This window comes from Sylvia atricapilla, chromosome 3, assembly GCF_009819655.1.
Source record: "Sylvia atricapilla isolate bSylAtr1 chromosome 3, bSylAtr1.pri, whole genome shotgun sequence".
In the NCBI taxonomy this organism is placed as follows: Eukaryota; Metazoa; Chordata; class Aves; order Passeriformes; family Sylviidae; genus Sylvia; species Sylvia atricapilla.
Window position 1 is genome coordinate 32,760,028 of NC_089142.1, and position 288,358 is coordinate 33,048,385.

Genomic DNA, 288,358 nt, shown 5'->3' on the forward strand with positions numbered 1-288,358 from the left:
TGCTGTCCTTGGACTGCTTTCAATAACCAGGTTAGCTCATTTAAGATGAGCTAAAATTAAGAGCTCTAACGAGGATGTCCTGAGGTGGATCTTTTGGCAATCGTGCTGGTATTTACAGCTGTGATAAAAATCAGTTACATATTTATTTCTAGTAATAAGATCTTAAAACGTACTTTATGTTTGTCAGGCTTAGATCCAATTTTTTTTTTTCTTTTAAATATCTCCTGAGGCTCCATTCTGGGCAATCTGCCTACTAAAAACTTTCATTCACTTTGCTTTCCTGGGTAATCTTCAATCATATTTTCAGCTAAAAAAAACAATTATTTTTGAGAGAAAGCATCACCCCATATCACAGTTTTAGTCCTTTCAATAACTCAGTATTGGGGACTAGACTGTCAATACTGGTATGCTCTTTGGACAATTCTTTCGGAAAGACATCTGGAGATTTGTATTCAGCAGTACATCCTGAGAAGGGGACATCTGATCAGAGTCACATTTTTTCTGAAAGAGATAATATAAACGATCAGGGACTGACTAATATGCTGTAGTAAAACTGCTCATCGCAGCAAGCTGTTTTGAAAACAGCATAAATTGTTGCTTGAATAATAACCATTATTAGGAAATCCAATCTGGTTCATCACTTCAAAGAAGGAAGAGATTGAAGAAAGGGACTGACAAGGGCATCTCCTGGAGCATCACAGAGGAGACCACCCATATTCCCCACAGGAGAGGAGAATATCCTCTGGTTCCTTCCCTTAGCATTCTATCTCTTCTGCCAATTAACAAGCAAAATACAATAAGGAACAAAATCAAGTTGAGTGAAAGAAGGTTTAGATTGGATATTAGGGAAAATTTCTTCCCTCAAAGGGTGCTCAGGCATTGGAACAGACTGCAGGAGAAGTGGTTGAGTCACCATCCCTGGAGGTATTTGAAAGACACATAGATGTGGCACTTAAAGACATGACTTAATGGTGGACTTGACAATAATGGGTTAATGATTAGATTCTGTGATGCTAAAGGTCATTTCTAACCTAAACAATCTATTATTCTATGTCTTTTTCCTTCAGTGTCAATTTTTTCCTTTATGCTTCACAGAAACAGCATTTAAATCCATTTTGAATCTATTCTAAAAGTTCAGTTTGCTTCTCTTTTGCTGAAGTTTAATAATTATTTTTAATTCCAGCAATGAAAACAATCCCTGATATTTCAAATCTTACCATTCTTCACTGTTCACATATTATGAAATAAAAAAAATTCTATTTCTATTTACTGGAACATATCCCAAAAATAGCTGAAGAATCATTCAGTTGTCCTAAATTATTATCTTCAGTTGACCAAAGTTTTATGTTTTCATTAAGTAGAAAATAAGCCTTAATTTAAAACTTATTATTTTCTTGAAATATTAAAAAATGAAATCACAAAATTCAACTCAAGGGAACTAATGACTATTTTGAAGGAAATAAATTGAGGAAAATAATCTTCCAGCAGAGCCAATGAAAGAGAACAGTTTGATGACATTATTTGGCTGTACTGGTGATTAAAAAACCACCTATGGAACTTCAGCTTTAGCAGTATCCATCAGCAGGTCTTTTTCTGAGACACTTTTCCATCTCACGTCCTATCTTCCCCACTGGCAAAATCTGATTAATGCCTATTTCCTATAAGATTTGAAATAACAGGCTCCTTTTTCTCAACAATACCAATGTACAACAGTACATCCAAAGAGTGTTCAAGACAATCTGATGCAACACAAAGCTGACCTATCAGTATGGTACTAGAATCTGCTGTGATTTGAAATATTGGTCCAACTGAATGTTATGGCATGATACTTTCCAACTTCATGTCTGGGCTCACACAGAAATTAATTAAATTTCGTTCCTATGTAGGTTTTTTACTAAAGGCTTGCATTTTTTCTAAACTCTTTCCAAATTGAAAGTATCTTCCTAATAACAATAATTTTGTGACAAGGTGGTAATCAGGAGCCACCATGATGCTTTTGATGCAGTCTGTCCAGGGCTGCTAAAAAAAAAGATCAGAAAATCTGAATCTGATCTCCTAATTCTGGCAGCAAAAGTTTTGACAAGCTTCTTTGTTAGCAGATCATTAACTTGCTGTATAGCTGTGGTTTGCACACTCATGGTTCATCTAACACAGGGGAATCTCCTGTTGAAATTAGCAGATGAGCGCTTTGTGTCACTCGAGTGCTCCACTAAAGCTAAATGTGAGACAAATGTCAAATACTGCATGTTGTTAACATCAGAGTTGTTTTCTCATTCTTATCAGAGAAACAGTGAGAACTTTCAAGGCAGAAAATAAATTATCCGCTTCCAGGGTTAGGAGATGATTTTGACAGTAATTGGCCTTGAATGTTTTGATCATGCTGCTGAGAAAAGAGGTGAGCCAGTCTGAGATACTCCATTCATCCCACGGCCTCAGGTTACTTTCCCTGTAACAGAGTGCATCAAAAGGAATGTGTATTTGAGCTGCACAGCTTCAGTGGAGCATCTCACTTTCACTGGACTTAAAGAAGTACTCTGGATTCTTTATCGGCATTATGAAAGTAGAGACCTACAAAAGGAAAGAGAGAAATCAGGTAAGGGGTGAAAAACAAAGTTCATGAGAACTTTTTCAGAGTTCAATTGCATAAAATGCCATTGCTTTGGGGGGGCAGTTTTGACATACTTAAATCCTTGTGTAACATCACCTTCACTTCCCTTGCAGCATTACTGATTGCTCACATAGTTGTTCTTTTGGAATGCTTATAGGGGTCTTTTTTATAATTTTGTTTTCTGATGTAGTTTGATTTTTTATTCTTCTAAGGTTGTTATATGTTACTTCTATTCCAATTCCTCCTATTCACTTATCAATTTCACTAATATTTTATTTCCTTCCGTCTTAAGGCCATTAGTAAAGGTTTAATTGATAGGTCAGGAGTGCAGTCTCTGTGGCTTAATGATACATTGCTTGGATGCATTGATAATTCAGAGGGTGGAGTATTAATGATTGAGTATTTAAATAAATTTTGAACCCTACTTCTTCTAGCTATGAGGGGACGCTTTGTTCCAGTACAAATATAGTTTTATATATGCAATAATAGGAGTAATTCAATTTACATAGTTGTAATAGTATTTTCCACATGAGACACTGAGATGATTACAAATCCTTTACTACATCATCATTTTTCACAGATAAGGAAGAAGAAAAAAACCATACTCTAAGCCTTAGCTGCATGTTAGTAAGACAGTGGAAGATTTGTAAAGAAAACACTTTCTCTTATTAACTTTTTGTCAGCTCAGTTTTTATAAAATTGTTGAAAAGAGATGCTGGGAAAAGAAGTAGCTGACAAGTAAGAAGTAGCATAGAAATAGGGTCATAATTATGCCTGAGGGAAAGGGCTAATGTTACTATTTGTTGGATTTATTCTCTGAAGACCCTGTCTAAGCTTCTTGGACTTTGTTTCTGCCTTCTTGGAGGTAGTTATCCTCAAACACATTCCATCTCTCTAATTCTCTAAATTCTACTTTTTTTTTTTTTTTTTCTCCAGCAGATGATTTCTGGAAAATTAACCCTTCTGTTGTTGTCCTTGTTCTTGTTGGTTTTTAATTTTTTTTTCTGCTACTAAATATCACAGGTACACTGGCTAACAGAAGCTGCATATAAAACCTGGTAAGTCTGATAAGAAATGGCTTCCTAATTAAATATTTAGAAGTAACTTCATGTCCTTCTGGTTAAGAGCACAATTTAGATTACTGAAATCTAGATATTAACTTCACAATGTTATATAATAACCAAATTCACAATTATATGCAGTATTTTTTCTTGCTTTCACTGTTTGTGGTAAAGGAGTCTTTTAACACTTGCAATGGTATCAGCACTTAACAGTCTGTGGAGCACCATGGCCAGCACTATAGCTCTTCTAACCTCCTAAAGACCCCACATGGTCACATGGACTCATGATTTAGCAGGAACAAATCTGTATCCTATTTTCTCTGCAGGATCCTACAATCTGGCAATAAACAACGTGGTTTGCTATTAATCCTTTTTTTCAGACAGTGAAACAAGAAATATCTGATAACATACCTGTATGTCCCATTATAGCTACAATGGTGATTGCTGTTCAAATGTCTATTACAGCTCTTTGGAAAGATACACGTTAAAATGACTGATACACATTATTGCGTTATGGCCACCTCCTCTCTGAAATACTCTAATAATGCAGTGAACAATGGTGACATGTTGTAATAACTTTAAGCCCTGATCTGGTATTGCACACAAAGGCATCTTTCACCAACGCATATCCTTACATTTACTACTTTGAGCTGCCCAAGTAAAACTACTTTCACTTGGTTCTTTTTTGATAGTCTAAGTATTTGCTCCAAAACCTAACAATAGCTAAGTGTCAAGTGAGGAATTTATGAGGGAAGATGTCGAGAATAGATGTTGAACCAACCCAGGTCTCAGGTTTCTTAAACTGGGTGGCATTCACCGATTATATCCTTCTGCCCACACCCCTTGTTTTCATTAAAAAGTAAATAGGAGTCTCTCAGGTCTTTCTTACTCTTTAGGGAGTGGCAAAAACAGATTCAAGTTTCTCTGGCCATGCTTAAGTGGTCACATAGGAACCACACGCAGTCTAAGAAGAACTTAGACTAGAAGAACTTAGACTAGAAGAACTCTGCACAAAATAGCATATACTGCTTTCCAGGCAGGTGTCAGAGGACTGTCCCAGCACAACTGTGTCTTCTCTGAAGTGAACTTCTTTCATGTCCAACTGGACCAGAATGTAAGCAAGAAAGATTATAACTTGTGACTATCTGGCTAATTGGCCTAAACTGACTACTTTTGCCAAAGCTTTAATCTCAAAAGTAGTATTCAGCATTATTTACAGTTTTAAAGATCAAACCTCAGATTTAAAACTTCACTAAGGAATTGAATAGCACACAGTGTCACAAGTTTGATAGGTTTTATTGCAGTTAATATAGACTATCTGACATTTTTAGAAATATTCAAGAACGCACTAATATAAAGTGTGCTGCAGTAAACATGGGAACTGTACCATGCTTAGCTTCTATAAAATGGACACTTGAAAGGAAATTTCTGACAGATAAATACATATATATCGATATACACATATGTTTTCTCCTGTTCTTTTTTATGTGGATTTTCAACAGAACCTCTGGATCCAGCATGACCTAAAGCTGTGAACCTGTACAAGCAACATTTTACAATTTCTCAACTCTGTTCTTTTCTAGTTATTTCCAGCCCACATAAATCTGTAACTCAGTTTGGTCATAAACGAAATAAGCTGCTGAACAGCACCAGCTGGATCTGATGAAATCAGTGTGTACAGCTAAGTATTATCCTCCTACTGAAGGTACCACAACTCTCATATCATCACGGATTTCCTGTGTGGCTTCATACATGCATTATACTGGGCAGATAACAGAACAAAACACAGAACAACTCCAGTTGAAAAGTCGTCCATGGCAGATTACTAATTATCTAGTGGGCAGGTGAGCAATCATCTTGTTTGTTGTACTCAGTGTCAACCTGGTTTACAGAATCCCCTCAGAGAAGTCCTGAGGGCAAAGGAGTCCAGGATGGTTGGGCATTCTTCAAGGAGGAACTCTTATAGGCGTAGGAGCAGGCCATTCCCATGTGCCAAAAGATGAGCCAGCAGGGAAATCTGACCTGGCAGTACAGAGAGCTTTGGCTGGAGCTCAGGGTAAAAAAAGAGTGGATAACCTTTGAAAGAAGGAGCAGGCAGCTTGGAAAGACTATAGGGATGTCACAGGGTTATTCAGGGAGAAAGTTAGAAAGCCAAAGCCCAATTAGAACTTAATCTAGCTACTGACATAAAAGACAATAAAAAATGTTTCTATAAATATACCAACAAAAGTAGGGCTGAGGAGAATCTCAAAGAATCTCACAGAATGGACAAAGTGGAAGGAACCACAGTGGATCATCTCGTCCAACCCCTCTGCTCAAGAAGGGTCATCCTAGAGCACTTTACACAGGATTGCATCCAGATGGATCCTGAGTATCTCTGGTGAAGGAGGCTCCACAACCTCTCTGGGCAATGTGTTCCAGTGGTAGTCATCCACACAGTGAAGTTCTTCCTCATGTTTTTCATTCTTTACTGGATATGGGGGGAACATAGTGACAAGGGCTAAGGAAAAGCCTGAGGTACTAAATGACTCCTTTGCCTCAGTCTGCAACAGTAAAACCAGTTTTCTCTTGGTACCCAGCCCCCTGAGCTGGAACACAGGGACCAGGAGCAGAACAATGCCCCCTGTAACCCAAGGAGAAACAGCAACCTGCTACACCAAACAGACACACACAAGTCTACAGCACCAGGTGGGATCCACACAAGGATACTGAGGGAGCTGGCAGAGGTGCTCACCCAGCCACTTGCAATAATTTTAATTATTTATCATCCATGTACTACAGGTGTTCTGGAGTTCCAGCACAGTCTGAATCACTCTGTGGCAGATGGTAGGGCTGCATTTCCACTCCTAGGACAGTTGATCCCAGGTGCACTGGATGCTCCCCAAGCAGTGTCTTGCACTCTGCTGCCAGAAGACTGAGAAAAACACATTAGCAATGTCGATTGTGATATGTTTGTTGGCTGCCTTTGACTCCCGGTTGTGTTGAAGTTCCAGCACGTCCAGTATGGCAGCACTGAGTAGTGGCATGACTTCATTCAGGCCATGATAGTCTATTGTTTGTCTCCTTTCTCTGCTAGACTTTCACACTGTCCATACGGGACTATTAAAGGATGAGTCCCACTGATCACTCCTTGGCTCTCCAGTTTATGAATCAGCTCAAGAATGGGAATCAGGGAGTCTCAGTTGGTGTGATAATACACTGCCAATACACTGCAGTGGTAGGAATCAGCACCTGCTGCTCTTCAGCCTTCAGCAATGCCACAACACAAGGGCCATTTGAGAGACCTGGCAAGACAGACAGCTGCTTAATTTTTGCCTTCTCCAAGGCAGCTATAATGAAAGCCCACCAATACTCTTTTAGATTTTTGAAACATCTTCTCCAGAGATGTCTACAGGGTAGATACACAGAGCCACAGAGCCAATCACGGGGAGGAGGGGGGGGGCAGGGTTTGCCACTCATTCTCAGTTAGACTTAATTCACTCTTCAACACAGACAGATCCTGTGGTGTCCTATTACTCCGGAAATGCAGATGGATTCTGCCTCTTTGTGATCTGATGGTATTAGTGTACACTGGTATTTACTAAATCTGATGTATCAGGCCACTGGGATCCACATAGTCCAGTAAACCAGGCTGTCCCCTTCTTTCACCTGTTTGCTGGCAGGGCCCCTCTAGTACTTGTCATAGACATAGCCATCAATTTGTAAAATCAGAATTAATTTCCATAGGATCAGAAGTAAGACCAACCCTTCCACTCTGGGTGACTGCCCACTGAAGACTGAAGCAGCAATTTTCCTGGAAGAACCCACACTTGTGATTGCTTTTCTTTGCAACCCATGTACCAATGCCTCTAGAATCAAGGTAGATTTTCCATTCCATTTCCTCATGTCTTCTTTGTGGTGCCACAGATAAAACCACAGCATATCTTGTGGTGTACACCCTCTATATCCTCCCTCTTGAGCAAAGGAATGCTCAAAGCTAATAACTGAGATACTGGTCTCTACGGGTGAGGAGTAGGACCTATCTCTTTTTGTTGCTGGAACTCCTGGAACAGCTTTTCCCACTTTTGGACAGGTTTTCCACAGCCAAGACACAAGTTCATAGGGAGGAAGAAAGATTCCCTTCATATTGCCAGAGTTGGTGAGCCACTTAATCCATCATCGGTGCCTCTTTGTCATTCCAGATAATTACTGCCAATGAGGTGGCATATGCAGATAATGCATTCTGTACAAATTTCTGTAACATGGGTCATGTACATTAGATTTCATCTTGATCTGTGGGTGACTGCATATTGTTTGGGTCAGAATAAATCATCTCTAGCATGGCTAGTTCCTGAAGGTACTGTGTGGGTTTGTCCCACACTCTGAGGGCCAGCCTGGCAGAAATATGGCTATAATAACTAGCGAGACTGATCCTTGAAGATGTTTTGTAAATCTAAAGGTTTAATAATGAAAAAAAAACCAACACCAAAATGTTACAGGAAACATAATAAGCCGTGCACAGGTGCCTGAGAAAGACTCAGACACCTTGCTACAATGTCTTGAAAAGCCTTTTCTTCCTTTTGTGCTGTTCCTCAAATACTGAATGTTTTAGGAGGGATGACTTGGCTTGCAGCCAATAAGATCACCAAGGGGTTTTGAGTTACACTTTCAGAGTCTGAGCCAACCCTTGTCAGGAGGCTATGGAAAAATCTAGGTTCTTTACCTTCAAGGGTGAGCCTTAAACTTTCCCTATACGGAAAACATTTGCTGGATGTGTGGGGTGCATTACTACAGTACTGGATAATTGTCCTCATGGTGGTCTACTTGTCTTTCTTGAAGGGATTCCTTTCCTTCAAGCCTGACAGGAATCACCTCCACGACAGGCTGAGGATATGTGCTCCTCTTTTGATCTGTGTAGTGGTTTGAAAGCAAACGAGGCTTCAAGTCAGAAATACAATTTAATGAGAAGAAAAGGGAAAAAAAGGTAAAATAAAATAAATGCAATAATACAAAAGACCACTGACAGAGTCAGAATACAGCCTGAGCAGGGTGATGGAAGCAGTGATCCCATAGAAAGATCTGGTAGCTCTGACCCTCTGGGAATCCAGTGGATAAGGGCTGCCTGTACTGTCCCAAATCCCAGATTCTATCCAGGTGAGAATGCTTGACTCCTCTCCCTGGGCAGAGCATCTCACAATGGGATGATGAGTCATACAGGAGGTCCTTGATGGCCCATTAAAGAGAGATAACACCCGGAGGGAGTTATCTATGAGTCATGGGCAAGGCATCGACGGGCCATTAACAGAAGGCACCCCAGAGGGAGGGGGGCCTGGGAAGAGCACTGCTCCAACAATTGGATTCAACAGTTCATGAAGATGGTGATAGAATACATCCTATACTACAACCCAGGACAATCTGCCTTATCAATAATCCCTTTACCAAGAAGGTGATCCCAGCTGCTTGACTTCCTCACCCTCTAACTCCAGGCTACTAGGTCCATTATCCCAGCATGGGAGCAGCCAAATGACAATGTGCTCACTTGGATGATGGCTGAAATCTTTTCACACATCCTGCAGATCATTATGGATAGGGATCAAGGGGTTACCTCATGTTCTGCTTCTTCCTCTTGTTCTTTTGGTAACCCTGTTTTGTCCTTTACTAAGTGAGCTTTCATGTCCATTTCTTCTTATGTACAGGAACAACTGACACTAGCAGGGGTTTGTTCTCAAGTTCAGCTGCAGTGCCTGTCAAGGGAGTTGGATTACCCATGGTGTTTTTCCCCAGGGCTGGGTTAACCACAGTGCCTGTTGTTTTGTTCTCTGATCCAGAGACCTTTTCTTCCCTGCAGAGTACTGAATAGTGATGAACAGTGCTTGGTTGGTAAAAAAGTTATCATTATTAATAGTTCCCAATAGATGGCTCCCAAAGTACAGTGGTGACAGCGATGCTGAGTACAACTCCTAGATTTGTTTCACGACCATCAATTCTGTCATACCATAACCCAGTCTTACAGCAAAGTAATACAAGTATAGCAATGTGATAACTTTAACCCAATTCCGACGGGTGAGATACTGCAAGTAAGGTATGACATAGCACAACTGAAAGAACAAACACGCCAACTTTGAGAGCAAATAAATCAACATTGTGCCCAGTGACTGTTAAACCAATATAACAAATGCTTATAGTAAAATTGTTCTAACACATTCTAGTCAGATTTGTCATTATCTCAAGACATCATGTCCCATGTTGGGAGCCAAAAAGAACTGTTAAGGACTGTTATGGTTTAACCACAGCATCTCTCACCACTCCCTATCCCACCACTGGTGGTATGAGGAGGACAATCACGAAAAAAAAGGTAAGACCCATGAGTTTAACTGAGATATATACAGTTTAATAATTTAAGTAAAATAAAATAAAAATAACAACATAATTGTAATGCAAAAAAGGAGGCAAAAATAAACCAGAGAGAAATAAAACCTAATAGGACAAAGTGATGCACAATACAATTGCTCACCACCTGCTGACCAATGCCTGTCCTGTGCCCAAGAAGAGATGAAGCCCTTCCAGCCAACTCCTCCCAGTTTATATATATGGCAGGATGTTCTCAGATATGGGATATCCCTTTGGCCAGTACAACTCAGCTGCCCTGCTCATGGTCTCTCACAGCTTTTTGTGCCACTCCTTACTGGCAGAGTATGAGAAACTGAAAGGACTTTTACTCAGGGTAAGCACTTCTGAGCAACAAACAAAACATCAGGGTGCTATCCACGCGATTTTCCTGCTAAATCAAAAACACAGCACTTTACCACCTATAAGGAAAAGAATTAATTCTATCCCAGCCAAAATGAGGACAATGTGGCACTTAGGAACATGACTGAGTATTGCACCTGCTTTTCTCTGTCTCTGTCTCCTCCATACAGAACCCACCTCTTTCCTTTTTCTTCATTGGTCCCACTTTTGATAAATCTGCATTCACATCTGGTATGGCTGGCACCATTACCCAAGTGATCTCATACTTCTGTGGTGGTGGTATTCTTGATATGCTTATGTAGGTGTTCTTTGTGGCGTATGATCCTGCTACACGAAAGATGACCTTTTTAAAATATTCCACTTCAAATACCTGTGAAGTGTAGCTGTCTCTCACACAACTCCTCTATAGCAACAAGTGAGATCCAGCCAACTTTCACAGTTTGATCTGTAGCTTCCATCAGCTGCTTACAACGTTATGCTGAGCAATTTCTCATTATATTTTCTCTATTTCCACCTCCCCTCAGTGAGCCTAACCTCCATCCAGGCCCTAGTCAAGAGCCTGATCATTTGCTTACAGCCCTAACGCCATCCTTGTATCAAGTTAATCAGCAAAAATTTAAAATCACCAATATAATACACACATCATTGTTACAGCCAATCCCTGAGGCATCCTTCCTGACATGAAGAGCTTGAACACTTCTTATCGACACTTCTTTTTTGAAATCTGTTGATTAGCCAGTTTCTACATCAGCATTTTGTGTGCATGAAAGACTGTGCATTTTATAGATCTCCAGCAGAAACTGGAATCAGACAACACAAAGAAGCCCAAAAGAGTAATGGTTCTCATTCTTTTATTGATTGAATATAGCCATCAATATAGAAAAAAAAGTTTACTTGCCAAGTCCAGACACAAAGAATGCATCCAATCTGTAACTGAAGAAATGCCATAGGATAAGACCCACTGATACACAAAAACGAAAAAAAAAAAAAAATTACATATAAATCTCAAAGTAGTCTATAGAGACAAATAGGTTGTATGTCATGGAAACATAACAGGCAGGTGGACTGGGAATACTAGACAACTGGTGATTATTTCCGCTGCTCAAAATTTTAGTAGTTGTCACTTACTCATTGCTTTCAGAACAACTCAATTGTCGAGGTGACTCTGCCATCTAGACTATTTGTTGGCTTCTTTTCATGGACATCCATAGGTTGCAATGCACTGGGAGTCAGGAATAGTCCAGATACTCTCAGTAGATGGTGTCCGTGAAATACTCAGCAAAGCTTTCTCCAAATGCACATTCCACCAAATCAGCTACACTGAACAATAGTTACGACCAAAGACCTACCATTTTTTTTTCTTTTAGATATGCCTGTCATAAGCTTCAGACATTAAACCTCAAGTATCAAATTGAGAAGAATGAGCTGCCAAAATTTGAGCTGCCAAATTTTCAAGAGGAAGCCCTCTCTCTTACATCTATTGCAGAAAACTCCATAGTGTGGTATAAAGATTTTACCAACATTTGAAAAATCCTTCATGACACACCCGTACCTTTGATACGTTTAGATTTGCAATACCATTATCCAAACTGATACAAAATCCTACCATATGATGAGGTATTTAAAATAGCCAACAAGATTCCCCTTGACTCTTCAGTGACTCTTCAGAAAAGACTGACCTCTCTCTCCTTTTGGTTGTTATCCAGTCTAGTACTTGTTTTTGCAATTCACAATTCACTTCTGTCATTCAAAGTGGAATTACCTTTAAATTGAGACTTCAGTTCGTAAGCCTCTTAAATTCTCTATGTATCTATGACTTTATATTAAGTAAAATGAGAAGCATAACCACTTATAAGCAAATAAAGAATGGTTCTAACAACCATCCAAACCCCATGCATATTTTATGTTTTGTTGAAGAATAGTAAATGGAGGTTCCCTAATTTTTTTTTCTATGAGTATTACAGCCTCTCTTTTCTGACTCGTTTTTCTCTTTGTTTGGTTTTTTTTTTCCCCAAGATCTATCCCATCTTCTTTCTCCTATTTATTTTGGTTTTGCCAGGAATCTTTATGGTATCAAGATTTCTTGTCACAGCTACAGAAATTAAATGACAGCTCCTTTTGACAATATTCACTTACTTGAAGAATACAGCTTTCCTCTCCTTTAACACTCATCAAAATTCCTGCTAATAAAATAGTCTACCTCTGTGAATAGTTTACCCTCAAGTGAAGCCAGATTCAGAGCAGATTCATGCAACTTGTGCTGTTCCTTTACATCTCCACTAGATTTGGATTCTGGTGGAATGCAAACCACCAACCCAACAAAGCCACCAAACCCACCAAAAATGTGCATATGCAAGGAGTAAGGCAATGCCAAAAAATATCATCTCACTTAGCCTTAGCTGAGAATTAGAATTGCTCTTTATTTAGTAGAAAAACACAGGAACCTCCATGGGATTCCATTACATTCTAAAAAAGGTGTTTGGGCTAAATTTCCTTGTTGAAATCTTTTTCACTAGATTAGATGAGATACTTAAAAGGTAGATGAATGAAGAAGAATGAGATAAATTCCAATGAAAAGCCAGTGTAGGTATCTTATTAGTAGACATCATGTGCGATGCCTATGGCAAGCAAATGATTAGCAACCTATCAAATTAGTAAGGCATAAATACGCATCTGATTTTTATAATGTGCTATCAGTCTTGAAAATATAACAAGCATAATATTGAATACATCGTAAGCATCAGAAGAAACATACAGCTGCAAAGAACACAAATGATTGCGTACACCCAGAACGCAAACCGAGAAGCTGAACTGTTCCGCTTAGTGTGTTTGCATTACTGTAATCCAAGAACGGGACAGCTCAGAAAAGGAGCTGCTTTTAGCAGCCTTAGGCACACCGCAGACATGGGATCGGCTTAGGAAGGATCCCTCGGAGGAAAAGGTAGCGGGAGATGTAATCTTAAGAAGCTGAACACAGCCCGGCTATTCCGTTACAGCTAAATGAAGCTTCAAGCTGTACCCGGCTATGGCCAAACGAGGAAAGCATTTGCAGATATAAAGGAATGAAGTGCCATCCCATTGCCGTGCCCCCCACCCGTAACCAGCACCGGGCCGCGGCCCCCAGCGCGCCTGCGCACCGCCGCTCCGCTCGGGCCCCGCGGGGCGCTGGGACCCGCGGCCGCCGCGCACGGCCCAGACACCGGCCAATGGGCGGGCGGCCTGCCCGTGTTTCCCTCCTGCGGCCAATCAGCGCTCGCTTCCGCCCGCGTTCCGGCCAATGGGAAGGGCGCTCTTGGGGCGTCGGTCACATTCAAACCGGGGGCAGCGCGCGAACGTTTTCGGTGGGAGCCGTGTCTCGGCCCCGCAGCGGCGGCGGAGGCCTCGGTGAGGGCAGCGGTGGCGGTGGCGGCCGGGCCGGGCCGGGAAGGGAAGGGAAGACAAGACAAGACACAGCGAGGGTGAAGGGAGCGGGCCGGGGTGCAGTAGAGTGAGGGAAGGTGGGTGAGGGGGCAGCGGGGGTGCTGGCCTGCGGCGAGGCCGCGGCGCGGCTGGCCCGGGTTCCTCGGTAGCTCCGGGGCTGCGGCTTCGCTGGGCTTCCGCCCTGAGGGCGAGGAAACCTGGTTGCATTTTCTCACCTGCCTCGCCGCCTCATGGTCTTTGTTTATGCCACATTGCCTCAGCTGCTCCGCTGCTGTTCAGTCTCTCTCTTACTTGGCCGTATTGTACATCTTGGAGTCTTATCCTTTCTGTGTCTTATGTTAAAATTTAATATTCTTCTATTTTATTTTCTCGCTAGTGTTGCTATGTTTTCTAAATCGACAGCACTTTTTTTAGCGTTGGGAGTTTTCGTTTTCCTTTAAAAAAAAATCCTGATTTAGGACTTGTAAACAAAACAGAAGAAAGATTATGGGCTTTTGTAGATTGTTCTTTTTAAAGCCTGGGTAGGTGCTTCAGAAACAGGTATCATTTTACCTCTCCTTCATAGAGGACATGAACAGAACAAGTACTGTAATACAGCAAATATAGTATTTCAAGACTGGATACTGTTACTTCTTTTTATTATCACTGAGTATTTTTGAGTGTGTTAGGCGTGGAATCTTACCACCAACCTGTGCTGCTACTTTATCCATTTGCTGCTCTCAAGTCTCTGTACTTTGGCTCCTTGTTTAGTGGGTCTGTGTGAGGGATCGAAGTTACTTCAACTACTACAGTTTATATAGAGGTAGTTCTTCCTGATATTTGCATTACATGTTCTCCCTGTTCCCTGGTTTCTTGTTCCAAACTTTCTCTCCTGTAGGCATTTCTAGATCTCAGGTATGCTGCAGCATAGCTGTTGCAGTTAAAACTTCAGTTCCTATTCGGTGCCTTTGTAGCATGTTCGCTGTTGTCAGATTAAAAAAAAAATGTGTGTGTGTCTGTATATATATATATAGACACACACACAGGAGAAATTCGTGGCAAATTATTTCTCTAAGAGTAATTATGCAGCAGATTAAGAAAAAAAATGAACTTCTGAATGCTTGCTTGTGGTTGAACATTGGCATGAGTAGAAAGATTGCTGGCAAATCATGACAATATGTAGATGACTATGCCCTTAGTGTACTTTTTAGTCTCTGAATATCAGAGCAAGCTGGCACATTTGGAAGTGCTTTTCCTCATTCAAAATGTTGTCTTTAAGCTTTTATTTGTTCTGTTTTTATTGCTAACTAGGAATTGTTTTATTAATTGTGATGACAGCTGTATTTCTGGGATATGCAGATTAGGAAAGCTTACAGGATAAGCTTTCAATGCTTAACCCATCAATTTTTGATACACAGGAACTTCTTCAGGATGGAGAACATAATTTCTTGCCTTTGGGTTCTTGGAATCATCTGAGGTAGTCTGGCCCTCATCCACGTTACCTTTTTGACAAGGCATATCTGTTCTTCAGCAGAGTTTTTCTCCATAACACATTGAACCTTGAGCAGTCAAACAGCACACCAGAAATGTAAGTTTGATGTGTATTGTTGAGACTTAAGATCAAATTTATACAGGAATTTATTTTCCCATTCATCTATGCATTTGGGAAGCTATCACTGCAGGAAGAATAATGAACCTTTGACATTGGTGAGGAAAATATAAAGACTATGTTTAAGTAATTCAAAATCCCCCTGGGAATTGTTAGCAGTTACAGTTGTAATGAGATATTGTGATGTTGCTTAACGTGAGGTAGATTTCAATTGGTTGTCTTGGTGCTTCAGGTTCTGGAGAAGCTGACCTCATCATACTTTGAGGGAGTGGGTACAGTTGAACACCGAATCTCTGTGAGTGTTCTTACCCATAAAGAGGTGATTTGCAGTTTGGATTTCCTGTAGCCCCTTCTACAGTATTTTTAAAAGGCAAAACGGCCATGTGTACTAAAATTTTCTTTATGAAGTAAATATCATCTGTAGAATGGCACATGAACAGTGATTGCTATAGTAATCGCCTATGGAATTTTTAGCAGCTTGAGCCCCAGAAGATGGGACAGTTTACAGATCCACTCTCAGAATAGCCTGAATTTGCTCTGAGGGAGAAATAGATATTAAAGCAAGTTCCAAACAAGCATTGAAGTTAAAAATTTATTCAGTGTACATTTTTTAATGTAAATGAGAGGGGGGTTCCTTTATTTGTCTCTCTTGGGTGAAAAAATAGTATTTCAGGTACTATTGATTTAGTGTACAGTCTTTAGCTTTCACAGGATTTGGGGCTTTTTTCATTGTAAGTCTTGCTTGAGGCTATTAGAGTGTATCTCCAGACCCTTGAGGTGCTAAGGCATCTTCATAGTGGTAATGTAAATGGTGCTTTTGCTGGACTGTCTTGGAATTTACACAGTGAAACTGTGTTTTGAACCTCCAAAACAACACTTCTATATAGCCAGGAGCAGGCTTGGTATTCTTGGTGGGCCGTATCTAGTCTAGGATGAACATAAAATATGCCTACTTTTGACGTATAAGCAAACTATTGTAGGCATGATAATCTTTCTGATTCCTGGTCTTTGCTTGAGGAAAGCTAGGAGCCTGGTGCTTCTAAAGCATGCCAGCTTCTGGTGAGTATGCTCTAAAAATTATTTGTGAGATTTCCTGAGTGGTGCCTGGTGTGTTTTTTAGATAGAAGGGTTAAAGGCAGATGAACCTCATTCAGTTCCTTCTCTAGCAATAATTCACTTAAAAGTAGATCCAAAGTTTCTAGCCCTCTAGCAACTTGTTGATTTGTTATACACAAGTATAAGAGGAACAAAGACCAACATTTCACTGTAAAACTAAATTTAATCTTTTTTTGAACCTATTTAATCTTTCTGAAGTGCATTACTTTCCCTGTTTCTGGGCCCAACCTCACAGTAATTCGGACATCAAATCCTCTGAAAATTCACCGCGGTTTTATTAGAATTCTCTTGTTCATTAAACGCAAAGAGCATTGATGGATGAAAAGCTGTTTATTGTAGGCAGAAAAGGGAAGAAATTATTAGGGGTTTTTTTTAGTTTATTTTAGCAGTCTTTCTCTGTTCACATTGTCTAGATTCTTATCTCCCAGCTATATTTCTGTATTATCTCAGCTGATGATAAGCTGTCAGAACATTGAGGATTTGGCATAAGTTTCTTATAAAAGTCTTTGAATCTCTAAACCTCCTTTCAGAAACTTGAAAATAGGTGTCACTTGTCTTTGTTCTTTGAACAGAGGAGAGTGTGAATTCTTTTCTGCTTAGCCCACTGTGAGAACTAATTGCTGTAACCTGTGGCAAGGAGCTTGGATTAACACTGTGTGCTAAACTAAAGCCAGCCTAATTATGAGTACAGAATGTGATTTAATGCAGCAGACTGGGAGCTATTTCAGGCAACACATCCTACTCCACCTTTTATTCAAATGCTGAATTCCCTTATTGGAAAGGGCTACTGTGAAGCATGGGTTAGGATTTGGGTGGATCAGTTAAGTACCAATTCATTTTATTTGTCCAAGTTGTCTTCTGCAAATAAGTTTACTTGTGTAACTACATTGATGAAGGTTTAATAGAGTATTTGTTATATAATGTGGTTGAGTCAAGCTCCAAATTATACATGAGAGGCTTCCCCATGGTAATTCCAAAGTGAGCTGCAACAGGGTTCTTCAGTAACTTCATTGTTTTTTAACCTTGTGCCTTGCAGATGGAGGAGGCAGATCTAAGTGAAAGAGGGTTGCCGCAGATTACATCAATCATGAATAGAGTCAGAAATTTGAAAAACAAATACAGAAATGAAGAGAACATCACAGATGAATTTAATTATACTAAAATCTCAGCTGATACAACAGGTAACTGGTTTTGTTACTCTATTGCCACTTATGCAAAAGATCTTAGCCTAGACTGAGTGAAAGAACCATTCATTAACTGAAGGGATTTCAAGTTTAGTGTTTCTTCAGTATTAATGACCACAAAGTTAATTTTATCTCTCCTTATTTCTTAGCTCTTTGCTTTAATCTTGTTTAAAAAAATAGTCAGTAACTGTCTTGCACAAAAACTTATAAAATGTGTTTTCTTCTGTACATGTTGCTGCTGTTTTAATCACTCTCCTTGTTTTTGTCAGATAACTCTGGAACTGTCAATCAAATAATGATGACAACAAATAATCCAGAAGATTGGCTATGTTTTTTGCTTAAGCTAGAGAAAAAGGGTGTTCCTCAGATGGATGTTAGCCTACTCAATAGACTCATTGGTCGTTACAGTCAAGCAGTGGCTGCCTTACCTGCAGAAAAGTATAGTCAAGATGAGAGCTATGCTCGCATCCTTGTGAGATTTGCTGAGTTGAAAGCGTAAGTAGAAATCTTCAATATGAGAACTCATCCTTCTGCTTTTGAATTAAGATAAAAATACCTTGTTTCATTAGTGTTTTCTGCAACAAATTATCATTTTGAGTGTGATGTTTTCATTCTGGTTCCTTGAAGGTGAGTGGCTTTGGTTAGTCAGCTTATCTGTTGTTTCCATAGTACTTGTGTTTTTTGTATATGCTAATAAACATCATTGTTTAGAGCTATTTGATTTAGAGATGTCAACGTGCTACTTTTTTTCTTGGTTCTAAATGTAAGGTACAAGGGAGAATAGCATGAGAGCTTTATTTTAGTATGCTTTTTCTCTTATTAGAAAAGACACATCACAATTTGTTTAAATTAGCTGCCTTAGGAAGAATGTCTCAGAACATTATTATTTGAAAATTAGTTTTGGTTGTGGTCATTTATTGCTTTATTCAGTACAAATTCGAGCAGTGTGGTTGTTCAGATGTGTTTAGACATAATTTGAGACAGGGTTATAATTAGATTTTTTTAATAAGGGGTTCTTTTGTCACTTGAAATATCATTACAGCAAATATTTTTGCTGAAGAGCTGTGTTTTAAACTGCCACAATCTAACAGCTAGAGCTGAGCAGGTGATCTTCCAGTGAACGTAGCTAATATTTTTCTTGTATGTTCTTCCCTTATTTGACTTGGCATATGATTTCATCTTGCAGTTTGATAAATGTCTGTTTCTCTGCACGGCCATTTGCACGGATCTTGCTGCATCGCTATTACTAAAAGCATACAGTGGAAGTAATCTGTTGAATCTCCTGTTGAGAAACAGGAATGAATAATAACCTTGTGAGTCTTTAGTATTTTGAAGAGGGAAGGTGTTTTTGTGTAAGTGGAGTAAGGAATCTCTTCCAGAAAACTTTAGAGATACATTGCAAGATGGTATTCTTATTCAAGGGCTAATTGCTTTTCCTCAGAGCAGAAACTGTAATATAGGTTTCTGGATCCTAGTTTGTGGAAGTTGTTTTCCTGAATAGTGATCAAGTCGCCTGTGTTCTTGTTGTAGGAGAGTTTTAAGTTCAGAAATATTATTTCCTACCTCCCTAATCACTTGCACCTATTTTCACTTGATCTGTAGAACATGGTTTTAGAGTTGGATACTTTAAAGATGTGTGCAAGAGCTGTGTTCAGTATTCTGTGTGATGTATTGCAGAAAGCAAAACCAAAGGTGCTGTCAGTTGCTTGCTAATGCATTAATTGTATGAACAGTTCTAGTTATGGTGTCTCACTGAAATGTCTTCAGTTATCTGTCTACTGCTACAACCGCTAGGGACCTTCCTGGGAGAGTAGTGTGTCTTGTTTTGCTATTAAATGCATTCTACATCTGTACTAAAATAACTTCTACTTTAGTAGGCAACATTACAGAATCTACCCATCTCACCAGGTAGCCCAGATCTGCTCTTTTTGTTTTCTGCTACATATTTTTAATTGGCGAATGTCATCAGTCATGTTTCCTGACATGCCTAATAAAAATTTATTTTAAAAAGATGAACTACCCACTCCAAACCTCTTTTAAAAAATGTGCCCACCAAAATCTGATATAGTATCCATCCCACTGGAATTTCACTATAAGCATCTCCCTAAATGATGATTGCTCATTTGGAAATTACTTTCAGATACCAGCTTATTAAAAATTTTTATAAGCTAATACTTCCTTGTCCAGAGTAGCATATAATATCAATTATTTATATGAAACTACATTTATGAACTACATGTGTAATCTCACCAGCAATGAAATTGCTTTTGGCTGGTTGGACCTAAAAATCAAATAATGTTGCTTATCTGTGATTGTTGGAGATTAAGTAAATCTGCAAATAAGTGGCTACTTATTTGGATCTTTTGTGTTTGGCATGTTTATTTACTGCTCACAACTTATTCTCATTGCTCGTAATTTCTTTCTTTAAAATTTCCCTGGTGTTCTACACTTACCTTCTCTATTCCTGGCAGTTGGTTTGTACTATATATTTTGTCTTTTCTTGGTTTTAGCTTCTGTTAAAGAAAATCCTCTCATCTCATGACTTTGTAGAGTGCTTCTCGTTTATTTTTTAGCTATTGCAAGTAAAGCAATACTGGTACAGCAAGTTAAGTGACACTGATAGGTGCTCTGATGATGCTACTTTTGGTGGGAGAAGAAATTTGCTTTTTCAGTGGAATTGTTTGCTGTTCTCCCAAATATTCCACCTAAACAAGGTGGAAAAGCAAATCAGCATCACAAACTTCAGAAGCAGTAGCTACTCCCATCAGCAATGTTTTGTTCTGATTGTAAATTGTAGAATGTTAAGTGGTTGGAATGGATCTAAAAGAACATCTAAGCCCAACCCCTCCTGCTGTAGGCAGGGACATCTCTCACTAGACTAGAGCAACCGCTCAAGGTCTTTTCAGCCTGGTTTTGAATGCTTCCAGGGCTGGGGCATCTGCAACCTCCCTGGACCAGTGTCTCACCATCCTCACAGTAAAGAATTTTTACCTAACACCTGGCCTAAAATTTTCTTTCATTTTCTACCCACTTTTCCTAGTTCTACCACTACAGTTCCTGACCAATAAGTCCCTTTCCAGCTTCCCTGCAGGCACCCTTCAGACACTGGAAGTTTGCAATGAGGTCTTCATGTGACCCTCTCCAGCTGAACAGCCCCAACTTTCCCAGCCCATCCTCACAGGAGAGGTGCTCCAGCTCCTAATCATCTTTGTGGCCCTTGTCTGGGCTTGTGCCAACAGCTCCTTATCCTGTTTATGTTGGGAGCTCAGTGCAGTGCCTCAGGTGGGATCTCCCAAGAGCAGAGGGGCACAATCACCTCCTCCGACCTGCTGACCAAGCTCCTTTTGATGCAGTCCAAGACTGCCTTTGGCTCCTGGGCTCCAAGCACACACAGCTGGCTCATGTTGACTTTTTCATCAGCCCTCATCCCCAAGTCGTTCTCCCCAGCCTGCTCTCAGTCACATCTCTGCCCAACCTTTAGGTGAAAAACTGGATTATTCCATTCTTGGCACTGGACCTTTTTTGTCCCGGTATCTTTAGCTGCAATCTGGCTGTGCCAATACCTTTTGACCTTATATGATACCAAGGTTGTCTGAAGAACCCTTGAGTGTGCTCTGACACACAGACAGTGCTTCTATGATTATCTGTATTGTACATCAGCAGTGCCAGGCTTGCTCCTGTGGAATGCTTCTAGCTGTAGCACAGTGCCACCAAGCGTGTGGCACTCAGTGCCTATTGCTAGCATTAAGTATTTTTCTGCATATTGCTACCTAAGCTGTTGCTGCTTTCTACAGGAGCTTAAAATTTAACTCTTTGAGAGTGAGTGTAATACATTATGGCTTTATTTTTCTGGCTCAGACTTTGCCTGCAGATGGGTTATTCTGTGCCTGTGCTATTGCTTTGGATGATCAAAGCTGAGTTCAGTAAACCTACATGAGTCAAGTAACATGCCTAAACTATCAGAAACTTCTTTGATTCAAAATTCCACGGAGTTCTACTGAAAATATGGTCCTTTTCATGTTGTATTTTTCTGCACTTTTATTTTGAACCATGGTCATAAATCTTTCGCTCTTCCCACTTCTAAGTGGTACCTTTTCATACCTATTGAGCCAATGGGGAACTTAGGAAAGAATTCTGTTATCTTTTGATTATGGATGTTACTGATAAAAGTGTTAAGCTCCTTTTTTTTAATGTCAGTTGAAATGTAACATTAATGTATTTCATAGTGATGTAGATTTAGGCCTTTTGTATCTTGACTGTTATTTGCATCAGCTGTAGTTGGTCTTGAATATTTAAATGTTGGTGTGCTGTGAGTAAGCATTAACCTGCTCAGCAATCTATGGCTGAATGTAACACTAAGATTAAAATTTGCCTAAAGTAAATGAACTATGAAATGTGAAAGTGATTAAGGATTGAGTCCTTTGAGTTTTGGAAAGGTTCAGCTTGACGTCTTTCAATTATTAGAACTTAAAATTCTTTGCTTATTTGTAGTTCACTGATTGCTCTAAGAAAGAGGAAAATTTTAACCTATAGGTTAACGTATTTTTCGAAGTTATTTAAAGGCTTTATCCAGCACACAGAACTTCATCCTCTTCAGGCTCATCACCTTGTATAACTATGAATGTGCTGTCTTTACAGTCTTCAAGACCCAGAGGAGGCACGAGATCAATTTCATCTGGCCAGACTAAACTGCAAGAAATTTGCTTTTGTGCACGTGGCTTTTGCACAGTTTGAGCTTTCACAAGGTGTGTAAATTTGGTGTTGCTGTTCTGTGTAGTTCTCAGTTTTGTTGTTTAAACTTGTGCTCCTGTATATAATTTGTAAGGAAACTGATAGGTATTGAATCAGAAAGGAAAAAAAAGTGGTGTTTTTTTTTTTTTTTTTTTTTTTTTTGTTTGTTTGGAATTGAAATTGACTGAGAACATGTGTTCATTATGCACAGTTCATTTTTTTTCTGTTTTAGAAAAACTTTCAAACCAGGTGAAAATTGTTATTGGTTTCTACTTTTCTAATTTAGATCTTGCAGTGAAGGCTTTTGAGTAAGGCTCTTCCTGCAATGAAAAGTGAGGCTCAAACACTTTGCTTGCTTGTGGAAGACATTCTGTCTTCTTCCAAATGGCATCTGTAGATTGTGTATGGTTTTTATTAAACCAAAATACACTGTCAATGTGCAGTTTGGTTGCCCTGGTTGTTGCTAGCAATGCTGTGTTGGTTGCCCACAGGCTTGTAGTTTTGGTGTCTTTCATTTCTATGGGTGATTTGAACAGTGACCTGTGTCACCCTGTTTCTTTCTTCCTTTGGCAGTTTGCTCTGTAAAGACAAGCACATTCCATGAAAGCTGTTTTCTTATTTGAATGGAAAAGACTTGATGGATATGGTTTAAGATTTATGTGATTTGTTTTCCTTCATTTTTTTCAGTATCATGCAAGTTGTTGTATACTGCCTTGTATGAGAAAGTTAGCTATACTAAATAAATTAATCTGTCTAGTCTACACTTTAAACAAATTCTAAATACATTTTCCTAGTTCCTTCTTTTTTTATTTCTCTTTATTTTCCACTGATAGTGGTTTTGTCTATACATTTTCCCTTCAGTACTACTTTTTAACTGTATTTTAGGATTCAGTTTAGATGTTCAAAGTGTAGTGCATGAGGCAAAGCCATTTTGTTAAAATCCATAAGTAGATGCTCATTTGTCATCTCAGATTTTCCAGTTTTTCTTAACTGATAAATTGATTGTCATTGGAACAGGAAAGGCTGTGAACCAGCTGCCCCCCCGTGAAGTACATGTTATATTTATGAATGATTCCTGTACAGGATGGGAAAAAAAAAGACAAAAACCTGTATGTTTGTGTCTTGAAATTACACAGTTTCTGTGTTATGCATAAGTCAGTTATTTGACCAGTCTTATTCTAATATAAACTTGTGGTATTGAACTTCTAAACAGTAGTAAAAAGAAACTAATAATTTATTTAGTGAGGACTGGATATTTATTTAAACAGATAATTAAACACTAATACTGCAATAACAAAGATATTGTTAAATAAGTGTAATAAAACCTATTGTGTAATTTAATAAAGTGTAGAAATGTTGCTGCAGGTTACCAGTGACTACATTCATCTGTAGCTATGGGATGTGTTCATGCAATAGTTTATCTTACTTTGACAGCAAGTAATCAACCTAAAATGAAGTTCTAATCCCAAAGGAAATAAGCCATTTATGATTGGCTTTGTTCTATCTGCCCTGTGCTCTCTGATTTGTATCTGTTACCCTTGAGCTGATCTAGGTGTCCTTTGGTAATGTGTAAGAAGCTACAGTGTCCCTGCTGGGTGCTTCAAAGAGGATTAGTTGAACATGTGAGTTGTAAATTGTTACTTAGGAGTTCTGTTCTTCAGTGTGTCCACTTAGGCCAGAGGGAAAGGAGGAGGGTAGTGCTTTATTGCTTCTTCATCCCAGTGATTTCAGCAGTGCTTGGCACACTTGTCAGTATTTTCTTTTGCATTAAGAAAAACTTAATTGCACGTTCTCTTCCTTAGCTCACAGTTTTGCTCAAGATAAAAGCTCAGGTTGAAATTGGGAAATTAGACTTGGCAAATTGATGTTGATTTCTTAATAATTGAATATTAGTGATCTGGAAATGGCGTGACACAATAAAGGTGCCATTCTGTTCTTTGTGGCTTTTTTTTTTTTTTTTTTTAACTTAAATACTGACTATAAGTTCATTTAAATATCTCACATGGGGAGCTGTTTTGTCTTTACTTGGGTGTTGAACTTGAAGATGATTTCTGTGAGTTGGTCAGAACTCATGACCATAGATAAAACTCTACTCTTGACTATTTCAAATCTTATGACAAGGAGATTGATTCAGGCTTTTGGTGTGATGGACGGATTGAAACTCAGAAATAGTTTTGGCTTTATTTTGTACCTTGGATCCTCATCTCTTAAGGGGGATGAAGCACCTAATTTTTCACATACGTGTTTTGGTGTCATGTTCTTTCTTACTCAATGCGGCACGTAATACTAGGAGGAATTACTTTTGAGTAGCAGGTCTTGTTGAAGCAATGTGTGGTTACTAAAAATAGGCAAAGGTAGAATCAGAATGCTGGTTAAAGATGCTGAGAGTCTATCGACTTTGATAATGATTTATGAGAAAAAACAATATTTGACTGTATGGTTAAACCCCAAATTCTAACAAATACAGCAAAAAATTGACTTAAATGAAATTGTAGCTCATCTAGTTATGGTGCTTCTTTGCTTTGGTGTTTGACATCATCCATTAAATACTTAAACTAGGTTACTTAGAGTGTAAGTTCCTGATGCCTACACTGCACTTCCAGCAGCCTGAACTACAGGTAGCAGTGATGTCCAGCTTCATTTGCAAGTGGAGTTTTGAGTGCAGGGGACACGGTGCTCTTGAATGTACTGTAATACATTATAAGGAATACTGAAGTATATCATACATGGCATGAACATAAAAACAAGGTGGTTTGTTTTGCTGCTTTGGAATGAAGGAAGAAGGGCATTTGGGGTTTCAGGGGTATTGACAGCTGTAACAAAACTTTTGCATCATTTTGCCCAGTTTTTCTTTAAACCAAATAAAGTGTTGTGGTTACAGTACACTTTATTTTCCTTATTTGACTCTTTCTTATAGATGCCTGTGTATGTCTTTACATATGTAAATTGACAGCTTCAGTGTGTTTTGGTAACAGACTCTGTTTCCCATCCCATCTCTCTTCAAAGTTCTGTTTATAGCATTTGGTAATGTCTAAAACTATAATGAAAAATATCCTTGCTTTTCTCTCCTCTTTTCTTAACTGTAATGCTGTCCAGAGTAGTGGTGTTTTATTTAACAGCTCTTTTTAAATTTCATTTTTATGAAGTTCATTAAGGATGTTTTATAATATATGCATAATAAAATTTTTACCGGGTCAGATGTAAATGGAAGTCAATACAGGTTGTATTTTCTTGCTGCTACTACATGAAAAAAATGGATTTTAGAATTTTCTTACAGTTCCTATAACACTAAAAATTACTTAGAATGCATATTTTGTGACTTGGTGTTCAATTTATTGTGAGAAATTGACTTGTGTAATTCGCTTGTAACTTTCCAAGCAGGTTCCTTAAAATGGCAATGTAAGGGGAGGTGTCCCTAATGAACAGTGGCTTCATAGCACTCGCAAAGTGAATATAAGACAACAGGAATGTAACCATCTCACTAAAAAAACCTTGCCCCAGTGTAATTGTTTTTTTACTTCTGTGATTTCTAATTCTGCTTCTTACTACTTAGAAAATGAGAAGAAGTGTAAGCAGATCCTTCAGAAAGCTGTGGAGTGCTCTGCTGTTCCCCAGGAATTGTTGGAAACTGCTCTGCAAAACTTACATTTGAAAAAGATGCAGCTACTTTCAGATGAGGAGAAGGAGAACTTTTTAGGTAAATGCAGTTTCTTAAAATACTGGTCGTTTATGCATGTTGTGATTGTAGACTGGAAAAAAATCACTAGTTTTTGTTCCTTCTAGATACAAACTCAGAATCTGTGTTGCCCAATAAGCAGAAATATTTGACTATATTATGAGTCTCATTCCTTCAATGCTGGTTTTCATTTTCAGTGCAGTGACTGTAGTTTGCACGAGCTGTGGGATGGTAGATTCTGTAATTCTACAGAGGTTGTTCCTCTGACTGTCACAGGCATTTGCAGCGTGTAATAGAGACTGACAGCTCTGAGTGTGAAGTAAGAGCTACTGTTGGTAGAGAAGAAATAGGACTCAAATACACCTCCAAACAACCTATATATGTGTAGTTTAGTCTCTGTATCGTGTGACAGACTGGGGAAGCTTTGACAGTCATTTCAGTGAAGTCAAATCTAGGAAAAAGAATCCATTTCAACTTTATTTTGGACAAACCCCATATATTTATCAGTCCAAATGAATGCTGTATATGTAAATGCATTTATTCACAGCTTCAAAAGATTATCAAAAACTTTCTGTACAGTTATGCACAGTTAGTGTTGTGATGCAAATACAAACCGTGCATCAAGTCCAGAAACCTTTGGTTTAATTCCTTTTTCTTTTCTTTTATTCATGCCTAGGTATTCATTCCAAGGTATCTGACATACCAGGTACAATCAAACACATTAGGCTGGGAAAAAGTAGTTAAGTGTTTAAGAAATGTTGGTTGCAGGACCATTTTAGAATCGTTTTGGGTGGAGGAAAGCCTTAGGTCATGGGGTCCAGCTGTGGTCAGGAGTTTTGTGAGAAGCAGATAGGTTGTCTTAGACTGTGTAGGAATGAAAGTATTGTGGATCACCAGCCAGATGTGAGAGTCCAGTGGCCAGCTTGGTGGTTAAAAAACAAAACAAAACAAAGAAACAAAACAAACAAACAAAAAAAAAACCACCAAAAAACCCCCCCCAACTTTGTTGGGGAAAAAAAAAGCATGGGATGCATTTGTGAGATGGTGATGGTCTTGGGTTGGTAATAAAACTACACTGTGCATTGAGGCATTTGTGTTATTTACATGAGTGATTCAGTCCATTGGCATAAGTAGTTTGTAAAACAGTAAGTACTAGAAATAACCAATACTGCACTGTTCATCTACCAGAAGTCTGACTTCTGGCTGAAAGTAGAAGAGGGATGTGGGAGAATTCAAAAGAAAAGTAAAGTTCATTTTTTTTTAACTGATACAAATTTAAAAATGTTAAGTGCTATATTAAAAAAGTCCTTAAATTGTAGCTTCTTGGAAGGCTGTGGGTAGCCATCAATCTTGTGGGTCAAGCAGATAATTTCCTACACTGATGGGACACAAAGCCTATGTAATCTAGAAGATCATATTATATATTATCTTAAAATCTTTGAATGGATTGGATTGGAAGGGGCATGAAAGTTTGTCTAGTTCTACCCCCCTGCTATGGGCAAGAACACCTTCCACTAGACCAGGTTGCTCAAAGCACCATTCAACCTGGCATTGAATACTTCCTGTTGCCTTTGATTTTTTTTTTTAGCTATGTTCTTTGGTGTCTCTTTAAAAAAAAAAAATCATGTAGCATTGAAGAGATCTTAATAAAAATAACCAGATATTAATTTAAATTTTTAAAAAAGGATTTGTCAGGAAAATAGCTGAGTTGAAGAGATTGTTCATTTGAAGGTGCTTAAAATAGCTTGTACTCCACATTGTTCCCTAAAAGAAAAAAAATTAACCTATTGTTACATGGATGTGTGTTCGTTAAGGTGTTGATACATTTTCATTAGTATATTCTGAGTTCTTGTGGTTTCTTTGTCTCTGAGAAATGACCTTTCCTTTTTCTGTAGGAAAAAGTAATACAGAAGACAGTGTTGTTCTGAACTGTTTATTTGTGGGTTTGAGGTTCTAGAATGACTTTTCAAATAACTTGATTTCTGGTTGTATTTGCCATAAAGTATATCTGAAATATGTTCTTTCACAAAATTTATTAAGTTGACTGGGCATTTCATTTTAAGATTCATGTACAACTTCATAAAACTTCAGCTAAATCTTCAATAATCAAGCAAGATTCTCTTCTGGATTAAGATGGGGCTGGTGAATGGGCTGTTTGCTATTGCCTGTCTTGATACTCCCTGACCTTGCACAGCTTATTTGCCACTCTGATTTTGCTATCAGTGAAGTCAGATGGTTTAATTTAACTCAGGTAATTGCTTAGAATAATTTAGTTGAATTTTTCTGATATGATCTGAATAATTCTAGCTATTTTCCCCTACAGTATCAAGCACACAGGAGTCTGGACTTCAGAATATAGGTGGAAATCACAGAAGCTTAAAAAAGAATGATTCTAGTGAAAATTCTTCTACTGTTGCCAGATCTTTATTTAGGTAATGTCTTAATTTCTTATTTAATGTCTTAAAACATAATTTAAACCAAAACCAAACACGCACACTACAGTGTTGTGTTTTGTTTTGTGGGTTTTGAGTTTGTTTTTTCTTTTAGGGAAGAGAAGTCACAGGAACTGGGTGCCCTAGTTAATTACCACAATCCAGTGAGACCACTAAACAAATCTAACCAGGTAAAATATGTAACATTTTCTTTAAAATCTTCTAAACTTTTTATTCTGCTTTACTCACCTGATAACTTTTGAATTTGCTCTAAGATTTGCCCATTTGGGAGGATTCCTCTTACCCTCGTGTCTGATGATGGTGATGACATGGAGGATTCAGATGTCCCACTCACTCCTGGTGTTATAAAGAGGTATGGTTATTTGGTTTACCTACAGCACAACAGATTTTAATACTCCTTTTCAGTAGCACTTTTATTGGAAATGTCCGATGTTAATGTTAAATTTGACTTGAAGGATAGAGACAAACAGCCATTATAGTTGCAGCAGGTACTGCAGTATCTTACTTTGAATCTTACTACATAGATTCTCTGTATGAAAGCATGTAAAGGCGAAGACTAAGCATGTTCTAATTAATCAGTAAGCTCAAAAGAAATGGAAATTAAAGTGGAAATAAATTTAGTTCAAAGTATCTTTATGTTCATGTAGTCCAGTTTTTAAAATAACAGCTTAGATGGGCTTTTAACTTTCAAAATATTTTTAAAGTCTCATTTTGTAGGATTTCTTTGTATTATTTCTCACTTTGCTGTCTGAGTGGACCTGCTTTTCTGTATATTTAAAGCTTGTAGCCAAAAGTCTTCACACAACTACTTTTTTCAGCTGATTAACAAAAAAGGTCATTGTCACACTGTGTTGGCATGTGATATAATTAGGAATGTTACTTCAACAGGCAAACGTCTAGCTCCAAACAAACAGCCTTTGTTGCACCTTTTCCACCATCAGAACCGAAACCTTGTGGCCGTAATTCATACAGCTTGGGAGATTTGCAGGTGACTTAAATGTTTTTTTAAATACATAAAAAGTACTCTACCTGTTCTATGATATTAGTAAAAGTAACACCTTTGCAATGCAAGCAAGAAATAATAGTTTCCCTTTAAGTGATCATTTGTGGATAGAAGTATTCATTGTGGCTTTTAAACTTGAAAACTGTTATGCATAATAGGGCATTAAAAAAGTTTTCTCTGCACAGTACACCTGATGGGAGCAATGAGAGTGGTGTTAGGAATATCATTTATGAAGAGGAGATAAACAGACTTCAACTTTACTACAGGACCTCTTTCAGCTGTAGTCATGAATTTTACCGTAGGAAGTACCCTATTTAATGAAGTCCATTCAACTAAGTTATAGTGCTCTGTGGAGCTATAAATTACAGCTTTTAATAGAGATATGTTTCCATCAAAAATATATATCTTGCATTATTATGTGTTACATTTTCATGTCTTCATCTCCCTAAAAGAAAATTCCAGAATAGAAGGCATTTAGGCCTTTATTATAGAAACTGGATTATTGAAATTCGACATGTTGATCTAGTTTAAAATAGCATCAGTAATACTTGTCTGTGGAACCTGCACAGTTCCCTGATGCATGTTTGCTTTGTGGTGCACCTGCCATTTAATTACGTTAAGGAAATGTCCTTTGGATACTACTCATGAGTTTTCCTTTGATTATTTTTTAAGATGCTTTTTATGTTCTTTAGTCCTTACAAGAAAAAGCAGCTTTACAGTTGCAGATGTTGGATGAGGGCAGCTCAGAAACAGCTACCAATTCAACTATAACTCTCAAAACCAAAGTGGATGCAAGTCTTGTGACAAAAAGAGGAGGTAATTATTAATGTCAAGTCTGAGTAATTTGAAATAGAATAAGCATTGAAAATGTTCTGTTCTGTATTATTTTTTTAAAAATGCACTGCTAAATAAAATGTTTTTCAAAAGGTGGAAGTTACTGCATTATTAACTTCTGGAGAATTGTTCTTAAAGTTCTTTTAAAAAAGTCAGTTTTGGTGTATTTCAGAAGTAACCCAATATCTAGGGAAGTATTTATCAATACATGGATTTTGACTGTTGTGTGAAGTAAGCTAGAAATAGAGATTGGCATGAGGTTATGTTGTCTTTCTGGAAAATTGGTTGGAAAATTGGTACCAACCAACTTGGATTTACAGCAAGGATTTCAGGGCTAGGAAAATCTAGAAGCCTTTTACTAATTATTTACCAGCTTGATGGAGTACGGAACACATGTACTAACCTGTGGTTACTTGCTACATCAGTGTTTCATCAGAAAGCTGGTGAAATCACTAAGTGGCTTTCTCATCCTGCTGAAAAATTTAGGTGAAAATGTTTAATATTGTAAGTTTGATTTAGGATTGTATAAGTACATGTGTATTGTAGGAAAGAAACATTTCAGTTGAAAAATGGTGGTTTTTCAACTTCAGTGTCCCCTCAGCCCCCCAGCGAACTTTTCCCACTGATATGCATTCGGAACAGTTTGGGTTTCATGTCATACTTGCCTTGTTTGTGCTTCATTCGTGTTTCCAGGTGAGATGCAGGTTGAGGTAGTTCAGTCCTTCAGCAGCTGAATTGGACTAAGCTGCTAAGCATGGGATGCTGCTCTCTAGTAACTTGAAAACTTTTCAAGCTTGTGAAGGAACACTCTTAAGCTGTGCTGTTTGCAGCCTGCACTGTCACATCCCACCATCTCACTCTTGTACTACCTGTGCAAAAGTAACCAGGAGACAGGGTGGCAAGTCCCTTTAGCCCTCTGCGTTCATTACACTGAATTATAAGTTTGCCTATTGTCACAGAAAACAGACTTCTAATTTAGAGTATGGTAATACTTATCTTCAGTGCTTTATAAACCTGCTCAATATCCTGGAATGTTGTAGTGCAGTTTATGAAGGTACTCCTATTGCATGTGTTGGTGAAGGAAACAGTTGCATCTGTGTTACTGTTACAGTATTATCCTAAGATTTTGAAGAAAGATCCCATTTTATTACACTGAATTGAATAGGGAGCCTGAGGACTTCATTAGTGTTTAAGGCCTAATTCCAGTAAATCATATGTGTTTTAGTCTGATCTAGAAAATGAGGTAAAATTATTCTAGGAACTTTTCAAATATTGAATCATTTTTATGACTTGTGGGTTTCCTTCCCCCCCCCCCCCCCCCCCCCCCCCCCCAGAAAATAAAGTTCAGCATGTGGAGCTGAAGGTACCAGAGCTCAGGAGTCTGGAAAGTCAACAGCAACGATGTAGTTTTGGTGAAAGCTATAGAAAGCAGTTGGAGCAGATTAAACAAAACTGTGTGAACGCCAGGAAAAAAATGCCAACTCCAGAAGTGTCACAGAAAAGCTGCTATGGTGAGGTAAAGTAACAAAAATATGTACTACATGTGTGCTAGCGGCAGCCTTCTCACGTTGGAGAAATTATTTCTGTGTTCTTAATTGCAGCTCCTTGTGTGATATATCTTGCTTTGCCCTTTATAGGGAAAACAAATGAACCTTGAGCAGTGTGGTCATCCTGTTTCAAGACGATTATCGCCACCAGATGCTGGTTCTAAGAAAAGTGACCCATCACACATTTATGGACCACCAAGCACCACACCTAATGACTATATGGCCTGGTAAGCCTGTTGTAACATCTCTAGTCTCTCTGGAAAAACTTAAGCAGATTTTTACAGGGTTCCTTAGATTTTTCTGTTTAGATAGCAAATATTCCAAGTGCTTCTGTAAAGTGCATGATTTTGAGATTCTGATTGCATTTAAGGAGCGTTGCCTTTTTGGGCAGCTTTTCAGCATTTGAATGTTTGCCATCAAATCAGTAAGTCCTTAGAGAGCATTTACCTTTTTTACTGATCCCTGCTGCATGACACTTCCTTTTGGATAACTTTTTTTATGTGGCTGACAGGCTTTTTAGGTTGATAATTATGTATCAGTTTAATTTTCCGTGATGAAAGTGTCTGAGGTTTTTTAAAAGCACTTTAAGAAATCCAGAGGCTTGCAGAATTAAGCACTTATGTTAATAAATTATAGCATTTGTTTATCCATGTTACCTTAAATAAGGCATAAACCCCTATGCTTGTGTTGGCAAATCTTTCTAATTATATGATTACTTACTGTTTTTATAGGTCCTAGGATGAATCATATAGGTCAAGGTTATATGCTCAGTAAGCACAGTTCTGTTGGTAGGACCTCTGTCTCTATGGCTGCTGAATTCAGAATATATGTAGGCCGTGAACCACATAATTCCGTGAAGGGACTTGATAATACTCTTTGATTAGATTCCCTTTACTTAGTTTGTATGTACATGGTAAATATGCAGAATTGCTGAGTGTTTCTGTATTCAAAAAAACCCCATGCTTTGGACTGGTTTTGTCCTTTTTTTTTAACTTCTGTGATTTTTACTCTGCCAAATAAATCTTAGTTATATACAGTCTTTTCCCGTTTGAATCTTGGCATTAGTTTCTTTAAATACAGCAGGGAAAAACAAAGTATGTTCAGAAATATAACTAAATAGATGGTAGACACATCAGGAGAACAAATTTAAAAAAATGGATTTTTTGTAATCTTTAGTTTTCTTAAATCCATTATCTATCTTCTCATAGACAGTGTAGCTAAAGCTCTCAAGGCAATAATGAGGGTTTTTGAAGTTGTCGGTCTCAATATGCTTATTTGAAAATAGGTAATCTGAAAAGTTTTTGAATAAATAACAAACTGGAGGAGAGTAACTGGCTCACTCTATTATAGTCAGCTCTTCTAGCTTTATAGTTCTTTCACTTTTCAGTTGCTGGGAAGTTCCAGCTATTGTCTGAAGATAGTGAGTTTGTGTTTTTAAAAAGTATTTGGTAAGTATGTTGTAGTTTCAGTGTATTTCTAAAAGGACTTCTAAATGAAGTGGTCTTAATAATGATAATTTTTGAATGAAGTGAAGGCTTGGGCTCTTGCTAGTCAAGAGGGGTTAACTTTCAAGGAACACTGAAGATTTCAACTTTGTTAAAATTATCCTAAAAAAATACAACCAATGCAGATATTGTTCATATCTCTTTTGTTAGTTTCAGCACACCAGTTGTAAAGGACAAGTTTCTGCCAGGATGTCAAATTTCTACTCCCTACAGCCAGTTGCCTTTTTATTTACCACATACCCCAGCAACTCCGTTTCAAAATCAAGTTGGCTTGCAGGTAACAATTTTGTCATTTTTTAGTACATATTTTGAGATCTACCTCAGGCAAGATAAATGTGTATATATTTTTTTAATCTGAAGTTACTGTTCATCTTCCTGGGTGAAGAATGAAAAATAGTATATTATTCCCAAAATAACTTTCTTCATGTGTATGTCTGAATTTAGGTGATGTAAGTCAGGTGTTGAAAAATCAGTTTAATTTTGTCAAAATGCTGAGGCCTTTATGTCTGCATCCTAAGCCTTTTCAGATCCTCCTTAATGGCAGAGGAATGAATTAGAGCCTTTTTGTCCTGCAGTGCTTTTACAATGGTGCTACCCACTACAGTACCAATAAAGAGAAGCAATGTGTGTTGAAACCCATGAGTTTGTGGGAGGTAAAAGATTGCATTTCTCCTCCATTTTTGCTAGATTTCACAAATTTTCATACATTTGTTGTGGCCTGACATAATGTACAAATGGGTTACCTTAGATGTGTTGCACATTCAGGTAGGAACCTTCCAAATTCTAGATAAAACTGAGGGATAGGTTTAAACTTTCTATCATAGGATGACTATTAATAAATTATTAAATCAAACTTGAGGCCTTTCTATGGCTTTGTGTGGCAGATATGGGTAATGCAGGCTGTTTCAACTTCATAGTACTGCAGGCTTCTAGCTAGTAATTAGCTTCAAATAAAATAGATGATTTCAGCAAAGCTCTTAAGTTTCATGCTGGGACTGAAAGTCTCTTGGATAATGTAGTTTCTGATGTTATATGTAAAGAGGGTGGTGTCCTAATGATCTGGGAAGCCTTATTAAAGAACATCCTTTCCTTAACTTCCAGTATGAAAAGCATTGGCACCTTTTGCAAGAGTTCAATGATGTCACATGCCAAATGATGATCAGTATATGGGGATCTGGCTTTAATATGAAGTTTCTTTATTGCTTCTAAACTACTTTATCTTCCTCAAAAAGAGCAAGACAACTTAAAGCATTTAAACTTAATAAAAAATAGAGCTCTCAAGTTCTGTTGCAAGTACCAATATTTATTTCTTAACCTTTTCTGTGTGTCTACAGGTTCCAGCTTCTATACCTTCACATGAATGCCTTGTCATCAATGGAAGAGTTTATACAGTGTTAAAGCAAATAGGTAGTGGAGGCTCAAGTAAGGTAAGGTGCTCCTTTAGGTAGTCATTTACACAGTAGTAGTTCTATTGTAAGTACATTTTGAAATCATCTAATAATGGCAGTGTTAACATGTACACTGTGTTTCACCCAGGGAATCCAGAACTTTGCTGGTTTAGTGCTATGCTTAGACTTTTTGCTCTTGAAGATAATTTCTATGGTAGAGTAAGCATTAAAATTCCTGGTAGAATCAGCTCTTCTGTTAAAAGATGCGCTGCATTGTGTACATCCTAATGTTGTTTAGAGCAGTGTAATTACACTGTTGGGAAATGGATGACTTGTAAAGTTGACTGAGAGCCTGTAGGAGACAGACCATCTCTTAACCTTTTCTGTAACTTGTGTGAGACAAAGTTGTAGCTATGTCTTAAGCAGTGAGTGAGCTGCTTTCTACATGGAGATTTGGGGTCATAGGAGCTTGGGAAACAGTACTGCCAAAATCTCTTGAGATTATTATAGTTCCTTACTTTCTTAACAGCATAAGCAGTTTAGCTGGATGCTGTGGGGGCTATGTTAAAGGCCTTAAAGAAGTCCAGATAGCTGACATCACTGTCTCTTCCCTTGTCCACTGATGTAGTCTCTCTCTCTCACTGAAGGCCACTGGGTTGCTTGACAGACTTGCATGTGTTGAAGCAGTGATGGCTCCCTCAAATCACCTCCCTGTTCTCCTTGTGCTTTAGCACAACTTCTAGGAGAGTGTGTCCTAAGGATAGATCATTTAACTAATTACTTGGAGATCTTTCTTTTTGTGACTGATCACTGCATTTCAGTAGTACCCAGTTAGGATATTCTGTAATTTTTCCAGCAACTGAGGTTAGGCCCACAGGTTTGTAGTTTCCTGGGTCTTCCCTCACATCCTTCTTGTCAATTGGACTAGTAGCCAGCTTCCAGTCAGCAAGGAGCTCCATAAAGAAGAGGTCCCTGTGTTGCCAGGGTATGGTTGTAGAATGAGGTGGGATGCCAGGGACCTCTGTGTGTCACTTTCTCGTAGTCTGATTAAAATAAGACCAAAATAGACCATGTTACACATGGGTTTTTGTGTTTAAGTATTGCGAAGGATGGAGATTTCATAGCCTATACGGACAAGCAGTTTTCCTGTTGGACTATGACAGTGAAAAAAGCCCCAAAATATCCAATTGTAATTTTCTTTGTTGTTAGCTATGTCTGTTGCATCTCATGCTTTGATGGTTCAAGAGGAGTCTGTCATACCTTCCCTTTAAATAGCTGAAGACAGCAATAGGATTTTGTGCAGCCTTCTTATCTCGAGACTGACTGAATGAGACTCGATGCTCTCAGCCTCTTCTAATGTGCCATGTGATCTAGCCTCCAAATGATTTTGGTGTCAAAATGAATGTGTGAGGGCAGATCAAACCTGCATCTCTGGGAGTGTAATTTTGTAATCTTTGTCTTAGGAATACTGCAGACTCATAATCAACCTTGTGAAATGTAATATGGCACCAAAATAGCTCCTGATAGAGGGTTGTTTCTGTTTTAACTGGTGTCTTCTTTCTTGGGTTTTTTTTTTTCCATGCTGACTTGTATGAATTTCTTTGTATTGTTTCTTCCTTTTGAAAAGGTAGACTTCTTTGGTATTCTGGCTGAGTTGCAGCGAAGGACCATAATAAATCAGATTTAAGGATGAGTGAAGTTAACAGATACTGTTTTGCAGGTCTTTCAAGTACTCAATGACAAGAAGCAGCTATATGCTGTCAAATATGTCAATCTAGAGGAAGCTGATCAACAGACTGTTGAGAGCTATAAGAATGAAATTGCTCATTTGAGTAAACTGCAACAACATAGTGATAAGATCATCCGCCTTTATGGCTAGTGAGTAAATACTAACTTTATTTAATCAGTATTTCTCAATACAAAGGTATTTTCTTCACTTCTAACTTACGTATTTTATTTTTAGTGAAATCACTGATCAACATATCTACATGGTAATGGAGTGTGGAAATATTGATCTCAACAGCTGGCTTAAAAAGAAAAAAAGGATGGACCCACTGGAACGAAAGAGCTATTGGAAAAATATGCTGGAAGCTGTTCACACAATCCATGAATATGGTATTCTTAAATAATTCTAGGTATTTGTATAGGATAGATGGCAGATAATATGGATCTGGTTTAATTTTGGAGGTGGTATTGTGTTTAGTGTTGGTGTAATCCCAGTGATCTTCAAAGATGGGTATTTACTGTATTAAAAAGGAAAAAAAAAAGTGAAGCAAAAAACCAAGGTAAATCTTGATCCAGAGGTAGACTTAGCTAACTTAAGAAGGGTCTCACAAATATTACTGTTTATGTAATGCTATTTTCCTTCAACAGACAGAAAATATTTTCTGTTTTGGACTACATGGTATACTCCCAATTCCACTTGTTCTGTTAGACTCAAATTTTAGCCACTCACTCTACAGAAGTAGCTTTGACATTAATGAGGGCTCTGCCATCTTGACTTTGACAAAATGTTTCAGCTTTTTCCTAGAGTTCTTCAGGCCTTCCTCTCATCTTATATAGTTAAAGTGTATGCATCATTATTCTGTCTGTATATCATAAAGGAGAAGAGGGCAGACTTGGATCTTTTCCTAATAATGAAGTTGAAAACTAGTACATATAGCAAAAAGCATCACTTATTTTCAGGACCAGACCATTCAATAATATAGCAAAGAGCAAAACCTACTGAAATTCAGGGTACATACATACATGTGATGTTTTGAAAAAAGACACTTTTTTAAAATATCAAGATAGATTGGTATAGTAACCAAAATTCATGTTAAATTGTGCAAGTAGAATTTGTGAGAAGTCAGTTGTGTATACTCCTCAGTGAATGGTACCTTTAATCAGACTAAGCAATATAATTCTTTTATTTTAAATACCTGCTTAGCTAATTAAAGAGAACCACAGGCATGGACAGGCCACTGAATTGCTCCAGAGCAGCAGTTCAGTGTGGCCATGTGCACACAGAGCTGGAGGGTCTGTCCCAAAGTGAGACAAGCTGTGCAACTCAAATTGCTTGGAGCTGTTCTGGAGTACCTGCAGGTTTTAGTCAGTAGTAACTATAACTCTAAGCTCTTGCAAGTCTTAACTGTTTAGGAAGAAATGAAAGCACTTTTATGAAATCTGCTGAGACTCAGAAAAAGCCAATCTGCACCTTCTCTATGTGCAAGGGTTATTGGAGTTGAGTAATGCTAAACCTTATGGTAGTAATTTGGATTTACTTTAAACTCTTTTTTACAGGTATTATTCATAGTGATCTGAAACCAGCAAACTTTCTGATAGTTGATGGAATGTTAAAACTAATTGACTTCGGCATTGCAAACCAAATGCAGCCAGATGTGACAAGCATCATTAAAGATTCTCAGGTGAAATACTTCTGGAAAATTCATGTCCATTTTTCTGTGAAGTGCTATAGTACCTGCTGATAAATTTGAATAACCTCAATTACTATTGAAATTTTATGCTGAATGGTTTTACATGTGTATATGAATATTCATCTATATTGATTTTTACATGTTTTTAATGAACACAATAATAATGGCCTTCAGCCTTAATGCAAACAAATTTTCAAGATGCTTTTCAATGTTTTGGGACAGAGATTGAAGTTTTTATTAAGTGAATTAAATTTAATACATGCTTTACTTAAAAGAATATTTTTTTTCATTTTTATGGCTAGGCTGGCACAATGAATTATATGCCACCTGAAGCAATAGAAGATAGGTCTTCCTATGGGGAAAATGGCAAGTCTCGTTCTAAGGTAGTATGATCTTTTCCCTCCCATTTCCTTCATGTTAAGAAGTAATTCAAACATGTCTTCAGATTTGGTTGTTTTTCAAAATCTTCCACTGAAACTTAAACGTAAGAAAATTTACTATGCCATGATAATAGTGTGCAGAGTTGGAAGGTTAAGCCTTACCTCCCTAACTACATATAAGCATTTGGCAGATGGTGTTTAGAAAAATGTAAGTGCTTAATTAATGAGTAAAATTGAAAGTAAAACAGAGGCACAGGCTTGGGCATTTTAGGGCCACATGTATGAGTTCAGTGTATCCTATTAATTTTTCTATGCTACAGAGTATCTTGTGTTGTAGAAAATTTTATAACATCACCAGGGCAGTGGAATGTGATTGATGAGAAAAGTACTAAAGGAGAGCATTTTCACACTGGCAGTCAAATTTCAACTGAGGGGTACATGGTTTGGTGAAAAAAGTATTTGAAATCCAGATATACTTGCATGTACATGAAGAGTAACTTTTTAACAGTTCAATGGAAGTATTATTATGTAATGAAATAACATCTTTCTAAATAAAGAATAAAATATTTTAATATGTGGATATCTTTTTTAAGGATGGCAAGTTTTACCTTGTTTTGTACTTCTAAATTAAAACAGAGTGCAGACTTGTTCATCTAAGCAAAAATCTAACCACTCTGCTGGGAGTCAGGTTCTCTGTATGCATCTTTCTCCACTTCCTTCTCCTTCCCCACTCTGTGCTTCTCTTAAAGTGCTTCAGCTTCAACAGGAGAAATGGAAAATTGTCCTGCAATGAACAGCCTGGGTGTCATGGTTGAAATATGGATCTGAATCCTTCAAACCCAGAGGAACTGAATTGAGACTTTGCACTTTGGAGACATAGCTGTGATCTGTCACCATTTCCCTGGATTTAAATATTTTTTTACATGTGTTTGTTTTTAAATCTGAAATTAGAATCCTGCAGTTTGACTTGTTAAGGACTAACTTTAGTTTTAAGTTAGTTCTTCAAGTAAGTTGATTTTCAATAATACCATTATTAAAAAATAGTTTTCTTATGGAATATCAGTGAAGGAAGCCACATCACTGTCTTATAGATAATGGCATGTTGGCTTGGTCATTTTGTGTAATAGTTACAAAGATGTCTTATACAGTGAAAACTGTACAATTACATAATAAATTGACTGAAGGGTAAATTTCTTAAGGAGAGAGTAATCTTCTTTTTTTTTTTTTTTTTTTTTGTAATAATAATATTAGATAAGTCCCAAAAGTGATGTGTGGTCACTGGGCTGCATTTTGTACTGTATGACATATGGAAGGACTCCATTTCAACATATAACAAGTCACATCAATAAAATGCATGCTATCGTTGATCCAAATTATGAAATAGGCTTCCCAGATATTGCTGAGAAGGATCTTCAAGATGTGCTGAAGGTAATTGTTCCTTTTGATTTAAATAATAATTATTTTCTATACTTAAAATTATATTTTCTAAACATTGACTTGTGTTTGAGAGACTTTTTCCACAAATAGATTTATTCCAAAAGCAGAATGAAGCTAGAGCTGCTTCATGTAGTTTCCAATTAAAGTCTCTTCAGCTTAATACTAGCTAAGTAAATACTGAAAGCTGTCTAAGTCCTTGGTTCAACATCCGAAGTATAAATACTGTTAATTCCTAGGACAATTCACAATTTATAGGCAAAACATTCTTTCTCTTTTTTCATTTGTAGCGCTGTTTAATAAGAAATCCTAAAGAGAGAATTTCTGTTTCGGAGTTGCTGGTACATCCCTATGTTCAAATTCAAAGTCATTGTCAAACAGGTACATTTATTTTAAATTACATTTTTATTCAATAGTATTTGTAACTATGCTTTAAAAAATGCTTTACTCTTAGATCTACTCTGAGCTTGTTGGCATGACTCAGTTTTGTTTGGTGCTTAAGTCTGCTTCAGAAAAGACTTAAATATTTTAATTCTTAAACCTCTTAAGAACTGTTTTTGGGATTTTTACACTGATAACATATAAAATTTCAGCATAACTATAAATTAACTGCAGGTGTCCCAAATACAAAAGGAACAACAGAGGAAATGAAACGTATCCTTGGCCAGCTTGTTGGCTTGAATTCTCCCAATTCTATTTCTAGAGCTGCAAGGGTAAGTAAATTGTCTTTTCTATTTTGTATAGTAGCAAATGCTCATGCAGACCAAGGTTAGAACGTGTGGTAGTGAAAGCTGAAACATTATATATAAAGTCTTCAGCTGTAGATGGAAAAACATTGTATATCTTAGTGCTTGCTTTTATTTGCAAGGAAGCAGAATCTCTATACATTCTTCTGAATTGGAAGGGTTGAAAATTATGCCAGTAATCTTTACAGTTTTTTTTTCCCCCTTTCCACCTCCCAGTAGATCTGCTTTGCTTTTAAGCTGCCCCTGTGTGGGGGTCTTGTAATTTAAGAACCCTCACTATGGAAAAATTACCTAAATTGATCTGTTAAGTGTGCACATTTTTGGGCTGCAACTGTTTCTGCTTCCTGGAAGTTGCTGAACTGTTAATGCAGTACTATGTGTAAATGTGTTCCTGTGTGTTGAAGTATTGCAGCCTCTCTGTTTATTGCTTGAAAGAGAAGCTTGATAAATCTTCAACTCTGTTCTTTCTACCTGTGTCTCAGAAGAAAGGATAGTGGTAAAGTATACATAAGACCTTGCAAAGCTGCTTTCATGAGGAGGAAAGCAAAATCAGTGTTTATTTACATCAGAAGGGGTTTGTGCTTACACTTCTAGTTGCACTTGATCTGTTTTAAATGTGAGGGTGAGCAAGTAGCTATTTTTCTAACAAAACAGTGATGTGGCTGTTTGTGGGCATTTGAGATCTCATGTCAAGCTTGCATACCCTGAGTACACAAATAACTCTCTCCTTCCATGCTGGTGTCTCCATAGCGGAGACATTTAATAAATTTGGTTTTAGATCTCTGCAACTTATTTATTCTGTCCTGACTTGTGAAGGTCTATAACTTTGCCCACACTGCTAAGTCAGCACATGTATTTTCTTCTAGGCATTGCACTGCATTATAGCTGGTACAACTAAGCTGTCTTAAGTGTTTACATTTTTTTGACAGAGCAATTTTGGAATATTTCTGTATATGATGAATTATTTCAAGTGGTAATGTTTGTTATATAGTTTGAATCCATGTGCAGTACAGCTGTGTTCACCTGAATACCCTGTGTGTTTGTTAACTTTCAGACTTTATATGAGCAGTGCAGCAGTGGTAAAACTCTTGATGTATCAGCATTTGCAAAAACTGAGAGTCAAAAAACATGGACAACAAAATGATGTACTACCATTCAGGAGGTAACAGATGTCCGGTCTGTTCAAAAAGTATTTTGTGCTGCTAGCTTTTAGAAGGATACAGCCTAAAGTTTGCATTTTTATATGTTCATTGTATTCTTCTGATAATGTTTGCAGGTCATTAAAAAGAATTTTGTTGAATGCTTTTCACTGTGGGCTCTTTCACTTCTTGCATGCTACTTGGGTTGAGCAATGACAATGGCTACTTGGAGATTATGGTCTGTGTTACAAAGCACTACAGTGTCTGGAGTACAAAAATTTGTATGAGAATCTTTTAAGATGAGATCTTATGAGAAGCTAATATAAAAAAGTTCCCAAAAAATGCCAATTGATGTATGTGAAAAACATGAAATACCTTTTGAAACATCTTCTAAGGCATGAACAGAGTTACTCTGTTCTGTCCTTTACTAACAAATACCTCATGTCCAGTTTGGATGGACACAAGGAAATGAACACTGTATAAACCACCAGTTACAATATAGATGCATGTAAATGTCACCCAGTTTTTGAGCTGTTCCTGTGGTTAAGTGTTATGATGGAATCATCAGTACTGTATTAACTTACATGAATAAAATGGCTCTTATTGTTATAAAAATGCTATTATAAGTGTAGTCTGCTTTTCAAATTTCAAAATAATAGAAAATCTTTCAGGATTCACAATGGTAATAAATAGATTTTTAATAATTTGGATTTTTAAAAGCATTAATACTAAGCATTCTCTAAAATGCACTGAATGTAAGAGAAGTGGATTTTACATGGTTATTATTTGATTGGTCAGGTTTTAACTGAATTACATTTCTGGTGCAAGTGTATGCTCATACCTGCTCTCCCTTGTTTTGGGTTAGCTGTGATTTTCCACATTACAGAGGGAGAGTGATCAGGAGTGAGATGGGAACTATTCCTGATAAAGAGAAGGGCTGAAGCAAGGGCAGAGAATGTGTGCTCACGCCAGTGTTGGAGCACACATAAGAACAGCACATCTCCTTTCTAAGAGCAAACCTGGAATGATAAACTTCTGGTGTTGATCTCATTGTCATTATATGAATCAGGGTGTGGCATCTCAATTAGTCATCTCTCAGGATGGGGGTAGTTGTCCCATATTTCTAGTGAAAAAGGTTTGTTCCCCATAATGGTCTTGTTCTTGCTCGTTTTTTTAAAGATTTGCTGCTGCTGCAGAAGTTCAGTGGTATTTCAGGCATAAGGAGTACATATGCTAATTATACTCCACCTTTTGTTTATAGTTAGTTACATAGATATTAAAATTTTCAAAGTTGAAGCCAATGAAGAAATTTTATTGTTCTGCACATTTCATATTCTAAACAGTTTGAGAGACTGGTATGGGACCTGAAACACTTTGGTTTTCTCTGGAGTGGAGGGAAAGTATCTGCTTCTTCAGAGAAAAACCTGTGAAGAAAATCTTTACTCTGCAGAAACGTCTTTTCATAAATTGAAAAGTTTCCCCACTACTTGTCTAGATTACAGAGCTTGAAAAATTGGTTGCAATTATTCTAATGTTACGATTGTTAACTTTTGCTCTTTTGCTTCTCTAGTTTGTGTTGAAAATTGAGTAGCAGCGCTACATTACCACACAGCAATACTACAATAGCTACACTTATTTTTCTTCTGTAGTGTATGGTTTATCAAAACCTTTCTCTTATTCCGTGACTACTCAAGAAACCCACAGGAAATATAACTGGCATGAAAAAGAGCTTATGAAAGAGCCCTGGGGCTGATGAGAGGCAGTGGGTTGTTATCAGTCATCCCTTTAAAATATTTTTTTCCATTGCAGATGGGTAGTTGATTTATATGCTTTCGCCACCTCAATGACATGCTGCAGGATGTCTGTCTACCTCGGCAGCTGCCAATTACCAGTCTTCAATCTACTTTTTTTTTTTCTGCCTTACAGACAACTGTGTCCCTTCTCAGGTTCTGCTGGTGTCTTAAAAGTATAAGTGAATTATGGAAACATGGTTTGATTAGCTTTAAAGGACAGAAAAAAAATCTTAAATGTTGGGTAACAAGTGACTACTAGAAGCTTTTTCAAGGTTGCAAAGCGTCCAAACTGCATTACTGTCACCCTCAAGGCTGCATTTCATGACATTGTATATAATGGAGAGAGAAGTTGGCTGGTAAAACAGTATGTCTCTGTATAAGCTGTTGCTGGAAACATGTAGAGTATAATACTATATTAGCTCATAGTGAGATACCACAGCTATGTGAAGTATACAAAGGTAAATGAGAACATTTCAGTAAGTTCCCTGTTGTAATTCTTGAAAAAATGGGTTTGGGAGTTTACAGCCTTTAAGTCTAAAACTGTGGTCCAAAAGCTCTGTTCAGCAACTGACACTATAAAAGAAACCTGACAGCGGAAGAGTGACTTCCCTTTTCATTTATGAATGGGTATAGCATGACTCAGTTTCCAGCTCCACCCTCATGAGGGTAATTAGAGGAGCAGGCACTGCTCTCTCCTCTCTGGTGGTGGGAGCTGAGGGAATGGCAGGAGGCTGTGTTGGGGAGGTTTAGGTTGGATATCAGAAAAAGGCTCTTCATCCAGAGGGTGGCTGGGCACTGGAACACGCTCCCCAGGGCAGTGGTCACAGCACTAAGCCTGACAGAGTTCAAGAAGCGTTTGGAGAATATTCTCAGGCACATGGTGCGTCTCTTGGGGTGTAGGTCCAGGAGCTGGACTTAATGACCTTGTGGGTTCCTTCCACTTCAGGACTTTTTTTTGATTCCATGATTCTATGACTCTGCCTGAAATCTGCTCTGTTAGGTTAGCTGGAATTCAAACAGTAGATAGAGTTTAAGTTATGAAGGCACTGTTCATGTAGTCACTCTTGTGGCAACACCTAAAACTGAGTCCTTGACAAGTACGAGAAAAGGAGGCTGTTTGCTGCATATATCTCTGATCTAAGGACACTTGATCAAGGAACAAGAAAAATCTATTCACAATTCCATCACCATGATGCTGGAGGAGTCAAACTCCTACTTCTCATCTAGTCTTATGGAAGGCACTCTTGAGGTGCTACTGCTGTACATGTAGCTGTGCAGGAGGGAAATAGTAAAGTCCCTAATAGCAGAGAGCGCAGAGGAGAGGGTGTGAGTTAGTCTGAAGGTAAGTTGTCAAATTGTCACTATTGTGGTCCCTCCTGTGGATTTCTGTTCTTTTTTACAAGTACCTGGTAATGGTCTTATGCTAAACAGTTTTAACTAATTCTGGGAGTGGTGATAAGTATCAAATTAAAAATTCAGCAGTTGAAGAAAACTTGAGTTCTAGCCCAGGTGTGAAGTCTAGCTTGCTCCCTGAACTCCTCGGCAAGGCTCTCTGGCTAATCCTTGCAGGTGCCAGCTATGACAACTCCTTGCTTCTGTCTTCCAGTTGTTTACACTCTTATTGCCTTGCTGCTCACACAGAATAGTGTTCTCAGCAGAGGTGACAAAAGAAATACCACTTTTTAGCATATTTCTCTCTTTAACACTCTTATTGCTAAGGTATGTCCTGTTTCAGCTAAGGATAAACTGCTAATGTGGGATTATTCCTTTTCTGTTTGATGTATATATCTCCTCCCAACTAGGTTATCTGTACCCACCTGTCTGGAGCACAAGGCTTGTCAGTGGTATAGTGTGCCCTTGTTTGCTTACTGCTTCACATAAAGTAATCAAGATAAATCTTGTGAGATAAAGGCCATAAAGAATGGAACAGGCAATGCAGTCTGATTTGCTTGTAGGATATAGAGGTGTGCACCTGTATGGACCCAGAAGATATCTTTATAGAGCCTGTCCATACACTTTCATGGGAGTTGCTGAAATGAAACCTGAGATAAAAATCTGACTCCTCACCTCAATTCCTTCTCTTGGCAGGTAGAATATTCACAGCTAAACAATGATGCAATTTCAAATTTTGGCTCTAATCAGATGAATTGCTAAAATCCAGGCAGGTTTTGCAATGAAAGCTGTGACTAATTTGATGTGGAATAGTGGTACCACTGTTCTGAACCCTGAATAAAGGAGTAGGTCAGTTTTAAACAGCATCTTTTTGTCCATTTTTCTCATCCCTTATATATTGTAAGGATTTCTGGCTTTTCTCTGTACCCACTTAATGTGTATGTTATGTAAGTGCAGGCATGCTTTGAATTCCTTTGTTATGTGCTCTGTGTCTCTGGCTTTTCCCATATTTTGTCACTTAATTTTATTTTTAATTGGCTTTTGAGTTAACTATATTTAAGGAAATATGAATTGGATTTGTACTTGCTTCCTTTGTAATCTTGAATAGACTAAATCTTAGAAGTCCTAAATTATTCTGTTAACCTAGCACTGCCAAGGCACAGAAAATATTTCTGTGACTCAGCTCTTTACCTTCCTTCTTGTTTGCTTAGAGTTGGGCAGAAAGCTGTTCATTACCATGAATCAGTACAGTGCTGCTTGTGTTCAGTGACTTATTGGGGCATAAAGCTCTTCCCCTGCTATTCCAGAGTGGCACTGTACACTGACATGTCAGGCATAAAACTTGTCACCCACATGTGTTTGGATGTTCATGCAGTGGGACACAGTTCTGTGCAGCAGAAGGCAGTGAAGTCCCCTCCACAGTGGTGGGGAAGTGCTGGGAACTGCAGCAGCTGCTGTGTGGTGGAAGGACTCTTGAGCCATCCAGCAGGAAGCACTCACCAACATTTCAGGAAGATACCTCAGTAATGAGAAGTTCTGAATCTTCAGCAGGTCTTGGGTATCTGAGTGAAAGGTAAGCGTCTGCCTAAATCTTTCAGTCTGATCTTTGGACTTAGGAGATGTCCATGACTACATAGGTAAAGACACTTCCTAACTGCAGGGATGGATGCTGAGCAATGCAAATATGAACAAAGCACTGGTTTAAGGGACAGCTGATGAGACATCAAAGAAACCATGGCTTTTGGCTTGTTGTTAGCCATGGGTTGGAGAATGCTTCTGTTGCTGCTCTAGCTTCTCATCTGGAAAGAAAAGCCAAGTCATATGCATCGATGTAGCTGAGCAACCTGGGAATTTTCATGTCAAGCCATGCTCTGTTAGATACTAGTCCAAGGAATACTTGAAACTGATGTTCCAGTGGCAGCTTTTTAGGGCAGTTGATAAAGCTCTCCAGACCCAGGCAACTTTGACTGCTAGAGTCTAAAGGAGTTTTTAAGAACTGTGTGAAATGTTGTCCTGTGTGATTTTTAGATTAGCCTTAGGAACACAGAAAGGGAAGTTAGTAAATATGATATTGGTCTTCTTGCATGCTGAAGCTTGTCAATTAGACTACCAGATATGCCTTCCATGGTAAATAACAGAACACAAAGGAATTCACATGGGAAGAAAGTATCCTAACATATATACAACACAAGGGTGCTGTGGAGTAGTATTTGGGGATGGTCCTGCATTATGCATAGTTCTCTGAAAATGTCAGCCCAAACCTTGTATTAGAATATTAAACCTTGTAATTAGAATATTAATTATTGGGAAAGGAAGAGAATGCATGAAAATATTGGTGTGTGGCTATGTAAACATATTTGGTTTGAAGGCTGTTTGCAGTTCTTAGAAAGGTTTAATGATGCTAAAGAACATGGAGAGAATTAATGCAAGTCTCCAAGGGGATGGAAATGACTCCCATACAAGACTAAAAGCTGTGTGACTTCCTTAGGAAACTTTCACTCTGGCTGGCTGCTGGATAGGAAGAATCAGCATTGCGTAGGGCTAGGAGCTGATGAAATGATCAAACTTAGAAATGGATGAAAGGAAGTTCCTAGGGTTTAATATGCAACATGGAAGTTCATCTGAAGGATTGTGGAACCCAAAGATACCAGGGTGTTCAAAAAGAGATATATTCAAGGAGGTCAGGATAATCCTTGGTTTACACTTACTGTATGTAAGTGGTGAGATGTAAGCTCTGGCTTGGGAATTCCCCTTATATCTCTGATCCCAAGTGCCTGGGATGTTTTGCCAGAAATGGAATCGCTTACCTTGCTGAAAGAGTTCATGATGAAAAATTTTAGCAGACCACACTGCTTTGTGCTCTGACCTGTGACAATAGATTCCTTAATTGGTTGGGTTTCTTTGGGTCCTAGATACTTGATTTCTGTCTGTGTTCCTGTCACTGTGGGATCTTTTGCAAGCAGCATTCAAATGTATGTGCTCCATCAGTGTCAATGGAAGGCGATCGTGTTTTAGCAGGCATTGTGTACCAGCAGCAGCTTGGCCAGAGCTGTGCTACCTTATCTCGCTTCCCACCTGAGCCACTGTCTCAAGGAGTCAGGCAGGTTTTGTAGCTTTGCTGTAACTTCCCTGCTGAGATCATACACTGTACCTCAGAAGAGCACCTGGAAGCTGGGACAATGGCAGGCTGTTGCCTGGGTATCAGCTTTGGAGCAAGGCTACAAGGAAGCAAGTAATGCAAGGGTAATCAACTACCAGCACTTTGTGGTAGAAGCAGGGTTCAGATCTGCTTGTCAGAGGTTTGGTCCCACAGGTTCAATTTTAGGTGCTGTATACAAGTGGCTTTCTTAACTCTACTTGTAACCACATCCTGACCTAGTTGGCACCAGATGCCACTTCACACGCTGCCTGCTGATAACACCAGCAGCAATTCCTGCTGGCAGCTTAGGTCGGTGCAGGTCGTGATGTTTCAATAACCACTTTGGCACACTGGTGGGTTTTTGTACATGGGTGGGTCCTGCAAAACTTGTTTAGCTAGCCCTTCTTTTTCAGAGTTCCCTGTGTGCTCAGTCTTCCCACAGTACCTTGCCTCACACTTTGCTATATGCATGTCTTTACACCCTGTTTCAAGGCAATAGCTGGAACCTTTCCAGTGGTGGTTTCGTGGGGAAATGCTGGTTCAAGGAGTTCACACTTTCCTTTCAAATTCTGGGTTTCACTTTAGACAGAGGCCTGGTATCATCTGGGTAGATTACTGCCATAATTCTGAACATAAAGGCCTCCATGTCCTGGAGTTTAGGTCCTTCCAGGATCTGGAATAAGTGCTGAATAATAAGGAGCCCAGGGCATTTGCTGTTCACTTTGTGGTCTGTCACTATATTGGCGTATTAAATCTTGTCCTTTCAAACTCTGGCCAGTGATCTTTTTGAATTCAGGGAGATTCTGCTCCATGGAATACAAGTGAAAAATAAACTTTCCTACACATAGGGCAGCCTAGTCCGCTCATGTTTGAAAACCTGTATGTTCTCAGAAGGGAAATGCAGAAAGACTGGCTGTGTAATGAGTCAATCCATAAACATTGCTAATGCATGAGTTGTGCGTCCAAAGCTACATCCAAGCACATTTTCCATAAAAGCTTATTCATTGTCTCTGATTACAGTAAACAGGAGTCACTACAAGTGGAGGCTTACTCATTCTATTTACTGAAATATTACATCTTTCTCTCAATTTTGCAATTATAATAATAACTTGAAGTCTATATTGAGATATGTTATCACAGAGGTTAGCTGATTTTCATCTTAAGCATCATAGCCTGATAATGAAGAATTTCCTTAAGACAGGCCAAGCATAAAGGAAAGATGAAGCTATGAATGCAGGACTAGGTGAAGCATCCACTTCTGTCTAAAGGAATATCTTCTATCTACTGCAGTTCCTGGTGTGAAAAAATCCATTTAAAAATCCAAAACACACAACAAAGCAAAAAAGCCCAACCAGAGAGAGGGAGTTGCTACATCCCCATTGTTCTGCCTTGTGAGTTATTATGAGCCTCTCTGGGATGGTGTCTGCTCTCCTGCATTCTCCCAGCCTTCCTTCTTCTTGGCCGAGTCAGACTTTTCTGTAGAGCGTTTGCCTGACCCACCTACTAAACTGTCTGCCCTTCTGCTCATCCTGGTTGGCCACATTCATACAAGATGCATTGAAAATGAAAAAATTTCAGAAGTCTCACCAGGTGCCTTTTTACAGGGAAAAATTTATCTTTTCAAGGAATACTTTTCCAAGTACAATCCCTAGGCAGCATTTTTTTTTTCCCCATGGCTTAAGCAATTATGCTTCATAACTAATAAAAAAACTAACGCAGAACTCTTCTTCTGACCTTTTTCACTTCTAACAGTTAGCTTACAGCACACAATGAAAGGTTTGGCTTTAGGTACTTAACCTGCTCTTTGTATGACTGAGGTTACCATGACACTTTTCCTTAGCACCTAGACCCCTATGACTGATCCTGAATTGAGGATGACAAAGGTAGAGGTAATAATAAATTTTATTAGAATATTGGTGGTGTCATTAATTATCTGTGATCCTTAAACTTTGAAGGTGCTCCAAAAGCCTCTTTTCAGCATACTGGGACTGGTCTCACTTTGCATTAAGCAACTCAGGCTTCTGCTTTCTTTCTGACCCACAGGGTAATATCCAAAGTCACATGATGAACATGAATGTTAGTACTGTATGTTATCTGTCTTAATGTTTCACTTTCCCCCCATTTCAACCAGTAAAATGTTGTGCCAGAAGATGCATGGGAAGATAGATACAATGCATCTTAATCACCTGACTGTCATAAGGAAATAAGCTATTTAGTAGGGCCTCATCATTAATACCCAAGCTGTATTTTGTGTCAATTTCCACATTATTATTATGTTTTGAAATCGAGACATACTTTGAGATCAAGCTAGTTAGTCTTGCATGGATCAGCACATTTATTGCCTTTTGCTAGTCTTGGTGATCTTCAACCATGTTACATTCACTTCAAAATGAGTCTACCTAAGCTGCCATTTCATATGCCAATTCTTTTAAAGTTACTGAAAAGCAGCTTGTTGGGGTTAGAATTAAGGTCCATGCTGCCTCAGAGCTCGTCTCTGGCTGGTGCTGAATGCTAAGGAAAGAGTGGCCTGGGGCAGGTGTGCAGTGATGCTTCTGATATGGTGATCAGCATGTTCCCTTGGCTGCAAATACAGCTGCTCTTCTAGTTGCAGGACAACGGAGTTGTGCAACACTATGCTCAGGTTCAATGGCTATCATGCCTTTACTCCAAGGAGACATTATGGTTCTCACTGAAAACTGAGGCAGAGAATAGATTTCTTTTGGGGTCATATGTAAATTTAGTTATGTGTATATTATCCTTTATTTTCCCTGTTTCTTTTTATGCAGGAGGACATCCTATTCATTTTGATTACATTTTAGATGAAAAAAAAAAATTTTTACAAGTTCTAAAACTCCCCCCCCCCTTTTTTTTGAAATAAAATTCTGAAATGTTATATCTGGAATTCATGTTTTTTGAGTATTTTAGAAATCAAAAGCTGTATTCCTCAATTCCTTGCACTGACAAGCATTTGTTTGTCCTGCCACTTTGACTGTGTGATCACTTGTTTTTTCTAAAAGAGTATCTTGAAATCCTTCTATCCTCTTTGCTTAACAAAATGAAACCTCCTGGCTTTTGGACTTTCAGATTTAGGAGCTATTTGGTAAGGAGAAATGTCTCTCTCTAGTTTGTGTCTTGAGCTTCTTATTTTTGAGGTTGCCATTCTCTTAAAGGGTACAGCATATGGTGATAATTAATCTCTGTTTTAGCCTCTATGTCTCTGGAGAGCAGCTCTTTCCTGTAGGCGGTGCTGCTGCCCAGAGGTGGATGTCACCTGCTGGCCAGAATGGTCAGAAAGGAATCAGCAGCCTGAGGATCTTGGTCTGAGGCAAGCCTATAAATGAGCGTTCTCTTCATGCTTCTGGTTTGGTGTGGCCACAGGCCTGCCCTGGGAAGTGCAATTCAGGCTGGGCCAGGACTGGGGCTTGGTGAGCTCTAAGGACCAGAAGAAATTTCTTCAGCAGAAGGATATTCTGCTGCATCTTCTGCATTCTGAACTCAACTATTTGCCTTGAATTTAAACATTGCTTTTAATTACTTAATGTTTCATTTGGGCAAGTAACCTAATATTGTATTTCTGTTGCAAGTAACTGCTGCTTACTGGTTGCCCTTGCAAGCTTTTAATGTGAGTTGTGCCTATATCCAAACCAGGTGTGTACCAGTGGCAGCCAGAGTGCAGGTTTGCTTCCTTCAGCTGTCCCAATGTCATGGTCAGAACTAAGTGCCAGGAGTGGGCAGGGTTTCTTTTCAGGCTCTCCTGGGGTTTGTTATCAGGGATGATGCTACAGAGCAATATGTCATTGTCTGGTCAATGTCAAATTGATAGTGGCACTGGTCAAAGATCTGCTATGGCAATGACAGCAGTCCCTCCTGTTCTCTGCATGGGCCTGTATCTTTGGCATAGAACTGGCAGGTGTTGACAGTGTCCTCAGTCTACCTTCAAGATAAAATTAAATGTCTTTTAGCTTTCTTAAATCTCTCTCTATAAAAATCATTTTATTAGTCAGTCTAGGTGCCTTTAAACACGTTTCTACCTGTACTGACAGCTGCCTCATCTGTCCCTAAGAGATTATGAACAATCTTTTGTATTCATTGCTCTACCTTCTTTTGGAAGAGTTTTGTGTTGAGTTACTCTTGTAATGGTTGGCTGAGCTGTACAGTACTGACATGCCACTGGCTCTGCACTGTCATTTAACTCACTTCTGATGGATCCTCAGGGAAAAACTCCTGCGCTCACCAAATATCTCCCAGGTTGGCATTTGATTTGTGGGTTACCTACGTTGATTTAAAGCACACAGTCAAAAAGCTCTATGTCTGAAAGGCATGTTTCCTGAGGACAGAGACAGCAATTTTTTTTTGTCCAGAGTCAAACCCTGGTCTTCCCAGTAGTAAGTATAAAATTTGCTGTGACTATAGGCTATGGTCAAACATGCTGCTTGCTGGGGTCTGTTTGTGCCTGGCTCACATGCTAACAGCCCCATGTTCTGCTGGTGTTTTAGAGTGCATTGCCAATGCACTCCTTCAGTGACTCACAGGCATTGTAATCAGGTTCTTTAATTAACTCCTTTGAGAGTTAAATCTTTAACAGGTTTTTAACAGTGGCTTGGATACTTTTGCATAGGAATACTCTAAAGCAGCTGATTGAGAGAACTAGATTAGGTAAGCCATTTCTGAACTTAGTTCGCTGCTTTAAGAGGTTTTGTATTCATTCCTGCTCTGCTGGACAGCTGCTTCTGTTTGACTCTGGGTGGCCATGTTTCCTCTATGCACCTAGGAATGTTCTTTCTAATCAGTATGGATTTAGGTAGCTTTAGCTTTGTATTCCCAGTTCTTTCCACAGCTGCTCACAAGATTAAGTCATGCTTAACTAATCTGATGGCCTTCTATGGTGAAATGACTGGATCTGGGAATGAGGGGTGAGCAAGAGATGATGTTTCCCTTGACTTTAGCAAGACTTTTGGCATTGCCTCCCATAAAACTCTGTCAAGTTTTCTGCACGTCCTCAAGACAAAAAGCTGGGTACAAGTAAAATCCTTTATTGCATGACTAAATCAATCCCATGAAGGCAAAGTTATTACAGTCTGAGCCACAATGCAGAAATCAGGATGCATATTCTAACACAGAATCCTTACGTCCCAAGCAGAAACAGCACCCACAGCACCCGTATTCGGTGTTCCCTCAGTATCTTATCAGTAGCAGCAACATTGTCATTTGATCAGTGTTTTTTGTGAGACTTGTAGCATTTTCAAAGTAGAGCTTTTTTTATTCTATTTTTGGCCAATCAGGTTAAAGCAGGAATTTTCTACATCCTTGCTGGGCCTATCCTAAGCTAAGATTGATGTGCAACAATATTCATAATTTCTTACACAAGTTCTATGCATATAGCTCTATCTGTTCCATCTAGGAATGCTTAGCAAGGTTACATTGTTTTCATTATGTCTTGGACTTAACTGTCTTTGTAAAAAGCAATGCCACTTGAACTTTAAACTAAACTTTAGGACTTCTCTTACTAACTAATAAAGGCTCTTATTTGTCGAAGGCACTCTGCTTATTTAAAACAAAGCTTGCATTTCTACCTCATGTCTGTGTGGATTTATGCATCTTAGATTCTCTGAAGCTTCTAATTCAATCTTCACATTTCTGGACACTCCTCGGCCTGTGTGGATGATTTCCAGAGGGATTTTGCATCCCAACTACTCTTGTTATCAAGGCAGGATATTAGGGATTGAGAAGGGTGGATGTACAGCTAGAAGATGGGTGAAACACTGGCTGGATGACAGAGGGCAGTGGTTATTGTGTTGCACTTTACAGACCCCTGCAGTTCTCTACTTGTTGCTGGGATGTGTCCTATTCTGCATCATCCATGGCCTGGAGGAGGCAATGCAATGCACCCTCATCAGGTTTGCGGATGATTAATGCTTGAGGTCAGGGATGCTTTCCCCGGGCAGGCTGGAGGAATGGATAAACAGGAACCCCATAAAATTAAGCAGGGGCAATGCCAAGCCCAGCCCTGGGCACCAGGACAGGCTGGGACTGCTGGGGAATAACTCTATGAAAGGGCCACGATTAGGCAAGGAGCTGGGCATGTGTGTGCCTCAGATCAGCACCTGCAGTGCTCTTCCAACAGAACCACTGCCCACCGAGTGTTTAGCTGAGGTAAATTAGCTAAACACTGCTGTTATGTTGTGTCATTCCCCACGACTCAAGTTCTCCCTAGGAGTAGCATGATTTGCTCTGTGACCTCTGAGCAGTAAGCACAGCCATGCTCACTGTATAGTCTTAAAAGATAAGGATTTTTAAAAATTATGTGACCTGGGTGTCAGGATGTTTTTATTACCTTTCCAACCTCTCAAGGTCTACCCCAGTCTTCTTTAAGGATGGCTGTCGGAGTCTGTGCTGCGTCAATGTCTTTGTGTTGTGACAAAGAGCACGGAAAACGGGAAGAACAATCCTGAGGAGGAAGAAGCCATACATGGGTAGCTTGCCACCAGTGAAGCAGTAGGTGGGAAATACCCTATTTTACATCTGCTGGCACTGAGAAGTGGTTGGATGGCACATTGGTAGGGGCTGATGTCAGGCAATTTGGTATCTACTGCCAATTTCCAGAAGGCCACCAATACTGCATCTAGTGAGGGGAATCAAGTACAAGGGCATTTGGTCTGTGGTTGGACCCAAACCCATCTCTATTTCCAGCTAATTCCTTGGAAATATCATGAGGGTAGTGCTATAAGCTATTGTCTTTTTATTTTTTTTTTCATAAGTAAAATAGTTTCTTGAAAAATAAATTTCTCTTAAGTGAGAAACTTTTGGTCTGGCAACGTTAAGACAATGTTGAAGCATATTCACTCCTCTGGTATTGCAAAGTGCACTTGTGGTGGGCAGGAGCTTTGTTTGCAGGCTGCGTTTGTGAGGCAGGGAGCAGGGACTGCAATGTAGCACATTTCTCAGTGCTCTGCGTCCACTTGAGGGCACCACAGTATTGCCGGTAGCAGCGATTTTGTTAACTGCGTGAGGCACTGTACCCTTTTAAAGAAATTTAAAAGATGCATTTTAAGGGAATCCTTTAGGGAAAAAAACAAAACAGCACAATTTATTTAAAACCACCACCACATTGTAAGAATGTATATTTCTGCTCTGTTTGATCTTCCCCCGGAATGTGGGCACTTTGCCCCAGCACACCAGACCCCCTTGGCGTGCACACGTTATATACCAAGCCTTTCCCTGCCAAGAGGGGCATGTGCTTTGTGAATGAACAGACTCAAATGGAGAAAAATCAAAGATTTAGTTTAAGTTTAAAACTTTAGCTTAGTTTAGTTTAGTTTAAAACAAGGGTTTAATTTAGTTCCTAGCCCTGGTGAGATACCAGCTTTTTTGAGAGAACCAGGGCGCTGACAACTCATTTATTTGAGAAGGGCCTGTGAGCCAATGGCAGATACTGTGCTGAGCATGGGGACTGGCTGGGTATGCAGCCCTCTGCACCCTCCCTCCAGCAGGCAAAGCCACTACTACTACTGAGATGCTGAACCTCTTCTTCCCTCCTTATCACATTCCATGCCCCTATCCCATGCTTTCTCTCCCTTCAAGCACAGCTTTACTCTCAGGCTTTGACCTTTCCGTAGCAACCAGCCTGATGCAGTCATGTTAGTGCCCTCTGCAGCATCCCCTGCAGGCAGGGCAGTCCAGGCTTGGGTGCAGCTGCATTCCCTCAGCCAAGTGAGTTCTTTCAACAGTGAGGCCACCTTCTTGTGGCTGAGCGGGTCCCCTCAGTATGACACAGTTCCTGGGAGAAGCAGAGGCTGAACAAGCCCCAGAACAAAAACGGCCTTGGCTCACCTTAGAGGTGCCACCCTTTGGCTTGGTTGCTTGAAGGAGAGCAATGCTGGCAGTGGTTGAGGGATGGTTACTTGCTGGTTTTAGAGGGAGGTTTCTGAATTTTCATAGTATTATTAAAGTTGGAAAAGACCTTTAAGACCATCAAATCCAACTGGTAACCCAGTACTGAGAAGTCCACCACTAAGCCATGTCCCTAAATACCACCTCTGCAGACCTGTTGAACACTTCCAGGGATGGTGATTCCACCACTTCCTTAGGCAGCTGGTTCTAATTTCTAATCACCACCCTTTTACTGAAGCAATTTTCCCCTACTCTATCTCCTCAGCACAATTTCAATGCATTTCCTTTTATCAAGAGACAAGAGACTGATCCCTGCCTGGCTACACCCTCCTTTCAGGAACCTGTAGAGTTGTAGGTTGATAAAAGGTGGCCTCTGAGCCTCCTTCTCTCCAGGCTAAATGTCCCCAGCCCCCTCAGCTGCCCATTATGAGACTTATGCTTCAGACCCTTCAGTTTGTTGCTTCTCCCTGGACACGCCCCAGCACCTCAGTGTCTTTCTTGTTCTGAGGGGCCCAGACCTGGCCACAGCACTCGAGGTGTGGCCTCACCAGTGCTGAGTACAGGGGCACAATCACTGCCCTGGTCCTGCTGGCCACACTGTTTCTGACACAGTCCAGGACGTCATTTGCCTTCTTGGCCACCTGGGCACACGCTGGCTGGTGTTTACTCGGCTGTCACCAGCACCCCGAGGTCCTTTTCCTCTGGGCAGCTTTCCAGGCACTCTTCCCCCAGCCTGTAGTGCTGCAGAGGGTTGTTGTCACTGAAGTGCAGGACCTGGCACTTGGCTTTGTTGAATCTTACACTTGGCCTTGACCCATTGATCCAGCCTGTCCAGATCCCTCTGAAGAGCCCTTTTGGCAGAGGGTTGACTGAGAATCTGACTAAACCAGAAAGAACCAATGGGTGGTTTGTTCCTGCTGGGGCCAATTGCTAACAGGTCCTTCAAAGCACTGTAAAGAACTGCCTGGTGGAACCTTTGAGGGGTACTTTGAATTTAAGCTTATTACCTCAGAGGAATAAAAAGGAGGAGGTGTGTGCTGCTTTGGCAAGTGTTGCAGGCTTTGGAGCTGTGCCCCAAAAGTGCTTCAGAGGCTGGGCCACTGCAGGCTTGTCAGGACATGAATGGGCTCCCAAATGCATAAAACTTCAGTAGGAGAGGTCTGTCCCACAATGCAAGAAAGAATATGAATTGATTTAATTTGGGTCTCAGTCCAGGACTCCAAAGGGCCCTGGTTGGAAGGGTGCCAGGCAAATAAACAGGAAAAACAGGTTTGAGTCTCAAATCTACCATCAGGTTGTGTGAAAACTGTGTCTTCTCCGAGCTCCAGCTTCAGTAGCTGCACACTGAACTTCATTATGTTTACATTCAGTGGCCTAAAATGTAAGGGTGGTATTGCTGTCTAGATTTGTTATTTATGGCCTCACTGAGAACCTTATCTTTGTCATTGACTCATCTCTTTCAGAACTCCTCTGCAACAGATGAAATTTCACCTGATAAAAAGACTTTGGGCAGGCTGGTGTTGGTCTAAAAGGGTGGGAAAAATGAATGCCTCTTGTCCCTAGGTCAGCTGCTTCCTTGCCAACTGTTATCTCTCTTTTAGCTTTGTTGAATGAGGTTGGTGATGAGGCTATGAGATTTGGGACTGCTAGTCATTCTGCTGAGCTTGTGCCAGCCAGGAGTGAGATGCAGCCTGCACTCCCCACAGAGGCTGCAAATCAAACAACAGCTGATTTTAATGAACTGTTTGAAGAAAAACATTGATAGAAATAAATCCCTGCATTTCTGCAGTGAGAACCCAGAAGTCTCCCTGTTTGCAGAGCCGCTGCACTGAGTGAGCTGTGTGAGGGTCTCCCACTGTCCCAGCCAGCGCAGCTACTGGGACTGTCTCTTGCTTCTTGAATCAAAGTGTGGTCTGAAAGCCCAGAGATCAACTCCACAAGTTGTTTTGTCTCTTTCCTCCATCAGACCAGGCAACCAAGCAATTTTCTGGAAAGAAAACAGAAATTTGTGCTGTGAGCATTGACTCCAGTAATATTTCCATCATGCTTTTTAAGCAGTTTGGTGTAGGGTGTCAGAAGAGAATGGTTCCTGTTCACTGGCATCTAAGAGATCACTATTTAACAGGCATCTGCACAGTTCAAAGGCAGTAGAAATACACCACAAAAGTACAGTCAATTCTCAGTGCCCTTTTGGAGGCCCTGGGGTCTTCTCTAGTTATCTACTCTCCCTTTGAAGTGCTGGGTAGTTCACTTCTACTTCTAAGTCTTCAGTTCCATTCTGTTCCTGCCCAATTGCTCCATCCATGCCACAGGGAGCATCTGCATGCAAATCCCTCTGTCTCCTGGTTTTCTTTCATATAAATCCATTACCTTGGCAGCTTCTAGTACCTTTACACCTGCCATGGTTCAACCCCAGCCAAGCCCCACGCAGCCACTTGCTCACTCCCCCACTTGCAGGATAAGGCAGAGAATTGGAAGGTTAAAAGGTAGAAAACTTGTGGGTTGAGATAAAGGCAGTTTGATAGGGAAAGTAAAAGCTAATCATGCAAGCAAAGCAAAGCAAGGAATGAATTCAATGCTTCCCATGGCAGGCAGGAGTTCAGCCATCTCCAGGAGAGCAGGGCCCCATCACACCTGGTGGTGACTTTGGAAGACAACAACCAGCATCACAACCATCTCTCCCTTCCTCTTCCCCATCTTATATACTGAGCATAAAGTCATATGATCCTGAGTATCCCTTTGATCCATTGGGGCCACCTGTCCAAGCTTTTCCAAAGCCACCAGGCACCGCCAATCTCCCTCCCGCCATAGCAGTACAAAAAGTAAAAGAGGCCTTGGCTCTGTGCAAGCCCTGCTCAGCAATAACAAAAGCATCTCTATATCATCAACCCTGCATCCAGCACAAGTCCAAAACACAGCCCCTTACAAGCCACTTGAAAAAGCTAACTCTGCCCCAGGTAAACACCTCATCTTCTCCAGTGCATGTTTTTCATTCAAGTTCTTACTTTACCACAGGTGGTCCCCTTGGCCACCGTCTCTGCTGCAGTGAGATATAGATTTCATCTCTGCATCCACAGAATGGTCTTTGCAAACCTGTTTTGTGTTTCTAATTCTGTCTTGTACAGTAGCACTTCTCCAAATAACCATTTCACATGGAAACAGTAATGATTCAAACTGCCTGGAATATCTACACGCAGTGGAACACAGGGATGAAGGTCCAAAGAACTCTGTTAACAAATTTAAGTAAGATTACATAGTTTACCTTTTCTTTTTACCTGCCCTGTATCTCCCATGAAGATAAATGAGGAAGTTAGTATTAGAGTTATGCAACACTGGGGAGAAGTGCCTGCTTGTGTTTAAATACATGTATGTGTAAATGATTTTTTTTTAAAAACAACTTTTATGTCTGCTAAGTAAACATTAAAGTACTGGTTTCACAGCGTAAAGGCAAAGCCAAAGCAGTCCAACTTGAGACTCAGTGTTGAATAATACTCACTGCACTGTGGCTTCACAGGGTAAACATGGTCATGTTAGACCAGAGATTAACATTTCCATTAATTTTACTTGTTCCATAAACAAGACAGGACTGTGTTATTTTTTTTGCTTTTAAAGCAGCATATTAACGAGCACATGCTGCTGCTGGATCCCAATTAAAGGTTAACTGCAGTCAGCTGTCATATTGGTGGCTTATCAGTTGTTTTCTATCTGTGAAGTCAACCTGAATATAATTCTCTGTCCTTGGATTTTGCAATTACATCTGGGTAGTTTGATTTACCTTTAAGATGGCTAAGGTGAAAATAAATATTATACTCATGGAGGTGACTGTCAGCTCAAAAGTTGCTGGGTTCTTGCAGAGAATTATTAGGTGCGTGGTCATCATCCTGTTTGTAGCTAATCTAGGGGAATTTAGGACTCAAAAGTGTACCTGGATTTGTCCAACGATGGAGTCAGAAAAGAAAACAGGAAATAGGGAATTGGAAATAGGGTGGCAGTGCAAAGCTTCATGATACTTACAAACAGGGAAGTATTTTCCTATCAGAGCTGCTCTTGTTAAGTGTACTATTATAAATAGCACCTGCTATATGATAGCATATCCCAGAAACCATCTTGGAAATAATGATATTTGTTTGTCAGGATTAATCTGCCTTCCTTTTTTACTTTCACATTTAGAAATCTTCTGGCCTTTGAGAGCAATAAGCAAGGATACACCTGTAATTTACTGGAGCTTGTTTACTTCTTCTATTAATTTGTTTTGTGATGAATCCAAAGAAGGTCAAGGTACGGTTGTTTTACCTGCTCAAACATCCAGTGACAAACAGACTAAACAGAAGGCAGCAAAGAAAGGGTTACAAGAAAACATTTTTTTAAAAAGTAAATTAATGCCTATTTTTGTGTATCTGCAAATGTCATTGTTTCTTTTAAGCAATTTTGAATCATAGCATCAGCTATGTGCAGCTAAGGCACATCCAAACTCAACAACTTGTGTGGTTTCTTGTGGACATCAGTGGTAGCAATGCTTATTTGCAGGAAAGAAATTATTTCAGTGTTAAAAAAGAAAATTAAAGGAGGAAAAAATTTCCCACCTTCCCCTATTTTATCTTCTTTGAGATTAGCATTTCCATAGTAAGCTCTTGGCTCAGGCAGTGAAGTGCTAATTTCTTCATAAACAATACCAGTGCAAACAAATAACCAGTAGTAATTATTTTTTCCCAATAATTTTATTTTATTTTATTGCCAGTTTTCTTCCTTAGTTGTTCACTTCTAAATGCCTCCATCTGTTGCAATTTCTGTGTCAGGATTTAATATGTAGCAGAATGCACTAAGACCTCACACTTAATCTTGCCCTTATTCTTTTCAAAATGTTCATTTTTTTCAGAAGATTTCCAGAGACCTCTTCCTCTCCTGCTATAATTACTTACTGGGATTTTCTATCATCTACTGATTTTTTTTTTTTTCTGTTCTCTTGCTGCCTGAAATGACATTTTGGGTCAAGATGTATATTTTCTGAGGCTGTATTAACAATCTGCTAATCCTCTGGGCACACTGAAACACAAACTCAAACAAAAAGTGAGGAAGGTCAGCTAATAAAACAACTCTGTTTGCTTTTTTTTTCAAACCATATTGCTTGCTGTGGACACATGAATTGGGGCTGGAGGTGGTTTTTCCAAAAATAAATCTTTTTAGCTGTTCTGCATGCTGTTTTAAAATATATTCTATATTATTTGTTTTAACTTTAGAAGTTTTTCAAGTGATGCCTTGTTTTGACATTACAAATAAAACCAGAATTACTTTTCTCCCTACTTTTTTTGACTCCATTTTTGCCCCAGGTTTTTTGGATTTAAAGGTGACACTTGTAGTCATCCCATGTGGATAGTTATGCCAGAGAAAACGTGTGTGAAATTAAAATTTTCACAGGTTTGTTTTCTACTGGGTGTTCCATTCCTACATTTGTTCTGAAAAACAAATTTGTTCTTTGTCACACTTTATTAGTAAAGTGATATTAGCATGACAGCAGAACAAAGGTGAGTGCTGCCCGTTTCAAACTCTGCTTGCAGAAGTGTGGAGGACTGGGCAGGAGCACAGAGCTCTGAAGGGGTGACCTCCCACCACAGGATGGGACCTGTTGGACCAGCTTAGTACAGCTTGTCCCAAAAGCCTCTCCAAACACTGAGCTGGGAACTGGGTCGAGGTACCCTCCAAAATACTGTCACCTCCACATGAGTGGTTGCTGCCAGCTCTAGTCTCAAATGAGATCAATAATGAGCTGTGTCATTTGTTCACACTTATGAAATTGTGTAATGCATGATGGGCAGGGTACTTGGTGTGGGTTCAGAGTAGGAGTTCTAACATGAAACATTTGTATAATGGGATTTGGGCATTTCCCAGATCAGTTCTACTTCACACTGAGCTGAGAACTTGGTAAATCCTGGCTCACCATGGGAATAGCTGTAAACTGTGCAAGGAGAAATCCTTCTGCCCTGTCCGAATGAGAATTTCATCTGCACCACAGATGGCATCAAGTGATGCCATCTGACTTAATGGAAGGAAATTCTAGGGCCTTTCCTGCTTGATCTAATGAACCAGAAGCATATAAGGCAGGAGGCAGGAGGAAAAAGGGGACAGGTTTGAATGACCTGAGCCAGAATGACCTGCACTGTTGGATCTGAGCTATAAAGGGAAACAAGTCCTGGAGGTATAAATCCTTCAGTCCAATTGAGTTTGGATGTGAACTCCCACAAGATTATCACACAGCTCTCACCATCCTGTCACAGGAACTGGGGAGGGTGAGAGGACTGTTGAGCACTAACTAAACACTGCAGATATGCTTCTCTTGGTCTTTTGCTTCTTTCAATGTGTTCACACAAGCCTTGCAGCTAAACTGATCTGATTTGTGGTTTTCAAACCTTGCCTTTCTGAGCACAAAGCACAATTTCAGTGGCAGCACTCTAAGGTGTCTGTTCCCTCTAAGTGGGAGATTTAGGTATCAGACATACTCCCGAGGACAAAACTTCTACATATGTTTCCCTGGGTAGCTAAGGCAGAAAAAAGTATGTCTCTGCTTAGTTTCAAAGGCTGGTTTAAGAGGTGACAATGGATGCATCTCTGAAGGAAAAAATACTTCCAGTAGCCACTGCAAGCTAGGAGCAGTCGCTGGCATGTAGCATGATAAAATCACAATGGAACTGTGTGAGTCCCAAAGAAGAATGTTACACACTTGATTTCTTGCCCAGTTTTATAATGTGTTTGAAATCAGTACATTGCATACATCTCAGTTTCCATTGCTCTAATGATCTGATGATTTCCTGAAACAGTTTAATGGAGTTTCCACTGACCTTAAAATAATAGTGTTTTTTTAAAAAAGTGGTTGAGTGCAGACTTTTATGAGACAAATGGAGCCAGACTTCTCTTTCAAAAATATGATTTTTGCAAATGTGCATGGTTCTAAAAATCTCAGAGCTGTTTTTCATAGTGACAGAAATAACATAAATGCCAGAGTAAGCAGCAGTTGATCTTGCAACACTGAAGTTTCAATACTAAGTTAGTTACTGTATACAGAAACAGGTCCAGAAAAAGATCTGAAATGCCTTTCAAACTACCACTGAACAGCATGGAAGTGCCTCTGTCTTGTGGCCACCTTTGACCTCACAACTCACATCTTCATACAACTATTTGTATTTATCCTGTCACAATCTGTTCTTATTAAAAGTCCTCAGACTGATCTTTCCCTGGTTTCCCTTCCTTCTATTTTTAACCTGTACTATTTAACATTTTCATGTTTCAGAATCTTCTACTCTCTCAGCATCCTAGTTCTTTCTACAAAGATATGGTGACTATCCTTCTCTGGGTTTGAGCATTTGAAATCCATTTCCTTAGCCTTAATTTTACAGGGCTGTTGGCTCAAAACCATATATGCTCTCTGGCAAGGTTTTCAGTGTTTCTTCTTCATCCCTGCTGGACTCCATGGTTCTTAGAAAGCTGGCTCTTTCCCCAGTGTACCTTGACAGCTAAGCCTATAACATGGAGATAGAAAGAAAATTAATTTACAATTTGCAGTACAACTCAACATCTTTTCTTTCTCCTGAGTTTTGTCAGACCAACCTATTTCTAAAGAAATAATTGCCTAAAGGCAGGCAGACTCATGCCCTTATTGGCCTTCAGTGCTGCCAGTCAGGTAAAGATTTAACAGACTGAGTATCCATTGTATGTAAAACCAGTGAATTTTCTGTTTTTAAGTATTCTAAGCTCTTAGAAAATCCAGATTTTGAGACAGAACTGCTTTCTTCCTTTCCCCCAATCTGAATAGACAGATATTGAAATCAAGAATTATTAGTAGAGAAGTTATCCATACCAAACAGTGAGGGAACTTTGGGCACGTTAATTTTGTCACAGGGAAATTCAATACATTAGTCCTGTGTTTCTCACAGAAGACATCTTCTGATCTTTTTGTCCCCTATTTGTTTCAAAATAAAATGAAAGAGGATTCAATTTCTTGGGCCTTGCTAATCTGATCATAAATGAAATGTATAAAGACAAGTCTGAAGATATACACCACATATCTAATCTGCCATCTAACCTTCACTCACCAATCTGTGGTATTTATAGAGTGCTTATCACTAGATTAGGCATTTATCTTCAGTGATCTAAGACAACAGATTAAACTTTAATATGATAGTGGGGTCCATACTACATTAAAAAGTTTATCATCTAAACACCCTTCTCAGCAGGGGAGGGGGCTGAAGAAGGAGTTGCTTTTCAGTGCCAGTCTGGAGATGGCATTGCTAGCCAGAAACATTTTCTAATTGTGCTTTGCAGCATTTTTCACTTGCTGAGCAATAATAAGCAGTACATCTACCTGTACTTAAAATGACAGATGGTGCCTGTCCCAGCACTGATAGGGGTGACTGTACAAACACCATCTCCTCAGTGGGGGAGCTGGAAAAAAATGGCACAAACTTGTACAAGGTCACTTTAGAATCTCTGTTCCCAAGGTGTGCCCTTATAAAAAATTGTCGATTTACCTTTGTAAAAATTTTAGTATGAAGACAGCAAACAATTGGTGCTGGGCAGCTTAAAAGCCATTCATGTCTCCAGATTCATGTCCATTTCCAAATATGACTTAAACCAATCTCTCACCTGTCACCAAGGGAGAAATGTCCCAGAAGCGGCACATCTGCTGTGGTGTGCAAAGTGGAGAAGAAGGCTCTGACCCCATGTTACTGTGGGGCAGGTTAGAGCTATTAAAAAATCACAGAAAGAGTTTACTTATCCAGCTGGTTTTGTTTGGTTTTGCTTGTTTGTTTCTTTGCTTTCTTAAACAATGTGAAGAGCCCTTTGGTGTTTATTAATGCATAGGTATGCAAAGAAATCCATTGCTTTTTTAGATTTATAAGAAAATGAAGAGTTAAGAAATATGGTCCTCTGTCATCCTGTCTTCTGCCTGAGGAGCACCACTGAGCTGTTATTTACTTTCTGTGCTAATATTTTAGTCTCATATTTGGTTATAGCTCCAGATGGCACATGTTTGCATTCACATTTGCAACAGCTGAGATATAGTCAGATAGCATAGTATCTCTAACAAAATGTCCTTGGTTTAAAATGAAGATGAACACTCCCCCTACTTCAGCTAGTGAGCAGCACCTGCCAAAAAGTCACTTTAAAGGCTATCCCAAGGTTGTTTGAAACAAAGAACAGGAGGACACGAGATAAATATGATGCTTTGGATAGGTTTTTAGGGAGAGGGCTTCTCAGAACTCCTGTTTTGCATCGAGTTGTGGCAGAAGTTCAGACACTTGCCTTCTCAGTCATCAGAAGCAAATTTAAAACAGGCCTAGTTTCAGTGATAGACAATATTTCATGGCAGGGCAGCTGCCTCTATTAATTTGCTGATTTATTCAAATGGCTATCATCAAAAAGATGCTGATTTTATCAGACATAACCAACCAAAGTATTTTAACATAGTTACCCTTAATCACTTGAGCTCCAAGGTAGGCTAAACATGTTTAAATTAACTGGATTCATTATTCATGTAGACTTGCTTCATATGTAATGGTCAAATCCTACTTTATCATGGCATTCTCATAAGCTAAAGACACTGTTTCAGAACTTGTTTAAAAGCTGAGCAAGCTTCAATGTAGGTCTGGTATTTCCCAGTATCTGCCTAGCCAAAGCTGGCAATGGTAGTGTTAGCGTAGGAAACACATAATCACAGAATTATTATATGCGGTACTTTATTGAAGAGCTCTGGGAGTCTGGGTAGAGACCCAAATCCAACTCCAACCAGGGCTCAAAAAGTATACAGTCTTATACCTTTTTGTTATACAACTCTATGTAAATCATTAAGCCCCCCATTGTTCTATTATATACACCCAAGCATGAATTTTGGTAAATATCTTCCCTTGTGATTCTCACGATTCTGGTTTAAGGTAATAATCATGTTCAGCTACCAACAATCGTTAGAATTATATTATCTATCATATGACGATAAGGTACAGTTTCACCCAACCTAGTAGAGAATAGCTTTATTTCTAAGATACATAGGCCTAAGTACAAATCGTCCTAATCCTCCCTCCCCCCTGATTACCCAGGCAAAGTTAGACTTGATTTGGTTAAAACAATAGCATGAAAGCAACATCCTGGTTGCAGTGAAGCTGAGGTGCTATTCCCCAGCTTTGCAGCTGCAGAAATCATTTTAATTTTAACCCTATACACTATCAGTAGGTCTTGGTTTCTCTAGTTGAGAAATAAATGCCTTTATTGTTCAAGAAAGATGGAGGAAATGCAATCCTCCTAGAAAGATAATGGTTTTATTGCTGTTTCCTTTTCTTAAGGCTGTTAGAGAGGTCAGCTGTCCTCAAAAGTGCCAGTGATGTGGAATTCACCCAACTTCTCCCAGGAAATACATTTTATACAACTCCTAGATATTCCTGTTCTGAAGTCATATGGATGTATATAGGCCAATTAAATATTTGCAAGTGAGACTAGAGAGATAAGAGGTCAAGGAATATGTGCATATATTGACCTGGTGTGACGCCAGAAAGGCTGCTGTCAGTTTCCTAGGAAGGCATTTCCTTCTTAAAGCCTATATGAAAGAATAGCAGAAGATTCTTCTCCTCCAAAAATGCATCTGCTTCCAATCTCACCTTTTAGGAAAGTAGGAGAGCTCATATCAATGCCTGATAATAACATAATTACTATATATATGGTATACATATGTATAGTCCAACATGTATGTGCTTGTATATAAGGATGCTGCTATAAGGACAGTGTCAGATTTTCTGCCCCATAGTTAAACTGTTACAGTCTTTTAAACAACTCATAGCATCAAGTGAACTGTTTTGAAGAGCAGTGCCTTCAAAATTTGAGAATATGAGTGTCTGCTAATGGTACAAAATTATTTGGAGGAATTATTTGGCCGGACTGTCAGAAGAATTGTAGAAAGGCTTTATGAAAATCATCAACTGAGTATCAAATTATGATCAAGTATATGTATATATGCATATATGGCAAAAGATGCACATAAATCACTCCTGACTCTGCTCCTGATGAAATTAAGAGCCTCTGAACTGATGACCATCACTCAGGAATAAAACCTGGGGACTGTGACTGTTCCATGGCAACAACAGCTCATTGTTCAGAAGTAAAAGTAACTCCTGAGAAAGGCAAAACAGAGAACTTCATCCTGTCTCTTTTTAAATCCATGTTTTTTTAAGTCCTGAATACTGTGTCTTATCCTGATACTTCCTGCACCTCCCACTAAAGAATATCTTAGAAAAGCTGTAAGGCTGGGAAAGATTCAAATGAGGGTAACAAGATGATCAAAGGCCTGTGTCACTCTAAAGAAAGAAGCTACATCTCTTTAGTTTGGACAAAGGGTGACTGTGGAAGTCTTACTGAGATTTATAAAGTAGGCCAAGCAATAGACAGGATGAATAGGGATTGATTGACTGATTCCCTTTTTTCCTCCACAGATCCCATAAAAGTAATTTTTGATCAAGTTTTGTCTTGCTTATAGGCATCCACAGAGAACTCCTTGACACAGGATGATGTGGATGTTTTTGTGGCTTTAGGAGCAGACTGCATAAGAGCATAGGTTAGAAATTAATTGAAAGTTAATAAATGCATAAAATCATTCTGGTCCAGGATTTTCTTAAGATGCAAATTATTGAAGGCAAGAAAAATAGTCATGAGGAGAGTGGTATATATCATACATTCTTCCTGAAAGATTCATGTTTGGCTATGGCCAAGGTAAGGATGAGATTGCCATGTAAGCTCCTCTATTATCTGGCAAGTCTCTTCAGTCTTCCATAAGGTGATTTGATGCTATGGACTACGAGCCAAAAACAGTACATGTCTTATATGTTTGGACCCAATGAGATATTTATTATTTTAATTCCTAGCAATGGTGTGAATAAGAGCTGTCTGCAGCAATCATAAAGACACAGAAAGGCTTGGGTTGGAGCAGACCTTAAAGATACCTGGCTCCAACCCCTCTGCCATGTGCAGGGAACACCTTCCACTGACCAGGTTGTTCAAAGCCTTTTTAACCTGGCCTTGAACACTTCCAGTGATGGGGAATCCTTAGCATCTCTGAGCAACCTGTGCCAATGCCTCACTGTAAAGAATTCCTTCTGTATATCTAACCTAATTCCCTCTGTATATCTAATCAACTCTCTTTGAGTTCTTCTAATTTTCTGTATGAACTTAGGACACATGGTGTTTTGTCCAAATGGCAACACTTGTGCCCAAGGACCAGTTCTGATGGTTTCAGAGAGAATGTGGTGGCAGTGAGTATTTGTGGGCATGGGTGTCTTCTAGGTTGAAAAAGTATGTATTATATATATGCAAAACAAAAAATAACACTGATGTGACTGTGTCTTATTGTCCTCAAGCCAGCATGTTAGAGATAGCTAAAATAGATAAAAACCCATGGGGATTTGTCATATCACAAAATTGGGTTTTGTATTGAGTGCTTCCTTAACGTTTCAAAGTATGAAGCATTGCTACTGTAGCATCAGAACTTAGATGCTTTATATCTAGGGGCAAGTGGCTGCAACCATTCTATAGGTAAGATTTAGAAAGAAAAAATAACTGTTGCCTAATTTATGAGTATAGAGCTAAATTTGGCTGCTGGTCTTCTACCTTTGATAAAATTGTGTCACACAGAAAGTTCATTTCAGGCAGTTTCAAATCAGGACAACCAGGATTAGTTTTACCTGCAATTCAATGTTGACTCGTAAGTAATCATTTTCTCAGGAAAGCTGATAATGTGTGTCTCAGGCAGTCAAACTGATGCAGTGACCTTTACCCCTACTTTTGGTAAATAGGCATGAAGTTATTATATATACACAAATATATATACACTAGGAATTTCTGATAGAAGAAATATAATTTACTTCTGCCTCTTAGATCTATACACAACCAAGGGAAATAAATGATGAAGAATAGAAATGGTATGCATATGCATACCATATTTCTATATGCATATGCATATAGAAATATCATATGCTGCTGACATCGGGACTCTGCATATGATTGATGTAGACCTCAGAAGGAAGAAGAGTAGAAAAAGAAGCAATTTAACCTGAGGTATAATTTTCATAAGCACAGTTAATCGGAACTGTGAAATAACGACGCAAACAGAGAGAGTGAAATGGTTAGTCACGATATGTTGCTCTTGGAGCACAGTAGCTGGGTTGCTCAGAACTCCACTGCCTAAATTACTGAAACACACCATGCTCACCAGCAGTTAGGAGACAGAAGTTCTTTTCACAAGCAAACACCTTGCAAGAATGATTTTAGCAAGCTCAGTTTCTCTTTCTAGTAGAGCCCTTAGCCAATCAATGTAATTCATGCTGAACCTCAGATGGCAATGGCCCTGTAACTGGAGTTCATTCCACTGAACCTCAGCCCAGCTTGAATTTTACATTATGAATAAGAAGGATAGGACTTTCTGGGGACTTCTCTGTTGCTGTGCCATTTAACTTACAAAGCTCTTTGATACCTCAGCAATAGACAGCCACAGGGAGCTGCTGAATGAATGGAGAGGTGGACAAGCGAATACCACCAGGTATTCAGTGCTGTGTCTGCCTTGAACCTCCACAGCAGTTAGTAGTATCTGCACCTCAGCAGCACTACACTCCTAATTTCTCAACTTTGGAGAAGTCATCTCTTCCTCCACTTTTTGTCTCCTTAGAAGGGGAAAATTTTGCAACATAAATACCATGAAGAGGTAAAGAAATGCAATTTTTTAAAATGTCCCAGCATGGAAAAAAAGCCCCAAACAAAACTGGTGTAGCAAATCACAAATTTGCAGTTACACATCTGATGGTGTGTGTGGGTGGCCTTTACACACCAAAGGCTTGGAGATCTGGCAGATGAAAACCTTCAAGCTGTTGTTTTTAATGCTCAGTTTTTGCTAAGACATGCTAAGAACCCAGATAGTAGGAATGCCTAAACATCATGCTTGGTGAAAAAAAATAAATTAGTACCTTTTCCCCTGTATACGAGCAAGCAAGAGAGTAGAGTGTGAAGTAACAAAAACTTGAAGTATCAATGTCTTCTAATTAAGGCTGAGTTCCTTTCATTCCTGCTACCTAGTGTTTCCTGACGTTGACTGAAGAGTCCTGACAATTCAATTATTCAGCTCTTGAGCTACTACAAAACTTCACATGTACAATAGTATGATTTGCCATTTTTTCTTCATCAGTTTCTATGAGGAAAATTTAATTACACAGCTTGTCTGGGAGAAATATTCTGAAGGAGGAAACTGTACTGGATGTCTCGTGTTGTCTTGTTCTACATCGAGGCCCAGATTCCCAGGCTGCTTGGGGAAGTGGTAGTCACTATTCCCACAGGCACTTAAAAGCATGTAAATGTGGCAGTTGAGGACATGGATTAGTGGTGGACTTAGCAGTGCTGGGTTAATGGCTGGACTTGATCTGAAAGGCTTCTTCCAGCCTAATCAATTCTATGACTCTAAGCCCTCACATTCTGTGTTTGAAATTATGATTTGTGAAATGCAAGAGAGAACACTGTCATGAGCTTCAACAGCTGACCTTCTCTGAAGTTTCTCTCAAATCTCACAGAAACATGAGGTAATTCTGAAACATAGGGTTTCCATTCCCAGGACTGCCCCATGTCACCCACTCCCTTGGGGCTACAGCAGCCCAGGGACACCAGCAGCCTGCAGCCACACCTCGTTCAAAACACACTGGTGCAAGCAAAGTTCAAGGTAACCTTATGGAACAGGGTCATATTACGTTTCAACACCTGCCCATGTGTATATAACCACACAATGCCTCCCTGTGTGGCAGAAATGCCCTCGCCTGCTACTGCTACATAGCTCCAGAAATGCTGCTTCCTGCCACAGGGAACTCTGCCTCCATGGCCACCAAGATTCCAGCTGAGAAGTTTGGGAAATGTCAGTGTGAGACACACCCTTCTAAAAGCATCCTGTACCAGATCCTTCACCAAGAGCATGCAAGTGAGACCAAGTGGCACCAGCAGCATTGCAGTCCCCACTGCTTCTCAAGAAGCAAAGGCTGCCCTTGTCTGGACAGGAGAAGAGTTGTCCTGAGAACACCAGAAGCCACATGCAGAAGAGCTTCTGAAGTGCTGTTGAAGACTTCAACTTTTATTAGAAACTTACCTTCTTTTTATCACATGCCTTGGGAGGATCAGTTTGTCCTCATACAACAGAACTGGGCCCCTCTTTTTGTCCTGGGCATAGCACAAGAAGGGGTGGATTTTGACCTGAGAGAGATTCCAGCCACCAGCTTATTGAAAAAAATCCTCCTCAATCAGTCTTCAAGAGCTATGAACGAACTGGGCAGCTCATCAGCAGGAGCATCTTTAACAGAAGTTCAGAAGATGAAGACTTTATTGTGGAAATTCTGGGACCTGGACATAAGTGCAAAAGAATATGCCTATCTTAAAGGAATTATTCTTTTTAATTCTGGTAAGCCCTCCCAGAAATTACACAAATAATTACATGCCTAGAAAGATATTTGACTTTTTAATTTACATATAGACAAATGTTTAGTTTTATTCTTTTTTACACATATAGTTAAATGTTCTCCAAAACTTGTATTCCATGATTTAACAGTTTTTCCTGCCTCATGTAGTTTATTTTGGATAAATGGATATATGCAGTATGCCACCCACTGTAAGCCAAAACAACCTCTATTAGAAAAATTTTAAGTCATAAAGAATTAAGAGCATAACTTCAAACTGACTTGCAGTTCAAAGGTAGTAGAGCAGCCTCACCCTCATGTCACAGCAAAGGAGGGATGGTACATGGGTACATGATGTGAGCTTTAGAGGTATTTTAAACCAAGGCTTCCTCAGTAACACAAACACTGGAGAAGATAACCATCTGATTTTCATCAGTGAGGCAAAAGGATGCTGAATTGAGGTTACATAGCTTTTATGTGTTTATATCCTTTATTCATGTAATTTAGTATCTCTGCATTCAAAGCCTGGGACAGAAGTCACAGAGCAGAATAAGACTGCTGATTGCATCCTCTCACTTCTGATGCCAAGTTCAGGCTCCTTAGGAAGGAAGGTTGCCTCGGTCAGCACCATGGAGTGCATGAGTCATTCAAAGCTAAGCTCTAAGTACACTAAAGTAAATGGAAAGACTTATTGACTCCAGCCTGCTCTGGCTCAGATCCCCAGCTCCTTCCACAGCAATCACTGCCGTTGGCTGCACTGTCAGCAGTGTGCTGTACTTGGGACTGCACCAAAAGGACACTTGAATGCTTCAGTTATTCCATTATATTTCTCATGGTGGATGGTTTATAGGCTGCTCAAAGGCTGTGTGACTTTATATTTGTTTCCAATGGGATTCAAATCCTGATTCTTGAGGTCTAATGTTATCCAGATGCTTGGTATGGCCTTGAGTGTCTATGCCACAGCATCAAAACAGAAGAGTTTGTTTCAGTGCAAGCTTTTTTCACAATAAAATCAGGCTAAAAGAAACCACTGGTTATATCCAGGGGGATGATAAGAAGAGAAAGGCCTCATCTGCAGCAGCTTGCACAGTTTAACTAGCTGGCATTTTTATTGCCTCTGTGGGTAAAATGCAATTTTCACTTAAAGAGAAAGTAGCAGAAGCAGGGTTATGTTCCGGATTTGTGCCTTCTAAGGCCTGCTGCTTCCCCAAATGCTGTATGAGAGAGCCAGCAGCCCTCAATGCTGTCTACAGACACATTCCAAAGTTTTAGGAATGACACTCAGCTCTTAGGTGAGATGACCCTATTCTTTGGAATATTTTTCCATAGGCAGCAGAAAGCAGCTTAGAGAACATCAGTTACGCCTCCATATGAAACAGTCACCATCTAACTCTGGGCTGAAACAGGTACTCAGGGCTTATTCACAGCCCAAATCACCCTCTGCTGCAAACAAATCTGTACAGCTGCTGTTTCACAGCTACTACTTTTAAACAGTTTTTCAACAAATTCCACCAAACCCAGAAAATGTTTTCTGCATATTTGCAACACATTTTCAGACTTCTCAAGTTTTGGCTTGATGCTTGGCAAAATGCTACTATTTTTGCAGGCCTCAGTTTTAAAAGGATTTCAGGAGGTCACCAGCAGTGACAATGGTAAACTAACTCTCTTTTGGATTATGGAGCACTTCATTACCACTCTTAATGTCTTAATTTTGTTGCAGCAGCCCTCTTACTTGCCAAGGCACAGACTTCTTGTAAATGCAGCATAAAAAGGGTCCTGGTTTATCCCTCTTCATGGCTTAATCATCTTAACTCGAATTATTCGTTGACTCTAACTTCAGCAAGCTCCTCCTATAGGTTTTTCTTGAAGCTTCTGACTGCTTGTTATTTCCTGCTAAACCATGACTGTATGTATTGGTTTGCAGGCTCTGAATGCAGGCTTTTACCTGGCTAGACTGTGACTGCAGGTTCCAACAACAGGCTCTAACTGCAGACCCAGACTAACCTTGCATCAATGATTCTCCCTCCCCAGGATTCTGCTTAACAACTCTCTCCTTCATGTACCTCAAGGTTCCTCCTCCATGATGATCCTCCCCTTACCAGCTCACCCCCTCTCTTATCTCACTCATCCTTATTGGATATAGCTGTTACTTATCAAGTGTGAGGCTGTATTGGTTAATTAACACAGCTGTTACTCATCAGGGGTGAGGTCATCTGTATTACCTTCAGCTACAGGAGCCACAAACCCTGACTGAAGTAATGGGCAGGTGCAGAGCAGTCCAGAGCTGGGTCATGAGCTGCAGCTCAACAGGACATCTAGGCATGCAGCTGAAGAACCCATTGATTGGATAAGAAGCATTATAACTATGCAAAGTTTTGCTTGTACCCTGAGTGATCTCTTGTGGCTCAGACGTGTTTACTATCATTACAAAAATCCCTTTGCAAGAGGGTGGCAGGCAGCACAATGGAGTGTATTTGCTCCTACTAGAATCATAGAATGGTTTGGGTTAGAAGGGACCCTAAAGATCATCTAATCCAACCCCCCTACCATTGGGAGGAACACGTTCCACTAGACCAGGTTCCTCCAAGCCCCATCCAGCCTGGCCTTCTGGCCAACATCTGGCACTGTGGGATTCACAACATCTCTGGGCAAGCTGTTCCAACACCTCACCATTCTCACAGTAAAGGATTTCTGTCTAGACATCTGACCTAAGCCTACCTATCTTCTTTCAGTTCAAGGCCATTCCCCCTTCTCCTATCATTACAAGCCCCTATAAAATGTCCCTGTCCAACTTTTTTGTAAAGCCCCTTTAGGTACTGGAAGGCTGCTCTAAGGTCTTTGCAAAGCTTTTTCTTCTCCAGGCATGAACAACTCAAACTCTGTCAGCCTGTGTTCATAGGAGAGGTGCTCCTGCCCTCTGATCATCTTCAGGGCCATCCTCTGGAGTCATTCCAGCAGGTCCATGTCCTTCTTATGCTGAGGGCCCTAGAGCTGGAAATGACAACAGAATCTGTGCAGCACTTCTGTATGGGAGGCTCTGCCTGGGTTACTGATTGACCACATCTAAGCCAGCAAGAATCAGCGAAGAAGAAATTGTGCACCAGCTCCTTAGGAGAAGCTGGCACCTTGCATCAAGAAATCCGGACTCTCCAGAACATATTGGCATCCCCACTCTCCCCAGGAGAGCTTTGGCTGGAGCTGTCTCAGTATCTGAGGATGAAGCTGTCTCAGTATCTGAGGATGAAGGGTCCAGCTGCAAGGCCTTGTCTACTTGGACCCAGGCAATAAGTCAAAGGAAGGAGCAGGTAGGACTGTTCTGCCACACAGAAACAGCACAGAGTGAGGTGAAAACATTTTTGTGGTTTTTACGGTTGCCTGAAGAGCAATTGGGACTGCACAGTGAAGACATAGGAACAGTGAAAAACAGTGCTGTTTTTACATCAGTGCCATACATATACATATTTATGCGTGCATATATATTCAAAAATTCCATCAAGGCTGTGACAGGGCTCCTGTTTTAAAAAAAATACTCTTAAGAGGTTTACAGTTCAGCTGGAAACATGTGTTTGACTGAATATTATTACAACAGATCTCAGAACAAGAAGTGTCTCATTATATGTAAATTAAAACCAGTGTTTGGTTACATAGAAAAGAAGACCAAATGGGGAAATTAAGCATATTTGAAGATATATAAACTATTGCAACTTCATCCTGAATCCACAAAATCCTGGCAATTTCCTTTCCATGAAAAATCTAACATTTGGAATCATCCTCACAGCTTGCAGCTGCTGGTAATCCTGGGGGAGATGACTTTTCCAAACTCCGAATTTCTGGCCAGTCTGGTTGCAGGTTTGGCTAAGGCTTCTTCTCCTCTGGCAGAGATGTCTAGGAAAAAGAAAGCTGCTGAAGGCTGACACTTGTCAGCCAGTTACAGACTGAAGGAAACCCAGCTAGGTTGGTTTTGCCCTGGTTTTGCCAGGGCACTAGGCAAGAATGCTGAACTTCCCACACTGAAATGAATGATCCTGTGAAACACACCTGGTGTGAGCTATTCAGATTATATTCCAGGGAGATATGGAGTCAGTCACTGTAAAAGATGCCAAATAATGTGTTCTACCCTTTGTCAGACTGCAACAATTCTAGAAGAGAAAAGATATCCTTTGAGAGTGAGGACCAGAGGCAACAGGTTGCTGAGAGCTACATGACAAGGCAATCCTTCCAGAGGCAAAGGATGAACCCAGGGTGTACTTAGCACTGAGTTCTGGCACTCACAAACACCCTCAGTGAGCCAGCAGGTCACATGCTATGGGAGGTATTTGACTGAGACACAAGACCATGACTCCATAGGGCAAAGACCTCTCCTTCTTCAGGCCCTCCTCTTGCTGAGGCACTCCTCTTGCACTTTTTAGACTGTAAATAATAAATACCTAGATAGTATGGTGAACCACAGTGCCCCAGCTTAGTCTAGTAAGCAGAGGCACAAATAAGATGGAGATAGGCCTGGGTATACTGGAAACTACGTCTTCAGGCAGTGAGCCTCCTCACTGATCCAAACCATCATCTCCATCCCCTGATGTTACCTAGGTAGGGTAGATTAGAGCTGGAATAGTTCCACCTGCCCAGAATACTATCTCAGCATCATTTGGTGGGTAGACAACATTACAGAACTTCTCCATCTGTACTGATTTCAAAGTACCGTTTCAAAGCTGGATTTTAATGTAATGGGCTAGATTGCAATGTGCTTACAGTGCTGCCCAATTCAAATTATTGAGCTACACATACCTTCTTTTTCCAAAAAGTATGTTTAGAAACTGTTTATTTTTTTCTATAGAGAAAGTAGTGCTATAAGCCAGAAATACAGACACCCATCATTACAAAGGGCAGATTTGTTTACTCAGGATTTATTTTTTTACTTTTTGTTTTGACAGAATGTTGTGTCCTGAAATGTCTCCCTTATGTACAGTCACTGCAGCAGGAAGCTCAGAAAGCCCTGATGGAGTTTATCTCAACAATGTTCCATGGAAGCCTCGGCAGGTTTGCTCTGATTCTTCAGTTAATCACGTCTCTTCGAGACATTGATGCAAATGCTGTTGAAGAGCTCTTCTTCAGGCCCATCCTAGGAGAGGCCACCCTAAATGTACTACTTATAGAAACCCTGTACATCAAGCCAGACTGGCTTTGAGAACAAATGACATCTGAGTGCTAAAATATTTCATTTTGCAGAGATGAGAGAACAAGATGAGCTAAATAAACACATTTCAAACAAATCATTGATGCGTATTTGTAAGCCATACATGCTTTAATGATGAAGTAATTTTGTAAAATTTTGTAACATTTTTGAATCAAAAGCAGAGAAAACAAAGCATATCATGATACTGTGAGCTTTAAAAAACTCTTAGTCTAAGTATTTAAAGATTGTCTAGGAGCACCAGCATACTTTCCAGTATGTGCTAGGTTTAACTGTATTATTTCTAGTGAGCATTTTTACAGCTGTTTGTACTTTATGCTTTTGGCTTTAAGGAACAGGGGCAATGGTAAATTTTATTCAGTTGAAGATAGATACATAAAAGGCCGGTCAATGGTAAAATCAGTATAAATCCTTCCTTTTCCTTGTCAGTCCCTGATCCCAATCCTTTTTCTGTTCCACTGAGAACTCTAGTCCTTGGCTGTAACCACTGGATGGAGCTCCCCCTTACTAACTGCTTTCTTATAGGGTCTTTTGTAAGTCTTACAGCAAATTGTGTGCATTAAAGCCCTTTCCCATTATTTACAAAGTCCGTCCCTAACTAAGGAACTAAACAACATGAATCAAAAATTTGTTGACTGTACAAAAGCCCTTGTTCAGGATTGTTTCCAGAATGGCAATAACAAAGGCTGAAAGTTACTGTGTCATGCCATATGCTGCAGAACTAATGTAGCCCAGTTTCCTACACATTTAAGACCTTTTCCCTTTAGCCTTGCCTGTACCCTTCTATAATTACCCTCACTTCCTTCCAAATAGATGTCAGATATTCCTTGGACAACAGAAATACTAAAATTTCCTACAGTTTCCTACAGATGTGTACAATCTGTTCTTACATCTCTCACTGCAAGAGTTCCACGTCTCCACCTCCAAATGCACTATGGCATGTCCCAAAAATGTCTCTGTCTCCTACCCATCTGGCTAGAGAAGAGGCAGCACGTGTTGGGGTGGGTGCCAAGCAATGTGTGTGCTGACTGCCTATCTATCAGGATGAAAAAAAACATTGAGCTTATACTTTAGCTGCAACAGGGGAAGTTATTCGTACCCATTTCCTGTCACACTCCTCTCCCAGTGGTTTTCATGAAACTTAAGGGAATTCTGAGTTTTTTTAGTAGTGGATCCAGCCTAGTTTTGCTTGGCAAGGGGGCTCAAATTCACCAAATGGGGGCTGACAGACAGCACAACAAAGAGTATGATAGCTTTGAATTCCTTAGAATGTCAAGCTAAAGTCAAAAGAAAGAGAACATGTAAATATATATATATACATATATATATATAATATATATATATTATATATATATGTAAAAATGCGCATCATCAGAGATGGACGTTGAAAGGACTTCTAGAAGTCAAACAACTAAGGAAAAAGAAGTTTAAATAATAATAAGAGTTTACTACCTATCAGTTTTGACAAAAGAACACACATTTTTCTCCCACTTTGTTAATCAAGGAGTAAATTGCAAAAATAAAGGGAAAGAAGCAAATCCCAAACGAGACAAACCAACTAAGCCCCTGTGTAGTAGTGATCATGGAAGTAATAACCTCTACAGTAAACACAACTCACCTTCCTATGTCCCTAAGTTAACTAAACCTTTCAGAATTGCAGAATTTTGGACTGATATTTTCCATGGAAAGCCCTCAGAGTAGAAATATTCAGCAGCTTTTCTTTTGTTAAAATGGTTCAGTAATATTGCCACAGATCTGCTGGTGCAGGACAACAGGATATTCCATGGTTAGTTGTTTGTGATACTAAATGAAAAAATTACTTTCAGACATTTGTTTTTTGTCTGTTCTTCTTGAGATTTAAGCAAGCAGCATACAGCCAAAACTAGCATTTGTACATTTGGTATCTACAATATCATTTGGTAGCAGACATATGAGTTCAAACACCTCCCAAATCCTAAAGGCTTCTACTAAAACCCTCTACTACAGATGCTCCACTTGCACCCAGACAGTGCAGCAAAGGCCAAGGTGGAAGGAGCAGAGCTCAGCTGCCTTACACATGCAGCAGCTTCTGCAATGGAAAAGGGAAGGACTATGATCTATGCACCCACTGCTGGTTTAAAGAGTGTAGAGACGGGAAGAAATACCCCCAGCTCAGTGGGAGGAGTGAGGAATTTGCAAAAAAGGTTAAATGTACAGAAAATATGTATAATGAAAAACAGTCATAGGGACTTAGAGGGAGAAGCAAAAAGTCTGAGCAAAAAAAGAAAAAAAAAGACAGAGGAGCAGAAGCAGCTTTTTAATAGAGCTCATTTCTACGTAGAATCCAGCTTACCTTCATAAGTCAAAGGCCTGCTTAATGACTCACCAACACCTGAACCCAGGACATGGTTCATGGTTCTGTAACCTGAATTTGAGGCTAATGAGAGCACACCAGACAGTCTCTGCTCACAGCTTTATTATCAAAATCTGTTCAAGGTCTTTGACTTTATCTACATGATATACAACAGCTTCAACTCAGCACTCCTTGAATTGGAGGGCACTATGCCAACAAGTTCCCATGGCTCTGCTCACCTGGAAAACAATGCTGTACTTGCTGCTGATTTTTTTAGCCTGGTGTGATTCTATGCAACCATGTCTGAAAAGAGTGCCTAGTGCACCACAGGGAAGACTGTGATCAATGTCTCGGGTTTTCAAGATGACTTCACCTTCTACCATGAAAGCAAATACTAGGCTTCAAATGGAACTCCCACAAGATCTGATACTCATGGATCTCCCCTCACTGTGCTTTAAATACAAGAATCTTCAGCAGATCAACAGATGTTATCATATTCAAAGGGGCTGAGATACCATTGTCTTGCTGAGACAGAGTAAGAACCTGTATTTACTGTATTTAAGCACCACATGAAGTTGGAGGCTGTGCAGATATATGAAACTGGCAGGAACAGGAGAGGTGAGGGATTGTGAACAGAGGTTAGGAGCAAAAACAGAAGCTCTCCCTGGAAGGCGGAAAGGCACAGCACCAGACGGCCTTTAGAAGTTAATGGAAAAAAATCTATTGAAATGAAGAAGCAGAGACAGAAATGAGCACAAGGCAAGAAGATGGCAACAGAAAATCCCTACTCCAGGGAAAAAAAAGAGACAAAAGAGGGAGAGACATGGAGAGAGAAGCAACAAAGAAAGGTTTGTCACCACTTTCTTTAGCTTCTGGGAGTGAAAAGAGAAGAACTGTTTCTCCAGCTGTGAAATCCATAAATGAAGCCTGTGTATCCATCCCCCTCTAGCGCCCAGGAGATGACAGTATTGCCATCACCCAGACTGTGAGCTTAGCTGCTGGAAGCGTGCCAGATAAAGCACCTACCACTGCTGACGACCCAGGCAGAGCTTTCACTCAGGGGGACCTCTCCTCTCCTGTTGCTGACTTGTTCAAAATAGTGTATGCCAATATTTTTAAATTGTTAGAAGAAACCTATATTTGCAAAATCAGGAATGAAAAAGTAAATTCAAATTGCTTGTGAGAGCTCACTCCAGCCTCCTTCTTAATATCATAATTTATATATCATAATATCATAACTTCTTTTAATGACCTGATTGCAAACTCCTGTGGTTTCCCCTCAGGACTCCCTGCCTTACTTGGGGCAAAAAATTGCCTGTGTGTGCTGTGGGAATTTGTCATGACTGTGCAATGGAGGAAGCTGCTATTGGCTAAGGCTCAGCTGCTTTTGTTGCAGCACCATCATTGCAGAACCTGAACTAAAATGGATCTACAGTGCCAGAAACAATGCTCTTACAGTGAAATTGGTTGAATGACACCTTACAGAGTGTCAACATGCCAGCCATGTAAATTGAAGTGGCGTTATTCCAGAGTGGTATTGTTCCAGAAAGAGGCTACTGCTTACAGTCTTAACTGGCATAAAAGGTTGCAATTTTTCACAGTGGCAAACACAAGACCTGGGAAAGGGTGGTCTGCAGAAGTCAGAAAGCTCTCACAGTTGCAATCCAGGTCACAACAGGCTGTCTCACACTTCGAGAATGATGTACACTGCTGTAAGCACTGAAAAAATCAGTCTATGGACACCTGAAGTACAGGAAGTTTTCATCGACTCTAGTTTAGGTGTTTCAATTCCTCCTTTGTACAAAGAAGTGGTAATACTGCCTTGATTTTTTGACAAATCCTTGAAGATTTTATTCAGTGTTTGTAAAGAGCTAACAAATACTGACTGTACTTGAGAACATTGAACTTGAGGGAATCCCACTGAAAATTAATAAATCCAGTGTTCTATGCTAAACTGAGCAGCACACGATAAAATAATGGAGAAGCCTACACACTACAGGGAAAGAATAAATGGAGAAGACACTGAAGATCAAGCTTTAGTGAGCACCAAGTAAGGCAGTGATCCAGTAGCAAAAATAACATGACATTCCCAGTGATCCATCTTGCAAGAGCGTCACTTGTACTCTCTCTAGAGCATGGAGAGAGACATGCTCTGAGGGAGATATGCCTCCCTTCTCTCAGACACCTGCCTCAGTTTTGGATGAATCACACCATGAAGTGCTTTACTTCTGCCTAGTGGTACAGCTAAGGAGCCCACCTGATCATTTGAGATTCACTGCCTAACTTTCACATGGTAAAAATGAGATTAATCTTACCTCTAGGGCATATACAGAAGTTGTCTGGATCTGGTTTGCACCTGCAATATTAACTTTAATGTCTTCTAATGAATGTCAGAAGCATGATTGGATTTGCAGTCCTGACCTTTAAAACAGTAGGGTTTGGACTCTACTTTCTGCTAAACATGTATTAATAGAGGCACACAAAACAATATATACCCCTTTTCTATCACAGGTCTGCTGATAAAAGCAGCCTGGCTCGGGAGAAAAAATGGGGACAAGTTTCTACAATAAATGCATCGTTTAAAAAAAGCATCAATTCCTTTAATGACAAAAAAAGGGTCTCATTGAAGCCAGTGTTACTATTTGTGCAGAAATCCTCAATCTTTCTTAGCAGGCTGGGAGAGAAGAGGGTGAGTCAGTAGTTTGGTTTTGTTTGGGCTTGTTATCAACTGTTGTCCTTACGAGGCTGTGATTTTGAAAGTACAAGTTGTCATTCTTCCTGTGTTCTCTCTCTCTTTCTCTGCCTGGGGGGCGGGTAGCAGAAATGTTGCAAGATGAAGCACTCCACATCTCACCTAAGATAAGAACATCTTCATCAAAGGAAGACATGGCCACAGCTATCTGCAAATAATCTCATGAGCCAAGAATGCAAAGCTTCAAGTAGTGTGGGAATGGTCCCATTTCAGTCACAGCGGAAACAGTGCAACCCACACACACACGTAACTATAGATTTTTACTAGGAGGGAAAAATGGAAATCCTAGTGTGAAAAATAAAGGTCTTGTTTGTGCAGAAGACCACACAGTGAAGGGTCCAGTGATCTTTCCTTACCAGGATCTTAATAGCAATAAAAAGTAATCTGCCATACACTTGTAACAGACAAATATTTGCTTCCAAATATACAAATATCAGTTGGTGCCTTGGAACACAACTTGATGCAGTAGATGGCTGTGGCCACTGCAGCGTCAGCAGGGGGTTGCACATTTGTTGAGGAGCAGTGCGGCTCCTGGGAGCAAGAGACAAAGTATGATGACAGGTCAGGAAGGGATACTCTAACCAGGAGGACACCATCTGCACTGTGCAGCATTGTCTAGGAGCTCAACACAGCTGGGAGGGCAACCAAAGATGTAAGAGCAAGTTGTCATTCCTGGTGCCATGGTACACACTGGTGGTGTATCAGACTAATCTGCTACAGAATGCCACAATGCATATAGAAGGGACCACAGAGATGTTGCATTTGGCTCCTGACCATGCTGCTGTGGCACCCTGGACTGGCAGATGTTGCCACTATACTTCTTCTGGGATCTTGAGTCCTCACAGCCCTGCTACATCACCCTGTACAGTCCCTGCATCCTTAATCTACGTAGTTTTCACACTCTTCTGAAGCACCAAACATGTGAGCTCTGCACAGCCTTCTGAGGGTGTATGGATAGGTGTGGACTCCCTCGCCCACACTCCAAGTTAGGTGAAAGCAAGCCAGTTCAGATCTGAAAGTCATGTATTTGCACAGATTTAACAACTTGGGTACAGCCTTGGGCCACTCCAGCTTCCAGATTCCAGAAGTGGGTGGCATTCAGTTGGCGTGGAAAGTGAGTGAGGCAAATGTGTGTCTGTCTGCACCTGTCCTGGTCAATACATATGAGTAATCAGCATCACTATTAGGAAAATAAGATTAGGGCAGGGACTAGGAAGGTCCTCCTACATCCAATCTGGTCTCTCATCGTAGATATCAACTGTGTATATGATTGCATCCCCACACTTATCAAGCTCTAGCTGAAGATAATCCAGGATGTGTTTGCATAGCCTGTTCCTAACAGGACAGCACATAATGGGACAGAGCCTCCTGACCTGACAGTTAAGAACTTTCTAAATCCAATTCTAGATTACTAACATGTTATTATATGCACATTCTTTCTACTACCAGTATCAATTCAAATTGCTTTTCCCACTCAAGGTGTTAGATATCCAAGATATTTGTAGACAACAGCAGTGTCCCTTATCCATCTGCCCCTGGCAGCTCCACCTGCCATCCCTACTCCGATAGTTTGCAATTTCTGGTCCACATCTCACCCTCTTTTTTTTGACTGATGAGTTAACATTATGCTCACTTGACCTGCTTGATGAATCTCCTTGATAGAGAGGTGAATCTCAGATTTGCTTCCATCTATTCTCTCCTTCACCTGGAGATCATTTTGTTTCCTGTCCTGTCAGTAACACATAAGGCTTCATCACTTTGAGACTCCACCTCTTAGCTATCTCAACCATATCTCCCTCTCCTCTGTTGCAACTGTCTTCCCTAATTTTCTCTTTTGCCATTCCATCATCTGCCTGATTTTTCATATCCTTTTCCATTACTGCAATTTAATTTCTCAATTTTTTCTCCTCTATCAGTTAGTCTTTTTTTGTTTTAATTTTGCAACTGCATCCTTCTTCCTATCTTACCCTTCAGGTTAGTTTCCTAGATACCAGCCTTAAAGAAAGGATGAAAATTCTTCTATCTCCTCCTACAAATTGCTACACAAGCCACCCTTGCTGTTGTTTGTTTTGGGTAGGTAGAGCACTGCTTGCAAGCGTAATTTTTCCTTTGGTCTTGCCTGTAACAGTCTTTCACAAGAAGCTGAATCTGTGCAGTCGTAGGCAGTAGCTTTGACAATACATATGAAACTACCAGTAGGTCTTGTACCACCTCCTGGCACATTTAAAGGAAAACAACCCTAGGCATTCTTCTACTGCAATGTAAATCATCCCAGTATCTCCAGAGCTGAGCAAAACCACTCCTGTTTTCTATTTCATCCTACTTCTTGCTATCATCTTTTCTCTATGCTAAGGAAAGTGTATTAGGAAAGTGTACTTCTTTCTTTCCACTAATCTCATTTCTGGGTGATGTGTGAAGCCTATCAGGAAGACAGAGAAAGATGTTAGATAGCTTAAGTGTTCACAAAGCCATCATATGCCTAGGAAATACACTTCGTTCTGCTGACCTTCAGAATATTTTGACTTCTCTAGCTATCTTGCTTCTACCATCCTGCCTTAGATCTCTCTTTCAAAGGAAACTCTTTTCATTCATTAATCTGAGTTAGACTGGACCAATGGTTTTGCATTCTACAATATGTTTTAGTTTACTGAGGGATCATCAAAAGAAAGCACTGGAAAGTACAAATCTACAGTTTACTATATGGGCAGTTTAAGAAAAACAAAACCAAACTGGTGCTTTCTTTAAAAAGGAGATGATACAGAACATGAATAGCTTTTTTGGGGGGGCAAGGGGAGAGGGGTTGAGGCAGATGATTTTTCAAATTCTGTTGTTTATTATTTCCACCTCAGAAAGTAGATGGAAGACACAGAGTCCTGCAAAAGGGACTGAACTTTGTCCTCTTGGACACCACTTAGGAGAAATCAAAAACGTGGTTGTGCCCATTCCTGCAAACTGTAAATTCTGAGGAGAATCCAAGAAGACTGCTTGTTTAGGTCCTTACATTCTGAAAATATGACAATATCTCAGAACATATTTATCCTCTTCTTGAGCAGACTTTTGCATCTGATTGCACAACAACGAAAGGACCAAAGGTACAAAAGGAAATATTCAGGATTTTGGCTCAGCTGAGTAAGCAAGTCTTGACATCTCTGATAAAACTATAAAGAACAACATAAGGAAAACAGGCTGATAATATATAAATAATCTTTTCTAGCTTCAGGCATATGGTAACCCACATTTGAATTATGCAGACTGGAAAGACCTTGCCTTTGTAGAGATCCAAATACTTTGTACTACTTATCTGTGGTTTTAAAAACATAAGGCACAATAAGTGATCAGCTTGATGGCTATGATTGTTCCTCCCTTTCCCACAAAGATAAGTAAACCACCAGTGCCCCTGACTGAATCCCAGCATTAACCCATGTCCTGTTAAGCTCTCTGCTAGTGAAAGCCCAGCAGCAGCATCAGGATGTGCAAACACAGATTAATTCATGTGCAATCCACCCCAGGGCTCCCAATGTGCTGCAGACTCCAGTGGCAAATTGCAATGTGCACACAGCTTGCATTGCATATTGCATTGCATGGCACCCACCTGTCCCCAGCAGCCTGTCCTTCAGAGAGCCTGCGCAGCCCCACTGAACACAATTCCCTCTGAGAAACACACATGATGAGTGACTCCTGTTTTTCATCAGTCTCTCAAAGACAAAAATTTTTGATTATTGAACAACTCACAGTGCACTGGAAAAAATATTAGTTGTTAGACTTCACACAGGGTCCAAGCTCAGTCTCCTAACACACTGCAGCTCCTCTCTCATGATCTCCAAGGCTATGTCACATCTTTCCTGGGAGGCCTGTGATCTACACAGTTAGAAAGTAGAAACAGGGTAGGGTGATCTATCCATTGACAGCTAGACTGATCCATTGGAAGTACCAATACTGCTGTTAGATGCTAAGGCTGACAGCACACTGAATTAGATTCAATCCTGCTTGGCAGCTTTCTGAAACCTGCAGCTATTATTTGTGAAGGAAAGAAATTGCTGTTGAAGATGACCCATCTTTTATGCTGACAGCCACGGTGGCTGTGTGACTGTGACACGCACAAACATTGAGTATTTATATTTCAAAGGAATCTGATTTTCTGCAATCCAAATTAATAGAATCTGTTGCTTAAGTCATCTTGTGATACAATCATTATTATTTGCTTTGGCATTTTTAACAATTTAAGATTCCTGTTTCAAATAGAGAGTTTCCCACAAGATTGCCTATATCTGAACTGTGTGGATACAACCCAATTACTAAAACTCAGAGACTAAGATTAAAAATATTGAATTCTAACTCAAGCAGACATGTAGACTTCACAAACAGTGAGGTTATAGCTTGTGTAGTTACCATCAGTGTTTTCAGGCAATGCCGGGTCTGAACAGAAGGAACAAAGGACTCCTTGCCTCTAGAGGCAATTGCCTGACACAAAAGAGACACACTGTTAAGAATTCTCTGAGTCAATACTACACATTTCTCTGTGAATAATGGATTTTCATCTCTTTACTGTCACTTTACTGTCATTGTCACGTTAAAACTGCATGGAGCTGAATTTCTCTGCATATCAAGCTAATCAATAACAAATCAACAAAATATCTCTCTTGTGCTTCTCTTCCTTTCAGGTGTCAGCTTATCAAATGGGAATGGCAAACTGCAGCTGAATAGTATTTTCTTGAATTGTTACCTATTTGGCACTAGATTATTACATAAACATATGGAAAAATCTGCTTTGGGTCTTTCCAGTTAAGCACGTGTGACAATGTCTGTAGCACAATTCCTACCAACAGCACTTGATAAATTTGAGGGAACAAGAATACATCTTTCAGGGGCTACTTATGCAAGAGATTTAATTCCACATCTCTGGGAAATGCTGAGCATAGATTTCCTTATCTCCTACAGAGTCACTAGTAGTGCAATTAACTTCCCATACATCAATCATTGAGTGAGTTATCAAGCAGACAAGTCTTGCCCTGTGATTCCTGCCACCTACCCTCTCACCAGTGACATCCATTGCAATTCTAAAATCAGCAGCCAGCTAGATTTAGAGACATAAAAGTTGCTAGCAGTATAAATTCCCTATCTTTTTTACTTGCAGCCATCTGTCTGTCAGCCTGGGTGTCTAAGCCTTGTCAGTTGAAACCATTTGTACCTATGCTATGTAACAGGTCCCTATTTATAGCCAGACCCAGACAAAAGCATAGACCTTACAACCAAGGCTCTCAAAAAAAATAATAAACTTTCTTGCCTTCCACCAATGCTTACTGAATTAGACTTGTCTAGCAGCTACTTCTACTAGCCAGATTTAGCCTGACCAGAAGCAGAGGTTAGAAGTAGATACACAACAGTGCTGATGTTTGACTTTTAAGGAACTCCCAGTGGGATGAGTATGCCTTGTTTGTTTGCAGTTTTTTTCCCCTTATTTCACAAAAGGATTGCACAAAAATGAAATCTGAAGCAGTTTTGATGAAAGCAGTGAGCCCTGTTGGTAAGTCATTTAATAATTGGCTAAACAAAGCTCTTGACAGTTCACAGTAGGAAATCTGATTCAAAAAGGGTGGAGAGAACAATCTGATAGATCTGTATTTCAACATATATATTTCATCAAGTAAATCTTTATTGTTCCCTGCCACCTAATGGTATATATGAAAAATTACAAACCAGTAAGACAATTCTCAGTTTATGCTATTTCTAACAGACTTTGATATATTTATTTAAATATAGGGAAAGAGAAAAGGGATAAAAATGTGAATTACTATTTCTGGTTTTCAGCGAGATACAAGCTGCCTAAATTAGTCTAAATCCTGTGTTTCAGTGAAGCTGTATTTCTACATTACATGCCTGTGCTGCCTATGGGTGCCACTGAAAACCTGTTAAATGATATCCTGCTCATCTAAATTAAACTTAGACAAAAGCTTGTCATATACGTATTTGAAACAATTTTTATATGAAAGTCAGAAAGCTTTAATGTACAACATTGTCACAAGCTAGTTGTCTTTTTTGAATAGGGCATAGAATTGCTGAACCCATCCTAGATTTCCCAGACCCATACAAATTGCATGAGTGCTAAACACTCCTTCTCTTGGTGGTGATCCACAGAATTTTCAGGTATTCTGTGGTGAAGAAAATCTTCAGTCAAAAGAGAGTATAGAAAGATGCACTCTATATGAAAATTAAACAATACACCTCGATATTTTTTGCTGGAATGAAGAAAATTGATCGTGTAAAGGAAAAGAGAACTAATCATAAATACCACAACCAGCTACTTTATTTAAAGACATCTGCAAGTGGGTGACTGCAGTGGTGCAGACAGCAGAGCCACACTGAAAGCAGCATTAGAATGGGAACCAATACCTCAAACCTAGTCTAGAAAAAACCCCATGAACATTCTGTAACTGCACAGATGGTCAAACTAAAAGGAAGAGGTATGTAGAAAGAAAAAAATCCCTTGGAGTTAGGAATAAATTTAGGCAAACAGCTGAGTATGGGGTTTGGCTCTTATAGCACAGGTATCCCTAAAGTATGATCTGATTTTGGGTAGCTTTGGTTAATTACACTCTGAATACAGTTCTCTTCAATTTTCTCATGCTTGACAGCAATGAAACATTGGTCTGGATACTGCACTGACTTATGCAACACTGCTTCTCTGGCTAGTGATACCAGTTCAACAAATGGCCAGGTGATGCACAGAAATTGATGCCTCCACATGTATAAATATGGCATATTTTACAATTATATGGCTGCAGTAGGACTTGTTCACAGGCTGGTAGAGTACACATTCAGTATGTTTTATTTCAGAAATTACTGTTAGCAATCTGGGAAGAGATTTATTACTTTTGGAACTTATCACAGCTCTCAATCTGATCAGCAGCTAAATGCCAGTCTGTGGCATTACTCCAAACACTTATTTAAACCTCTTAAACATGTTGCTTGGTACATGGCTACCTCTAGAGCAGCACCTGGCAGCAGCAGACAGAACACTGTGGAAACCTGTTGGGAACTCATGGGATCCAAATGTGACTTCTTTAAATCACATGACCATCACTTAAAGCCATCTCTGTGCATTTGTTTTTTGAACACTGTTTATAATGTCATATATATATATATATATATATATATATACAGACACACACACATATATATGTATGCACCCACATATATACATACACACAAATGCATTCAATATACCTGAAGAATCCATCGCTCCACTTCTCCACTTGTTTCTGAATCTGATTAAGATTTTTGGCATGCTTTCTTGACCAGTCAAATAGCAACTCTTACTTATTACTGAACAACAACAGCTATTTTAGAACTGCAAGGTATTAGTAAGATTATTTCAGTATGATGTCACCCAGTAGTTTTGCTATCAAGATAGCAATTTTTGTTTGAGCTACAGTACATCTTCTACAAAGAAATCTAGCTATGATTTGAAGAGTGGAAGTGATGAGAATCCAGCACGTTCTCAGGTAAATTGTTCCTACATTTAACTATCCCCAGGATAAAAATGTGATCCCCATTCCTTGCATAAATTGGATTTCATTATGACTTCTTTTGGCATTAGAATTATGAGCTGTTAACTATTAGAAATCATTTCCCTGTACAGGTATTTCTAGATTAAGTAGAAAATAGAGTTAAATATGCTCTGAGGTTTCAAGGCTACTAAAACTGAATTAAACAGAGGAGTGGGATTCTCATCCTGTAATTATGAAAGACTGTAATGTCATATAAAGAAAGCTGAATAATGTCTCTATGGATAGACACCACAGTTTCTAGACTTGATTCACACAATGGTAAGAGTTACTCATATAATTTAAAATAGGAATGTCTTCAACTTAAATGTGCAGTGTTTAAAAATCTAAAAAGCAATTTGTGATGAAATCCACAGTTACTATTCTAGACTGAGTGGGAAGCACTGTCTTACCACAGAGGTGGTAAGAAGTATGGCAGAAGTAAATGGATGATTTCTGATCTTACATGAAAATGAGTGCAAAACTACGCCATTAAAGCTTCTTTTCCTCTTTTTTTCTGCTCTCTGCCAGACTACAACTTGTCTGGTTCCAGACAGATTGCCCTGACCTGCTTTTTATCAAAGTGCAAAAAAATAATTTCTCTGCTAAACTGCAAAAGGGTGTCTGGCATTCATGCTACCTAAGACGAAACCATTTATTTCTAAGTCCAGTTGATCAAAACCATTACTGCTCTGGTCTTGTTCAGTTTGTCTAACTCATTCTTCGAGGTAAGACAACCCTTTCTGTTCACACATTTAATCTGTACAGGACTGCTAATAAAACCAGTCAGGGTAAATACTACAAACTTCTCATTTTCACATATCCAAGAAAGAAATTACTGTCCCTAATCAGCAAAAATCCCCATTTGTCTGAGGGAGGAGGGATGGGAGAAAACAGCTTCAAAGTATCAGTTCGGAAAAAGAAGGACAAAGCAGACAATAAGGAACTGTTCGGGTAGAAACATGCAACATTCCTTCCAAAAACCACAGAGCAAGGAGGAAAACTTACAGCAACACTGTAACATGTCAGACAGAAGTGACAAGCAAACAACTATGCTCAAAGGAATACAACAGAAATTACCTGGATACTTCATCATCTACAGAAATAATTTAAATAAATAAATAACACCTACTAGGAAGTGTGACAAGTTTAAGGTTCAGGTGCAAGCTATGTAAAAAAACTTTTGAGAGATTTTGAAATAGAATGGTAGACTTGGAGTCATATGTTTATGTCCAAATCCAATACTGCAGTTTGCTCCCAACTAGATCCATGTCAATCAGAGGCAACAAAGGACTTCAAAGGAGTTACATCTGATTGATACTGGCATAAACATGGGCATAATCTGGTCTGTGTCAGTAGGGTCCGCAATCATCATCATTAGTTGCTTTGCCTGATTATTCACAAATAATAGTAATACCTGCCAGAGTTCTTTAATGGTTGTCAACAACATTAAGGATGTGCAAAATGACTAATACACACAGATGAGGAATGCAGCTGATTTCAGTTTTCATGTCTGGTGTACAGATTTAGCAGAAGTGGCCCTAAGTGACTTAACAACTTCCAAAAGAGAAAAATGTCTTCAAAGTGTAATTGAAGTTGCTGGAATATCATAACATAAACCAGAAACAACATGGATATAATTATTACCCCATCAGAGCTGGAAAGACATAAATGCTGGGACTAAACTCCACTAAAATATTGTTCAGCCAATGTACATTTGGATAAACCTCTTTGACTGCCCCCTTTTTTATTTTTATTACCAGGGCAAATATCCAAGGCCATGTGGACAAACCATTTTTTGTACTCAAAAGGCAACAACAATTTAGGTGTTAGTATATCTTCAGATGCTTTTTTCTCTTTTGCCTAGATCTGACTAGCAGGTGAACATATTACTGAAGATATTTCTTCCTTCCACCATAAATGCTGTAACTTCCTCTGTAAGATACTGGGCCACATGACCACCCTCTTCCTTTTCAAGTTCCATAAATCATCAGGTAGAGACAAGAGTCACAGCATGGCATATACTAACTGTACATAAGCAGACTATATCTTATAGTTTATAGTATGAGTTTAGATCCAACTATTCACAGATCCAACAATTGTCATATTAGTAATAGATGACAGACTCACATGTAAAGTAATTAATTCCTTTCTATTGCTCTCAATTTTTAAGTTTCGCAGATCTTGCCACAATAATGTGAAATATAGCTAAATTCCTCCAACTCAGATACGTTGCTTTCTGAAAAAAACCACAATTATTTGAATAGTAAACTTGGATATTTGTAGTACCTTCCACTATTAGTGATACATATCACATGATTATAAATAACTTTATGATTATGATGTTTTCCAGGTACTAAAGTTTTTCAAACATCTACGTGTTGCCTTCAGTTGAAGTTGGAAGCAACCTCAATATTTGACATTTATATTCCTTGTTCATTGCCAAGATGGCTTTTCTATTGTTTGTAAAAATCCTCACCCCCTCAAACAGTCCCTTGTTTGCCTGGGATATACTGGCTGATATATGTTCAAACTTGTTTGATTCCATGATCAATCACCCAAAATTTGAGTGCTTTTTCAGCAGTCTCTAAGGATAAAGGAGATGTTAAAGAGCAAGTGGATGGTCTCCCCAGTTAGCAGGAGGATTAAGCCTTTTATTTTGCACAAACCTTAATGACTAAGAAATTCTAAATCAACCTGAGATTTTTTTTTCTTCCCTCCAAAAATGCATAATGAAACAATAGTCTTCAGTGAAATGGAACTGTGGTCATTACAGGGATATCCAATAATGACTTGGAACTCAGAAAAAATAAAAATCTAACCATAACAGTTATATGTATGTTAGACACGAAATCTAAAATTCCAGTATTTAAACTAGGCCCTGTTCATACAGAGTTACATATGAGCCCTCTAATTTGAAGAAAGTGATGTCATTTATACATAATTCTAATTTCTAGCCCTTTTCTTTGAGCCGTGGTATTGAATTAGAGTTCTTGGAGCAAAGTAAAAGCGCTAACCAGTATGGGTTGTCTTATAGGTAGTATCAAAAGAGAGGGAAGAACAACTCAAAGCTTATCACTTGTTGGAGGCTGCATGAAAGGGGCTGATGGAAGAGGCACGCACAGGGATAAGATGTGAAGCACTGACAAAAGGGAAAGGATTGATCAGGAGACAACTAAAAGGCAGCAAGGATGGGTATACAGAGGAAGAAACGGAGGCTGCAAAAGTAGACCAAGAAGATTAACCTGGATGATGGAAGGAATGTGAGGTGGTCACGTTGGCGAGGAGAACATTAGAAAGAATGCTTTTATAGAACCTGACAAAGAAAATATGTGCCCATGAAATACCATAACTTCAATAAAATAATGTAACCAAGGTATGAGCAAGAGTGTTTGGAAGAAAAGACCTTGGAAAAAATTAATTTGAAATAGACTGGATGGGCAGCTGGGGGTTGGTTTTAGAGACAGAGCGGAACAGGTAACATCTGCAGGTTTATGAATTCTTTTTACCCTTCTGGAGCAGTTGCTGGGGTAGAATTTGAGGATTTCAGATATTTGTGAAGGTAGCCTAGAAGAAAGATGAAGAGTTTTACAACAGCATGTAGTGACAGGACAAGGGGGAATGATTCAAACTGGAAGATAATAGCTTTAGATTAGATATTAGGTAAAGAATTCTTTACTGCAAGAATGGTGAGGCATTGGAAGGGGTGGCCCAGAGAAGCTGTGGATGCCCGATCCCTGGAAGTGTTCAAGGCCAGGTAGGATGCGGCTCTAAGCAACTTTGCGTAGTCCCTGCCACTGGCAAGGCTGTTGGAACTAGATCATCTCTAAGATCCTTTCCAACTGTTATAAACGATTAGAAGCCAATTCAAAATAAAAGAATTTATTTAGCAATTTTTCCAAAATCAAATTGAAAGGCCACAATAAAATCAGACAACATTGATCAAACGCTGGGTGGACAGGGTAACAGCAAAGGTGCCATCCAACCCTGCCACTAATGCTGGGTCCTAGCGTACGGTTTTTATACAGTTTATTTGTCCCGAGGCTAATTAAAAGTCCGAATATTCATGTATTTCTTTATTCCCAAGTAAGGTTTTGAAAGGGGTTCCCATAAGTATGAAAAGACAATTCAGGAGTCTTCTCGGATTCTTTCTTTGGGGTGCTGATTCGATCATCCTCCGGATCCTCCACCAAGACTGATATCAGGTCTTGAGCAGCCGTGAAGTGGAAGCCCATCCTTGATGAATGGGCCATCTCCAGTCCGGCCCTGTTGTTTCAGTTGCAGATTTTGTGGTTTCACAACTGCACAATAGGCCTTGGAATCTCGGAGACGCCCTCGAGTAGCCTTTTCATAGTCCAAACTTTTGATGCAGTATTTTATACACGAATTTATATATTACATTTATCACACAACCAAAACCAGCCTACAATTTCTCGATTCTGGGGTGCTGACACGACGACCCCAGCAGTGGAAAAAACGAGAAGAGTTTACGGGGAGAGGTGAAGCCTTTCGCTTCAGCTGCGACTGTGACAGCACCCAGCGTGTGGCGACGCTCCCTGTGGCCGTGCCTATGACTGTGCGCACAGCTGTGCCTGTGGCCATGGCTTGTGGCCGTGCGGCTGTGATTGCGGCGCTGCCCGTCCCTTCCCTGTCCCTTCCCCGTCCCTGTCCCGTCCCTTCCCTGTCTTCCCCTTCCCTTCCCCGTGAGGGCTCCCGGAAGCAGCGCGCTCCCCTGCGCGCGCCCCCGCCCACGGCTGTCGCGTGCCGCGCACGTACCCGCGCCGCCGCCCCCCGGCCTCGCCCCCCGCACGCGCGCAGCCGAACCCCCTCCCGCTCCTCCACCCACCGCGGAGCCGCCGCTGATTGGTCCGTGCCCCGGCGGCGCTGGCCAATGGCAGGCCGGCCCGGGACCCCGCCTCTTTAGAACCTGCTGGCGGCGGAGGGCCCGGCATCGCGGCGATGGCGGCGGCGGGGCGGGCGCTGCGCGGGGCGCTCCCCGCACGGCTCTGGGGCCGCCTGGCCCCGCTGCCGGGCGCGCCCCGCCGGGCCGCCGCACACTTCGCTTTCCAGCCGGACCCGGCGCCCAGCGAGTACGGTGAGAGCGCGGCTGGGCCGGGGTCCACCCCGCGGGCCGGCCTCAACCTCGCTCTGCCGCCGGCTCCTCCCTGTCGCCCCCGCCCTCTTGGCGGAGGCTGTCGACAGCCCCGTCCGGGATGGGAGGCAGGCAGGCAGAACCCGGTGAGGACCCGGCGGTCCCCGGGCGAGTCGGGCCCCGGGCGGCGGAGGCATCCGCACGGCCGCGTGACCCTGCTGTGTCCTCGGCGCTTCCACCCGCGGGTTTTCCGCGGAGATCCTGGCCCCTGGGTGGGAAGGCCGCTGTGGGCCGCTGTGGGCCGGCCGTGCCGCAGGCCCCGTCGGCGGTGGGGTGGGTGAAGTGTTTGGAGCTGTCAGTGCCGGGGCTGCGGTCGATGGGCCCGTCGTGTGCTCGGACCTGCCAGGCCATCCTCGGCCCCTGTCCTGTACCAAAAGCTTCTAGCAGTAACTTACTGACTTGACGTCTGTCCTGGTTTTTGTATTGCATGCTTAGGTCACGAGTGTGATAATAAAACTGTGATGAATAAAGACTGCTGTCCGCCGAAAAGGCTCGAGGTCATCCTCGTGGTCACATGGTTGAGAGTAAACACAGATAACTTGGAAATGAACAGGCCATGGTGCTTGATTTTTGTTTCTGAGATGTATCCCTGCAAATGGCTAGTGTCGAGTTCTCCTGGAAGAAGTCTGCCAGCTGCAGAACAGCTGTTTCTGTCACGTGAACCTCACTATCCTCTAGGAAGCTTGTCACTTGGTTGCATGCTGCGGTGTTGCCTCTCGGACCAAGAGAAACAGAGTTCTCTACCGTTTCTGTTGGTGATCAAGATGTACAGGCATCCGAGGTGCCACATGGTGCAGCTTGTGTATGGCAGGTCCCTGCCTGAAATCATGTGAAGAAGCTCTGGAGTGGCATGCCTGTTATTATCATTAATTAATAGAAAACTAATTCCCTGAGAGTTTAGATGCACTTTGAAATTCTGCAAAAAATAGTGGAGGTGAAATAAAATTATGGCAATATTGATCTTGAAATTGTTGAGATACTGCTTTTCCAACTTCACAGTTCAAATCTACAAGGCACAATTAGTTCCCCCTTTCCTATGTAGGGCTGATACAAAGGCCTGTGTTATAAGCAGAAGAAGCAGGTTAGAACTATTATGGTGAGGAGTTTCTGACAGTAGCTTAAGTAATAGCCATTTATTTATATCAAATACTGGAAGGCTGGTATGTTGTAGTAAAGATAACCTAAGTACTAATGTGGATGACTAGGGAAAGAGAGAAACAGCTGCTGTTCTCCAGCTTTTCTTCTCTTGAATTTGTAAATTTTGCTCGTTAGGACTTTTGTATAACTTGCACAGTTCACATTTTCCTTTCCAGAAAGGGCCATGTAAAGTATAACAAGTGAAGTTACCAAGCACAGGGATGTGTAGGAATGCAGCTGCTCAGGTGTGGAGTGACATGAGTCTTTTACAAAAAATACTAACATTAATTAACGATTTGGAAGAAAGGGCAGCTGAACATTTATTGAGAGGTACTGTAACTACTGGAAAAAGAATGTAGTTCTCCTTCCTGAATTCTGACACCTGTTATGTTTGTGTGGAATCTTCATCTAATCATCTTAATTAATTAATTTTACACACTGTGTGTGTTGGCAGGTAGCATTCTCCTGGACTGTGGCTTCTAGCCATTACATAAGAGGTTTTGCCAGTTGAAGAGGTACCAAATATCAGTCAAGCAATTTCTTACTTAGTTTCTTTTAAGGATTATTTTATTTGCTTGGAGAACCTGAATTGATCACAGTAGTGAGGACCAGGCCATTGTTTTGGTCCATCTTTGGTTTCAGGCCTCCTTGTTTTTCCCTGCAGTGCTGGAATGAAGAAGAGCACTCTGGTAGTCTTGGTCTGAATTAAACAGCTTGCTTTACTTCAGCAACAAGTTTCTTTCTTTGAAGTATGGATTTGATGCTTCAGATACTTACTAACTGCAGTGTAGAGAGTAGGCCAGTGGTCTAGGAAATTTCTAGATAATAATAGGTGTCTAATATGATAAATATTTCTAGATAATAATAGCTGTCTAATATGATTAAAGAATAATAAAGTAAGCTTCAGTGAATTTTAGTGGGAGGGGGATCCCAGTCCTCAAAACAATACTTTGGTTTCTTCCTTTGAAAAGGAAGGCATTGTTCCCAGTGTTTGACTGAGCATTGCAGAGCTGCATTTGCTCTAGGCAAGAGCATAGTTTTTTGAAAAAAGAACAAATCTGGAAGTAGAATTATAGTCCTTGGGAAGGCCAAGCATGCAATCCCATCTATCCCATCATTTAAGTTTATTCAGCAGATGAATGTTGGATATTCCTAACAGGGATCTTGTTTTTGATGGTTTTTTAGTTTTTATGCATGTTTTCACCAACGTTTTCCAATGTGCCTTGTGTTTTGGACCAAATTAAATTGTGGAATGATCGCTTTCACACAGGGCAAACTCAGAAGATGAATCTCTTCCAATCCATAACAAGTGCCTTGGACAATGCTTTAGCCAAAGATCCAACTGCAGGTACTTTATACTTGTTAGTGCGTTTTGCTTTATATAAATTGTGTTTTGGTTTGCCTGTCTGTGTACGATATTTAGTGTATTTCTCATGGCCTTTAAAATTTTCTAATAACTTATTTCTATACTTTGATTTCAAATCTTAAAAATGTGTTGCATTAACGTTGGGTTATATGGCCTAAGATGCAGTTGTATCTTCTGTATTAGCTCTGTGTGTTTCACTTGAAAGTGAGGACGGGAGATACATTATCTTAGGTGCTTAAAGTGTTACTGATGAGAACTGTCCTTGAGGGCAGCTTGAGTCCCACTAGTACAAGTTTTAAAAATGTAAACATTACTTTTACATTTCTTAAATTTTCTGTTCCCTAAACCGGTGTTTTTTTTAGAGATCATATATTCCTTGCTCTGTACATCCTGCATTCTTCCCTGCCCTCCAGAATTAATTTATAGCTTTACTGATTTCTGTTCACTGTTGTGCATAGGCAGTGTAAGATTTGCTGGCCTTTTGCGGTCTGGATAACCCATAACTTGGAAGATGCGACTTCATTATAGTGGGATTTAAAAGGCTTATCCTAAACTATTGCACAAAACTATTTACTCCACTTTTAATTCTTATGCATAACAGGAGGTCTTTTGCTTCTGTTGTCCTAACAAAGGCATGATGGTGACCAGATATCTGAAAGAGATGCTTCATGCCATGAGCACAGCTGCAAAGGCTGCATCATCTTGTGTACTTTTGGGTTTTCTTTATAATATGTTAGTAGTCCTTTTTGGCAGTGCTTGAATCACTGCTTAACCTAAAGTCTGACTAATTGTCTAATCTGTTGGGACAAATTGCATGTTGTCTGTCCAGTACTATGCCTGTATCCATTCCCTCTCAATCTCAACTGTCTTATTTGCACCTTGATTAGATTAAACTTAGACAACTGAGGGTAAATAAGGGCCAAAACAAGATTTTATTATTATTTCTGTAGAATCAGCCTTATAAAAGCAAGTAGAATGTTAGTCCAGCAGGAACCTAGACTCATATCTAATCTTGAGCCTTTAGAGAACCAATTGCTCTAAGATTCCAGTCTTGCTCCTCAGCTTTGCAGGGCTTAGTCTTTGTAAAGCCCTTTGCAAGACCATGTTGGAGTTCTACAGTCCAGATGTGAGTTCTCAGAATCACTGCACTTACTGAATTAATTAGGACTTTTCGCAATAGAAAACGTCCTTCATATGTTTTTAGTTGTATGGGAATTAAGCAATTGTTTAAGTGTGGAAATCCTCATACTTGTGCTGATGAGAATTAGAATCTCTCCAGGAAAATATATTACAGTGGCTGAACTGAATGAGTAAATCCATTCAAGTTGATGGATACCAGCATTAAATAGGAATATTTTTTGTAGATGCCAGCTGGCTGAAAATAAAGGAGCCATATCGTAACAGAAAGGACTTACAAAGATTTTAAGTACATAAAATCCCTCCTAAATTATTGTTAAAAATTAGAGAAGTGATCTAGGGACACAGTTCAGTCGTACACTGCATGAGTGTGTTCATTCTACATCTTTGGAGAAGTTATTTTTCTTTAAGTGGTGTCATTGATGTGATTAGCATAAGTATGCTAATCCCTTTTAGTGAATCCAATCAGAAATTTATTTTATTTAATTTAGAATAGTATTTGAAAGGCAAGAAGGTTAACTTACTATTTTGTGTCCTTTAGAAAATGGAGAATATGGAAGAATTTGGGAATAATCAGAACTGACCCTGGTTTATGCAAGCAGCTGTTGAGGATATTGCTGCACATCTTACATGCTTAAAAAATTGAAATGGACAGTACTTGTTTCTGTGAAACAGATAAAAAAAACTTGTAAGAAAAATTACATGTAACTGTTCCCTAAATTCAAAGAAAAAAACCTAACAGATTAGTTGATATGAAGCGAAACTTTAAAGGCAAACACTTTCAGTGATAAAACTCTTGACTACAGTAGTAATGTTAAATACTGAGAACTGTCCTGTTTATTAAATAGGCATCTTTTCTGTGGAGGAGTTCCTTTAAAGTCACTCTTCAGGGGTCTGGCAAGTATTTTTGGAGAAGGCTTGACATTTCACATTAGATTCATATTCTGAGAAAAGCTTCAATTTGATGGTTTTCAAAACACTATATTTACTGAAATCTGTGGATGAAGAATACCAATGGTTACCAGTTGAAGCAGAAGGCTTAATTTCAATGACTCTTTGATGACTGAATGTAACTACCTATTGGAATTTTGCTCACTTAGTTTTAGACACTGTGTTATTATAGGGTATTTAAAAAAATAGATACCTAATGAAAGCCTAACAGAATCAGTTTCATGAATTCTGTATTGAGACAGCTGTGTTGGTGTTCTGATTCCTCATTAACCTTAGTTCTTCATTTGTTATAGTCAGGCTGTGCCTGAGAAATGCTTAGATCTAGATAAATCTTGAAATGAAATAAAATGTAAGGAGTTACTTTTGTTAGTGTCAAATATAAAAGCATTTGAAACATTATTGTTTAAAAGCAAGATGCATTGGAGTAATGTTAGCCTCCCCTACTGTTCTCATTTTCAGTTGTATTTGGTGAAGACGTGGCCTTTGGTGGAGTCTTCAGATGTACAGTTGGCTTGCGAGACAAGTATGGTAAGCTAATTTATAAATCTGACATCAGTTTCATATTAGCATCTCTGCTCTTTTTTTTTACCCATTTTGCTGTGAGAAGGACTGTTACTGGAATGCTGAGAAACTGTAAAGTCAGTGTTTCATGTGTGGCAGGCTAGTCAGTGTATAGCATTTTACAGGTTTTGGAAGCTGGTTGTGGAGACAGTAACATGATACAGCTTTTAATGTGGCAATTGCTACTCCCCTCGCTGTAATTGCTGCTGCCCCACTGGACTATTACAGAGGAGAAGAGGTTATAACATATTAAGTTTCAGCAGTTACTTTCTTCAAGGCACGGAGATGACTTGGACCTCTTGCAGCAAGTGATGAAATCTATTTAATGATAATAAAGATGTGTTACAGCCATCTTGGAGAACAAAGATCCACCTTTTTTTGAGTAAACCAAAAAAGGGAGAGGATGAAGACTATACTTCTAAGAAGTTTCAGAAACACAACCGTATTTCATTGTCTTGCTTCTCTGCTACAATTATTATGTGCATGTTCTCATGCTCTCTAGTTTACACATTGTTCAAATAATTTGGGTAGAAGTCCTGTTGGCCATGATCTTTAGTGCTGCTTGTTGAGACTGGGTTACAGCTCTGTAACTGGTGTGATATGTTGACTGTGTGTGCTAGACTCCATGTGAAAACCAGGCCTTGGAGACAGCAATGAGTTGCTGGAAACATATGCAACAGAAGATGTTGTTTGGGAAATAAGTAACAGGAGCAGATGATTGTGTAAGCAATCTTCTTGTGTTTCAGTGAACATCTCCAGTTTAAAAGACAGAAGGGACAAACTTTATGTTGCTAGAGTGCTAGAGTGGTGCTTTGAGGGTCATTTGATTTTTCTTTTTTTTTTTGTAAGACAGTCATATAATATTGGAACGAAGAGAAGAGGTAATTTAATCTTTGTAGTAGCATTTTACTGGTAATGTATTCCAATGTGCCAGGGCTGTTCAAAGACTCTGTGACAGCCCTGACTGCCCTGACAGAGTACAGGGGGTCTGCTGAGGGCGTGCAAAGGACTGTTTACACTGTGCTAATCAGGATGATAACCAGCCATCACAGCACATCAGCAGCCTGCCTAGAATCAGGTTTATTTCATGGGTATAATAAAAAAGATTTTTAATGAGATTTTTGAGGAAGCTATGATGTGAATTTGAGACTATTTGGAAAGAACTTTAAAGTGTGAGAGGGAACGTGAGAATTGGGGAAGCACTTATATGAACATTGAACAAGGACTAATGAAATTTGTATTGCTATTTCCTCAAAAAGGGTACTGACCTCTTCAGGGTGAATAAGAGGATAGATTTTATGAGGAAAAACTAAGAAGTGCTCTTGTTTCAGGGGATCCTAAAGTAAAATGGGTAAGTATATTAAGTGCTGATGAGGTCAGATTAACAAGGTAGGAAGCTGTCTCTTCACATTCATTCAGACTATTGCCAAAGATCTTATTGCTTGAGGAAAAGTGTGTCAGCTAGAAAAGAAGAAAAAGAATTGAAATACTTTTTGCTGTTTTCCTACATTAATAAAAAGTTTGTTTTACAGATTCTGGTCTTTCGGTCTACGTGAAAAGTGAACTCAAGGTGTTGATAGTGACTGAGAGAGAAGGAGGTGGAGAAGGCATGACTTGATGGGGTGTTTTGACCCTGGCTGATGGCTAGTACCATTCAAAGCTGCTCTGTCATTCCCCTCAAGTGGACATGGGAGAGAAAATGTAATGAGAGGTTCATGAGTTGATATAAGGATATGGAGAGATCACAAACTGATTACTGCCATGGGCAAAACAGATTTAACTTACCAAAATTGGTTGAATTTATTACCAGTCAAAATCAGAGTAGGATATTGAGAAGTAGAACATGTCTTAAAAACACGTTTCCTCTACCCCTCCCTCCTTTCTGGGCTTAACTACACTCTTGATTCTCTGCCTCCTCCTCTCCCCGGGTTGCACAGGAAGACAGAGGACTGGAGTTACGGTCAGTTCATCACTTGTTGTCTCTGCCACTGCTTCTTGGAGAGGAGTGTTTTCCCTGCTGCAGCGTGAGTCCCCTCCACAGGAGACAGTTCTTTATAAACTTCTCCAGCATGACTCCTTCCCCTGGGCTGCAGTTCTTCATGAACTGGTCCACTGTGGGCTCTTTCCACAACGTGCAGTCTTTGAGGAACAGGCTGCTCCAGAATGGGTCTGCCAGCAAAGCTACTCCAGTATGACCTCCTCTCTCCACAGGGCCACAGGTCTTGCCACAAGGCTGCTCCAGTGTGACCTTCCATGGATTTGTAACCTTTGGACATTTCTGCTCTGAGGTGGTTCCTTGAGGGGCTGCAGATGGATCTCTGCTGCCCTATGGACCTCCATGGGCGGCAGGGCCACAGCCACCTCACCATGAGCTGCACCAGTCTGTGCCATAACTTTTTTTTGTTTCCTTCTTAAATATATTATCACAGAGGCATTACTGACATTGGTGATGGGCTCATCCTTGGCCAGAGGTGGGTCTGTCCTGAAGCCAACTGACATTGGCTCTGTTGGACTTAGGGGAGGTTTCTGGCACCTTCTCACAGAAGCCACATCAGTAGCTCCTTCCCCTTCTATCGAAACCTGGCCATACAAACCCAATACACAGGAAAAATAAAAAGTTTCTTATGATGCTGCTGAGGCCCCATAAGTAAATGAAAGACAGTATCTGAAATAGAGGTTTGAGCAGAAAGAGAGTCTGAAGATAAGGTCCTGAATTTAGGACTCATTTACAAAATGGAAATCCAGTTTTGTAAGGAGGATAAGAGGACATGGGTAACTCAGCTTCTTTTTTCACTGATAGTGAAGTTCAGTAGAAAACAGGCAGTGGCTGAAGAGGGAATGGCAAAGATGAACTGGAAAATGTACTGAAAATATAATTAAAATGCTGAGGAGAAACAGAAAAGACTGAAGGTGCAAAGATTGAAAGGATACCATGTTTTGAGGGATATGTCTGCCTATCAGCACAGCCTCAGAAATTAAATAAATTCTAGATGGAATGCTTGTTTTATGAAAAGGCTAGACTCCATGTAAAAGTAAGGAGCAATTCCAGATGGAAGTGACAACCAGCCAACCTGATGAATCTTATGGGGAAGGTTACATGCGCTTACTGACTCTTTCCCCATCCCCCTCCTGAATTTACCATCAAATTCTAATAGGTGATGCATGTAATATAATATGAGGTTATTTCTATATGTTGATATAAAATATGAAGGAATGAATGGGGTTTTTTTCTCCTATCCTGGAAGAGAGAGGCTGATTGTTGTTTCATTTGTTTAGTTTCATTTTCCTTGTAGATAATTAACATCACTAGGTGGCAGTCTATGTCTGTAAATAGTTATTTTGATACAAATTGATAGTTCACTTTTAAGCTTTTATAGAGGTCAAGGTCTAAATATAATCTAATATTATAGTAGGAAAAATTAATATATTAATGCTCTGTAGTAGTATTATAGAGATGTTGGTTGCTGTCCAGAATGTTACTGAAGACTCTCTGGAGAGACAGTAAAAGAAATTTGCTTTTAGAATAAATTGGTCATTAAATATAAAAGCTGCCTTTTTTTTTTTTTTTTTTTTTTTTTATCTTTTTTCTTTTTTCCTGTGCAATGTTATGTTGTACAAACACAGCCAGAGGCCTGGACTAATATGTGAAGGAAAGCTCATTGGCTTTTTAAGGAAATAAGTACAACCTTTCGATCAGATTAATTTTTAACATCCTACCAGGAATTTTGTTTAAAAATATTTAATTAAGGAGTTGTACGTAAATAAGTCAGTGTGTGGAAGTTTCTTTTCCATGATAATATGGCTAAAGATAGTATGTTTGTTCCTATACATCTCATGGAAAAGTGTGAAATACATTATTCCAGTTTTCTGGGGTTGAATGGAATGTTTAAAAATCTGTCACTGTGTAATTCTGAAAATGAGTAGACTTTCTGAAATATTTGTGCAGAGTGCTCCTTTCAGATAAGGGAAATAATAGTTCTACACTTTTTTCCTTTGTCCCCTCCCTCTGGTCTGGTACACTGGAAGGCATATTCATGTTTTATTTCTTATCTCCTTCCCCATCACCCTCTGACAGGTTTTTGATTGTCAGTGTTTTGCAGAAGTTACATCCTCTAACCTCTAGGGTATCTTTTTGAAATAAGGAATGCTTGCATTTCCATAGTCCTGCTCTCTGGAGGAGTTTCCTGGCCTTAGAACAGTGTGATGTAAACTGCCTATTGTATTGTTATAGCCTAGGTAATGTGTGCAAGCATTTTTTAATTTTATTTTTTTAAAGGGAAGTGCATTATTATTTCAATCCTTCGCAGAAAATGCTGTCCATTTGTCTTTGAGTCTGGAAATGGATTTAAAACAATGATCTTGGAGTGGGAATACGTGTCCTGTTGCTTTGTCTGAAGTGTGAAATAAAGCTGCAACATGTAAAGATCACTATCATCCAGAAATATAGAGGAGATCAGAGGTAGGAAGTAGTTGACAGGAGGTAAAGAAATGGGAGGAAAAAACAGAGGTAAAAACAAGGTAAAAATGGAGAGAGTGGACAGAAGTGAAGACTGAGAAACAAGAATAGTAGAAATAGTGATTGACAAGGGATGTCACTCAGAAGAATGCTAGGGCAGGTGTTTTTTGTGTAACTCAAAAAAACCCAAAAAACCTCTCTCTCCTACTGTGGCCAATAAATAAAAATTACATAAACAGGGAAGTGAAGTGTGTGTACATATATATATATAAAATACTTTCCTTGAATGTTCTTTCTGCTGTCCTCCAAACACCTACAGCTTGAGGGCTTCCTTATATCTTTAAGTGTCTCTGTGGTGATTTGGCCTTTGTGGTGATTTGTCTTTCCTACCATTCTGGCCTTCACTTGAAAGGGAGAATCTGATGTGCACTTGGTGCCATGTCAAAAGACTGTCCTTAGAGAGGGTAAGGATCAGCAGCTTTCTGACTATGTCAGAGCTCGATATTTTGAGAATGTGGAATAGGATCGGTCCTTGCTCAGAACTCTTGAGTCCAACAGAAGAAAGGTGAGCTTGGCTGGTCTTTCCCCATAACAGTGCTTGGGTAGAGGCTGACTTTTTTGGGTTTATGTGTTCACTTTTACAGATGAAGTTTGCAAACTTTTGGAGGTTCCTCTCAATTCCCTGTTGTACAGCAGCCTGCTGTTCCTTGTCATGGAATGTCCTTCTGTTTGCTATCAAGGGAGTCTAGGTGACTGTGAAAGTTAGATTACCAGTATTTGGAGGCCCAAATAAATTGTCTTCTAAGGTTTTGAGCTATTGAAAATTATTTTTGACTGAAAGAGTAGTAGAAATGAGTCTTTTACTTTTCAGTAGGGAATTCCTGAATAATGCCATTTTAATTTCCTTGCAACTCTTTGCAAATGCAGGTAGAATGTGAATACTTTGAATGGGAGTTGTTATTTCAAAGACTCTCTCAGTTCCAGGAGGATGTCACCATGGTATCTCCTGCCAGAAGCAAATGTTTTCCCAGGGTATAACAGACTTGGCCTAATGCTGTCCCTTGGAGTTTTGAACTTACTCCCCAAAGGGTTGACTGAGATACCAAAACTGATTTTTGTGGAGATACAGTAGAAATGCTTTTTTCAGCAGTTGTTCTTTTGAAATGTTTTTGAATGAATTTGTCTCTTGCTCATGTGGTAATTTGTCACTGTTTGGGATCCTCTGTGTGATCACAGAGTGAACAAAAGGAAAACCGGTTTCTTCCTTTCTGGATTAATGTCCCATCACTGATTGGAGGGTTTTTGACTCATGGCTTTCTATTTTTTATCTGTTCTCTTTGGTCTCTGTTGTTGCTGTTCCCCTCTTTTTGTTTGTCAGTGGACACAGAGATGTACTGCCTACAGCATATGGTATCCTCGAGCACAGTCAATTAGAACAAAGTGCTTTTCCCAAGGTTTCTGTGTAACATTGCTGATATCATCTACAGTGGTGTTTGCTGCCTTTATTAGCAATGCAGTGTTCACTGTCAGTTTGTGGTCTGATTTAGTCCCCAAGTATTTTTCTAATCTGCTGCTGTGCAGCCACTAATTGCTTTTTTGCTGTGTGGACACTTGATAAAATGAAACTCAGAAAGAACAACTCTGTGTCACTCCTATACATACATAGGATGAAACATACCAATCTCAGATCATTACCTTTTAGGTAATTCTGAGTTACACATGTGGCTAAAGACATTAATACATGTAGATAGTAGTAAATGTGTAATAAGCAGCTTCATTTTTTTTCTCCTTACTCATTTTACAGTTTTGTAATGTAGAGTGGAAGGGGTAGGTATGCACAAGTAACTTGAAATTTAATTCTCTTTTTTCCCTAATATTTTCAAGCTTATAGGCTTGTTCTATATATAATCCTTCCTGTGCTTTATTATTACTATTATTATTGCTTTGATGCAGCTGGAAGTGTAAATATAGTTGCCAGGATTATTTTCTTCCAAAAAAAGAAAAAAAAAATTAAAAAAAAATTAAAAAAAAAAGTTTGCAGTAGATGAGGAGCAGACTGTAAACAGGAATTTCTGTCTATTCAGTCAGTTCAGGATGTTTTCTTGCAAATTGATAAATCACAGGGAAAAAAAAGAACATCAAGAGAAGAGGTAACACTTGTATTGAATTGTGTGAGAATAGAGCGAGTTGAATCATAAATTTCCCCTGTGGCAAATTTCAGACGCATCAAAAGGCAAGTGACTGAACTACATATGAAACCACAGTCGTAGCTGTGAAAGAAAATAGTATCCTTATGTTCCTTATGTCAGGATGACCTAGCCACATTAGCAATCAACTGGATGCTTTAAAAATGATTTTATTTATCACTTCCATACTTGTTTTCCTTTCCTTTCTGTCTGCCTTACAAAATTTTCTCTCTGAAGCACAGGGTATGTTTTGGGACAGATCAGCTGGCAAAGGCTGTTTTTAGCCTTCAGTGGTGAAGTTTCTCTGGCTTTCTTACACACATGGTCCCAGTGCAGGATTATTGTTATGGTTTGAAGCTTTTCTTCATTGGTCAGTTTTCTCTGAACTCTAGTTGCTGCAGCTGGAGGATGTAGGGCATCCAAAACTGGATACTTTAGTCTTGTGTTTTACTCAGTAAAACCTGGTTGCTTACAGCTTTCTGTTGTTACATCTCATGATAATGCTAGCTTGTCTTGCAGCAATAATGTGTATTTAGAATACCTGATCCATTGTAATCCCTGGTTGTTATTCTGTAGACTTTGTGTCTAAGGTGTAAACACCTTTGTGAGTTTTCAGGGAACACTTCATTCTCAGTAAACGAATCATTTATTTATAGTCCAGTAAACTAATTCAGTAGTCTTTGTTTATTTGGCCGGGAAATGGCTGTACCTAACCCTGCCCAAGGGATGCCAGCTTTTCCAAAAAAATAGTAGTCATTCTTTGAAGGTAAGTATTTACTTGAGCACAGTATTATTCTATGAGCTTTAGCTGTAGAAAACTCCTGAAAGCGAGTTCTGTGTTTTAATGAAAAGCCTGTGAAGGAAAACATTGGCGAGAAGATACAGTTGTCTCCATGTTGTTATGGTATTTGGTGAAGGTTTTGTTGGCTGAAGTTTGGATGTGCTTGCAAAAACTGGTTAATATCCAGGTGGCTTTTAATAGCATGAAATGATGGGAGAAACTTCTGAAGCCGAGCTAATAGAGGTAGATATAGTATAGGGTTGTTTTTAAAAAAACTCTGACAGTTTGCCTCCAAAATACATCAAATACTTTGAAATGTTTATATTGTAAATATTTCTGTTAGTGATTTCAGGACATTTTTTACTGCATAGACTACACTTAATTTTACTACTAAGGGAGCAGAGATCTGGGTTGTTTTGGTTGTCCTTGTGGTCCCAAATGTTACTGTGCAAGGGTACACAAACACTATTTGGATGGGCTGTAATGCAGTATATTAAGGCAGTGTAAGTGCCTCCCAAAAGCTACTAGTAGTTGAGTCTTAATTCAGCAGGTGGGAAGACAGTGTGAGGTTTTTATGTGGAATTTTTAATCAATAGTCATGGTGTCTTTTGCATTCTTCTAGAACCATATGCTGTCATGAGGAGGAGGAAAAACTCAGCCTAAAGTAGCATAAGTATTAAGGCTTTACTGTATAAGCAGATAAAAAATGTTATTTCAATGTTTCAAAAGCAGACTGCAGGCTTGCTGGAGAAACATGGTGCTTCTTTGGCATAGGTCCTGGTCCTTCCTAAAACATTGCATTTGGTAGAAGGAAGGAGTTCAGAATTTTTGACATCATGGATGTAAGCTAAGGGTGAAACATTTTATTCAGAGTTCAAAATGGCTGCTTGTGTGTAGATTGAGTAAAACCTAAATAGCCTGGGGTTTGGTTATCATCATTTCTTTGTGGATAGATTTAAATGGAGAATTCTGCAGCTTGCTTGCCTGGTTCTTCCAGCACAATTTGGCAAGACCTGGATTTGTTCTGATTTATATAAATGTCTTTGACCAGTAACATCTGGAGAACGTGTTCCAGACTCATTACACAATAGTACATTTTGTTCATTTTCATCTTAAATAGCCAATTCTTTTTTGAAGATTTACAGTAAGAAAAAGAAGAAAAGTTATTTGAAAACTTGGTAAAATGTATTAAACCCTTTTTGCTCCTTTTGTATTGATGGTATTATGATATAAATCAGTCTCTGTCACAGCTAAATAGCTTTTATTTTAGTTTTTTTCTTTTCTTTTTAATTGTTCTGATAGTGTGCCTGGTGTGGAAACTGTATTTTATTTATTTGGGGTTTACTAATATTTATTATGTTTCTTTTCCTATGTTGTAAACCTGTTTGAGGGAAAGATAAGGAGTATATATTTTAATATAGAACTTGATACTCAGTGCATAGCTTAAGAAAGCTGTTCTCACATTTTTAAGATATTTCAAGACATTGCTGGCAAAAAAATGTGCTACTGAACTTCATAAAAATGGAATTTTCCACTTCAGAAAATACTTGCAGTGAAACATGTAAAAAATATTTTGATAATGTCATGTCAAAGAGGATGAAACTTCATGTGTTAAAGACCCAAGGGCTAATTGATGAGCGTAATTAGTCTTTACAGTCTGTATTAAATACCAGGTCTGCAAGCAAATTTTGTGTACCCTCTTTTAGACATCTCTCTTCATGCTTTTGCAATTCCTTAGGTGGAATTAAGTGATTCTCAATTTCTTTGGTTAGTCCTGTGATTCCCTCTGTTTCATTTATATGTTGGTTTATCCCACTCATCAACTGGGGTTAATTCAATATGTCTGCTGTGAGTTTGGTGGCAAAAGGTTGGTAATTTCAATTTAAGAAGGTGCTGCAGGCTTTATTACAGGGAATAAAATTCTCAGAGTTTTCTAGGAAGTAATTTGCTTGAAGCCTAAAAGGGTGAAAAAAATCAAGACTAATATGCAAGTCTGGGAATTGTCTAAGCAGATGTGAAGCAGAAGCACTTTGAGGTGCAGGTTAATCTTATTTTGACTTGATTCAGAGTCTTCTTCCAGTGACCAGGTTGACATAACATGCTAGTAATTTATTATAAAAGATCTCATTTTTCATTTGCAGAAACATTAAATTCTCAAAACCTGGCACAGGGTTTTCATACTTACATGGAAGCACCAAATATAGACTAATTTATTAATTTTTCTCATGCACATGTTTTGCATTATAAAGAGCAGACATGGTTACCAGTGAGATTTGTAAGATGGTTTTCATTACTGCACGTTACTGATCATTGAGCTCTTGGCTCCTGAGTACATCTACAGCAGGATGAGATCCTTGCTCTTGTGTTGAGAATACCTGCTTCACAATCCCAGGCAGAATAAAATATGTCTACACTACTGATGCTGAGGAATGTGAGAGAGAGTAACTTATATTCGACATTTTTGCCTACTCCTTGATTTGTCATCCATATGGTGGGCACAGATTCCTACAGCAGAATTTTCATTAACAGGTTGCAATACTTAACTTTGACAACTGTTTTCTGTGTTTCCTGTTGGATCTCTCTCATGTCATGTCATGTTGCAGACCATGTGAAAATGGGTGGAACTGACGTAAACCTTGTAATTTAAGCTGGTGTGTTGTCCTCTGCTTATACCCGCATATATGTTTGGTTGATGTCAATTTTGGGGCATATTTTTGCAAGTTAGCCCTCTGTCAACTGGCATGATGACAAACTCATGTCAAATTGTGTGTCAGTTATGCTTTTCTTCAGGTGTGCTTCTCACATGGCTGAAGTTTTTTGTGGTTGACAAAGGAATGTTATTAATTGTAGCTGGAGGAATGTTTGAATGCTTTGTCCAGTTAGGCATTGCTCTTTTTTTATTTAGGCTGCAACTGGGTGTATGAGGCAGATAATGAGGAGGATTTTGGTGTGGAGTGGGCAGCCTGCATTAATGTTTGAACTAGCAGTTCTAGCTCAAAGTGTTCTCAACAAGTCATTCCCTTACTCAAGATGAGTAAGAGCTCATTAGATCAAAACTGCTGTTTTACCTCCTCTTCCTCCAAGAGTCCCTCAGAAAAGTGAAGAGAAATTCTGGTGAAGAAATCTGCCACTGAGATGTGAGCTGCTTTTTAAATGTTTTCCTAAGAGTGTGGATCTGAATGAGTACTATTGATGTCATAAATGCTTCCATCAACAGGACAGGTAAAAAGTTTTGGCTGTCAGCATGTAGCCCTGCTTGGGGCTGTTAATAAACCATAGAAGGTTATAAAGAGAAGACCTTGAAATTCATCTGTTTCAAACCAGTACTCAACACAGAGCTGAGGGCTTGTCCAGGTGAGTTTTGGACATGTCCAAGGCAGGAGCTTCTACAATCTTTGGACAGCTTATTCTAGTATGTGACTACTGTCATATTGAGGGCTTTTTTTTTTTCCTTTAATATAATTAGGTTACTTTTTTGCATCATTCTTTCACTTGACACTGTGTACCTGAAAAGAATCTGCTCTTCCCCCTGTTCATACTACTGCTTGGCTGCTCTTCCATTGTGGGAGAGGGATTAAATTACTTAGAAGATTACCAGCATTCAAAGCTAAAGCCAAAGCTCTGCATTAACCTCCCCCAACTCCTCCCACTTCTTCCCTGAGAAAGGGAGAGAATTGCATAATATATTTTGATGTTTTTTGTTTATTCTTTAGCTTTCAGTGACTGCTAGTTTGTCACAAATGATAGGAAATCTGAACTGGGGAAGAGGGCTAAAAATGAAATTTTCACTCTTTACTTTAGGAAGGCAGAGGTGTTAAAGGAGTTTTTCTGAGTCCTGTCTAATCCAAAAGTCTGTAAGCCTGACAAGGCCCTTCTTAATGTTATATTCATGCTGTAAACTTTTAGGATTTACTAAGTTTTACTAGAAAGTTTTCCTTCCAAACCTGAAACTGGTAACTGTGCAGATTGTAAGAATTTCTAGGTAGTGGAGAAGGTTACTCCCTGTTCGTGGTAACCTTTTCTTTGTAATTCAGCGGTTCTCCTGACTCTGGTATTATCTGCAGTCTTTGAGAGTGAGAACTAAATGAAAATGCAATAAACATGCTTTTCCCCTGAGGGAATCTTGAGAGAGAGGAGGTGAAAGAGTAGTTGTGATCTCATGAGCTCTTAGAAGAAAAATGCATTGTCTTGGGTCAAAGAATGACTTGCTGAGAACACTTCGAGCTAGATCTACTAGTTCAAACATTCATATTTCTTCAAATGTATGATTTAGTAACTGGGGGAGACTTTAGGAGGAACATACACCCTTCAGCTGTTCCTAATTTCCTAATTACTTGTATTGCTTTTCTTAAGTATTGTTTATGTCAGTGACATATATGAAAAACCTATGAAGAATTCCTGCTCTTACCAGTTTCCAGGCAGGACAGATAACCTTTACTTGGGCAATACAATGGTGACAAGTGGTTCAGAAGGATGCATTTTTTATGGGATTTTCTTTTTTTTTTCCCAAATGAAGCATAATTAAGACTCCTGTGAACAAGTGAAACCAAGTAAGAGACTTACCTGTTACTTGATCTTTAAAACTTCTGTTTAAAAACTTCTGTCTAAAACTAGAATAAGAATTCCTTTGTTGTGAAATAGAGGATGATAGTGGATTATGCAGCAGCACAATAGGAAGAGGCCAATTTAGTTTAGTGCATGCAAATCTGATTTCTGACCCTGTTGTCAGTTGCTAACAGATTTCAGCAGTAAGATTTTTAAAATTAACTTTTGCATCTTACTGCCATAATTTGACCTTTTGGAATATTTATGGAAAATGTAATGGGAATGCCATATACTTAGTTGCTAAATAATCAAAATTTGAATGACTTTTTATGTCAAGGTAACTAAATGTTGAAATTGTTTATAAGTATAGGCAGTGTATACACAGTGTGTGGATAGATGTATTTCTCCTATTAACACCCAATTCGCTGCACTTGAGACTTTACACTGACTTGACTGAGGGCTGAGAGCTGGTCACTCAGCCCTGGGGTTGGCTGAGTTATGCCATAGGCATGGCTGGGCCCTTGAAGCCTGTTACCAGTGTTCGGGCGCACACAAATGTTCTTGGCTTTTGCAGAATACAGGGTTGGGGAAGAATAGGAGAGGAGTATAGCTAAATCCTGGTAGTTGTTCTATGTGCAGTGGGTAAAAGTCATCTTCAGTAGTTAAAAGTTACTTGAAATCCTTTTCATTTCATGTAATCACTTTTCATCAATTAGGGGAATTGTATTTTAACACGGATAGCTCTGGAAAAAGCAGCTTTTTAAACATGTTAGTGTGCAAGGTTTCAAGACTGTGAGTTAAACCATCTCTCTGTCAGTGTACCTGAGGCCCTGCTTCGGACAAGTAGGTTTGAAATTTCTGTATTCAGCTGTAAAGTTAATGTACTGGTATTCTCTTCAGAGCAACAGGGCCTATTTTTTTTAAAGCTGGGGAACGATGACTGGGTTATCAATAGAAAAAATGGTAGAACAAAATGATTAAAACTAGTAAGTTAGTGGAACTACTTTTTGTTACCCCTGAAGCTCTAAAAGAGCTGAGTATAAATTTACCAAATTTACTTCTGTTTGGCCTGCCCTCTCATATAGGACCAGAGAAATGGAAAAGTACAAATGTTACGGGTTTAAACCCAGGGTTTAAAAGGGATGATGGGACCAAGAAAGCTTAAATGTTGAATAGATTGTGTTAGCTATGTTAAGAAATAAAATTAATGGACTGATTTACAATTACATATCTAAAAAATCGTGGATATTCTAAGAATAAAAAAGGTCTTTAAAGGCAGGGCTGATTGGAAATGAGTAATTCCTATTTGAATTTTCTGTACAAAGTCCCTGGTGAGTAGCAAAAAAGCTCATCTGCTGTGACTTCCTTTTCTTTCCATTCCTTTATGTATGTGCAGCCTGACTGCTTTGGTTGAATTCCTGATAGATTTAGCTTCTTAGACTTTTCTGTTTGAATTCTGATGGATATTTTAAATGGAAATCAGTGAGATCATTGGGAAAAATAAATTTCAGTCTGCGTATATTGTTAATACTGCTCAGTACTGACATCTTTTAAGATGTGTTCTGCATTTTTTTGATACCAGTGATATAGAAGTATTTTGAAAACAAAGCACAGTTTTCCTTTGGCTAAATCACCAGCAGCACTCCTTAAACCACCCAAATGGTCTAGGGTGGACTCCTGCAGTGATATGAAATTACTCAGAGTTGGAGCGTTGGGTGATGTATTAATGTTATAGGAGATTTAATATTGTTTGAATATCTCATTTTTGAAGTTAAATAAAGACAGGAACATGCCTCATTGCAGTTACTGAAATCTGAAATACTTTTTTCCTGATGGCTTGGAACAAATAAAGATGAAGCAGCCAAAACATTAATGCACAATAATTGACTACAAATGTCTGTAAACATGTTCTGTTAGGTTGCTATGAAACTCTTTATTCCTGGCGAATGAGAAGATGACTGTGAGACTGCCTTAAAGCTGTTGTCTCTTACACAAACGGTCAGTGGTAATTTGAACATCCAAAGAGTATCCATGGGGTACTCTTCGTTCTGAAAATCATGAAGATCACTCCTTTTTTATTTAAGTAAAATTGAACCAAGTATTGTTTTCTTCCTTAATGCTTATTCTTCATAATTTCAGATTTTCCTTTTTAGGGAAGACTTCTAGAGTGTTTCCGAAACATGCATCTAGTCTTACTCCCGAGTTATTGGGATGGAGAGATGAGAAGGATCATCCTTTTTTTCACATAACCCTCCCTGTTTGCCATATTGCTTCCCTCAGTAGCTGGCAAAGGGCACTGACCTGTTCAGATGGCTGAAAGCAGGGATGTTTATAAAGCCAGGCAGGTCAATTGAAATGCACACCAGCACAATGTCTTCCTGCAGGGGCTGATGCACCTGGCTTCAGTAAATGCAGAGGTCCTACTTTCACCTGGACTGACAAGTCAGCTCATTGAGTTGGTGCTGGTTTGTTTTGTGCTGCGTGGCTGACGCAAATCATAGAAGAACACACATAGCAAGTGTTTCTTTGTTGGTAAGGAAATGAAATATGGAAGTGCTAAGTAATTTTGGTGCTTCAGTCAGATTTCAGCTGAAATCTGACTTAGCTTGTTTGCAGAGGGTGATACGAATGGCTGTTTATAAAAATGGACTTCCCTTTTACATTTTGAAAAAAAGTGAAAAGTAAGAGAATGTGAAATAAAATATATAAAAAATACATGGACTTAATGGATTTAAATGCTAAATATTTAAATAATTTTTGTTAGTTTTAGTAGTGATTTTCATACAGTATCAATAAAAATAGAAGGTTAAAGCAACACCATACAATCTTTAATGTTTGGGGAAATGAATAAATTTTTTAATCCTAATAATGTGTATGTCTTTTTGTCATAAGGGGTGAGATTTTATAAAGAAAGCCCTACCCTTTGAAACTCTACCCAAAGTTGTTTTCCGATCTAATATATTGTAAAGTGCTTTAGGATTTGCTTTTAAGAGGTCAGTATTATTGTTTTAATGCTACTGTCAAAACCATTGCTGAGTGATAAATTTCATTCATTTAGTTCCCTAGCTCACTCTTTTCTCTTTTAAGTCATGATGCTTCAAAATTGTACTTTTAGTCCTGACACTCCAAATTAGGTGCTTCATACTCCTCACATTACAGCTGTCTGGTTGTATTTCACTTTTGCTTTATTGATTTTCACTTGATTTATGTAATCATCCTCCACTGATAGCAGCATGATGCCTCTCATTTAATATCTTAGTAGTGTTTCAGCAGTTTTATTAGGATGTATTTTATATTTTGAAGTATAGAGTTAGATACTCTACATATTCTAGTGTGGTGCCGCTAACATGCTTTTAAATTAATTCACCACCCTAAATTGATATTAAATAATTACTTTTCAAGTCTGTATAGATTATTAGTTAAAAGCTCATTTTACAGGATTGTTCAAATAGATTTTGATTTTTGTGTGGGGGTTATGCTTATTTATGGCACCTGTGTGTTAGGTTGCTTCAGTGTACTTTGAAAAATCTGTTCATAAAGAATAAGGTTAGGTAAGCTATATAAGTCTTAGATCAAAATATCCTGTAAGCAAGTGAATTGAAAAATAGCGATCTTCCAATGGATATTAGAAGCAGGAAAGTAGAAAATAGGAAAGAAAATTACCAACATTACCATATGTCTTTCTAATGTTAATATATTTCTAATTTACTAAAATAAGATTTGTTTTAAATTAAAATTAATTGTATCAGTGAAAGAGAAGGGAATCAAGATGTCTAATTCATGGTATGCTGAATAAATAAAAGGGAGGGAAGGAAGTGTTTGCCAAGTTTTTATAGTGGATATGGGTACAGGCCTTCTGTCCTGTGAAGCACCTTCACAGTTGTGGTAATAAGGCCTGGGACAGCTACACATTTTCACAGGAAGATTATTTTCCTCTTTTTTTTTTGGCCATGATGTCTGGCAGTAGAGAGAGTGCACAAAAGGGATATAGGAACTGAGATTACAACTCCTTCAGGAATGAGAACAATTTACACAGTAAAGAGTTCCTCTAGGAACTCTTTCCCTTTAGGGGCAAAAAGAGTCTTGGATTCTCTCTGTTTCCACTGTCTTGTATAAGAAATGATGGTGTGTTCTGCAATTGTGGCAGTTCTTTGGACTTAGTATTGGCTTGTGTAGCCTCACTGACACCACCCACACTGTAGTATCCTTTGATGGCATTTCTTTTTTAAATTGCTTTAAATAAATGTTCCTGGTGGAGGGGAAAAAAAAAAGGAAAGTAGAGGGAGAGCCAAAAACTTATTCACTGATGTATATACATACATGCATATGGACAGGATACAAGGGGTGACCATGGTGTGCTGGGTGATGTGTGAAAATGAAAGATGTGTCCTTTAAAGATCTGTTAAACGTACCTCCCTTTAGGTATATTGTAAATACAGCCTTGGACAATGGTTTTGCTCTAATAATCCCTTTCTGAAAACTTCTGTTAGCTTTCCTTTTATGTTTGAACTTACAGATACTGAAATTAGAAGTTATCCTAGTAACAGCTTTCCCATTTACTAGTTCAGTCTTGTTTTTTGGTTAGTTGTTTTGTGGTTATTTTGTTATTGTTTAGTTTATTTCATAGCCACTGGTGTGCACTGTGCACATTTTTTCCATTCAATTTGAAGTCTTTGCATTTTCATGCATGATGGATTCCTGTAGAAACCTACTGTCTACTCAATGTTCAAAAGGGAAGATTTAATAGCAGATTGAGATTTTTCTGCTGTACTCCCTTGGCAGAAAAGTACTGCTGGCAAATATTGTAAATATGTCTTGCAGGGGATATTGTAGTGGTGTTTCATCTCCCTCCCACTTCTTCTTGCTTTTAATTTCATGAACTGAACAATTTTGTGTGCCACTAGCTATTAGATTGATGTGTATTTGGGATCTGAAATTACTGTGGCACAGAAATACGTCAGGACTAAAATAACCTTTTGCGCTTCCATAGGGAGGAGGTGAAATCAAATGTTTTTGGTTTGTAGCAGGAACTGCAGTTCCTTGGAGACCAAGCAAATTATATTAACGTGGCCTTACCTTGGGAGAGAAGAGTGGTAAGAATGGGCACTGCTCATGAGGAGTGTGGACAAAAGGCAGTGTGCTTTTGTACAGGTGCACCTGGACATCTGTATGCCTCTGAGTAGGAACAATTGCTTTTCAGTGCCTGGGAAAAAATGGAAGAAACAACACTTACCTTTATTGCAAACTTTAAAAAATGCTTATAAGTATTGTTTACTCCCATATAAGCATGAGATGTGTGCATATTTAAGTGTGAATATGTCAGAACAAATTTTCATTCGAGTGTTAAGAATGTTGTAAGTTGGAGAAACAGTTCTTAGGTGTTATTTAGTTTCACCTTTTCTTCCTCTGAGTTGTAACAAGTTAAAGTATCTGTACCTGTAATGAATGGTTATTGCTTCTACACCTGAAAAAGCCCATCTAAACAGCTATATGCTTAATTGCATGTGACTTTTTATAAGTAAAAGATTTCTAGAGCAATATTTTCCACTTAGAGCTGATGTATTAAAGGAATTGTGTGTTTGTTTGTTTGTTTTTTTTTTTAAATATAGGTAAAGACAGAGTTTTCAACACCCCTTTATGTGAACAAGGAATTGTTGGCTTTGGTATTGGAATTGCTGTTACAGGTGCTACAGCCATTGCAGAAATTCAGTTTGCAGATTACATTTTTCCAGCATTTGATCAGGTTAGTACTAATAAATTTGAGAGCAGTTAAAAGAAATCTTACAACTGTTTAAATTACTCTTCTGTTAGCATTAGCCTTTGGTTTAAATATGTAATTTTTGCAAATATAACCACAGCTGTATTACTAATATTTATGCATGCCTTAGGTAAACAGGCATAAACTACAAATAGTGCTAGTACTGTACTCTAAACAGTAAACTGTACCATGGCCAATTTGAAGGCTTATTAAATAATGGAAATTAAAGATCTGGTTTGAGGCAAATGTCTGTTTGTTTTAATTTTTGATTTTGTGGCTGTGTTGGCTTCAGCAGCTATAAATTCAACAGCCTGTGTCTTCCGAACACAGTCTCATTTCTGCATACAGCTGCAGCTGGCCATGTGATCACAGGAGAAAGTGCATATCTGAACTGGGCTGATTGACAGAATAGGATGAGGAAACAACTGGGTTATAAGGCTACTCCTGAGGTTTAGGCATCTAACTTGAACACAATAAATTACTGGTTTATTGTCTTTGTGCTGACTTACAGTATTCCTTTGCTTCTAATTTCATCCTCTGAATCCCATGCATGGAACAGATGATGTAGTTGCATTGTTGTTGAAGTGTCTTGGTGCATAACTAGAGGTATTGGACTGAATGTAACTTTTGCATATAAATCTTCGCAGATTGTTAATGAAGCAGCAAAATATCGTTACCGCTCTGGAGATCTGTTCAATTGTGGAAACCTCACCATTAGAGCACCCTGGGGCTGTGTGGGTCATGGTGCACTATATCACTCTCAAAGTCCAGAAGCCTTTTTTGCTCACTGTCCAGGAATAAAGGTATAGTAACTCTTATTTTTTTAAGGATTAATTTTGTTTGTTTGTTTGTTTGTTCTATAATGAACCTGATTAGCATTGAGTCTGGGTGCGCACAGGAGAAGAAGGGTAGGTGTCAATCCACAACAAAATATCTGAATATGTTAATTAAATACTATTAGAAAACTTAAACCGTGTTAAGTGTTTGAGAATTTATAGCCATTACTGAAGTGGTCTTTAGTAGACATAGCATTTTGTATTCATTTGTTTTTTTGCACTACAGACATACATTTTATATAATTTTGTGTCCAGTATAGTACAGAACCTAAAAATGAACAGTTAATAAGTAGTACTTTTTATTTTTTTTAAATTTTTGCATCTCTCTTAAGTGCATCATTGAATTAATTTATATGAAGGACAGCAGTGGGCAGTAGGCACAAACTGAAACACCAGAGGCTCCTTTTCAACATGAGAAAGCACAGGTTGCCCAGAGAGTTTGTGGAGTCTCCATTCCTGGAGGTACTCAGAATTTGTCTGCATGTGGTTCCAGGCAACTGGATCTGGATGGCCCTGCTTGGTCAGGGACATTGGATTAGATGGCCCTCTTGAGGTCCTTGCCAAGCTGAACTGCTTGGTGGTTCTCTAAGTGAGAACTTCAGGTAAGCTTTCTGCCTGAGATGGTGGCATCCCTTGAAGGGAAGATGCCTAGTACTTAGGTGAATAACTTTACTAGAGAAGAGGGAGTGGCAGCATCTAGTCATCTCAGAATAAGTGAGCACTGTTTGTCAGGCTCTCAATCTTTTCCTGACTAAATTTTTGTCTGTGAACTTGTACTTTTGGGTTAGCTGGCATCCAGTCCGTTGAACAATGACTCATGGCAGATTCATGTAGAAGATTTAAGCAGAACCAGTATTTGTATTCTAAAGACACATGTTCATTGTTTATCTGCTGTTTAAACTGTTGTCTCAGTGTGATTTTGGTGTCCTAAAGCTTCAAATATTACTCATCTCCAGAGAAGCCATAGCCATTTCTTCTACTTGTTCTTTTCTTAAATAAGACCCCTTGTATTATTCACGCTTTGTTTCATTTATTTAAGGAATGGGATACATTGTTGTCTTCGGGTATTCTTTGTGGTATTTGAGGTCCTCTTCTGAACTTGAAAGTATTTCCTGATTACAGACAAAAGCAATCTATAAAGTCTTTTGCCAGGTTATTGAATCAAATGTTTTCTAGAACTTGTTTAAATACTAAAATCTACCAGTTTCTTGTGCACAGAGAAGTTTTTTTAGACTCTGTCTTTTAAATATTGTTGTTTTGTGAAAACAGTGTTGTTCCTTTAATAATATTTTTTGCAAAGCTGTTTGTTGATGCAATTCATAATGTTTCAAGGTTGCGGGTATTTTTGAATAACCCTGGTCCTCAAAATAGAGATTAGGAAGTGAAAATGAAGTGGTGGTTTAAATGCATTTTCAAGTGTCTCATATCTAAGCATATTTTCTCCATGTTACAGGAGGAAAGACAATGTCTTGCAAGCTGAGAAGGGTAGGGTTTTATCTTTGGAAAGAGTGGCTTCTTTGAAAAGAGAGACTTTCAAAACAAACCTCTTATTAAACTTTGTGAAAGATTTCTGGCTTTTGATTTTGTGTTTATCTTAAGTGGCAGGCGCAGTTTGGATTGCCCAAGTCCAAGGGAGTTTGTACAACTTTGGTTATTCAGGGGAAGGATTGTGGTCGTTGGTACTTAGGCAATGCTTATTGGGGTTTGAGGACACTATTGGATAGTTGTCTTTTGTCCACTGTTGTGAGGGTGTAAATGGAAGACATTAGTGTTGATACTCTGCATTCCACTGTAAGAATATCTACTCTCATGGTTAGAAGTTTTTATTTCCGGCCTAAATTTGTTTTTTACTAAGTTGTATATTTAACTTGTCCTTCACCATCCTGTTTATATCCTAAAACACTTGTACTCTCTTTAGTCTTTTTTTTTTTGTTAGACTAAACAAATCAAAGTATCAAAGAAATGTTAACAATATCTGGAGCTCTTTTGACATCTGTTTCATTAGTTTCCTTTTCAAAGGGTTGAAAGCATCATTAAGTATTCCAGTTGAGTTTCTAGCAGCAATTTTTGCAATTGCACTAACAGTTCCTTGTTCTTTATGTTGTTACTTTTTGTTAGGACTTTACTGTATAGTATGTTAGTCATCTTTTGAGCAGATAATAAATTCAGATCTGAATTTCTATTCCTGAGTTCTAAATCTGTAACAAAAATGTAGTCCTTAAACACGTGACTTTCAGTATGTATTTTTCAGTTTGTTTTTGTCAGTCGTGCTCAATGTGAACTGGGTCTTTTTAGTATCATCCTCTGTAGTGTAGAGACTTTCAGCTTTGGAATAGTTTTCATCACCATGTTCTGATGTAACATCATAAGTGAATGAGGTAAATAAAGTCTGTCCTAAAAATGATTCATTCCTAAGGAAGTAATGTACTACTGACATCCATGGGTAATTTCCTATGTGTCTGTTACCAAATGTTTTGTTGAAATATTAAAAAACTGCTTCTCTCTTGTTTAGAAAAATAGCTTTTTGAGTTAATTTCACATTATAGGAAATTTATGTTATGTTTTTACTCTTCTTTATCATTTTCATATAAATAATTGATATTACTCTCAATATTTTGAAGCCATGACTGTAGTTAAAATGGATTTTTTTTATACAAGTGCTAGAATGAATGTTTTCAGTGAATTCTAACTTCACAGCTATAAGAGTGTTTGCTGGTATACTTTATGCTGCATGTTACAGCTCTGGGATGGAAATTATTTGGTTCTTCTGATTTGAGGGAATTTGGTTCTTGGGTTCTGTTGTCATTTAAACTGCAATAATTTGGTAATTTTCTTTCCATAATTGAAATTCTCTTACATCATCCAAAATTAACTCTTCTGTTGTTAAATGAATTTGGATTACATCTGAAGGCCTTGCTTAATTTTTTGTGCTTGATAATAGTTTAACTAGTTTAAGGCATTTAAGTTGAAGTAGTTAAAGGCATTTATTGGTTACCCATTTCCAAAATGAACAAATTTCAAGCTTCCACTGTAAGCAAAAAAAGTCTGTAGCTATTTCCTTTTGTATCCTTCAAAACTTACTGGACTAAGTCTGAATACCTTTAAGATCTCTTCTGATTAATCTTTACCCAGGTAACTGAGGATCACTCAGCTGCATTTTTCTGTTATACATCTACGTTAGTTTTACTAAGTTTATGTGTGTGTGTGTATATATGTATATATATATCTGACTGACATTTTTTCTGTTCATTTACCTCAAATGCTACTGTTAGGATGTTAGTTCTGCCTTATCTGACAGTACCTTAGTATTTAAATCACCATATAGAGGGCAACTATTAAAGCCTCATCAATGAACAAAATAAAATTCAAAATTTGGAGTATATTTTAATAATGTAGCACTGCTGTTAATTCACTTTGTAAGAACAGCTCAATCTGTATGTAGATTTATTTAAAGCAAATAATTACTTTGTTTTAAGTATTATTGAGGAAGTTTCTGGCAGAATTGCAATTTTAAATAAACTACTTAAAAATATTTCTACAGGTTGTTATTCCAAGGAGTCCTCTGCAGGCCAAAGGATTGCTACTGTCATGCATAGAGGACAAAAATCCGTGCATATTCTTTGAACCTAAAATACTTTACAGAGCTGCAGGTAAAGATTTGTATGTTGTATTTTCCAATAAAGCAACAGTGTTTGGGTTTTTTTATACAAAGTGTTGGTAGTCACAGCTCAAACAATCCTTCAGTACTCTTTGGTCTCTAGCTATGTTGTGGGCTGGGTTTTTAGAGGAATTCTGAAAACTGAATAAATTCTTGGAGTTTGACTGCAGAGATAAATGAACATTTACCTCTAATTTATGCTCAATTCGCTTTGGAAGTGGAATGCTCTACAGCCTAGGGTGAAAAAAAAAAGAAATAGAACTAAGAGATAGTATTTTTTTATCAAATTCTGATATAAATTTGGCAGAATTTGAACTGCTTTCCTGGAGTAACTCTAAATACTAAAATAAGTGGGTTTTTTTCCAAAAGAACTGAGCCCCATCATTACCGTTTTCCCAAGGTTAAAATTTCTTTGAAATGCTTAATTTCTAAAGCTCTTAAAAACTGCCCATTTGGATTTTAACCTTATTTGAAAGGAAATGTGATTGCCATTACTTTGTTTTTAGTCACAGTGAAGTTTCTGGTTGAGAGTAGTTTTAGCAACTCTCAGTTATGTGTAACATATTGGAACAGTGGAAATAGACAATGATGGTGTTTGAGTTGGTTCTAAAAATTATCTTGTTACTTCTTTGGACTAGAGAAACTTAACAGAAAAGAGATGAAAAATTTTGCAAGTGGAGGTAGGCAGAGCCTACTAATATACTGGATGAGCAACTGATAAAATAGAACTGAAGCCATGACTTACCCGTAGCATTTCCCTGTCCTGTTTAGTTTAAATGCAAACTATGCTCCATCCATCAATCCAGTTTATAAGTTGACTCTGTGTGGACTGAATTTGAATGACAGACAAAATGTTTCTATTTTTGTACTTTTCCATCAGTGCATCCATTTTATCAGTAAATTTATCCTCTTCCTAGAGGATCAGTAATAAGGGAAAAATTTAGAAAGCAGACATCAAAATTACAAAAAAATAGTAGTATAATTCAGGATCAAGTGGGATATTTACTGGTAAAACTGCTTATTTGCTTTCATATTTTCAAAAAAGGCCTAGAAGTCCTGCTAGCAATGTAAATTTAAAAATGTAGTTATTTTTAGTGGTGGAGGATGATGTATCCATAGGGTATTGCAGTGTTCAGTGTGTTTTAAGAGCATACTAAAATTCAACCAAAAGGTCTCTGTCCATTCATTTAGGGGAAGTAGCTTGAAAAAGGAGACTGAGTCTGAGCCCTGTTAAAGAACAACAAAAAAATTCAGTGTTTTTAAAACAGGCCTTTGTTTCCAGTATTTGCAGGTCACAAGTATAGACTGTAGAGTTAATAAAATACTTGGTTTCATACTGGCATGAAAGGCTGCGCATCAATATCACAGTTTTTGAGAATCGGTGGAGGTTTTCATGTTTGAAGAAATGACTTGCAAAGCATCTGCTGGATCATTTAGTGAACATAAATCAGGCTTCTGATGGAAATCTTGAGTAAAGATATGCTGAAATAGTCTTTAATGTGATGTATGTGCTGGTCAGTAACCAGCTACAGCATTGTTGTTGTTGGTAATTTCTGAAAGTGACTTCCTCATGTATTCTCATGGCTAATTTTCAGACTTTACGCATATTTTTTTGTCTTAGAATTTCTGAGAACATCAGTTTAGTGGTGTAAGTTGAAATTTATAATACATTTGCATCAACACGTGACAGGGACGATTTTAAAAGGTAACTTCTATCATCTACATGGATATTTTATAATTTCTACAATGTAAAGCAGGAATATCTTACTATATGGAATGGGTTTTATGTTCTTTTTATTTTCATTGCAAACCTTTCTCTGTGTTGTCATTAGTTTGTCATCTTTACTATTAAGCTGTCCTTTGTGGCTTGTCTCAGCTTGGACTGGAAGATGACTGCTGTCTGGGAGTTTCTCCTATAAAATTGATCTCTCTTAGAGTTTATTCTTATTCTCCTGGCCACAGTCAGGGTTTCTGGTAACTCCACCTGTTACCAGAGTTGAATTCTGGTAATTCAGAAATGGACCAGGCCTGTTGAATTCAGAAATGGACCAGGACCATCATGATTGATAAGTTCGAGATGTAGCAGCAATGAGACACAAGCCTGGTAAACAAGAATAAGATAAGATAAATGGTGGAAAGAAGGGGTTTGAAATTGCCTTGTGTTTTGTTGAGAAAATTTTTACAACACCATCTGAGTGTGTTGATTCTAGCAGGAAAAAGAAAATCTTACAGATTCAGAAATTGACTTAGACAGTAAGCTTGAACTATGTCTGTATTTATTGTTTTTTTCCATTAGTGTCTCAAAGCAGTACAGGGTCTTCTGAAGGCTGGGAACATACAGGCTTTCCAAAACAGGAGCATAAGATGGTATCAGTTTTCCTGTATTACTTATCTTTTTTTTTTTTTTTTTTTTTTTTTTTTTATTTTTCCTTTTAGCATGGTATAAAACTTCACCTAAGCTTTGGGATCTCATTGTTCCAGATGAAAATAATTTTCTTTATTTCCATTATGATGACTGGGTCATTGAATAATGAAATTATGTTGCTCCTACCATAGCTGCCTTTTTTTTATTTTTTCCTTTTTCTTTTTTCTTTTTCTTTAGCTTCATGTGAATAGACATGTTTGTTCAGAGAGCTTTGTGACTGATGTGACAAAGTAGGTGTGTTGAAAAATAGGGACTTAGTTGAAAAATTAGTTGTTAAGGATGTTAATGGGAAGGAAGATTTTCTATCTGTAAAATTAATGTAGGCTTTTGAGCCTCATCATTTTTCTCTAATCGACTTTTCTTTCTTCCTATGCAGCCTCTAAATATTTATCCATGATATTTTGTTCAGAGTTGTTGATGTATTTGAAATTACAGCTGAAAATAAACTGTAGGTTGGATAGTCTTTGAAACATAGGGTATCTATCCTTATTTAGGTAGCTTGAAGCTAATAATGGTTTTGTTTAAAACAACAAGCAAAAAAGTCAAACTAAAATATTGACAGAAAATCCCACTCCCATTCCATTCCAGCCACCAAAAATTTAGTTACACTTGTCTTCAGGTATGTGTCTTCATATTTTGTTTCTAGCTTCTCCTTTTTCTTTATCATCCTATCAGCTAATTTTACTGAAAGAAACACTCCTGTATTCCCCAGACCCTTATCAATAAGTTTGACTGACAGGTTTGGTTCTTGTCACTGCCGCCTTCAATCTTTGTGGTAAGGTTTGTGTCCCTGGATGTTCTTCCTTATGAGTTCTCCCTCTTCCTATTATCCCCTTCTGTGTTGTAAAGATCCTTGTCCTAGAGACCCTCCAAGAAGCAGATGCCGTCTCCTTTCACATAACCATACAAATGTTTATCAGAAGTAGTGTGGCTGTTAATTTTCTTTCAATTATATTAGGAAAGAGCAAAGAAATGTAAGCCTTTCTGAGTAAAAATCTAGAGTTGAATATGCAAGTGCTCATGGTGAGAGAATTCTATTGCTATTTAACTTATGAGATCATAATGTTATTGAAAGTGCCGTCGTGACGTCCCTCTAAATGTCAGAGATACTAACAAAATATCTGAATTAAAATGGAAAAGGAGGCTTTGATTTATAAAAAGTGTTAACAGCCTGTGCAGTGTCAAGAGAACATAATGGTTATGAATCAAAGGAGAAGATGAGTCACCTTGACATTATCAGGTTTGGACATCTTGTGGAGAACCTACTCTGATGTTTTTTGACCTTTTCAGTTTCATTTAATTGTACTATGTATGACATTGGTGGTGTAGAAATAAATATGACTTGCATCAGTGGTTGTTATAGAGACAAGGCAGGTAAGATGAGAAAACATGTATTTTTTTTCTGCTGTTCAGACTGCTCCTTTAGAAAATCCAACAGATGTTGTAACCTCTTAAAATTAACTTGTCATGGCCCTTTTGCACTGATAATGACAACTTTTTGTTAATTGCTGTATTTGAAATCTGTATTTGAAACATTTGATTTAAAATACTTCTTTAGTAATAGGCTGCTTTGTATATAAATATTGTTATCCTGGATTAGATAACTATTATGAAAGAATATTAATAGAATAATTTCATATGCTATTTTTCATCTCTATTAGTTAGGAGAGGAGTTTTTGCTAGGGCAATCAAGAAAAATCCTTTGAAAATTGGACTTTCCTATAAATTTTTGACAAGCCGAATTTTCCATTTGAAATTGTCAGGTATTATAGATGAGCTCATTTAATAGATGTTTTGTTACAGAATAGTTTAGCTATAGTAAGAAATTAGTTAATTTGTGTAATTGCATGTTATATTTCATTTCCCTAAGTGGATAAAACCATTGCACAGAAAAAGCTTTTATTTCTCTATAATTTTATTTCTCTGTCACCTTTCACTTCTTCCTCTGGCTCATCCCACTCCAAAACCTTCTCATTTGCCTCAGTATCCTGGTTTTCCACTTGAAGGTCCCGTGGTATCTTTGGAAGTTCTTGTTCTCCAGGTTTCATGTAGGTGACCATTTCATGACAAAGACAGTCAAGCAATGCCAATTAATATAGTTGTGGGTTTCATTATCTTTCAGGATCTCTTTCTGTTGCCTGAGGGTTGTGCAACGTGCAAAATCTATAGAAAACTGTCTGCCACTAATGTACAGTGAGCAGGGGCTGGATGTGCCTTTCTTCCCTTTCCTTGCCAGTCCTATATTTTTCTGGCGACTTGTTATTCAAAGAAATTATTGCAGAGCAGGGTGCTTGGACTAGGTGATCTCCAGAGGTCACTTCCTGCCTCAGCTATTCTGTGACATATGTAGTATTTATATATCATTATCGACAAGAAAAAAGAAAATTGTCTGCTATGATTGAAAATTATTTGCTACTTCATTTTTTGAAGTTACATTTGGAACTTGTAAGCCAGGAAGAAACCTAGGTCGTTCTACTTCTATTCAATCTACCATAACAGTGAAGGAAAAATATGAACCACTTCACTACTGGTGTCACTCAGGGAGATTCTTTACTGCAACTTCAAGAAGCAGCTTTGTTCAGCTGGAACTCAATAAGTATTTTATGAGCTATGAAATAAGTTTAAAAAAAAAAAAAGGCAGAGTGTTTTCTTTATAAATAGTTTCTGTATTTAGAAGATTTTTTTTTCTCTACTTACCACTAGAATATGTTTCAAGAAATATTATTTGACTTTCTGGTGCATAGAAAAGTTTATCTTTAGATCAAAACCAGTATTTCTTTTAAAATATTATATATGGATGTTGTTTTTCACAGTTTTAGTCATTAAACCAGTCAATGTATCGTGCATTGGAACACTGATGCAAAACTAGCACAGCTGACCTAACATTTTTCCATCTGAAAACTAGTAAATGAATTTTGAGTAGAGCTACCTTAAATATCTTAGGAGGAGACAAGATGACAAGATGCCTAATTCTTGCCTTCTCTCTTGAATTGCAATGGATTTTTGGTGAATAGATAATATTTTTAAAGCAAAAATACTTAGACTTATTTAAAACTGCTATAATCAGAAGTTCTTACTAACACTTACTATGTAGGTTCTCAAAACTTTTTACTTCAGTTTAAACATAAAATTGCAGAGCATTATCTTTGGAGCATCAGGAGGATGTTGGCACAGCTGATCCTTCTTGTCTGAGTATTAAAGTATAATTTCAAGACTCTTCTGATAATTATGAGAATAATCAAGAATTTTGATCAATTAGTGATTGAGATTTTTTTATTAACTGTGGCAATGTCCATTTCCAAATCTGATATTTTGACTTCATGTACACCAGAACTTAATGCTATATTTTGCATGTGTATATATGCATCATCTTGTGGTATAGTACATAAATTAAACTCTACGCTGAGCATACTTGTAACAATTTAATTAAAAACAATTTGAATTGCAGCTGAAATGAATGCTAATACTCATCTATATAGGTCTAATGCTAATAGAATCACACAATTGTTAGGGTTGGAAGGGACCTCTGGAGATCATCCAGCCCAACCCCTCTGCCAGGGCAAGGTCACCTAGAGCAGGTGACACAGGAACACACCCAGGTGGGTTTTGAATATCTCCAGAGAAGGAGACCCCACAACCTCCCTGGGCAGCCTGTTCAGTGCTCTGCCACCCTCAACATGAAGAAATTCTTCTTCATATTGAGGTGAAGCTTTTTCTGTTTTAGTTTATGGTCATGGCTCCTCATCCTGTAACTGGCCGGCAGTAACATGCTCAGTAAAATTTCGACTATTATTTTAGGTGACTTTAACATTGAAGAAAAATTTTAGTATATGTTTTTTATGGGATAATTTTGGCTAATAAAGGAATCTAATGCTTATTTTCCTCTCTTTTCTCTTTTTTCAGTGGAACAAGTTCCTGTAGAGCCCTACAACATTCCACTGTCTCAAGCTGAGGTGCTGCAGACGGGCAGTGATGTGACAATGGTGGCTTGGGGCACTCAGGTCAGTAACTCTGTTACAGGCTGCTTGTCACCCAGCAAAACCTGGCCTAGGGGGTAGGTGATGTTTGCATTCAAGCTCAAGTGCCAGACATGAAAATGTGTGCCGTCTTCCATCACTATATGCTTGCATGAATGTTTGCCAGTTTTATATTTTTATGAAACCTGCTTTTTATTGTGTAAGTTTTTGCTTATTTTTGATTGAAGATGTTTCTGGAAGTGTAGCAGCGATACCTGTGCATCAGGTTAATGATTTTTCTGTGATTATGAAAATGATAGATTTAAGAATGAGGCAGTGTGATGTAACTCTGAGGAAGGCAGTGGGAGAGAAAAGTTCAAAATAGTATGCTGAAAGAAAAGTACAGGTCTTCACTACGTGATTTAAAGAAGTGTAACCTGCAGGTCCCTTTATACAGAAAGTTAAAATTCCATGGAACGTTTAATGCAAGCAGGGATTGGTATAGTTTTGATTCTAACAGTTACATTTCAGGAACATCACTGGCAATCCTCCCCCTCCCCATCCCCCTACCAAATTGAGATCTACAAATATTGAAAAAGCTGTTAAGAAAATACATCTTCATAGTCCAGAATTATAGAAAAGAAATTTGAGTCTACTGTGGACTCACCAGAAGTTACTATTTCTTAGCCTAGCTGTATCTGAGAGGCTTTTAGAGGAGAGGGTCTTTGTCGCTTTCAATACGAAGAGTATTGAACTAATCTCTGGGTTCGTGCCTTTTTGTTGTTGTTGTTACTGGATTTGTTTGTTTTGTTTTTTTTGAAATTTTTAGTCTTCAGTGCTTGTGGTAGTTTCCTTGTCTTCAGACTAGTTTATCTCCTTTATATCTCTGGTTATTCCTACTAGTTTCTGATACTTTGCACTGCTAATAAATTATTAACTTCTTAAATATCTTTCTTGTACTTCTTTTTCTTCAGCAGATATTGATAAAGTAATTGACTTGATAAAGTAATGGCTTAAAAGCTGGCTATGGAGATTTAGTAAGATCCTGAATTTACTCATAAGGCAGTAGTGCAGAGAGGACTTGGACTGATATGCTTCAGAAAATCTATGTGTTCTGTTGCTTGGAAAAAGTTAAGATAGACTTTTCTTTTGGTGTGACAAAAACTAGGACTGATGTGCAGACTAATCCAGGTATAGGAGGTGACCAAACCATGGATGCGGCTGTGTTATACAGCATTGGGGCAGATGTTTCACGCATATGCAGTAAATCCAGTGCATTGGATTGTCACTGGAGGTGACAAGATTCTGCAGATCAAATACGTTCAGTGAGTTTGTGCTGAGGATGTGTTTAAGTGAAGCACATAAACTTGGAGTTTGATTGCTGATTGTGCTACCAGTCCAGAATTCACTGTCAGTAGGTAGCGGGGTTACACAGACTCAGTAGTAAGATCTCTTTTGGTTTTGGACATGAGGTAGTAGCTTGTCAGCTGCTGCTCTGGTGAGGTTCCCTGATGCTGATTGTCCTGGGCAGAGCACATGAAGGGCGGTAAAGACTTTTAGTTCCTCTCCACTTGTGCTCAGTCTTTTATTGTCAATAACTAATCTGGTTATTGTCAATAAATAATCCATATCCCCTGTGAACTAGGTAAGTGTTTTTACTTTTACAGACAAACAGCAAAAACATCCATCCTATGTCCCATGTTGAAAATTTTCAAACATTCTTCCTACAGCCTCAGATGTATTAGAAGTTTAAACAAAAACACTGCAAGCTGTATTTTCTTTCTGTTATTGCAGTGCTTCTATTGATGTCCCTTTTAAAATAGTCCTTTTGCATTTAGCTGTTCATATATGCGTGATATAGTTTGCGTTTAAATCCTTAATCATCTTGTTTCAGTGTAGAATTTATTCCTGTGTAGGATTTATTAATGCCCTCTGACCTTCAGCCAACTAACACTGCCTCACCATGTGTCCATGTTGCTAAATTCTGTTGCCTTCAAGATGAAGATGACCACATGTAAATTGATTATGGTGGATGGTTCTGGCTTCAGTCTCTTAGCTATGCCAAGAAGTTGTTTGATGGAGGTCATCTGCCACAGTCCAAATCTGTGCTGTGAAATGTTCTTACAATAAAGAGAGCACGAGAGTTTATTGGCAACATCATACTGAGATTGTTTTTTACCCACATATCTAATGAGCAAATGCTTCTTGCTGAGATATTTGTGGAGGATAATCTGAGTTGTTATTTTTCCATGTTGGAGCATTAGCTTGCAAATATTTATTTTAGAGAAGCCAGTGCTTGAAATACATTTTGCTGAGAAGGGTTTTATAACCTAATGTCAAGGTACAGTTTTGAATGTATATAGTACTACTTTCTTTTCTTTGCTTAGTGTAATACACCTTATGGAAAGGATGAGAATAGATGTGGATTGTTTTATATCTGCTGTGATGCACTACTACTAAATAGATTCCTTGGCTGGTGGATAGGGAATAATCTGTATTCCAGTTCAGTGATAGCCTCCTGCTAGAGGGGAATACTTTTTCGTTTCAGTAAAATGTTAATTGTAGTAATCAGGTAATGCAGCATTTGCAATGTTGGTGTTAAACTGTGTGTTGGAAGAGCAATAAATGGTTATAATGTCATGCTACTGCTATGTACTTTGATTGTGGGGATCAGGACTGAATATTTACAGGTAGTAGTAATTACTTTCCTTTCTAGGTGTTCATAAGATAATATTTTGGGGATGATCACTCTAACTAATGTTTCAGTAAGTTAGAGTAGTTACTGGGACTACTAAAACTGTTTCTTGGCTTTTTGGCTGAGCTCAGATGTAGTGCAGTGTAGTATTTCTGAATGTACTTATTGCTTCTTGCAGGATTGCGTGGGACTGCTACATTGAAATACATTACTCTGATGTATTTGGGTATTTGCTTAGTTACGGTCCTAACAAAAAACTTATAAAACTCATTCAAACTGATTAAAAAAAAAATAGCGTGGACTGATACTTTTCACTGAAAAACACTTCTCTAGAAAGCGAATTTTGTTCTCAGTGATTCTTCAGTGAATTTAATTTTTGGAGTGGTGCTAAAATACTGGGAATATTTAGGTACTAAATAAGAAGAGTGCTGTGAATGCCAAATGGTTGTTATTATTGAATAGGAAGGTCTCTGCTCAACATGCTGGTGATATGTAAAATCACTGCTTGTATTCCATATATGTATTTTAGAGCAATTTGCATAATTTAGATTATTTGGTGATGATACATTGCTTTTTCAGGTACATGTGATCAAAGAGGTGGCAGCAATGGCTCAGGAAAAGCTTGGTGTGTCCTGTGAAGTTATTGATCTAAGGACCATCTTACCATGGGATACAGAGACTGTTTGCAAGGTAAGAAAATTATGGATATCAATTTAAAAACAACCTAGGTTTTTTTAAAAGAACCTACATTTTTTGCTTTGTTTTGTATATATTGTTCTGTATCATAAATGCAGAGTACATGCACATTACATGGACCAGACATTTATTTTAACATTGAAAGAGAATTATTTTTCACAGCTCAAAATAATGTCAGAATACATGTTCTTTACTTTCAAGAGGACATGACTTTATGAGACTTCTGCCTGAAAATTGCTTTTCCATAATTTCTGAGTCTTTGTCTTTCTGACGTCTTTGCTGTCTTTGGCAAAATCTTTATCTTGTTTTTTCTTGCTGTCTTACATTAAGATCTTCATCTAGTTGTAGGTCTGCATTAATGTGCCTTAGTGTTGTTTATCTGTACTTTTAGAAATAAATGTTTTGATTTAAGGTATATGAATCAATGGGGTAGAAAAAGCAGCATTTACTCTTCTAGGTAGTTTGAAATTCCTGGGTACCGAAAGGTCCTTTTCTTCTTTGTGGAAGTCTTTGATGTCTCTAACAGAACACTTACTGCTTCTGCTAGAGCTGAGAGTTTTTCTAAGTTGGCAAATTCACAGTCCTACAGGGCCATGGCTAACAATACCTTGAGTCCTAGTTTAAGCTGGGTTCACTTGTTCATTTCATGCTGCTGAAAAAATCACTTGGAAGATGGAGAGATATCTGCAGCTTTCTTAACTCAGGCCTAGTAACTGTAGTGTACTGAGTTAACCACAGGGATGAGAGCGGCCATGGGCGTGGAAAAAGGTGTGTGATTCCATCAAATACTTTCTCTGCCTACAGTTTCTAATTTAAGGCAATATGATGGTGTATCTACAACTAACTCAGATTGTACTGATGTTTAAATAGGGCAGATCAGGCACATACCTGACTCTGTATACTTGGAATATCTTACTGTGTAGACAAATGTTTTGTCATTCTGCGTTTGCTCAGTAAGGTCCTTGCTTCTGGTCAGGTAACATATAAACACATTAAGTATGATAAGGGGAAAGATGAGCCATCGGTCTGCTACCCTATTGCAAAACTTGTATTTCTCCTCAGTTTTATTTTTCTGGGGGGCTGCCAATGGGATGGAATGGATTAGGGGAGGAAAGTTCCATGTTGTGCATCTGCTATTGGCAGCCTTCTTCTGTCTGGTTGTGGATGTGTTATAAATTGTGTAGTTAAATATGTAGCTATGAGTTGCCTCATATAAATTTGATCTTCTTGGTTGAAGTGTTTTCATTTTTGTTTGAAGTGTGTTTCTTGTTACTTGGATATACTATCTAGCTGTAAAAAATGAAATGTGTTGAGTTACTGTCATCAATATGAAGTGAATTTTTGGCTGTAATAAATCCTTTACAATCTCTTCTGGACAAGTGAATTTTTTGTTGTTGTTGTTGTTTTTGTGTTTTTTGGGGGGGTTTTGTTTGTTTGTTTTTTGTTTTAGCTGATTTTTTTCTTCTTTGAAGATTTGAGCTGTCAGTTTTTGAAAACAAAGTATCTCTTTGGAAGAGCAGTTTTGTTGGATTGGACCTGCACTGAAACACCATTAGGGAAAAATGTAGCTGTACATAGGAAGTGCAGAGCTTTAGTTGTACAAAATTTTGCAAATACGTTCTTTAAATTTGGATACTCCATGAATATTTTTAGCTCATGTTCTGTCCTGAACATCTTTTAACGTAACTGTGGCATAAATAAAAATATCATAGAATGGTTTTGTCCAAAAGGACTTTAAAGAGCATGTAGTTTCAACTCCCCTGCCATAGACAAGGACATCAACCATTAGATCAGATTGCTCAGTCCCATTCAGGCTGGCCTTGAGCCCTTCCAGGGCTGAGGGATCCACAACTTCTCTTGGCAACTTGTTCAGTGCCTCACTGCCCTTCAGTGAAGATTTTTTTCCCCTAATAGCTCATCTGAACCTACTCTCAGTTTGAAGCTCTTCCCCCTTGTTCTGTCAGTACAGGCTCTTGTAGAAAGTCTCTCTCCATCTTTATGGCAGGCTCCCTTTAGGTACAGGAAGGCCGCAATTAGGTCACCCCCAAACCTTCTCCTTTCCAGGCTGAACAATTCCAATTCATAGTATTTCCTTGTAGGAGAGGTTCTCCATCTCCCTAAAAGATGGAACAGATGGACCTGTAGCTTTCAATCTGTTAATAAGTTTAATTAAGAATTAAGTGAATAATTTCAAAAAAAGTATAGTGCTTGTTGGCTAGGCAGTTCAGTTGTTTGTTATAATAAATACCAAAGAGTAAATGTTTTTAGTTAGCATTGCTGTTATGTTAGTTTGGCTGTATGCTGGCAGGTCTGATGGGAGAAATGTTAAAATTTTCTTCTTCTTTAGATCTTGTCTGTTTTGCTCAGCTGAAAATAATTAGTTGTTTGCATTTGTGCATTAGCTGGTTGCATTATGTAACACTGAAACTTTCTAAATTTAATTTGCATCCTGGACAGCTTTTAAGGTAATTGCTAGTGTAAACAGAAGGCTGGAACTACAGTTCTAGCTGCTTGGTGTAGTCTCATCCCAAGAGGAACTGTTTGTGGCAGCTGTTGCAGTTGACAGTGGCTTACAGCATCAGTTTGCATGATGGAACTTGTTATTCCCTTCCTGAGATGCCAGAATTAAGGTCCAAAAGAGCAGTAGAAAAGTTGGCCATTTCAGAGAAAGTCCTCAGCTTTCCATTGGTCTGCTTATGTTCTCTCTGTGGGCTCTTAAATGATAATGGAATTACTTTTACTCCAGTCCAACCAATAAGCAAATTATCTGCTGTTACAGGCGGCCCTTTGCCTCTGACTATTGCTTGTGTCAGCACTCTTGAACATCAGGCCAGCTTTTTTTTTCCCTTGTCTCACATGTGTGTTTGAAATGCTTCCATTGTTTCTTTGTCCTGTTGGATGCAGATGATGGTGCACATAATAACACTGTAACCTTATTGCTCTTCTGTGGGTGCTGGAATTGCATGGTCCATGGCTGATGGGAGTCCGCGTGGTGTTGGAGACCAGGACTTCAGGTTTTGCTGTCAAAACTCATCCTTCAGTTTTACTGCTGGGAATGGTGTCCTTTGTGATCAGTGAAGCCTGTCATTTTAGTCTTAGCTGGAAATACATGCAACTTTATTTTGACATCTGTGCTGTAGCCAGGAAGAGGGATGGCTGAAATTCTTAATGCTTTGGAGATGAGCAGTAATATGTCAGTTTTCACTGCAAATCTAACTGCTTGGTCTGCTTGCTGTAGCTTTTTCTGTACAGAAAATTATGTCATCAAAATGCATATTTCTTGGAACTATGAGAAGTTGTACTTCACAACTGCCACCAGAGGCCTCTTCTAGTCAAGTTAAGTCTCTGTTTTGACTTTTTTTTTTTACATTGCTCCTGTGAACATGTTTGTGAATATATAGTTCTGAGGGAAACAAACATAAAGAATAAATATAGTGAACATAAATAAAAATTACTGCCTAATTTTACTGATATCTTCTTTTCATTTTTAAGATTCTGAGATTCTGCTCAGTTTTGAAATAGGCTAGCATTTGTCATCTGCATGAGGAGATGAGGTTGCACTGGCCTGGAGCAGACTTCCATGGACTTCATATGGATCCCAGCAGTAACTGAAACTTTTTTTGGTACAATACCTGGTATGGGTCAACATGCAAACAGGGACTAGATTTTTCTTTTGCTGATTTTCAGATGTCTTAAGAAGGAGAAATGAAAGCTGGTCTAGTCACAGGAGCTCATAGAGCTATTCTAGAGAAAGGATATTTCCTGAAGGTCATTCATCACAACTGCTTTAGCAGTCTGTTTTTTCATGAGATAAATTGGCCTCTGGAAATGTCATGGTTTGAAAGTTTGGTCTTTAAAAAAAAAGTTAGGGAAACCCTAGGTTTCCTACAATAAAGTTAGGTGGGGCAAATTGGACTCTAAATTTTGTAGCTGAGAGATCATAACTGCTGCTGACATAAAGGACATAAGTAGTTGGCCTGTTTAAAAAAAAAATCTGACATTTTTACTAGGATAAAAGCAAGGAATCTGTGTGTTTTATTTACATTTCTATACATTAAAAAGCATGCTGATCTGTAATCTATCCAAGGTCTTTTGCAAGACCAAAAAAGTGGAGTAGATTGTACAGGTTGTACATACACAGACTCCCAGTATATTGCTTCTGAATGAGACATGAATCAAAAGCAAATGTGCTTTTTTCTTGCAGGATTGAAAGTAAACCCAACATTAACTCCCAATATGTAGCTGTATAAATCAACTTAAAAAGTTTTGTTGTTGTGTGTCAGAAAAGTGACACAAGCTTGTTTAAAGAGTATGTGCTGCCTTAGCTGCTTCCTTTAGGAAGTGTAACAGCAAAGGCTGTCCTTAGATTACTGAGCATCTTGTCTATGCATACATTTTCAAAGTGCGGTGTCATTGTGGTCAGTGAGAAATTTTTTAGGTCTCTTGTTTACTTTGACAGTCTTCACTGATTTCTGACTAAAACTTTTGTTTTATTCACCAGGACTGGAAGCATAACTGGTATAGCAGTTATAATTCAAAGCAAGATGGGCTAGCTGTCCATAGAATTGAATTATTTTTTTGAGGGAGAGAATGTTTTCCCTCTGCTTATTCTGATATCAGCATCCTACATCTGTGTGTTTTATTCATGTATGAGTGGACTAGGATCAGGAGTGATTTTTTTCCCATTATACCTTCACCTGTATACGAATGCATGAAATTACTGTTTCTCAACATACCCTGCTGATAAAGGAGCCTCTGCCTCGAATGCTCTGCTGACTCCCCAGCTGTTGCACGTGCATGCAGACATCTGCATTTAGTGCAGCCACAGCAAAAATGTTAGTTCCTAATCCACACAGGTAACACTTTTCCACTACTTGATTGATTAACTGTGTTATGATTGAAAGACTAAGCTGCCATGAGGGACGCTGATCAGAAAACTGAAACATGAGTTATATATGAAATATCTATAAAATGGGTTGTTTATAAGCCACAAAACTGCTTAAAAGCACTTTTTCTCCCTTTCCAAAATGAAGTCTTCAAACCAAAGTTTTATTTCCTTCTCTGTACTTAACAGATTTATTTGTACACTTTAAATAGATTAGACTCTGTGGATTTCCCTGTGTATGAACTGCTGGGTGGTGTGGTATTGATTAAAAAGCCAATGGCACACTTCCCAGTGCTTCACTGGTAACATTCAGGGTAAAATTTTGTAGTTGTAGAGGTTTTTATATTGAAAGATACATGTTACTGGAAGCAGGAAATCTAGCTCAGGATTAAGTGCTTTTAAAGGATTGTGCAAGTTACTGTAGTTTTTTCACCCTGAATTGAGCCAAGAATGTTAATTTAAATGTTGAACTGATTAGTATCAATCTGCCATTTTAACTGTGCAAGTGAAAATTTGCAAATGCACATTTTTATACTTCTGAATTATTTAGCAGGCAAGTATTTACCATGCACCATGATACCTATCTAGTCGTCTTAACTGTCTCTGAATGGTTGCTACCTTAGTGGAAGGAAATGCTGAGGGTAGTTATTCAGAAGTTGCTTCTTTAGGACACTATGCTACAGTCAAGTGAAGGGATGAAGTTCTGGGTACTCAGTGTTGCTTTGCTCCTCTTCAGGAAGGATTCTGCAGACCCCCTCATGGAGGTCAGCATAAATGCTTGTCAGGCTGCAAACACATCTGCTGCTCATTGGAAAAAGCAAATCTGAGCAAAAGAAAAACAGTTCCACAGAGAGAACCAGGGCGTAATACAGATTGGGCAAACTCTGTGCCTGTTTTCCTTTGAGGCTCTTGATGGGAGCCTTTGTTTCCAGCATGTATTAAAGCATTATCCTTAATGCACAAGTGGCATTTTTGTCAGATATCATCAGTGAATAATTTTCAGTAGTACATCTTTCATGTCCAATACTTAATAGGCAGCATGTCTTAGCAGACCTATGGGTCTACCAGCTTGTTCCATTCCTTTAAGTTTACTTCATCTATTTGGACTGTGAATAAAAGGAAAATCAAGATCAGCAAAGCTTGATGTGAGGTTTTTTTATGCATTAACTACACTCACCAGGCATTGAACTGTACAATTGTAGCACAGGTATCCTGGGATCAGATTTATGTTTCTTGGCTATCTGTTCTTGATCTTTTGCCATTTTACATGTTGCTCCTTGGATTTCTTATTGAATGGATCTTGTACCTATAAAATGTGATTAAAGTTGTACTGCTTGCATGATGACAGTTAATTTTGTCACTGTTTCCATAAGAAACTTGTGTCTTTTGGTCTTGTAGTTTCAGGTTGCTAGAGCGTGCTGTGGATGGTTGCTTGGCTTCCAGAAGCAGAACGCTGGAGCCATACTTGGAGGCAGACATTTTAAAGTTAAAAGAATATATATATAACCATTCTAGAAACTAATTTTTCATATCTTTGCTCTTCTATGTTTTAAGAAAGCGTTGAATGGAAGCCTTGTTTTTTCTTCCCATGCATCTTGTTTTTTCAGGGAAATACCTCAGTGCCAAGGTGTTTGTGTACATATAGTTGTTTTCTCCTTTCTCCCTCCCAACATAAAAACAGTTCGCAGTCATTTTGTCTATGTATTCACAAGTGATACTTGAGAAAGAATGATTGAACCATGATATAAGATTGAGATTATGCAATTAATTCATTTTTTCCATTCAATTCATATGCGAGGTATTTATTCACTTGCCTAAGCAATGTTCTGTTAAAACTGCAGTTGCATTACTTGGATCAGCAGTGAAGTGTGCTCTGAGTTGGAACTGTGCTTTGGTTTGTGTCTTGTAGTTTAAGACTTGCAAATGTTTACAGAGAATGCTAATCAGACTTTACAGATGAGAAAAAGAAGAGGAGGTAATTTAATACCACTTGGTTACTGAGTAGTGCTTATGCTATAAATGTGCATAATGATTTCTCCGTCCAGCTAAAAACCCCCATATGGCCAGTTTTAATAAGTTCCTTGACCTGCACATGACAAAACTAAAATCACTCTTTTGGCATGTGGTCAAACATTACCAGTAAATACTAATCTATACTATATTATCACATCTGGCGCTTGTGGTGAATTTACTGACATGCTACCTATACTTTGAAATTTACAGCAGTGCTGTGTTTGGAAGATTAGAGATTTCTTAAAGAAGAAAGACTTAAATGGCTTTGCTGTGAAAGGGTAATCAGTTTTAAGTTTAAAGAGCAAGTGGCATCTATTTTTCATTTGCCATTAAACTGGTAGGTTACTTTAGTATAAAAGGGAAAAGTTGATTTATTAAAACTTTTTCGAAGTTTCAAAAAGATTTGTCTTAAAATTTTCAATTCTTAAATTAAATGTAGAAGATGTGTGTTTTCTCTCTGCTTCTTCTTACAGGGAAAATGGTGTTGAAGAGAAAAAAATAAATTCGGGTTAAGTTCGGCAGTGGGAGCTAGTTTTTCATGTGTTAGTATGGAAATATTTGCACAATGATGGGAACAATTGTTGCACTTTAACAAGCCCATGGAAACAATTAATTTCAGATTACCAGCTGTGGTGTTTTGCTGACATTAGAGAACTCTCTTAATACTGTAATTTTTTTTTGCTAAGAGTTCAGTGATGTTTTAAATAACAGATTGACAGGGGAAGATATGATTTTTAGGTCTTAAAACACTGCCAGCAGTTTGTGTTAATATAGTTTTATTTTCCAGTGAAAGAAAAGAAACCTTTCAGAGTAATCTGTCTACATAATTAAACACTTGTAAATTGTCCTTTCCTACTGAGCAATCAAAATATATTTGAAGTAGTTAATGCATATATTACTGGGTATGTATGTGTCTAGATTTAAACTATCATCTTGATTATCTAGATGTTTAAGTATCATTAGGATTGATCTATCTATGTTGAAGTTAAACCTGAAAGTTCTTGGCCGTTTAATTGTGTAGGTGCAATACCGAAACGTTGCAAAACATAGAGATATGTTAAGGCAATTACTTGGAGTAATTGAAAAGCTTATATGTGGACCTTTGTTGTTTCAGAAATAACTTACTAACACACTGGAATTTCCTTAATAGAAAAAATGAATTTAGCTATATATATATTTTTCTCTGTGACTTCAGTAATTCTCAAATATTTAGTAAAATTGTAACTTGTTTTGCTCAAGTCATCAGTATTAGTTTTCTGACTTGTTCCACACTTGAGTAAAATACCTTTTCTTTTCCTCCAGTATTGGGAAAAGGTCAAAATAAAGATGTGTAGAAGGCTCATATCCCCTCTCAGTCCTTTATTAATTTAATACTTATTTCATTATCACCTAAAGTAATACAAGAACAGACATGACTGAGCAGCTGATGATTCAGCAAAGTACAGAGGAGATTGTGATGAAATTTTGAGCCTTCACCATCTGTGTTCTAAAGAAATAAAATATTTCTTGGTCATACAGAAATGCTGATCTTTGAATAAATAAGAAACTCTGAGCAATCTAAAATCACGTAAATTAGAGACTCAGTGGTTTCATAAGTAAAATGTCATTAGAAATGTGGAAGTATAAAGGAAAAAAAATTGTGATTGGCATTAGTCAAGTGCCTTACAGATCCTTTGAAGATATTTGTGAAATTACTCCATTTCTTTATGCTGTGGTCTTGCCTTTTATAAATGTTGTATTAATCTTTCTTTTTTCCAGTGTTGCCTGAGATAAATACATTAATTATTTAGGGCTTCCAGTAACTTTTAAAATTTTAATTTTTTTATATCATTTTCTTCAAGGCACTACAGTACAGACCCTTAGTCCCCTTTTCCAATTTTCTGAATTTTACATGCTAACTGTTAAACTTTTGCTTAACCAATTCCCCTTTGAGGAAAACAAGTGACAACAAAGACTGAGCAACAGTCTTTCTCTAAAATTACTACATTCCACTCAAGAAAAAAATTCCTGAGAAATCTAGGAGCTGTGATTAACGTGCTTCTGAAAAGCTTTTTGCAAACAGAGCTCTAAAGAATATCAGAGAACACAGAATGTGTTGTTGGGCAGTAAGCTGCTGAGCTTCTATGAGAAGTGGTGTGCAGCAAATGCTTTTCTGTAAGCAAATGTTGTTCAGAGTGAAAAAAACCGGAGAAAACTAGTTAACAGCCACGTGCTGTTTGCTACCTATAGTGCTGGGCAACTGGTCTTCCCTCTGGCCCTTCCTCTAGCAAACCAAGGGTTTTAGAGGTCCTCAACAGAACTACAGCTCTGGTAATTACTACTTTCCAAAAATGAATTGACATTCTGGTTGAATATAGTTTTACTCTGTTGACAAGCTTAATTTTGCTTCTTTCATTGTCATGCTCTGAGATGTACAAAGCTTGGTATTTCCATCGGTCTGTGTTTAATGCCTTCCCTCTCTGGTTCCTGCATAGATAGAGGATGTAAATGAGGAGATCTCTACAGGCATTTCAGTGATTACAGTGATGCAGCATTAAGACCTTCCAAAACAGGAAGGTGTCGTTTATGCCTTGTATGGTTCTTTTAGCAACTTCATGGTTTTTCTGTCTGTATCCCATCTGCCATTAAACATAAAAACTGCCTTAACGATTTGGGAGAAAAATATTCATGTGACACATAGTTTAAGACTATGACATTTTGAACTGTTTAGAGGAAAGACTGTCTCAGATATGCAAAGAGTACGGAATAAGCAGATAGGAGACTATTTTTCAGCAATATTCAGAACTCTGCAGTGAATGAATTACGGGCTTTGATTATTTATTCTGTCATGTACAAAGATGACTGCTGTCTTTTAGCTGATAAGCATATAAAGGGTTCAGTGTCCTTTAAGCTGCTGATCTAAGGGAAAAATGCAAATGCCTATGTATCATGTTGAACAGAAGAAGCCAAATAGTTAATTCTTTGAGGAGTATACACCAAATAGATAAGGAATATATGCAAACCCTTATTGCTGATAATTTTCTTGTGCTGCTGACTCATTGTAATGCTATGGTGATCAGTGATCAATGAAAAAAATTATATCAGGCTGTTTTTCCCAGTTTACTTTCACTGCTTTTTCAGCTCGCCAGGAGAGGCTATTTAGAAATAAAATGAATTTCTTGGTCTATAGATAGAATTTCTTTTGTGTACATCTTAAAATTACTATAGTTAGTGATTCTTGGACTAATGTGTTAAAAGGTTCAGTGTAGTGATTAAATGAAGCTCTATTGTGTGTCAACAAGTATCTGTCTCAAATATGGGGCTTGATTTGATGTTTGTCGCTTAAGAGACTTCCATTGAGATCAGTGGCAAATGAATATATTTTGTGACAGCTTCTGTGTATGCTAATGCTTCATTGTCCTGTGCTAACTCATCAAATGTCATTGGCTTACTGTCACTCTCAGTAGCCAGAAGACCATTAAACGTTAGGTAAGTGAATAATTGGGGAATGACTTTGGTTGAGTACAAGTAGCACTAAACAGCATATGGTTCACCTTGGTAATGTTTTTGAGTATTGGAAGCAGTTCTTATTTTAGTGTAATCTAATCTTTTTATTAGTTTTAGCTTGGATATGGAAGAAGTTTGGAACATGCTGGAAGATTGTAATAGTGGCATTTGCCAGAAAATGGAATCATAGTTTCTAAAATTCAAGTCTATCTCTTAAAGGAAAGATTGCTGAATATTAACCTTTGTTTATATGATACAGTGTGAGACGTTTTTTTACAAACAATTGATCCAGAAAACAGGAATAACAAAGCCTGCAAATTTATGTAGACTTGAGTCATCATGTCATCTTATTCAGTTGATACTGACAAGTAATATTTTACCTTTATCCCAAGCACTGCAGCATAGTCTCTCTTCTGAGAAAAAGGAAGTTATATCCAAATTACTGGCTTGAGTGACAGACATCAAAAAGGTCAAATTAATTGTTATAAAAGCAACAGAGTTATTACTTAAATAGAAAACAGCTATTTTAATGGTATTTTATGGTAATTTTAATTAAGAAATTATGGGCAAATTACTGAGTGATAGCTCTGTGTTGACGATTTAGAAATCCTAATGGCATAGTAGGACTGTTCTGTGAAATGGAAGCCTGAAAAAACCGCAGAGAACTCTCAAATATGCGTTCTATGGGTTTTGCATTTGGTCTTACCATCTTTTCCCTTCCCATGCAATGCTCTGAAGGCACAGAAATGAATTTCTTTACTTCGGGTAACAACATTATGATCAAGAATGAAAAATAATTTCTGCATGAGGGGTGAAGCTTTTCTTTGTATGAATTTATATCCCATATTTCCTGCCTTCCACCATTCCATGTCCTCCATTTACCTACATTAAGATGCTCAGCTCCTTTCTAAGATGGATGGCTGGACAAAAAGTGACGGGGCAGTTTATTGGTGCATACTGGCTGCTGCTGAAAGAGCTGTGAGAGAGATAGTGTTAAATGCAGCTAGTCTTCCATGAGGTTACGAAGTTAGTGGAAGTACTGATCTTCCTCATAGAGACTGATTTTTACCAAGTTTTCAGGAACTTAATATTTTTAAGACTTGCCTTTGGCTGCAAAATGTCTTAGGATGAATGAACAGAAAAATGAGATCAGGTTGCAGGACCCTAATTTTCTTGGCTGACAGGCTGAAAAATAATACATATCTTGAAAATGGCTATTTCTTTTTCTGCAAGTTGAAGTAGGTCAGATAGGGAGAGAGTGTAACTGATAGAAAAAGAAATGGAGATTGTAGAAGAAATGACATGAGGATTACTGAGATGGTTTGAATGAAGAGAGCACAAAAGATAAAGAGAATAGGACAAAATATGATGCTGAAAGAATGAAAGGAGAAGGTGAATTGGTTGTTACTTTAAAAAAATAAATGGGAAGTAATACAGAAAAAATACAGAAAAAATAAGAATATAAACAAGGTATACAGTAATTTTTAAAGCATGAGTTTGCAAGATATTTAGTACAAAATTCTGTAACAGTCTGTTATTCAAATGATTACCACATCTATCACTTCACCTGCTAAGGCTTGTTTTCAGAAGGGGCAGAGATGACTCAGCTCTCATTTTCGGAGAGAAAATCTACTTGATCACATCTACTCGATCATCCTGGTCTACTTCATATTTTTATTTAATTATTTAGTGATTATTTTGCTCAGATATTTACATTATATTGCCTCATGCTTTCAGATAGAGTCTTTGTTAGTTAGTCAGATACTAAGTCCAATAAAGACTAAGTGAGCTGTGAAATAAATTCAGCTGTCTGTAATAAACGTTATGAATTTGTGCTATCAGAATTGAAAGTAATTTAGGAAGGGGGAATGAAGTAGAATCTTGATACGTAGATACTGAAGCTTGTGCTTCTTTGGGAGGTTTGGTGAAACAAAGTCCTGCTGCTGTCCTGGTCATGCTACAATTCCCAGTATGAACCAGAGTGAAAAACAAACGAGGGGTATGCCACAAGTGGTATTGCCAGCACTTTTCTCAGTTTCTTTTCCATACCTTTCAGAATCCAGGTATTTTCTTTCCAGAATTTGGCATCTCTCTTTATGTGGCCTTTTCTTTTTTCTTGCTGTTCTTCATTGACATTCCTGCACTTTTCATTTTCCAGAATTAATGTTTTTCTTCTGCTTGTTCTGCCTTCAGGTTCTTCTAGTATCACAGTCTTCCTCTTCATCTACAAATTTAAGAAACATCACATTTATTTTAATCTTTCTCTTTAATCTTTCTCTTTGAGCAGGTTTTTTTCCTGGGACACTAACTATTGTTTGTCCTATGTGGTTATTTGTACTGTGCTAAAAGCTACTGAGCCATTCAGTGGGAGAAAATGAAAGTATTGTCTTCAGCCATAAAATTTCTGTCTGTTTTACTTACTTTATTGGTGACCTGATGCTGTTTTTCTCTTTTTCTTTTAAGAACAGTTGCTGACTTTTTTTAAGTTCTCAGAACCTACAGTTAGCTTCATCAATATTATTCTGAGGAGACCTGGTACGTGGGTCATATCTGGCATGATAGGGTTTTGCTTCTGGTTGGATACTGCCAAGATTTGTTCCAGACAGTGTTTTTGTGTGTGTGTTGGAGTGTGAGTATGGCAGTGAATTAGCTGGCCCATTCTTAGATCCTCCAGAATAGCTGGGGAAGTTCTCTATCTGGTGCTCATCACAGAAAGTATAGTATGTTATTTGGATTTATGGAGCTTACAAATGACTGGATTTGTCCATGGGAGGCCTTTAAGAATTGCCCAGGATCCCATCTGTTTTTCAAGAGTAAAAGAATAGCTGTGGCAATATTCATTCTCTTGTTTTATAACTTGGGTTCACTGTCTGACTTTTTGATGTGACTCTACTTGAGAATCAGAGCAACTGGGAGCGTGAGGGTACTGAACAGAGAGAAAGGTAGTGGTTGTGAGGAAAGGAGATAAATAAAGCTAGCTAGATTTCAGGGATTTATGTACCTTCATAGTCCTGTGGTAGATCCCTCTAAGATTTTGGGACTTTCATCTTCTGGAATGTGGGTGTTCTTGCTGCCTTTTTGGCTGTAGAACACTGCAGCCTTTCCTTAAAGGTTATCTTGGAGAAACCTCAAAAACACTAAGACTTAAAAGCTTGGATTTTATTTTCTAAAAAAAAGTATTATAGTGAAAAGAATATGTACTATTACAGCCTGATTATTCCAGGAATTTGAGGGACAGATGAAATTTTCGAAACCTGAGAATATTAATAAACATATGCACATAATTTCTGAAAGGGTAGAGGAGGGCTAGCTAATCTCAAATTTTAATTTATTAACAGACTTACAACATTTAGGGTCTAAAGTACTGGATTTGAACATGAATTTAGAAAAACTGAAGAAGCAAGTTAATGTATGAAGACACTAATTTGTATGTTTAACAAACAGTTAAAACTCAGAAAAAGGACTTATCTCTATGGAATGTGGTGATGTCACACAGACTTGAAGGGTATCTTATAATGTGTCCATGAAGATTTTTGGGATGAAAAGGGTCTCTTTAGTGTAAAGGATTTCTTTGGTGCAGTATTGTTCATCTCTATTTCCTGACACTTCCTAATTTTGCTCCCATAAACAGGGGATTAAAAGGTATAGAGGCTGAAGGAAGGATAGGTCTATCCATGGTGTTTTATTCACACTGGTGAAGGTTGGAAGCTGCTGCAAAAGTTCCCATTTTCTGAAACTGTTGCTATTAAACTTTATGTTTTATGCTATACACAAAGAAGGATTATTTGAATAGATGTATTTAATTGTGGTCAGGTAGGCAAATATGATTCAAAGTATTGAGGAGTCATGAGTTACTAGTTCAGTGGATTCATGACTGTTTTCCTAAAGTTTAGTTGCCATTATACTTTAAATGTCTATTTAAAGAGTCTGCTCATAGTTATTGCTAGAACACAGTGACTGCGAGATCCAGAGGCATTTGATTAAAATAAGTTTTTTTTAATATTCATGCTACGTATTTCAGCACTATATTTCATATAGCAGATTGTATATGGAGTCTTCAGAAGTAAACATACGCTTGCACCAAATGTATATTAAAATTATTAATTGTCACTATTAAGGAGAGCTTCCAGTACCAGAAAGTAAATGAGATGTGAAGAGGTGGAGGAAAATAATGCAATAAAATCAGTGTAGTGTATATGAAGTGATAGGAATGAGCTAGATGGGTTTTATTTTCAAATGTACTTTTGAATTCTGAATCAGTTTTTTTCCCTAACCAGTTCAGTCTCGTATATATATAGCAGTTTGTCTTAAGGATATCAAAAAGCCATGCTATGGAATTCCAGAAGTACTTTTTCTTTGCCCGTCTCCTAATGAAGTTGATGAATGTGTTCTTAAACACTTTTTAAGTTAAGCAGTAGTATTCATCTGCACGAAACGTAATTTTTCTCCATTGTCCCTACAATCCATGACCAGTATTATCACCTCTTGTTTTCTCAGCAATTATCTGTTTCAGGGTACGTAGAATGATGTCATGAAACTATTACAGGAGGGTTTGAAGCAATGTTGTGTTATAAGAGTAAGTTTACTGAAAGGCGTTGGACAGTTAGTCATTGCTTGATGGAATATTTGTTCGTTTAGCCTGCTTTAACCCTCTTCTATTAAAAATTTAATCAAGCAGCCCTAACTGTATTGAGATGCACCCTGCTGTGTCATACCTCTTTTCTCTTTTCACGGTCTCAGCTATTTAAATTGCAAGTTCTTTGGAGAGGAATTGTCTGCTACACTTTATATGCTACTCTGCACACTGGGGATCTGTCTTTGGTTGTTGGCTTTGCAAGAAGCTTACAAATTTCTATGTTGATTATCTCAGTCATACACTAGCAATGTTGTGTAGCTATAAAGGCCATAACTGTTTTATTATTGTCTCTTCATTGCTTCTTAGGATGTTCTACCTAGCCCTGTAGCAATCCCATTTGATTTTGATTGCAATTCTAAAATTTTTCATGTTACTTTGCATTATTCCTGTGCTAGTTTTAATTTTTCTTTATCTCTGCACCACCGTCTTTACACTACAGCATTGTTCTTGGTGCTATGCAGAGAGAATCCACATTAGTATTTCAGAATTTTTTTTGGCATTTATCATGTAAAATGATACCTACTAGAGTATTAAAATCTTGGTATGTCAAGTCAGTAAATTTTATGGTTGTGTTAACATTTCTCTCCAAGACGTTTCATATGTGCATCCCTGCTGTGGTCACATTAGTTTTTTATGAACTATTTCTGCCATACATACAACTGGGGAAAAGATCTGTCCTCATGTGGATTTCAGTATGCAATGTCATCGTAACAACAGCAACTCTGCCTCTGGGCACCAATGCAAGGAGCCTGGCTCTGTCTTGTTTGCACCCTCCCTTTGGGTATGTAGATACATCCATGAAGTCTCCTCATCCCAGTCCCTTAATTATCTTTGTGGCCCTCTGTCGGACTCTCCAGTATGTCCATGTCTCTCTTACAGGAGCGCAGAACTGGGTGCAACGTTCTCGATGTGGCCTCACCAGTGCTGAGCAGAGGGGCAGCATCACCTCCCTTGTCTGGGCTGCCAGCACTCCTCCCGGTGCAGCCCAGGATACCATTTGCCTTCTTTCCTGCAGGGGCATGTTTCTGGCTCATGGTCAGTGTGATGTCCATCAGGACATCTATCTCCCTTTCTTGCCAGGCTGCTTTCCAGCTGTGCAGCCCCCAGTGTGCATAGGTGCCTGGAGTTGTTCCTCCCCAAGGGCAGGACTTGATACTTCCCTTTTCTGAACTACATGAGATTGCTGTCAGCCTGTCCAGGTCTCTCCATATGGCAGCACAGTTCCTTTGGCCCATCAGCTTCTCCTCCTAGTTTGGTGTCATCTGCAGCTCTACTAAGGGTATACAGTCTACTCCATTATTCACATGCAGCTGCAGATTTGCCCAGGAAGAAAACAGTGATAATATTTTCTAAATAATGATGTAGAATACAGATCTGAAAATTTGTATTGAAATTGCTGGAGTGCTCCCAGCTGAGCACCTGCTCACAGGTACATGTCTTCTGTTTCAGTGAGCACTTGGTTGCCTTTTTGTGGTCAAATTTAAGAAAATGGTATGTATTTCAAGAAAGAATTATCAGTAAATGCTTTTAAACTTTTTTGATAAAACTACTGTTCTTTACCCAAACTGAAAGTTTTGCATGTTTTCTGAGTTGTATTAATGGGATAAGGAAAAGTAAGCATGGCCTTGCTAAGGCTAAATCTTTGATGAGTATCTGGATCTGTGGACAAGGAATGAGCAATGATTGACACCTTGAGTGTTGTAATGCATCATACTTTCAGATCTTTTTTGATTTTCTCTACACGTGATCTTTTACTGTGATTTCAAAACAATTGGAAAGGAGGTTGGACTGAAAAATTCTGGAGTTTTCTGTGATGGGATTTTTTTTTTTGGTTGGGTTTTTTTGGGGAGAGGGTGTTGTAGGTTTTGTTTGTTTTCATCTTTTAGTCCAGAGAAAGCAGATAAAGGCGTAGGGACAGTGTCAGAGGGGGTTTGTGTATCAGGACAGCCTTTCTTACCACTCTTGATATGTGGTCACACATTGTGTTCAACATTAGTGGACTACTATTCTCTGTTCTTTCCATTGTCACCATTTCCTGTTAGTGTTTTCTTCTGTGTTTTGCTTCTCGTTTATAGAAACCGGAATCAAAGTGTCTTCATTTTTGTGCTCTTTGCAGTCTGGGAACTGTAAAGGATCTGCTCGTCATCATTCTTGACATGTAAATTAGTTATCACTGATCCTTTTGCGTTGGGGAAACTCATTCTGTGTTTCCAAAGTTGGCAGTAGGTCTGAGCCTATTCCAGCAACTTTGGCTGTGCCATCTGCAGTCAATGAATTCCAGACTAGTAGGTCAGAAAGCACAGACCTTGGTTGCATCAGCTAAAAAAGCAGACAGGAGTGGATTAGAAGCTCAGTTTTGCTTAAGTAGTAACAGGAAGACTAAGATTTGTGCTCTGCTAATGTGGGTCAGTTCAAACTGGTAACTGTTCAGCTGTTTGTCTCAAGCTAGAAAGGTGATGGACTTGTTTTCTATTCACTGCTGGTAATCAGCATACTCATCTATTACAGAATTGCCTATGTTTTTTTCATTTAATTTTCATTCATATTTGAGAAGTTTTGGTTAAAGATTTTTGCCCAATGGCCTTCCTAAGTGATGTAACAAAAAATCCTTCTGTTTCTTTCTAAGTAGATTTATCTTTGATCTTCACAGATTGTTGCCAGTGTTAGGCTAGAATTCTCTGCTGTACAATTGCAATACTGTGATAATGTTTGTTATATTTAACAGAGGAGGGTAAGGCTGGCTGCCTTGTTACCAGTAGTTGAGAAGTCTCATTCATGCTTTGGGCTGTTGAGCTGATGAAATAATGCTTTTTCATGTCATTTGTTTATCTTGGAATAGTCTTGGTTTTATTGAAAAACAACTCAATGAGTTTTTCAGTCAACTTTTGGAGTGTAGCATAGACACTGTGGTAGAGTACATCTCTCATTTTCTTTCTCTGGAAATCTAATTCTGTTGAAACCCACAGCAAATGATGTTATTTTGTTTTCTTGTTTCATTTTTTCTTCAATGTTAAGACCTATTTTTGTTGGTTGGAGCTTTAAAGAGGGCATACTTTTCCTGGCTTTTCCTGCTTCTAGGAGAAGGCACTCTAGGGCAACTATATGGCCATATTTGCAAACTAGAACATGATTGCTGGGATGCTGCAGGGTTTCATTGTGTCCAGGCTATTAGGACACAAAGTGTTTGCCTTCCCTTCTATTCCTTCTCTTAGCGCCCTAGGGGAAAAAAATAAAAAAAAAAATATGCTTGAGGATCTGCTTGGTTTGCCAGAGATCCCAAAAATCCAGTGGGATTTGTCCTCTGGGATGTCTGGAAGTTGGGGATGGATAACTGCATTTGCTAAGACTGTCAGTGTATCACATGCACAAACAATTCCATGTAGTTGGGATGTGTCTTCCTGTTAATCTGCATGTGCTAAGTGAATGTAATCCTCAGTGATTTATCTGGCAGATTATGTTACATATTTCTCTGTGGGAAGTGCTGAATAGAAATCTGGAATCTTATTTCTATCCCTATGCTTGTGGTGTTTAGTACCAAGAATGCTGCTGTGCGCTTTGTTATTGAAACATTAAAGGGAAGGTAGAACTAATGGGCTGGGGAAAGTTGCCTCCCTCAGGTTTTATATTTTCCAAGCACAAATTTATTGAAGCTGGTCTAGAAATGAAAAAGGAAAAAGTTTTTCAAGACATTTATTGCAACTTTACCAAGTAAATTTTTTAAAGCTTCCATATTCTGATTTGATTTTAGTAAAAGCATGTGTCAATTAATGTTCATTTTTGTACAGTTTTATAATACATGCTCAGTACAAAATGAGATTTAATAAAAAATACAAGTTCAGTACCTTTTCCAGCTTTTTAAAATTTATTGTGGAAAGCTAGTTTTTTGATTATGCAGGAAATTTTTATAGTCTCTAAAGAACACAATCAAAAGTATGCAAAAATTTAAAGGGGAAAGTGAACATTTAAAAAAAATCCTTTTCTGTAAGAGATGGAAAATCTTTTATTTCTGAGAACAGAATTTTCTTCCTAAAGAAAACAGCTTGTTATTGTGACATAATAACAGCTATTTATAAGAAAAGTTTGATAATTTCTCTAAAAGCAGTGTCTGTGTTAGTGGAGCAGCTGGTTACATGGGGAGTTGTGGTGCTGCTATATGTGGAGAGCATTAGTGTTAAATGTGGTTTAGCATCAAACTCATTTTGCTTGGCTTTCTTCTAAGTAAGGGCAGAATATGTTACTGGTAGTGTCAGCACTTGGATTTCAAAGTGCTTGGAATTGCCAGGATTGTGTTGTTTTCTTCTGTCATCGGTGCCTGTAGGAGAGGAGAAAACATCCAACACAATGAATTGAGAGTTGAACAGAAAAGTGATTATAGAAACTCTTGGATAGAGAGTGTGGTCAAGGAGGTTGAAAACAATTTGCTGAACTGCTTCACTGTAAAAATTGGGCTGCATATCAGAAAACTTTCAGAGTGTACCCTGAAAGCATTTGTGTTGCAAAGGCATTAGGGCTTTTATCATTTCTTCATCAGAGTAATTGTGCCATTACGATTTTTGCTCTGATGCACCATTAGTCAACATTCTTGTGAATAACACCAAGGTAAAACAGTCATGACAATGAAATTGAAGTTGAAAAGTATAATCACTATTGATTTCTGGTTTTGTTTTGGGGATAATTTTATAGTTTGAAGCCCTAGAATCTCTCCTCTAATGACTGGATGTAGCAGAGGTGACACTGGTGTGCCATAACCTGGGTCTCTGCTACCTTCCAGGAGAGCGCGCTGCTGAGGCTTTTTTAGTGCAAATCTTGATGTGCCTTCCATCTCTAAATCTGTCTCTGAAGTGGTGTTTGCTGGTCTGTGCTAACTGTACAGTATAAATCATATTATCCCCTTCAGCTGACTTTCCCAGTAGCCCTCTTGGTGTTGAGGAGATGTCAGGGATGGGCTGGTAAAAAGAGGTCCTGGATAGGGTATTTTGGAAGCCCAGGGTTGTATCATTTGAACTTGGCTGTGGCAGCACAGAGTGACCATGATACAAAGAGAACCATGCTCTCAAAGCTCTGGATGTTGCCTCTGACTTTCCTTTATGGTCTGTTACTGAAGATGGGAAAAAAAAATCAGTTTTCATTTAATTTGAGACATGATGTTTGTACAGAATCTCTTGGTGCCCTCTGAAGTATATGTGGACTTTAAAGATCAGCAAGCAACAACTTCTAGTTGTAAAGAAAGAACATTTTTATCAGTGCTAATCTCTTGAACCATACCACTCTTTTTGAAGATATACTTTTAAAAGTACTGTTCATGAGCTGCAGAATGTGCATGCATTTCAAAATTTTAATTTTTTACTTAGGTGAGAAAAAGTGTAAAGACTGCAGTTTTAGACAGAATGGGGATGTTGAGGAAATGGAGGAGAATCAATCCCTTAGGGAAATACAAGTGTTTGGTTGTGAAGGGATAAAATACATTGTTCTTTGAAAGGCCATCCTTTTCTCTGCCTAATCCAGACTAATAAAACCACTCCATCTGTCCACAGTCAGAAAAGGTGGTAAAACGGTAGGATTCTATGCTGGCCAGTTTGCTACACTGTGCAGATTTAGCCACTGTTTTCTCCAGTTGTATGCAGCGGTGTTTCCTATAAAGTTTGAAGGTTGAGAACCCCATTACCTGATGGTACTGAGATTCATTTGTTTGTACTCTAAATGCTCTTCTGAATATTGGGCTTTGGTAGTCCTGGAGTTGAATGATCACCTTGTCAAAATTAACAGGGATTAATGTTTTGCCATAGATTTAAAAAGTGGAATTAATGTCTTATAGAAGAGCAATGATACCTGCAAATAATCATTAACCATGTCTGCTGTGCCTTGTACATAGTAGAGCAGCTGGTTTTGAAATTTGTACTTTTAACTGAATAACTATTTTGCTTCCAGAAAATAAGATTAAATTTTCATTTGAAGATATAGAAATTAAGTGTTAGCTATTCTGTGACATTATGACTGTATTTGCCAGGCTTTGTTCAAAGCCATGTGTACTGAAATATTTTTTCATAATAGATATTTAAAAACTGTATCTATAAGAATCCTGTCTGTTGTTGTCTGCTGTTATTGCTGTATTGTGCTGTCATACATATGATAGAAAAAACAATGTCACAATTGAAATTAAGAGGGCATACAAAGACTGCAATATGTTTGCTAACTGAAAGTATCTCTTGACCAGGAATTTATGAGTCTGATACCTTATGGATCAGTTTTTCCACAAAATACCTGTACTAAATTAATTGGGGAGAATAATCTGTAAGCTCAGAAGACACTACCACAAAAGAAGCAGCTTTTCAAAAATAATTAAATGTATGATCAAATAACAGTTCAGCGTTGTTTGAGAACATTTAATAGGTGCTCAAAAATAATTTATCATAGTTTGAAAAGTAAGACATTACTAGTGAGCTGACTTGTACCTAAATGTGTGGCATAGAAAGGCAGTGTTAGTGAATGGAAATAGTAGTTTCAAGGTCCTGCAAAGTTGGATTTTGAACCTGTTTTTTTTAATATTTCTATCAAATATATGGAAAGCATTTTAATTGTTACTGGTAAAAAGTTAGAGGTAATAAACAGCTAAGAAATGGATAAAACAGTTACTGATAAAGAGAAGATAAGGTCATTAACTGAGCTAAGTTCAGGTACATAAGATGTTTTTCAGCATATTCAAGTATAATTTTGTGTCTTGAAAAGCACACTATATTTTCATCTTTATTCCAGAAAGCTATTATCCTTTAACCACCTTTCCCACAAGTAGGGAGTTGCAGTTATCATTAAAAGCTGGACTCGTTCTGTTATGCTTTGGCCAACAAAGCATACATACAAATTTCTCATGCATCCAAGAGCTGCAGTACTGCAGCTGCATTATCTCTTTTGAGATAATTTGATGGTGTTGTGAAAAAATCTGGAATGCTGGTTCCAGATGGGTGCTTCAAGAAGAACACAGAAAACTGGAGATGATTCAGAGTAGAGTTGTAAGAATGAAGAAGGAATTGGAAATGTGCTGTTTGCTGAAAGCTTTAGAGCTCAGTCTGCTTAATTTAGCAAAGTCGTGGTTAAGACACCATATGATCACAGTCTTAATGTGTTCATTTGGGAGCAGAAATGTGATAATAGATAGTGCCTCCTTCTAGAAAACAGAAATAAGATACGAAACAGCAGCTTTGAAGTTAAGTCAGCCAAATTAGTTTGGAAATAAGGTGCAAAATTGTAACCAGGAAGGGAATTTAAAACTAAAACAACTTAACAGTAGGTATGAAGCATTTACAAACAGTAGAAATACTTAAGATTGCATGTGTTCCTGAAAAACTCACTGTAGGCTTGGTTGATTACTAAAAGCACCAAGCCTCTGCATGATTTTGTACCAGAAGTGATACATCTAGTGTGTAGTAGGGCTGAGATATTTGTATGCAATGCTTGGTGATCACAGCTGCTTGTTCACTCTTAACAAGCTCCCATGGATATGGACTTGGCTTGAAGCCCTTGGAAGTCATATGTAAAAACAAGAATTTCTCACAGAGTAGAAGCAGGTTACCAAAAAAAGATTATTTTTCCTTTCCCCTTTCCTTTATTTACATGGATTCAATTTGAGAACAGATTAAATAAAAGTTATTAATTAATTAGTTCAAAGGACCATATTGGATTCAAGAAGCTGGAGATGTGAAAATAATTGGAGACTGAGACATAGTGAAGGAACACATTAAAGGTCCTTTTCTTATTCTTCCCTAAACATTACATTATCTCTTTGGGGAGATAATTTACTGGACTGGTAGATTATTGGTCTCACCCCATGTGAATTTTTCTATATGCTAACAGTGTTTGATTATAGTCTATTTTCTTCTGAGACAAAAAATGTAATTTTAATGATAGCTTGTAATGTGTCAAAATGTGGACCTCTCAGAACAAGTATATGCAGAAGAATCTTTCCTTAAAATAGAGGATTAAAAAAACACACGAACAACTGAACAGAACTTTAACATTGATTAGTTGTATCATTTTACTATAGCAACTTGTACTACAGGAAATGATTGTATCAGTTTTACTCATATCATCATATCAACATATTAACTTAAAACTGGAGTGTACATTTTGTTCATGGAGCTGTTGTTCTGATACACTGATTTGTAGTATTTATAGTGCAGTTAATACCTGTGTTCTGTTCCTTTAGATACAAGTTTCCAGTGCTGGAAAAATACCTCAGGAAATCAGCCTATGTGACTGGATTACTTTGCAACTGCTGAAATTACTTTTTCTGTCTTGTTTACCTCTGAATGTTTTCAGACCACTTCATAGTACAGTATATGGAACATGTTCATAGGCTGCAAGTTGCCAGTACATCTGTGTATGAACTGCTTAGAGCCACTGATTGAGTCAGTCCTAGAAAAACATAAGAATTTGTAAAATACTTGGATCAGGGAGAAAGCTGTATAATTAGGGCATTGCCTTTATGTATCCTATTATGTGGATAACATGGAGCTGACTGGAGAGTGTACTGGTGTAGACTTTAACTTGAAGATCACAGTATTCAGAAGGTCTGATCTGATAGCAAGCACTATCTTGGGCTCTTCCACATGATGAATAATATTGGTTCAGCAGTACACTGTGTACTTATCTTAAATGTCAGACTGTAACTGTTCTTGAAAGATTAACATACACAATAATCTGATTTTTTTCTGATGTATATACCTAGAAGTTTATGAAACCTTTTACTGAGCCTTTTTATTATAATAATTTTAAAATATTATGATTATTTCATATAATTTAAAATATTATGATATTGCATATAATGGAAGCAGGGACTTTGCTGCCATATATCATGCTAAAGGTATCTGATACTGTTTGAATCAGGCAGTTTAGCATAGTTGCAATAAACATCAATATACTTGTGTGGTGAAGCTTTGTATTTCACATCAGATTAAAACCATTTTGCTTTCATTGTTAAGTTTCTCAGTGAGCATAGTATAGGGTTTTTGATCAACGATGGTTAGGTCATCTGTATATATTAAGCTAAAAGTAGGTTGCATAAAAACTGCACAAACATCAAAATCTAATATTGTAAAATGATACTTCTAATTGCCATGTAAAATTTAAATATGCAGCACTAATCTACATGTTTTCTTGCTATAATTTTTATTTAGCAATTTTACTTTCTGAGTTACATAGGATCTGTTTGTACAGATATATCAGTGAAGGATTTCTTTGTGTATTTTAGTATTTTGAGGACACAGTTTTACTGGCTACTTGTTAAAATCCTTGTTCTATTTCAGAAATGTTACAGTTTGCATTGACAGGGTAAATTCATATGAAGCGGGTTCAAATTTATTCTTGATACTTGCTTAAAATTGAGTGGAAAATGTGAATACTCTTATAGTAAATATAAAATCATCCTATTAATGACTCAGTTTAGTATTTTAGGATAATTTATTTTTCACTGGAACTGCAAGAAGAGAAAAGTAGCTGTGTTCTAACACTGTTAACAAAGTCACATATATCATATGTTCCACAAGTAGTACAAGTAAGAAATCACAAGAGCTGAATTTGATGACAGTTTGGGCGTTTGTTTTTCCTTTTCAGTCGGTGGCAAAGACTGGGCGATTGCTGATTAGCCACGAGGCTCCCTTGACAGGAGGATTTGCATCTGAAATCAGTTCCACGGTTCAGGTACACAGTTTATTTGTTTTCAAGTGTTCTGCATGAATGGATATGTTGCCCTGTAGAAGAAATACTTAATGCTACCTTAAAAGATGAGATTTTATATTTTTTTAAAGTTATTCTCTTTTGCAGTTTTGTGGATGCTTGCCCTACTTAATCTGAACAGCTGAGAAATTATGTACCTACTAGGCACTGTGCATAGTGTCTGTTAAGCTAGAAATTTAACATCCACTGCAAAGCAGGGAAAATGTGCACTGGGAGATGCAGGGGGAAAATCTGCATGTATAGTCTGGTTTTAATGTTCTTTTTTATTTTTCTCATATGCTTATCCCTTGAGCTTCTTAAAAATGCATTCTAGGAATGTTGAAATCAGACACAGAAAAAGCATTCAGGTCCAGTACAGTATAACATAGTGTGACACACAGTGTTCAGAGACCTCATTAGAAAAGTCTGCAGAAGTTGTTCACGTGTGTTTGTGGTGATGCTCATGCATGTGTCAAGCTCATATGCACAGAACAGCTTGGAAGAGCTGAGATGTACATCAGTATCAGTTACATCTGAAGCATTTTGGAAAGCCTTTTTAGCTTTCTGATGTGTTTTATACTTGTACCTCTGGGAAATTTTACCTGTAACTTGATTTCTTTCCTGTGCACATCAGTGGTACTGGTTTGTAGAAACATCTAAATTAAGTGTGTCCATCACTATCTGATGACTCTTTCGATTATTCTAGGATAGTTAAATTACAAGACTAGAGTGAAATGGGATTGTAAAAGTCACAAAATGTAAACCATGTAGGCAGTAATTAAAGCTTGGTAATTAGCTTTTTTATGGGAAGGAATGGAGTTATTGGTTCTGGGAGTGTAATTCTGAATTAAATGTGCAGAAGGAATCAGAATACTATGTTTCTTTATCTTTGTGGTACACTTTCTTTTAAATAATAGTTGTACTGATTTTAATGTAAATGAATTTTTTCTACCAAAATATTTTCTCCATTAAGAACTCAATATTTGGTTTCATGGAGACCTCATATCAGTTCTCCAGTATCTGAAGGGAGCTTACAAGGAAGCTGGAGAAGGGCACTTCATCAGGAACTGTAGTGATAAGAAACAGAGCAGTCAAACTGAACAAAGGGTAATTCGTGTTAAATTTAAGGGAGAAATTCTTTACTGTGAAGGTGGTGAGGCACTGGAACAGATTTCCTAGAGAAGCTGTGGATGCCCCATCTCTGGAAGTGTTCAAGGCCAGGTTGAATGGAGAAGTTCTGAGCAATCTGGCTGAAGATGTCCCTGCCCATTGCAGAGAGTTGGAAATAGATGAAGGTCCCTTCCAACCCAAACCATTCTATGGTTCCATGATTTTTCATCCTTCTAAATAATCAGCATTTGACTTCTTTTCTTTAGTAGATAGTCTCTGATTAAACTATTACTGTATAAAGTCATAAGGTACTGCCAGCTGTGAGTGCAGGAAATTAATTTTCTTTATAAATTCTCACAAAAATGTGAAATAGACTCAACCAAAAGAGCCTGACTTCTAGCATCTTGTATTATTATCAACATTTGAGGAAAAAAAACCTATTCTAAGGTGAGCAGCAAAGTCAAAATCTGCTGTGTAACAAAGGAATGAATATATGTTGGATAAAAAAATGAGCTAAAAAATTGTATCAGTAAATGTCATTGGAAAAACGTGGGATGCCCAATATATTGCTAAAATTTCAACATGAGTTTTTAATTCTCAGACCACCACTGAGAAAGCTACTCACCTCATTGATTCTTCTAGAGGTGTTGTTTTTCATATCAGAGATTTATCTGACAAATACGACTTGTTTAGAAAAAAAAATTGAAAATGCTTTAGTATAGGACTATTTATCTCTGTCAGTATTGCAATTTTTTTTTTATTATAGTTGCTCATAACTTTATATTATCTTTCTTACAAAACTAGGCTTTGAATCTCAAGAAATATTGATCTATTACATAGGCTCTCTCAGAATAAATTATAATATAACTCTTTGGCACTGCATTTATCCATGACAAGTTTCTTTCATATAAATTGCCTGACTTGACTCTGTGGTATAACTATATTGTCATTACTCTGTATATCCATTCTTGAAGATTCTATCATCCATACTAAAATTTTGATCTGAATATTTAAAGATAATACTTTTAAGATATTAAAATAAAAAGTTACAACTTTTTAAAGAACAGTATTGCTTTAGGCGTAATAAAGACCTAGCTTTTCTTATTCAGTTAAAAATACTGATCTCTTAATGGTCAGGTTAAGTCCATATGTCTGATATCACTGAGCTGTAAAAATGAAAACAAAAAGTGAAATTCTCTTTGGCTGGATACAGTGCGTACGAGAATGCCAAAAATTGGGGATTGCAGTTGGCTTTAGTTTCTTCTTACACATGGAAGTAATAAGACTTCAATAAAATATGTTCAGTTGGATTAGGTGGTTAGTTTCCATATTGTTATTCCATCCTTGCTGTGAGGTCTCATCAGAGAAATAAGGTGAATAGAAGTACACAGGCTGTTTTAAAAGATAGTGGTCACATAAACTTCATGGTAATACACCATTCAAGGAAAAGAGTACAGATGGAAATGATGGCTTTCACTCATGAACTATAGGAAAAAATACATTAAATACTTCTATTTTTGCATATGAGAGACTAAAAGCAGTGTTTGGAGAGTGTGTTAAATCAGATTTGTTGTGTGTTGAGTACAGAGTATTTAAAGGGGCACATTATTGCACTAAGTCATCATTTACTCTGCTCAGACATAAAACTAAAAACAAGAAAAGCTGGTGTACTTAAAACTCTACATGGTACGACTTTGCCCTTGGCTCCAATGTTTCATATGTGCTCTCAATGAGTATTCTGAAGTGAGAAACAGATATCAGGACAAATTCAATACAGGTACAGTTAAAAGTCGAAATGTTTCATATTCTGTATAAAAGCATGCAAAACTGTCATGTTCAGCAGCGAAAGTGTTAAACTTACATAAAGCACAATTTGAGAAGCCTTGAGAGAGAAGCCCACTGAGATATCACTTCCAAAATAATGAAGAATTGTGTGTGGAAATCATCAGTACATTAATCATTTGTAATACACAGAAACATAAATCCAGTAATGGTGTCCTGTTTAAAAACTTTTTTTTTTTTTTTAAAGGAGGCAAGAAGGGGAAAAAAAAAAAAAAAAAAAAAAAGAGAGAGAGAGAACCAGGCAGGATGGAGACAGCTAGCAGGAAGTGTAAGGGACTCTTTGGATTACTTCACAGGATTGCTGCCTGCCAAGGATTGCCCCCAGCAAGCCCCCAGCAAGCACTGGGGACTTGTTATAGGATGCAGGAGGAAGCATTTTGGAATCAAGTCACCCTATACAAGTCTTGTGGGGTGTTTAGAGGAGGAACTGGCACTGGAGCAATGTGGGGTCCAAGGTGCTTTGGGGAGACACAGATATGGGAAAACTGAGAGAGAAAGGGATAAAAAGGAAGCTTATATTATGGCTTCATTAATATGGTGATTGCTATTTTCTGATGGGGCTGAAATAAATGTAGGGAAGTAGCATATATCTTCTGGCCTTGATCCTGCAAATACAGGAAATGTTCATCTCAGGAAGATCTCGGTGGTTTTCTACCCATTCTCTGCAAGTAATGGCTAAAATCTTTAAAAATAGAAAATTACTCTATTAGTTTTTAATGTTTTCATTTAAGGAATTTAAATTGTCATTTAGGAATTTAGATTTTTGTGTACATTGATGCCATTATAGCGGGACACACCATGAAAATATATGCTATTATTAAAATAAAAGAAATGCGTGTTAGTAAAGAAATTTGTTAGCTGACCTGGTAAAAGTCATTGCTGTCTATAAAATAACAAGTCAGCACATTGTTTTCTGTAGAGAGTTGCACAGATGCGTCATTCTTGCAGGAACAGAGCAATTCTGATTTAATTGCGGTTCCGGTCTTTGTAGCACAGTTTCTTTTCTTACTGCCTGGTAAGTACTTTGTCCTTGGGCGTCTGTCTGCACAAGGGATGTTGGGTCAGCTACCAAAGAAATGTACAGGTGAACACAGCTCAGTCCTTAGGGCCCCTTCCAGAGGACTCAGCATGTTTCTCAAAATTACACAGAAGTATCAGTCTTCTAGAGGAGTGGTATCAGTCAGAGGATAGGACTCAGTAAACTCAGTGAAATAACCTGTTTCTGAGAGGTGAGTTCTATGATCTTATTTTTTCAAATCTTGCATTCTCTATCTACAAATTGGATGTAATAATATTTGACTGTTTGATCAGTGGTGGTTTAGATTTCTTTCTCCTGCAGCAAAATAAGGCCTAATCTCCAGTAAGTGGTGTAATTTCCTGGTAGAGTGTGGCATTTGGGGAAACTATTATGTGAGCTGGTTTTGTGAGAAGCCTTTCAGGAAAATGAAAAGAGGGTATATCATGAAATACCTTTCAAAGACATAAGAGTTCCACAGCAGTTTTTTATAGTAAGTATAAAGCAGGTCACTATGGGAAAAAATGTGCCCAGAAAACTGAAACAACAAGAAAAAGAAATTTAACTATTTCAGAAGTATGAACATTTAAAATAAAATGACCTGATATTGACTGATATTGAACAGGCACTGTGTGAGTAACTATTATTTTACAGAGTCCTAATGAAAAAATTTCACCTTTCCAACAAAATGCTTTCAGAAGGTTTGTCTCAAATACTTTTTCATACCATTGCATTATCTGTCTTTAGAATTTGAGATGTTGAGATATTCTGAACAGTTCATTTATTTCAGCTTTCCCATGAGTAGGAGTTAAGGTGGGATTTCCCAAGGAAGCTATAACTGTGCTCTGTGGTGCTTTGAGGAAGTGAATGCAGTGCAATACTTTAAAATATCCATGGGACCAGCTTTGAGTTTCAGATTATGCACCTGTGTTTGTACTTAGGGCAAAAGGAACTAATGAATAACTTTGTCTGTGGGATTGATTTTGAAGTTATGGTGTATAGCCCTACATTTTGTGCTGGTGCCATTTAAAATCCTATTTTAATGAACAGGCTGTAAATTGGTATTAAAGTCTGATTTTATTGAAAGCAGTGATTCTGCTGTAATTGATATTCATTTATAGGTAAATGTTTTTGTTCTCATAAGATGTGTTGAAACAAACTGCCTTTTGAACTGACCTTTGAGACATAATGGAATGTGTATGTGTTAAGAAGCTAGAAGAGCTTGAGGTACAAATTGCTAGAACTACATAATTATTGAAATGAATGAAATTTTAATTGTTCTCTATTCAGCTGGAGAAATAATAACCCCCCTCAAATGTAGTTCCTCAAGTTGATTAAAAAACGAACCAAGGCCAGCTGTCTTGGTTTAGATAGACAGATACCTGCCAAGGGAGATTTGAGTCTCCCTTGAAATGGAGAAAGTAAGCTTCCCCCACCCCGTTTTTTTCCCAAATTATTATAAATTTGCAATTAAACAGCTGTCAGGCAAAGATTTTGGGACTAGGTATAGCAGTACTTTACTAGGGATATTAAAAATACAAATGTTGTAGTACAAAAGAATTAGGAAAAAAACAAACAAGAAATCCTAGAAAAACCCTGACAGAGTCAGAAATACAACCTGACACCCTATTGATCAGGGTGTTGGGAACAGTCCAAAAGTAAGTCCTCCTGGAGTGGTCCTGTTGGAAGCAGAGATGGTCCTGTAGAGAAAAGGGTACAGAGATGGGTCCAGTCTTCCTTTGGGAGCCCTGTGGGAACAGTGGATGACTGGTGACACTTGTAGCTCCTTTTTTTCTAGGTGGAAATGGTTTGGCTCCTCCTCCCGGGGTAGAGCATCTCACAGTGGGATGGTGTAATGTGTCATGTCATTGGTGAGCTTTAATGGCCCATTAACAGGAGATACCCCCATGGAGGTAATGGGAGGGTGAGCAGAGATAAGAAACAATGCCCCACCAGTTTTAACAGCTGGCTTGTTATCAGAAAGGCAATTGCACCCTCCCTTCTAGAGTTAAGACAGATAAAGGAAAAACACCTCCCCAAATGGGTTTCAACAGATGGAATAAACTTTTTTTGGTTACAAAACCGAAGACACCAGCCTAGACAGCTTTTTTGTAGGACAGACTTTTTTCACTGAGTACCATTTGATGGAATGGCTAAAGAAAGAGGCTCTGGACTATATGTAGTATAGATATCCAAGGAAAAGGCTCACTAGAACATGCAGTTACAGCAGTATGGTTGTTCAGCTGAACAAGAAAATTATTACATCTGAATTGATGCTTTTTAAGTTTCTTTGAAGCAATTACAGTTGGCAGTAAAATTGGAAGAGGTGAAATATTGACACAATGTGGTCCTTCATTTGTTATCCTGTTTAACTTTCACTATCACTTTTGGCACATCTAGCAGCAATCACAAACTGCAATATAAAAGTATGGTTTTATAGCTCACACCATCAGTTTCTGTCAGTAGGAGTGTGATCTAGAAAACACTGGTATAGAATATAAAGAAAAGCTAGAATAAATAGAGGCAAATAAATTCAAGGTGGTCATAAATTGTTTAACAATACAAATAAGAACAGGGATTTGGAGAAAAAAAATCAGAGTATACAGAAATAAGCCAATGAAAACCAATAAGATTATTTCTTAAGTGAGAGATTGGGAGCAGTAAGGGAAATACCAGCATAAAGTTGCCATTCAGTGACTGGAGACAAAGATACATGAAGATATTGCCTGTTTTTATCACAGGTGACTCCAAACAGTTCAGCAAACTTCCAATTTATGATGCAGGATGAACTAGAAGCAATTTTTGCTGTGCAGGTCTGAAGTCTTTGCACAGCATTCAATGTCAGTATATTTTGTTACACAATGTAGAAAATAAAGGTGAACAGACAAAATGTTACAAACTCAGGGTTTCTCAAAGGAAATGAAGCTTTGTTATTCCTCTATTAAAAAAAAAGTTTATGCACTACAAAAAATGTTTGAAAAATAAGATTCAGCAGTGATTCTGAAAAGTTCACTAAAATCAATATTTAAAAAATCCTCTTTTAGATTAGGAATTTGGCGTATGAATTTAATGTGAATCATTTATATTAATTAGCAAGCTAGGAATTTATTCTTTATCTTAAAAGAGCTTTCCAAAGAGCTTGGATATAGCAGTAAGCATTTAGGATATTTTTTGTTTGTTTTCTTTTGTAAATAAAAAAGAACAAATTCTGTGCCTTGTACTCCGCTGTGTGACTTTCTTTACACTAAATCTTTGAGGCCAAAATTGTTTTGGATGTTACACAAAAGTCTTTTATTATTTTTTGTCTCACTGCATGGAAGCATCTTCATTTTCATTTGTCTCATGTTGTGTTACCTGTGCCCATACAGATGTCTTGATTAATAACTAAGAAATGCAGTACAGGATGTGAGAAGTTCAGCACAGGATTAAATGGATTCCTACGATGTTTCGTTTGATGTTATCGTGTCATAAAGTCCAATTTACCCATGAGACTTTATGCATACTTATTTAATTTTAGTGAACATAAGGAAGAACAAATTCTTCTGCAATGAAAAGAGCAAATGATTGTAATAGTGGCATATGTTATCAGTTCAGCTATGAGGGAGTGTTGTATTCTCTCTAGGCTGGAATAAATTAAATACTGAACAGAGAAAAGTGATTCAATGAATTCAGTATAGCCAAATATTGAACAGGACATGGTATTCTGTACTGTGCAAACCTCCCAAATAGTTTCTTAAAACAAGCAAACACTCCCCAAATCCTAAAACAACATTCAAAATTTGAAAATGAAGTGCTCAGAAATGGTGGTGGATTTTCATAAAATCAGCTCCAGAATATACTCTGTAAAGGTGTAAACACTGAGTGTTTACATGTCCAATTAGTCCAGTTTCTAGACGTAGCATATATCAAAATGTCTTCTTCGTCTGCAGCTCAGCTTGAAGTCTCTTCAGGTTCTGTGAAGCACTTCATGAAGAGGTCCACGTGAGAGTGGGCGTGTGTGGGCTAAGAGAGGTCCCAGCCATGAGGTTGTTCGTGCACACTTGCTTCTCTTGGCCGTGGGCTCAGTGTCATTCCATGTGTGAGAGAGGACATGAACCGTTGCCTTGCCTTCAGCTGGTGTTTCAGTCAGGCACTTGTGAAACATCCTTCTGATAGCAAATGATTAAACCACGTTTGAATCCCGTGGCACTGATTTGGACACAGATTTCTACACTATGTGAGTGTGCCCCATCTACTTGGCTTTGGGTCTGTTCTGTCTAGAAAATACGGATTGTAGTAAGCTTTTCCCATATGCTATGGGGCTAAAGCTGTTTCTTTTTTTTTTCCTTCGAGAGGCAGAACCAAAAATGAAAAAGGAGCTTGGCAGTTTCCATATGTACTGAAGGAGAGAACAGTAAGCACTGCCTCACTAAAAATCTTCTGTAAGTGAGAGAACAAGTCCAGCAGTAAGGTTTTTAGGGACTGCACATGCCAGCTTTGCTTCTGCAGGACCAGAGTTCACAGATTGAAAACATGGGTTGGAGGAGAGGTGTGTGCCAATGAACACCTCACCATGGATGGAAAAGGGAAAGCTCTAGCCAGTCATCAGCTTGCTACTGCCTACTTCTCCAGGCTGACATTTATGATAGGCAAAGCCCTGCAAGATAGGCATGTTTAACAAAAGCGTTCAACTGAGAAAAAACCTATTTTTTTAACTTAGGGTTAACTTGAATGCTTTCTAGGCAGTTACTTATTTTTAAGTAGTGTGTTGAGCAAAGGCTCAAGTAATGGATTCAGCAAAGGCTAAAACAAGATAACCCTTTCCTGTCCCACTTCGAACTGCATTGTGTGTTAGGCAGAGGGCAGCATTTCTTCTAGCTGCATCAAACCCTGTTTGTCTTCTCCTGTCAGAAATGGTTTTGCGTGCATTGGTGGGATACAGAAGTGTGCAGCCAAGTACTTTTTTTTTAAAATGCAAATTCCTTAAGAGGCACAAGTTATCGCTGGGCACTGTGAAGTGGTAAAGTGGCAGAATATGCTGAAAGTCATTGTAGTTCAGTGAAATCAAAAGTTTAACTACTGAATAACTTCAGTGTTTGGTTCACCCTAATCACTTGAGTGTAGAGTATAAAGTGTGCTCTTAGTGTATCCAATGAGGACGTATTTTCCATGTTCTGATATTTAATTTGGCATGTGCCTGAGGCTGAGTTCCAGCATCATTGTCCTGCTGATACACCCGTGTTCATTCATTGTGATTTATAACTTTGAACAATGTATTTAGTCTTCCGTATGCTAATTCTGAAAATAACCAAAAACATGGGCACTGAGGCAGAATTAAAATTTTCTCTTTGCTGTGCACTGCCCCCCATTTGCATTTTCATCTTTCTAGCTACCAGGAATTCTTCTAATGGAAGTAACTTTTTGTATTTTTACAACTCTAAGGTAGAGTTTACATTTACAGTTTTAATGCAAACTTTTTTGATCAGAATCATGTTGTGATTCTAACATTAACATTTCTGATAGCTTATGGAGCTGATAGAAACGAAATGGTTTTAATCCACATTGTGCGAAGGGCAAAAAAACCTTCTCTAAACTGCACATCCTATGTTTTCTTCTCTGTGATCCAGTGATATTTTTCCTTTTTTTTCCCCCTCATATCGTCGTTCAGTAACGTCAGCATTTCTAACTGATACGTAAATACAGCTAATGATGATTTAGGAGAACATCAAAACTATGAACTTCCCTCTAGAAATTTTGGATCCCTTTTAAGTCTATTACTCAGCAGGACTTTATATTACACCCCATCAAATCACTGACTTGTTGATTAATGAAAATTAATATAAATATTTTTGAAATTCTGACTCTAGTCTGATAACAGATGATCTGTGACAGGGCTCTAGAATAAGGCAACTCTGCAAAGTAACTACTGATTCAAGGATATTCAACTTCTCTTCTGCCTGATAATACTGTAACTTGCTTTATTTTGTTTGGCATTATCTTTAATTCCCAGTAAACTATGAATTGCATTAGAACTACTAGTAAGTGCTTTGAACAGCAGTTTATATTAGGGAGCCCAGGAGTCCCCTGTAAAAGTGCAATAATGACCTTTCTTTCAATTTCCAGTGCTTTGGAGGTATAAAAAATTCTTAGGTGGTTAAAGTCACTCACCCTTCGACATTATTTCTCCAAATGCCTCAGTGGGATGCTAGAATCCTTTACTAGCCACAGGTAAAACAACTTAAAACGTACTAAGGCACCATGGCAAGCCAGGCTAAAGAAAAATGTGGAGTTTTTAAATTGCACTGTATGTCAGATTTACTTCTTTTGGACCATACAATCAATACCTTGTCTTACTTACTGAAAAAATTATTTTAGTGGATTGCTTTGGGGTTGTAAACTGCTGATTCATGCAAGTGTATTCTGTTTTTTTCCTAACCTTTCATATTTTGATGTGGGTATTAGAAATGGTCTGGCTAGACTATTAATTTAGAGCAACAGACATAGTTCAGAGTAGCATGATTAGAGAAGAGTGGCCTGTGGCATATAAAAATCTATGCAGAATAGGGGAAAATAATACTAGAGCCAAACCAGAAAAATCTATCCTTCTATGTTAATGGCTCAGTGAAGTTTTAAAAATAAAAATAAATATGTAAGAACTTTGCCTTTTTAATTTTCTTGCAGGTTTAGTAAATACATAAAAGGCCTGTAAACCAGTGTGTATTTATTGATGTTTTATCTATTCTCACAAGATCAAATTATTTCAGTTCTGTGGTGAATGTATTTGTAGGAAAGGATGTAAAAACAGTCTCTTGAGCTCTTCTGAGCTTCTGTGCTCTTCCAGAGTACTGTGAATTTTATACTGTTGCTGTTGGCTACATTAAGATTTTTAATATAGAAGAGGAGATGGAGGGTGCACTTTTACTACCTCAAAAAACTAGTCAGGAGCTGCTGTTGCTTCTTTGAGAAGGGATGTCCCTGGGACAGACACAGCTTCTCAGTGCCCAGATGTCAAACCTGGCTTAAAGCCTCAAATCTGCATCTGCAACAGTAGGATAAGTTATGACAGTGCTGAGTTTCCATGTTATAGGTAGGCACAGAGGAAGAAATCTTCGAAGTAGTTTATTTGTTCAATAGTCATTTTGAATGCAAATGGGCACATGTTCATTGCAATCATGTAGGGATCTAGCAATTATAGTGATGCAATTAAAAAGCTACAGAAGTGGTTAAAGCCAGTTAAAAATGCCTGAATAGCAGATGTAAGCCTGAAACTAGTTTTCAAGGGAAAAAGGAAAAAAAAAAAAAAAAGGTTGCAGTCAGTTACATGAGAAAAATACTAGGAGAGAACCTTGTGTGTCTGTCTCTTCCTATGGTCTTACCTGTGATCTCTGCTAGAGAAAGCTCTATGCTGTAGTATAGCACCAGCAAAAGAATGAGCTAAGTTGTGCTTGTAATTCATATACTGTGTATCAGCAGTGCCTGTGATGCTTTTTGTAATTTTGCTGTTTTCTACCTCAGTGGGATTTTAAAATTGAGCTTTATTGGCAGAGCTATGGTAGTATTGGCATCTGTCTGCTTGTTGGAAGTCTTTGTTACTCTTACCACACTTAACAGTCATCATAGTGAGCAGGAGACAAAGTTCTAGGCACACATCCTTCTAATGATGTTTACTTCACAAGGAGAGAAGGCTGGTGAGGATTTAATGGTGTGACAAAGGAAGAAAGGAAGGAAGGGCTGCTTCCTCTGTACCAAACACCAAAGTGATAATTTTATAAAACAATATTTAAAACTGAAGAAGTTTCTATACAAAAAGCCAAATCCATCTCTTATTAATCGACATACAGAAGTTTCTGAAGTTTCTGGAAATGCTGATCTGGGTAGCTGTAGCTGGAATTGTTCCTCAGATACATTTGCTTGGAAATAATATTTTGTTCCCCATCATCACTGAAAAAGTGCCTCTTGTCAATGTTCCAGCAAGTGGCATGCTTATCAGTCAGCTGTGTTTTGCTGAAACACTAAGCATGCAAAAATGACTAACAGTAACTTAGATGTCTAAGGAGTGCAAATGTCTTCTTGAATAGATGTTTGAAGTGGGCACAGAAGTTTCACTTTTTCTGTACATGTAGTGAAAACATACCATTTCTCTTATACATTTTAAAGAAACTGCTACATTTGGAGTAATGTAGACTAGGAAGCAGTACAGGTAAAATGTGACCTTCCAGTCAAAGCAACATTAAACAAATACCTAAATCTTCACCCACAAGGTGGTAGGCACCACAAGCTGCACAGATTTCAGTCATTATCTGGATGCCATATCCTCTCAATCCCCGTGTGTCTGGCATTATCAACTTGGCTCTGAGTTGCCCACAGTGAAAATGTAGGCCCTGATAATGAAGTCTGTGGAATTAAGATTTCATTCTGAATCCCTCTTTTTTAGTATTCTACTTCCTTTGCATGTCAGGAGACACGGAAGGAGGAAGGTGTGCCCTAAGAGTCACCTCTTTTTTTTCTTTAACTAATTGCACGTGTGTACAATTGGAAAGCTTCTTTAAAGTGAAGACTACAGTGCTTTGCTTTTTTGTACCTTCTTTTGTTCAGCCAACAAGGTTAGTTCTGCTGCACATTGTTGAATAATCTTGCAATAAGTAAATAGCTGAAAAGTGCCAAGAAAGAATATGCCAAGACTGTATTCTAATATTACAGTATTAGGAATAATGTTGATAGATGTATAAAAAAAGTATGTCACTGTGTGTTCTAGAGAGGAAATGTTTCATGCTTTTGCTATAATTTTGTTGATTTCATCAACATTATATCAGAATCTTATATGGTTTTGTACTTCATATTGTATGAATATTCAGTACTTACTGTATATTGGGAGACCTAAATGAAGCTGTGTAGCAGCCAACTGTAAGAGTAAACTTGTAACTTGGACACACTTATTTTAAGCTCTATGAGTCAAAATGAAGTGCATTTTTTTGAGAGAACACAGTGTTCCTCCACACAACGATTCAGTTCAAAAATGTACCCATGTCACATAAAATGGTAAAAGCAGCAGTAAAGAAGGAATCTTCATTATCCAGTGTGTCTTGCCTTGCTGGAAGTTTTAAAAGGCAATGCAATAAATTTATAGGCCTCACACAACCATCTGAAAAATATGCCACAATTATGGTGGATCTATCACGGAGAATGAGAAAAGAAAATTCGAGTATTTTAACCTTTGTTTTAAAAAGCCATTTGTAAGCCTCCATGGTCTTCTGTTTTTCAGTCCTTCTCATATAAGTTTTCTTTTTAAAGGTATCTGGTTTTTTTCTTTATAAGGTACCTGTAGTTAGACTAAGAAGTCTGTATTTGGTTACCTAAATATATGCCCTGACATAAAAAAGACAATAAAAAAAATCCACATCTGTCTTGAAGACTACTGAAACATTTCTGCTTGCTTCTTTTTTTTTAGAACTCATTCAAGAAAAAATGAGTGTTTGCAAAAAAGGTTTATCTAATCTACTCTAAAGTAATATAATCTCCTGTTTTTTTCCTGTTAAAGTTGATAGTCCATAAATCATCTGTGGAAGAAATGAGAGAAAAATGTATTAATCACATTGATACTTTTTAGGAGAAAAGATTGAAAGAAAAAGGAAAGGTCTGTAAGTTTTCTGTTCAAAGGTAATTGAACCACTCAGATCAACAAGTCATTAGTTAAGTTTGGCACGGCTAGCATTTCAGAACTTCTTTATAAAGAAGCTTTTCTACCTTATGAGAGAGATCTGATTTTTACACAGCAATTTTTCACTCATAATTGTGTGATTGAAAAGGCGTGTTTTCTGTCCATATCTGCCCATTTATTTACCAGTTTTAGAACTTTATTTTAGAGTGCTTTAGAAATAAGAAAATGTGAAGTTGTGTGGTTTAAAAGGTTCACTTAAAATGGATTGTAGATTTGGGAGTATCTTATTTCCCAAGGCAGCAGCACTTTCTTGTTAAACAGTGATATGTTTCATGGTTTGCAAATTTTAATGATGAGATTTGTCTCCCCATGGACAGAGATTGACACTTGACTTGCACATGTATTATTCCAATAGATACAGAAATATAATATGCTGATATAATGAGAATTTGTTTTGAAATAAGGATAAAAGTAATACTTGGTATAAAAATTATTTTTCCTGTCCTTTTCTCTGATTTATTTCCTTACCTGTGGGCTGAACTTGCCCCTAAGCAAGCATTATTTATGGGTGGGATGGCTTGAAAAAAGGATGGCTGAGAATTACTGCAAAACTATGTTTCAGAAATCTTTCCATACTGAATTCAGAGTTTCCATGTAAGAGATGTGAACCTTTTAATCACTTAACTTTTAGAAAGTTGTGTGACTTCTGTGATGATATCAGTACATAATTTGAGCCTCCTGTGGTTAAAAACGTGGCTTTCCCAGGAACTGATTCAGTTAAAATTATGTAATTTAATGTAATAATGTAATAATCTCTGCCATGCATATAACATTTGTTGGATGGAGGAATATCCTCTGTGGTAAAATAATAGGATTTTTTTCTGTTACACTGATCATATATTTTGTATTTAAATATAGAGTAATAGAGTAATAGAAAGCAAGCAGAAATAATAGAATAATAATTGATGCCATGGTGAGGCTATTATTCATTATTGCGTCTTCTGAACATCACAGCTAAATACACTCTAGATGACCTAATAAAATTAGCTGCTATGAATTTCAAAGAAAATCCTGCATATCAGTTTTAAATACAGAAGAATTGGGATACGTACTAGAGTTGTACTATGAGAACTGTTGAACTGTTTGCAGCCAAGTGACTTCATATAGCAGAAGTGAATTTCAGGTCTGAGTTGTGGTAGTACACAATACTACTCAAATTAAAGATGTAAGAAAAATCTGCTACTGAAACTTGCATTCCAATGTTAGTAACTTAAACTGTGACCAGAATAAAATGTATTTCTAAGCATACAAACATGCATTGCCAAAGAAAATATCTTTCCTAATCTGTCTGTAGCCGGTAGTCAAATAAAATTGCTGAATATCTGAAATAAAACTGTTTTACAGTGTTAAATAAAATAGAATTTTGGTTTGTTATTGAAGTTCTATAGGCTACACATTTTTATAATTATGTGGGCAGATTTTCTTTAATCAGCCCTTTAAAATATGTATTATGGTAGGTATATATTACATTATTAAAACTAGGTCCTCCTCACTGACATTTTAAAATATTTTCTGGGGGAAAAAAAAGAAGCTGGTTGTTTGCGTATGTTCCAGTGCTTTAGTGGTTTACTGTGTGATGTAATTCTGGATAAGTTAGCCTTGCTCTGAGTCATGAGCTGGGACTGCTGCTAAAAATATGATGAAGATCACTTACACCTGTGGAAGTAAATCAGATTTATTTGACTTGAAAAGCCCTGTGCAATATTTAAAATTCATTGCAAGTATGAGATCTTGGTCCTTTATTTGGTAGCTAATCGTGCCAGCTGCAGTCAGAGCCCAGTGCTCACTGCCTTGTGAGTTACCTGGCACTTAAGAGTATGAGAGGTGTGAGGGCCAATTATCAGCTCTTGTGTAACATGTAATTCAGTCCTGCTTTGCTATAGTTAAGGTTAGTTGCACTGAGAGGCATAAAAATTAGAGCCAGTGATTTCAGTGTTTCAAAACAAGGCTGAAATAAATTATAAGATACATAAGAGCCAATATATAGGTTACTTCTATTCTTGACTGACTGTGACAACGTTAATACCACAGCCAGGATTGCAGTGAAAGTAAAAATTTAAAATGCTGATTGAAACCATCAGGAAGAAAGAGCTATAAAAGTGTGGGATAACATTGGGAAAGGCTGTGCTTCATGATTTACTGCATACAAAAATCTGACAAGCCATTCAGTTGTGACTGAGTTAAACACGTACACATTTCCTTTACTTTCCTCTTTGTCACAAGCAGAGGGAGGAAGGTCTGTTCAATTCAGCCATAGGGAATGATATGAAGCATGTTCTCCCTGGGAGGAAAAATACAGCCTGAGTAGTATCAAACCACCCCAAAGTTATCATAACTTAGTCCCCTCTGATGCTGGCTAGAATGGAGTCTCACTGGATATCTATCACGAGTGTGTACTTGAATAGAGCAAACAGCGTCATTTTCAACAAAACCTGAAAGTGGTATTTTCTCCCTCTCCCCCTTGATATCTGTTGAGAGCTGGAAGGAAACCCCCTGTGTCTCTTAGGGAATTATTATTTACACCCACTTTAGTTGCTGGAGCCATAACAATTTGCTTGGAAATAGCTGCACTGTGCAACAGCTTTATTCCTTGTAACTGGCAGTTTCTGCAAAGGCTTAGAGACAAATTTGTGACTGTATTCCAGGCAGCTTCACTGTTCAGGAGTCCTACATGTTCATCATACCTTTCTCCTGTCAGTTACAAAATGCTCTCATCTGTGTTTGCTTTTAATTTTGTCATAATTTACTAGCAGCAGATAAATTAAAACATGAAGCAGTTGAAGAAGATGGCTGATAAGGGTTTCAATTTACTATTAAATTTGGCTTGGCAGCTGAAGTGATTTAAAGTAATCATCTTGTAACATGCCTTTGTATCTCTCCTGAAGGAAATGGCAGTGCTTGTGCTTCCTGAAACCTTAGGGTACATAAAGCAGAAGGAAAAAGAGTGGAGAAGTATGGGTGCAGATTTTACTGGCAATTTTCAAGTTTGAAAATAGTGAAATAAATATCGTTTTCATGCTTCCAAAATGGAAGAATAACTCTTAGGTTTTTTAAATGGTAAATTTTTTCTCTTTTTTGGAGGGGAAGGTTTTGTTCCTAAGTTTCTGATTGGACTAAGTTATGTGAATGATGCTGAACTGCTGGTATACATCAATCGTGAAAAATCAACCCAATCATCACATTAAACTTCCTGTATAGGTGATTTTGTTTTCCTGTCCATTTTGACAAAGCATTTTTTTTTTTTTTGATAACAAGAAATAATAGGAAAAACTAATTTTTGGGGAGAGATGTGCCAGCTTGCTGCTTTTATACTCTTCTCTTACTATTGTGCTTGCAAAACCCACAGGTTTACAGTAGCCATTCTGCTAAAGAGTCATGTCTGTGTTTTGTCCTAAAGATGAGTATGAATTAAATTATTGCTCTATAGTTTCTTTGGGCTGAAAAGGATGTGTTTGTGCTACTGTTCTTCTGGACTGTTTTCCCTGCTTTCTCATTTGTACTTGGCAGTGTGAGCTGCAGCTCTCTAGAAGATCATTAAGATCATTAACAGATCTTGGGGATATTTTCACAGCCATGGCCACTCTTCCTTCCATTTTTGTGTGCCTTGGCAATGGCATGGGAGAGAAATAATGGCTTTTGATTAACAGAGAAATGCATAATGTTGTGCTCTGTGTTTATGGATTTTAAATAATCAGGTATTAAAAGTCAAGAGTGTTATGTCACAAAAGGCATGATACCTCTGTCATGCAATGCTGGGGACTGTATCCGCCATAGCAAAGAGTGTTAATTAGAGAAACCAGAGCAATGAGGGCTTAGAATTTTCTCAGTTCTCACGGTAAATCCATATCTGTTGTTTTAGAAAGTTTTCAAATCGTAAAAGCTTTTTGCCAAAGGTTGTCCAGTGTCTAATAACCCCACGGTCCTGATGTCAGTGCCTACGCAAGCAGGCTTTCTGGTTTACTTTGCACTTCCCCATATACAATGCAAACAGATAGCTAATGACTGGGTAAATACAATGGGAATGTACTTTGTGCACTGTGTGTTCTGAGCTTGAGTGTTTTGGTCTTTATTTTGTTTGCCTATTTTTATATTCTTTCACAAGCACAGTTTGTAATGATTGAATATTACAGAGTTTCTAGTACAGTACAGAGGAATAACACAAGGCATGTATTGTGCTCGCTCTCTTTGAATCTGAAATCTTTGCCGATGCCAATTATTTTTGGCTTTTATTCTTTTGAACTAATATAGTATGAACAGGGGTTATGTGTTACGATTCATTAGCACAAGAGTGTTCATTTAAAGCAAAAAAAACCCCAAAAAAACCCAACCCCAACAAAAATGTATCTGTCAGACTTTGGCCTATCTGTTTTCCTTTCCTAACTTTTTAAATTATTTTTTAAATGAAAATCCATGAAAAGTCCAAATACGTGAAAGAAAAGACAGTGAGAACTGAGGAGGAAGTCGTTAGCTGAGAATTACTCCCAGTTGTAGTATTAATCCATGAGGATTACATTTGTATCATGTAAGGAATATGATTTTCAAAACCATGAAACAAAGACATAGAAAGCAAAGTCTTGAAAACCAGTCTGATCTTGGACTTGCTAATATGGCCCAGAACACCATTACCTGCCCTTGCTGGAAGTGCACCTGTCGTGCAGCTCATTGCCTGACAGGATTTCCAACATCTTTTCCACAGAGCTGCTTTCTAGCCAGCTGCCCCTAGCTTGCAGTGGTGCTCAGGGTGCTTGGGTACTGGGTGTAGTATTTGTTGTGCTCCACGAGGTGCTTGTCACTCCATTTTTCTGTTTGACGAGGTGCCTCTGAATAGCTGCTCCATGTCCCAGCTTATCAATCCTTTCCTCCCATGTTTGTCCCCCCTGTATTTTTTGCTATGTGTGCTCCATCCCCTCCTGAGGATTGGTAATAAAGCTGTTGGTGGACACTGATCTCTGAGGAACATATCTACTAATCACCTGCTTATTGGATTTTGTTCTGCTGAGGACTGCCCTTTGAACCTCACTGATCCAGACAGTTTTCCACCTATGCTAATTTTTGCAACTTGCTTCACCAGCTTGACTAAAGGAAGGCTGTTGATAGTCTTGATGAAGCCCTGCTAAGAAACAGTATCTACTCTTCTCCCCTTGTCCATTATCTTGGACATATTATGTTAGAGGGCAGTCACGTTGATCAAGCAAGATTTTCTGTTGTTTAATTCATGTTGACCATTCTCAAGGAACTTTTGCTCTTGGACTTGGCATTGAGGCCCCATGGTGGTCTTGGACATGGAATTGAGAATAATATGCTCTTTCTAGAAACTTGGCATTAGGCTGGCTGACTTACAGCTGTAGATTCACATTTCTGTAGATCCTCTTTGTCCAGCCTAAAAATGTGAATTAATTATATTGCTCTGCAGATCATATCCCTACTCTGTCTGATTCCTACAACCATACAGGATTTGAAGAAGAAATCAGCTTTTATAAATATTTCTGTGGTACCAAGGAGTCCCTCTAAGCAAAAACCCCAACCCTGTGTCAACCACCTGATTTAGTTGAAAGGTCATGCTGGGTTTTGTTTATACGGTACCCAGTGGCCTGAACAGAATGGATTGGCAGAAGTGCATGGGCTAGTCAATTCTTACATAACTAATTTTCCTAATTAATTTTGAATATTATAGTGAAAAGAAAACTAATGATAGTGTTTCTGAAAAAAAAACCAACATAGCAACTCAATGCCTGGCAGTTATTATGTCAATATGAAAAGCTGCAGTGACCATATGAGACCGGAATGCTTTTGCTGTGTATTGTGTTAACATCTTTCACTACCTAAATTACCTCTCGTCTGGTCTGTCAAGCCCAGTCATCATCAAACAGGTCAATTTGGGTTTTCTTTGAACATTCTCTTGACATACTTTAAGGTTCAAGATATTTGGAAAAGATAAGCCGAATTAATATTTTATTATTTTTGAGGGAAGGAATGTATTTATTTTGGAAGTCTGTTAGGTTTCATATCCTGCAGAGATGCATAGTTTTCAGCATCAGATTTCCCTGAAGGTTTTTTTTTTGCACTGCATTCTTCTGCAACAGCTGGAATTGGGCTCAAAAAGTAGACAAATGGAACAGTGCTCAGAAGGAAATTTGGAAAATTTTCTCTCCTAGATTCCTGGTTTGTATATTGCTGACTGATTTAGATAAAAGGGGATTTTAGTTTGTAAAGTTTGGGAACCTGTGATTTGTTTGTGTGGGAAAAATTAGCAAGAAAAGCAGCAGAGCATTGGAGCATGGATGTCTGTCTCTTACCTACGATTGCTTGAACATATTTCACCTGATCCTTGATGTTAGATAAGCCTTGACTGCTGTTGAGAGATGGCTTTTACTTTATCTCTTACTTCTTGGTGTCACATAGCTTGTGTAAAGTTTTAGTGTATGAATCCATTTTATCTATGGGATTACTGGAAGCTATCTGTGTGAGACAGAATGGTTTTGTATGGGGCAGCAGACTGGATATTCTGGAGAACACTTCAGATCTTCACACTGTCATGTTATATGACCCTATTGCATAATTAAAGATTAAGGTTTTTTTTTTTTTTTCTTACACTCTGTTTTTAATGCACCTTTCTTATTTTAATTTTTGCTTTTTCTCGTATTCAGTGCTGTTCACTTATTTTAGCAGCTCTTTCAAATATTCCTGAAAGGAAAGCAATCATATTGTCTTATTTACAAGAAAATATTTTAAAATTATCTAAGAAAAACCTGTAATGGTAGACTGATTTGTTTTTCACTCAAGCCATAAAAATAGTTAGAGAAGCATTTGGAAGTTGCGAGTAAACCTGTTACAGTCCTAAGAGGCATTGCAGAATAAGCAAGGGCACTCTGTAAGGGATTTTGGAGAATGCAGCACAAAGTCTTTCCAGAAGTTACAGAGCTGCAGTGGCTTAGAATGCAGGGGACAGCCCCTAAAGCTTGGCAGTATTGACAAGTAGCTAATTGATCTTGCTGAGGCTTCTGCTGTAGGTGGGTGCTCATCAACAATTACTGTGTAGTTGCATTGAATTACTGCTTAACTGAGCTCCACTGCTCATGTAATTTACCTCCACTTGGCATCAGTGCAATCAATAAACATGTCAACAACTGAAAATAAGCTCTTTAAACTTGGAGTTGTTTTATAAAGCTTGCTAGTTTCATTTACAAATGATAGCAACATATGATCTTTGTAACTCAGAGATGCATTGATTGGTATCTGATTATTTTGCAGTACTTAAAAATTGTTTAATAACAGTAAAAGAAAATGATTAATTTATTACATTTGTGACTGCTATATATTCTTATGCTGCATATATCTATGCTTGACTGGGAATGTTCTCCAAAGGCAAATGTGCTGCTTCTGTAACTACTCTTACACAATAGTTTACATTGCATTGTGAATGGATAATTTCTTAATGTGAACTTTGTCAGACATGGTTTCAATTGATTAAGGTCAGATTTTAATCTTTCTTTTTTTAGTAGCAGATGAAACAGGATTTTGCACAGAAGAGCTGACCCTTCTCTAAAACAAATTGACATATGCAGAGGGTGTGTAATCTCTGCTGTATCTTAATCTGCTGTATCTTCAGTGCTAGGTTAGAATGTGTTACTTAAACTGAAGTTAGGGAGAAGTTCCATTCTTAGAGGGAGTAATAACAGACAGCTGAACTAAACAAAACAAACTGCATAATTTACAATAGAAAATTCATGAATTCCATGTCTGGTAATAATTACATGCTGATAATCTCTAATTTTGAGTAAGGAGTGCTAATGTCATCTCTTCAGACAATTCATAAACATTTATAAGACAGTACATTGTTTTCAGGATTACTTGTTCAGTTTTATTATTTAAAGGAGATATGTTAATAAACTATTTGTGATTACCACTTGAAGACACTCAGGTTTGTCTATTCAAAATCAAATAATTTATCTCCAGATAAATGATTCTTTACCAAGTAAAGGAGGACTGTTACGCTTTTTCAAAGAACAGTTGTTTATTTAGGATTATTCAGTATTTCTAATAAGAGAAAGAATACATTTAGAGCTGAGATTAACCTTCTTATCTCTGAGGATGTGGTGTGGAGATTAGATTTAAAATGCAGAGGCAATTAAGAATTTTGAACTGAGGACAATATCTAAGAGCTGCATTCGCAGCCCTCTGAGCTGGAAGGCAGGAAGGGGGACCTGAACAAAGATACCATAATCAAAGAGAAATGGTCAGCAACCTCCTACAGACACATACAAGTTTATGAGTCTGGATAGGTTCCTCCCAATGGTATTGAGTGAGTTGATGATGGAAGTGATCACTGAGCTCTCTGAGACCTTGTTGCTTTCTACAAGAACCTGTTAAGGAGGTTGTAGCCTGAGGGTTGGTCTCTTCTCCCATGTGACAAGAGGTAGGACAAGAGCAAATGGCCTCAAGCTGCACCAGGGAAGGTTTAGGTTGGATATTAGGAAACATTTTTTCATTGAAGGATTGTCAAGCATTGAAACAGGCTGCCCAGGAAAGTGGTGAAATCACCATCCCTAGAGGTATTTAAAAGATGCGTAGATGTGGCAAATTGGGACATAGTTTAGAGGGGGGCCTGGCTGTGCTACGTTAATGCTTGGACTCAATGATCTTCAGGTCTTTTCCAACCTTATATATTCTTTGATGCTGTGAGCCTATTAATAAAATGTAGGTGAGGCAGAAGGACCAGCTACCATTGAAATGCCTTTGAATATATCTACATACCTCTAGACTGCTATAAAATAAGGATTCACACTTTAAAATCTTGTGTGAATAAGTATTTATGGTATCATAACCAAATCAAAATTACTATTTAAGGTACTGCAGCATCTTTAATAAAGATCCTGCATGACCTAGCAGGATATACTGTCCCAAGTATCTAGAAGCCTTAGTTTTATATGCCTAAAGCTTACCAGATTGTAGGAGCGCCTTGTAATGGTGTCTGTGAAAAAGGAGAGTTAAACACTAAAGAAATACCTCTTGTTCTGAAGACAACTGCAAAAACAGCCTCTTACCCTACAATAATAAATATTCAATGGGAAGTTTGTAAGAGATACCAAGCTAAGTTTTCAAATCCCAACCTTAAAATATTCTTGAAAAAGGGGTAGTATATCTTTTGAAACATTACTAGGTACATAAAGTGTAAGCAGTATTGTTACCCACAATGCAGCTCAGAAATGTGAGGATTAACAGGTTTTTAAAATCACTTAAATAATAATTTTGGCTTAAATAATAATTCTAATAGAAGAAAGTGGAACAGGTCTGTCAAAAATCTGATTTGTTTAGTGTAGTGCTATAGACAAAGTGATGCTTTACCAAGTGAAAGGAAGCAGAAATTCCTTAAAAATTTTAAGTATTAGTAAGAAATGTACTAACAACATTAGTTTTATCAGTGTGGTGTGTTTGTTCAATGCCCGAGTTTTCAAATATCCTAAAAGAGTGACAGAAATTTGGATTTCTGTACAAATCAACTGTTCTAATTCTCTCATCAATAGTACTGAAAAGAAATAATATTGGAGTTCAGAATTGAGTCCAAAAGGAGGACTGAGTTCAGGGGATTTCAGAAGCGTTTGCAAAGTTCAGAATTCATAAAAAGAAGGGGATATGCAATCAAGATGATAGTCTTTAAAATGACAGATTACATTAATTCTAGAGGACAAGCATATGAAACACAACAAAATAAGTGTGATTGAAGCTCTTATATAATACTGACATTACCCTTGACTTACTATCTTTAGTAGTGTTACAGTCTGTGGAGGACTGGATACATAAAAATATTCACAAATTGTATTTTAAAATGGAAGAGGACTATATCTGGGAAATACATTCTGTTGTTGAAAGATGTTCTTCCATGTCACTCATGATTTTCCACAAATATTTTGTCACGGAGATTTGCTGCATATGGCTGTAATTATGTTGACACTTTTCTGGACTTTCAATTTTACTTCATTGCAAGCACAATTTCTAGAGAATGAGAATAAGATTAAGAATAAAACATACTTAATTAGAACTTTAAAGGCTGTTCTTAGGTTTTTGCTCAGGTTCATGAGATCCACATTACTATATGGGTGCCAGATTTTACAAGTGAGCACATTTTACTAACCGGAAGACTTCAGAATGATCTCCTGCATTTGAACTTTTGAAAATCCTGATCTTTGCAATAATTTGCTCTGAAATGCCATTGGTGTTTTGATTTTATCATGTGCTGTAACCTCTAACTACTCAGTTGGTTGGAAAAGCTGATTCAGACTTAGCAGAGCAAAGTGTTTGATCGGATTTGAACTGCTGATGGTTTTGTTTCTGTAGCTGGGAATTTGTGAGCGACCCATTACTCATTTTTCTTCTGCAAGTCTTCACCCTGGAGTATTCAGGAGAGAAAATTCTTTCTCAATGCAGAAATGCTTAACATTTGTAGCAAGTGAGTTGAAAATTAGGATTTTCAGCTGCAGAATGTGGGTATCTATGCTTTAAACTGAGGGAGGCCAGAGTTGTTAATCCCAGATAGATGCACTTACTTCATCTAGGCACTGAGCAATGCCATAAAATGCTGAAGTCCTGGAGCCAGAGAAAAGATCTGACCTTTGATATAAGACAAATATATCAGATATGCCAAATGTATCAGGTGAGCAGATAACCATGCTGATGGGCAAGTGTGTTACAGTGTTAAAAGCTGTTGAGCATTTCCCCAGCACAAGGTATTTTTATACTTTCCTTTTAACCATGTAGTGCTTTTTGGCATGTGGGAGATTTTAATGCTGGTTCTTTGCAGTTTTTTGGCTGGATAGTTTTTAGGTATTCTTCAGTGGCTCTCTTGATTTAGGCATGCTCTGTAGTGTCATCTACCAGCATGATTTATTGCACTGTATGAAAAATAAATGTTCACCTCACTATGCAGGCAGCTGTCAGGATGACCAGAGCCCACAGTAATTGTGTACTCTCTGTATGCAGTTTCATATGTTCTTTATGGCTCAGATACATTTAATTTAGTGGTGATAACTCTCTGTATAAAGGGAACTTAATTTTTGATTTAATTGTTGCTTGATGGGACAATTGCCTGGGCAGGGGTACGTGCAGGGACTGGGGAGTTTTGGTACCATAAGTTCCTTCTGCAGTCCCAGTGCAGAAGTCACGGTCACACAGAGTGCCTGTTGTCTGCCTGCCTCCCTTCTCCTGAAACTATGAGGAGGCTTTGGACAACTGGCTTAAACCAGATGCTGGCTCTAAAATAGCTAGTTGAGGTTAGAAACTGCCCACTCTCTTGGACCAATTTCAGACATTTTGTTGACAAAACAGTTTTAAATTAAATATTTTGCTGTCCAAATGCATCTTGAAGTTCTTTCAGGTAATACTCAGCTGTGGTTGCTGCCTTTTTCCTCTGGGTAGTACAGTAATACAGATTTATTCAGTGACTTCTGAGTAACAAAACCTGCTTCTAGGTGTCTTAAACCTGCCAAACCTGGGTGTTCACTGTTTGCTTTGTGACCTGGGGGGCTGAATTTTACTGCCCAAGGTTGGAGAGTGATCACTATGCCATCCTTGCCTGGTCAGTGGTGGGGAGGGCTCTGTGCTCCCTGGAGATGCCCCCTAACTGTGGGGGCTCCACCCTGAGGAGCTTTGCCAATTGCTCCAGTTGGTGCACTTATGTCTTGAAATGTGTCCTGAGGGAAGTGGAAGTTTTGGATCTGGAAGTTGCCTAGAGAATTTGCAGGTGTTTGGCACTTGAGTTCAGAAATAGAAGTGGAAGAGGGCCCACAAAATTGATTTTATTGAGTGGAACAGATTGCTTTTCTCAGGGCCCACTTCCAGAGCAGTGGTTGAAGCAGACTGGTCAACTGTCTTCAAATGAATTGCATTAGTATAAAGCAAAATCAGTTGTTTTAGCTCTTACAGTTTTCACCAGATACTGCAGAAAAGTGAATATTTGATGGCATGGATGCCTATCTTCCTATATAGCCAAAATACCCAGGGACCTGAACTGGAGTCCTTGCCCGAGGGCACAAAAACCAAACTGAGGAGTTGTTTTAAAAATGAAATGTTTCTTGCTTTTAGTCTGCAGTTTAGTGGGCTGTAACATGTTTGAGCAGGAAAACAAGTAAAAGTAAGAGAGTTCAGTGCCGTAGCATGTTTTGTACTGTTTCTTTCACAAAATTTCAGACCTAATCCTTTGTGTTATTTATTGCTGTCATCTCTGACTGAAATCTGAGCTTTAAGTAAACATGTGAAAGCATTTCAGAATTCACAGGGCTGGAATTGTTCAAGTCTTTTAACTTTTTTTTTTTTTTTTTGACAATTCTGAGCCAGTAATTTTGTTTACATTGTAGGAAGAATTCAGAATGGTGATTAGTGGAAGTAATAATGAAACAATTTAGTGTGCTTATCTCTGTAAGTATTAGTAACAATTATGAAATATATTTCAGAGAAAATAATGGGTTTGTTTTTACTTCAGTAATATAGTATATTTCTTTGCATACTTTGATACTAAAAAAAAATAGATAACCTCTAATTCTCTTTATGCATACCCCATCTCTTATGCAAATATCATTTGCAATGATGATTGAAAATTATCACAATTTAAAATAAATATTTTAAAAGCTTAATTTTCTATAAACACAGCATAAGATGATTGCAATCTGAGTTAATTGCTTCCATGTACTCTGGTTTGTAGTAGCACTATAACTTTAAAATATGAAAGCCATTCTCATGCCTGTTTCATAGCATGAAATTTAACAGTAAATTATGGAACATATATTCAGAACTTAAATACAGAATTGTTATTTTAAATAATTTCTTTCTGTACTAAATAGATATGTTTATAATTTACTACTTTTAAAAAAGTTATTAAATTTAATTCTAAAGATCAGAAAAATGTTGACCATATTAGTAATTTTCCTTCAGAAAAAAAACCCTGTAACTTTTGATTTAAAACCCCCACTGATTGATACACTGTAAGCCTTAAAAATTAGGTTTTTATACATTAAAAATATGATAATAAATATTTGATCGTCTGTGGAATTCTGTATATTTAAGTTTTTGCATTTTAACTCTTTTGTGTAACTTACGCCTAAAGGGAAAATTATTCTTTCTACAGTTGTTCCTAGGTTTTATAATCAAAGCCAGGTTTAAGTAATACAATAGAAACTTAAAGGGGATACATTTGTATTTTTGCCAAATAATGTAATTAGTTCATTGCAAAATACATTAGAGTATAATATAATTATAAAAATGCACAAACTTTAAGTGCAGTCAATTTAAAACAATTTACTATGTGTGAATAGTCTTTTAGCTGAAGTTGAAACACAAGTTTAGTTCCATGTGCTTTATAATCTGATCTCAGTGTACAAAATCTTTGGAGCAGTATAAACATATGTGTAAATGAATTGTTTTAACATTCAGTTTTTATGATATAATTGCTCTGAATCATAAAACCTCAGACCTAAGATGTTCATCAGGGTGGCAGAAATACTGGTAATAGTGATATCCAAAAAGCATACAAGAAATGGTTGATGAGGCCAAAGACAACTCACGTGGTGTTCCTGCAAAAACTTGAAGGGGAAAAAGAAAAGGGCAGAAAACCCCACTCCTTAAATCCTACATTATAATGTGAAAGCTTCATGCTTTTGTTGGACAGCTGAGATGGATGAATTGTATTTTAGGATTGGCCGCTGCTCTAAATACAGTCAAACTTATACTATTCAGTATTGCCACAGAAAAAAAGTTATCTACAGGCCCAAGTGTCGGTAATTAAATCCTGGAAGGCCCCTTGGGTGGCTAGCATTGACTGGTGTTATTCCAGAGAAACAGGCGTTGCAATTCATTTATGAAATATTCAAGTAGAAATACAATGTATCTGTCCCTTTGCCTAACATCGTTTCAATATTTTTCTTTAAGATGAACTGTAAAAGATGTTCAGACTCTTGTATTTGAAGATATCTGTAAGTCATGGTTAGATCCAAGACATTAATGGTAGGAAAAGAAGACAGATGAAAGTTACTGAGGACCTGGAGGAGGAATAACCAATTCCACTGGGGCTGCTAATATTTAGTCTCTGCCAATCTATTATTTCAATCAAGCAGGAAGCTAATTGCATGCTTCCGGTAACACTTATTCTTTAGCAAGAAAACAGATAAAGTGCCTCTATTTTAAGACAGACCATGGTCTTTTTGGCAAAATACTGTTTTGTCAGAAAACGCCAGTGTCAATTTTTTTGTCAGTTTTAGCAGGAGGTTTTTCAGGGAATACTAGTTCTATCTTTCCAGGTGGAATTTCTGGCAAACTTGGTGTTCTTGGTTGAAAGTTTGAGCTTCTTCCCTGGACTGTTTTCTGTTGGATAAAATGCTCATATGAGGAGCATAGGGGATCGGGAGCTGCCATCCCTGAGATGAGCACCCTGGCCATGGGCAGAAGTGCCCTACTTGGGCTGCCTTCTTTGCTGCTCAGTGGCACTGTGACTTTTGGGGTGTCGCTAAGAGAATGCCTCTCATTCCAATTTTACCCCTCTCTGTGGTTATTTATTATTCGTGAGAATGTTTAAAAAATTAGCCTTTGTTGCTTGTTTGTTTATTTTTTATTTGCTTGTTGTAAAATAGCTTCAGATACCCTACTTGGGGTTAGGTTCCAAACATCAGATTCTTCTTGGCCTGGCCACCACCTTACATTAAGGATACTCTTTGGCTGAGAATAGGAAATACTGAGTATAAAAACCTAGCACTGAATATTGTGTATTGTAGGTGTCACAATACACATTCTGCATATTGTAGGTGTCAATTTCAAGTCTGCATATGTCTGAGTCAACCAAAATATATATTGATATTGATGGAATTAATGTGATTATATGCTGGTAAATATATTGATGGACTTATTCTCTATTCAGTCCCAAAGGGCTGAAGTGAAAGGAGACAAAGTATCTCCAAAATATGAGTTGTAACACCATATACTGCGATGTGTTTAGTCAAAAAATTGTTCCCATTTATTCAGAATGCCTCAGGTAAGCAGTTTATCTCCAGAATGTATTGAGAATGTTTCAGATGTGCAAGAAATCTGGTCAGTAATACAGAGGAAGCAATCCACTGTTACACAAAAATCAAATTAGATCATCAATGTTGCATTACCAAGACAACCTTTGCAGCTTTTCATTGAGAGGAATAATCCTTCTTGGTTAAACCAAAATTGAGAATTCTACTTCTCTCTGAAGCAAAATCCTCTAATTATTGTCTTGTATTTAATTGTATTGTATTTTATTTAATCACTGTGTATATTCAGAATATTAGAGAAAAGGATTTCTTATATAAGTAAGATTGATGGGATTATGTGAGTAAATGTAGATGTTAACAGCTTTGCACAAGTTATGAAAAAACTTCTACTGTTCTTTAAGGATAGAAATTCTGATTTAACTTTTGTGTAGGAAGATCTGAACTTACCCCATTTTCATATGGAGTTTTGAGCTACTGGAGGGAAACATGTGGTTCTAAATACTGTGTGTAACATTATGTATGGATTTAGAAGTTTTGAGAAGCCAATGGGTCTACCCAAACTGTAGGAGCAAATTCAGGAGTCACCTAAAGAATGGCATTCTTTTTCCTTTTATACCTTTGATTACCTGCATCTTCATTGACCTGTAATGCTGGATGTTATACCAACTTTGAATTCCAGGTATTTGAGAAACTTGAAAAATCTGAAGACCTTTCACCATCTGTGTACTGACAATATATGTTGACCTGTATTTTATGTCCATAAAGATTTTACTGCCTTTGGCAGTGGATCAGGACTAAAAAGAGAGGGAAATACAGATGGATTTTTCAAGTATCATTGTCTCTTTCACTGTTATTGATGGACAGTGCCAGTGTACTACGCATTTTGTAGTGGTCTAGCTTCTGCAGTAATTTCCATTTAATTGTGAACATTTGTCTCATCTCTGCATCTACCTGTGTAAAGATAACCCCTGCAATGCGGTGATGTGGATTTGAATTTTATTCATAATTACTCAGTTGGAATTGATCTAAAAGTTGCATCTCTAATCTGTGCACTACAGGCATCCTTTATAGTCAATAAGGATTAACATCTTCAAAGGATGGTGCATTTCATTTTAGAGTAAACATCCCTATGGAGAGATTAGAAACTTTTTAGCAGTACCTGAGAACTGGAGATCCTGTTGATTGTCTCCTAAAATTATCTCCCTTTCAAGCATATAAGTAGCTTTACTTGATTTTTAACGGTAACAGGCAAATTAATTACACAGAACTGCCTGTTCTTACCCCCAAATGATTCTTTAGCTGAAGGAGAATCAGAAAGAGTCTTGAAAACAGCTGTAATCATTTAGGCTGAAGTTGTTTATTAGCCATTACAAGCCAAGCTTTTCTTGCTCTATGTAATTTGTGGTGATTGCTAAAATAAGTAGAAATGCCTTGAAAAATTACATACTGTTCAGAGAAAGATGCTTAAACCTCTATTTTTGTAGCATTCAAAGTAATATTGATTTTACAATGGATAGGAAACTATGAAGTCAACAAACCCCATAATTTCTGGGGTATCCCTGAATTCATAGCAGAAATAAACCAGGAAAATAATGTTACATGTGAACTTTAATTTCATGACTTCTTTTTAAAAGTCAACCACATAAGAAGACATTTGAGAACATATTTCTTGTCTTGATCAAGAAAAAGTACAATGTCAGACACTTAAACTGGATCTTTAGTGATCTAAACCCATATCTGCAGTATCTGCATCTTTCATTCTTACAGTTGTTAGCAGGATTGGTTGACTGTGTTTCTACCATCTGACAAGTGAAAAATATCACCAAACACAGTGAGAAAAGCCGCATAATAACTTCTGTAAGTGGCTGGACTTTTTTTGAATACTGTTCTTCTGTCTTCATAACTATAAATTCCCTCCTAAAAGCATGAAGTACTAATTTTCTTCTGTTATTGTGCTCTTATAAAAGTGTTGTCAGCCTGGTGTTTTTGAAACTTAGTTTGTTAGTGTATTTTCTGGGCGTTATACAGTGAGTGTACATTGTGCCAGAGTAACCTGACAGATTAGATCCTGACTTTATAAAATCTTGTCCGTGCAAGAACTGCAAGGTATATGATGGGGGGATTGTAGAATGGTGAGTTCTCAAAAATATTAACAAGTTGTAAAGTGTAGTTTTTTTTTACGACTTGGTTAGATTTTAACACTCATTTAGTCCCTTTGTCACAAACCCCAGAATTTTTAAGTCACAAAGTCATTCTAATTATTGATGTAGTAAAAATTAGAATCCTGTAAATGAACCTGGCTGATATTGAGGGTCTCAGAAACAGGGTTTCTAGATGGCTAGGAACTACTAACTTTTTTTTTAGCATAAACTTATAAATAATTAGTTGGGTGAAAGAGGAAGAGCTGGTGTATCGGTTACCTTCAGCTCAGTTGCATATCTTGCAGTTGGATAAAAAGTCAAGTGTGTTTGGAGACACCCTTATGATGGAAATAGTAAGGACTTACTTGGTTGTAGAAGACAGTAATGGGGTGAACTAGATTTTTTTTTTAAATTATTGAAACCAGATGAGGTGAGTGAGGAGCTATTAGGGTCATCAGAAGCTGTGGAGAGCCTGCTCTATGAAAATAGCTAAACAGTTCCTGTCTTCTTACCACTATTAAAAGGAGGACTAATGGAATGTAAGTGCTGTTTATAAATTCACTGAGAAAATAAACAAAGGTAACCAGCAGAAAAGTGTTTGCTAAAGTAATACTGAGGGGAAAGTATATATGAATGAATTCTGAAATGAGTAGCTTGAAATTAGAAAAAGAGTTTCAAGATGACCTGTCATACAGAAAGAGTGTGGATAAAAAAAACCCCCAATAACCACATTACAACATTATGACCACAAGAGAGTGCAATATAGTCAAATATGATGAATTTGTGAAAGAAACTGTGGCCTTCTGTGATGGCAGAGACAGGACTTCAGTTCTGAGACCTTGCTAAATTTTGTATCCTTGCATTTTGTCAGAAGTTCGGGGGGAAAAGCCCCAACTTTGGGGCTGGTGGTCACATTTGTTGAGAGGAAATCAGACATATGGGCTGGTGGGCACAGAAATTTCCATGATTGGATGACTGTTGTTTAAAAATGTGCTTTGATTTTGTGGTTGCCCAGCTGGGAGAGCACATCGGTGTTAAGTGCACCTAATCCCTGACTTCTGACATCAGTAGTGGCTTTAGGTGACAGGAAACCTGACTTAAGCAGTGGTGAGCTTGGTCACTAGCAAAGGAAGTAAAAGCTCAGACTTTCACAAAATTCTACATTTTGGGTTCTCCCTTTGTGCTTCCTGTGGTGTGTCATGTATCACAGTCTGTGTTTGCAGGAGGATAGAGTTTATGCTACTGTACAGTCACAGTAATGGATACTGGATTAAACCAGAAGCCCAATGTACACTAATTCTCAAACAATCCTGCATTAGTATAATACTGGTGGGTTATTTTTCTTTTTTCAGGGCAGATGTAAAGTAGGATTGCTATTTAATAATCAGCTTAATAAAATCAGACTTTGTAAATAGTAAATTAATGTCTATTTGTAGTATAGTTCTGTTTTATATTTATGATATTCTGATTTTGTGTATTATGCTTTTAAATGTTGTTTTTCAGAGATATCTAGTCCAGTAGGATCCTGATAGATTGAGTTGTGAAAAAATTTTAGTTAGTGAATAAACTGAGAATTTCTCTCAAGTATTTACGTGAGGGAAACTTTTTTTACTGTTTAGAAGACATATAGGAGAAAAAGAAAATCTCGGTTTGAATTCTATTGCAATTTTTCTTGTGCAATTTACCAATACCTGATTTTTATATTTCATTCATGGCAATTTTATGTTGAGTGCTGACTGAAACAGAAGAAAATTATGAGAGGTGCTTCGCAGTAACTGAGGCAGCTGTGTAGGTTTTTTACTTTGTTTCTTCATTTAGAAATTCCACTGTACAATTGATGACATTGGAATAGGTTAGTTTATATAAAAGATTTATAGTTTCAACTTAAAAGCAGTAAGTTCATTAGTGGGGTGAAAATAAAATATGTAATTGCGTAAATGAGTTAGTATAAAAGTAAAGTTCACATAACCATTTTAAGTATGAAATTTATTTAAATGATCAGTTCTAAAACATAGACCGAGTTAAATACTTGGGCTTAACCCAGTAAAAACTTTAGTGAGACTCCTAGAATATACATTTGACATCTACTGTTATGCTTCTCTCTTGTTTAAAAATAATTAGTTCTGTTATCCGTGTTTCTATGTGTAATATTTCTGATTATGTCTCAGGTCTCACACATTTGTTTTTAGACATGCATTTCATCGACTCTTCAAAATCAGGGCAATAATTTGGAACTGTTGGTTTTGGCAAAAAAACCGCTCAGAATTTCATAGCCTCTAAAATATGTTATTCTTTGTCTGATTTTTGGATCAGTTTTTAAATTAAGAGATGTAATGCTAACTGTTTATGGTCTTATTAAACATTTTAAAATAAAAATGTTTCATTTGCAGCCCATTTCTTGGTCTTTTATAACAGAGTTGCATTGACTAACTATAACTGCAAAAATTAATGAAGTATTAATTTCTTATTTTCTTAGAGGTCTTGTTTTCATTTGTTTTCTTGGCAATTTTTCATTGCACTGGAATAGCAATGTAGCCTGTTTGAGTAGTAATTTAGGAAATGAAGTGTAGAATGATCAAAACTATAAAAATTGCATATATCTAGGAAAGCAGAAAAGCTAATTACTGTAAGAAATTCGGTTAAATAATTATTTCATGCTTTTAATGTTAGCCTGTACCCAAAAACTCAGTCTCCAATGTAATTAATTTAGTGTTTCTAAGTACTTTTTTGCATAAACCTTTATGTTAAAACCACATTACATTTTTCTCCAACTTGTTAGACTTTTTTCTGTACAATAAAATGATATCTCCTCACCAGTCAAATTTCTTAATTTTGCTTTTATGTGAGAGAATATTTATTATTCACTTGAAGCTAGAATTCACTTATTCACTAGAATTCTACCTGAGGGTTTGAACTATCAAGCAACTTCTGATATATTAAATTTATAAGTAAAACAATGGCTTAGTTTAAATCGTACACCATGAAATTTGTTACATCTTTGTGTCAAGTGATCTAATAGTTCCCTCCACTCTGAGCCTGTTGTGCAAAGGTGATCATGTAAAAAACTGCAAAGATGCTAGGTAAGCCCTCACCTTTTCATGGGAGGACAGGATAGTTCCTTTCCACTTGTTTCTCCTGGGCTGCCTGGCCAAGCTGTGGGTTTGCCCTGGGGAAGGATTTGGTGACAGTCACAGTGACAGCACCATTCTCACTGTGCTGTCCCAAAATGCAAATGCTTTGAATATAAAAAGGAAAATATGCTGGTTTAAATTGTTTAGTAACAGCAGCTGAAATCGCATTTCCTTTGAAGTTCATTGCTGTGTGTTGAGCGAAATACTTCTATGAGAATTTTACTGTGCCAGTTATGTAGACTGACAAGGCTGTCTTTGCAAGAATCTCTCAGCTGCCTCAACAGCTGTAAAAATAAAAATACCACTCACTGAGTATTAAAACTCTTAGCAGCAAATCCTTCCAGTCACTTTTGGCAGCATGCTGAGCTTAACCAGAAGATGTTTTTACAAAATACTTAAATAAGTAATTAGAATGGTAGGTGATAAATGATGATCGAAAAGTATAAAGTCTGATTATATTGGTAGCATATTTCTAGCTTTGTTATTAAAAGGTAGGAAGTAATTAGAAGAAGGTTAATCTTTACTGAAAAGCTTAACAAATGTTTGTTGTGCAGAACAACTGCTCATTCATGCAGAGAAATGACCTGTGATCTGCAAACATTTTCATGTAAGAATAATTTTATGCAGGCACTTTAGCTCTGTTGATTTCCTTTGGATTATTCAGCCATGTGATTGTACGTGTAGCAGTTTGCAGGATCGTTTACTGAACAGATCAGTTAGTAAGGCCAAGTAGCTAAATAAAGCAAGAACGTTCAGATACTCATGGGCCTGGGAAATCATTTAACTCTGGGGCTTTGGGCATGCTTTTAGAAAATATGTGGGACCTGGTGCAAATATTTGTAATTGCCACTTAAGAAAGTGCACAGGAAACTTGGAATATCCTATAGAATAACATAATTTGTAGTGACTTTGCTGTAAGGTGGTTTGCTGCTATAGAGAGGAACAACTTCTATTTGAATAATTTTGTCATATTCTGCATATCTGACATAATTGCCTAGGAAAAATAGTGTTTCTAGTATTTGTAGCAAAAAGGTGGGAAGTGACCATCTAGTGGACTGCAATAAATTATCAAAAACCTGACTTGCCAAAAGACATTCTTATGGTTCACTTAAAGTAGCATATTCCATAAACTGGAATTCATTCCACATCATCTTGAGTGTATCTGTGTTGTGACATTGATTTTGTGGAGAGGAATTGTGCTGGCTGCTGCACCTCATATCCCAAACAATGCAAATTACAGATTTACTAGGAAGAACTTAATTCCTGTCTTTGTGTTCTTCTGAAATTAATATATTTCAATTCTAGTCCTAGATTATACAGGAGTCAATTTAAATGGTGTAATATTTTCATACAAAGTCTTTGACCTTTTTGCATAAAACCTTGGATAGGTTGAGAAGAAATAAAAATTACTTTTTATTAATTTTCCTCCTTGTTGAAAAGATAATTATTTGACATAAGTAAAGTTTTGGGTTTGTTTGGTTTGTGGGGTTTTTTTTGTTTGGTATTGTAAATACCTTGGGAATGCAATGCTGATTTCTTTGTGTAGTTCCCCTACCAAGACTAATCAGCCACTGACCAAGGCTCTAATTCCAACAGCTTCAAGTTAATGCTCTTACTGTGAATGCTTGTTGGAGTGGTTCTGTTGTTAACTTGATAAGGAAAATTTAACAGACTTGTACTGGTTGTGTATTGGGTTATTAAAGATTGTTCTGTTCATTTTTGAAGCTGACAGAAATGAAATTAGAAGGACATCTTCAAGCCTGTGTATGAATTGTTCATTTTATGATATAATACTTTATCTTTTATAGAATAAATTTGATTTATTCTATAAAGACTCTTCTGTTTGATTTATTACTGTAAAGACAATATTTGCAGTTAATTGCTTTTTAATGGTAACAAGGCAATGCATTACACAGAACAGATTTTTCCCCCCTAAATTTTTCTTGATGCAATCAGAAAAGAAATCATTTTAGCAGCTAACTATTTTTCTGTATTTGAGAAGATATTAATTACATAAATACAAAGAATTGGTAACAAATAAAATGGATCATTATTACTCTGTGCTAAGTTGGAAATATATAGTCTTAAATATATAGTCTTAAAGTGATTTGAAAAGGAGAAAAATATTTGATAGAAGTTAAAAGTTTACAACATACATCTGCAGAGTTCTCTGAGGAAAAATTGCATCACTGTTGTAACTGTCAGGAAAAGATTTATAAAAATACTTTAAGATAAAAATGGCTACGATGTTGGAAAAAAAAGTTCCTCTAAAGAAAGAACAAATAGATCTCTCTCTCTACACATATCTCAACTTGAAAATATCTTGTGAGTGCATTCTATAGTACTTATGTAGCTCATAGCAGCGACTGTTCATCAGAATATGACATATAGATGTTGTCAAAGCAAATTATGTTTAAAATGTGTAGCATTTGGTGCTTGCAGCTTTAAAGGATTGTATTGTACTACAACTGAGAAACATACAAAAACTGCAGATGCTTGACTTTTCTGTTATAGAACGTAGATTTTTATTAAGACATTTTAAAGCAGAAACCAAGGAAAAAAGACGTTTAATCTTTATTTAGGGTGAACTTTGTTGCATGAAATCCACATTTTATAAACCAGGGCTTGCCCAACAACGTCCGTGGGAAGCTTCTTCTGAAAATATAATGTATGAGTTAAAAACTAGATTTTATTGTGAATGAGATTGTCATACTCATTATTTTCCTATAGCAGGTTTCATCTTATTTTTACAATAGTAGGTAATTTACAGTTGAAAATCCATATGTGGAATTAATAGATAGTAAAGATGTAACAATCACCAACAAAGCGATCTCAAATAAATTTTCTTAACTGTTTAAGCCCCGCACTTTATTTTATGGCAACAGCATATATAAATCTGAATAAAAAGCCAGAACTGAAAGTGAAACTGATGCAATAAGTTTCCCCTCTGAAAAGTTCTTCAATTAAATGGGTGGGTTTTAAAATTTTATAATCTGTAGATGAGATGGCAGAATTCAGAGTTCTAAATGATGGAACTGACCACAATTTAATTAAAGCTTTTCAACCTGTCACATGATTCTATATTTTGTTGTTATTGTCAGCCAAAAAATGAGCACTCTTGAATGAAGAACATTCCCATACTTTGCCTTGTGTAATGGACTTTATGTTTAGTCTCCTTTTTATTATAATAGCTATATTACCAAAATAAATATCAAGAGTTCTATTCAAGTCTTCATATTCATATTACCCTTTAATATAAACTTTTTGTTTGTCATCCTTCTGAAAGTAAATTCTTGTACTGAAAAAGGAGTTGTAAAATCAGTGGTCTCTTGTAGTAGCCATCTGACATTCTAGTAGCTGTTAATTTTTTGGGGTACTTGTAGTGTTGCAAAATAAGAATAGTATGGGAGAGACCTTGGCGACATAAAATGTTGCAGAAATAATGTATTTTTAAAGGAAAGCTTTCTCATTTAGGAAGTATTCTACACACAAGTAGAAAAGAAAAATAATTTAAAAATCCTGTTTACAGACTTTAATCCATGCCAGCTAGAGGGGAAAAATGAAGTAGATTCCCCCTAAAAAATGGAAATAAAGAAAGTAAGTCTATAGTAGGGGGAAAGAGTAAGTTTAAATTTGTCTGATTTGCTAGCTATGCATTAAATAGTCTTGTTTACCAGTACTTACTTACCGAAGTGTTTGCATTTGAAGATCTGTTTACTATGACTGTGGAATTGTAGAGATTCCCTTCAGAGGAAGGACAGGCTGGAGCAAAAAAAAAAAAAAAACAACCAAAACTCTTTTAAGTATCTTCTTCTTGACCAGATGCCTGAAAGCACTTTCTCCAAACAGCAGATGAGATTGCTTTAGTTTTCCATACATTGCAGAGGGATGAGTAATGTTTTCTTTCAGTAATGCCCAATAATGGACTTGTTTTTTTTTTTATTTTTTTTTTTTATTTTATCCTTTGTGTACAAATGTATATCTCTGTAAATGTCTGTAGTTCTCACTCAAAGATTTTAAGAGTTTTTACCTCAGAATCCTGATTTAGCAATAATAACCTGAATCTCTGGTAAAAGTAAAATGGTTTTAGCATTTGAATAAAGCTAAAATAAACTAGGATAAAAATTTCTGTATTAGCATACTAGGATACTGTAATCTGGGGAAATAGATTGAGTGTACCACATACTGGAGGATCCATTTGACATAGTTATGCAACATCCAGCAAGTTGTTGGTTTTAGCTCCTATTCTAAAAATCAAGGCATATGATTGTTTTTAAGTGTATGTGTGATGCATTTGACTGATTGCTGTGAATTTCAAGAACAGATTTTAACTGGGACCTGTGCTCTTAAGTTGTTTTGAAAAGTCCTAATAAGTATGTATTAAGCATCAAATGTTGAAATAGAATTATGTGACCAATTATATGCCTTTATATCCTAATATAATAATGTATTTTCCAGAAAACTTCGAGTGAAAATCGGGCAAGTGAAGGAAAATTGGCAGAGGTCATATTGAATAACTGAGGCCAGAATTTGGCCTCTGCAGTTAGGAAGCAGAGCAAGACCAGCAATTTAATGTTTTGTTGGATTTTTTTACCTTAAGAAAAATTTAGATATATTGATCTAATAACTGTAGCTGTTGCTTTTGTAAACACTTATTATTCTAACGAAATACTTTTTTACTTCAGTTGAATTTTGGAAGTTACAGATATCCTGTTAATAGAGCATGACTTTTTCATACAGGTTTTCAAAACTAAACATTTTACACTGAATCAGAAATCCCATGCTTACTACTTGACTTCCAAAACCATTTAATTTTAAAGGGTTTTTTTAATGTCTTTCATAGAAAGATACCAATCTGTTTTAACAGTCCTCTATATACTGGTCTGTGTTGGTTGAAAACAGCACTGCAGGACTGGGAGGCTGTAGGTCTAGAATATACTTGCATGTTTTGGTGTAATGCAACTGACAGGTGGATTGGGCAGTCAGTTTTGGGATGGTGCAAAAACTATTGCCATGTCTTATTGGTCAGCTGCAACAGGGGAATCAAGTTCTGTTTAGTATCAAAATTACCCTTCCCAGCAGGTTGGAGCAGAACATCATGATCTACCTCGTGGACAGATAAAGGATTTATTACACTCTTCTTCCCAGCATTTTGTACTAATGTGAATCTTTTCCTTTACGAAGAAAAGAGTAGCTGGAAATGGAGCTCAAAGATATTTATATTGCCTGCATATATATTTTACCTCAGACTTACTCAGATTGTGAAGTTCTCTAGGTGAATTAATGTACTATTAAGTGTAATTGATACTGTGTGTCATTGCACAACTTCTTGGACTTTTGACTTTGGTTCATTGTCCAGAAAAACCCACTTCACAATGCTGGAGTGCAAGGTTGCAATCTCAGTGTGTTACCAGTACCTTCTATACTGCCAAATCTTGTGATGTATAGAAAGCACAGTAAGTAGAGTTAGGCTGCCGTGGGCTGCAAGGCAACGTGCATTCAAAAGAGTTCATCAGTCTGAGAAAAGACTTAGCACTCGTTTGTAGAAAAGCATACATAGCTTTTTAACTGTTTTCCTTGTGGGCCTGGCAGAAAAGGTCTGGTAGATAATACTTCACCTTCCATTTTGCTGAGCCAAGTACAGGGGAAGTTTGCCAGCATTTCTCAGTTGCTGCACTCCATAAGGGAGAGACCGGGAGGAGACATGTTTTATTACTTCATCTGCTCTGGAAAGCAAATACTTATACTGAAGATATGGGAAGAAAGGGAGCTGATAATTAGCATCAACATCAGTTTGGTCTGGCTAAGATATTTGTACATCTACTTCTTGCAGATTTTGGTGGTCCATGCCATCATTCTGGTACTTGAGAGGAAGAAGATGGAAACCCCACTATTTTATTTTGTTATTAAAGCTAATAATGTTGCATATTTACAGTTACTTTCAAATTAATGTGGTATTTGTAATATTTTGTGCCATTCTAGGTCAAGTAATGAAACTCTCCCAGTCATTATCAAATCTGATCTCTAAGGATTACACAAATTGGGGGGGAGGCGGGGGTTGAGTAGAACATGGATCTGACTCCAAGGTGGGAGATATGCAAATCCACTTAATTTTCGTAACTGCCTAATGCTTAGACAGAGCCTTAATAATCTAAGAGTTCAAAGAAGTTTGAATACGGTGTTCCTTTATCCAACAAATAATATGAACTCTTAGGTTATATAATTTTTCTATATGTTTAGAAGTGGCACAGGAAAGAGACTCTTACTCCTTTGTTCCTAAAATATTTGTTTCTTGGCAGCGGTTGTCTAGATGTACAGCAGATGTACTAAATATAACCTGCCTATGATTAAATACAGCACACATGTAGAGAATGAAAATAACATTAATACAAATTGTTTTTATAATAAGGAGCTTTGTGCAAGAGGCAGCACTATTCTGGTTATGACTGCTTGTTCAGTGATATAAATAGAACTTTTGAGTTTCCAGGACTGTCAGTCTGGCAAAGTTCATTTGGCCTCAATTTGTGATGCAAAGACTCCTGAAAATGATGTCCTCACTAACATTCATTCTGTATTTCTGTTAACAGGAGGAATGCTTTTTGAATTTAGAAGCTCCTATTGCAAGAGTATGTGGCTATGACACTCCCTTCCCTCACATCTTTGAGCCTTTCTACATCCCAGACAAATGGAAATGCTATGATGCTCTTAGAAAAATGATTAACTACTGAGCAGCAGTACAGGTGAGAAATAACATCTTGTACTGGCAGCTTACCTGGAAGGGTTCTGACAGTATAGCTGCAAGTTTTGGGGCTACAGTACTACTGTTATTTCATTTATTTAATTTATTTACTATTAGTTTATTTATATTTTTAATTAGAATTGCCTCTTACAGCTTTGGGTCTTCAGTCTTAAAGGTGTCTGAATATTCTGGAGTACTGGTATTGAAGTCAGTGTTTAAAATTACCTTGCTTAATCAATCTGAAAATTAAGTGTATTGAGTCCTGAGAAGTGAAAAGAGTATAAAGTGAAAGGAATACTTATGCAGAGAATATTTTTTCCTCTCTATTAGAACACTCAAAAGTTACTTCATAGCAAACCATAGTGTTAAATTTTATAATTTTTCACTCTTCAGGGTGGCCTGTAATCCTACAAGGTAGAAATAACACCAAATTTACCCTGAATATTGGCTCTGTATTGTAAACATGCACAAACCATTGGAAATGCATGAAGCATCTGTAGTGTCTTACAGTTCTGTTGAAGTACTAATATTCAATATTTATTATAAAAATAATTTTTCTTTATTTCTCCAATGTAATTTGATCATACTTTAAGATTTTTGTTTGCAGAGCACAAAGACTGTGAAGTAATACCCATTTCTGTGCCTGCTACTCACAGGCTATAACATCTTTTCTTTCATTGTAATAGTATACTAAGTTAAATTTGACTGTGGAGTGGCTGACCAGGATTTAGAATTGTGCTGTGGGAGAACTTCTGCTGTTTAATGATCAGTGTTTAAACACTTTAGAAAATGTGTTAACACAATGTATTCTGTGCGTCCTTTAATTGAGTGAAGTGACCTGGTTTTTGAGATACAGTCTTGATGGATCTTGTACATGGGAAATGAAAAGAAGAAAGCAACAGATTCTGTAATGGGCAGGCAGGGGATTTCTAGCTGTTGACCCCAAAGACAGGAGGGCCAAGGTGGGCCCTGTATCAGGGGCACCATCTTCTGTGCATTTTAGCTCTACATTAGACTGTGAGTTAAATTTAGAGCCATGGATAGAAGGTTACCAATACCATAATGTTAATTTCCTTTATATAAATAGTTATTTTCAGGAGACTTTTTGGCATTCCACTCTGATTCCCTCAATAGCTGATAATGGAGTGTCTGTATGAGAAATGGGATTGCTACTAGTGATGCAATGTCTCCAAAAAATATTTCAGTTCTGTGTCCCTCAAAAATCACTTGTTACTGACATACCCCAGAGCATTTCATAGAATCACAGAATATGCTGAATTGGAAGGGAGCCATCAGTATCATTGGATCTGACTCCTGGCCCTGTGGAGGACACCCCAAGAATCCCATCACTTGCCTGAGAGTGTTGTCCAAATGCTTCTTGAGCTGTCAGGCTTGGTGCTGTGATTACTTCTCTAGGGTGCCCGTTCCAATGCCCAACCATCCTCTGGGTGAAGAATCTTTTCCTGATAACCTAAACCTTCCCTGGTTCAGCTTTATGCTGTTTCCTTGAGTCCTGCCTTATCATGAGAGTGAAGAGATCAGTGCCTGCCCCTCCTTTTCCCCTCACAAGGAAGCTGTAACTGCAGTGAGGTCTCCCCTCAGTCTCCTCCAGGCTGAACAGCTGCCCTCAGCTGCTCCTCACACAGCTTCCCCTCAAGGCCCTTCACCATCTTTGTTGTCCTCCTTTGGACACTCTCTGATAGTTCAATGTCTTGTTTACACTGTGGTGCCCAAAACCGTACACAGGACTTGAGGGAGGCCGCCCAGTGCAGAGCAGAGTGGGACAATCCCCTCCCTTGCCTGGCTGGTGATGCTGTTCTTAATGCACCTCATTTTCTTAGAATTAAAACTTAAAGCTCTTTTCTGACCTGTCATCTTTTTTGTAGACTAGGTAATCAGTGCTCTCTTTTTTATAACAGTTGTCCTTGTCTTTGATTCGGGTTACAGCAAACTCATTAAAGACTTATTTTCTTCTTTTCTTTGGCACCTCTGTAACAAAGTCAGGGAATCTTACTTACAGATAATGACTTGGTTATATCTGTTCCTTGAAGTGAGTTACTGGGTCATGCTAGGTAGCCTTTGATTTGTTGCTTTTCAAAGGAAACCAAGGGATCAAATATTGTTACCTCTGCAAGAAAAGGGAGACAAACTGAGGATATTTGGTGGTTCAGAGACTTAGTTAAGCCCCTGCTCCTCTATAGGATGGTAAAGTGAGGGAGGAATGAGCTGAAAAAATGGGTTCTGAGGTTGCATTGAATTTGCATACAGTCCAGTGTCAACACTGGAAGTCCACACTAAACCTGGTCTAAAACACAGAAAAGTCATCTGCATTTATACTTACATTTCTTTCATGGGCTGGACCACACAGAAATACCAGAAGAGGTTATTGGCCAGCTGAAAATGTAGATTTAGCAAGTCAAGGAGCAGGTTTATTGGGAGTTGTCTGAAAAACAGTGTCAAGGCACAGAAAACTCTGCTTTCTGCTTTGTCTAACAAAACATCCAGATGTTGGAGCCCATAGCACCGTATCTTTTGGTTGGTGTGATTAGATATTAGTGTCACAGAATGAGCTGCTCAAAGTTTTTCTGTATTTTTTTCTGTGAGAGAACATTAATTTGCCTTGTAAGGCAGATTTCGGGGGAGTATTCCTTTATTTTTCTGTCTGCTACACATTGATCTTACATACTTGACACAGCAGTTGCAATAGACCTCTATTCTGCTGTCAACTCCACAGAGTTTGCCTGTAAGGTAATGTTTCTTATGTTTCTGAGAAATGGAAGGACTGCTTTACATTTGCTTCCTTTTGTACTCGTGGTATTTGTCATTAGTATGGAGTGATGAGGTTATGTGTTCCAGACCATCTCATCATGTGTAGTTCTAAGAAATGGTTTTACAGTTTGTGTGGATTTGAGCACAGTCAGTCCTTCTGGATGTTAGAGGAATTGGGCCCCTTCATGTTCTACTGTTGGAGAGGCAGGGGAGCTAGGAGTTCCCTGTGGTGAAGAGGGGTATAGGGTTGGCTTTTTTATAGAGTTGCAGAAATAGTCAAGCTGGTGTTGTGGTTTAACCCCATCTGGGCAACTCAGCCCCACACAGCCTCTCTCGTTTCCCCCCAGTGGGACAGGGGAGAGAGAACTGGAAGAGTAAAAAAGCTGGGTGCTGTGGTTAATAATTTCTAAAGTCAGCATTATTATCTTGATGTACATTTAGTTTTGTTCAGCCTATGTTGACAGCATCTCACACACGGGTAGTTGCTTATCTTGAGTTCGTCAGTACAGATGGATTTCCTGCGCAAAGACAGTGTTTGTTAATGTGTTCTGTATACCTCACCAATGAGACAGGCAAGAGCAAAGTCTCTGTCTTTCAGCAGCTTCTCAGTTATTAAAATTTGTAGCTATGTTAGCTACAAGAGAAATAGCTTCCAGGTAGGCAGCTGTGTTCCAGATAACTCTCCGTAGTTGGAAAACAGATAAAGATTTAAAAAGCAGTGAGATTAGGATGGATATATATTTCCTGGGTAAATGGAGCTGTGTCTGGCTGTTTGTTTGAGGAGGGAAAAAAAAAACAACCTAAAAGAAGGAACAGAAGATAGCCATGAAACTGAAGAAAATTGTGACAAATTTTATAAAATATACTCTTGTTCTCAAGTATGTTGAGGGCTGACTGTAGCATAGAAAAAGGCAGGTGCTCAAGTGCTTTTCTGTTTTAATTTGCAGCTTTTACTACCACATTTGCATATTTTCTTTCCTTGTCAGATTCTGAATTTTAAAGCTGTTCCTTGCTATGTTACAGTTTACCTCTGTGAGAGTATGTGTGTACATGGAGAGCCATTGTTACTGCCACACACTTAGTCTCTAAAAATGCAAAGTTATTACACTGAACTTCATTGCAGAACTGTTTTATGAGAAGTTTAATCTTGGTGCTTAAAGGTGATGTTAGGAGATCTTATGGGGTTGATTTAAATTTATTTTTCTTTCCAAGCATGCATTTGAAATTGGTTGTGTTGGGAAACAGGAAGGGACCTGGTAGGTACTTCCATTAGTAATCGTGTCTTCCTTGTGCTCCTGGCTGTTCAGCAAAGCTTCATACAGGTTAGCTTGAGCACAGGACAACTGTACTTCCTCTCCCTGTTTGATAAATAAGATATGAGACGCTGTGCAAGATCTTCTTAACCTGAGACTAACAACCAGATTTTTTCGATACATAAATCACAAATGTGGCAGGCTAGACTGCCTGCTTAATAAGTGCTAACAGTAACTCACTAGAATAAACAACCTCCAGAAGCTTGAGTAGGACACAACATTCCTGGTTTATAATCTTTTCCTGCTGGATGACAAAAATCATGCAAGTGGCCACTGAATCATCTTACAACAAGAGAGTAGTCAGTAAGATACCACTTACAGTGGTGAAAGATACCACTCTACCAGAGCTATGAGTTAGACTGTTAGTATGGCTGCTGCAAGTCTATACTTGCATTCAGACATTGCTGAGAATTCATGCAAGATCAATAATGAAATTATCTTTTAAAAAATCCCTGTAAACAGGAAAGGTGTTAACTATAGTTTTTTTAGGAGACCCTTCTACTCTGTAATAGTAGAATGGTAGTATGTTGAGTAGGAAAAAAATACAAAACATTCGCTTAACATTCTAGAGTAGGAGGGAAAGTAGTTAATCCTAAATTTTTTTGTGTAAATGGCAATAATTAGTGGTGTGTTGACTCTAGGTATCATTTGCAACTTTTCTAATTTCTGTGGGTCTACCCTGGCAGCTTTAAAGATGTAAATTAGTATTTAATACAAAATCAGTAATTAATTGGTAGTCATTTGTTTTCGTTCATACACCTTGAAGTTAAGACATTATGAATTTAAGAAATAAGATTACCCTGGAGTGTGCTGTCTGTTTAATGTTCAGATATTAGTTTCAGTCTTCAGATTTATAATTTATTTTGTCATCTTTTTCTGCAGAGAGGAGAAGAACAACAGGGAAATACAGAAGCTGCCTTCAAAACTCTTGACATTTTAAAAAGATCTTCTGGGTTTGGAATTTACATAGCAGACTTTTCTTTTAACTCAGCTATCCTGATTGTTCATCTTGGCTATTCTTCAGCAAGTTCAAATTTTCCTTAATTATGAAATCAGTGATGGGCAGGTGATTGTTACAGCAAGTAGTTTCAGATGTATTTAAAGAGATTCCAGATGTTGAATGAAAATTGCACACTGCCGTGCTTCACTAAGTTACATCTAGACTTCACTGTGTAAATATTAGAAGCAGAATTTTATTCAATAAAACATATTATGCTCATGTTGTCTCTTAGTTTTGCTGTTGTTTTGGAAAAAACCCAAAGAAGTTACTTGAATGTGACTCTATTTTCAACACAATAAACTGTAGACAGCCAGACCAACTTGTGTGATGGAGACCTGCTTTAACTGGTGGCATCAGTGTGTTTACTTGAGTGGCTTAATGCAAAATAGTCCCTAATACTGATTTCCCTTTCTGCAAGGGGAAGTCCATTTTTCTTGAGAAGGGAGGAGAGCTTTTTTTGCTTTGTTGCTGGGAGTGAGAGGTTTGATTGGTACATCTTTGCTGCAATAGCTTTTCTTCTAGAATTGGAGTGTGTCTGCCACTAAGCAGTTGTGCAAAAAGCAATTCCTCTTCTTTTTGCCTGCTTTGCTCTCCATACAAATCAATCTCATGCTGCATTGCTTCTCACCAAATGGGGGAAGGAGTGGGGAGGAGTTTGAGGGGATGGATGCCAGTAGCCAGATAATCACATTTCTGTGATTATTCAGGAGGGTCTTTCTGAGAGAAAGAAGAAAACTTTTGTACACAAACCTGATCAGGACAATCCTCAAGGTGACGTCTGAAACACACCAGGGAGGAACCTGAGGAGGATAACTTCACAGCCAATATCAGTGAATATATGGAAAGTGCTAAATGGTTATCTTTTCAGGTCCTACTATTTTGTGTAAGATTGTGTTCATAGTTTGTGCATTCCCTAAAGAATCACACAACTGATAATGAAGCTAGTTCTTAATGTATCCAATCAAAATAAGATTATTGTCAAATCTTATACATGTCCTGTAAATGCCATGTATAGAACTTATACTTTATGTTTAATTTTTTTTTGCGCTGGATGGAAGTTATTTTGGTCATATGAAGAAAAAATGGTTTTAAAAATTATTTTTGTCTTTAAAGAATATCAAGAGATATTTTAGTAACTGTCTCCTAAAAATGTACTGTTACTGTATTTCAAAGCACATATAAAATACATGCAATTATAGTATTGCCTTGGTAAAATGTACTTTGGTAATTAATGGCCTTAAAATATATGCTTTGTATTTACAGTTTTCACAGAAAAAAAAGTGATTTCTAACTTAGGGCAAAGCTTAAGTTCAAGTTGCCTGTATTGAAATATGGAATAATATATTTCTTAATAAACATGTGGAAAATATTTGCTCCTAATGTGGACTGCTGCAATCTGCTTGAGGGGCAGGTTTTGTGTGTTTGGTGACTGGTATTGTGTCGGTTTTAATAGTATAAAAAATTGTTCCTTTCTTCTCTCTTTTGGGTAATAGAATATTTTTCCCTGACAAAGATGGATTAATGTTCTAAAACAGGTGCTACTCCCAAAAGCCTGCCTAGATGGCAGTATTCACTCACATAACCTGTGCTTAAGGATGGAGGCTGTTTAAGCACGTGTTACAGAAAAATGACTTACAGTGCTAAACTGGACGGAAAGGTGTGTGCTGGTACATACAAATAACAAAGTTTCTTAATAATAAAATCTAAGTCATATTTTCTGGTTTTTAACCACTTGGGTCTCTTAATTGGATATTCTCAGATTTAACCTGGGCAATGATTGTTTCACTCTAAGTAGCTCCTAAAGGAAAAATCATGTCACTACTCCTTGCTGATAGTCCAGAAAATTAGTAATCTATCTAGTCATGCTCATTTAACACTAATTGCTGGAAATTCTTACGGTACAAAGTTTATTGCTGGGTCCTGAGATCTTCACTGTAAGGGCTGTCAAGTATTGGAACAGCTCCAGGGAAATAGGGGAGTCACCGTCCCCAGAGGTTTTTAAAAGACATATAGCTTTGACATTAGGAATATGGCTTAGTGGTGAACTTGGTTGTGCCAGGTTAATGGTTGAACTGGGATGATCTTAGAGATCTTTTCTAGCCTAAATTATTCTGTGATTCTATGAAAGACCTACACAGCCTTCATGGCATCCCAGATTTATTAACTGCAGATGAAAGACTTGTATCCTCTTCTGTCATCTAGCTCAGTTAAGTCTGTAGTGCTGTAACAACCTCACCATAATAAACAGTGCACTGATTATATAAAAATTGGACTTAAATCATTAGAGGTATTCTTCCTCGTGGAAGTGCATGTGTTTGTAAGAGGATTAGCCAGTAGTACATTCTCACTGCAGTAGCCGGGAGCCTTGACACAATGACCTTCTGCTCCTGCGGTCTGATAATCAATTCTGAGCCCATTAATCTTTCCAGACAGCTTTCTTGCTCCCATAGCTAAAACCTGGTGTTCCCGGTGCACTGGTGTACTGCAGAAGCTCTGTTCTAGCCACATAACTTCAGAGGCAGCAACTGAAAGGAATCCATTCAGCAAGCTGGCAGAGATTGTTATCACAGCAGCTCATGGGGTTCAGTGAGCATTATATGTTCATAACAAAATAAGCTGACACAGTCTGTAAGCTCTGCCAGATTTCAGCAGACCCAAAATAAGGATGTAATTCTTTTGTAGCTCTTTTTCAGCTTAGCTGCTCTGCAAGATACACGTTGATTAGATATGGGAGAGCTACAGCTGACTTCAGTATGAACAAGATTTTTAGAACTTGGTTCAGTTGCTTATGCTTTTGCATCAAATAGTATTTGAGACACTGGGGTATCCTGCATGGTCTCCATGGCTCCAGCTGCTGCTTCCATGGGTCCTATGTGGTATCTGCCAACTCCATGTGTATCTTGGGTGCCTCAGGGCATTTCAAATAGCATAGATGCTGGCATTCAGGCATCTAAATGGAGCCCTTTGTTTTCTGGAACTTTGGATAGCTGATGTCTGACTATTTTTCTGTGAGCTTGCCACTGTGATGGGTGCATTCCTTGATTTTTCCAAATAAATTGCTCAAATTCTCAGTATGTACATAAGGTGTGACACATGGTGTTGTGTATGAAAGTATCATTTCCTAGGTGACGGGCTGATGCTGCACTGGACAGTTGGTTCCTCGAGAATAATTTAGAGCAAAACCCAAGCCTTGGAATTGTTACCTGGCTGGAGTTGGGTGCCATAAGTTACAAAGTTTCTGATGATTATCTAAAGATAACATGTGGGCAGGGCCTGGTTTCATTTCAGCAAAGCCATGAGCAACAGGCGAGTTGCTCATGGGAGATGAGTCCCCTTGCTTTCAGTAGGCTCTGTGTGGAATTCAGCTCAGGATTAAGCCACCTAAATGTGTCCAGATCTAGGTGTGTATGGCTGAGCAGAGCAGTTGAGCTGGTACTAAGTTCCTTTAAGGTAGTCTTGACTTACTCTGCATACTCAGCTGACTCCACTGACTGGTTGTCTCTGCATGGTGCCACTTCAGGTGTTATAAGGGTGTCCTGCTTGGCCCTCAGCTGCTTGTCTGGAAAGGTTCAGGTCTCCCATCAGTTCTTGGTCACACCTGCTACTCAAGGTACGTTTGTCACCATGCTCGAAGTCATCTGGGGCATCACTGCTAAATGTGCAGCAGCAGGGTCTAATTCCTCTGTGGCTGTGGCTGCCATGGGATCACAGATGAACGGGAGAAATTAGATTCTTAACTTGAGATTAAATCTCATTCCATGAGTTTGGCAGAAAGCATAGAGTGGAGAGGAAGCACATGAAGTGTTATGTGGATGTTGGGGCCGTGCATTAAGTGGTGGAAGATGCTGGGAGAGGATGGTCTGTCCCTCAATCCAGCTGCTGTAAACAGCATTGGCCTAATCCGTACTTAGGCTCATTTAGTCATCCCCAGCCCCCTAAAAAAAAGAGAACTAAACCTCCTGATGAGGAGGTACAGTTGGTAATATCGACTGTATACAATAATTTGTAACAATAATTTGATCAGTTGCCTATTTCCATATTTCAAGGGCAACACTGAAACAGCCCCAGCCTTGGTCTGTTACTTGCTTTGAAATTGCTTTATGGTCTTTGGTGATGTTTTTAAACCCTATTTTTGTCTGCCAAAATAATTCTGCTACTCTAAGAGCAGAAAGTAGTGTCTGGTCTTGCTCATGTAGGTCTGTGGCTAGCCGTTCTCCAACTGACAGTAATGTGCCACCAGTGTCTCATAAGGACTCCCCGTTGATTCCTGTGTGTAATTAATTACTTTTATATGGTAATTAAATAATTCCTGTTTACTTGCACTCTGCTTGCAGCTGAGTACTTGCTTAAAAGAGAAATTGTCTGAATTGCCTGTGGTTGCTCTCTTGCAGCGTCGGTGAGCTCTGCCCTGCCGGAGCCACTGCTAGTTCCAGGCTTGAGCAGCCTCTGGCAGTTCTGAGGACAGTGACCCGGGCTGCAGGCAGGGCTCTGCGGGTTGTACAGCTGGTGCAGCCCCTTCCCCTCTGCTGCCCTGCCAGTTTCAGCTGTGCTGAGGGCCCGAGGCAGCCCCTGCCAGGGTCCGGCTGGCAAAGGACGCTGTGGGTGTGCGGGGCTGTGCCGGGGTCCCAGGGACCTTTGGTTCGGCTGCGGGTGGGGCAGGAGAGGGTGCAGAACCCTGCCCCTGCGAGAGCTGTGACAGGGCACCGTCTGTGTCTGTGAGCCGGGCTGGGGCTCTGGCACGTCTGGAGCAGCAGATCTCAGTGGCAGCTGCACAGGGGAGATATTAGAGACTGTCTTTCAGTGATGACCTGGGACCTGACAGGTACTATGTGACTCTAAGCCTGCCTGCATTTGCAGTACATTGTGTTCTGCATGCAGCTCAGCTGTCTCACACTCTTATTTGCTAGTCCAGGGGTTTGCAGGAAGGGACAAACCTAAGCATGTTTAAAATTTTTGGATGGTTTGTGCAGGAGATGCAGGGAAGTTGCCTTCGGCAGGACCCACAGCTGTAAGGTAGTGCTGTATGCTTTTCTCTACCATCCAGCCTGCTGCAGGGTAGTGTCACAAGTCAAAGCAGAAGATGATTGAGATGTGTGTGTCACATAATAAAGTGATTTTGGGTAATTGTTTATTCCATAAAACCTGGAAAGATCTTGTCTACTGTGATGATAATGTTCTTAATGCCGACTGGCTTGGCCTGAGGAATTTTAAAAGATGCCACTCGAGAGAGGTGAGGCAGTGGAGGAACAAAGAGCAGCCTTGTTCAAGTGCAGCTCTTGATAGTTTCATGGCATCTCTTGTAACCTGCTGGTCCTGTGGTTTGTTCACAAAACAGAATTTACCTTGGGAAGGAAAGTGTGAGCAGATTGACATTCAAATGTTAATACGTGGAGAACAAAAAGGACTAAGGACAAGCTTAGTGTAATAGTAACTTAGTCCTCTCAAATTATTTTTTGTCAGTCCCCTCACCCATCTCTTCAGTAAAGTTTTGCCCCTCCCTTTTTGCCAACAACCTAGTTACTCCTTCAACTACACCACTTCCAAATTTTTGAAATCTTTTTTGTCACACTATATTGTAATAAAACCAAACTATTGTTCCTCGTTTGGTGTGTTACAGCGGAGTTAGAGGCCACAGAATCAAGTGTATGTTCAACAGCCTTAACAAGCAGGGCTGGTCTGAAGTCCTGGCCTCTTCCTTGGTTCTTCCCTTCCTGGCTTGGCCCCATGCCACAACCAACCCACAGCTTTCCTGGGTGTGGGAGACTTTGCTGCTCCAGGTGGGGAAGCTGGGAGTGAGTACCACAGCAGTGGTGGCTGCTGCTGCTGGGTGATGAAGGGTGAGAGGGAGAAGAAATGTGGGGCGGGTAATAGCATTTTATTGCAGGGTCATAGCCCTGTCTGTCCTCAATCAGTGACTCCAGCCTCCCCAGGCTTCCCACAACACTGCCAGTCCACTGCCTTAGTCCCTTGGGAGAGGGAGCCAGCCTGGACGTGACAGACTGTGCATCTCTCCCTAACTGTGGTGCGTGCAGCCAACGTGTCCCATCTCTCAGCATTTGTTCTTGTTCCTTCTCGCCCAGGTGGAGGCAGTTTTGGTGACTTAAAGCAATTCATTGCTCAGCTTGTGAAACACCCACTCAGGCAGTGATCTGGGTGTTGTCATATGCACAGCTTGAGCCTTTGGGAGATGACACTTTATCTAATTAGCTTTCAACAAAGAACGTGTGATTCATCTCGTGTTACGAGCAGTGAAATCACGGAGCGTTTTGCTGTCAGCATCGCTAACCGAGCCTTCAGCTTCCACAGCACTGCGGTTTGAGGGAGGCCCCCTGCAAATTTGTCGGGGTTTCTGTCATTGCTGCACCAGCTCACTCCCCTCAGCATCATCTGCTCTTGCAGAGCTCTTTTGTGGCAGCACAGCAACTGCCTGCATTCATCCTGATGGTTTGGGAAGGAGGATGTTCAAGTTATTAGTACAGTTAAAATTATCTCGGTGGAGCATAGCTGCAAGAGCAAACTGCTGTTTGTGGTGTCTGTGGACACACACTGAAATTAGTGAAGCTGCACTTCAATGAACCTGGCTCCATAAAATTGAAATTTAAGGTATCTTTCCCAATGAATTTGATTAGTTTTATTTTTAAGGACAAGAAATCCTTAGGTTACAGCCATTTCCTTCCACTGTCTTAGTAACATGTCTATATCCATAGATGAAATCTTAAGATTCTTCAACTAAGTATTAAATATGGGGCTATCTTCTAAGCAGATTCTTTGGATTTATTTGCTTGTTTTTCAGACAGGGGAAATAGTTATATTCAAGTGAGATTTGTTCTTTTATTATTTACGAAGCTCTTTAATCCTTTCATTAATTCTGATGCTATGCTGAAAAAATCTGCTAGGTAAGTGTTGATGCAGTCCCATGCAATGAGGTGAGTTATGTCTGTGAACACTCCACTGCCAGGGAATATAAAGACCTGGTACTCTATCTGAGTGTCCTGGTTTTGGCTGGGATGGAGTTGATTTTCTTTACATAGTAGCTGGTACAATGCTGTGTTTTGAATTGAGTACAAAAATAATGTTGTTACCCACCAATAATGCTGTGGGTTTTGCTTAGTAGTGCTTCCCTTAATTCAAGGATTTTCCAGTTTATCATCTCTGCCAGTGAGGAGACAAATGAGAAGCTGGTGGGGAGCAGGGCTAGGACAGCTGACCCAAACTAGCCAAAGGGGTATTCCATACCATAGAATGCTATGCCCAGTATATAAACTGGGGGCAGCTGGCCAGGAGGATTGCTGCTTGGGGATGGACTGGTTAGTCAGCAGCTGGTGACCAGGTGTGTTTGCCTCTTGCTTCTCTTTGTTTTATCTCTTTCTCTCCTCTCCAATACTATTTTTTTTCCCAATTATTAAACTCTGCTTACCTCAACCTACAAGCTTTACTTTTTTATTCCATATTCTCCTCCCCCTGGGGAGATGGAGGGGAGTGGCTCTGTGGTTCTTAGTTGCTGGCTGGATTTAAACAGCAGTGCTGAGAAATAAAGCCATGACTACACTGTCCTGTGTCCTGTATACCCGGAGAGCATCACAGGTCTGATGATGCTGCCTCATCACCAGGCTCTGGCTCTACCAGCCAGTGCTGTAGAGGGCTTGTAGAGGACTGACCACCCCTCAGAACAGCCCTGCAGCTCAGGGAGGATGCTGAGGGCTGTGTAGTGGCAGGAACACCAGATCAGAAATATTCCCATGTGTCTTTGCACATGAATAAGTGGTTCAGGTCTGGGTCACTGTCACCAGCTAAATGTTTTGCTCACTAAGGCTGAACAAAATTTCAGTCTCTCTGTTGACATGCTGTGCATCCTTGCTGGCCTGCGGCTGTGAGCTCACTCTCTGCACAATCCTGCATGCCAAGCCCGTCAGGCAAGAATATTCCAGGCTTTTATTTGCACATAAACCCTCTTTTATTTCCAGTGCCGCTGAACTGTGTGGGTGGCAAACCTTCAGCTTCCCCAGCCGGTCGTTTCCTCCACCCACCCTGGGAATGATTTAGGTGTCCCTCTGCCTTGAGATGGATGCTCCTTACCTTGTAATTTGTGAGCCCCACCATGAGGAAAAGTGCAGCATAGAGCTGCCGAGGCAGTGTCCCAAAGCAGAGCTCAACCACAGAGACTAAGAGTGAGAGCTCTGTAGGGCCAGTCTGGGGGTATTTAAATGCTCCTGATTGATTTGATCAAGTTATTTGCAATGAAAATCAGTGGGGTTGGTGCCATCCACCTGGTATACAAGTGCATGAATTTTAGGCTTGGAGCAATGACTGCTGTCTATGCGTGCATGTATTACACATGCACTTTGGTGAAGAGCATACTCAATATGAGTATCTTGCAGGGAAAAAAATCATCAGAACACTGCTCATGAGTTTTTAAGAGGATGTATATAGTGCAGCACTTCAGCTGTGTTCCTTATTTGAAATGAGATGTTCAGAAACATCTCTGTTAAGAAATAAGAAAGTGACAAAATGTGGTGAAGACTATAAATTGTAAACTACAAAGTAAGCTCACATCTTGCAACAAAAGCTGCTTTATTCAGACAAGGAAGTGCACTTAGGCGCAGCTTTAAATAGCATGCATCAGAAAAACTCTCAAATTCTATATAATTTCACATAATTAAATGTAGGTATTTCATCCTACTACAATTTACTGCCTTGCCCTTGTGCCTACAATGTTGATATTCATCATAGAATGGAGCAGTTTATTTCAGTGAGAGCTAACCCACACTTGCAGAGCCCAGATTATAATTATCCTACTGCGAAGTGCCAGTCACGGCTCCTCTGTTGCCCGTCTGAGAGCTGTCGGAGCCAGCACCAGGCAGAGAGGCGTTCACAGCGGCTGCAGGCGGGTCCCTGAGCAAGCTGTGGCTCACCCCATCCCCGTGTCTTCCTTCTGGACTCCTGTCTGCAAGACTCCTCTGTTTTCCTTCTTGTTTTACTCCTCTTAGTCTCAGGGTAAATGCAGCTCTGCCTTTTGGCTGCTGAGATCTGGGGATGTCTGGAGAAAAGCATTATTTCAGGCAATATAAACAGTAGGAGAAAGGCCTGGAACCTTTTTGTCCTGTTATCTTCAAACCACTGAGAGCCCAGTGATGATGGCTGTGAGGTGGATATATGGACCTTGGGACCAGGTCTGGTTTCTCCTGAAAACCGCTGGGGTTTGATGCAGGACCTCACAGGGCTGGGATGTTAAGCGTGAATCATAGAATCAGAGAATAGTTTGGGATGGAAGGGACCTTTAAACATCATTAGTCCAACTCTTCTGCCATGGGCAGGCATGCCTTCAACAAGGTCAGGTTGTTTAGGGCCTCATCCAACCTGGTCTTGAATACTTCCAGGGCTGGGGCATCCCGCATCTCTATGGGAACCTGTTCCATTGCCCCACCACACTCAGAGCAGAGAATTTCTTCCCAATGTCTAATCTAAATTTGCCCTCTTCGAGTTTAAAGCCATTACGCCTTGTCGTATCACTAAATGCCCTTGTAAAAAGTTCCTCTCCAGCTTTCTTGTTGCCTGCTTTAGGTCATAGAAGGCTGCCATGAGGTCTTCCCAGAATCTTATCTTCAGGCTGAACAACTCCAACTCTCTCAGCCTGTGTTCACAGATGTGCTCCAGCCCTCTCATCATCTTTGTGGCCCTTCTCTGGATTCACTCCAAAGGGTCCATGCCCCTCCTGTGCTGGGGGACCGCAGAGCTGGATGCAGTGCTCCAGATGGGGGTCTCACAAGAGCAGAGCAGAGGAGCAGAATCACCTCCCTCAGCTTGCTGGTCACTCTGCTTTGAATGCAGCCCAGGATACAGCTGACTTTTTGGGTTGCAAGCCCACATAGAAAAAAACAGCCCAATGAAAATGACATAAGAGTGCAGGGGCTCCAGCTCTGTCCCATGCCTGGGAAGAGCTTCCAGGCCATGAAAGAATGCAAACCTCCACAAAGGTGGTGGTGGTGTGCTCAGGGATTTCAAAGGCTGCGACCAGAGTGCTGTCAGCTTGCCCAGAGCGTTGCTGTCACACTAGGAATGTCTTCCATGAGCTGTGACACAGATATGTCTGTGCCTGCAGCATCTCTTGTTTGAGTGGCTAAGAGGTAGGGCTTTGCACTGAGCAGGCAGGCAACCCCATGCCACAGTGCCAGCTCTGCTGTGCCGCAGAGCTGGAAACAAAACGCTATTGTCCAGTCCAAACTGCAGTCCCTGGATTTTGTGCTGTCATGGGTGAAGTTCCACTGGAATATTGTGACACATGCAGTGAGCAGGATGAGATCCTCACCTACTCCCTCTGGCAGCAGTCCTCTCAGGGGAAACACAGGAACACCAGAGAACAGCTGAGGAGATTCTCCTTCAGCACTGTCAGCATCATCACCTTAAAAACTACCTTATTACTTGCATTTCTAGTTGAAGTTCACCCCAGTATTGTCAGTAAACATTGTATACTGCTATATACCTATATTATATATACTCAGCCTAGTATATGCTATAAGACTGACTATATTTTTGCTGTGATGGAATCTGTATTACCAAAGTTCAACTTTATTTCTTTTTTTCCCTTATCCTTGCCTAATGTTGTTTTCTTTGCCTTCATTGTTGAAAGGGAAAAAAGGACCAAGAGGCATCTCTGGTGTTTCATGTGGAGAACATCTAAAACTGGCCAGCAATGTATTAAATCAGTTCTCTAAAGTGGATTAGGTTAACAAATCTCTGATTAAAAGAAGGAGAAATGCTTAATTTCTGTTGGATATGCCTGAACACAACACCTCGCCTTCTTTTCCCTTTTTTTATTTTTCTTTTCTAAATCTTATTTTTTCTCTTCCTTTTACTTGTTTGGGAAAAACAAAACAAAAAACCCAAACCCCACAAAATACTCCAAAAAAACCCCCAACCAACCAACCAACCAAAAAAAATACCCCCCCAAAAAAACACCTGAGTGAAAAGTGCTGATTTTCTGCCAGTGTTCTATATACCAGAAATTTACACAGGTAAGTATACTGAAAAAGAGGGATTATGCTTTACTTTGTTTGTTGAGATCTGGTTTTAGCTCCAGAGACTTAAGGCAGGTCTTGTAGCAATGGTAGCTAAAAATATTTCCAGGAAGATGTAAGATTTCTGAAATGACACAATTTCTTTAACAGAAAAACCTGTTTAAACAAAGTCCTTGATTTATTTTTTCTCAACCCCACCTCTCAGACTTGGCCACCTTCAGTCTGCAGCACAGATACAGTTAGAGATGATGAACAAGCATGCAAGAAAGTGTGATGGGGGTTAGCTTGCCTGTTTAGCCATTCCCTAAGCAGCACTGGCCAGGCTTTCAGGGAGGGATTACCACATCCATACATTTCTATTTTTACATCCTGCAGCAAACATGTTATTACCACTGAACTGAGCAGGGCCTGCTGAGAAATGAAACTGTGGGCATCACCTCTCACACACCAGAGGAAGCCAGTGCCACCAGCCCAGCCACGGGGGTTTGCAGCATGTCAGGAAGCAGTGGTGGGGATGGGATGGGATGGGATGAGCATGCTCAGCCCAGGGGATCTTGCTCATTTCTCAGCCCCAAAGGAGTCTCAGGCTACCCCGCCCCGGCTGCCATTCCTGGAACAGGAAGGGTTACAGGGTGAAAATCAGAGCTGGTCCCTTGTTTTCCATGTCCTCAAGGAAAGCTGTAGGCTGGCACTTGGACACAAACGTATTGGTACCTTCGTGGCTATGCAGAGAGAAAGAACCCTTGTCAAGCCTTTTGTAAGTTTTCTGTTTTGCAAATAGTACACAGGTCAGTGGTTTGACTGCACAATTCAGCTACTAGGATTAAATTCTCGAGTGCACTACTGAGCTTCGAAAATAATAATCATAATTAACCCCCCTAATTTTTTTTCTATTGTATGGACATGCCAAAAGATACAGGAAATCCATGGATGGACTGCATTTTCATTTTGGCATATCCTATAAAGTTAATACATTTGCTGAAAAGCTCTTTTTCAAGCAATATTTATGCCAAGAATTCCCTTCTGAAGCTCACAAAATATCTGAAAGTATTAAAAAAAAATCCGTGTTCAGTACCTATGTGGCTTCCAGTTATAATAAAGTCAGTCATGTGGCAGATATGAGTGGCCTGATCTTTTGTAGCATTTTGGGTGTGTTTACATATTTGAAGTTTTCTAATTCAGACCCTTGTGCCAGAAACATGTAGCAACCTTTTCATGCTGAAATCTTTTGAAGTATTATTTTTTCACTGTGTTCTCCCACAATCCCACTTTGCATTTTGATACAAACTGAGAAAACCAATAAATGAAAGGTAGGGCTGGTTTTCCAGGCATGATCTTCACTGCGTTTGCTAGGGTGTGTTGTCCTATACAAAAACCTGTCAGTCTTGCTCTTCAGACCTCCTCTGGGTAAAATCATGAGTGTAAAAGTGTGGTCCTAGTTAACAGCACCACGGCTGATCCCAGAGGGGCATCTTCTGCAGTGGAGAGGCTGTGGCTTGGCCAGGCCAGAGGCACATGTGCTAACTGCAATAATAACTGGGAATGCCTTGGTTACCTGCTTAATTTGTGGAGACTGATGATGAATGGTGTTCCTGAGGAATCAGTGTTGGGATCAGCACTGTTTAACATCTTTGTTGGCAGCATGGACACTGGGATTGCACACAGCCTTAGCAATGTTCCCAACAAGACCAAGCTATGTGGTGATGCCGACTTGCTGGAGGGAAGGGATGTCATCCAGAGGGACCTCGACAGGCCCGAAAGGTGGGCCCATGTCAACCTCATGTAGTTCAACAAGGCTAGGGGCATGATCCTGCACGTGTGTAAGGCCACAAATATAGGCTGGGAAGAGAATGGATTGAGAACAGCTCTTAGAAAAAGGATTTAGGTGTGTGGATTAACAGGAATCATAGAACTGCTAATGTTGGAAAAGACCTCTAAGATCATTGAGTCCAATCATTAACCCAACACCAACATGTTAGCACAAAATCGTTTCTCCAGGTGCCACATCCACACTTTTTTAAACACTTTTCATGATGGTGATTCCACAACTTCCCTGGGAAACTTTTTCCAGTATCTGGCCACCATTTTGGTAAATACATTTTCCTTTATATTCAACTTAAATCTCCCCTGGCACAAGGAAGAGGCCATTTCTTCTTGTCCTATTTTTTGTTGTTTAGTAGAGGAGACTGACCCCTACCTGGCTACAACCTTCTTTCAGGGAGTTGTAGAGAGTGAAGAGGTCTCCCCTGAGCCTCTTTTTTTCCCAGACTAAATACACACAGCTCCCTCTGCCATCCCTTACAGGGCTTCTGTACCAGACCCTTCCCCAACTCCACTGCCCTCCTCTAGACATGCTCCAGCACCTCAATGGCTTTCTTGTAGTGAGGAGCCCAAAACTAAACACAGGATTTGAAGTGTGGCCTCACCCGTTCTGAGTACAATTGGTGCCCTGGTCCTGCTGGCTACTGCTGATACAGGCCAGGATGCCATTGGCCTTCTTGGCCACCTGGGCACACTGAAGCTCACCATGAGCCAACAATGTGCACTTGCAGCTCTAAATGCCAACTATATCCTGGGCTGCATCAAAAGCAGTGTGGCCATCAGGATGGGGGAGGTGACTCTGCCCCTCTGCCCCTCTGCCCCACCTGGACTGCTGCATCCAGTTCTGGGGTCTCAACATGAGGAGGATAGGGTCTTGCTGGAAAGAATGCAAAGGGCCATGAAGACGCTCACAGGACTGGAGCACCTCTCCTATGCAAACAGTCTGAGAGATCTGCAATTATTTAGCCTGGAGAAGAAAGACTCTGGGGAGACCTTATAGCAGCCTTCCCATACCTAAAGGGGGCCTACATGACAACGGGAGAGAACTTGACTTTTTTTCAGGGGCATGTAGTGATTAGACAAGGGGGACCACTTTGAACTTAAAAAGGGTGAGTTTAGATTAGATATTGGGAAGAAATTCTTTACTGTTGGGGTGGCAAAGCACTGAAACAGGTTGCCCAGAGAGGTGGTAGATGCCCCATCCCTGTAAGTGTTCAAGGCCAGGTTGGCTTGGGCTCTTGAGCAACCTGGTCTAGTTGAAGACCATGGCAGGGAAATCAGAACTAAGTGATCTTCAACGTTCCTTCCAAACCAAACCATTCTATATGATTAATTGGGGTTTGGTCTTCAACCAGCAAGAAAAGCTTGCTTCTGTGGGAAGGGACAGTGGCTGCCAGTGTGGGTAGATAGGAAGGCTTCAGAGACAGGAGGTTGTGGATGACCTAAACATGGTGACAGAGACTCAAGAAATTCTACTGGAGAACCTGGGCCAACCACGACCCATAAAGTCTTGGCAATGATCTCCTCACAGCAGCAGTGGTTTGCAGAGAGCCCAGGGAAGATCATAGCACGTCGGAGATGTTAGAAGAAACAGGAAAAAAGAAAACTGCAGCTCTATGTCAACAGCAAACATGGCATAAAACACCATCCCCAAACCAGCCAGTTGTGATACAGTAACATCAGGAATTAGACAAAGGTAATAGTAATCACCTATTCTTTTTTGTTTGTGTGAAAGAGATGCCTCGAACAGCAGCACTGGGGGCATGCCAGCTTTTGGCAGGAGCCCTGGGTGTGTGGGTGAGTAGACACCTTGCAGCACCTACTCCTGGCACGCAGACAGAAGTGCAGCACCTGACATGGCAGGAAGGCCTGGATAATTCTTGTTTGCTATTCATTGGAGAAAAAGAGCGGATGCAGCTCAACAAGAAACAGTAAAGGTCAGTAGTGCTGAGAAACTCAAGAGGAAAGATTAAGGAGGGAAGCTGGCAAAACCCCTTAAACAGGTAAAACAGTAAAGCAGTGACATACTGTTCTTCCTGGTGAAAAACAAATACAGGGGGTAAGAGTTAAAGTCATTCACATATTTTCATGATATTGACAGGGAATAAGAGTAGAGAGAACATACGGGGTTATGGGTCTGGAAATGTCTTACATTTGAAAATGGAGCACAGCCAGTAAGCTATGGTAGGAAAGCTCATTAGATCAGGAAGATGCTGAAGTGGAAAGCTGGCAGGGGCCTGTGGTCAACAGGAGTCCAGAAAATGTTTGGGAAAACAAGTCAGGGACAACCAAGAGCATTGTGTCAACAAAACATTAGCCGAGACCTAAATGAGCTGAAGATCAGCTGGGAAGAAGTAGATGAAAGGACCAATGTCTGCGGTTTTGGCGATACCATCTGCTGAGTTTATGAGTCACAGAGACCAAAACCAGATAGAAACAAGAACTGGGCAGGCAGAGTTATGGCCTGTTGGGTCTGGGAATGAACCACTAATTTATTTTGCATGTACTGTATTGCCGATTCTCTCCATGTTTGAGTTAAAAAATAGTGGGTTTTACACCCAGAAAAATGAGTAACACTTGTGAGTTTAATTCATACCACTCGCATCGCTGCTTCTGTGAATCTGGTGGCCATCAATTTTAGTGTACGTGGGAACCTTGGGCTGTTCCCTTGCTTTCATGTGATCTATTTACTACACTTCTGGTGGGACACTGGAAGTGGTGATGAGCATTGCAAAACCAGGTTGTTTTAGCTGGATCCCACTGCTTTCAGCTCCAGCTACTTTCCTTTCCCATGAAGCCACTGACTACTGCATGCAGAACTTAATGTCCCAGAGCAATAGCTGGAGAGGTGACAGCTGTCACGCACCCATGGCCACATGTGTGCACATGGCTGCATCTGCATCTGTAACCAAATGGGATACAGCAAGTTATGGACTGTGGTTTTTATGATGTGCTCTGTTTGCCTGGAGCCTGGCTGAGGGCAAATTTTTTCTGTCACATTCCTGAGAGTTTGGGGAACAGTTTCTGAGGATCTTTTACAGGGTGTTACGGAAGGCCACCATGACACAGTAATTCAAATATGTGACACCGAGTGTTTCTCTGTTACCAATAGCCTTGTGGTGCATGTGGATTGGGATGCCATGCCAGCATGACTGATGGATCTGGTGTTTTCCATTGCTCTTGATGCTCATTGACTTCCAGGGAAAGGTCCCTGATGTGCTAGTTTTTTCCTCCTGTTTGTGTAGGTAATGGCATATCACATCTTGAAATTTCCAATAACAGCTACCATGGCAAGCCTGCAGTCCAGTTGGGAAGACCAGTGGAAAAAGCAGCACTGGTGATCTATCTGGGTTCAGTTTTTACAGTCCTTGTTGACAAATACAGGCTTTCACCCAATAGACAGAACAGAAAGCCTTGCCAAAACTTCTTTAACCTACAGAAAGTGATTGGATCTGTTTTTTCCCCAAATGAAATTTTGATGCAGTTATGAAATGTCCCCGAAATATGAGGCACATGGTTCCTTCACACAGCATTTCAAACAGTTCATCTGAAGGGTATCTTCACTAGATTAGGTAGTTTCCTTTTCAATTGTCATTCCTGAGCAATGCTAAGAATGTGGGCAAAAAATACCGTGACATAAAACTTGGACTGACTTCAAAATAAGTTCTAAATTTGTTTTCTGCATAATCACCTCTGTTTAGAGGTAGACATCTTTTTTCCAAAATGCTGATGGCAGTTTGGAGACCACAATACATCTCTTCATAAGTGCAGTTAAGCTTCTGGCACTGGCAGAGCATGACACCTTCCCAGAGTCTCTCCTGTCACTTCCTTGTGCGAATCCCATCAAAGATGCCTGTAGCTCACCAAAGAAACTCCATTTTGATTACATTTCTATACTTATACAAGAGGCACAGATATGTACATCTCTAAGCACCCTTATTTTTTTTCCAAAATCAAAGACACTTGTTCCCTTGTTCAGATCAAAGACACTTCTCAGTGTTAGGAGTTTCTTACATGAACTGAGGTGAACAATTACAGCATTCTCACTTGATATCTCCATTAAAGGATACCTTGGTATGCTCATTACTTTTTACTTTATGCTCTGCTGGATTTATGTTTGTTTTCTTTTAACTCCAGAAGAACAGGAAGGCTGCCATTGGACACCCCAGAAGCTTTGGTATTCTGGTTGTAATACATATCTTCTCTTAGTTTTGTTTTCAAAGCTTCATAAAGTGCTTGTGCATATATTCCAGAAGGTTGTGACAGGTATTTAAAATTGGACTATGGGCTGCCATAGAAAATTATATTAATGAAAAAAAAGACTAATTGCCCAGCCAGGTGAATACAGCAGGGATGGGGAGCTTCAGGGAACTGTTCCTTATTGCATTTGTATTCTTTGGAGTAAGAGCCTCTATGCTCTAGAAACTGCTCTGGGCGTCAGGCCATAAGCATTTCAGAAGCACAAGTCTGTCCTTTGCTATTTGCTAATTAGTCAGAAGGCTCTGATAATCCTGGCTAAGGAAAAAACCAAAAGCGAGCAGCGCTGACTCTCTTGCCTGTCTTGTCCTCTCCAGTGAAACCTGCCCAAAATATACAGACACCGGCACCTGCAAGTGAAAGCCTTGGATTTGTGGGAGTCAGGTTTGAGCCTTTTCACTATTTTGGGCTCCTGTTGATAGGCAAAATAGCCAAAAGGAGAGGGGGTGGCTTTCCCTTTCCTTCCCATGGTGACCATGGGCACTTCACAAAAGACCCCAGTGGGTAAAGCCCAGAGTCAGGTTTGAGGTAGGGATGAAGTTAAGTGCGCTGATCCCAGAGCTGCTAAATGTGCAATAAACAGGGAGGTGTGAAGCAGGCTGGACTCTTGTGCCTCTTGAGCAGTCACAGCTGCAGGAGTGCTACAGCTGCAGGCAAAATGTGAGATAAAAAGATCTACTCAAGTTTAAGGATGAGACAGAAAACATCTTCCCCATAGAGATGGGAAGCATTAGCACTGCTGTGCAAGGCTTTGTGCATGATTTTGTTTAGAAAACTGGTTCCAGCTCTGATCAGCTGTGTTGTAATAAAAGATAAACTGAAACAGATGTGGTGAAACGCTCTAAGAGTGATCAAGGCAAGGATGCCTATCTTCCACGTGGAGACTGAGAGTGACTTCTTTGGCTTAATGATATGAAGAAAACAGGACCTTCATAAAAAAAAATCTCGTGTTGAAATCACAGCGAGAAAAATAACTATTTAGGTTAAACGGCAGTGTTGATAGTAGGAGAAAAGAAATGATGATGATGAAAATTAAGTCAGAAATGAGAAATTGTCTGGTTACCTAAGAAATGGCATCTGGCGAGAGGCCAGATCTTTCTAACAAAAGTGTCAAGTAGTGGATGTCAAGTGTCAAGTAGTGGGATCGCTTCAGAAGGACCTTACTATGTCTATGGAAATGTTTGTGGGACACTGGACATGAGCCTTTACATCCCTCAGATGCCCTTGAACCCTCCCGGTGCAGTGACATGCCTCCTGCTGCCCATGTATTGCAGCCATGTGGGGCTCTGGAAGGGAAGTTGTACATCCCTGAGCCTCCCCATTTATTGTAAAAGCACCAGGCTGTACATTCTGCTAGATCATGTTACATTTCACAGAATCAGTTAGGTAGGAAAAGACCCTTGAGGTCATCAAGTTCAACCTGTGACCAAACACCATCATGTCAACTAGACCATGGCACTTTTTTCCTTTCCCAGTCTCTCCTCAAATGCCTCCAGGGATGGTCACTCCACCACCTCCCCAGGCAGCCTATTTCAGTATCTTATCATCCTTTATGTAAAGAAATTGTTCCTAATATCCAACCTAAACCTCACCTGGCACACTTTTCATCTTGCTGGGCAGCAGAATGCCTGAGTCTTTTCATGTCTCTAGCCCTTGATTTCTGTACTGTCATTTATCACTTGCTGTAAAGCACCGCTGGTACAGCCAGACTTCTTGGCAGAATGTTGGGAAGATTAATGTCTGAAAGGTGGTGAGGTGCTCAAATGCTGCAGTCATGAAGGTCATGTGAGTATGTGAGGCAAGCAGGCTGGGACTTCAAAAGCATGAAGGAAGCTCTGCTGAAAGCCAGCGACACCTTTATTCTGTATCCCTGTGGAACTTTTGAAAATACTTTACTCTGATGGCAAAGAAAACACTTTTTTTGCAACCGCTCCTCTGAAATTTTAATGGGAAGAAGGGAGTAGGGGATGTACTAGCTGGCCTGTGACTGGCATGCACCAAGGAGTTCTCCCCCATTTCTCTAGTCTCCTGTTGTATACTGCAGAGCCTCACATCTGCCCTTTAGCAACCAACCACTTCTGCTCAGATCTTCAGTCACTCATGTGCTTGCAGGGTTGCTTGTGGCACACACCACTTAGAAATCTGATGCCTGTTAGAAAAAAACCCCAAACACTAGTTTTTGTCCTCTGCCTTTTGGGACAGTGAGTTAAAGCCTCTTCCCATTCCCAAAAAAAGCAGCTGAAGATAAAATAGTTATCCTCCAGATGTTCTTTCCCTCTGGCTGGTGGTCAGTTCCAGTTGGTCTAAATTTATCTGTACAAATGTATTTTTTTTGTGTAAACAGGAAAGAGAAGTGACAAGGTGTTTGGGTAGCTTGGATATTGTTTGCAGGACTCCTGAGGACTAGTAAAGAATCAGAGACAGGCAGGAGTGGGATGACAATTACTTCAACCTGGTGATAGTTTTCAGGATGTCACATGTTCTGTCAAACATCTATGAGCAGATTGCACTAATCACAACTCATTTTTGGTGGTGGCTAGGATATATCAGGAAAGTAAAGCAAGGGATCAAAGCTAAATAATTTCTGAATTAAAACCACATTAAACATGTTTTCAGTTAGTTGAAATATGTAGCACTACACTGCAGCACCTCTTCTCCTACTCACTGCCTTGGGCCTTCCGCTGAAGCTTCCCTCTGAGAGCTAGTTAATGATTTTCACCTCACTTTTGATAGAAGAAAGATAGCAAGCTTGTGTGGCTTTGATTCCTGTCTCATTTATCTGTGCATGTTGCATCTGTGGCTTTACTGAGGTTATTTCTCAAAGAATAGGTTCTGCAGTGCTCTGAGTGTTACCCAAGCACAGGTCTAAGGAATTAATAGACTTAGAGGACCTGGTCATTATAACAACAACAACAATACCTATTTCCTCCCAGTCAGCGACCTAATCAATTTTATAGCAGCTCATGTGTTATCAGCACTTGCTTTTTGATCAAAACGTTTGGGCTTAGGGTTTGCCACTGCAGTTTGTCTGCTAAATTCAATTACTCCTTTGATCATTTCTGAGAGAAGTACCTGTAGATTAAATTCCCATTTAGTTTTTATTGGACATTAGCAAAAAAGCCCACTTTTTCCCTCATTTCCTGGGATTGGAGCAGCAACATGAAGTGTGTCTTTATTTGCACAGACATCAACCAGATGTCATTAATCCCTCCTAAGGGATTAATGAACTCTTTCTCCACCTCAGTTATCTGCTGGGAAATGCAAGAGCCCCTCTGACTCCCCCTGGAATGACACACACTCCTTCTAAAGCCTTAACTTGGACCCCACAAGTCTGCTGCACTATTTTATTGCCATTGTGTCAGATATAAAACAGACATGCAGTCTGGAGTGACAGAGGCCAGTGGACAGATTTTATTCCTGACAGAGCTTCATAAACAGCGAAGCAGTGGGTTCCCTAAAGGAGCTGCAGACTCATATTTCAATAAAACTCCATAAAATGAGTGGTTTATGAGTACCCAGAGAGCAAGTCACATGGAGCTGCAACAAATGGGATGGAGAAGATACAAGCTGCTCTTAGGCAGCTCGGGCTTCTTTCCCTCCCAGGACATTTGACAGCACAAGCCCTTTTTGCTTCCATTCGAGGACACTTTGGACTTGTATCTGGAGGAGAGAACTAATCAGCTGTACTTTATTCCCTTCATCAGCTTCTAGAACACTCTGAACTGGATAGCATGAATAAAAAAAGATTTTTTTTTCAAGTCAGAATGTCTGTAGTGCCTCACTAATTATTTTTTAATTAGATGTGAGACTCAAGACTAACTGGATTATGTATTTTATTGTCTTGGTTATCTTGTCATTGTCATATTGGTGGGAATGATTTTTTGTAACCAATAAGGACATGACTGTAACAGATTGATCAGTGTGGTAAGACATGCTAAATGAATTTGTAAAAATTCAACAAGATGTAAAACAAGTTTAAAGAGCTAGTTCTTCACAATCTGTCCTCAATCTCATTTCTGAATGCCATCTTGCTTTTCCTAAGATGTGTGAAAACAAACAAGGAAAACTAACAGGAAAGAAAGAGCACTAATTTGAGCTATTAGAAGCATTTATCCCACCTTTTAATGCAGAGTTGAATGAAATTATGGCTTTATAGGGCAGCAGTGTTCTGTTCAACAGCAAGGAACTGTTAATTAAGTCTCATTTAATCTCAGCCTGACATGGTAGTCCAGAGTGCCCTCACCATGCATCCAGCCCAGCTGAAGAGTTCTGAGTGCACCTCCACATTCTCCAGCTCTTGATTGCCCAAAATATTCCTGTACCCATTGACATCTCCTTCTTATCTAAGGTTCCTATCTCTGCTTTCTCATATCTCTCCCCAGAGGTTCTGGTGCTTAGCTAAACCCTTCCCACAGTTCTACTTGTAAGAGGTTATTGCTCTAGACCCTTCCCAGGCCCTGAAATAACACCTGAGAAGCTGGTCCATGTGGGCATGTCAAAAAGCCAATATGGAAGGCTTTTTTTCCTGCAGGGCTTTTTATTTCTTAGTGATTGCTTGTAAGCCTCATTTTAGCTTGACCTCTGGTAAACTCCAGAGCTGTAGGCAGGATTTGGCATGGTTGAACATAATAACTTTCTTCTACTTTCAGCTTGCAGCCCTCAACATTTCTATGGTAAGTTGCTTTTGTCTATTTTAGTACATGTTTAATATAGAATATACTTAAGAAATGTGCAAGAGCATCAAGCTGTAAAATAGTCCTTAAGTGAGTCATAAGGCCCAAACAGCTCTGCGGCAACACCCTCTCCATGGCCACCCACATTTCTTGTGCACTTCCAGTTCCTACCTACTCCACACTGGAAATGGAGCTGCTGAAAAATCTGGTTCTGTGAGGTGTGCTGAGGTCATAAGCATGGCCTCACCATGTTTCATATGACCCTTATGATTTAAGAGATATTTCACATGACTACATTCTTTTGTATGTGGAAGGACTTTTCAACCCACTCCTGTTTCTCTTATAAACTCAGGTCACAAGTGCTCATTGTTGAGTCACACTCAACTGTAACCCACCTGCACCCCAAAGTCCTTCTCAGCAGAGGTGCTCTCAATCCTTTCATTCCCCAGCCTGTGTTGATACTGGGGGTTACTCTGTCTCAGGTGCAACATCTCACACTTGGTCTTGTCTAACCTCATAAGACTCACATGGGCCCACTGCTCAAGCTTGTCTAGGTCCCTCTGGATGGCATCCAATCCTTCAAGTGTTTCCACCAAGCCACTCAGCTTGGTGACATCTACAAATGTGCTGATGCTGCATTTGATACTTTCATCATTATATCATTAATGAAGATATTAAATAACACTGGTCTCAGTACAGACCCCTGAAGGACACTACCTGCCACTGATGTCTATCTGGACATTGAGCCACTTATCACAACCTTCTGGATGTGACTATCCTATCCTATCTCTTCTTTACCAAGCCATCCACCCATCCAATCCATCTTTCTTGAATTTTGCAAGAAGAATGTTTGTGGGAGCTGTGTCAAAGGCCTTACAGAAGTCCAGATAGATGACATACATAGCTCTTCCCTTGTCCACTGACTCAGCCACTCCATCATATGTTGCGGTGTGTTTTTATTGTGTCCTCAATTGCGGCTAATTTTCAGTGGTCTGTTCTATAAGCCAACCTCCCCCCCCCCAAAAAAAAAAAAAAAAACCAAAAAAAAAACCAACTATTTTTTATTGTTATAATATATTTAATCCCTAACGGATTGTTCCTTTCCCCCTCTAATGTTGGTTTTGCCCTGGTTGTCTTTCTTCCCTAGGCCCACCCTTCCCTCCTCCCACAGGATTGTCAATCCTTCCCTAACCCTTCCCCTTCTTCCAGATTGTTCCCCATCAATCCCCTGATCATTGACGCCCTAGTGGTTAGTTAACACTGTTCCCTCCCCTTGTGTTCTTTCATTGGTCTATGTATTGTACTCCCCGCCGTGTGTTCCTCCCCCATGTCACCCTTATTGATTAGAAATTGTATTTTCTCCCAAGACCACCTCTACCTATAAGCTTCTGTGAGTGCACATCTTGTGCCTGACCTTCTTAAGAGTAGAAGAGTCGAAGTAGTTTGGCACCATACAGGAGATCCCTCCCTACTCTCTTGTCCTGGTCCTTGGTGCTGATACATCCAGAGCTGTGGGGAACAAAGGCAGCCCTCTCCGAACCCCCACCCGAGTCTCTCAGTGGTCAGGGCGTGGCTGCCCGTGGTATCGGCCAGGTTGAGGGGCTAGCCGGGGATTTTCCCCTGGCTGCATCCATCATAGAAGGCTACTGAGTTGGCCAGGCAAGGCTTACCTTTGGTGAAGTGTGCTGGTTGTCACAGATAACATCCTTGTCTTTTGTGAGCCTTAGCACAGCTTCTAGGAGGATCTATCTGTTCCATGATTTTTCCAGGCACAAGCATGAGGTTGACAGGTTGGTAGTTCCCAAGGTCCTCCTCTCTGCCCTTTTGAAACATGGGTGCAATATTTCCATTTCTCCAGTCACCAGGGGGTTTGTCTGACTGCCCTGAATTTTTGAATATCATGAAGAGTGACGTGGCAACTACATCAGCTTTATCCCTCTGGGCTCTGGGATGCGTCTCATTATGCCCCATAGAGTTCTGGATGTTGAGGTTCCTCATGTGGTCATGAGCTCACCTGCTTCTCCTACAGTGGGAAAGACTTTGCTCCCTCAGTACCCATCTTACATTCCACCCACTTGAGAGGAGTGGGAAGAGAGGCTGACAGTGAACATTGAGGCAAAAAGTCATTGAGTACCTCATCCTTCTCCTCACCCGTGGCTGCCAGTTTGCCAGCTGTGTTTATTGGGGCAGTACACTTTCTTGGACTTTCCTTTTCTGGTTAAAAGGTACAACTGGTTAACTGTAGAAGACCTTCCTATTATTTGTTGTTTCCCTTGCCAGGTTCAGCTCCAGCTTTGCCTTGATCTTCCTCACCTACTCTATTACCTGCCTCAAGGCGTTATCTGTCATGCATTCCAGATTCTTCTGGCTTCCCTACTGAAGTCCCCCAGCAGGACAAGAGCCTGGTTTCTTGCAGATCTATCTAAAAGAAAGCCATGTATTTTTTCAAATCACTAAAATCTACATTTTATAATTAACTCTGCAGAAATGCAGTATATAAGTGGTATTGTCTAAAAATATAGTTTAAAAATTATTTTTATTTTAAAAGAATGGAAAACATTGTATAGCTAAATGAAGAGTTTCAAAACATTATTTATTTTGGAAACAACTTTTCCTGACACTTATACTTGTTCATATTGGGTTGTGGCAATTTAGAAGGTTGTACTTACATGGTAACAAAAGATACTTTATGTTCCATTTAAAGATATCATCAGAAAATCATGCTGACACATTTATGATTTTTAGCTCCAGGTTCAAGTTTTTAAAGAAATACCAAGTTTTGAACATGATTTGTAACCTGTTTTCCTTTTCATAAGCTGTCCACTATCTCTCCATCAGACTTCTTAATGATGTTACATAAATTATGTTAACAGCTGTAGTGGCATTGTAGCATTGTAAATTCGATAATTTCACAAAAAGAGTTGTGACTCTTTTCTGTGAGTCTAAAAGATAAAGTTACAGTTACTACAGGCAGCAAGAGAAATCTTCTGCATCAACAGGAAGCTCAGCAGCAGTGGAGCCTGTGTGCTTGATGGTTTAGGGAAGTTAACTGGGGTTACAGTATGTGCTGTGTAGAGTTAGAGCAGCTCCTGTGATGTCTTAGTGCTGTCGTTGTCACAGGGAACTCTGACGTCTTAGTAATTTTCTCACTGATTTTTCTAATCCTATCTCTAATGAATGTCAATACGAGGTAGGTATGCTGTGGGAGATTTCTCTGTGGTTATATGCTGCCAGTATGATGGAAATAGAGCATGTTTTTCCCCCTGTCCCTATTCCTTCATCCCCTGTCTCCTGTTCTGGTTCTTAAAGGAGGAATCAGGATTTGGGGCCTGCCTGTCAGTGGAAGGGATGTTGCAAATGTCCCCTCCGGAGCAGCCTTTTGGTGAGGTGTTTATCCCACTCAGACTCATTGCACATTTATAAACCTGGTCTTCGTGAGTTAGGACAAAGACTTACTACCCTACTGAACTTTCTGAAAGTGATGGACTATTTATTGCATTTAATTTTGCTAACATACTGTGTAAGTAATTAACTCATTCATTTTTGTTTCACTTCTGTTTCTAAATAAAAGAAGCTTGTAGGCATCAGTAGATGTTTTGTGAAGTTGCCACTGTTTTGGGCACCAAGGGATAAATCAAAACATCTAGCTGGGCTGGTGTTTTGAGGAGCTGCTGCACGACTGAGTATTTTTCAGGATGAAAAAAAGTGATAGAGGACACGATGAGGTATTGTAGGCATGTATCACTGTGGTTGCCATGGGCAGTGTCAGCCAGGGCTGAAGGGCTGGCCCGAGGGGAGACAGTCAGTGCCTTAGTGATGACCGTGAGGATGTCAGGTCAGGACTGAGATATGTGTTTGTGCAGTGTCACAAATGGAATCAGACTGGTAATCTCTGCGGAGTCTCTCAAAGCCATCTTTCCAAATCAAGGACTCAATGCAGATTTCAAGCCAAATTCAGTCTAATATTTCCCTTTCTCTAAACAGGCCTGAAGAAAGTGTGTTGTAAATTTAGCACTGTCAGCATTGTGTTGAAAGGAGAAATATCCCATTAATTCCTATTTAACAATAATGACTACATTGTTGCAAAATGGAAACGTCATAACCATGTTGGTGTACTTACTAGAACACAGTGTGCAATTTTTCTGTGTCATGAACAAAATAAGAATACCTTATAGACTGATACCGTCAGCCCACACCTTGTTTGCTGCTTTTAGTTAAAGTGGAGCTTTTGGCTATTTAGGAAGGTCTTTATGAGGCTAAATGCCAGGGGTTGTGGCTGTTAACCCAGTTGTCACTCTTTTAGCTGCACACACACTCAGCTGCTGTGGCACTTATTGTATGTTCCTCTTGCTTGTAAATATGTTCCTCTAGGTGGTATTTTCATGTGCCATCTGGGAAACAGCAGGCATCTAAACTTTGATTACATTTATGAGCATATTATTGCTGTCAGAGTGATACTCCAGAAATGCCCTTTCTTTGCCCTGATAATTTCATTGTGCTTATGATTCTTACCGGCACCTTTAATTTCATTTTTTCTTCACTCATAGATGTGTTTTCTTGAAAATATGCTCAAAGATACCACTACTGCTTAGTTAAATGCATAATAACCAAACATTCCTATAAAACTAAGCTTGAAGTCTAGGTTTGATGAACCTTTAAAGTGCATTTTATGATCACAGTCTAGACAGTCAACTGATACTAAAAATCTTCATCTGAGGAAATGTTGGCTGCATCCGTGTCCATAGGGCTGCTGTGGGCTGCACTTTGGGGTGGTGAAGAGGGGTGAGTTTGAAGCTAAGCTGAGACAAAGGGCTTGTGTAACATTTTGCCCAGTGCCAAGGGGTGCAGGGACATCTGTCCAACATCCTTGCCTGTGGCTCCAAAGTGGAGCCAGTCTCACGGGGCTCCTCAGAGGAGAGCTGTGGTGTGGTGTAATGGGAAAGGGAGAGTTCAGCAAAACGTGAGGGAATGGCTCTCAGCACAGCTCTCTATCAAGACATTTATTTGTGAAGTGTCTACATTACACCTCATCTCTCTCATTTGAATCCCTGCTATACCTTCAATTGCAACCTGAAGCATTGCGAACATGTATTTAGGAGAATGTGCTCATTAGTACAAATGTTTGGATGTGGGTAGTTTAATCCTTCACAGGAAAATTAGACATTCACATTCTCAGTTTTGTTGGAAGTAAAACACCAGGCACAGAAGGGTCTCAGCAGATCCTTATTAGTACATCTCTAGTCCAGAAAGAATCTGCCTTTACCCGGTGAAACCTTCACGCCTTCAGCAAAAGCTGCCTTTCCTAACACCGTGGGGGATTTCAACACTGTTCCTGTGTGTGCATCGTGTGGCTGTAGCTGAGGGGCAGTGGCTGTCAGCACAGGCAGTGGGAGAGAACAGAGAGGCATTTAGGTATCTGTGAAATTCATGCAAAGGGCTGTAGTGCTCTGATTAAATTTAACTTCCCTTGCACTGCCATCAACAACCTCACCCTGTACAGCGCTGGTTAAAGTAGGAAATGAACTCCCTTTTGGAAGTGGCAAGCAAATCAAAAAAGTGCTGTTCCACACACACGGTCCCATCACAGCTCCAGTGAGATGTTAATAGATGGCAGGGCAAAGGGCTGGCAGCCACTGCTCAAAAAAGGAAAGAGAGAGAAACTGTGTCAGAGGACACCTTTTCTTGGCAACACAGTTATAGGTTCATATCTAAAAATAATAAATCATGGCTTTCTGTATATAAATAATAAAGTTAATAAATCAACAGTGTCTGCAAAGTGCTCATATGGTGTCAGAGGATAAACTGGATTTTCCCAAAGCTGGTGCCAAAGGTGTTAACACCTCTGAATAGCAAAGGAAATTTTATGCCAGCAGGGCCCAGGAGCCGGGATACCTGAGTGGAGATGTGAGTGTCTGAGGGCAGTGCCCTCTCCTTGCCTGTGCTCAGTGTGCAGCAAAGGCTATCATCCCCAGGCACAGCAAAAGCAGCAAGTGGGCAAAGGAGAAACCCCAAAGCACCCAGAATATCTACTCTGCCTGGTCCTAGGTGTCTGTGCAGGCTACAGGGTGATTTGCTGCTCAGCTGCAGGGTATTTACAGTAAGCTGAGTGACCCTTCAAGCTCCATCTCTAATGGGATTTCAGTCACCTACTTCACAAGAAGACACTTGAAATTTAGGTGCCTTAACCTTGAATTGCTTCCTGGCCTAAGTATTCCCTGTAGGAGAAACGCTGGCTTCTTGCAAGTGAGATTTTATTCTCAGTCTCTTTAAAGTGCCTTTGAGTTCATGTAGGGGTGAAATCAAGTAGCAATTAAATAAAGCCCAACAGGGAGAAAAATTGTCATGAACAATGACTTCTAATGACTGCCTGTAACCAAGTAATTTAGTTTCTCTGAGCAGAGCTGTTCCTTTAAAACTTTCCAGTGTGGCTGTCCAAGGCTCATTTTGCAAGAAGAGAGAACAGAAGTAAAGGAGCCTTTAAACATTTTGAAAAAAGTCAGTGAGGATTTCTAAGCTGCTGAAAACATGAGGTTAGAAAAAGGGAATGGTAGTTTTCAGACTACAAGGAGAAAAGAAAGTACTGGATTTCAAAAAGTACTGGGCACCTGCACTGATTTTGACTGGAGCAGCCCCACAGAATTTGCCTCTCTACAGGGCTGTTGTTTCTATGCCGTGAGAATTCTGGTGGAGAGTCATGCTTTTGTGTAGGCTGCTGGCAGATTACAAGTGAGAATTACCAATGCTGTGGTGCAGAGAGGGTTAAATAACTCCACAGCATCTCTTCTGTTGGAGAACCATGTCCATTAATCATATGGAACTGGGACAATTTCTAGTATCTGCTAGCTGCACATTAGGTGTCCATTTCCTTTATCACTGCATCTTTAGGATCCTTAAACATACAAATCACAGCAATAGCCACATATAACAATGAGGAGTGTTTTTGAAGAGCTTATACTGGAATTGCACATAAAACACAGCAAGAGCAGAAACATGGGAGGAAGGGTGAGCATTGAGATTATGGCAATAAGTTCCTGCAGTTACCTGTTTTGAGCAGGTGTGGGGAGGGCCCTTCTCTCTGCCCTCCTGACAGCAGTGACTGCTGTTGTGATTAATCCCCTCAATGGAGTCTTCCTCCTCTGCTTTGGCCAACAGCCCACCTCCCCACAGCACCTCATACCACCTTGAAAGGCTCTCACACCTCTCTGGATCTGTAGTTCTGTACCCTGCAGGTACCAATTTCACCTGAGTAGTGGAGGTGATGTACTGAGCAGCATGTCTTTCACCTGGCTTCAGTTTTTATGACACGTCTTCACTATACCTTTCTAAATGAGGTACACCCCAAATTACTTTTTCTTAGGTAAACCTTGCCTTATAACAATATTTTTTTTCAGCAGGAAGAATCTGCATGCCTAAAAATAGTGAAACTATAGGGCAGCATGTTAGCTCTGCTTACAGCCAGCACAACACAGCTCTCCCAGGACAGCTGGGTGTGATTGTGCACGTCCCTGGCTGCTGGGGACCTCAGCATGCTGGCTCAACACCTCTGCCCTTTGCGGCATGGCTGGAAGCAACAGTGGCATTTATTGTGGCATCATTTCAAATTCCTGCCCAGCAAACCCCAGCCTAAGGCACTCCCCTTTGACAGAGCCCCACTGTGGTGGTCCTTCCCCCACCATGGCTTCTTTAGTGTGCTGGGGGCAATGGCTCCTCTTCACTGCCTGACCTCACATCCCTCACTGCAGGACAAAACCCAGACAAAAATATCACCTTGTTCGTACATAATAAAAAAGTCATTTTCACCCTAAACCAGGACTAGTCTTTCTTTGAAGCTGGCTTGCTCTCAATGGAAAATGGGCCTGATACTGCTTTAACAAAATGTGCAGAAGTTTGTTTATACTGAGCTAGGAAAATCCCTTCACTTTGCTGTAGTTACAAATGTTTTTCACACTACTGTTCAGGACTTCTGCTTTTTATGTCTGGCCTAAAAGAACTGCTCTCTCCAGCCATCGAAGACTTATTAACCCCCTTTATGGGAAATGGTTGTGCACTGACTCAGAGGGAAGAATGACACTTATTGAATCACCAGCACCAGCATCTCATGGGTTTTCCTTGGAGGCCTCTCAACTAAATATTAGCTAGGAAAACACAGGGCCACGGGGACTGCCGGCCTGACTGCAGCCAGCGGCTCAGCTCTCATCGTTGTGTCCACACAGACATGCCTGTAGCCCATGGAGCCCGGGCTCTGCCTTGGCGCGGGGTCAGGCACCGCAGATCCGCGTCCAGGGCTCGCGTCTCACTGCACATTCATTCTTTCCAAGCTGTTCTGTCCTCAGCAGCAGCCGGTCTCTTGCTCTCTGATGGCAAATTAGGATGCTTCCAGGCAGTGCCCTCTGCCTCTCCCCCAGCCCAGCTCTGGCTCTGGCAGGGGGCTGCAACAGCAGCAAACAGAACTTCCCTGCCCCTCGCATCCCAGGCTTTTCCCTTTGGGCGTGACGCTCCCCAAACTTGTCCTTCCAGCACAGGCCTTGGTGCAGCCCCTCACCATTCCTCTCCATCTCCATCCTTTCTCCCCTCTTCTGAGGAGGGGAGTTTTGGCATTGCAGGGTCAGGGAAGAGGAGGAGGAGGACAGCTCAGGAGAGCAAAGTGCTGCAAGCAAAGCCGTGCCTCCGGGCATCTGAGGCCGCAGAAGGCACGACTGGTTGTGCTGGAGGAGTCATTCGTGCACTGAATTGGTTCCATGCCTGACTGATCCGTGCAAGTCATGACCAAGAGACGATTATGGTGTGTCTCTAGGTCCTTGACATCCTCGCTTCTTTCTGAATTGCCAGGAGTTTGGGTGGTCAGTCTGGCTCAGAGTTCAACCTCTGGCTCAGGTCTGGAGTAAGTAAGAGACTTTCTCATGTGGAAACCAGCCCTTTACACCAACAGAAAGCTACCTAGGCAGGCTGACTAGATGCAGAAGTGGGTGCCAAAATAAATATCTATTAATAATTGTGATGAGAAGATAATGTTTTGCTTAATCTGAGACCACAAAATGATATTATATTGATGATCTAAAGTACATTATTTTGTCGAATTTTTAAAGTGAAATGGTTCTTCTTTTAAAAAAAGTCATCTTTGCTATGGACTTAGGTGTGTCTAGAATTTTGTTATTTTCTGCTGTGCAATAAAATGACCTGTATTTGTTCTTGCCTTTAAAAGATGCCTTTTTAAAATTTCCAAGAAAGCTGAAAAGTTTTGATGCAAAAGGTATTTCAAGTAATCTGGATACATCCATTACAGCCAGTTTTGTAGACTTTGCACTTGTTGTTGCACCTGAATGTGTTTTAAAGTACAGATAGCAGTATAGAAGGTATTGAGATAAAACAAAGACAGCACTCTTTCTCTGGCTGTGTGTGAAGGCAAAAGAGAAATGGAGGAAAGTCATCAATCACCACATTAAGCACGTGGGAAAACTGCTCAGATCTTTGCCTAGATCCCAGTTACTGATCAAAATATCACCAAGAACACAAGCCAAGAGGGCAGAAGGAGACTGTGGGCCTGAAGTGTGTCAGCCAGCATTGAATCAGTTCAGCAACACCTGCCAACCTCAGCAGGAGATTTCAATGTGTGGTCAATAAAACCTTGATCCAAGCCACGGTCCCTGATGCAGCTGGCATTCCAGTTGTGTCCTGTAAGAGTCTCTGAACCTGGCTTCTGTCATGTCACCAAATTTCCGGCCAGGTCAGACACTTCATGGCTGCCCTCTCCCAGGTGGAGTTTATCCTGACTGAGCAGTTTCATATACAGAAATGATGGTCATTCTTCCTTTGCTTTACAAACCACTGCATCATTCTGCCAATACAAAAGAACTTTCCAGTGCCTCTCAAACCTGGACACACTTCAGTGGTGTGTGAGGCTCCTTAATATTTATTCTCTCTTATCAGGTGCCTTGCTTAGACATAGACAAATTTGTTAAATTTTAACCTTTTTTTTTTCTGACATTTTCCATGCTGGGCATTGGCGTCAAGATTTTTGATCACTTTTTTTTTTTTTTTTTTTTTTTTTTTTTTAATCAGAAGGTGATGTAAAGACTTGAAATTTCAATGTTTTTATATGATTCCTGGCAATCATTTCTAGACAGGAGGATAGAGAAAAATATACTGATTTACTGGGGTGAAATCTTGCCCCCCTTTCCCCTGAGTGAATGCCATGCTTTTGAGATGGTGGCAGTGGTTCAGGCTGAGCGAGAGGCAGAAGAAGAAGGACAAGAGAGAGACAGAGGCTGGAAGGAGGAAGAGGGCTGAGTTCCAGCTCTGGGCTGCCATATGGATCAAAGTCTAAGCACCTTGGCAAACTCTGGTCTCATGGACCCTATGAGGCTGGGGAACACACACTTATGTTTTTCTAGAAGGACTGGGTCCAGTTGTACTGCAGAACTCCTTGCTGTCTGCATTTTACAGCCTTTTCTCCCTATCCCATCTTTGAATAGTATATTCATAGATGCTAAGCTCTCTCAAGCCAACAGCAGTGTTTTCATTGCTTTAACATAGCCAAGGTTTCAAGCCAGTCTCAAAAATCAAACAAGTGATGATTTTGTCTCAGTTCAACAGGAGCTAAACAATAGCACTGAGAATATTCCTCTCCCTCAAGGCTGAAGGATTCAGCATATGTTGTGTAAAGTTTAAATCAGACCAATATTATTAAAATCCTGTTGTGTTGGCTGTTGCTGTAGAATGATAACAAGTTTTGGGTATGTAAGTCACAGTAAGAGAGGGTTTGTCCTTGGCTTCAGAAATGTTATATGCCTGTGGTCCTGTTTGCAAATGTCTGTCACAGGTGATCAAGCAATGGCTGTTTCATAGGGGTAAACTTTCTTTGAGCTGAGGAGCAAAACAGCAGCTTCACGTCTTGAATAGGTTAAGGAAAGGCTGTTCACCAAGAAGCCCTGGTGAACAAGTTTTATTCACAAGCATTGCTTGTCTTTTCATTGCACAGAGCTGACAGGCCATCTTATCTTCTGGCCACCTCCACTCCCAGCCATCTCTCCAGCGTGTTGTCTGGGATCTGGATGTGATTTTCTATCTGTTTAGTATAACATAGCACATTACAATAGGTAAAGTAAACATGGTTTCTGTTAAGAATTGATTTTTCTTGTGGTTCATTTTTTGCCCTTTGTAAAGGTCTTGTCTTTTATGGACTTCAAGCCCTTTCCCACTTTTTGCATTCATGCTACTTGTCATTTCTTAAAGAAGGAAATTAATTAATTGAAGTTTCCAGATTTAATAAAGGTGTTTGGGTAATTTGTGATGACTTGGCTATGCAGATCACACTGAAGTCACTCTGAGAAGTCACCTGAGAAGTCACCTTCTCAGCAGAGCTGCTCTCAATCCTTTCTCTGCTGAGAAGGTGACTTCAGTCATTCAGTAACCCACTGAATCTGGGTATACTTTCAATGAAAGCATCCAAATAAAAAGGACTCAGGCCAGTGAGGAAGGGTTACCTAAGCAGGTAAGAACAGCCATGTTGGCTCTTATCCTTTTTCAGGCTGGAGCCCCTGTTGGAGGCAGGCTGCTGCCCCATACAGCCCCTTGGCTTGGCTCAGTAGGACCAAGCTCGTGTGTGCTTTAACTGAACATATCACAGAACAAACTCCTGCAGCTGAACAACCTAATGTGCAAAGAAATACTTTCATTTATTTAGCTTCAGCCCATCCCTTTCTCCTCTCAGATGATACTCCTCAGTTCATGTACTGGAAGAGATTGTGAAAAATTTATCAAGTATGGGAAAAAAATAATCAGCAAATACTGTGAATATTTAAACATAAAAGAGTGAACATTCTGTTTTACTAAATTTTTAATAAGAATATCAGTTTCATCAACATTACCAGAAGCATGAACACATTTTAAGAATGCTCTGATTTCAAGAATTTAGTGAGATGACTTCTACCACAGGCACAAATCTTGGTTATTTTGCTTATGGTCACTGCCTGTTGAACCTCTGTGTGCCTGTGGACTGGGGGCCTGCAGGCAGGAAATCCTCTTGGCTGTTGTTTGATCCTTTCCCTTTGCTGCATCACATCTCCTGCTGAAGTGCACTGTGTGCAAACGGGATACTAGACGCAGCAATTTGATATTTATGATATAAAATGACTGTGAGCTCATACTGACAGCATTATTTTGTGCAGTTTAAACTGGTATTTTATATTATATTCTTTACATGTAATGGACATTACACTGTTCTACAGGTCTGCCTATTTTTCTTTCTCTGTACAGGCTGCACTCTCTGGGAAAGTGTTTTGGGAAATGTAACTAAAGGTTAACCAGGTCATTTCTGCATTATGTACCTACCACAGATTAGTCCTTCTCTAATTTATTCAAAAGTAAGTCTACATTACTTTCCTGCCATTCATAAATATTGATGGGTACTATTTGGCTAAACAAATAATTATGACAACCAGTTTCACTTTGAAAATATTCTGAAAATATTCTATTCTCTGATCAGCTAATAAATACTAGCCAGCTGTGTCTGTAAGTGTCCTAAGTCATGCAAGGATAGGGGCACTTCAGATCTAATGCAGTGCATTTCTATTATTCTGGTTTAATTATTAAGTTCCCATGCAGATGTTTTCATCAGCTACAAAGGGGAATGCTTATTCTTCTATGTTGCCATTTCCAGTAAGGTCTCTCATCCAGGGGAGCTGGTTTCAGGGAATTTATGTACCTGGGGCAAGGGTCCTGCATGCTGTAACAGTGAAGAAAGAGGGAGAGAAATAAATTTGTCTCTGGCCAGTTACTGATCTTCCAGGGGCTTTCTGCATCAGTCCACACAGCTCAAGAGATACATTTGTACATGAGTTTTGAGAACATGGGTGCATTACATTGGGGTACGTCAATATTGATCTTAGTGTATGTCAGCTGCTCTCAGACATGTGCATATTTTTCTCTGCTTTTAACATAAAATTACTGGGAAAAGAAAATGTGGACCAGCCTATGTGAAGTATCTTGGCATACATTGTCCTTCATGCCCTTATATTGATAATATTCCAACTGTCCTGGATAAGTTGAAATTGCCAAAGAATCTTGAAAATTTAAAGAATATATCTAATAAAAAGATTCAAGGAAATTAATGATCTTGCCAGGCAGTTGTTCTCACTAAGAAATTCTGAAAAAAACCTATTTTCAATACACTTGTTTTGAATCCAGTAGGAGACTTCCTTGGACTGGAACAGAGTGGAGTTCTAGTGTTCAGTGTGCAGCAGCTCAGCTCTTGGGAGATGCCATTTCTCAGCTTGGCTGCTGTCTTCAAGAAATAAAAAAATCACCTGCTATTTCAAGAAGTAAAGTAAATATGTATCTTTGCTGTTTGCACAGTGCAAACTTTCATTTAGTAGCATAAAAAAAAAAAAAAGGAAAAAATAAAGAAAAAATAAAACCCAGACAACGCCACCTTCCCATTAAAAAATTATTTAAATTAAACCCAGGATAGTTTGTGCAAGTTATCTTCCCAATCTTTCTTAAGTAAAATTTGGAAGTTTTCAAAAAATATAGTATTTTTCAACATTTTCTGCCATGAACAAAACCTCCCTAGGGAACATGTTTTGTGTTTCAGTGAGTGCAAAATTATATTCTACTTCAGGAATGTATTTTGTAAATAGAGAGGGCTTTACTGTGAGTCATTAGTGAAATTAAATTTCTATTAGAACAATGAGTTGAAGAGGTAATATTCAGGATATTGTAATTTAGGATCAGTTACTTGAAACCTTGTTCTCACCAAAATATACTCAAATAAGAGATTCTTTGACTTGCTGGAAAGATGATGCTTTCATGGAATGAAACAGGCCTCAGATTATTTGGTTGGTTTAATTTTTTTGACAAATCTGAATGGCATGATACAGGTTAAAATAAGAGTTCAGAGAGAAAACACAAAGGAATCATTCCCTCAGGTTATTCCCTGTCTGTCCCCGGGGTGGGCTCCAGAAAAAGGTAATGAGGGAAATTGCATGTAAAGTCCTGACCAGACCCTATCAATCCACAGTGAATCATACTCAGTGAAATACATTTTGGGATAGTTTTGCTGCCAGACAATAACAGGTTTGAATTTGCCTTTTTTTTTTTTTCTTTAGAACCTTAGTTGGATTTGGGCAGCTCTTCTTGGACATGCTGTTCCTACCTGGTGTTAGTGCAGTCTTTCTGCCAAATTTCAAGCCTTTGATACAAGCATGGGAGGCAAAGCTAGAGCTTTTTAATGAAGTAGCAATTTTTCACAGATTAATTCAGGTTTAGGCACTGTTTTCAAGACTTACTATGAGCAACCTTCAGTATTTTTTCAGAAGATTTTTAATTGGATTCAACCACGAGTATTTTATTACCCTTTTAGTGCTTAATTGTATATATCTGTATCTGAATGCTTATATTTGTTCCAATGTAATTTTTCAGTTTTGGAGGGAATGAAACTTGATTACAAGTGTTTTATTCTGTTCCCTGTACATTTTAAAAGGCAGCACACATAGTTCTGCATGTAGTGAGGTGACAGACATATATTGTTACAGACATAAGCCATCTTCAAATAAATATAAAGGAAAGCATTGTCTTCACTGTCAATACTGTGTTGAGACTGATTGTATTTTAATTTGATGTTTGCCACATGCACGCCTCTTAAAAAGCACTAAATAACAAACCAGGAGAGAAAGAAAAACAAATCTCTGCCTTCTTGCCTTGCCATAATAGGGCTGGAGTTATTTCAGGAACAAGCTGGACTGGTTTTTCCTGGGACTTAAAAATATGCTAGTGACCATGATTTCCAGAAAAGAATCAAATAGAATGAGATGCCAGCATTGGAAAAGAGACCCTTTCCAGATGCTGGGTTGTTTTTTACTGGGTTATGCTGATCTTGACCTCAGGAACATGGTGTTCCACCAACTGTCAGAGCTACCGTAGCTAATCACAAATCCACACCTCCCAGGTTAAAAAAAGATATGGAGGCTGAGGAAGATTAATTCCTGAGAGAAGTATGTTTGTTAGGAAAGCACAATTTAGTAAAGCAGAGCATTCACATCAGCAGCAGCCATTGCTGACATTGTTTTCCTCTGGGAAGAGCTGATAAAGATGTATCAGCAGCACCAGGGCCCAAAGCACTGTCTCCTACCTCCAGTGACTGTGAAGGACAAACTCAGGATGACTAACAGCTGCATAGGATAGGCTTTTTAACCCGCAATAGGTTTTCTGATAAGCTCTTAACAAAAATAATGGAAGCTCATCCCTTGAGCTTCATTAGCATTGCCTGAGTGATGAATCCTTTTCTTCAGAAAGTTCTCCTCAGTTTTCCCATAATTATATGGGAAAAACCTGAGAGAGAGAGAGAGAGAGCTCAGACTCTCCTTCCTTCTTCCAGTGTGGGTAAAATGCAGCTGACAGGAAAAATGATGCTGCTCTGCCTGGAGGTCTCAGGGGTTACTTGTGTTGCAGACCTGAGGATAGAAGTCTTGGTGCAGAGACTCTGCCATTGTCTTATCTCAGCTGACAGCCATCTGATGAGTGCTGTCTGCCTCCTTTCATCATGGGTATGGTGGTGTTAGCAAAAGGGGAACCTGCGTACAGTCGAGTCTGCCAACGCAGCCATGACATGGGTGATGGCATTGCATTATGCATTTGAGATAGTGCATTTGTTGGCTGAATGCATCAAAAACACTACAATAGGTCATGCACTCTTTTTGTTCCATGGAAACCTAAACCCACTCATTTTATGAGATCAGCTGTGCTACCTCTCAAGGTAAACTTAAAAGATGCATTCAGAGTATCAGTCTGTCGAACCTGGGAAGCCTGAGGGTGACATGCCTTCATCTTGTTGTGACACTCAGGGCAAGCCAGTTGTGGGTCTGGATCCCATCTTAATAGGGGCCTTACAAATGTAGAATAAAGAGCTTCTTAATATGAGGCTAAGATGGATGCAGACTGAGCATGAGTGAGAAGGTGTGGCTTAGCTTTGTAAGCAATCATAATAACATTGCCACTTTTTTTCTTTTTTGTTGGCAAAAGGATTCCTAAGGAAGGATTTGAAGGATGATAATGAAGAAACTATAAATCTGCACTCTAATTACAAGCATGCAACATGAAACCACAGTACTGCTTCATTCTTGTGGCTTGAGTTGTCCAGTCTCTGGGAAAGACATGGCTTTGTTTTGTCTGGAGCTTTCCTAAAATCAGAGACCAGGTTCCAGTGTTTCAGACATCATGGTTAGCAACTGTTGTTTCAACAGAGGGATTGCTGATGTGAGAGGGCTGCTCTGTGATAAAAACTGGTCCATCTTTTGCTTGTGCTGTGGTTGATGACTGATTCTGTAGTTATCTGGGGTTTCAATCTGGCTCGATGTCCATTGACTGCAGCAGATTGGGGTTAGACCCTAAGTCTGTTCCCAGGAATAGCACATGAAAAGTGTGAAAGATAAGAAGGAAGTAAGATAAAGCAGCCCATTTCTCAGGGTAGTTTTCCAATGGATAAACATTGAGTTCAGAAGAATTCAAAGGCAAAAAAAGTCCAAATCTTTCTTTGATGGGGAGAGCAAAAGTCTTGGGGAAACACAGGACCTAAAAGCAGGATTTTTTTTTCCTCTTTTAAGCCTGGCTCTTTAGTTTTGCTAGAAGCTTGGGTTTTCTTAATTATTTATTTTATCAGATGGCAGCATGCACATGGGTTGTCTTCACTGGAAATAAAATTCCAGAAAAAAATGGAATTATTTAGACTTACTGGTTTGCAGAAGGCAGTAAAAAGTGTCTAAACACCAAATTTGGTCAATAATAGCAGTAACAGAATGGAATGTGTGACAGAAAACTCCTAATCTTGCTTAAATATCCCACATCACCCAGTTTACCAAGCTGTCACAAAATTAATTGTGTCTTGGTAATTTAGTGGAAGCAATAACAGAGTCCTGCAGGAAACCTTATGGTGTGCCAGGCACAGTGTTGCAGATTTGAGACTGCCTGGTCCATGTCTGGTGCATTTGTAGACATCTTGAACATAGCTATTGCATGAGCTCATTTTTTTAGAATGAGCTTTAAGAATATTTTCAGTTGCAAATATTAAGAGCATATTTTTAACAAAATTATGTGTTGTGTGACTATGAGGATTGCCTTGGTCTAGATGCAACATGAGCTTTTATTCTGAGCTGAAGCCACTCCAGAACAGTTAGTACAGCTTTGACCTGCAGAATGTAAGTATATGGGAGGTTGACCTTCAAAGTATCTTCTGTCTTTGATTTCAAGAAATGTTATAATCTGTATTAACAGTCCTGCCTCTTTATGCTCAGGGTTGGCTTTACATCCTGACTGATGGAATTTGGACGTCTCATTGCTGTTCTGTGAGTCTGCCTGAGCCTGCCTGGATGAAACTCCATCTGGGTGGAGTGAGACAGAATTTTATCTTCATGTTCCTTGTTGCTTCCAGACAGGAAAGCGTTCTGGTGTGGTTGTACTGCTGTTGGTTGTTGGTAGGGACACATTTTCTATGCTGTACCATCCAGGCATGATAGGGTTGAACACTTCATGCCACTGGCTTCAGAAGAGAAATGAAAAGATGTTTTCTGGCAGCAAAGCAGTGAGACCCTTGAAGAACAGTGAGACTTCTGAAGAAGAGATAAATAAACTGAGACTTGTTTTAGTTTGGCATGTTTTAAATTAGGATACAAAACCCAATTATTTTTTTTTTAAATTACTGAAGTTTCAAATTTTTTGCTTTGTAGCTCAACAAATAGAAAATTCTTTATTTCGCGAGGATAGAAACACATTGATAGCTTATAAATGTTACTTTACAAAACTGAATGACTGCCTTGGATATTATTGTTTTTCAGAATCACTTCTCTGAGAAGCTGTACATCAGGAAATAATACTTTGAAAAGCTGAAGACATAAGCTTGGCATTCTGCTCTTCTTTTATCTGAAGTGTTTGATTTTGTTTTGTCATTCTCTTCAGCTTCATTTATGTTATTTTCCCTTTCCATGCTTCACAGATTTGGTTGTTCATGTCTTTTAAAGTGTGTAAACAGAGATGGTAGGGCTGTGTTCCAGTTGCTAGTTTCATTTTTCAAAATGTGCAATGGAGGTTGAGAACCTTAAAGGACATAACTAAAATCAAACTTCTCAAATGATTGTAAATAATTTCTATCTTACTGTTTGAAATTTGTGTGCCTATATTGGTAAACATGTATTTTGTGGTGTCAGGTCACTGCCATGGTGCCCTGAAGAAAATAAAATAAATTAATAAATGTATTTCTGTCAAAATAATAATAAAAATTACTCCTGCTCTCCCCCCCACCTCCCCCTGCTATTAAATCAAAGGTCTAGAGATCTTTACAAAAAGGAAATTATATTCTAATGCATGACAGTTTTCCACTTCCTCCTAAACCTGGAATGTAAGTTGCCTTGGTCACAGAAGTTTCCTGTCTTAGAAATATAGATAGTGATTCCTGAAAAGATTTTATGATGCAATGCAAGTGCAAATAAAGTGCAGCTATTTATTTATGAGTATTTGCTGTTTCCAGAAAAAACCTGAGTTTAGAAACACACATAAGAAAAATACAACCCTTCTAGTCCTTCAGTTCGAAGTACACCTTATGGGTGAAATTCAGACCCTGTGTGGAAGCCCTCTAGTTTCCTCAGAAGAATGAGATATATTTTCAGGAGTCTTCTAGGTTTAGAAGGAAAAACACTACCTTTCATTTTCAGCAGAGTGTTTATATGCACCTAGGCAACTGTTCCCTGCTCAATCTCCTCCTTTAGTTTTAATTTTGCAGCTTCATTTTTAAGAACATTATCTGCTTCTTCATCCTGACTGATGCTGCAAGGCCTGAATATTCTCCAGTCTGACTTGTGCTACTACAAATGTAGTAGCACAAAAATTGCTGTTGATAGAAGTAATGAATCAACATCCTTCTGTACTATATTTGTCCTCAAAACCAATAGGGAAAGAAGTTATAGATTTTAATATATACACTAAGGATTTTTTTCTTACATCACATTTCTTAACCAGTTTTTTTTTTCTTGGCCTAATTTGTTTCATGTTCTCTGCTCAGTCAGCTGGCTTCATCTTCTAGTGCAATTTCATAAAAACTTGAGCCTCCAGAAGGGCTGAAGTTGGATGGTGATCAGTCAGGGTGCGTGTGATTAATATGCTGCTCAAATGTTGGAAGAGATGGAAGACAAGGAGAGAGCCAGAAGTGCAACCAAGAAGTTTATTTCATGCTATTGACAGATAGTTCAGACAGCATCATCTCGGGTTCTTCATCTACCTGAAGTATTCAAAATTAATTTCAAATGCAATGAAGGTATATGGCAGCATTCAATGGGCTTAGAGGAGTGAAGCCAGTTAAATGAGAACACAAACAAATGGTTGGAGTACTGCAGAAGTGGTGAAAAGCACAGAGAGATCACTGTAGATTTTTTATCCAAAACACATGGTTCTCTCCAGAGTAAAGTGACTGAGTTGAACCAGCACTGGAAGTAGTGGAAGTGTTCTGGGATATAACAAGAAACAGTTCTTCCAAACAAGCAATGTTATCAGATATTTTCGTGCATCCTGAAAAATCTGTTTTATGTGAAGGGCCAGGATTTTTCTCTACTCCTTTTCTCTCTTATCTTTTCTTTTTTCTCTACTTCGCCTTGCTCCTTTCTGTTTCCCGTTCCCTTGCCCCTCCTCTATTTTTCTTATTTTTCTTATCATTGGCAGACCAGAAATTTTCTGAACATTCTGAATCAGTACCTCTTGAACATTAAAGTGGCTTATTGATGCATTTGTAATATTTTTTGGGGGGTGTGTGTGCGTGTATGTGTGAATATGCATAGAAATAAATGCAAAGATTCTATCAGATTTGCCCAACTCATGGGAAGCTGATCCTTGGAGTCAAATTCAGGACTGTCAGTGAGGAATCCAGACTTACAGTAAAATATGCAGTTGACAGTAGAAGTACTATATGCCTGCTTTTTCTTGAAGCCTTTTCCCCACTCAATAGTTTTGTCCAAGTGAATTTTGGGCATGATTTACTTTTACCTATGATCCTATGTATGTTTGGTAACCTCTAGCAGACTGGATGCTACTATGCGGGTGAAGTAGCTCCAGGCTGGCTGCTTTACCTGTGGAAGCCATAATTAACTTCATCATGAATGTATGTATCTGCATGGATTGTTTACTCATGGTACATCCAGTTCTGGTAGGATATATCAGGCTGTGCATAGTTACACAAATGCACCACTTGGCGATACAACAGAAATCTCATAAAGTGGCATGATATTTTCCATAATTCTGAAAAACACATGCCAGAAGGTTGTGAAAATCTTTGCTTTATTCTTTAGAGGCCATGCGTGAAAAACATGGTCTGAGGTTTGTCAATAGCAGTGGATAATTCCTGAAGCAGTCCTCAGCTACAGTAGCTAATGCAACCCTTCTAAATATGTGGCTTCAGCATAGCAACAAGAGTCTCATTCAAGAAGGCAAAACATTACTGAGGAGCAGGAGTCCCTTCTGCTGCTTCTATTCAGAAATGTTGCTCATTATGAAATGACATTTTTGTTATGAAACACTGGAATGATGGAAGAAAAAGGCTGAGTTTTGGATGAATGAATAGTGTTGGAAACCAACTGCCTGTGGAAAGGATGTTCAAATTTCAGATTCTGTTGCTGTTTGATGCCCATATTGCATCTCCTCTCTTTTGCAGCTTCACAGAATTTTACATGGAGAATGTATGGAGAATGTATTTCACATATGGAGAATCCACTACAACAGTTAGATCAGCTCTTCCATGTCCTAATGCCCCAAGACCCTTTCTATCATTGCCTCTCACAGGAGATGTGCTTATCCATGACTGTGAATTGTGTCGCTCTTCCTACACAGAGCACCTTATATTTGCATGGGTTAAAGAGTATTTTAGTCCAAACTGATGGAACTGTTGCGTCCCTCAAATTCCTTGTTATTTTTCAGATACCGAAATTATAAATTTAAACAGTTGCTATATTCTTATGTTTTCTCTCAATTCCTTTAAAAGATACTGAGAATAAAGATGCTGAGATTACAGCCAATTCTTGCTCATTATGTGAAGCAAATTTCTGTGATCTCTGAGAAGTCAGATTTGGATTTCTTTTCAATAGGAAAATCCTTTTTTTTTTTTAGTTTTGAGCATTTAGAGATCGAGATGATGACTGATGTAACAGGTATGAACGTAATAGACTAGTATTATGAAATATGCCATGTGGACTATGTTTTTAGTAGTCTTAAAATTTGGAAGTTTGAGACACATTGGTTTTATGTAGGAATCATTTCCAGATATTGAAGAGAAGTGTTAGTTTTCTCAGAAATGTTCAAGTAAAGTTGACTTTTATATAACTGTGAAAAAATGTGCTGCTATGTGCAGAAATCTTTAAGAAAAGTGCCAATTTATATGACTTTTCCTTTAATATTCCTAAAATGGTATTTGTTTTCTTAAAGGAATGAGCCAATATGTCTGCTTTGCCCAGAAATATTTATTTGAAAGCATGTTTTGAAAAGTAAATATGCTGATTGAATCAATGCATTGAATTAATTGAAGAAATAACAAGTTCAAAGACTAATAATAATAATGATGATAATGATGACAGTAACCAAAGTCCAAAGAATGCAGCTGTCATTAAAATGTAGAGCCTATGGAAAAGTTGGAGTTTCTCAAATGAGAAAACAATGGTCTGTGCAAACTTTGAGAAAAAGTAATGCCCTAGGATTAATTTATGTGTTATGTTATTCATCATTGCTTGGATGTCCACATGGAATGGGTGAAAATATTCACAATTCATAAAAAAGAAAAGGTTTTTTACACACTATTTTTTCATTTGAAGATTCATAACTGAACTGAACTTTTTTCATCACTGTCCAGATCTAAACATTTGTCACTGATTCAGGGACTAGAAACAATGCCATATGGTTTGAGTAGCTAATCACACAGCATAAATAACAACAAAAAGTGGTCAGAGAGAACATCTGGTGAACATTTTGAATCTGAAGATCATCCTGATTATTCTGTAAATATTTATGAGTAAATGTTAATAATGAACTTGTCCATTAGTCCATAAGCTGTTCACAGTGAAAAGAAATAAGTACTTGTGCAATCGATTTTATTTCAAGTGAATAATTGAATCTGTTCAAATTTAACTTACTTCTGATTATAATAAGGCTTTTGCTCTGCAGGAATATCCATCTCTCTGAATCTGGCATCTGAAGCCAGTTTCCACCAAGAGATTCTAAAACTGTGTTTAGATTTTGTTGTATATTTTATTCACAAAGAGGGCATCACTAAAAAAGAACTGAAAAATTTGTGTCAGTGTGTTTAGAATATCTCTCACAGACTTCAGAATGCAGAAGTTTAGGATAATGGAATAAATTTGTACATATATTAACTTCTGTATATATTAAGTAGCTGAATTCACAGGAACTCAGTATTTAAGAAAGCCTGACTAAGGATATTTAGAGGATTTCCTTCTGTGCATTGGAAATTTTTCCATAGCCCCAAATGTAGAAAACTTGAGAAACTAGAGGTAGGCTCACTGAGTATCAATGAAAGTCCTTCAGTAACTCTCTAGAAGAAAACTGGAAAAAGAGTTAAGATGTGGAGCAGGTACATGCCTCACAGAATTGAAATACAAGACCTATCTACTTTAGTAGATAAAGTCTCAAAGCCTTCAAATCCCTTTTAAAATCATAGAATAGTTTGGATTGGAAAGAATTTGGATCACCTGATTCCAAACCCCCTGCAATGGGCAGGGACACCTTCAACTACACCAGGTTACTCAAAGCACCATCCAACCTGGCCTTGAAGTTTTCCAGGGATGGGACATCCACATTCTCTGAGCCACCTGTTCCAGTGCCTCACCCCCACACACAGTAAAAAAAATTCTTCCTCATAATCTCATCTAAACTAACTTTCAGTTTAAAACTGTTACACCTTTTCCCATCATTATATTCGCTGATAAAGAATCCCTTCCCATCTTCTGTGTCAGCCCCCTTTAGGTACTGGAGGGTTGCTATAAGGCCTTCCCAGAGCCTCCTCTTCTCTTTGCTGAGCAACCCCAGCTCTCTCAGTCTGTCTTCCTAGTTCCAGATGCCTGATCATTTTTATGTCCCCCATCTGGACTTGCTCAAGCAGGTCCATGTCTGTTATGCTGGGCATGCTGCACACCTGGACACATTACTCCCACATTACTGGGGTCTCTAAAATGATTTTAATTCTTAGTCTGAAATTGTTCAGAAAATCTGCCACTGATTTTGCTGGGCTAGAATTTCAGTCTTGCTATTGTGCCATCACCATATCAACAATTCATCCGCTTAGACAAGGCATCTCAGTGAGGGGCTGAGATTTTTATTTCATCTTGTTTCATTTGCATGTCTTGTGTAGATCACTCCTCGCTCAGTGTTTTCTTTTTTCCCCATTACCTATCCTTTGTGCTGCTTGCTTATCTCAAACAGTAGTGCTTTGGAGCAGCATCTGTCTCCCTTGCCCATTACTTGTAATTCCTGAGGCTTGAAAATCACAGATGTATTTAGATGCTATTGCTATATGAATGATAAGAAATGGAATTCTATTCTTTGAAGAAATCCAAGCCGCCTTGCTGCATAGATTCACCAAGTCCTTTACAGGAAGAAAACATGTGTTTTTAAAGGATGTCTGATTTTTAGCACTGCCTTCGGCTGATATTACAGGTCTATGCAAAAATGTATATATTCTGAAATTCTACAAAAATAAATTTGTTTTCTTTAAAAATAATGAGTTTGTGCTAGTTATTTTTGGTGGTGTTTCAGACTGAAATAACACTATAACTAGCTGTAGAAAGTCTTATGGCTCACACCACAGCAAGTTTTAAATCTTATGAAGTCAATGGTGCAGTTTTCGCTTAGAAAAATAGATTAAAATAAAGAGCTTCCTAGATATGTTTTGCCAAGCCAGACTAGCAGTATGGCAAGCCTAAAGTAGTTTCAAACACTTCTTTGGTTAGTAGAATAGCATTAAAATCTATTGCAATCACAACATTTTTCTTCAAAGATATCTTCTTATATTGCTCTGTCTACATTTTGCTAAACAGCAAAAATAGTTCCATTTGAAAACTATTTTAGAAAAACTGAGGGGAAAATCTTCAGTAATTACTCCAGTAATTACAGTTCAAAAATGGCAAAACATTTGAGAAATAAAACATTTCTGATGCCAGTATTTTCACACTAGTCATTGGCTCAGATTTCATTCAATACTTATTATCATTCCAGAAAAAAAAGAGAGTTCATGTGATGAAGTCAATATACTTTTCTGAGTTGGACACAACAACTGTTCATTTATTTGGTACTTAGACTGCTTTAAAAATCAGAACTTTATGAAAAAAAACTCTGCTTCCAAAAAAATGAAATTCTGTGTTTCATAATTTAGAAATCCTTGATTTTCTGCCCCTTCATGCTGCACAGCAAGCCCCAGGGTACAGCAATATGGTCTCACTGTTCATACTTGATTTTTCCTTCCCACAGTGCTCCCCTGTTCTATTGTCACCCCTGTCACCGTGCCATGCTTCCAAACTGCTGCAGGCAGTAATTTGGCTTTTCTCATCTGTATTGTGAAGCAGTTTATTCCCTCCTGGCCACTGTTAAATAAGCAAAAAATATTTACAATCATTTTGGTGCAAGGAGAACCTGCTAGCTATGTGAGCACAATGGTGAAGTTGTTTCTCCACTTCAAGGATTATTTGCAGAGGTGTTTTTCATAGCAGTGCTTAGATGGGTTTCAGGAGAAAGGAAAGAATTCTATAAAGTTTTAATTGGATTTGAATGTCTTCCAGAGGACAAACTCTAACCCTTGATTTCAGCATCAAATACCAAATATTTCCTAGTTTTAGTAAAACAATATAATAAGATAATGGCAAATGCAAAAACCTGTCTTTTGGTTATGTGGTGCTTAGCCAGCAAGGCAAGAGAAGAAGGCTGATCTATCTTGTATAAGGCTGATAATCAGAACCAGGAAAGCCAGGAAAGGAGAGCATCAAAATAAAGAGGATTAGACTTCATATCCACCAAGAGGGCTGCCTGAATCACACAGATGTTCAAGCTTATTCTTAGGACTTAGTATCATGTTTCAGTCTAAGCAGCAACAGGAGCAGAGGAAAGGAAAGTATTAGGACTTCTGGAATCTGCTGCTTTTAGCCCACTTCCCTAGCTAGGTGTACAAAAAGTGATGGAAACTCCAGAAGGTTCCTACAATCTTCCTGAAGGTAGCCAGGTGGAGGAGAGAGCAAGACCCCTTGACATTCCTGTCAACATGTATTTATTAGAAACCAGAAACCCACACAAGAAAGTGACATTACAGCTCTCCCAAACTGCAAAGTAATTCTATGAGACATTTAGAATTTGGAGGACACCAGGGAATTTGGTCCTGAGACAAGAAAACATGAGCAACTGGGATTTGTTAGCATCAGTGCTCAAGGAATTATTCAGATTTGTTATATCGGCAACATTTTCCTGTGAAAACGAACATTTTAGATTTTAATTTCGGCCTCTGTTTTTTATTTATCCCCTCAACAACTTAATTTTTAAGCAAGTCCCACTCTTGTGCTGGTTGGAGTAACACCAGCAACTAGACCAAGATGCCATGTAGCAATCTATAGAGACTGAAGGATTTCTGGTGATGGGAAGGTCACTTTAGGGCCTGAGAAGCTTCTAAACCTCCTCTTTCACAGGATCTGATGGTTGAGAACTGTGCCTTGCATCCCCACTCACAAAATCTGTCATTTCAAGTTAAGTAGATGTGGTTTTCTGACCAAGGAAGGTGATGGCAGTGAAAGCAGTGTCAGGCCAAAGCTTATATGAAGCCAATGCTGCTCAGTGCTTCAGTAGGTTTAAAAATGAGAGAAGGAAAAAGAAAAAAAGCAAGTAGGGTCATTCTAGCCCATGCTTGGATGTCTCCAAGACACCCAGAGGTCTTGTCTGGCAGGAGAGACTCTGGACAAGTGCTCCATTCGGGCACAGTCTGAGCCAGGAAGGTCTTTTCCCATTATGCCCACCAAAAAGAAGCCTTCCCATGGACAGAAACCACTTAAGATGCTGGTCTGAATATGGCAAATCAATGGCTTATAAGATATCTACGGGCCTCTGCTTTAGATCACCATCCTTAAAATAAGAAGAAAATCTTTTTTGTTCTAATAGCCTACCCAATCTTTAATTTATTTTTGTAATGTCAATTTCTGGTTTGATTTGGCTTGAATGAGTTTTCTTTTTTAACCTTTTTGGTTCAGTCCCAGACTACAAATTCTATTATTTGCTGAGCTCTACAGAATGTAGTTTATAAGGAGAGTTTATAAGTGCGTTATAGGCCTGTTGTTCCAGAAAATATTGTGTTTAGAGCCACTGTGTTTTTTCACTTGGATAAGGTCAAAATTTCAATACAAAAAAATGAAATATATATTGAAATATAATGCTAAAATTATAATCTAAAATTTAAAATGAAATAATGGAAAAACTCTTGAAAGGCAAAATTTTGCCATAATAAAATAAATTTTGTTGACATCTCAGAAGAAAAGTCAGGACTATTAATTTTTATTGTCTTCCATTGTATGCTGTCAAACCCAACACAGCTCCCAAATGATTCATACTTGATAAAAAAATAGAGGTTTTGCTGGAAGACTGAACATTTTTTTGTATACCACTGAATGATTGTACCTACAAGAGTGTGATGTTGACTGTGACAATCCTATTGCATTAAAAAAATATTAAGGCAGTTCCCTTCAGTTCTGGGCTACTTAGAAAAAAAGAGGAAATGAATACATATTAATATTTTACAGTAACAGAGATGATAGGTGAAGATTAGAGGAAGCTGGTCACAGGAATAGACTACAAAGCAGATGGTCTGGATCTAAGGGAGCAGCAGCCTGTGTGAGGCTCTCCAGCCCTTCTCTGCCTTGAGACACCAACTGCATCTCTACACCCATCTCTTGGGAAACTGGACAAATCCTGTATCCATTACCAGCCTCCTGTCTAGCACAAAGAGGGTAGGAGAAATAAAGATGGAAAAGGGCAGAAGTGCCCTCAAAGACCATGCTCTGTAGTGAAAACAGATGTGAGTTATCCTGTATAACATGGTCAAGGACCAGGCTGTATGTTGTAGAAACACTTCAGAGAGAGCTCCAGTCTTGCATTAGATTTAACTGAGATTATCCAATGACTTCAAAATTACTACACTCGGGGAGAATTGTCTGGTGAGTCCCTGAGCAGACAGACAGACAGACGTGCACACAGCACAAGCAAGCTGAATCTGAAACAGATGAAATCCTAGCCTGTTACTGAGGTATTCAATGAACTAGAGAAATGTAAAACACATCCACCTTTGGGATCCCAAATTCCCAAACAGTCTTTTCTTCACAGAGTATGAGGCACATGGATGTTACCAATGGCAGGGGAAACAAATTTGAGCTGTTCCTCACAGAGCATCTGGAGGCCTCAACTTCTCTTAGGAGAACATTGAAAAGCCCACCTAATGTCTATGAGGAGAAATTGAATCTCTCTTTGTTAAGGTCGTGGGTATGACTTCATCAACCAAGGCTGGGAAAGGACGAACTGGGTTGCCAAGAATCACAGTTGATGCAGAAACTTCAATAAAGTTGTGTGGTAAGGGCAGTCTCTCTTGCCTTCCTATGTCAACTTCAGATGCGTTGTTACTAAGATGATGGGGATTAGATTTGCTAATGGTTTAAGAAATGAATAATGACAAAAAAAGGAAAACATTTCATAAATTATATTTGTCACTGAAGTGTAAAAAACCAGCCCTGTGACCCCACAGAAGCAAATCCACAGGCAAAGGGATTTTGTGGTACTGCACATATACAGGAAAGCAGTCACTGTGTACAACTGAAACATTGGCAATGGGATATGGAAATCTGGAAATAAGAAAATGTCAAAAAGTGTGGCTTGGTTTTTATTGCATTGACTTGTTTACAAGATACCAACATTTCAAAATTACTTCTTTGTATTAGTGAAGATGTAGATATCAGTCTGCCTTCAGGACCACGCCTCCCCCTTCTTTTGGTTTTGGGAAAGATTATATTGATAATTTATCTGTGTCTCATTAAAATTGTTTTTGGTCTAGTCCTGCACATGCTCCTAAATCAGCATGAAGTTTAGTAGGCGGCTACATTAAGTCAACTCCACCACTGAAAAGGTTGTATTCCCAAAAGAGAAGAATTTTTTTTTCTCTTGCTGTTTCTGATCCTGAGCATGAACAATGCTTATAAATGTCTCTGAGACCTATAAAAAGGCAAATCTTATGTAGTGACACAACTGTGCTGACAGATCCTGCATCATCAGCTGTTTATGCACGCTTACGTACATGCACGCTTACATGTGACTATTTTTTCAGACAAGTTTTTTTTTTAACTTATAACTAAATACTTTTGGTTGTGTTTGCAAAATGCAGCTGGAGTTCTCAGAGCAGTGAACCAACATGAGCCTAAAGTGCTGGGGCAACATCTCCCCCTAGATTAAAAAGCCATGTTGCTGTTTAGTTGTATGGGATGCCAGATGTCTCTGTGGAAGAGAGTTTTCCAGTGAGTAAGCACGGTACTGAAACTCCGAGGTTCTCATGGGAGTCAGTGATGCGTAGCTGACTGGAATGAGAACCAACCTTGGATGTTGGTGTCTTAGATGGAACATATGACTAAATATGAATACACAAATACCTTTCCCTAAAAATAATAACCATCATCTGGTCTCAGGCCCAATCTTCTTGCTTTTAGTCATTGCCAAGAATTGAGATGTTTTGAGACCGCATACTGGCCTTGAAAGAATGCCTTTGACATTTGTTGGATTTAGTTTGATCAGTGATCCTCTTAGTTATGAAGAAAGGAAGAAAGTTAAGAGCTGGAATGTCAAAATCTCTGGGCAGCAAATGGAACAGAGGGGTTTTCTTAAATGTAGGCTGAAACCCAAAGATAAAGTTAAAGTCAATGTTCAACCCTCAGGGATTAAGTTATACCATTCCTGTGCCATTTTGTTTCCAACAAGCATGATTGACACCATCTTTCTGTTTATGTTCTTTAGCTGGGCTTCTGGGATGCTGATCTTAGAGAAACCACTTAAACCACATTTCTCATCCGCTCAGGTTCTAACCAGCTCCTAGGATTAAATGACAGGCTTATTTTCTACTAATTGCTCCTTTGCCTGTCATGTAATTTGTCCTATATACAGTACAAGTCCTCCAGTATTTGACTAGAATCCTGTTTTCCTTCTCTCTCTTAAACTACCTGATGTATTTTCTCACCATTCATGGCTTCTGACTTGCCTATTTCTCTGTCTCTGTCTGGCCTCTGGTTTTATGGATTTTCTTGCTCATTCAGTGTTTGGTCTTGTTAATGCATATTTTCTTAAAACCCTCTTTATTATGTGATGTTTTAAATTACAATATTTTGAATATACTCTATAATATTTTTTTGTGTTGGCTCTTCTCCACTTTTACCTTTTTCATTTGTAAATAACTTTGTTTTTCTTGGTTCATATCTACAATTTAGTACATATTATATTCCCTAGGCTTTTTGGTGTTTCTCTTGTCCATACTCTTGATTTTGATATTTTTATGCAGTCATTCTATTTTTTTCCTTTACTGATAAATTTTAAACAAAGATTCTGGGTCCTTCTATCTCTAACCTTTTCTGATTCCATCATATGTAAGAGACCATTATCTTTCTAGTGCATTGCAGTAAATATGATGACCTAGTCTGTTATTTTGCAGACTTAAGAGAGATACCACTCATCACGAAACAACACAACCAACAAAAAATTATCTGATAATATCTATTACAATACAAAGGTGGAATATCAGAAATATCCTCATTATGGTCACAGCTTCCTAGCAGCATTTAGCCTTTTATGGTCTTCTTCCTATGTACCAGCTGATAGGTTTAGTTTGATATTTTCTCAATGGTAAAGGCACGGAAACCTTAGAAGAAAAGGCTTTCCCAGATTTTGTGGTAGGAAGTGAATAAAGAGTATTTTCATTAAGCATCGTCTGGCATATGCTGTCATCTTTCTCCCTGTGCCTTTGCCATGGATGGTGGTGGTGTTTGGCAAACCCAGACAGACTAATATTCCTCTGGCTGAAGTGTGAAAACCTTGTGGTGTTGACAGTGAAAGCCTTTGGTGAAGGTGAAAGCTTACTTTTTCTGGCCTAAATTCAACTTCACTTCAGGCAGTCAAAACCAGCAATCTTGCAGGTCAATTGACAGGTAATTGTTAGTGTTTCAGGAGAAGGTTGCATTATGATCATCCTGCTTTTGCAGGAGATGTAGGCAAAAGATTAGGGACTAATTGCTGAGAAAATAGTTAGAAAACAAAGGAGTGGTTCAAGAATCACATCCAAGCAGGTAAGGAGTAGAAATTTCCTATTTTCCCACATCTCAGAAGCAACTTTGCCCTGCTTAAGATTGATATGACTCCACTTCTTAGTCTTAAAACTCAATTATGTTAGGTTCCTTCCCTAGTCTTGGTTTGGGCTTTCCATTTTTCACATCCTTAGTTTAAAATATTTTTCAAATATATTCATATTTATTTCCAGGCATCCAGCCTACTTTTATTCTGGCCTTTGCATCTTTTTTTCCTTCTCTGTTTTAGTCCAACATAAACGATTCTCTTTCAGCACACACAGTACCCTGCTATTTATTTGAGATTGAAAGAAGGCAAGAAAGTAGTTTTCTCATTCAACTTCTAAGACATCTCCAATTTTGTGGCGTGTTTTGGCCAGTAGCTAGGTAAAGCCCAGTCATGGTTGTCGGTAAAATAAATTAGTGTGTGTGGCAAATAGAGCTTGTCTACAGATTCAAACACTTCAGTTTAATCATAATCATATTTTAAGAGTTACATGCTAGCAGATTTTTATGTACTGTTTAATTGTACTTGCAAACAAGAGATGCAAAGATTCATTTAAGTAGTTTTATAATCAGCTTATACATTGACTACATTTGCTATTCTACTAAAGCCTGAGTCTTTGGAAATCACCAACACAAAAGAATGCCAAAGCAAGAGAGAAAGAGGGCTGTTTTGGTGTTCTTTGCTTACAAGGAGGAAAGGCACATTGTTGTTTGTTAGAAACACATCTCTCAGTTTTCATGGTGGATCTAAGTTTTAAGCCAGATATTGTATACTTTCTTGTCTGTGTTTGGTTTTGGGCTGGGGTTTTTATTTGTGTTTAAAATGTAAAAATAGTTTGCATATTAGTGCAAATCAGCTACTCTTTGCAGTGGCAGTAACCACACTAAAGCCAGTGGGTTTCTTAAGCTTAAGTCAATAAAGGTATCAGTTCTGTTTTGATATATCATCCATGACAGTGGGGTCCTGGCCACAGCTACGGTTCTGAGGCTCTGTAATAAAACACAAATATAATAGTTAGTAATGCTTTGGCTCCTTGGGTGGAACATCTGTCTGACCTGCCCTGTAACTGAATTCAGCTTTCTTCTTTAAATAATACCGAGATTGGAATTTTGTCCCTATTTGCATGAAAATACCTTTTACCCGCGTATCTTCTTCAGTGATCTAAAGCCTTTAGCACCAGGAAATGATCCTGTCTATTTTCAGGGCTCACTTTACTGTGGCACATGAAAATAAGAGTGTTATAAAAGGTTTCCAAGGTCCAGTGACTATTCAGGCTGCAAGGTGGGTGTTTAGGCATCAATTCATCTGCAGGGATTCATACCATGCAAGATGGGTATGCCAGCTCTGTCTGGATGGTTTCAGGGGGATTTTGGCATCCAAGCTGTGATCTGAGCCCACGTGGAGTTATGGTTGAGTAGTAATACAATGGGAAACATGGAAGAAAGGAAATTAAGTTTGTACTCTCTCCCTGTATGTGCCACCTTAACCAAGATGTTGGAAAATTGCTCTCCTACTAGTGCAGGGCACTTCATAAGTGAGCGAGTTACTTTTGGGATTTGGCTGACAGAAGAGGCTGTCTAGACTTGCAGGTGAAAAACTCGCTTGGCAAGTAGGAGACACAGAGGATTCAAAGTGTGGTGACACTCAAGACAGCACCCCAGTCCCAAAGTCAGTTCCCAACCCTACTGTGGCATAGCTGAAGCAGTGGCAGGGCTCTCAAATCTCCCCTTCTAGAGCAGTCCTCTTTATGGAACTGGGCCTGAGTCCATGAGGCAGAACAGGCAGCTGGCAGGTCTGCATCCCACAAATTGTGTCATTAGCTGAAGGGAGCAGGAAATTTAATTTAATGAAAGGTTAAACAGCTTCAACTTAAAGAGGTGGTAGCACCCTCTTCCACCTCCCTGAGCTCCTCTGCCTTGGTAGCCCATCCTCTGGCCCTGTAATCAATGTGTTTGGGAAGGACTGAGAAGTGGGTTTAGCTGCTAGACCCAGATATTTCACAGTTCCAATAAAAGATTAACAACCTAGCCTCCTTTCTCTCCCATTTTTGTTAGTGAACTCTGGGCCCTCTGACATCCCTGGGTCAGAATGAAGATGGCATGAGGAGTACTGGTGTGCAACACTCTTGCATTGCTTCATCACAAAGCAATGCCAGGACTGAGGTGCTTGTGGAGACACTAGAGGACAAAACTTGAAATGCCCAAAATATCCTGGTATCAGAGAAAGAGATAAATAGGTATGTAGCAGAACCAGCAAGAGCTGTGCTTGATAGACAATTTTAGCATGAGTCCATAAGTCAGATCATAGGTCTTCTCCTGAAGTTCTTCTGATTCTATGTTGATTTTTTTTTTTTCTGTAGGATCTCAAGACTGGCTCACAGATTTCTTACTACTATTGGAAATCTGTCCATGGGTAATTCCCATTAGCTCCCAACTGTAAGATTCCTACTACAGGTATATTTAAATTTTTGAGATATTTTATGAATCCTGTCAAATTCCTCCATGCTTCACTTCCATCTTGTCTCTTATTTTCGTAGGTAAAGCAACTTTTATGTCTGAGGAACTCAAAATACATTTTGCATCTTTCTTATGTAAAATTTCCTTCTCCAGACTCCAGCAGAGCTGTTCAAATGTACTGAGAGTGCCTGTAGGATAGCTTTTCTCCATTTTAATATGTTTAACAGACCAAAGGTTTTAGCTGTTATGTCAGTTTGCTGTGCCAATGACTTTAACATTTTTAGCTCCCAGTATGAAGAATGTGAATGACTGAGGATGCTTAAGAAAACTCCATTTGGCTTGAGCACGAAAGACTGAATTTACTATTGCAATAGCTTGTCTGAGGAGTAAGATGAATTTAATTTATCTGTGTCTGACCCACCCCTCCACCTCTGCTCTTCCCCATCAGGTTGACGAAAACTGAAAGAGGTCATGGCTGGGAATCCAAGAGGGTGTGTAAATGTACATCAGTTTATGCTGGCATAGGATAGTAATGATTGTCATGTGCTCCTGCTTCCATTTCCCCCTTCCTCTTTCTCCCACAACAACAATATGATGCATGTGAATCTTTTAGAAAAATAATCTTTTTTTTTTTCTACTGCTGAGCATAGTACAACTGATTATCCCTCTGGGCATGGGTCTTGGAACAAAGTCACAGTCTAGTCCTCACTAGTACAGCCAAATTCTTTGTCTGTCTGTTTGTTTGAAAAGCATTTGCTAAGTTATGTCATGAAGGATTGCATAAACAATTCATCAACTGAAAGCAGCATAAACATGTGTAATGAACAATTAGAAGAGTGAGGGGCAAGATTAAGGTGGGAGAAAGGTAGACCACTTAGTGCTGCAAGTGCATTTATTTTCCTTCTTAAAACAGCCTGAAAACAAAACTCCTCAACTCTTAAGCAGGCAGAGAAGCATAGTTCACAGCTTCATAGGATGATGCAGTAGTGGGGGGACCTCAGTAGGTCTCCACTTCCTGATCATCTGTAGGGTTAGCTACAAAATTCTGAAGGGCGATGAAAATAGAGTCTAAGACAAAATAATTGAGCTGAGCTCAGATGTTCCGATAAAAGGACAAAATCTTAGGAAAAGAAAAAAAAAATGCAAGGGTGTAAATATGGCAAGGTATGAGAAAGTTACTAATATACTGACACAAAGGAGCATCATGGCTTGCAAAAATCTTGATTCAAGGTCTGTTACAGTCTGCTGAAAGATTTGTGGCAACATCAGTGAGTTAGGGATCAGGCTCTCAGACCGATAGTTTGTGGAAAGATTAAGGAGTGACTTGAAATGCAGTAAGACAGTGAGAATGCATTGGCAGGTTTTCAGCAACGTTATTATATGGTGGGGAAAATGTGATCTTGGTTTGCATTACATGCATGTGGAAGGGCACAAAGCAGAGGTCTTTCCCCTGTTGAAGAGGGAAAGAGTCAGCCCTGAGCCTCTGTGTTGTCCTCAGCCACACTGTGGATTGCAGTAACTCATTTCTGGGGAGTCCAGAAATTTGAATTTCAAAAGTTCAGCCCATCCTTCAGGCCCATCTAGCTCACCCTAGCTGGTAGCCCTGCCCTCGAGCACATTGACTCATCTCCCAGTTTGCTGTTGTGATGACCCACCCCTGAAGGTGAAGGTAACTGAGGTTCTTGTTAGTACATCCCTTGGGGTGGATTAGAGTGAAATGACGCTGAATGGCCTGTGTTTGCACATACTGGTCAAAGTGATAGTCACAGTTTCGATCTGTTAGGACTGGGGGAAGACCTCAAAGTTCAGTGGGTTAATATACACACAGGCTTGGCTGGCCACCAAATTGTGGTGGCTGACAGTAGGCCTGTATAGCCCTTACAATCTGAATCCCAATTTAGACTGACATAGCCATGAGAAAGCTAACAGCATTTCGTGAAAACAGGAGCCTGAAATGACAAAAAACAACTTGTTTCCCAGCAAAAGGTTTCTATAGATTAAGACTGTTTTCTTTGCAGCTGTTTCAACAATCCCAACTGTCTCAGCACAGAATGAAAACAATATCTCACAAACAAACCTTTCTTTCACATAGACATCTTGTCCAAGGCTGACCAATTACCATGGGGTGACAGCTTCTCACCTACCAATAGGGGATAGATAGGGGGTAGTCTATAAAATTCTATATAAGGGGGTGTATACAATAAACAAAAACTTTTTCACTCTTTGAAAGAGTGTGTCTCTCTGAAATGAGGTCAACAGCGACAGCAAATACCTTCCCTAGTAGACACTTCAGAGATGCAGTGATGTCACTTATTCCTTGAATACTCTGAGGTCTGCTCTCTTATGCTCTACTATCTCTTTCCTTGCTTCTCTCTGGATCTCAAAGTCTGTTGTTTCATAGTCACTGCAGCCAACATTGAAACTGATTATCAGATTTCCAACCCTCCAATCTTCCTTATTAGTGAACAGTAGATCCAGCTATGGATCAGCCTTAGTTGCCTATATATATCTGAGCCAAGAAGTTGTCCTTCTCCACAAATCCACTTGACGGTCTGTGTCCCACTGCATTTTCCTTCCAGCATCTGTCAAGAAGGTGAAAGTCTACCTTGAGGTCCAGGGTTTGTAAGCCAGAGCTTTCTGTACAATTTAGTTACTACTGTGGTGTAAATGTAATGCTGAATGATGAGAATATAGTGCAGGTTATTTCAGCTATAAAATTTTAAATAAATATTAGGCTCATGTGATAATAGCACAATTAAGGTGCAAAGAGACTTCAAGTAGACCACTTCTGTCTCAAATATAAGACATCAATGAGATCACATTGTTTGGGCCTTAATCCATTCAGGTTCTGAAAACCTCCAAGGCTGGAGACCCCACAATCTCTCTGATCCCATGGTTGATTGTCCTGACCTTTTTACGCTTAACACTGAATGAGCAAAGAAAAAAGACTTAGTGGAAGGGATAGATTCATCACCATTTTGTGGATGACAATTTATGTGTCCACTAGCAAATGTTCATAAATCCTCTCTTTATAACACAGATATCATGAAAACAACATAAACTATTCCATGAGATAGCTGTTGAAAGAGAAATACAACTGTCTTCAATAAATCAGTCTTCATTTTAAGAAGTCATCAGAAGAATCTTAATGTGTCAGCAGCTTCTCTGCAGAGGCTCCCTCAATTTGATATGTAGTGAGTACTACCATTGCAATGCTACACAGTATAATAAGTACTAAAAAAGTTACGGGTTCAGCCTTATTTTGCTTTTATGGTTTGAGGTTACTTTGCCACAGACTGATGGAGGCATGGCATAGTATGTAACATAGAGCATTACCACATCTGCAGTGGTATCAAAGGCATATGTCTTACAGTATCACCACAGAAATTTCGTAAACTAACAGGATGATATTGTGTTGCCATCATATTAGTACCAGTTGTGCTCTGACATAATTTCATACCCTCATTTTCCCACCAGTATTCTGAGTCTGGTATTCATACACCAATTTGGGACATACTTTGGTAATGATGTAAATGTAGGAAGACCATAACATAGATGATTCATGCAAAGCCATTTTTCTTTTATTTCTGGACAGCTTTTGGCAAAACTTCCAAACTCAAAAACTAATATAACATAAATATAGAGGGTGCTTTTCTATTTCTAGAGGCAAATATACTTGCAAAGGGGCTTTATTTTAGCACTTTAAGGACTGCCAGAACATAGTTGTGTCTTACCATCTGAGGTCATAGTCCCTAGGAAAGCAAAGCAGTATCCATTTGCAGTTGTGACTATTTGTGTTAATTCCTTTCCCACACACATAGATGTTTTTGTTCCTGACAATGGCCATTTCAGCTGCAAGAAAGGTACACCTGAAAAACAAATGACATCCAAAGGGAGTTCTCACACTGAGCTGACTGAAAGTGCTCAGTGAGAGAAGGGAAAACCCTCTCTGTAACGAGACTCTCCTTTGAGATGGGAGAGATTTTGCAGACTTGAGGGACAAACTGAACAGCTTCTTCCTCTGACTGAGGAACTCAGCAGCTTTTGTGGGGCATATATAAGTATATATAACACATGGCTTAACATGATGCTATTAAAATCCCATCAGACATGTAGTTCTGACCTGTTCATGGAGATGTGCTCTAGCACAGAGAGGAGCTCTTTTGGAAGAGGAACTTTCAAAGGGACTTTAATTCTCTTTGTTTCCTGTGTGTTTCAGGCTGGCACTACCTCTGGTCCTGAGCTCAGCTTTCGGGAAGATGTCGCATGTTAAACCCAAGAGATGCCATCCCAGATGCTTTTCCTTGGACAATGTGAACCTAACTGAAGCTTTCCTTGGTGCTTCAAGGAAATCACTGACTACAACCTGCACCAACATAGCCAAAGGTAAGAGACCTTCAATCAAGAATTTCAAACTCTTGGTGTGGCCTTGTTACTGCTTTTTTTCCAAGGGATATAAATCAGATATGCAATGGCCAAAGCAGCCAGGACATTCAGGTTCTTTCTATCAAAAATGAATCAACACACTGACTATCAACTATCACATGTAATCTTTTCCATAAAGATTTTGTGAATATTGGCTCATATATGATACACTCTTATTTAGAATATCACAAATAGGTTGTGATTGTGAAATTGTAACTGAGCACAAATCTGGGCCCTGCTCATGAAGCCACCATCTGCTCTTTATTTAAGTTACTTCAAAAACAAATGCTTCTTCCATGATGCCTGCAGTACATGATATGATTAACGTAAGTAAAATAGATCAGTTAATAAATTTGCAAATACCATCAGGACATTCCTATGTAAAAAATTCATGAGTACACAGTCCATTGCCATAAATGGATTTATTCAGTTTCCCTCTGTTCCTCCCCTTGTTTATTGGTGGCACCTGGCACATCCCACACAACAGAGGTCCACTTTGTCATCTGTGCAGAAGCACTGAACTACTGAACCACTAATGACCCCCTGCACTTCCAGGGGTGATTGCATTTTGCCTTCATCAGCTTTCAGTAAGAGCATCGCATGCTGCAAAGACACCAAAAGCAAGAGGCAGCCTCTTCCAGAGGGATATTTGGCTTTTAGGGAACCTGAGTCATTGCCTGACATCCCTCATATTTCTTTGACCATTTTTAGAGGGAATCTGTATTGACTGATTCCTAATTTAGGATCCTTTGGTTAGATTAAATGAACCTGGGGTCTTGAAGGATTTGAGTATGTAACTCTTTGAGGATTTGAGCCTAATTTCTTTGTACAAGGATCAAAGTCAAATCTTGCCTGTTTGGTTTTTAATGCCTGACAAAATTTGAATGCTATTAAAAATGGTAATAGTAATCAGTAGCCTCTGACAATGGCTTGTTTATAGAAATTATAACTTGCTTTGAAGTTTTCTTTTAACAGAGCTAGAGATAAGAGCATAACTGGATCATAATATCTTTATATTACAATCTTGTCTTCTACTGGATTTTTAAAAGCCCACAAAACTGGAAAGTATGATGTTACATTTTAATTTGAACTGCATGTATTAATGGAATTAGGTACAAATCAAAGTTTAACATCTTGAATGTATTACCATTTTTGCATTCCTTTTTACTTACCTAAGAGCCTTTTTGGCTAGCCATGTAGGATTGAAATGTTGAATTAGGAATTACACAAAGACCTGAAGTGTGGCACATGATTTCCCATTATCAGATAAGAAAACCAAATCCACAAAAAGAGTACAATTTTTGTAGAGATGTTTGTCTTTACAGAAGCGCCTGTTTTGATCTGCTGCTTTGGCAGATAACAATTAACTTAAAATAATAGATAGATGAAATAGGTTCTCTTTAATCTTTTCCTAACGTCTAAACCAGCTATTGCTATGGGAAATGTGTTTCCCATGCAACTCTCCTGAATATTACATGATGATCCTAATCCTCGCCATATGCACACACTGAGAAAAGAGAAAGGTGACGGTTTTATGGTGTGGCCTTCCCTTCTGGCCTCTGCTGTATTTGATCTGCACAACCTGTAAACATATTTCTCATTTCCACAGCATTTCACTCTGGAGAACATGATGCGTCTTTTAACAAGTCACTCTCTTGCTGTCTCATGCATATTTCAAACTACATTTTAAATTACTGGATAAAAAGAAAAGCAAGTTAAATACCAGCACCAGCACTTGGTTAAGCTGTCACACTATTGTACTATTGCTACTGAAATGCCAGCCAAATTTTCCAGGTGCAGTTTCCACATCCCTCACATAACATCAAAATAAAATCTCTGCATTAAAATAATGCATATAAATATACTGCTGGTTATTAGGAAAAAAAAAAAAAAAAAAAAAAAAACAACACCAAACCCACACATGGTGTAAGTTCATCCAAAAGAAACTACATTAAAGATCCGGTGTGAGACAGAATTTTGGATGAGCTCTGAACAACTTTTCATCAGCATGGTTCTCTGAAGAGAAACACTTTCCAGTATTGCTCCTCTTTATAAATGAGCTAACCTCAGACGTTACCAAGCACCCAAACAACTGGGCTGTTCCAGACTTGCAGTACATTAATAAATGATGATGTTTATGAAAGATATTGCAGATATTTTTCCAGGTCTATGCAAAGCCCAATAAAGAAGGAAAAAAAAAAAAAAAAAAAAAAAAAAAAAAAAAAAAAAAAAAAGAGAAATCTGAAGGAAGTCTCTAAGGTTTTTTTCTGCGGGGCCAAGGACATACAAGCCTAATGCAGGAAGGCTACTCTATGTTGAAAGACTGCAGGCAATCTGTGCTCTTGGTGCCACAGAAAGGGCAGATGTTCTTAGAATGAGCCTACTGGCTGCCTAAACTGGCAGCCCTGAGTTTGTTTATTTATTTGTTGTGAATGTTTTTTGAACAGTAGCTCAGCAGAAGATTACTAAATGCAAGTGTAATTAGAAAGATCTGAAAATCCTCCACTGAGTAAGCAGATCCAGAGGAACAGATGGTGCACCCCTTTGATGGTCTTCTGTCAGAGAGGGTGCTACAAATCCTCACCATGCTTTGCTCAAGGTCTCATCATGAGGCTTTGAGGAAGATTTCAGGTGACTAATTACATTTACTGAATGGGATTGTTTGTCTGTGTAGACATCAATATATTGTCACACCCCAGGTAATTACTGCAATAGGGCTTTTGTGGTAGAAATTAAGTATGAATACAGAGAAAACAAACACCAGAACACAGGTATGTGTGCATGCACACCTACCCCTCAGCACTGCCTGTAGTTTTATGTTTTGCGTACTGTAGCATACTTTAATTGTATAAAAGTATGTATTTTATTGTATTTAATTGTAGCATACTTTAATGTAGCATAATTTCTTGTGCGTACTGTAGCATACTGCCCTCAGTGCCCACACACCCAAGTGTTTGGGTACAGACGAAGCCCAGGAGCAGGTATGGCTGCAGGTTGAATTCACACATTTCCAATGACTTTTGCATGCCTCAGAGCTTGCTTGTTGCTCTCATATTCTCACGTGTGCTTTGCTGTATGGTTTGCAGAAACCTTATTTCTCTGGAGGTGCCTTGGTATGTAAGAGTTCATGTTCTAAGAGGTTCTGGCATTGCTCTGGTAAGCTTGAAGGGAGAGTTTCAGAGCATCTTTGAAGTGCTTTCAGAGGCCTTCTCTTGTTTGTCTTTCTCTAACAGCCAGCTACACAGCACACCAACATTTCTGGTAGCTTTGGGTACTCCTTCAGTGACTCTATGTCCACCTTGACAAAAATGAGAGCTTTTTAGGGATACCACTAGCAGTGCCATTGTTGTGAAATAGAATATCACTGTTTGTCAAACACCCATGCCAGTGGATACCCAAAACAAGAATTAAGAAGATGTGATAAAACTCATCAAGCCATTGGATTTGAAGCAATGTGGGTTTCAAGAATCTGGCTAACAGAAAGAAGAGAAATTCGTGTCCTTGCCCATGGCAGCCATTTTGAATACTGCTCTTCACTCTAATGATGAATTTTGCAGATGATAAGAGAACAAAATTTTTAAAAAGAAGAAGAAGAAGAAGAAGAAGAAGAAGAAGAAGAAGAAGAAGAAGAAGAAGAAGAAGAAGAAGAAGAAGAAGAAGAAGAAGAAGAAGAAGAAGAAGAAGAAATTTTACCATCAATGATAATTGCGTGTATGGACAACAGTATTTTGAAATTTACAATTTACATTAACATCTTTGCCCTGCACTTGTTGAGGACTTTATCTGTGAAGTCATTAAAAGAAGAAAGGTTCTAGACTGAGGAATGCCTAAGGATGCTTAATATAAATTCTTTGGGGGTGTTCACTGGCCAGAAAACAACCCACTCAGTATGCAAGAGATGTAAGGAGAAGAGAAGCCGTGCAAGACAGCAGTCATCTGTAATGTTGTAAGACAGCAAACACATCACAGGTGACAATTTGTCAATAAACCCAAAGGCAAATAGTAGGTAAAGGAAAAAAAAACCACCCTGAGGCCATTGCAATAACAGAAAACAGAGGGCTGGAGCATATGTAGCTTAAAGAAATAGAGTTTGTGTAAAACAGGAAGGTGGAAAACAAATGCCTAAACCAAGGCATGTGCTTTTTTAAATCTGTTGCTCCCTTTGATAGAAATATCAGGCTAAATCAAGACCTGATGTAGCTGCAGCAAAATCTGTGGAACTATACTGAAGATAAATTGCTGTCATAAATCATCAAAATCAGTGACAATTTTGTGTGTTTGTGCCAGAAATTAATCTGGCCCATTACAACAATGATTTTTTTTGACACTCAACACTAAATTTAATTTCTGTTTTCTATACAACAAAATAAAATTGAGCTTTGGTGTGTAACGAGATGCTCGTGTCTTGTGAAACATTCCGACCATGACTACATCAGATCCATGGATGGCAGGGCACAGCATCCCCTGTCTGCCATCCACTTTCTCTTCAGGTGTGCCTGGCTCCACACTACCATCCTGTGTGCACTGGAGGGAAGGGCTTGTGCAGTGCATGAAAGCAGAGAGGTGTGAGACAAGGAAATAATCCACCCTGTGCTTGGCCTCATACCCTGCTCTTGCTGAGTGCAAATGCATGAGCACCCAGCACTTGGTGCAGCTGTAGGGTGGTCAAAGAACATTTCTACTCCTCAGCATAGTAGCGCTGTAGATTGTGACTCCACTTCCAGGTGCAACACCCACTTCTGTCACTGTGCCACCCCAAATAATCATGTTAATAACTGAGTTTTCAGGCTTGCAAGCTCCACTGGGACTGCTGTGACTCCAAGGGGAGTCATCTGCATCAAAGAAAGGAGTGAATGAGTTTTCTTTTACAATAGTAAATGTGCAAGGAGCTGTTGAGCATTCAGCCAGTGATGGCTAGGCATCTGATTTCCATTTACAAATCTGAAAACTGCCTTTACTTAACTGCCTGTCCCTTGGGCTGCACAGTACTGACACAGTGCTAGCACTATCTGCTTTATAAAAAGCTTTTAGAAATGAGCATTATCTTGGACTATAAAAAAAGATTTAATCTTTGTGTTTTATCAAAAAACTGTAGAAAAGACAAACTGAGATTATTTAGGTATCTGATTTTTTGTATGCATATGTAAGATTCCAGGTTGAACTAATTAATTCTGTTTCTATTAAAAACTCTGTGCTAGTTTGAAAGGCCGCATTTACATTCCAGCTAGAGTGAAGATTTTATTTTCTAGCATGAATCTCACCATTAATCAGAGCTGGATGTAATTTACACCACCTTCAAAGAGCCTATAAAAAGATAACGAAAAAATGTTAATCGAATTACAAAATCCACAGAGAAAAATTCGACTCAGAAATAAATTATTCCAGCATGTCTGTCTTCTGTGGCATTGCCAATGTAAATCTATGCAGTAGGCCACCACAGTGGAGTCCATAAGGGCTAGGTTTGAGGTTTTGCTTTATACGTGGTGTTCTTAAAAGCCTGGCTATCTACTTGCAGCGTGTTCTGGAGTTACTGAAAAATGTGTTTTTAACACAGTGTATGCAAAATAATCCAGATTTCTTTGCTGTGCAAAGTGAAATTGTCCACAGAACTTCACTAATTTATCCTACTTTGCAGATCTTCAAGATTCCATTATGATCTTTGCTCGTGCCCTCTATTCACTTGCTTGACAGTCTTCATAGTGACTAAGATAATGGAAGTATAACTTTATAGGTCAGGATCTGTAAGGACAGATAAGTTTTACAGGATATTAATTTTTTTAGGATTATATAGACATATCTTTTTAAAACTCTGTGTATGTTTTAAATTTTATGGATGAAAAAAATAGAATTAAAAAAACCCAAACCCAAAACCCAACTCATAAGTTTTTTTCTTTAGTTAAATGAGTTTTGACCCACATTTCTGTAACCTTCAACAGTAAGCAATTGGTCTGCTTCAGGTTCTCATTTTTATGGCAGATTTCCTGTAGGAATCTAAACACTGAAATGCAAACCAATTGAGAGACCCATCATTAAAAAAATCGCTGTTTCATAAATGGCCAATATTGGGAAAGATGGGACAGGAAATACTTATGGATATAATTGCCTGGTAAGAAATACTGGAGATATAAAATTTATGAGTGAAATAGAAATGAAGGCCAGCTTTGAGATGTAGGCATGGCAGGCAGGAAGATGGTGATTACCTGGAGATAGGTTGAAGGACAGAAAACAAAAGGAACCAAGAATGCAGCCTGTCTCCACCCTGCCAAGGCATCAAGGAAAAAGTAGATAAGAAGAATAGCCTTTAGAGTTTAGAATATAGGATGATATGGTAATTTAGTAGTTCTCATAGGCTGCACGCAAAGTTTGTAGGTTTTATATCTTGTGCTGGTTGGTCACTGTAAATTCAACTGTGAATATTCGACACAAAAGGAGATATAATGTGTTGTAACAAGGTCCTCTCTCTCTTCTCTTCTTGCTCTTTTTTTCTCCTGCCTCTTCACCCCTTCTCTTGCCCACTCTCTCCCTCTGCATCTCCTACCTCCCTCTCTCCTACTGCCCTGACCCCGGCACTCTTCTTACCTCCCTTACCTCATGCCCCCCCCCTCTCTCTCCCTCTCTCTTTAAGGGCTTCACTTTAGCCGAGGCTGGTGGCTGAAAGCAGGCTCTCTTCACCCACGACCCTTGCAATAAAACCACGTGTTTCTAGAATATCTCAGGTCTGCAAAGTTCCTTTGTCCCTGCCGTCCACGGGTGCCCTTACAGGCCAAAGCCTGCAAAAGACCACTCTGCTTATTTAATAGTACTGCAACATTTGGAACATTACATTGTATGTACTCTGATATCTTTACCCCACTGACTTTTGGAAATTAAAATTATGACAAGGAGGTGACTGTATTTGCACATTGGGTAAATTTTACTTCCATGGGAGTAGGGAGATTTTGATGCATACAGGCTGTAATCTCAGCTTTCTGTCTTCTACTTTCTTTCTAGTTAGAAAGCATGCAGTGTTGCCATCACAGTCCATGTATTTAATAACTAGAAGTATCAAACCATCCAATACTAGCTGCAAAATCATTAAATTCCATTAGAAGAAAACCGTGCATGGTACAAAGATGAAAGAAAAATTCCCTGTTACGTGTATCATATATGACAATGATATTAGACAAAAAAACCCAAAAAAAAAAAAAAAAAAAAAGGAAAAAAAAATTAGACCAAAAATTATGATGGTCTTGTATTGAAAATTGTTTTTAATGGCATATTTAAAATGACTGAAATAAGTTTTAAGAAGGCTATGTGAAACTTTAAATACAATTTTAGATATTTTTGTCTCAATAAAAATAGCATACATCAGATGCTGAAAATGTCAGGGGCTAACCTGGTAAATTACATGGTTTGTACCTGTTTTGATGTTAATTTTGCAAATTCCTTTTTGGGTAAAGATGGTCTTGCAGAGTACAGGATTTGCAAAAAACACTTCCTAGTAGAGAAACTAAAATGTAAGCAGTTATGTCTGAAAGCAAATGTTTTGAAGAGTCTCAAGATCATTTACATGCTTTGGAGTTCTCCCTTTCTCTCCTGTGCAATACAGCACCAGCAATCTTCGTTTTCTGCAGCTCCAATGAATGCCCAGGAAATGACTGCCATGGTATGTACGGTGGAGCCAGAGCAGCAGCTGAGCACAAGGGCAACTGTTGCTGCCACAAGAAGTTCCCTGGAGCACCAATCCTACAAATAGCTTTCAACCTTCCTGCAGGATGGTGATCCCCAGAGAGGCAGATGATCTGTAACAAAACATGGTGTTTGCCATTCGGAGCTGAAAATCCCCTCTGGAGGAGGGCAGAAAAGGAACACCAGACTTTCCTATGCTGCAATATAAGATTGTTTGGGTTTTTTTCTGCTCTTTCATACATATTTTTCTTATCTGAATTCAAGCCTGATGTAATCTGCCTTCCTTTTCTCAGTACATATGTGGATTTTCACACGTGCTCATCACTTCAAGGACAAATTCTTAAACAGGAGGGAATGGGTCCAAATGGCTCATCCATTTTGGCAAAGTTGATTTATCATCAGGATCAAAACAAGTCTCTGCTTCAAGATATTTTCCTTCATAGCTCCCCAGCTTCCCAGGAACTTGTTTCTCCTCTCCTTGTTTCTAGGGAGGCAGATCCTTTACTGTTTCTGTTTCCTTGTTGCAATTGTGCTGGGTATGGTCTGAAACCCAGGATCTTGATGGAGCTGCTCTGCCATTGCAATTTTCTTTGTTCTGTCTGGTATTTTCCTTTGCTTTCCCCTGGGTTTCTAAACTTTTTTTTAATCTTTTCTTCTGATACTATCATTAGCATCCTGCCTGTGCCATGCTAGATTTCTGAGAGAAAACATTGTGTTCTGCAGAGAGGTCCTGCCATCTCTTCATGCTCACACTGGCATAAAATCTAGGAAATTCTGCCATTTATTTGCTGGGTGTAGGTACTTTTGAGGAAACAAGCACAGCAGTCATCATGGCCAACTTCTTTAAATATCTCCCAGTATGGTAAATGGCTGGACCTTTTCCATGCGCAGCTTCTTCAAAACTTACCACTCTTTCATCTGTAGAAATAATTTTCTGTGATTTTTGGAAACCTGTGTTGTGATGATGAGTAAAACTTCTTAGCCAGGACACAGCATCTCTCTGTCAGGCAATGAGTTCAGACTGGTTTGCAATTTATGTGGAGGTCTATCTTGGGTGGAATTAGAAATTCACTGTGCAGGAGAATTGACACCAGCAACTTTTAGTACAACCGTCTCCCAGTAAACTATAGTCCCCTCAGAGCTTGCTGTGCGCCCTTTGAACACTTTCTTTCAAGAAAGATTAACACAGAAAGGTCCCGGGATATATTTATATCCCTCCGAAGGGACAAGACTGTTCCCCTCCCCAGCATTCAGACCACCTGCTAGAACTTCTCTGCACATTTTCATTTTACTCATCCAATGAAATGCCAAGGCAGAGTTTTTGGGCCTGAATGTGGGGAAATATGTGTGCTGCCGACACCATCCTTGCCTGAAGCTGCTTGGCACTGGCAATTTTCTCTCCACAGAATGTTGAGATGATCTTGAAAATGTTCTGTTTAGTTCAAAATGCAATTAAACAAACTCGTATGAGTCCAGGTTAAAATACTTCAGTGAAACTGTTTTCTCTCCCTCGTGGTGTGTATCAAGGTTGGAGGGAGAGAACTGTCAGCAGTACAGTTTGCACAAATGCAATAGATGATATTGAAAATGAAACTATGGGAGAGCTACCACTAGAGGCAATAAGAAAAGCCTATGACTTTATAATTTCTTTGAAACTTGTTGAAGAATATTATCAAACTATTCTCTCTTCCTGCACCACCATGTTATATTTGACAATGAAGTAGAAGAACACAGTGTTTTTTACTTACCTCTGAATGGTGATTTTGTGGCAACCATATAATATGGTTGTCCATATAGTATTTCTATCTACCTATATAGGTTACTGTAAGAGGAATTACTACAGCAAAGGGGCTTAACTCTTCCAGCAACTGTGTCACTGTTGAAAAAGAGTGTGGTTTATCATCCTACTCGTGTCTCTTAGAGCTTGGTCAATTTTCTCTGAGTATGTAGAGATCTTTTATTTTAAATTTCCCAGTCAAGTCCAACAGATGAATAGGGCATAATAACCTGCAATTTGGGGGAAGTAACTCCATCATGGATAACACTTTCTGTGCTCAGAGAGCAAAAATTAAGTTCCTCCACTAAAGAGTGGAGGAAGAAATACAGTTCCTTCAGACTTCAGGCTTCATAGCAGCCAAAATTGAACTGCCTCTGAAAGAATACTGTCTGGTGGGACACAAGTGAACATGTCCCTACTGAATCCAGTGCACAAATATTAAGAAACATTTTCATTCATTCACAGAGGGAGAGATGGAGAAACATTGCTTTATTCACTCCATGCGGCACAGTTACAGTGAAAACAGGTTACTCATCAGTCAGTTCCTCTTTCTAGTGCATCTCATGCATCCTGTGGCTTGCTTATAACCAGCTGAAAAACATGTAACTTCCTTTACAGTATTTGGTCACCAAACATTCAAAACTCCCTTTTGAATCAAGAAAGAGGAATTTCAGTTACTGTATATAGGTCTCTTGATGTAGGAATAAATACCAGACTTCTGTGGTCATAATGTTGGTTTCTTTCTATAATTTACTGTCTCCTTTTTGTAGAGCAGTATTTAACTGACAAAGGAATACAAGTGCTAGGTTCTTGTCTTTTGACTTTATCCTAATCATTGCAGAAGCAAGAACACATTTTGTATCCCTGAAGAGAAAAAAACATTAAGCATCAGCAGTGTGTCAAAAGCAAGTTCAGTGTTCTTTGAAAGAGGATAGAAATCTACAAAAATTGTTGCTAGAAAAATTTAAAGAAAGGCATCCAATTTACTAAATACAGAGAATTAACTACGTAGCTAAAATGGGTATTCCCTTCTACTCATGTATCTATCTGAAAGGGCTTTGATTAACACAAAAACATTCACCTTGTAATGACACTAAGGTAGTATTTTCTTCTGCTACTAAATTTATTTTGTCATGTTCCATGATATGAACAAATTAAATACCATACATGTCTTGAATGTCTCAAAGAATTAAATCTATCTATGTTTATTCTTGCTGTCTGCTCATCTGTCAGACACTATCAGGTCAATGCTCCTGAGAAGTGGCATGGAGTGGGGGTACTATGAACCAGCTAAACCTTACAGAAATAGAGTTTAAGTATCCCTTGAAGCTGTTATGGATTTTCAAGAGGGAAAACCAGCTTCTGAAACTAAGACAGTTTATGAAGTTTTGCTGAGACTGCAAGGACAGAAGCAGGTCAGAAAAGGCATTTGATGCTTGGGATAAAAACTCATGCAAGTTTTCTCAGGTCTGGAAGGATACAACTGTGCTAACCCTAGGAGTACACTGCCAGAGGCAGACTTCCAAATGTGGTGTCAGTACACGTTGCTAGCGCTGAAATTTCTCTACCATCACACACAGGGAAAATCCATCCTGGAACTATCTTCCTGCTAATCCCTTGTTAGCCTGGCTTTTCAGCACAAACTAAAAAATGTGGCCCAGACACTGCAACTCATTCTCTAAGATAGACTGACCATCACAAACTACCAAGGTAATAACAGTGTTCTTACATAGAAGTGCAGGGCTTTGTTTTGTTTTAGCTAAATCTAGCTCTGTGTGTGTCCTGGCCAGCGCCTCAGTAATGTCCCTGTCCCTCTGTTGGCAAGCCCTGTGGTATTCAGGCCTGCCATGTCCAGGTAGAAATCTTGCTGATACTCAAAAAATGCTTTCTTTGAAAGCTGGAGTACATAAACAGCACACTACAATCAGATTAAAAGAAAAATAACAATGGTGCAAATATATTGACTGAGTTGAGATCCCTTGACTTTTTATCTGAGCCAACTGGAGCAAGACACAACTTCTTTGGGCAACCCATTCCAGTGCCTTGCCACCCTCACAACAAAGAATTTCTGCCTAATATTTAATCTAAATATCTCCTTTGTCAGACAATGAAAAATAGTGTGTGCATGTGTTAATAACAGAGGCAGACATAAAACAGAAAACCTGGTTGCAAAAGAAAAAGTCAGAGCAACATGCAAGTTGGAGGGAGACCAGTAACTGTAAATAGTGATTACCTTCTCCTTTTTGATTCTTGCTATGTTCAAGAAAACTAGAATCTGTGCAATTTTCAATGGCACAGTATCCTGAAGAAGTTCCCAGCATCAATTTATTAATGAAAACAGGCTTTTCAGAACATCTTCACTGAGAGCTACCCAATCCCTTGACAGCCACAGAGACCTAGGTCTGGCTGTCAATATTTTTTTATATTGGGGAGAAAAGTGCCAAGGAGATGAGTATTAGTGGGTGAGTACTTGGAAAAATATGATTCTAATATTAGCTTGAAAAATCAGTGAATTTGCAGAGTAAGTTGTTAGACTGTGAAGACGAGGCTGCTTAGAAGAGGATTCCAACAATGACCTGATGAAATGATATATTAAAGTAAGATTTTTCCTTTTTTAAGGCTTATTACATCTTCCTTAATTTTTAGTAGTATACTTGGATAATTTAGCAAACGAGCAAAAAGTAGAGAGCAGCAGCATACTGAAGACTCAAAGTACCCCTTGGTTTAAATAAACAGAAACAAGGTAAGACTTTTCATTGGATCAATTTTTCTACATAATTTATTTGTCCTGCTGTGTCTATCTACATGTTGCCTATAAATTACACAGATAAGTAAATCTACTGCCAGAAAGCTTATACAGTAAGTATACTTCAGATTATCACCAGTGAGGAGCCGGAAGCAGGCAACATTCCTGGGTTTAAAGAGATATTTGAAGGCAAAGAAAGAATTTGAACAAAAGGAGGGGTGTTTTAAATGAACAGCAAGGCAGGCAAAGAGGATGAATTGCCAGTGGGAAAAAGCACTTGCTAAAGAAAGGACTGAAAAAACACTGGACTCAAGACAAAAGAGCAGAGGGATGCCAGGGTTAGACTCTTCGTGGCAGAACAGAGGGGAAAACAGAACACCATGGATTCAAGAAAAAGGGAATTTTGAAGGGCTGTGTAATGCTGAAGGTCCAGTGCCCTATATTTTGGCTGCAGTGTGTGCTGGTAGATAGGAAGAGGATAGAAGAATGTATTCAGGAAATAAAAGGAAAGGATGACTAAAGAGTTGAATATGGATGGATCCCAGGAAAGGATGTTTCAAGCTCAAGTCTTGATGTTATCAGCTCCAGTTTTTAGTTGGTTGTTCCTTTTTGTTTATCTATCTAGCTAGCTAGATGGCTAATGAAGTTTTCATTTGTCACGAACTGTTCCACAGCTGTTGGCTTTTGGGTATTAGTGTTAGCTTTTGAGGAACATCAGAAGTTTAACTTAGTCAGAGCTCTTGCTCAAGGCCTGCATGTCATTCAAATTCTGCTTAAATCCCATTTTGAAAATTTCAGTGCTTCACAAGACTTAAATACCTCAAGCTCAGGAGGCTGCTATTTGCCATTTGTTTTTTGATTTTTGACTGGGTGACACCTCAAGCCATAAAGTATGTTTAAACCAGTTCCCTGACCCGTATCATATTTATAGGTATGTCTGTGGGATTCCCTGTTTCTGCTTCCAAATTTGAATTCTCCCTGGTGCTCAGTAATTGTGCACAGACAGGGTGGTACTCTCATTAACCTGTATCAGTGTGAATTTATGATAATTGCCTGCCCTATCTTTGCATGCTTTGTTTTCTCACAGTCCAGTGCAGTTCTGGTGGCTGAGCACAGTGCAGTGGGGCCTGGCAGCCAGCTTGTGAGGAGAGGGTTGGGCTGAGCATCTGCTGAGACACTGATCACAGTCACTTCTGTTTTAATTCTCCTGCTGCCCTGTGCTTGATGCTGCAAGTCTATCCTTGAAAATGAAGCCTGTGTTCAAATAGTGACTCTCCAAAGTGTGTGTTAAAATTCCACATGCATGTTTTTTGGAATTTGCATGTTAGATGTTTTCTGGTAACAGTCAATTTAGCATCAAAATGTTGTGAAGGGTGCTGCATACTTTTAGCCATTAGCTGATGGGTGAACATACCCAGGTCATAAGAACTGAATAAATGCAAAGTTTATAAATTGCTCTTATGATCTGTTTAATCTCACCTCAAAACCCATAACTGCACCCTGTGTACTACTTTTAGCTATGGTTTTCTGCTCCAAGTTAATAGTCTCTTGTTTTGAAACTCTAATTTCCTCTCTGCCTCTCCAGATTCTTTAATTCTCTTGCAACTTGTAAGGTTTCCCAGTTTGAAGATTAATGAACTGGGTTACATTGCAGCCTTACCTCTTGGTAAGGAATTACATTACAAGTCAGCAGGATATATCTGCCACTCCTCTGCAAGCACCTTATGAATAATCACAGTCCTGCTGTGAATGCATCTAGGGTGACTGGAGAGAGATGTCTCCTCTTCAATGAATTTGTGAAAAAACAAGTTCTTTAATGTACGGTTTGTGCTTCATCTCAGGGTACAGCCACTGAAGAGCAGGAGAGATTTTTAAAGTAATTTACTAAATATGTTAGTATCAAAGTCCCATAAAGGGGTTTGTTCCACTAGGAAACCCTTCACTTCAGTGAAGTGGGCTGCAACACATTTGACAAACCACTCATCCATTGCTAACAGGAATGAGCATGGAGTTAAAATCAAAGAAACAGATGTGGATGGGTAAGGCAGCTTTCCTTTTATATGTAAAAAAATAGGAACATGTTCATCAGTTTTGTAATTTTCTGATACTGTTTTTTTTGGCTCAGTGGCAAACAGCAGTCAGACAAGCACTCCTCATACAGTATTTGTACTCCGATCCAGTGCAAGGTTCAGTTCCTTAGAACACATTTGCATATCTGAACATCTAAGCTCCAGATTTTGTCCACTACTGGCATATTTGAGCTTCAACAGAATTCCTTCTGTCTTGCTTGGATGATGCAAAGGAGCTTCCAGCAGTTCCAGAAAATATAAATCTGTGTAGCAGCACACTGAGGGGGTGCTGACACAACACAGACAAGATTTAAAAAGGGGAAGGATTCAGACTTACCTGTTTCTGCCATGTCTGTTCCCCTTTTCCTGAAATCACTGTGCAGCTGGGATTTTTGTAATAACAATAATAAAAAATTTGGATTGCTGAAATTGGAGGTACATCAGAGGAAACCCATTTCACACATACTTTTATACAATGGCTGTTTTACTAAGATGTACAGCCCCCATTTTCGTTGGGTTTAATTCAGAATTGGTCAGACTGACTTCTCCTTATGGAATCACAGAGCTTGCCCATTGAATTCCTCTAAACCCTCCAAAACAAAGATACAGTAAATCACCTTTTCTTTTTTCCTTTGAGTATAAATCCAGCTGTTTTCTGCAGTACTTCTAAAGGCTCAGTTTCCACAAAAAAAAAAAAAAAGAGCAAATTTTTTGATAGGAGTGTTGAATCAGGACATTCTAGCATTATTTCTTCCCAATTTTGCTCTAATAAAAAACATCAGCATGCCTCCCCCAACAATCCTTAAGGTTCATTCTCCCCTTAATTTTTGGACTATGAGGTTTAAGGAAAAGTTTTGCAGTTTGTTTTGGTTTTGCATCAAGTGAAACTAACACTATCTAAAATATATTGTTCCAGACAGGATGTCAACTTTGTATTAGCTTGCCTTTTCATAGATCCTGTCAGAAAGTCTAAATGCAAATGGGTGAATATTTCCTGGACATCACATGGAACGCATGATAGTTATGATATGGGTCTGGCTATACTGTATTTTTAGTATTATGAAATTTTGAGGATTGATCATCCTAAATGGAGATCTCTTCATCGTCATGGCAGTTAATGGGACTTCTGAAATTAATAAGGTTTTTTTGTATGAGTCACTAGTTTAGAACAACATTTTGTACGTTATATGAAAGAAAATGAAAGATAGAATTGAAGAAAACCCCCTCACCTCCAGCTGTCATTGGCCATCAGCTGAGAAACAATTATTTTTTTTTCACACTACAGAATCCACAAAATAAAAGATATCCTCCAGGTATTTATATTAATACTTCAGTAAATTAACTGTAGTCTTTTAGTCTATCCATAGAGCTGCAGCATTCTTGTCTTTACAGATTTTAAATATAATCCAAATGTTTTTACTTCGCAACATAAATTTTCTTTCCAGGACAGTAGTCCTATTCAGAACAAAGTTGTTGTTTTCAAGGTCTTCATGCATACCTAAAATTGTTAAATATACTTACAATTTTCCAGTCCAGCAGGGATGGGAATGCTACTCCTTGTCCTGCGTGTTAAATTTAGTTAGATGTTCTGAAAAGAGGAGCAGATTGTTCAGCACTGGCAGGTAAAATCAGGAAATAAAAATATTGACTCAAGACCTTTGCAGGACAATTAAACAGCTAATGAAAGGGCCGAAGTTCCTGTAACCACAGTGAGCAGCAAAGAAGGAAGATGTGCCTCAGTTTGGCACTTCTCTGGTTCCTACTTCTTACACTGAAATTCTTTGGCTGTGGAGATTATGAAGGAATTCTGGTGAAGTAATGGGCGAATGCATTGTGAAGAATCTCTCAACAAACCCAGGCACTTTATTCCCTATTTTTATTCTTCCAGACAGGATGTTAACACTGCTTTACCTTTCCTTTGGACAAACAGTGGCGGCAAAACTGTGGTAAAGGTGAATGCCAAACAATGCAGGCAAAGCACAGCTGCTTTCCTGTCTGATGATCAACCTTTCTAAGGCAGACACAGAAAGAAGTCTAGATAGCTAGAGGAGGAATAGCCTCTCCCAATATGTCCTAACTGTTTTGCCAACTCAGACAGAATAGGCCATTTTGGTGGCAAAACCCTGGTAGGTCCCATGTCCTGTGATTGGGAGAAGCAAGTTCACAGAGTCCCTTCTGGGCTGCTTTGGGGCCAGCACAGGCAGAGACTGTGCCTACTTGTGACTGCTATCAGCTGGGAATCACAAGGGAAAGGCGGCCTCTGTCCCACCTGTGGAAACTTTAGGTGGCTTGGCTTGCTCTGACCCCAGGTGTGTGGCTACTCTCTCTCCAAGTCATGTGTCAGTCATAGCAGCTCTGGATTTTCTAGTGGGTACACTGATCTGCAAAAGTCCAGAGGCAATAGTAATTTGCAACCATAGCATGGCATTTGTTTTCATTCAGCTGAAAAGTAGTCCATTTGTTGAATTCTGCTGGCTCAGTTCAGACAGAATCCAGAATCCCAGTAAATAGAGGTGTTTTTAGGTTTGAAAGCAGGAGGCTGAATTTGAAGCCTTGGTGTATGTGGGGTGGAGAAAGAGCGAAATATGCATGAAGAAGGGTGAAAATGCGTTCAAAATGTCACTACATTTCTTCACCAGATAAAACCACCCCAGTGATTATTTATTCTTTTTGTTGCACTGGTGAGGTATTCAGATACTACAGGCTACACATAAAGCTGAGAAGTATTAGGAGGAACAAGGACACTTCAAGCCAACTAAATTATTATCCAAAGATTCTGTGTTTCTGCTTTTACTGGGGTGCCACACATACGGAAATAAGTTTCTGGGTTGCTCTAGGGTTCTGTACCATGGACGGAATTCCCAAACTATTTCATCCCCATAGTAGAATACCTGTATGTTGGGACAACTAAAATAAGATTGAATCAGATGAAGGTCATTTAATACCCAGACTGCAATAACTCTATCAAGACAGGGATGACACTACCTGCCTGAAGAACAGGAGATACAGAACAGCAAATAGACATGTCGTTGAGAAAGCTGAGTGCTGGGTGCTAGGTGGGAGAAGTGATTTGGTTAATCCCATGAGTGGAACTGCCAAAGTTTGCCTTGTTCAGCAAAGGCTAACAGGAGATATGTCTGTCCTGTGTAAATACATTAGGAGGATAAACATCAGGAAGGGAAAAGAGTTGGTTAAGCTAAAGAACAATATTGGCTCAGGAGGAAAGGGTTATAAACTAATCATGAATAAATTGAAAGTGGAAGACAGAAGCAATTTTCTCACCATTTTGGTGAGGTTCTGGAGCAGTCTGCTGGTAAGAGAAGTAAACATTAACTATTTCTTACAAAATAGAGCTCAGGGAAGGGAATATATGACATGACAGCCTGTGGTAGCAAACTCTGGGATTGATGTGTTCCTAGGTGACAAGGTGCAATCACTGGAAAAAGCCTATTATCTCAGATGAGGACTGCCTTGCCCACTGCCATTTGATGTGAATGTTAATGTCAGGCTTACAGGGCTGTCTCCCAGCCTAAAGCCCTCACTCCCTCCTGCTGTCATCACCCCTTGTTGCTGGCTCTGCCTCGCAGCACAGTTCAGGGCTGCCCCAGCTGAAGCTGACCTAGACAGAGACTGAACCCTTGAGGCTATAGAGACTTATTTCTTCCAGAAACTGAATGCTTCGTTATTTTTAGGTCAGGGTACCAAGATGAAGAATATTTCTGACCTGATGTCACCCACTGCACTCTGGGTAGTTATATGCTTGCCCCAGTTCTGCTAGCACCCCTTGTCACAAAAGGCACAGAATTTTTGAGATCTGGCAGAAGGTTGAGCCTAATGTGACATAACTCATGGGGTTTTTCAGCTCTCTGTGCTCTAGGGGAGCCTTAGTGGGCCAGTGGGTCTTGTTCAGTCAAGCAGCAATGCCTTATGTGTTGCACTAGATCACAGCAGGGCTTCCCTCACTTTTCTTGCTTGATTCTTCTTTTCAGATTTGGAAGGAATTAGGCAGCTGTTTGCTACCAATACAGGATGAACAATTTATTCAGAAATGCCTGTGTGAGGGAGGATTTATTTCATAGGAGAATCCTACTGATAGTTTCATACTGGGCATATTTGGAGCAGGGGTTTGTTGCAATCGTTAGCCCTAAAAAAGGCAATTTTCAGAGGGCTTCTTCTGGCTCGTGAATTAAAATAGTAAATGGTTAACATGAGTATTGAGGACCAGCAGAATGGTACCAGTGTGGAAATGGGACCAGCTTCTTTTGCACGGAAAAGAGCTTGCTAAATGTGCCTAAGATCAGGGACAGCCTCTTTTAATGGCCAGAACATCTCAAGTGGTTGTTCTAATCCCCAATTTCAGTCGTTGCAGGCAGCTGGAAAGCTACTTGTTCTGCCCTATTTATTAGGTCCTGATACTAATCTTCATTTTGTCTGTGTGAAGAAACATGCTGGTGACTTCTCTGTGTCTGCAAATACAAAGTCTGACCACATGTTTAAATTGTCCTCGTTACTCTGCAACTGCTAGCTGCAGATATTTTTTGTTGGATTTTTAAAATTAATCGGCATGGCAAAGACAGGGAGTGGAAAAGGCAAAAAGTAACAGACCAGTGTTTATTTATACTGACATCTGAGATAGTCTTAAAATGTTTTTGGATATTATGTTAAAAAATACAGGAACTGAGAGTCTTTGGATCTTGTATTAGCTTTTCTCTGGGTGTGAGTTTTATGTTATCTGGCAGGAAAAAAATTGTTGAAAATTACTTCACTGATGACCCACATATAAATGTGATTTTTGTGTTGCTATCCATTTTCTGCTGGAAAGAAAAAAACTGATTTTCTTTAGATTTGGATTATACTTTCTCTGAGAACACTGGAGAGAAAGAAAAACATTATGCTTTATCCATAATGACGTGTAATAACTTTTATGAGGGGGAGAATGAATAGCTTGACTACGACTAATAAAAGAAAATATTAAAGATGCCTTTAAAAATGTTTAAACTTACTCTAGTATTAAGTAGAGGCTTTAAAGTAGCTTCTTTTTTTTATTCTAGAAGAGAATCTTCATGAATCATTCATAGCAAGGATGAATTTCTATTCAGTATGCTGCTCCTTCACATATTAGCTTCATACTTCATCAGAGTCAGAAACTACTCAATTCATTCATATAGTTAAGGAAAGCCACAGAACTGCTCTTCTGTACTGCAAATAAAAGAGAAAAAAACTTTCAATGTTAAAGAAATAGTTTGCAATGAAAAGCAGGTCTACTGAGCTGGATATGAGTCTTAAAATAAAATATTTTTGCCACATCTATGTCCTGAACAAAGCATTCCTGCAAAATTTTCTTTAAAGCAGAAATTTCCTTTCAGCATAGGAACATGTATGTGATATACTTAACCTCATGAGATCACTTACAAAACAGTCTGGATCTCATGCTGTTTTCAATATCCTACACTTTTTTTGATCATTTTTTTGCTCATTCATCTGTCCCTGAGAGTTTGACAGAGTTAGAGTCTGAACATTGAAACTTGTTCCTCTTTAAATTGGAACTGAACTCACATAAAGAAACTTGCCATGTGACAAATAAGGGAACGAACTGTTTTGGTAGAGCTGCCAAAAAGTAGGCCAGATGCAAAGCATCGGGAGCTGTCTGATTTAGCAGCCAGAACTAGGTTTGAGACATGAGTGCCTCAGGCCATCCACCTGCCAGTTGTGCTAGACCCTGCTCCTTAATGGGGCCAAAGGACAGAAGCAGGCAGAGAGCCCAGCTCATCTCTGTCTTGTAGGCTGTCTGATTTCAGTTGCAATCACCCACATCTTTATGCCCTCTGTTTTTAAACTCACCTTTCAGATCTAGTTGATCTCCATCAGGTTTTGGGTAGTGTCCCTAACTTATTAAACCTAAGACAGAAAGTCTTAGACAGTGTTTGCTGAAATGAAACCAATACTAAATTTAAATGATGAGTAAGAAAATAAGGTTTTTAGAATTAGGCAAGTGAAAAAGCATCTGCATCCATTGCAGTGCCTTTGAATAAGCTGTTTTCAGTCATGTATTGCCTTCAGCTTTGCCTGAATCTTGTATGATTTCTTCCTTTGGCTTATAGCTCTGTAATCAGAAGGGACTTGCCTCTTGTTCATGAATAGTTACCATCATGTCATATTACCTTGTCACATGCTATTGCAAAAAACAATGTGTTTTCATGATAGACAGTTTCTGTGGTAGAGATTAGTTCAGTTCTCTGAATTTTGATTCTGAAAGCAAGCTGCTTTGGCAGATAACAACAGAGTCATTCTCCTGCACTCTCTTCTACCCAGCACAGTGGTATTTAACAGCAACACAATAAATAAATTACTATAATAAAGACTTTCCCATCCTTGAATTTGGAATTCATGTTTTGGAGTTTCTGTTTTCTGTGATCTTACCTTCATGAAGAAAAAATGTCCATCCCTAAATGAAAACATGGTCTGGCCCAAGAAATGCCAAACACAGCAAAAGAAATGTTTTCCTTTTCTCTGCCTTTTCCTTCAGTAACAGCCCCCCATTCAAAGGAGTGATTAGCAATTGGTTATATTTGTGAGTGTTATTCAGCTATGAAAGGGATCTCAGTGTTTTTAAATAGATGAAAATTTTCCATTGAAATAACCTTTATGGGCTCTTATCAACTTTTGTTTGTTTTAGCTGTTTTGATTCAGGCAGCTCCTAAAAACGATAGAGCAAAAGGAGCAGAGAAAATCTAAATAGACATGGAAAGTTCCTAGATCCAAGATGTAGTAAATATAACAAATACCTATTTGACACAAGTAGGTTTAATATTTGCTTAATAAAGACATAAAGCAACCTCTTCTGATATGAACAGTGATGTATGTTCACCTTGCTATTCCAGCATCTCACCATACCTTAATTATAGAATTAAATTTGCTATAGTAAAAGAACTGTTGAATTTTTATTTGTCTAACAAAATTGCTTCAGCTACAGATTTTCATGGGTCCTCAAGCTAAACAATATGTTGATTATCAGCCATAAAATATGTCCAACCAATCCCTGAATTGGTGCTACATACATTTAAAGATACTGTCTTCTAAAGCTTTTGTTCCTACAAGATTAAGAGCAATTTTACATGTGAAAATTGTAGTAAATTAGACTATGTCTAGTGAACATCCATTTAAATAACTCGATGCAGATATGTTAAAAAATGTTTTTGCATAATACTTAGCAGAATAATTAGTAACAAATTATATAAATCAGCCTCTGACAAGCATTTTGATTTATATAAAATCAAGTGAAGGTAGCAAAGAAAACATTATTGAATTAATAAATTCTCAGAACATATGATTAAAATGCACTGCAGTTTTAAGCTGAAAGAGAATTTTCTAGAGGACACATTGCACTTTTCCTGCTGGAGGGACACAATATATAACTGAATAAGCTGCTTTTTAGAAAGATGAGCAGTGTAAAAAATCTGGAAACAAAGACATATAGGTTGTTTGCATTTAGTTTCAAAGTAAAATCTTGTTATTAAGGTTGATTTTATTCCAGCTGTAGCTGGAAATGGGTCATGGCCTCCTGTAGATGGCAGAACTTTGGCATAGTGTCTACCAGCACGCTGAATGGAAACAGCTTTTCCAGGGTGACTAACTCTCCCTATTTTAAGATTAAGTGGATGATCCTATGGAGGTTATTTCTCCTCTGATGATCAATACAACCTTAGGCCACAATCTTTTCTTAGCCATTCCTATAACTCTGTGTGCAGCCATATTCTGGTAAGTTCAAAAAAGGTGGGGAACTCACCCTATATAAAGTGAGGCGGTGATCAGACTGCCTGTCACCTGCCTGCACTAACCCAGAGCTATGAGACTTTGCAGCAGCACCAGAACGGTCTGTGCAAGAGCAGCAGGGAGCCCAGCACCCTGTGCACATGGTCTATAAGCCCTGTGTGTTCTGCCTGTACCATCCTGAGCAGTTTGGGAGGGAGCCCTGGACAGCTTGGGCTATGGTAAGCAGCCTCTGGGGCTTGCTGTGGGGCATCTCTTCTCCTGGGCCCACTGAAGCCAAAAACATCCATATGACCCCTCTGCCTCAAAAGAGGTTTAAGCTGAAATATTGATTTTTCTATTCATGTCAGTTGGTAGCATTTTGCCTTTGTTTTCTAGGCACATTCTCTGGCAATTCTAGTGTATGCTGTTGCTTGCAGTTTTGTTTGGAGACAAGAGCATGTTCCTCCTTTTACAATGCAGTGTCAGTTAATTAATTAAGCATTGTAATAGTTTGCCCTCCTACCCTGTACCAGTAGCCTTCCTATAACCAACATGTGGCTTCTCTTCATGGCTCTTCAGTCACTACACTGCTGTTTGAACATGCAGAAAAAAATCATATTTTATACTGAAATGGGGTTCAGTCAGAAAGTTAGATCATAGCTAGATCAAAAGCACCAGCAAACCAAGATTTGTCTTCTCATGTCTATTCCTGTGAACTGGGTTCAAATCCTCAAATTTATTCAACATTAAATTAAGTGGGGTCAAATATAGGAGCACTGTGTGTTGGAAATGGTTGTTTGTCAGATTCTGTAATAAGAGGATACGGTAAGTAAGAATGAAATCGAAATTTTGATTAAAAATTTAGAAAAAAACCCATAAAAGCACAAAAGTACCTCCAAAAATTAGGTGTGAAGGTTCAGTGCCCTCTTTCTGAGAATTCCTAGTGTGTGTGAAACAGTGAAATAAAGAAAAAAAAGTATATAATGATTCTTCTGCATTAGTCCCTCTTACTCAATTAAAGAACTAACTAAAGTTAATTTTTTCCTTTGTTCTGCTTAGTAGTAACATCCCATATCATTAGCTACTTTAAAGAAGAAGGATGCCAGGCAAACAGGGTAGTCTTGTCCCTTCGAACATGCCTTTTTTTAAACCTTATGGGAGGTTTTTAAAAAATTCTTTCATTTTAGGTGGCTGACTATAGGTTTTCTAAAAAACAAAAACAACTAAAAAAACCCAACCCGACGCAAACCGAAAACCCAAAAAGCCCTCACTCCATAATATATGCTTTACTGCACTTACTGGAAGACATTTAGCAGTTATAATATATCAGCCACCTCCAACAACAGCATGAAATCTTTATTCTGAGGATTTAACTGAACAACTTGAGTGGGACTTGGCCATACATCAGACAGCACCAGTAGAAGGTGGGAGTAAAGACTTTAAATTAACAAATGTCTTATTTATTTCAGGTGTCTGCATTACAATTTAAAGAAAAATATATAAACAAAGAGAAATGTTTTATCTGAAAATCTTTTTCTCCTAGTTCACAAAAACGAGCACCTTCAAATAGTACATGGCATCAAAACATTCTTGGGCAAAAGCAGATGAAAGTCATCCTCTGTTAGAGGATGGTTTGGGTATCATGCAGCCAGGTTATGGAGTGACTTCTCCTTTTTTTTATCAGGGAAAATAAAAATCTGTAACCTGTTGGAGGCAGGATAATGCATTTGCCTTATACTTCAGCTTGATAGAGTGACAGAACCAGCCATCAGCATTGTTTTATGTCTTCTGATTTTTAGCCCAGCAGTCTCCCACAGCAGTTGTTTATTACTTGTGACATTTTACACTCACTTCACACCAGCTTAACACAGGTATAAATGTGAAGTCATTTGCTGGACAGAGGAAATCATCCCCTTAATCTATCCTAAAAACCATCGTTTCTTTTATAGAAGCAATTACAAGAAATATACCTACCCTGAAGCCTCATATTTTTTTTTTTTTGACAGAATCAAAAAATCAAGTGTTTGACAGCTTCGTATTTGCTGAAAATGTGGAACATGAATGCAGTTTAAAGTTTTCCAGGCTTGGGCGAAAGATTGAAATATGAAAGTAGGATGCAAGATAAGAAGGAAAGAGGCTGTTTGAATTTTTCCTGTTTTTCAGTTTTTTTGTAGACATGAAAAGTCTCCAATTTTTATTAAATTTGTAAATTTATAATGTTTTTATACATTATCGTTGTAAGTTTATGCATTACTGTAGAACAGCTACATTGATTCTCAATGAGAGGAAAACTAGAGAAAAAGCAAAGAATTTCAGCTGGCTTTGTTCTGATATGCATCTCAAATCTTGTGAATGCAAATATTTATGAATAAATGCAAATACATAAATATACAAATATATTCTAATAATTAAGTATACTGTCTTTATATAATGAGAGATCTACATGCAAGGAACATATAAAACACTAATAAATCATCATGATGACAAATTTAGGTCCATTTTGAACTGTGAAAAACAGTCAAGGATTGAGTTTATAACTTATGTTGAATTGCCTATTTAAAATTTAATACTCTTTCTACTACCAGAACTACAAAGTCCACTTGAGGAAATGCAATAAAAACATAAGCTTCTTATTACCTCCATTGCTTACGATAAATACCCTCTAATGAGAAATTTGACTGACAATTTTTTCAATAATACATGAAGGAGAAGAACATACCAATTGTTTATTCCTGTGTTTATTGGTTTTGCATTATTAACAGTGATAAAATTGTTGTTATCTGCAGAGGTAAAATGGGCTGAGTGAAAGCAAACAGGAATTTGAAATTATTTTCCTTTTAATGCACATGTGTTCAGATAGGGCCAAAATCATAAGAGCCAATGCTCTTAGAGGAGTGTCACTGATACAGATCAAACTGAAATTAGGGCCAAGAGATCAGCATTTCAAGGTAAAGCCCAGCAGCACTCCCAAAGGAGATCAGTGGAGCTGATGAAGGTTCTGGAGCATGAGTCCTGTGAAGGGCAGCTGAGGGAGCTGGGGGTGTTTAGGCTGGAGAAAAGGAGGGTCATGGTGTGTCTTTATCTATGACAGGAAAAGGATATCATCTGTATAAAACAGATAACTTGATGCTTGCCTTTGATGCCTTAAAAGAAAAGTAGTTATAGAATCAAATAAAAAAAGAAATTAAAGGGTCACAGCATGGATAATTAATCTCTGTAATTTTTTTTGAGATAAAGTTTTTTTTTATGAGGCTATTACAAGTTAGACCGAAACAATAGTGTATAAAACAGATTTAAAATAAAAGTTCATTTTTTTGACTCAATTAACCTAACCGATCTTCTTGCTTGAAAATAATTTGTATTCTTTAAGCCCATTCCAGATATGAGCTAAAGCTTGGCTTAAAATTTAAGATATATGCCTTCATGGAGATGGAAAATGTGAAGGAATTACATCACGATAACTTAAACTTCCATATTCAGTCACAGTTAAGAACATGCACCTAACTGGAGACTCCTGTAAAAGGTTTCATTTAACCACAATTATATTCCTATTCTATTATATTCCAGAGGCTTAGCAACACATAAAATTAATGGAAAGCTGTTCAAAAAGGAATTGCAAAGGGCACATTTGTTTCCTTACAGGTTTCTGTCTCATGAGCTCCTATGCACAAAATGCGTTTTACCAATGCCAAAGCCTGCAGAGGCAGATGGCTCGGAGAGAAGGTCAGAGGAGCACTGGAGAATGGCAGACGGAGAGAGGCAGTGGAGCTACTCTAATAGGAACAGCAAAGAGTCCCTGCTCTGCAGCACACAGTGGAGCTGCCCTTTTCATACCATCCCTGTTCTTTTCTTGGGTAAATGACTGCAGGGCAGCTTGTCCAGAACTGACTCTAATGTCTTCTGCCAAACAATCTGCTGCAGCCACGGGGCTGACCAGCGGGTGTTAGTCTTGGCAGGTGCTAAAAAATGTCTTATTCCACAGGGGTATGTCTGGAGACTGATTTAGCAAGTACTACAGCACACTGTGATATTTGGAAAACATAATATTCTTCAGTGTTGCTTGACTGTATCCCAAGGCTACATGGGTTTGATATAAGACACTTGGACTAACCTCGTTCTGTGGCAGACTATATTCCCAGAAGGTAGCTCAGAACACACCTGCTAGCAGTAAACGTCCCAAACATTACAGGAGATGGCATTCCAGTGGCATTCTTACTGTTCTGGGAATCTCTGTGGGATATTATGGGAAGAAAGGAATTGTGTCAGTTTGCATAACAGCTGAAGAGAGGGAGGACAACAGCTTGTGTTTACCATGAAAGCTGTGTTTCAGTGCAATGTCTTTGCAGCTTGCTGTTATCATGTGTTGAGACTGGGTGGTGAAGGTGGTACTCCAATGCAGAAGTGAAAGGAAAGTGTACACAAGGGATAGAGGGAGGGCAGGAGGTAAAATCAGGTCAAACAAGCCTTGCTTCTGTGGATGTGCGGTGAATGTGTGTTCCTGGGGCATCTGGTGCCAGGTTCACTGTGGTGATGTCATATTAATGCATTCAAGAGTGATGCAATAGGCTAAAGATAAAAATGCTGGATAAAAATGCTGGATAAAGGTGTGCCTCGGGACCTTATTTTCCTGGTGTTGTCATCATGGTGTCTTTTGGGGAGCAGGGTGCTGGGTCTGGGACAGCTTCCCTACAGATATTGACTACAATGACCACTTCTGTTGTATCTCACGGGGTTACTTTTGGCTCTGCAGTTTTATGGCATTTTTTTCTCAGGATTTGAATTTGTCGCAAAGTAAGGAAAAGCCCAGATGCTCAGCCTTCATAGTCCAGATTAATTTTTCTTTGAAACTCTGTTTCAGAGGCTTTGTTCTCAAACAGCAGCACAATGTGGCAGTTCAGTGTATGGGAGTCTGCTCAGGTAGTTTTGGAGGACTGTCCTGACTAGAACAAGTGAAATTTAGCAGTCTGCAGCTTTGCTGCTTGTAGGCTACTCAGTCTGGACAAAACTAAGCCCCTTCCATTATTCTAACTTCCCTGAGGACAGCAGTCTGGGGTTCTCTGCAGTTCATGGCACAGGAATGTACATGAACAACTGTGTGTGG

General features: G+C 38.8%; 3 protein-coding genes across 5 annotated transcripts; all 3 read left to right on the forward strand.

The window, feature by feature from the left end:
- Positions 1–15,219: 15,219 nt before the first annotated feature.
- Positions 15,220–42,442, forward strand: TTK (TTK protein kinase). Of its 2 annotated transcripts, XM_066315066.1 has the most exons (23): positions 15,220–15,385; positions 17,559–17,703; positions 17,976–18,201; positions 22,345–22,451; positions 25,991–26,134; positions 28,437–28,545; positions 28,661–28,736; positions 28,821–28,918; positions 29,455–29,554; positions 30,262–30,385; positions 31,738–31,919; positions 32,041–32,177; positions 33,606–33,732; positions 34,790–34,882; positions 36,564–36,721; positions 36,807–36,958; positions 38,126–38,250; positions 38,562–38,642; positions 39,891–40,067; positions 40,364–40,454; positions 40,689–40,786; positions 41,874–41,995; positions 42,096–42,442. In XM_066315066.1, the coding sequence occupies exons 2-22, from the start codon at positions 17,559–17,561 to the stop codon at positions 41,961–41,963; spliced, it is 2,640 nt and encodes an 879-aa protein (XP_066171163.1). In that variant the 5' UTR covers positions 15,220–15,385; the 3' UTR covers positions 41,964–41,995; positions 42,096–42,442. The 2 variants fall into 2 exon arrangements, with proteins under 2 accessions (XP_066171163.1, XP_066171161.1); XM_066315064.1 differs by having other exon boundaries at positions 41,874–42,442.
- Positions 42,443–71,022: 28,580 nt separating this feature from the next.
- On the forward strand, positions 71,023–76,871 carry LOC136358908 (nuclear receptor subfamily 0 group B member 2-like). Its single transcript, XM_066315067.1, has 2 exons — positions 71,023–71,629; positions 76,553–76,871. The coding sequence occupies exons 1-2, from the start codon at positions 71,023–71,025 to the stop codon at positions 76,804–76,806; spliced, it is 861 nt and encodes a 286-aa protein (XP_066171164.1). The 3' UTR covers positions 76,807–76,871.
- Positions 76,872–94,388: 17,517 nt separating this feature from the next.
- On the forward strand, positions 94,389–202,439 carry BCKDHB (branched chain keto acid dehydrogenase E1 subunit beta). 2 transcript variants are annotated; one of them, XM_066315069.1, is made up of 11 exons: positions 94,389–94,535; positions 97,000–97,077; positions 99,643–99,711; positions 117,322–117,455; positions 118,118–118,273; positions 121,848–121,956; positions 128,293–128,390; positions 131,620–131,730; positions 156,363–156,449; positions 196,987–197,139; positions 201,120–201,138. In XM_066315069.1, the coding sequence occupies exons 1-10, from the start codon at positions 94,400–94,402 to the stop codon at positions 197,125–197,127; spliced, it is 1,119 nt and encodes a 372-aa protein (XP_066171166.1). In that variant the 5' UTR covers positions 94,389–94,399; the 3' UTR covers positions 197,128–197,139; positions 201,120–201,138. The 2 variants fall into 2 exon arrangements, with proteins under 2 accessions (XP_066171166.1, XP_066171165.1); XM_066315068.1 differs by lacking the exon at positions 201,120–201,138 and adding an exon at positions 202,103–202,439 and having other exon boundaries at positions 94,390–94,535.
- Positions 202,440–288,358: the final 85,919 nt, after the last annotated feature.

Coding starts and splice junctions, on each gene's coding strand:
- LOC136358908 (XM_066315067.1), top strand. CDS start 71,023: ATGCTGCTTCCTGCCACAGGGAACTCTGCCTCCATGGCCACCAAGATT. Junction 71,630..76,552: donor AATTATTCTTTTTAATTCTG/GTAAGCCCTCCC, acceptor TTGTTTTGACAG/AATGTTGTGTCCTGAAATGT.
- BCKDHB (XM_066315069.1), top strand. CDS start 94,400: ATGGCGGCGGCGGGGCGGGCGCTGCGCGGGGCGCTCCCCGCACGGCTC. Junction 117,456..118,117: donor TTTTTCCAGCATTTGATCAG/GTTAGTACTAAT, acceptor AAATCTTCGCAG/ATTGTTAATGAAGCAGCAAA. Junction 156,450..196,986: donor AAATCAGTTCCACGGTTCAG/GTACACAGTTTA, acceptor TTCTGTTAACAG/GAGGAATGCTTTTTGAATTT.
- TTK (XM_066315064.1), top strand. CDS start 17,559: ATGGAGGAGGCAGATCTAAGTGAAAGAGGGTTGCCGCAGATTACATCA. Junction 22,452..25,990: donor ACAGTTTGAGCTTTCACAAG/GTGTGTAAATTT, acceptor CTTACTACTTAG/AAAATGAGAAGAAGTGTAAG. Junction 38,643..39,890: donor ATGGCAAGTCTCGTTCTAAG/GTAGTATGATCT, acceptor TAATAATATTAG/ATAAGTCCCAAAAGTGATGT.